The sequence below is a fragment of the Sarcophilus harrisii genome, chromosome 6, assembly GCF_902635505.1.
Source record: "Sarcophilus harrisii chromosome 6, mSarHar1.11, whole genome shotgun sequence".
Lineage (NCBI taxonomy): Eukaryota > Metazoa > Chordata > Mammalia > Dasyuromorphia > Dasyuridae > Sarcophilus > Sarcophilus harrisii.
This window is the reverse complement of record NC_045431.1, coordinates 238,027,286-238,313,023: the sequence shown is the minus strand read 5'-3', so window position 1 is coordinate 238,313,023 and position 285,738 is coordinate 238,027,286. Positions and strand designations below refer to the sequence as shown.

General features: G+C 49.4%; 2 protein-coding genes across 3 annotated transcripts; both read left to right on the top strand.

Moving 5' to 3' along the window:
* The first annotated feature begins 88,770 nt into the window (after window positions 1–88,770).
* On the top strand, window positions 88,771–245,856 carry ANO1 (anoctamin 1). The gene is made up of 22 exons (XM_031943607.1): window positions 88,771–89,159; window positions 172,669–172,862; window positions 184,423–184,737; window positions 195,470–195,568; window positions 196,463–196,614; window positions 198,597–198,651; window positions 201,873–201,918; window positions 204,811–204,876; window positions 205,315–205,370; window positions 206,062–206,103; window positions 209,003–209,067; window positions 209,814–209,948; window positions 213,034–213,194; window positions 225,860–225,942; window positions 228,550–228,561; window positions 229,174–229,248; window positions 234,428–234,453; window positions 238,835–239,025; window positions 242,303–242,355; window positions 244,287–244,471; window positions 244,675–244,780; window positions 245,590–245,856. Exons 1-22 carry the CDS (start codon window positions 89,093–89,095, stop codon window positions 245,842–245,844), a joined length of 2,439 nt encoding a protein of 812 aa, XP_031799467.1. The 5' UTR covers window positions 88,771–89,092; the 3' UTR covers window positions 245,845–245,856.
* Window positions 245,857–257,499: 11,643 nt separating this feature from the next.
* FADD (Fas associated via death domain) lies at window positions 257,500–267,919 on the top strand. Of its 2 annotated transcripts, none has more exons than XM_023506755.2 (3): window positions 257,500–257,674; window positions 264,447–264,779; window positions 265,716–267,919. In XM_023506755.2, exons 2-3 carry the CDS (start codon window positions 264,476–264,478, stop codon window positions 265,991–265,993), a joined length of 582 nt encoding a protein of 193 aa, XP_023362523.1. In that variant the 5' UTR covers window positions 257,500–257,674; window positions 264,447–264,475; the 3' UTR covers window positions 265,994–267,919. The 2 variants fall into 2 exon arrangements, with proteins under 2 accessions (XP_023362523.1, XP_023362522.1); XM_023506754.2 differs by having other exon boundaries at window positions 257,501–257,659; window positions 265,716–267,918.
* Window positions 267,920–285,738: the final 17,819 nt, after the last annotated feature.

Below are 285,738 nucleotides of genomic sequence, written 5' to 3'. Positions count from 1 at the left end.
CTCTCTTCTCTCTATCACTATCTCTTTTTCTTTGTGTGTCTCTCTGAATCTCATTCTCTCTCTGTCTCTTTGTCTCTATCTCTCTCTGTCTCTGTCTCTATCTCTCTTCTCTCTATCACTCTTTCTCTTTGTGTGTGTCTCTCTGTATCTTTTTCTCTCTATCTTTCTCTTTGTGTGTGTCTTTCTGTCTCTGCCTCGTTCTCTCTGTCTTTCTCTTTCTCTTTGTGTGTGTCTCTCTGTATCTTTCTCTGTCTCTATCTCTCTCTGTCTTGATCTCTCTATCTCTCTTTGTGTCTCTGTCTCTTTGTCTCTATCTCTGTCTATCTTTCTCTTTGTGTGTCTCTCTGTATCTTTTTCTCTGTCTCTCTGTCTCTTTCTGTCTCTGTCAGTCTGTCTCTCTGTCTCTGTCTCTTTTTCTCTGTCTCTCTCTATCTCTGTATCTCTTTCTGTCTCACTCTCTCTTCTTTCTGTCTCTGTCTCCATCTCTTTCTCTTTCTCTGTATGTCTTTGTCTCTGTCTCTATCACTTTCTGTTCTCTCTGTCTCTGTCTCTGTATGTGTCTCCTCCTTGTCTCCCCAACAGAATACAAGCTTCTTGAGGGCAGGGGCCGTTTTTGCTTTGCATCCCTGGCGTCCACAACAGGGGGCTGACACGTTTGGGAACGAGGGGTGCACGTGGTTTCTTTGGCCAGGGGCAGGGAGCTCTCCATCCGGGGCCTGTGAATTTGTTTTAAAGGCATTTTTTAACACAATCCTTTTCCTTTAAAATTCTGTGATTTCTTTTATTCATTTACAAACACTTCACTTAGAATAGTTAAACAACGACAGCCATCAGATAGTGGAGCTGTAGCCAGGGACCCCCGAACGAGGGGCTCCTGGTGGGAGCTCCCGTCCTAGTTCTCGTGAGCAGCTCGCCAGCCTGGAAGACGTCCCGGGAGCGGGTCTGAGGGCCCCTCACTCAGTCTGGCTCAGAGAAAGGCCGCAGCTGACTTTGTGCACACTTTGCTGAGCCGAAGCCAGAAGTGCTCGACCTGCAGATTGGAGCTGGAGGAGATCCCGCAGCTCCTCGTTCTTCTGAGGCTCCAAGTGTGAATCGTGACCTTGACGTGGACGTGGTCCTTGGGCCTGGTCCCACCTGTGGGAGCCTCAGCTACAAGGCCAGGCCGACCCTTCTCCTCGGCCGAGGAAACCCCAGCATCGAACCCCTTGGAAACCTTCAGGGCCACGGGGGCTGGGCACCGGCACCCTGACTCCCCATCCTGGAGCCCGCGCGTCTCCCACCTGTGGGAGCGGCCCAGCATCCCCCGGGCTGGCCCCTGGACCACGGCCACTTCCTGCCGGGAGGGAGAGCGGCCGGAGATGAGATTAGGCGAGCCAGGGGGCACATAGCTGAGCTGGGTGAGCTCGGGGAGGTCAGTGACCCTCTCAGTCGGGAGAGATGCCCAGTGGGAGCGCGTGAGTCATGGGAATGGAGCGTTCCTTCACATCGGTGAGGACTTCCCAGAGCCGCGGGCAGCCGGGACGGGATCTCTGGGGCAGGATGCGGGAGTCTGCCCGCCCCCTCCCCCCTCCATCTTCACTCAATTCTGTGCTTATTCCATATGCTCATTCATGCTTATTATTAATTACACACCATCATTACGCTTATTCTATATTGTGTCATGTATAATTATCATTCATTATATGCTTAATCATGTGAATAATTCGGCAAGGCAGACCACTTTGCTGCAAATCCCCCCACTGTCCACCTAAGTGTGCTTGGGAACCCGCCGCCCTAGCAGCAACACGTCCGGTCCGTTTGGGGTTCCGAGGGACGGCAGAAACGCCCCCCATTTGGCCCTCTCCGTTTCTTGGGGCCCGAGGTTGGTCCATTGGTGCCATCCCTTGGCTCAGCCCTTCCTGAATGGCCGGCGTCCTCCTCTGGCCCTGGCCTCCCGGCTCCCATCCCTGCCAGGCCGGGCCACTCGGTGCGCTGCCTGCCAGCTGCAATGCCAGCTGGGCACCGGGCACCCGTCAGCGGGCGCATCTTGTGGCAGATCTGCTTCTCAGCTGGGCGGCCATCGGCAGGAAAGGAAGAGGAAACCCAGGGATGGGACGGGAAAGTAGGGGCTCTTGACCCATGTCCTGAGCGCTGCCCACCGCACCACCCTGTATTCTGCAGGGTCCTCTAGTACTTTCCCCATTAGGTCCTACAGCCCCACGGCCCCACCCCTGCCAGGCTGTGTTGGAAAGTCACCGGAGAGGGGGTTGCCGGGGCAGGGTCAGGCCCTGGTTCTGCCACAGATTCAGGGGCTCTGAATGACTAATGGCCGCTCCAGCTGCAATTTCCCTCTTTGTCAAGTGACCTGGCTCCAAGATGTTCCTCGGGCTGCAGCCCGCTGCCCTTCCAGAAGAGGCTGGCAGGGAGCTTAAAACTGGGAATGTCAGAGCTAGGAGCGAGCTTAGAACTAGGAATGTCAGGGCTGGCAGGGAGCTCAGAACAGAGAAGACAGTGCCTCAGTGGACCTCCAAGGAGCTCAGAGACTCAGCCTGACCCTCTCACTGTACAGAAGAGGACCTCGTCCAGGGTTGCACAGCCAGAGGGGCCAGAACAAGGATTCGAACTCTGGTCTCCCATCCTAACTCTCTCAATCTCTGCTTCTTCATTTCCTGGCCTGGTTGGCAGTGACCCCTCGCTCCCCTCAATCACAGGGAAGAAAACAAGCATTTATTAAGCACTGACTCTTTGCCAGGCTTACGACCTTCACAAGTATGATCATATTTGATCCTATGATGGGGGGAGGTGCTGTCACCCCCATTTTACAGATGAAGAGCCTGAGGTTCAGAGCGGCTGTGACTTGCTGGGGATCACCAGCTTCCCCGAGCTCCCCCGTGGAGAAGTCAGGATGGCTCAAGCCTCCTGCCATTGGCCGATGCTCTCTCTGGGCCCCGGGGCTTGGTCTGGTCTGGAGGCCTGAGCCTTTGCTCCAGCCCGGGCTCTCCTCCGGGGCCCTGTTTCTGAGGGAGGGCCTTCTGTTGGAGGCTCCTTCTCTAAGATCGGAGTGTGCAGCTTCTCTAAGATCCGGACGCCCCCCGGCCCCTCTGGCCTTCCCTGAGCCCCTCCCACCCCATGTCCTACTGCCAGGTGACCTCTCTCACCGGCCCTGGCTTCTCTCTGGAGCGTCCCGGAGCTAATCAGGGCCGCCATCAGCGCCGGAGGCCGCCTGCAGCCGAGCCCGGCAGCTGAGTTGCACTTTCCTGTGGGTCATTCACCTCAGATTCGCCCGGCCCAGCCTGGCCCGAGGAAGCCGGTCAGGTAAAAAGGTCCTGGAAAGTTCTCCCTGGAAAGTTGGGGCAGAACAACCGGAGCCGTGCACTGTGGCCCCTCGAGGAGGTCGGCTCTCCGGAAGAGCTGACCCACCCTGGCAGCCCTATCCCCATCCCATCAGCCCCTTCCCCACCCCATCAGCCCCAGCCCCATCCCCATCCCATCAGCCCCATCCCCATCCCATCAGCCCCATCCCCATCCCATCAGCCCCTTCCCCATCCCATCAGCCCCTTCCCTACCCCATCAGCCCCTTCCCCAATCTCATGAAAGAATCAACCAAGAATCAAGGGATTGGTAAGCACAATTGCAGGGTCTGATGGGGCCCCGAGGGGGCACCTCCACCATGAGATGCTGCCATTCTCTCAGAATGTCCTCGGTCATCTGACTAAGCCGGGAGAGTCGTGCCCACAACCTGCCAAGGGCCCCCAAGCAGGTCAGTGCCTTCTGGAATTGTCCCTTTTTTTTTTTTTTTTTTTTTTTTTTTGTTTTTTTTTTTTTTTTGCTTTCGTGTCCCTAGAGCCCATGTGTTGCATACAGTAGGTGCTTAATAAATGCTGAGATTCCACCTGGTGCGCAGAGCCCGGTGATATCACTAATCCTAATCAAACCTTCTGTGTGCAGAAGGAGCTGGAACTTCTCCCCCGGGGGAGACACGGAGATACTCGATATTCTGCGAGTGCTCCCAGCACTGGTAGCAGCCCCTCCGAGCCGCCATTGATGCTTCACTAGTTGCTGTGACCAAGAACGTTTCTCGGCCGGGTCAGCGCTGGGAGGACGAGGGCTCCTGCTGGCTCCGCTCCCGGGACACGCCATGGGCCCCAGCTGGGAGAACCCTCCTGCCGAGGTGGGGGGGGGGTCAAAGGCAAAGGAAGGAGACCCACGGAGGCGGAAGAAGCTTCACACTCCCCCGGGTCTCCCTTGGATTTGCCTGAAGCAAAGGAGGAGGCGGCTGTTTGGGGTCCGGGCCAGAGACCTCGAGGGACTGAGTGAAGGAGCCCGGGTCCTTCTCCGGGCCTGAGATCTCCCAGAGACTCTCCTGGTCCCCTGAGCCTTCGCCCACCGCTGGGCAACCTTCCCTCCTGGGCGGGGAATAACCTCCTGTCACGGACCTGGAGCCCCAGCGCTCCTTCTCTCCCTTCATTCCTCCCCCTCTACCCGGCAGGTCCCCCTAGTCCGGGTCTCGCCCATGCATGTGGTGGAGGGAAGGAGGGGGGCAGTGCCCCCTGCTGGACGCCTGGCATGGCACCACGTCACAACCTGAGGCCGGGAGTCCTCCCTCCCAGAGTGCTCCCCAGCATCCAGGGGAGCGTCTATGACAGAGGGAGGCCGGAGCCTTCGTGGGGGCCTTGGCCGTGGGTGAAGGCTAGAGAGGAAGGAGGGACTGTTTCCCCCCCCCCCAGGTCTCCGTCCTGCCCAGCGTCCCAGCGTCAGGGTCTCATGGTCACTCAGGGACCGAGGGCCGCCGTCTGCCCCAAGGGCTGCCCTTCAGGGAGTCGCCCCCCCTGCCTCGGGCCGTGGCTGTTCCCCAAACAAAAATGAAACAGTCCCAGCCCTCGGGGGGCTCGGATACAGAGACAGAAACACTAACCAGGCCCGAGGGACGGGGGCAGACACTGGGCAGTGGGACGGGGCCTCCCAGAGCAGGTGGGCTGGGGACACGCGGGCTGGCCCAGGGAGGGAGAGGAAAATGGCACCGGGGGGGGGGGGCAGCCGCGGCTCGGGGAGGCAGCAGGAGGGCCGCAGTCTCTCCTTACACCCCCAGCCACCCCAGCCGCTATCCCTGAGGGACAGGAGAGAGCTGGGGTCAGACGGACTCAGGTTTGGCTCTATTCGAAAGCGCCGAGTGCCCCAAAAGCCTTTCTTGATGGCCTTAAAGAGTCTAAATTGGTGATTTATTATCCCTTCTCCTCCGCCATATCATCAGCCGTGAGAAGAAGGGGGAAGAGGCTTCCCAGAAAATGGGCCCCCTCCTCCGGAGCTGGAGCATGGCCTGTGGACGAAGTGACAGAGAAAGTGGTCCCGGGTCCCAGAGGGGCCAAGGGGCCGGGGGTCGCCGGACAGAACGCCTCGGGAGACGGCACCAGGTGGGGAGGGCGATCCGAGCGGGCCACCCTGCGGCCCCGGCCATGGAACAGATGGCCAAACCCGGCCTGGCGGCAGTTGGGGGCTCGCCCCAGCCCTCCCACAACCTGTCATCACCCCCTTAATGAGCCCGTAACCAGGGAGAGTCGCCTCAGGCCGGCTGTCTTTGCGGGGGGAGCGGGGGCCCACAAGCGTGCTGGGGGGGGAACAGGGGCCCACAAGTGTGCTGGGGGGCACCGCCCCACGTGGATCCGGGCCAGAGGCGCCGATGACAGGAGTCGGAACTCAGACTGAGGGCAGAGACGCCTCCGGACACGCTTGGGGCCCTTCTCCTGGAACATGAGCTCCCAGAGGCCACCTGGACAGGCTTCCCTAAGCCCCGGAATCCCGGCATGATCCCTTGGGGACTCACATCCCTCGCAGGGAATCCGGGCCCTGCCCGGGGCAGCTAATGGGGATTTAATGTCTCCTGGGGCGGCGCGGGCTGCAGGAGGCTGGTCGGGCCAGGCGGACACACATGCGAGCACACATGTACACAGAGACGGTCAGAGACGGTCAGAGACGGTCAGAGATGTCAGAGACACAGAGGCTGGAGGGAGAGGAAGGGCCAGGCCGGAGCCTGGCCGGGGAGGAGCCCAGTGTGGACGGTGGGAGCTGCAGAGGCTGAGAAAGGGCGGCCACGAGGGAGAAGACGGGCAGGGGAGCGGCTCCCCTCCCCAGGCCTTCCTCCCGGACCCCCCAGACCCCTCAGTCTCCCACAGTGGGGGCAGGAGGGGGAAGCGGGGACAGATGCGGAAGGCGGTTAATGATCAGACAGCGTCTCCTTCCTTTTGAATGACTTTGCATTGAGCATGTGGGCGCCCTTTGACCAGAGCCGCTGAGGAGGCTGGGAGGGTGTGGGGAGGGGGGGGCCGGGCTGCGTGTCAGGACGCCGACCTTGGCGGGGACTCGGCTTCTCGAGCCAGAGACATTCCTCAGGAAGGCCCCGGCCGGGCCCCGGGAGCGTCTGGCCCGGCCAGAAACTCCCCAGCACAATGAGGGAGACTGAGGCAGGGGAGTCTGCCAGGGCTTCCCTCTCCAGTGGGGCCCGTGGGGCAGGACATCACCCCCAGAGTCCCAGGGACCAACCTTAGCCAGACACAACTATGGATGCCAGAGAACAGGCTTCTGGGGGCCCCGGTCTGGCTGCTAAGATGAGGGGGCAGCCCAGGGTGTCTGGGGGAGCGTTGGGTGTCTGAGCCGCACGGGGGGGTGGTAGGTGTGTGTGTTTGTGTGTGTGTTAGTGTGTATCTCTGTGTCTCTGTGTGTACGTCAGTTAGGAAGTTTGTCCTGATTCCCAGCCTCAATCTACCTTCTCTGTAGTCTCCACACATTGCTCAGAGGCCACGCCAAGCCACCTGATCCCTGATACACCACTGGCCCTGCAGACTCGAGCCCAGCTCCGGAGCTCCCTGAGGCTTCTTTCTTCAGGCGGACCCTGCCCAGTCCCTTCCCCCGTGAGCCAGAGGCCCTCCCCCACTCTGGTGGTCCCAGGGGCCCCAGAGACCGAGAGCTGCCCCAGGTCGGCCCACCATCCAGCCGGGGCTGCCCCGGGCAGGGGCCCTCCCCCATCCTGGAGACCTGCTCCAGTTCAGGCCCGTCAGAGCCTCCAACCCACTGAGCCATGGTCCTTGTGGACTAAATGGTCTAACCAGCTCTGCTGGCCCCTGAGAGGCCTGGGAGCGGCTCCACTCCTTCCCAGGAGCCAGAGCGCCTCTGGGGGGGGAGGTGTCACTGCAGCTCCCCCAGCTAACACTCAGCGAGACAACCCCAAAAGCGTATCAGCTCCAAGTCTGCCCCCAGATCTCAGTGTGAAATGCACCCCAATGTAAGCCAGGGAGGGACAAGCCTCTGCAGGGCTCCCCCAGTCATGTCTCCCCCACCAAGATTCCTCCAAAGACGCACCAAAGCAGACCACTTTGCGGTGTGACCTCAGTGAGCGGTGTCAAGCAGGGCCCCCCAGGGGGACCGGTTTCCCCGCCCAGGGGTCCCCTCCACCAGGTCACGGGCGAGAGCCAGACACCCCACGGACAGCAAGCTCTGCGGGTGTTCCTGGAGGAGGCCGGGCCGGCCGCAGTGATTCCCTTTGGGCGTTTTCTCATGAGGGTCCCAGTACGTCCCTGGCTGATCAAGGAGCCCAGAGCAGGCCCTTGGGGGCCCGTTCCTGTGTGTAAATGGGCCGTGCCAGGCGCACGTCCCCCGGCCGTGGGCCCAACTGGATGCTTCCACTCAACCGGAGACCCAAAGGCCAGAAGCCAGCCCGAAGGGCCCCAAGGGGCATCTGTGTCTGATTTTTACAGAGGGACACAGGCCACGAGTGCAAGGCAGAGTGGGGGGTCCCGGTGCGCCCCTGGCTGCAGATCCAGCATCCTCTCGGCAGCACGAGGGTCCCCCCCAGGCTGGCCCCCCAAAGGGCTTTCTGTGGAGGCTGATGCCGGGGGTCTCCGCTGCAGTCAGTGTAGCCCCTTCCCTAACCCACGTGGTCTGAGCGGTGACAGTGAGGTCCGAGTCACCCCCGGCCCAGGAGGAGGGGACACAGCCCACTGGCGCCCCCTGCAGACGGACAACTTGGGAACGGGGGACGGGTATTGTGCTCCTCATCTCCCCTGCAAGGCCCTGGGAACACACAAGGTGCTTAATGAGTGCTTGTGGATCGCTGCACTTTGCCCGAGCTCCCTCCCTGGCCCACCAGGCTCCTGGAGCTGGGAATGGAGGCCCCCGGCCCAGGGAAGCCTGGACTCCTCACTCCCCTGGGCTGAGTCCTCCCTAAGTAGGTGGGCGAGCACTGCCATCTGGTGGCCAGACCCGGCCTTCAGTGTCCCAGGCTCCTGAGCCCAGGGACAAGGAGTGCCCAGTTTTCAGGGAGAAAAACCAAAGGGAAAAAGGGGGGAAGCCAAAGTTCAAGGGGGAGCGCACCCTCCTGGGAGAATCCTGCATTTAGGCCTGGAGGGAAGCCTTGAGACCAGCAAGTCCCTACGGACAGATGAAGGCCCAGGCAGGATGACTGGCAGGGTGACTCCTGACCCCGGCTGGCTCTCAATGTTTCCAACAAGTTAATGTATCATAATAGATCTGTCTGCCTGTGTGTGTGTGTGTCTGTCAGTCTGTCTGTGTATCTGTCTGTTAATTTGTCTGTGTATCTGTCTGTCTGTGTATCTGTCTGTCAGTCTATTTGTCTGTGTATCTATCTGTCAGTCTATTTGTCTGTGTATCTGTCTGTCAGTGTATCTGTCTGTGTATCTGTCTGTTGGTGTATCTGTCTGTCAGTCTATTTGTCTGTCTGTCAATTTGTCTGTGTATCTGTCTGTCAGTGTATCTGTCTGTGTATCTGTCTGTCAGTCTATTTGTCTGTCTGTCTGTCTATTTGTCTGTGTATCTGTCTATCTGTGTATTTATCTGTCAGTCTATTTGTCTGTCTGTCTGTCTGTCAATCTATTTGTCTGTGTATCTGTCTGTCAGTCTATTTGTCTGTGTATCTGTCTGTCTGTCAATTTGTCTGTGTATCTGTCTGTCAGTGTATCTGTCTGTGTATCTGTCTGTCAGTCTATTTGTCCGTCTGTCTGTGTATCTGTCTGTCAATCTATTTGTCTGTGTATCTGTCTGTCAGTCTATTTGTCTGTGTATCTGTCTGTCAATTTGTCTGTGTATCTGTCTGTCAGTGTATCTGTCTGTGTATCTGTCTGTTAGTGTATCTTTCTGTGTATCTGTCTGTCAGTCTATTTTTTCTGTTAGTTTATTAGTCTGTGGATCTGTCTGTCTGCCAGTATTTGTCTGTATGTCTGCATATCTGTCTGTCAGTTTGTCTGTCTACATACAGGAGAATGCACCGAAATACTTCACAAACTCCCCATGGAGCACGGGTGTTGTCTAGAATGATTAGAGTTGACTGAGCCCTTTAAAGTCTCTCTAGCCCTTTCATCTCAAGTGAGCCCCTCAGGCCCCTGGAGAGGGAGGGGGTGGAGACCTAGACCTGTGGTTCCAGCAGGGTGAAGAACTCCTGGTGCAGAAACTCCCTTCACCAAACCTATAGCTTTGGAGGATTGCCTGGGGTCATCGAGGGATCAGGACCAGACCAGAATCAGCAATAATGGGGCTCAGAGGAGGGCCTGAACTGGGCCAACAGGACCAAAGTTTGCAGGACCTCCACCAGCTACTGCCTGGGCACCAGGCCTGGGCCACCTGGAAGCCCTGATCCTCAGTTTCCCCATCTGTCAATGGAGATGAGAATGTATTATCTAATGTCTTCCTCCATGCCCATTGCCTGGCTTAGAGCATCGTGCAAGACTGGAAGTTTACTGTAAATAGCAGTTATTTTCATAAACTATGGAGAGTTTGTCACAAAATGGGCTTCTTAGAAAAGTTAAAGAATCGGGTCCTCTCTGAAATCAGCCCAGAACAAGATTCCTCCCTCCCCAGGCTCTCACGGAGCAGATTCGGGTCGAGGATCGAGCCTTCGAGGAGAGGGCTCGACACCCACCAGGCATCCCTGGGACAGTTCTAGGGGCTCAGGGTCCTCCTGACGTGGAGCTCTTGGCCACAACCACGGGGCTTCTGGTTTCATTCTCTGGAGCCCAGAGGAGCAAAGTGAATCATCTGCTTCCTGGCAGCCTCTAAATGCTTGAAGTTACTGGGCCTCCGGCCTCCCTCCCAGGCCTGCCCCAACCTTCTCCTCTGAGGTGAGACATTGTTTCCTCACTTTGTTTCCTTGAAGCTTCAGGAACCCGAGGCCCTTTGCCAGCCCTCTGGACACTCCCCAGCTTGTCAACGTAGTTCCTCATTGGTGGTGGCCAGAAGGGAACACAGGCCTCCTGCCAACAAGCATCAGCTGAGCACCAACTGTATGCCAAGCTCTGGGCTAAGTGTGCAGATACAAAGAGAGACACACCAGAGTCTCTGACTTCAAGGAGTTGACGATCTGATAGGGGAGACAACACAGAAGGGAGAAGGGGGCTTTGGAGGCCAATCAGAGCATTTTCTAATTGATCCTGGAGGCAATGGGAAGGGCAGTGGTCAGTCCTGAGCTTTAGGGAAGTCTCTCTATGGGGACTCAGAGGTCGGAGGCAGGGAGACCCTCACCGCCTTTGTCCCAGAAACAGTGTCTCCCTTGGCCAGACCAGGTTGTTTTCATCTGGGGCTGCTGGAGTGCGGTGGGCTGAGCTTGCAGCCCCCAAAGCCCAGATTTCTCTGACAATTCTGTCTATCCAAGCCTCACAGCGCCCCTCCTTCCTCTTGTCCTCGAGACTTAGATCACATGAACGTAAATGGAAAGTTGACATTTATCCCCTGAAGTCCCAGCTTGCTCCATTTGGCCTGATGTTCCAGGCCTCCCCCCCCCCCACACATCATTTTGAACCCTGGATCGGCTGCGTTAGCTCTGCCTCCCCCTTTGTGGGAGCCCGCCTTCTGCGTCTTTAGCAACAATCGTGTTAACTCGCACAGGGTCAGGAACACCGCTCCCTGGTGCCCTCCCCTGGAGACTTCCTGCGAGCTGACTTTGAATCAGTGATGTCTTCAACCCCAAAGCAAGCTCGTTGAACTACCGCAGTTTGGACCTAGAAGGGATCTTGGAAGCCCAGGATCCCACCCTCCCATTTTACAGGTGTGGAAGGTAAGACTGAGGGGAAGGGCCAAGCCCAGAATCCACACCGACTGAGAACAAGGTTTCTTGAAGAATTTCAGGCCCAGAGGACAGAGAAATTGGCCACGGGAGGACCCTTGGACATTGGAGAGATGCCCCCCCATCCATTCCCTTCTTTAAAGCAAGGGTCTTCCAGTGGCCAGTGATGGGGATCGGAGGGTGCCTGAGCTGTCCCTTGGGGTGAAGGGAAAGATGGGAACCCCCCCCCAAGCAGCTGAGAAGCTGAATGTCCAGGGTCACCTCTGCAAAGAGGGAGGCGAGAAAGGGAACAGGAGACGAGGACCGGACAATCCCAAGAACCTTTAAAGCCGTCGGGATCCAGATGGAAGCCTGGGACCCCTAGGATGCAGCCCCAGAGCCCTCCCCCCGTGGATTCCTGCTCCGACCCCAACCCCGCTGCCCCGCTGCCCCGCTGCCCCGCTGCCCCCAAGGACCAGGCTCTCTACTGGAACCAGATGGGCCGTGGCCACTTCCCGGAATAAGGAGCCAGCCTGGGTTTTCCTTCCCTCGGAATTAGAGGCCTTCAGAGCCTCAACTTAAACTTGGGGAAACAAGACTCTGGGTCCCCGAAGGGACAGACCCCGAGTCCTGGCTCCCGCCCTGGGTCCCTGCCGGGTTTGCCCCTCAGGGAGCACCGCTGGGGAGGATGGGGATGCCCATCGGCTGTGCAGGTCCCGGGCAGACCCGGCTGAGCTCCCTCTTCCAGCAGGGGGTAGCAACAGCTCAGGGATGGAGAGAGATGGCAGAGCCCAGGGGAGCAGAGCCCTGGGGAGCAGAGCCCTGGGGAGCAGAGCCAGGTCTCGGCCTAGGGGGAGCCGTTGGGTTTGCTTGGCCCCAGGGGAAGGCACGGAGAGGTTCCAGAGGCAGATTTCAGCCCAGGGTGAGCAAAATCTGCTGGGAAGGCGGCCTTTTCCCTCAAGATTCTCATGGTTTTCCTCTGAAACTCACTGGAATTGTTTGCTCCGGTAGGGGCAGAGCTCCTTCGAAGCAGAAGGGGAGTTCTCTCCTTCCCTGTGATTTCTTGGCTGCCTGGAATGGCCAGGGTGCCCGGAGAACGGGCTAAGAAGACCCCATGGCCCCCCAGAACCCCAGAGTCATCCCTTTGACGTAGCTCCTTTTTCCAGCAGCGGCCCCACAGGGCGGTTTGAGAGCTGGCCCCAAAGCCAGGGTCCGCTGGGTTCAAGTTCCCAACCACGTGGCCCCGGCCAAGGCAGCTCCCAGGGCAGGGGCCGACTCCCGTCATTCACAGGGAGTTTGCTCACCGGGGGCTTCCCCGTCACAGTGACCAAACCTGGGATTTCATGGGCGAGGAGACTCCCAGGGTGGAAAACCCCTCCGGCGACTCACGTCAGCCATGCAGGGTCCCACAGCTTCATCAGTAAATCGCCGCTAAGCTTTTACGTGGGCAACACCTTAGTGTGGAAAGACCCAATTCAGAGAAGGCTGATCCCTGCCCTCCTTGGGGCGCAGGCTGACCAGAGGGGCAGGGAGCTGGAAGGTCTGCATTCACTCCATCTCGGCCTGGCTAAATAGGTCTGCCCAGACCCCTTTCTTTGCTGTGTTTCTTCACCTTGCAATGAGGAACATGGACTTTCCCTCCCAAGGGTGCAGGTGAAGGGGCAGTTTTAAGTCTTTAGAAATGTCAGTTTTTACTTTACATTTATTTAAAAGTGGATGAGCAGCCCCCAGACTTGGAAGAGGAAAAGGTCATGGAAGTGGGAAAAGTCTGAGGGGGAATTTGAACCCAGCTTTCTCAGGCACTTTCTCTTGACACCAAAAATTAATTATCTGTTTTATGTTTTAACATTTGTTTTCCCCATTACATGTAAAACCATTTCTTTTAAAAGTTTCCCCCCTTCCTGCCCCCATTCCCTCCCCCATTGAGAAGGCTAATATGAAATTGTGCAAAACATTTCTGTAAAAATCATGTTGCAAAAGAAAATAGATTTTGCCCCTTGATCCCCAACCCCCAAAAAAAGAAAAAGAAAAAAAAAGAAAATTTAATGTATTGGACTACTTGCCATCTAGGGGAGGGGATGGGGGGAAGGAGGGGAAAATTTGAAACAGATTTTGCAAGGGCCAATGTTGAAAAACTTACCCATGTATATGTTTTGTCAATGAAAAGCTATAATATTAATAATTAATTAATTAAATTGAATCTTAAAAAAAAAGAAAGTTTTTAAAAAAGTATGCTTCAGTCTATATTCAGACACAATCAGTTTCTCTGAGTGTAGACAGCATTTTTCATCCTAAATCCTTCAGAGTAGCTGTGGATCGACAAAGTCCTTACAGCTGATCATCCCACAGCTTTGCCATTACTTTGTACGTCATACGTTTACTTTGCTCGAGTTCATGGAGGACTTTCCAGATTTTCCTTATAGCATCCTGCTGATTATTTCTTTTTCTTTCTTTCTTTTTTTTTTATTATAATAACTTTTTATTGACAGAACTCATGCCAGGGTAATTTTTTACAACATTATCCCTTCACTCACTTCTGTTCCGACTTTTCCCCTCCTTCCCTCCACCCCCTCCCCTAGATGGCAAGCAGTCCTATACATGTTAAATAGCTTACAGTATATCCTAGATACAATATTTGTGTGCAGAACTGAACAGTTCTCTTGTTGCACAGGGAGAATTGGACTCAGAAGGTAGAAATAACCAAGAAGAAAAACAAAAATGCAAACAGTTTACATTCATTTCCCAGTGTTCTTTCTTTGGGTGTAGCTGCTTCTGTCCATCATTGATCAGTTGAAACTGAATTAGGTCTCTTTGTCAAAGAAATTCACTTCCATCAGAATCCATCCTCATACAGTATCGTTGTTGATGTATGTAATGATCTGGTTCTGCTCATTTCACTCAGTATCAGTTCCTGTAAGTCTCTCCAAGCCTTTCTGTATTCATCCTGCTGGTCATTTCTTACAGAACAATAATATTCCATAACATGCATATACCACAATTTACCCAACCATTCTCCAATTGATGGGCATCCAGTCATTTTCCAGTTTCTGGCCACTACAAACAGGGCTGCCACAAACATTTTGGCACATACAGGTCCCTTTCCCTTCTTTAGTATCTCTTTGGGGTATAAGCCCAGTAGTAAAGACTGCTGGATCAAAAAGTAAGCACAATTTGATAACTTTTGGGGCATAGTTCCAGATTGCTCTCCAGAATGGTTGGATTTGTTCACAACTCCATCAACAATGTATCAGTGTCCCTGTTTTCCCACATCCCCTCCAACATTCAGCATTATTTTTTCCTGTCATCTTAGCCAATCTGACAGGTGTGTAGTGGTATCTCAGAGGTGTCTTAATTTGCATTTCTCTGATTAATAATGATTTGGAACACTCTTTCATATGAGTGGTAATAGTTTCAATTTCATCATCTGAAAATTGTCTGTTCATATCCTTTGACCATTTGTCAATTGGAGAATGGCTTGATTTCTTATAAATTAGAGTCAATTCTCTATATATTTTGGAAACGAGGCCTTTATCAGAACCTTTAACTGTGAAGATGTTTTCCCAGTTTATTGCTTCCCTTCTAATCTTGTTTGCATTAGTTTTGTTTGTACAAAGGCTTTTTAATTTGATGTAATCAAAATTTTCTATTTTGTGATCAATAATGGTCTCTAGTTCATCTTTGGTCACAAATTTCTTTCTCCTCCACAAGTCTGAGATAAACTATCCTATGTTCCTCTAATTTATTTATAATCTTGTTCTTTATGCTTACATCATGGACCCATTTTGATCTTATTGTGGTATATGGTGTTAAGTATGGGTCCATGCCTAATTTCTGCCATACTAATTTCCAGTTTTCCCAGCAGTTTTTGTCAAATAATGAATTCTTATTCCAAAAGTTGGGAATCTTTGGATTTGTCAAACGCTAGATTGCTATAGTTGACTATTCTCTCTTGTGAACCTAACCTATTCCACTGATCAATTAATCTGTTTCTTAGCCAATACCAAATGGTTTTGGTGACTGCTGCTTTATAATATAGTTTTAGATCAGGTACAGCTAGGCCACCTTCATTTGATTTCTTTTTTCATTAATTCCCTTGAGATTCTCGGCCTTTTATTCTTCCATATGAATTTTGTTGTTATTTTTTCTAGATCGTTAAAATATTTTCTTGGAAGTCTGATTGGTATAGCACTAAATAAATAGATTACTTTAGGGAGTATTGTCATCTTTATTATATTCACTCGGCCTATCCAAGAGCATTTAATATTTTTCAAATTATTTAAGTCTGACTTTATTTGTGTGGAAAGGTTTTTGTAATTTTGCTCATATAATTCCTGACTTTCCTTTGGTAGATAGATTCCCAAATATTTTATGCTGTTGACAGTTATTTTGAATGGAATTTCTCTTTGTATCTCTCACTGTTGGATTTTGTTGGTGATGTATAAAAATGCTGAGGATTTATGGGGATTTATTTTGTATTTAGCAACTTTGCTAAAGTTATGAATTATTTCTAATAGCTTTTTAGTAGAATCTCTGGGGTTCTCTAAGTATACCATCATATCATCTGCAAAGAGTTTGGTTTCCTCATTGCCTACTCTAATTCCTTTAATCTCTTTCTCCACTCTTATTGCCGAGGCTAGTGTTTCTAATACAATATTGAATAATAATGGCGATAGTGGGCAACCTTGCTTCACTCAATATCTTACTGGGAAAGATTCTTGTTTTTCCCCATTGCATATGATGCTTACTGACGGTTTAAAATATATGCTCCTGACTATTTTAAGGAAAAGTCCATTTATTCCTATACTCTCAAGTGTTTTTATTAGGAATGGATGTTGGATTTTATCAAATGCCTTTTCTGCATCTATTGAGATGATCATATGGTTTTGTTAGTTTGGTTATTGATATAGTCAATTATGCTAATAGTTTTCCTAATATTGAACCAGCCCTGCCTTCCTGGTATAAATCCTACTTGGTCATAGTGTATTATCCTGGGGATGATTTTCTGTAATCTTTTTGCTAATATTTTATTTAAGATTTTAGCATCAATATTCATTAGGGAGATTGGTCTATAATTTTCTTTCTCTATTTTCAGCCTACCTGGTTTAGGTATCAGTACCACGTCTGTGTCGTAAAAGGAGTTTGGTAGGACTCCTTCAATCCCTATTTTTTTCAAACAGTTTATATAGCATTGGGGTTAATTGTTCTTTAAATGTTTGTAGAATTCACAAGTAAATCCATCTGGTCCTGGGGATTTTTTCTTAGGGAGTTGGTTAATAGCTTGTTCTGTTTCTTTTTCTAAGATGGGACTGTTTAGGATATTTACTTCTTCTTCTGTTAATCCGGGCAAGCTACATTTTTGAAGGTATTCTTCCATTTCATTTAAGTTGTCGAATTTATTGGCATAAAGTTGGGCAAAGTAATTCCTAAGTATTGCTCTAATTTCCTCTTCGTTAGTGGCGAGTTCTCCCTTTTCATTTTTAAGACTAACAATTTTATTTTCCTCTTTCCTTTTTTGAATCAGCTTTACTAAGGGTTTGTCAATTTTGTTGGTTTTTCATAGATGGCTGTGTTGTGCCTGTGCTCTGAGACTCTGAGAGCGTGCTGAGACACTGTGGGAGAGGGGTGGCCAGGTCCCTAGAGACTCCAGCTAGTTGGGGTTGTATTCTTTGCCCCTGGTGTTTTTAGCTTTTCTGCTGGGCTACTGACTTGCTGCCAGGGCAAAGTATCCAATCCTGTAGCAAAGCTCTCTCTGCAGACTCGGCTGAGATCACACAGAGCAAAGGCCATCTGTGGCACCAGAGCAGAAGCCATCCGTGGCACCATAGTAGAAGAGCAGAGGTCATCCGTGGCACCATGGCACAAGAGCCAAGGCCATCCATGGCACCATGGTACAAGAGTAGAGGCCGTTTGTGGCACCAGAGCAGAAGCCATCTGGGGCACAAGAGCTGAGGCCATCCATGGCACCATGGTACAAGAGCAGAGGCCATCTGTGTCACCATGGCACAAGAGCAGAGGCCATTTGTGGCACCAGAGCAGAAGCGGATCTGGGGCACCAGAGCGGAGGCCATCCGTGGCACCATGGCACAAGAGCAGAGGTCATCCGTGGCACCATGGCACAAGAGCTGAGGCCATCCATGGCACCATGGCACAACAGCCGAGGCCATCCGTGGCACCATGGCACAACAGCCGAGGCCATCCGTGCCACCATGGTACACGAGCAGAGGCTGTCTGTGGCACTAGAGCAGAGGCCGTCCATGGCACCATGGTACAAGAGCAGAGGTCATCTGTGGCACCAGAGCAGAGGCCATCCATGGCACCATGGTATAAGGGCCAAGGCCTTCTGTGGCACCATGGCACAAGAGCAGAGATCGTCCGTGGCACCAGAGTGGAAGCTATCCATGGCACCAGAGCGGAGGCCATCCATGGCACCATGGCAAATGAGCGGAGGCCGTCTGTAGCACCATGGTACAAGAGTGGAGGTCGTCCATGGCACCGTGGCACAAGAGTGGAGGCCATCCGTGGCACCAAAGCGGAGGCCATCCATGGCACCAAACTGGCCCTTGTGTCTTTGAACCAGTGACCGGCTCTGGGAGGCAGAGGGATCTCAACTACTGACTCTGGGCTGGACAGTGGAATTCCTCGGCACTGTTGGGGCACACTGGCCAGAAAGCAAGCGGCCACCTCTCTTCCGTTGAATAGAAGGGACTTAGCGCTCCTTCCTGGGAGGGGGAGATCAAAGGGGAAATTGGGCAGGGGGGAAAGGGGGACCCTTCCCCGCTCTGCCTTTATCTGAGGGCTGAACCATTCCAGCTGCATCTACTCTGCCCCATTCTTCAGACTGCTGAGGTCACAGCTGCAGAGCATTCAAGTGATGAGCTCATTAAGGCAGAAGGTTTAAAATCGGCTCTTCAGTCTTAGTTTATTGGTAAAAAGTCGTAGGGGAGGGGAACTCTGCGCCTCCCTTCCCACCCTGAGTCCCCGAGGGGAGCCCCGCACCCCAGGTGAACCCCCTCACCCTCTCCCCAAGCTCGGCCAGGTTTCCTCACGGGGTGGGATGTGGGGAGCTTCTGGAGGTGACCACTGCCCTTCTCTGCCCCTGCCCCAGCTGGAGGAAAAAGGAAGTAGAGTGAAACAAGCCCCTCAGCTCTCAGGAGATGGCCGGGGCTTTGGGCTTTTTGACTAAATCATTTTTGTAAAATGTTGGGGGGGGAATGGAACTAAAAAAAAGTAAGTGGCCCATTGGCTGGGGTAGCTGTCTTTTAAGTAAAAATTTCCAGGTAAAAAAGCTCGAGTTATTGGGAACCATCTCCCCCCTCCTCCATCTTCCATAGCTCCCTATTACTAAATTCATTTCTTAATGCCTATAAACACGGTCAGATTTCTCTCAAGTGGGAAAAACAAAACCCCTTCATTTGACTTAACTGTCCCCTCAAGCTGTCTTCAGCTCCCTAAAGCCAAACTCCTAGAAAAAAAGCCAGTTGTTGAGATCTGACTTCTAATCTCTTCACTTAACTGAAATTTCCTTTTTTCTTTCTTTCTTTTTCCTTCTTCTATGTCTTCTAATAATTAAAAAAAGTTTAACTAAAAATCATTCGTGTCATTTTACCTAAGTGTGGGGGAGAACTACGGGCATCCCCAAAACACTCTCCTAATCCTTTTTTCTCCATGATCTCATCCGCTCTCATGGGTTCAACAAAACCAGATCTGCAGACCATCCCTATTAGAGGTTTTGAATGGATGCTCCAAACCCAACTAGTCTAAAAACAGAACTCACTTCATTTCCCCCCAAATCTTCCCTCTTGTGAAGTTCCTTGAATCTGCTGAGGCTCCCACAATCCTTCTATGTAGCCAGGGTCTCCACCTCAGGGTCACGCTTGAATCCTCTCTCTCTCATACAACATGTCTATCCAATCATTTACCAAATCATCCCACTCTTTCTTAACAATATCTCTCCTGGAAAGGGACCCAGACGTGCAAAAATGTTTTAATGGCCCTTTCTGTAGTGACAAGAAATTGGAATCTGAGGGGATGCCCATCGGTGGGGAATGGCTGAATAAGTGATGGGATGTGAATGTTATGAATATTGTTCTGTAAGAAATGAGCAGCAGGAGGATTTTAGAGAGTCCTGGAGAGACTGACAGGAGCTGATGCCGAGTGAAGTGAGCAGAACCAGGAGATCCTTGTACACGGCAACAACAAGATTATACCATGATCGATTCTGATGGACATGGTTCTTCTTCACAGTGAGATGACCTAGACCATTCCAATAATCTTGTGATGGAGAGAGCCATTTGTACCAGAGAGGGGGCTACGGGGACTGAGTGGGGATCACAGCACAGCATTTTTACTCTTTTTGTTGTTTGTTTGCATTTTGTTTTGTTGCTCTTTTTTTCCCTTTTTGATCTGACTTCTTGTGCAGCACAATATTTGTGGAAATATGGATAGAAGAATTGCACATGTTTAACATATGTTGGATTGCTCGTTTCTAGGGGAGAGGATGGGGGAAAGGAGGGAGAAAATTTGGAAGCCAAGGTTTTGCCAGGGTGAAGGGTGAAAACTCTCCATGAATCTAGATAGAAATATCTGTCTCCTGTGTCCTCTTCACTTGTACAACTGCCACTCTAGCGCACTCCTGCTTACCTCTCACCGACAGGATCCTGATGGGTCTCATTTCTAGCATATTCTTCCCAGGCCATCCCCACTCAGGTGAGAGATCCCTGAATCATGTCTGATCTTGTCACTTCCCTGATCTAGAAGTTCTGGTGACTCTGGCACCTACACGGGTTATCCGGAGTAAAAGCCCCAGGAAAAATCTTATTCTAGTGACTTCCCACACACATGCACATACTCACATTCACACACACAAACTCATTTACACACCAGCTTTTCCTCACACCTGCCATTGCTGTGCCTCTGTCCTGGCTGGTAGGGGAGAGACCGAGTGCTTCCTTCGGCCAGGCACTTCTGACTTCTACACACATTTCTATTTTCTTTCCTTGTTTTTGCTGAGACTGTTGGGGGTAAGTGACTTGCCCAGGGTCACACAGACAGGGATTAAGTGTCTGAGACCAGATTTGAACTTGGATCCTCCTGACTTCAGGGCTGGTGCTCCATCCACTGCACCACCTGTCTGCCCCACTCCCTTCTAGCTGACATAACATTCTGTGTTCCAAACTCTCTTCTAGCTCTGACATAGCATTTTCTGTTCTCGGCTCCCTCCTGGTTCTGCCATAACACTTTGTTGTGTTCTAAGCTCCCCTCCAGCTCCGATGTAACAGTTTATGGCCTGTGCTTGAGGGTCCCCTGTAGCTCTGACAGCCTGTACCGGACGCTGCCCCTCTGGAGGTGCCCCCCTTCAGCCCTGGGCCCGAGCCGCCGCCGGCAGAGGCCCCGTCCCGCTGGGTGGCCGTAACAGGCCGGCCCCCGGGGAGGGAGAGCAGGAAGGGCCTGCGTCCGGCCCCTCCGGGGCCTCCTCCCGCACACAGATGCAGACGCTGGGAATGTTGGCGCTGGCCCCCGGGCGCTCCAGGTTACACTGACCACTGCAGCGTGATGTTTGGGCAATAAATGTTCAATGTGACAAGAGTGGCCTTTGAAATGTGTCCACCCCAAGGAAGCGTGTTCTCTTCAAAGTAAATAAAGAGGGTGCAGGGGATGTTATGTTCCCTGGAGCTGGGCTGGCCGCTCCCTCGCTGGGCCCCGAGCCGCGGCCCGTCCTCTTTGGCAGATTCCGGGGTCTGTCCCTGGTGGACCCCGTGCATTCCTGGTTGGAAATCGAGGTGAAAGGGACGGCTCTCTATCCCTCTCATGTGACAGGAAGCGAGACCCATCTGTGCTCCCTGACACGGAGAGACTTTATCTCCAGTCATCTGTTGACTTGTGAGGGTTATTGTCCTAATTTCAACACACGCGCACACACACACACACACGCACACACTTACTCACACACACACACTCTCTTACACACACTCACACACTTGCTCACTCACGCGCGCTCACGCACGCGCGCACTCTCACGCGTGCTCACGCACACTCTCACTCTCACTTGCATACTCATCCTTTCTTTGCCTTCCCCTTCCTCACCTCCCTCTATACCAGAAGATCCAATCATTTCTGGGAAAATCAGGGTAGAGGACACGAGTTGGAAATCTAGTTTTTCTTCTTCTTCCTCTGTGATGATGGGGAGTCATCAATTTCTCTGGGCCTCGGTTTCCCCAAGGAAGGGGTGAAGTTAGAGCAGGGCTTCTGAAACTTTTTCACCTGTGACCCCTTTTTGTGATCCCAAGTACTTGGGTCTATAAAAGATACAGAAATCAAGGCTTTTCTGATAACAAATCTGAATTTTGCACCCCCCCTTCAGTTAGGAGACCCCACCTAAGGCCACATCCCACAGAAGCCGGAGCTAGAGGCTCTCCATCTATCGTCCCAAGCAGCCGAGGCAGGGGGGCAGCGAAGAACTTTGGGGGTCACGGCTCCGCACCTGACACTTCCAGCCTGGGTCACCTTGGGGAGGGAGTTCTCTACCTGTGCCACGGAGACCCCGGGGAGCAGCCCCACAGCAGTGACCTCTGAGTTCCCCAAAACAGAAGCCCCCTGAGCCCAGACCAGCTGACTTGTGCTTGTGCTTGTGGACCCCGGGCCTGGATCTTCCTCCCCCTCCCCCTCCTCCTCCTCACTGCCTGTTTCCCCACATCAGCATCCCAAGACCCTTGTTGCTCTTTCCCCAGCGAACGACTTCTCTGAGGGGAGTCTTTGACCTTAGGGGGACAGCATGGAGGCACTGAGAGCCTTTCTGGGATGGAAATGGAAATCAAAGCCTGTCCTGTTGAGTTCCAGGTAGCAGGGAAGGGGGGGCTTCCAGGTCAGGGACCCCTGCAGTTGTTACTGCAACGCAGTCACCCAACCGGTTCTCAGTGACCAAGTGTGGACTCGTCTGTGGAGCATTTTAAGCGTTTATTCATTAAGCACCTGCTTTGTGCCAGGGACTGTGCTCAGAAGTCAGAGGTCACAGTCCAAGGGAGGACAGCAGAGAACACTGGGGGGCAGATGAGAGAGCCCCAGAAAGGTGCCGACCTGCAGGGCAGAGGGGGGATTTGAGCTGAGTTATTATTAGGCACCACTTGTATACAGACACCACCCCCATCCCCCCACTTTTAAAGGGGTTGCAGACTTTGCAAAGAGCAGGCTCTCAGCCCCTTGGCATCTGCGGTCCAGAAAGTGGGGCATCACCATGTGCTGGAGCTGTGGGAAACAAAGTGGGAACCATGGGAGGCTCTGGAACAAGGCTTTTCAGCAGGGAGGTGGGCAGATGCAGGGCGACTCCCATGCCAGGGTCTCCATGAGGCTTGTTCTGAGATGGGGGAGGAGTTGGAAAGGCAAGGGGGGGAGGATGAATATGAGAGATCTCATACAGGAGAGTTCTCTGGACTCCCTTAGTCCATGCCCTGCACCCAGTAGGTGCTTCACAAAGACAGAAGGAGATGGGGGGGAAGAGGAAAAAAAGAGGGGGGAGGGGGGAAAGAGGGACAGGGACAGGCGGAGAGGGAGAGAGAGACAGACACACAGAAAAATGGACAGACAGAAAGGAAGACAGAGGAGAGAGACAGAAACAGACAGACAGAGACAAAGGTAGAAAGACAGAGAGGCAGAAAGGCAGAGACACAGAGACAAAGAAAGAAAAACAGAGGGAAAGAAAGACACAAAGAGAGAGGGAGGGAGACAGGGAGATGGACAGACAGAGACAGAGAGAAACAGAGACACTTGGGGAAAGAGGGGGAAAAGGGGAGGGAAGAAGGAGAGGCGGAGGAGACAGAGAAAACACCATTTTCCACATTGTAAGACAGTGTGGTATGGTTATGATGGTTGCCTCTGAGTAGCCTTGGTGGTCTGTCTCTATTGCTTCCTCTTCTAGCTCCCTTTCTCTTTTTTTTTAATCCCCTTCTCTCTCTCCTCCTTCTCTATCCCCCCTTTTTTTTCTTCTCTCATCCCTTCTCCACCCTCCTCTCTCCCTGTGTATATATTTCTTTCTCTCTCTTATACACACACACACACACACACACACACACACACACACACACTCCATCTTCCTGCAGATGGAGGACAGAAGCTTTCCCCCACCTGCCTCAGGAGATCCCCGGCTCTAGGCCTCCCCCTTCACTCCCCACCATGATTCCCTAGTCCCTTCGGTGACTAGAACCGGAGCCGGCCCTTCCCTGGGAGGCTCCCACTTGTGGGTTCAGCCCCGGGCAGCCCCCGGACGTGCTCGGGCCCCTCTGAGCATTTCTGGAGAAGGTGATTCATGGCTGGGAGGAAGCAATAGAGGCGCTCCCGACATTGGCCACGGACAAAGCCCGGATGTGAGGGGCTCGCTCCTTCCAGGACTGGCAGCTGCTTCCAGGGTGGGCCGCAGGGAGAGCCCGAGAGCTGGCGAAGCTTCCTTCCCGCGGGAGCACCGAGCTCTGCCCTTGGCCCCCCGACTGGTCGTGGGCTCTGGGGGAAGGAGCTGGCTATGGGAGGGGCAGCCCCTTCTTCCTCCAACAGGTGCCCAGGCATCCGCCCCAGTGACCCCTGGGAAGGAACGGAGCTGGGGATGGCAACAGGGCCGGGGGAGGCGATGGGACCCGGCCTGCCCATGGCTGGCTCTAGAGTGCCGAGGCCCTGAGTTCCCCAGTCACCAAGTGGTTAATGTGGAGCCATTAAAGCCAGACAGCCCAAGGGGGCTGGGCCAAGGAGCAGCCCCATAAATGCCACGTCTGTGAAATGTGAAGAGAAAGAAGTCCCCTTCTTCCTTACGGGGACTGGCCTCCCATGAAAGCATCAGGGAGGCTGGTGGGCCAGGGAAAGGGCCAAGATGGCACCCAGAGAGCCCACTCTCGCTGGAGAAGCCTCCTGCAGGTGAGGGGAGAGAGCTTCCTCACGCTTCCCAACTAGGGCGAGAGAAAGGTACTCCTGGCTGAAAGGCCTGAGTGTCCTGGAGGCAGAAGGAGGGCTCCACCTCCAGCCCCGGCCATAACCAGTGGGATGATGCTGCAGGGCCCCCCAGACTCAGTCTCCTCATCTGAAAAATGGGAACAATTTCCTTGTGGTGCCCTTTATTGCCCTTTCATAGGCTACAGAAACAGGCATTGTTATTGAGAAGAATCCCAGGCTCCATCTTGGAGCCTCCTTGGTTCCCTTCCTGAGAAAACAGGCACAAGAGTCCCTGCCTAAGCAACCACCCAGCTGTGTGAGGAGGATGGATGTGAGGGACCAGGTGGGTCCTTCCTGGAGGTGCACATCCAGGGCCCTTGGGGGCGTCGTAGTGCCCAGAGGGCTCCATCTGGAGATAGGAAGACCTGAGTTCAAGTCCAACCTCCTTGCTAGCTGTGTGATCCTGGGTACATCACTTAACCACGGTTTGCCTCAGTTTCCTCATCTGCAAAATGGACTAACAATATTATGTACATATACCCCTACACCCCTAGGGTTTCTGTGAGGATAAAATGAGATAATAACTGTAAACCGCTGAGCGCAGCCCCTGGCACACAGCAGACTCTATATAAGGCGCCTATTCCCTGCCCTCTCCTGTGACTTTCTTGGGTCAGAACAGGGCCAAGATGGGATTTTGGAAAGCCCAGGCTCCTGAGTGAACAGCTCTGTGGGGAGGCTGGGGGGAGGGCCCTGAAGTAGGCTGCCGGGGTCTCTGGGGTTGGGCGGCCATGGCGGTGCCCCACGGGCTCCCTGTGATCCAGTGACCTCCTCCTCCTCGGGCTGCGGCCCCCATCCCCAACCCGTGGAGCCGGGCCAGCCAGAGCGGCGAGCAGAGCCCCTTTGCCAAGAGGAGCCTGGGGAAGGCGGGAGGCTTTAACGAGTTTCAGGGAGAACTGAACATTTTTATGGAAGGAGTAAGTCCGAGCTTTCGGGGACATGACAAGACGCCCGGCTGAGATCAACATAAAAGGCTCGCTGGCTCCCAGGCCCCTTCCGGCCGGGCCTCGCCGAGCGCCCTTCCACCTTCTGCTTGATTCATAGCCCTGAACAAAGACAAGGAAGACCTGAAAAATGTGTGGGAGAGCAGATGGGGGAAGGGTGCTGGGCAGAGCCCGGGCTTGGAGCAGCAGCAGCACCGGGATTAAAAACGAGAATGGGATGGAGAAGGAAAGGGGAAAAGGAAGGGTGATGATGAAGGTCACAGAAGAGGAAGATGTTGAAAATTATGGAGAAGAAGAGAAAAGGGCAGAAAATGATGATGGGAAAGAAGGAAGAAAAGGACAAGAATGTGGAAGGAAGAAGAGGAAGAGGTGGAGGGAGATGGAGAAGGAGGTCTGATAGGAGGAAAAGAGGAGAGGAGAAAAGGAGGCTGAGGGAAAGGAGAGGGAGAAGATGAAGGAAGAGAAAGGAACAAAAACTCATGATGAAGATTAAAGCAGAAGAGAAAGAAGAAGAAAGAAAATGTTGAAAATAATAGAAGAGAAAAACGAAGGTGGAAGAGGAAGAAAAAAGGGCAGAAGATGATGATGACGGTGGAGAAAGAAAAGGAAGAGGAGGACAAGAATGGGAAAGAAGGAAGAAAAGGAGGAGGAGGAGGAAGTGGTGAAGATGAAGAAGAAAATTATACCAAAGGAAGGAGAAAGAGAAAAAGGCAGGAGAAAATGATGGTGATGGAGAAAGAAGGAAAAAGAAAGGGACAAGAATAGTAAAGGGGAAGAAAGAGGAAAAGGAAGGGAGGAAAGAAAGAGAGAAGAGGAGGAAGATTGGAGGAGAAAAGGAATGGGAGGAGGAGGAGAAGGAGAAGAAGCATGGGAAGAATGGTTTTTTGGGTACCAGCTTGGTAGCAATCTTTCTAGCCCTTTGGGAGAAAGGGAGATTGGGACAATTATGTGACTATAAGGAAGAGCTCAGCAAAATGGTCTTGAAGAGAAGGTGATTGTTCTTACAGCCACAAAAATCCCAGAATCCCTGTGCTGGAAGGACCCTCTGAGGCTCCAGGAGAGTCTGGCATGCACTTGACGGAGCATCTCCTATCCTTTGCCAACACGTGCTTGTCCAGCCTGTGCTCAAAGATCTCGCTGCCTCCCAAGGCAGCCCATTGTGTTTTTGAATAAACAACTGAAACTCCTGCTTATGAGGCAGTTTTACCTTGAATCAGGCTGCTGTTCCTCCCTTCTTTTTGCTCCCGGTGATCCCTGGTCCCCAGAGAAGTGCTCTGCCCATAAGATGCGCTCCATAAACATGGGTCCCAACTGCAGGGATGATGAGCTGGGTCTGAGCTGCAGAAATGAGAGATTTCAGAAAGGGACTCTGGGAATTGTAACGGAGAAGGATTCAGAGGTGATAGAATAGCATCATTCAATGGGCACTTGGGAAACCCCTACCATGTGCCCACTTGGTGACTTTGGGAACACAAAGTGGCTCTCTCGGAGCACTGGGAACATGGCTTCACTGCAGGCTGTTGTCCCAAGGTGGGATGGCTGAGCCAGGTCCCGTCAATCACAGACTTGGTGACCGTGTGGACAGCTCGGCCCACCCCCACTCCCAGAAGTACACCTCAAAGTCCAAGGCAGATTTTCCCGTATCTGTGAGAGATCTAAGTTGTCATCCTTATTCAATGGAGTGGAAGAAAAGAGTCAGAAAAAGGAATAATGGTGGTTTTCCAGGCAGAGAATTTGAATTCAAATTGGTTTTGCTCCTACTCCATGTGACAGAGCAAGGCTGGGCTCCTGATCAAATGAAGGGGATGATTCCTAAGTTCCCTTTCAGCATTCAGTCTTAGGAAAACTATAAATTTAGAGTTTTTAGAGATAAATGTGATTTTCTTTTACTCTGTGGCTATTCTGTACCCCTTGTCCTCACTTCTCTGGCAAAGGGAGGACCAGGGGTATAGCTTTATAGACATGGCCATAGCTTAGCAAGCCCAGCCCTAGGTGGGCAGAGAGAGCGGGAGCCTTTTCTGGTCAGGTAGGGAGAGCCAGAGTTGGGAGAGGATACTTCCAAATGAAGTATTCTGGCCACAATACGGCCTTGCCTCCCACAAGAACAAGGGCTCCCCGATTTGGTGGCAGCTTTCTGGAATTGGAGGCCCCGAGGGCAGCAGGGAGCCAGACCCCTCACTGGATGAGCTTCCAGCTCTGCATGAAGTGGGAAGACTGAAGAGACAAAGTTTCTGTGGGGAATGCCCCCGTTTTCTGTCAGTGGGGTGGGGGTCTGGGGGTTGACGAAGCCAGGGAGCTGGGGTGGCAGCAGGAGAGCTTGGGGTAGGAGGGTGGGAACTGCCAGGCCTACCCCAGGAACTGGAGGGTCCATGTGGTAGGCCCAGAGCTGTAAGGGTGACCCCTGGCCCGAGGCAGAGAGCCCAGTGAAGCTGAGTGCACAGGCCCCCTGGGGACTGGGGTCGTGGAAGGCAATTTAAGAAATGGGAGCAATTCGTCCTTTTAAATTTCCCTTTGCTGAGGGTTTCTGGTGCCCCCACAAATGACTTCGGATTTATGTCATCTATGACCCAGGGCCCCCCAAGGCGCCCTGGACTCACATGAACCCGAGTGCATTGTGGAGCACTGGCTGACCTCCGGAGGGTCAAATCGTCTCTCTGGCTCTGCCCTGACACCAGAATGAGACTCCAGAGAAATGTCCAAAGCGAAGCTAAGACGTGACTCACGTCTACGATCGCCCCCGTGGCGGGTAACAGGATCCCCTCCCACAAAGGTGCCCCCGTCCCCTGTGGGTATCACGTGGAGCATGGGAGTTAATGCTTCTATCTCAGAAAAGGCATCAGATAAAAAGCCTAAAAAGCGCCCACGAATAAAGGCAGGAAATCTCAGACATTAAATAGTGCATTACCCTCATTGTGTTCCCTCTGGAAGGGAAAAAGGACTCTCAGGGTAATTGCCGGACAGATATTCCCCGTCCCCCAGACAGTTATCAGATGTCCCGGCCCGCTTGGACGCGGCTCGCTTTCTTTGGCTACAGAAAGGTCTTCTTTCCCGTTAAGGAAGACGGTCTCAAACCTAGAACTCAAATGTAGGTTACTCTCAGAGCTGAAAACTTGGGTCCAAGAACTCAGGAGCATCTTCCTAAGCAGATGATTCCCAATATATGTTTTTACTGTGAGTTGATATGGGCGATGGAGGGGAGAGAAATCCCCTCTTCCTCACGGGGACCTTGTATTCAGTAGCCACAATTTTTCCTATTTTTCTGTGTAGTGATTTGTTGCCCTGCAGTTTCTACCTGCACAACACCTCTGGCAGGGCCCCATCCCTACCCCAAAGGCTCCCATCTCCTCACCCCTGGACTGTTACAGTAGCCATGGGGCAGAGGGAAGGGGAAGACTATCTGCCTCTGGTCTCCCCCCACTCATCAAATTGATTCTAAAGGGCGTCTAACTCTGACTCCCCCATTCCTCTGACCCCAGTAAGTAAACTCTGGGTGGTTCCTTTTTGCTTCCAAGGACAAATATCAAATCCTATGTATGGCCTTTGCCATCTGCCCCCCACCCCCATTTCTGATCCTTTGTCACTTGAGATTCAGCCATACTGGCCTGTTGCTGTTTCTCAAGTGGGACCTCCAGCCACCCCCAATTCTGAACATTTTCCCCTGGTTCTCCTCAGTGCCTGAAAAGTTCTTCCTCTTCATCCTGCTTCCCTGTTCCCTTCAAGCCACCTTCCTTAAGAAGTTTCCTCTGAGAGCTCCCCAATTTATCTTCTATAGAGCTTCTATGTCCATAGTTGTTTCTCCATCAGACTGGGAGTTTTGGGAGAGCAAGGACCATATTTTGTCTTTCTTTATGTTCCCAGCGCTTATCACAGAGCCTAGTAACAGGTACTTAATAAATGTTTATGGACCAACCGACAAAAGGACTTTGGTGAGTCCTAGAATATCTAATGGAGGGCAGTCGGGATGAGAAGGGCTTCCCCCTTCTCCATTTCATGGCTCCTCCTTCATCTCTGCCCCAGTATTCCACCTCCTGTCCATTTCCATCAGTCATCGTGATTTCACATCATTGCCTCACTTTTAAACTTCCCCCAAGCTTCATCAGCACCAGGAAGGGCCCCCCAGTGGGCCTGTGTCTCTACTGGCCATCACTGGGCCTTCCAAGGCGAACACCCCTCTCCCCTTGGCGTCCCTCCCCAGCCAGCCTGCCCCTAGGATGTGTATAGTTTTTTAAATTTGCATCCCCAGTCTGCAGCATTCATTCATTCATTCAATTGCTGAAACTGGGAATGGTCGACTTATCTTCTCAAGTGAAAAGACTGGGAGAAAAGCTCAGCTGCGATGGGACATTGGAAGCATCGTCCTGTGAGGGAGGATTTTGTTTTGTTTGCTTGTTTTGTCTCAGGAGTCAGAATAAAATGCAGTCTGTGGAGATAACAGAGCAAGATTTAGGCTAAATGATGAAACAGGGAAAAATTATCTTCATGAAAACGATGTCAGTGGAGGTGGGTAAGGTCCTGGGGCTCAGATGATGGGGATCCCAGGGCCCAGATCCTTCCTGAACCCCTCAGTAGAAATACCCTGGAAAGAACACCTAAGGGAAGGGCTCTAAGTTCTTGCACCCAGGGCAGAATTACTTACGACTTCCAAAATGTATCCTTCCTCTTCTCCCTCACAGAAAATAAGCACATAAAATAAATAGAATTTTTTGGAGAGAAAAAGAAAAAAAGTTAGCACAAGTGATCGATAATATTGGATTTCTCCAAATGGAGGAGGTATCGGCCATGTAGATTCACAGAAAAAAATGGGACCAGAACAGACCCCAGGCATCCCCCAGCCAAAAATAATCTCAGAAAAGGTGGCAATATGAAAGAGATAAACAGAGAAGTACTCCATGCTTCCAGGTCACCAAACATAATGAATTAACAAGTATTATGTGTGTACATAAACACTTAAAAAACTAAATGAAATAGGGAGTAAAATAATAATCGTGGGCAATTTCAGCGTACTCCTTTCAAATCTAGACTAATCTAACAAAAAGACAAACAAGGAAGAAGATAAGGAGCTGAACAGCATTTTAGATAAGTTAAATATGAAAGCTCTCCAGCAATTACTGAATGGGAATAGAATTCAGAGACATATTTCTCAGCTGGACTTCCAAATTAAATATGTTAGAGTATTAAAAGCCAAACAAATAAAAGCAGAAATATTAAGCCCTTCTTTTATTGTCCACGATGCAATAAAAAGTTATGTTCAGTACAAGCCCTTTTGAAGAAGGAGTAAAGAGTAACTAGATACTATATAACTTATTTGTGCATCGATGAAAAAATTATAAAAACAATAGATGCTGTCATCAAAGAAAATGACAACAGGAAAGGATGCAATTAAAGGAGTCCTTAAGGAAAAGATTTATGTCTTTAACAAAAGAGAAACAGAACTGATTCATGAAATGGAAAGCAACTAAAAATGCAGAAAAGCAATAATTAAAAAAATAACTAAATGCTAAATTAGTACTTCTGAAAAGCAAAGAGAATAACTATTAAAAGTAAATAAAACATTGAATTGATAAATAAAATTAGGAGTTTGTTTTCTTGAAAAACAGACTAGTAAAACTAGTAAAAAAAAAAAAAAAAAAAAAAGTTAGGTAGACTGATTTTTTTTTCCCCCCGAGGCAATTGGGGTTAAGTGACTTGCCCATGGTCATACACTTGGGAAGTGTTAAGTGTCTGAGACCAGATTTGAATTCTGGTCTTCCTGACTTCAGAGCTGGTGCTCTATCCACTGCACCACCTAGCTGCCCACCTGATTTTTTTTTTTTTTTTAATGGAAAGGAAAACTAAATGGTTAGTATACAAATTTAAAAGGGAATTCACAATTGAAGAACAAATAAGGAAACCTATTAAAAACTATTTTGCCCAGTTATATGTTAAAAAAAAAAAAAAAAAAAAACCCTGACAACTTAGGTGAAATGGATTAATATTTAGAAATAAAAATAGATTAATAAAAGAAAATAGAGAATTTCTTTATTGCTTTGTTTCAAATTTATTTTGTTTTCAGGTCTAGAATCTTTCCTTCTCCAACTCTTCCCCTACCTATTAGGAAAGCAAAAATTACAAAAGCCATTAAAAATATGAACTCACAGAAAACAAATTTATGTATTAGCCATGTTAAAAAAAAAAAAGATAAAGAAAAAATATACTTTAATCTGATTCTGAATGCATCACTTCTTGATATGGTAGTGATTTGTATTTTTCATGCTAAATCCTTTGGAACTGTGGTAGGTCATTGTGTTGATTAGGGTTGCTAAGTCTTTTATAATTGATTATATATTTCTGTTACTATAAAAATTATTCAACTAGTTCTGCTCACTTCATTTTTTCATTAATTCAGATAAGTCCTTCCAAGTTTTCCTGAAACTGTCCTCTTCATCAAATAGAGATCTTAAAAAATCAAATTTCATCAAAAGAAATGGAACAATCTTAAATGAACTCTCAAAGGGGGAAAAAATAAATGGGGGTGGCAGCTAGATCGCACAGTAAATAAATTGCTGAGCCTGGAGTCAGAAAGGCTCATCTTCCTGAGTTCAAATTCAGCCTCAGTGACTCTTGGCTAGTCACTTTACTCTATTTGCCTCAGTTTTCTCATGTGTAAAATAAAATACGGAAGGCAATGGCAAACCATTCCAGCCAAGAAAATCCCAAGAGGGATCATAAAGAGTCATCTGAACAGCAACAACAAAGGAAAAATGATTTACAAGTAAATTCTATCTAACATTCAAAGAAAAAATAATTCAATTTTAAACTGTTTGCAAGAATAGGAAAAGATGGGAATCCTACTAAATTCTCTCCATGATGTATATACATTATATATATTTTAAATTATTGATATTTTCTGTTCTTATATTGCTATTGGATTCTATTACTACTATAGTATCCTTCCTCTTCTCCCTCACAGAGCATCACCACATAAAACAAATAGTATTTTTTGGAGAGAAAAAAGAAAAAAAGTTAGCACAACTGATTGATAATATTGGAAAAGTCTGACACCATGTACAACGTATAATAACTGTGGACTTCCCATCTCCACAAAGCAGTAGACTCCATTTGAGTCCCACCAGATCTTTATAATTTTGTTACTATTATGTGATTTTAATACTTATACCAGGGAGAGGAAAAAAACACAGGACAACTTTTTCCATCTCTTCCTTTTCCTCTTCCATTTCTTTCAAATGCTCCTACAAAATAATAATCATCAAAATTATAGCACTATTTCAGAAACAGAAAATTCAGTCGGTGGAAATAAACAATTTGGCACAATATTTGATAAAACCCAAGACTTTAACAACTGGAGATAAGAACTTGCACTATTCAAGAAAAAATACTGAGAAACTTGAAAAGTAGTCTGGTAAAAATTAGATTTAGCCCAATATTTCATACCATATGTCAAGATAATGTCTGAATTGATTCATCACAAATATACATCATAAACAAAATAGAGGAAGAAGGAAAGAAATATTGTAATGAGGGATGGGGACCATGACCAAATAAAGGATATAAAATAAATCATTACCAAAAAAAGAGCTCGTAAAAATCACAGAAGATAAGGAAGACAATTTTTATTATATACAATTTAAACGTTTTTCACATACAAAACAAGTGCAGTTAAAATTAAAGGGGATCCAGTTAAGTAGGAAAATACATTTATAGAAAGTTTCTCTGATAAAGGTCTCGTATCCAAGGTATATATGGGACCAGCTTAAATGGTTAAGAACAAGAGTTATTCTGCAATTTATAAAGATCAAAGGACATGAATAAGTAATTCTCAAAAACAGAAAACCAAGTTGTCAATAGCCATATAAAATTCTCCAAATCATTGATAAGTAGAAATATCAATTAATAATAAACAACTCTGAAGTTCTACCTTGTGCCAATCAGATTTTCAAAGATACAAATAAAAGGAAAATCCTGATTTTGAGAGGGACTACAGGAAAAGGGACACTGATTATTGCTCTAGATATTCAGGAAAGTGATTCGACCTATGCCCCCAAAGTCATAAGACTATGAAAATCTTTTAACATCTTGACACTAATATAAGACCAAGACATGAAAGAGATTGAAGAGAGAAAAAACCTATGTGTACAAAAATATAACAGCAATTTTGTAGTGACAAAGACCAGGAAACCAAGAGTTACATTAAATGAATTATCCCAATAATTATATGGTTATGTGTATGTAATGGAGCAGACTGACAAGTGAGGAGCCAAGCTGCAGAATCTGTTAAGTTTCCCTCTTCGTGATGGGTTGTACTGAACTTGTACAATATTCTCTGTCCGGTTCTAAGATAACACTGGAGGCTTGATGAGCTTCCATCCGGTGAGAGTGACTAGGGAGCTGACGCTGTATGGTGATGGGGAATCATCTGGTTAGCTGTGGAGCTGGAAAGGATGTTGACTTAGAAGGCACAGAGCCAGGACTGAATGTTCATGCACAAAAATCAAGCTTCCCCTCCATTAGGCTTTTTAATTGATTTCTTCTAGCAGCATTCAAGTGAGAGAGACTATTGAGAATGAATAGAAGGACGAACTGATGCTGAATGAAATGAGCAGGACCAGGAGATCATTATATACTTCAACAACAATACTAGATGATGACCAGTTCTGATGGATCAGGCCATCCTCAGCAACGAGATCAACCAAATCATTTCTAATGGAGCAGTAATGAACTGAACTAGCTATACCCAGAAAAAGAACTCTGGGAGATGACTAAAAACCATTACATTGAATTCCCAATCCCTATATTTATGCACACCTGCATCTTTGATTTCCTTCACAAGCTAATTGTACAATAATTCAGAGTCTGATTCTTTTTGTACAGCAAAATAATGCTTTGATCATGTATACTTATTGTGTATCTAAGTTATATTTTAATATATTTAACATCTACTGGTCATCCTGCCATTTAGGGGAGGGGGTGGGGGGGGTAAGAGGTGAAAAATTGGAACAAGAGGTTTGGCAATTGTTAATGCTGTAAAGTTACCCATGTATATATCCAGTAAATAAAAGGCTATTAAATTTAAAAAAAAAAAAAGAGAGAATGAATAGAAGGAAGACATCTGCCCTATATCCTACCCATTTGCCATATATTCTCAAGCATAAGTTTTCTATTTGTTTTGGGTGTTTTTTTCCTGATCTGGGGTGAAAAAGTATTTCCCAGGAGACCAGTGAGACTGGAAGATCCATCAAAGTAGCCCCTAGATCAAACAGGTAAGCAGAGCTGTGGCAACCACGTCTAAGGTCAGTGATCACAGCAGCAGAGAGACCTGTTAGACCCAAGCTAGCAGGGACAACTAGGAACCAGCCTAGGGAAGCCAGTAAGTGACTCATTTCCTGTAGACATGAGGCCTCAGTATGAACTTGGTGGGGATTCCACAGAGGGAGACTTCCTCTCCCAGGGACTCCCAGGATCAGAAGTCTTGAACTGTCTTTTGCTCTCACATTTTCTCTCCCATTGTGTCTGACCATTTTCATATTTTCAGTATGAGTCCATCCACCCAGGAACCCTGTGTAAGAGGAACATATTTCCTCTGATTTGGGGAGATTGTTTTGCAACTATTGTTCTTGATATATCTTCCCGGTAAATGATTTCTTATAAAAGTTACCTAATGTTGACTGGCAGGTTGACATTGTGGATCACACTGGATTGGGGTTCTAATATAAAAAATCTCCAATAGTTTTGCTTGAAAACTTTATTAGTTTATTATTATTATCATTATATATTATATAATAAATTATTATTAATTTATTAGTACAAGTAGGGTTACTTTTAGAAATTTGAGATGAGAAGCAGTAGTCTAGTCTCTGAGACCTAATCTTTCAGTCCATTGTGAGTTGGGAGAATGACCCTACAAAGTTTGCTACAGATGAATTTAATGATGTATTCTGTGCTATAAAAAGGAACAGTTTCAGGGAAGCTTAAAAAACTTTGACAAATCCATGCAGAGGGAAACAAAGAGGACTAAAATAATTTGCACAATAACAACAACCTTTTAAATAAAAATATCACTCAATGCAATAACTGATCATAATTCCGGAGGATCCAGGATGATATTTGGCTGATATTATTGGGAAGGTTTCTATTTTATCCCTATTACAGATAATACTTGTTGATGATTTTAGATAGATATTACTTATCATTTTAAGAAAAGCCCTATTTATTTCTATGCTTTCTAATGTTTCTAATAGTAATAGATGCTGTATTTTCTCAAAAGTTGCTCTACAGCAATTGAGATAATTGTGATTTGGGATTTTTTTTATTGATATCGTCATTTATGCTGATAGTTTTCCTAATGTTGGATCAGCCATGGATTCTTGGTATAAATCCCACCTTGTCATAATATAAGCCTTGTGACAGATTGCTGTACTCTCGTAACTAGCATTTAATTTATGCTCGTAGCCTTTTAACTACCTCATGATATATTTCACTATGTAGACTTGTTGAGATTTGAGAAGCTGAGTCTTTCTTTTATGACTGCAAGGTACAGTTGCAATAACACTCTTCTACATTTCCTAGTCTTCCCCCGTCGTGCACATTCTGTCCCAGTCTAATAGGTCAGCAAGACGTTCCTCGGACATGGCCTTCCATCTGGAGCCTCAAGGTTTTTCAGTTCTCTTGGATGAAACTCTTCCTGTTGCCTTCATATTATCCCTAGGCTTCCTCTGAAGGACAGTCCAAATGTAGTCTCCTTCACCAGCCAGACTTTTTCCACTTTCCCCAGTGATTAACTTACTCTTTCATCTGCTTTTGAAATTATTTTGTATTTATCTTTCTGGAAACATGCTATATAATACAAGCCACTGGAGGACAGAACTATTTCCTTTATGTCTGTATCTGTGGTATAGAATAAGTACTTAATACATGCCTTTTAATAAATTAACTGAAATAAACTGAAAGAATACCAACTCAGAGCTTTATTTTGAAAGTCAAATGAGACCACAAATCCTGTTGCAAACCTCAAAGCTTATATAAATATCAGTAACTATTAGTGATTATTTTGATACTAGCTGAGAAAGCTACCACCTTTCTCCCTGCTCCCCATATCCACCCTTTCCACCCCACGGTTGCTTCTCTGAGTCACAGCTCAGTTTGCTTGTCCCAGCAGGACAGACCTTCTTAGTCACCCAAATTTGCCTTGTCAGCAGGGAGGTGCTCATAATGATGGATACACTTATTGTTATTTACACATAATATTTAATGGAATCACAGATCCAGAGCTAGAAGGGAAACCAGAGGCCCTTGAGTCCAGCTCCCTCATTGTATGATCCATCCGTTCATCCATCTATTGTATGGGTGAAAAAACTGGGACCCTGGGAAGGAAAGGGATCTGCCCCAAGGTCTTACAGAGGCAAGATGGGGACTTGCATTCTCAGGGTCCAGGCTCAGTCTGCTTTCCCGGACGAAGGAGAACGAGTGCCTACTTCTAGCCCATCTTCCCTCCATGATGGAACTGACAAGGATCAAATGAGACAAGCCCAGCATCGCCATGGAAATACTATCCGGCAGCTAGCAGCCAGAAATGGGTGAAAGCCGGGCTTTGATTTGAGTATTAGTTGTCGTTGTTTCCCACAGACTCCTGAGAGCCAAAGCCAGGAGAGGGAAGAGCCAGAAAGCAGAGTTTGAGACTGTGGAGCATCCTCCATCACAGTGCCATGTGTGTGGGGGGGGGGGGGGGGGGGGGGAGGAGGCCAGGCTTCTGGATGTTTTGTGCCCCCAACTCTTCCTTTTAGAAACATAGAGATGAACTTCTGAATTGCAGCTGCTGAAGGAAATGAGTATGTTTGCTGTGTTGCTACAAACAGAGATCAGGGACTTCATTCAGGCTGCTTCTCGGACACATCCCCCGTCTTCTTGGCCTCTGGGTTGGAGAAAGATGCTATCCTTCTGAGTAGCTCCACTGATTTCTCTCTACAAAAAGAAAAGATATTAATCATAAAAGCCATTTTATTTTTATTTTAAAGACTATTCTTGATGTCAGAATGGTATTCCTGGGATCAAAATATTCATAAATCCAAGCAATTTTACCTAACCCCCTTTATTGCCTCCATTATGCTTTTGTTTAATTCTCCCTTTTGTCTTTTTCTTCCAGAATTCTCTGCAAAAAAAAATCCCCCAAATTTTTGGCAGCCCCAGTTCCAACATTCCCCTGACTGAATGTTGTCTGCTGGGTGACTGTCTGCACATGAGATAATGCTCAGACTTAGCAAACCAGAAGACTAAGAATGTCAGTTATTATTATTGTTCATCTTTGTCTTCCCGGTGTTTAATTCTGAGTCTTGCACATAATAGGTGTTTAATCAATGGGTGTTGAATTGAATTGAATTATCTTAGAATAATGTTTGTTATTTATTTTTATAGTACTATTGAATTTTTCTGAGCAAATCCTGCCGAGTTATAATTGGAATTTATAAGTTTAAGTTATGATTTGTTACTTGGCAAAGACCTTAAAAATGTGAGATAAAATACCCACCAAGACAAGGACATATCAATGGTTGTTCCCAATTTTTCTCTTTCTCCATCTGAAGATCATATCATCCACATCTGCACTAGTTGAATTAAGAAAAACCAAGGTCACTCTCTGGTCATTCAAATTTCAGATTCTGAATAGTCACATCCTTGAGGCAATTGGGGTTTTGTGGTTAGAATTTATCTGTATGATCATCCCAGTGTCTTACTCGAAAGTCAGAAAGAAAATAAAGACAGCTCTTTGAAGAATGACAGTCACTTCTGTTGAATAACAATAACATTATATGGTTATCAATAAGGTGTTTCCTAGGAATACTCTTAAGGATACCCAGCAAAGAAATGACTTGAGAAAATCATTAGAAGCATAAAAGGCATCATATTAGGAAAATTCTTAGTTGTTATATACAGAAGAAAACTTGAATCTCACCTTGTCCGACTAGAAGCAACAAAAAGAAAAAAACATGGAAAGAAATTTAGACCATAAAAATATATCAGAAATTCTCTATACTCTGAATCAATGATCAAAACAAAAGTCAAGTGATACAAACCATCAAGGCAGGACAAAGAACAAAATAATTCAACCATGATCAAAAAAAAGTTACTATTTTATGAAAGACAGAGAGAGAGAGAGAGAAGGGAAGGAGAGAGAGAGAAGGGAGGGAAAGAGAAAGGAAGGAAGGAAGAGAGGGAGGGAAGAAGAAAGAAAGAGGAAGAGAGAGAGAGAGAGAAAAGAGAGAGGACGAATGAGGAAAGAGAACAAGAGAGAAAGAGAGAGAGAGAAAAGAGGGAGGGAGAGAGGAAGGAAGGAAGAAAGGAAGGAAGGAAGGAAGGGGGGAGGAAAGAAAGAAAGAAAAGAGAGAGAAAGAAAGAGAACAGAAAGAAAGAGAAAAGAAGAGAGAAAGAAAAAGACAGAGAAGGGAGGGAGAGAGGAAGGAAGGAAGAGAGAGAGGAAGGGAGGGAAGAAGAAAGAAAGAGCTAGAGAGAAAGAGAGAGCTAGAGAGAAAGAGAGAGAGAGAGCTAGAGAGAGAGGGGGAGGGAGGGAGGAGAAAGGAAGGAAGGAAGCAAGTAAATAAGAGAGAGGACAAAGAAAAAAATGTTGGAAATTTCTGGTTGTTTAACACAATGAAAACACAAGACAGATCAAACACAAGCAGTGCAGGCTGGCACTCCCTTAATAGAATAAATAACAACATAATTCTGTAAAGGAGGCGACTAAACTCTAGCTTCTCTGCCTAAGTGGGAGCATCTTCATTTTGATCCATAGTTATCGCCTCAGATGCTTCATGGGGCCCAAGAATTGCTAGCAAAGCTCTGGAATGAGCTGCTTCTTCGTCCCAAGCTTGATCCCATCTTTGCTAACAGAGGCATCACAGACCTACTAGCAAAAAATGAGAATGACAGTGACATGTCCCCATCACTCACTTGTTCGTATATTTTATACAAAGCAATCATGACTTGGATCACACACACCCAAAGTCCAGAAACACTAATAAGAAAACAATATATTGGCTAAGGATAAGAAAGGGTCCAAACAATTCTGGGGAACACAAAAGCAACTTGCTATTGATTCACTGGTAATTGAACAAGCCTCCCCATACCATTTATACTTCCTTGATTGATGATCACAAAGCCTTTGGTGCAGTTCTGTACCCATGGTTTATTCATTCAAGGCAGCTCCAGTGATGCTTTCTTTTCTTGCTCACCTACTTCTTAGCCATCTTGCTATCTCACATATTCTCTCCTCACCCCTAAAGCCATATATCTTTCTAGTTATAGAACCATAATCGTATCAATACTACACGTCTCTCTACTTTCCTGTAGCTCCACTCCCAATCCCTTAACTTTCCAAACTAAAATACCCACTCTCCATGTTTCATTCATTATTACCTCCATTAAAATATAATTTTTAAGACCAAAGCTTGTCCTATTTTTTTAAAATTCATGTCCCTAGTGCCCTGTATTACGATTACCATGTTATAAATGTTTAATAAATGAATTTTCATTAATTTATTCATGTACTTCAAAAGCTCCGGCATAGTGAGAGTACTAGATAATCTGATGCCCACAAGGACAACAGTTCTTTATTTAAAATATGTCACAAACATAATCATGATAGGAAAGATACGTTTTTCAGTTTAAGCGCCCTTGAGTCTACTTGGCCGTGGGAATTGTTATCTCTTCAAAACAAAATTAAGGATGGTTTCCAAATTTAAAAAGGAACTGAAGCAAAACATTTTATGAATAATTTGATGGCTTGATGGATGAGATCAAATTAAGATGGGTCTGCTCTAATTAATTAATTAATTAATGGTAGTTCATCAACAACCATGCTAAACATTTCTAGCTCTTAGAATCTTATTAAAATGGATACACTCAAATTAATTAATTAATGGGAGTTTGTCAACAACCATACTAAATTTCTAGCTCTTAGAATCTTTATATAATGATATATTTAAATTTTCATTAGTCTGAATTAATATAAAATTCTTTACGTATAGTTGGATCAATAGAGATAGAGATAGAAGGCTTTAGGTTTGAATAATGGAAGATTAAACACCATGATCTACTCTATGCAAGACATATTGCTCATAAAGGAAACTGGTAGAATTTTCTAAAAGATTTACTAGAATCCTGAAATCAAAGCTCAATAGGAAAAAAGAAATGTAAAGTTATTAGCCTCCTCATGATACTAATCTTACAGTATTTTAAAACTGTAAAATGGATCACATTATGGATTTATAGAGTTATTTTGTCCACCCCTGAAACTCTAGGCAGGCCATTAAACAGAAAAGAATAGTGAGATGGCAGCTTATCCCTGGACCATTTCTTTCTGGATGCCATTTTTAAAAATGAGAAGAATGAGATAGTAACAGGGACAATAACTCCTCTTATATCACACTTTTAAGGCTTCCAGAGCATTTCCCCCATAGCCCTGGGATTATGGTAATATAAATATCATCATGGACCCACCACGAATGAGAAAATGAAAATCAGAAATGAAGTGATTTCTCCATGTCTATACAATTAGGGAGTGGGAGGATTCTAGAGAGAAGGAAGAAAGAAATGGCAGGTCTTGATATAGTTGAGTGGCCGCCCACCCATCTAAAAACAAATAAATAAATCTCACAATCAACTGGATTCACCTGGAAGTATCATAAAATCATTTTAAAAAATCATAAAATGTGACCTTCCAACCCAACCATTCCCACCAGAATGACTTCCCATTCAATAGAGGAAGATCCACCAGTTGGAAAGGGTCTTGTCCAAGATCACAGAGTTCATAAACAGGGGACCCCCTACAAGGTCCTTGGTCCCATTTCAAGCACAACACTGATCAGTCAGTCAGTCGATAAGGATTTTAAGTACCTACTGTATACACTGGCAAAAAGAAAGGTCCCTTCCCAAAGGAGCTCCCGATCTAACCAAAGGGACCAGCTGCTCAGCCAGGCCTTGTGGCTCACTTCACTTTTCCAGAAGAGTTGGGCAAGTTGATGTCCCAAGGTTAGAGGTCCCACCTTAACACTGATGGGATTTCCCAGAGAGAGAACCCTCCGGGCTTCCCTAATTCCTCATGAGCACGTTCTCACAATGAGATGATGCTGGAGAATTTATTCTCAAAAATCCTATTTCCCCTAAAGATTCTGCCTGCTCTTTGACAGGAGCTCATCAGCCTGTTTTGCTTCCAGCTCCCCAAGCTCCGACCACCCACTGGAAGGCGAAGGATTGAGGCGACTGGCTGCTTCTGGGGGTCCCTCCCTCTCTCCTTCTCGGGCTCAGGCCCTGGCTCTGCTCTGTTGGAAAAGTTTGTTCTTGTGCCTTCTTCCAAAGGATGAAGGAGATGATCCTCCTCAGGGTTGACTTTGCCCGGGGCTGAGGCTGTGTCCGCACAAAGCCCACCACGTGGCAGCCCCTGTGAACCCGAGAAGGGCATCAGCTGGGCTTGGAAGGGAGAAGAATCGGTCGGCGTGCCCTATGAGGCTACAAACGGCGTTCCCCCCCACGCTGTACACTCAGTCCCGGATGTCAACCTTCCAAGAATCCCATGGGCAAACCCGAAATACCGAAGCCTGACAGAAGTGTCCCCAGCCGGTGACCCGCTGGGGGAAGATCTTCCCGGACAGCTGGCCCAGCGGGGGATTGGGTATCAACTGGCAGGAAGGGCTTGGCCCTGGGGGTCTCCAGTTTCGGCCTTGACAGCTTGCCTCCAAGGCCTCCTGACTCAGCCCGTTCTAAGCCTTTAAGCTCTTGGAGGCGTTGGGGAAAGGAGCCAGAGTACAGTCAACCCTCCCACTTGGCGCTCCATGGTAGGGGAGTCAGCAGGGCTGTTCTGGGTCTGGCAGGGCCCGGGTGTCCTGCCCTTCCCCTCCCCACTCTCCCTCCTCCGGGCTGCCCTTCCCATCGGCCCACTCGCCTCATCCTGCTCCCCATTCCCAGGATGTCCTTCAGCCCTAGGAGCGTGAGCTGCTTGAGGACGCGGTCACCCAGAGCATCTCACATGGGAGAGACCACGCCAGTCCCGGGGGCCGAACGAAGTGGGAAAATGGGGCGGGATAGATACGCCCTCTCCAGGCATGAGAGCCGAGTGGGATGGAAGGGTCCTCCTCACACAGGGAGGGACCCGGAGGCCCTGCTGAGGAGGCTCTGCTGCCGACCAGTGTTATGGTGCTGGCCCGGTCACTTTCTCTGGACCTCGGTCCCTGCTCTGCTCAATGAGCGTCTGGAAATGCTACATTTGTGCTCTGGTGGCGCTGTGTGGATGAGCTCGGTTTCCTCACCTGCTGGACTCCCCGGCCTCAGATCGTGATGCTTTGTCCTCCCCCCGTTGCGTATCCTGAGGGCCGCCCTTCCCTTTTTCTCCCTCCACAGAACCATGAGCTCCCTGAGAGCAGAGTCTGTGCCCAAGCTCCACTGTGTACCTCTCTCTGCCCCAGACTGATGCTCTGTATGCAGTAGGTGCTTAATCCCCATTTGTTAAACACATGAAAACGCAGTGACTTATTTGTGAGGCTGCACAGGGCCTGGTTAGGAGCTTTGGAAGGAGAACTTGGGTTCCAATCCCTTTTGAGGCACCATCTCCATCTCTTGCTGTCCCTTGATCTAAGTTCCCTCATTCTCAAAATGCGGGGCCCGGACCTGAGACCCCTTTCACCTCTGGTCTAGGGCCTGGCATCCAAAAGCCCATTTTCCTTTTGCCGGAGAAACGGGATCTCCCCACAAACGGCTCGTGCTGACTGTACTTTAGAGCCAGGATGGGCCCATCAGTCACAGGTGTTCCTGGCGTCCCGTGCACCTCGCTAAGCCCCGGGTGCTCCCGGCCAAGCCCCAGGTACTCCCGGCCATAAGCTGAGATGCCCCTGCCAGGAACTGCCAGGACTGGGGAGGGTCCCCGGCCACACTAGCAGAGTAGCCTGAGCTGTCACCTTGAGGACTACCCCCCTCAGCCACGGCCCTGCCCCAGATAGGTGGGTGGGGCCAGATGGGAAGAGCTGACTCGTGAAAGTCTCAGTAGGAAAAAGGCCCTTAGCAGGACTCACTACCAAGAAATGAATCCCCTTTATAATATCCCTGGAGAGTAATCAGGCAGCATCTGCTAGAATATTCTCCTTGATGGGGAGCTCATTCACTGGGGAGGCAGCTGGCCATTCTATTGGGGGGGGTAGGAAACTTGGAGAACCCAAATCTGCCTCCCTGCCACTGCCAGCTGCCCCCCAACAAAGTCCCAAGGCTGGTGGTGCCCCCCAGATCCCACAGAGCACCCTCATCCCCATACACCTGTGCCGTGAGAAAGCTGGTCTGGGTGCTGGAGGCCAGTGGCTCTTCTGCACAGTGCCCGCAGGCTAGCGCCGCTCCTCCTCCCCGCAGGCCGGGGGTGCTCCTCCTCCCTGCAGGCCCTTCATTTGGGAGTCACAACAACCAGTCCCAGCTCTGCTCCTGCCTCCAAATTAACCCAAGCATTTGCCAGAAGCTGAATGTGGGGCAGGATGAGACTGGCCCTGGCGGGGAGCTTTTAGGCCAAGCACTGTGTGCAGATCCAGGGGGGACTCAGGCCCTCACGACCACCCTGGTGAAGGAAATCTGGAGAGGGAGGGGGAACCCCTCTAGGCTCTCCCCATCCCAGCAGCCTTCTCAGCACCAGCCAGGCGGATTTCTCGGCTCAGGTCTGAGAGGAAGTGGGTGTCCAGACAGTTTATCTAAGACCAGGAAAGGCAATAAACCTCCGGGAGGACTAGCAGCGTGGAGACAGCTTCCGGAGACAGGCAGCAGGCCTGGCCAGGCCCCGGCCCTGTGGAAGGTGCCTGCAGCCCCCAGATCAGGGAGATGAGATGCGCCCGCTTCCTCCTCTCAGATAAACACCGGAGCCGCCTACCAGGCTTCCTATTGTCAGGAGGAATGATTTCTGAGACGTCACCAAGAAGATCTGGGCCCGATCCCACTTCCTGGAGTGGCTCCTGGTCCCAGACACCCTTCCCATCCTGCCTTTCCAAGCCCTGGGATGTTCAGACCCGGCACAATTAATTGTCTGAGCACAGGGGGTCAGGGATAGATTCTAGGAACAATTAATGAGCCCCTTGTTGGGGAGAGCCCACGCCTGGATGGGGAGCAGGGAAGAGGGACAGGACAATTATAGACCATTAAGAACACTGGCCAATTTTGCCTCCTTTAATTGTGTCCAACTTTCCATGACCCCATTTGGGAGTCACTGGAGGAGTTTGCCATTTCCTTCCCTAGTTCATTTTACAGATGAGGAAACTGAGGCAGACCCCATTGGGTTTTCTTGGCAGAGATCCTGGGAGGAGTTTGCCATTCCTTCTCTGGTTCATTTTACACATGAGGAAACTGAGGCAGGCAGGGGCAAGAGACTTCACTAGTGAGTATCTGAGGCTGGATTTTCTACAAAGCCCCACGTTTCTGCAGAAAGGTTAGGTCAGCTTTCCTCTGAAGTCTGGACTTCAGCCTGCGGTGGGTGAGAACCATCCTGAAATAAGGAACAAAATCTGAGCAGTCCCAAGGGGCTTTTTCTGTGGAAATTAATTTGCAAGATAACGGGGGCCGTGAGCGATCCCACGCTTGTCCGACTATTCAAACAAAGCCAGACCAGAGTCAGTGATAAAGCGTAAATTGGGGACATCTGGGCCCTCTTAAAAAGGGGGGCATTTTGCCGTCCAGATGCCAGTTGTCATCTCCATATCTCAACAGGAGACTCGCCCTCATGGCTTACCTGGGGCCAGCAGGAAGAAGGAGAGGATGTTTTTCTTTCCATCCCTTCATCCCTCCTGGGAATCCAGATGCAGACCTTCCAAAGCAACCAGGCTGGTGAAGAGCTTCAGATCCACACCATATGTGGGCCCTGGGAGGGCTGAGGGAGAGTAAATTTGAAGGAGGAGGAGAACTGGAACCAGAAGGGTCCTAACAAGCAACTGGTCCCATTCCCTTGCTTTTAGGGGGCGCTAATAGGAGAGCCAGGATTCGAACCCTCCACCTCTGGCTTCATCCCCCCACTCTGGAGGAGGGTGACTAAGAGAGTGTCAAACTCTTGGTGGGAAAGAGTTCCTGCCTCCCCCGGCACTTGGCACAGTGTCTGTCCCGAAGGGGGCCCTTCATCATTCTTTGTTGAACTGAATTGTTCCTGAACTCAGAGGGAAGAACTAGGAACATGGAGGGAAACGAATTTAGGCTTGAATTAGCCCTTTGAGAGGCCCCGAGGCATAAGGAGCTGCCTCAGGCAGCGGCAACTTCATTGCTGGGGAGATGGGGAAGAAACCAATGGAATTAAGCAGCCTACTGTGTGCCAAGCTCTATGCTAGGGCACTATAAATAGTATCACATTTGATTGTTACAGCTCTAGGAAGCAGGGCTATCATTACCTGTTTTACAGAGGGGGGAACTGAGGCAGGTAGATGTCACAGCCAGGGAGGGTTTGAAGCCGGATTCGAATTCCTGATTCTGGGCCCAGCTCTGTGCTCTACAGCGTCTCCTAGTGGCCAAATGTCTGGGTGACCATTTGCCAGAGCTGCCGTGGCGGGATTGACCATTTGCTCCGTCGGGATCCTCCTCAGGGACTTGCTGCTTAGCTTCAGCGTGTCCATGGGTCTCAGTTTCCTCATCTGTCTAAGGACGTCCCCTCTAACTCAAGGGCTGGGACCCTGAACCCCTTCCATCCGGCAGGGACCATTGCTAATGGCGACAAACACGCCGGCCACAAGGTCCCCCCTCTGGGCATACTTGGTTTGGGGGTCTTGTCTTGTTCTTGATTTCCTAGAGAACTGATCCGTGCAGGTCACAGGACAGCTGAAGAGGGCGCCGTTTCTGCTCAGACCTGCTTAGACCCACTGACCCTCCCAACAGCATCTCTGGTCAGTTCAGTAATGTCCACAGTCAGCTTTTCCCATGAGAGAACCAAGTGGGAATGGTAGAGCCTGGCCCTCCAGCCTCCCTCGCTTCCAGAAGCCATCTCACCCAACAATCTCCTGGATCCCTCAGCGTCTCACCCAACAATGGCCCGGGTCCCTGAGCGTCTCACCCAACAATGGCCCGGGTCCCTGAGCGTCTCACCCAACAATCACATGGTCCCTCGGCGTCTCCCAGGAATTGGCCCTCACTCACGTGTCCGCTCCCCCTCCTTAGCTCTGCCTCCTGGAAGCCTCGGCCCAAGTGCATCCTCCGCAGTCTGTCTTCCTGTCCCCACCGAGTCCGGCTCCCACGGCCTTCCCTGGTGACCTTCCGGCTCCTCTCTATGCATCGTGTCCAGATCTGCTTTTGCGTGCAGGGCTTCCCTCCTGGCTGCTTTTGCCTTTCTCTGCATCCCAGAACCTGACCAGCAAGCCTGGTATATAGTAAGCACTTAATAAATGCACTTGGTCAGTTCAGACCAAGCGTACTGGTCCAGACAAAATGTATCGGGGGTTGCAAGGAGAGAAACCAAGGGGCTCCTGCAGTCCCATTCCTACAGCATCATGGGTGGGTGAAGTTCTTCCTTCCCAAAACCCCAGTGAGCGAGGTGGGTCAAGGGATCACCATGGCCCCATTTTATAGCACAGAACCTGGAGACTCCAGCAGGGAGAAGATTGCCTTATTGGGAAAGACCATGTAGAAAACCCAGAGATGGGTCTCGAGGAGTGAATACAATGTGGGCAGAGAGATTTCCACTTGCCTCCTCCCCTTTTTGGTCAATATGTTTCCCATTTAAGGAGGTAATGGAACGGAAAGCCCCATGCGGCCGTCTGGTTAGTCCATTACCAAGCCACTACCGCGAGGCAGCCATCTTGCTTCCTGTGAAGGGTCGAGAGCGCATTAACGATGAACTGTAGTGGTGGAAAATTGATTCCTTGGAGGAATTGAGAATGATTAATACACAGTAATTTATTTCTCTCTATTGGTGCAAAAAGCTCCTGTTATTGATCCCTAGAGTTATTGATCCTCCCGCCCCAAAAGTCAGCTGCCTCATCCCCTTCTCCACCTGGACTTCCCAAGCCTTCCCAAGTTGTCTGAATGTCTGGGTTCAAGGAAAGATTGGGAGGAAAGTCACCAAAGCCTCCTTTAGCAAAAAAGAAAGAAACAGGAGCCCTCCAGCTTCTGTATTTCTTCCTACGGCTCATTCTGAGGACAAACGAGTGCTCCAAGAAAATAAGCTTCTAACAGAATTTCATATTCAAAGCCCAAAATGAAATCTTCCAGCCACCGTCCAACGCCTTACACAGCTGCACTTGTATTCTTTCTATCTTGTTTGACAATCGTTTTTTATTTTCAAAATCCATGCAGATATATTGGATTTAACCTATATTTCTACCATGTTTAACACACATTGGATTACTTGCCATCTAGGAGAGGGTATGGGGGAAAGGAGGGAAAACTGGAACACAAGGTTTTGCAAGGGCTAATGTTAAAGAATTGTCCACGCGTGTGTTTTGAAAAATAAAAAGCTTAAAAAAAATCCAAGCAGAGAGATAGTTCTCAACATTCATTCTTGTAAAACTTTGTTTCCAATTTTTTTTCCCCTCCCTTCCCCTAACCTCCCCCTCTGGATGGCAAGTAATCCAATTTATGTCAAACACGTGCAGTTCTTCTGTACTTATTTCTACATTTATGATGCACAAGAAAAATCAGATAAAAAATCAGAAAAGAAGCAAGCAAATAACCACAAAAAGATGAGAATTCTGTGTCGTGATCGACACTTCTGCAGGCTGACTTCCTGGCCCCACTGTTTCCCAGCTGCCCCTGCCTTCCCTTTTTAAGATGACTTTCCAGCTCCTCTCTATGCATCGTGCCTGGATCAGCTTGTGCATGCAGGGCTTCGCTCCTGGCTGCTTTTGCCTTTCTTTGCATCCCAGAACCTGACAGTAGCAAGCACTTAATGAATGCATGTGAAGCATCCCCACAGCCCACTCTTGGGAGGCGGATGGCTCTCTCCATCACAAAGCTATTGGCCCAAGTCGCCTCATTATTGAAAAGAGCCGCGTCCATCAGAGACGGTCGCCCATAATCTCGTTGTTGATGCTACTCCTGCATCATGATGCTGAGCGTTCCCCATAACCCAGACATCCGAGGGAACACAAGCCGGGGCTGACATAGAAGGGGACCGGGGCGTCTGGGTAAATACCCACAGCAACGCCAGAACAAGTAAAAATGGGGCCGGGAAAGGAAGGCTCACAGCTTTGGCCTTGGCTGGGCATGAACCCAATACGGGGTTCATATTTGAGAGAAGAAAGGGTCCTTGCTCGGAGAAGGCTGACGTCCTAAGTGAAAGCTTTTCTGGGTCGGTATCCAGACTCTCGAGGCAAGTAAAGTAATGACTGTTAGGAAATCTTTAGGACCAAGACTGAAGGAATCCCCTTCTCACATCCTTCAGCTATGGAAGATTTCTACTTCTACCACGGAGGCAATCGGAAGGAAACCTTTCCCAGAGGCCTCGAGGAGGGATCTGATCGGCCTTCTCCCAACTTCATTCTCAAGGAGACTGGTCCTGGAGCCCGGAGTGCTTTCATCCCAGGGAAAAGCTGCAGGAGGGAAGGAAGGGTGGACACCAGGAGTTCCATAAGGATGAGTCGAGGCAGCACAGACTTAGCCATGTCAAGGGCCAGTTGTCCTGCCGCCGGTGAGCCAAGAACTCCAGAGAGACAAACATTGGGAAGGCAAACATTCACTTTTCAACTCACAACAGCGAGTCTATGTCCGTGGATGACCTGAGCTCATCTGGGCACCAAAGCTTGACTCTGGAGGACATTGTGTCCCAAATACTGGGGGGGGGAAAGGGAAGAGACTTTGGGCAAGATTATTCTGTGACCCCATTTAGCTATTCATTTCAGCCCCGCTTAAATGTTACCAGCGTGGCAAAAATCGAATTTAGTTAGTTGGTTTTACAAATTGTCAGTAAAGTGAATAAACCAAAGACTTGCCTGCTGACATGAATTATGATATTTAAAATATGCCTCCTCACCTGCCCTACCGCGGAAACCCAACCTCCTGGAAACCAGTCGAGCCATAAACAAAACCACGACATCACCAAAGCCTCTGAGTCCATCAGGGCGGCTCTCCCCTGTCCTGACACAGAATGCAACCCCTCCATAGTCTTTCAGGGTCGCTGTGTCTCCCTTGCCTCTCAAACAGGACCTGCTGGCCAGTCTCCTGGCAGTGAATGAATCTCTCTGAAGTTAGTAAGCTAGCAATAAGAGGTAATTGGAACAAGGTCTCATGGGTGATAAGCGAATAACAGAGCCAGAATCTGAATCCGGGTTCCTTGGCTCCCAAACCAGCATCCTTTTCCCTGCACCATGTTACTTTTGCTCAGACTTTAACTCTATAGTAGGGGCCAAAGTTATGATAGAAAAAAAAAAAAGATTGAAAGTTTTCAGAGCCTCCTTCCCTCTTTTCACCTCCTGTAGCCAACACCACATCTTCCTGTCCTTCTAAACTGCATTTTGTGATTCTCTGCTTTAATGCTGTTCCTCCAAATGTTGCCACTTGGGGCACATACTCTTTTGGGGATGAGGGTAGCAGTCATTAACCCAGAAGAAAGTCTAACTAGGTATGATCCCACCAGGAGAGGAGGCACCCATTCATTCTGGCTTCCAAGAGTGGCAACTGCTGAAGAGGTAGGAGGTAGCATGCCCGCTTTAAAGATCGCACCCTGGGACAATGCCCCATTCACTTGGGTAGTTAGGAGTAGTTACTCCTTCACTTTACTTTCCTTGATCCAAGGAGAAGCCGCTGCGAGCTGACAAAATTCTTGTTGACTAACGCTCAGGCAGGTTTGCTTTTGTTGGGCTTTTTAAAGCACTTTTCAGGGATTTTAAATCTCCTTCACTTGCAATGTCCTCAGGCTTAAGAGGAAAAACTGCTGATTTTTGCTTCCTGAACTGCCGAGGCATTTGATCCTTCCCTAGAACCATGAATAAAACTGCTGAATTATTCAGAAAAATAATACGGTCCACCCACTTCACTGAAAATTGGTCTGATGCTGTTTAGGAACCTTGTCAATCTATTTTTTTTTTTTCCCAAGATAAAAAGACTATCCAGAAGCTCCATTAAGAAATAACAAGATTAAGGGATTGAAAATGGATCACGGGCAATGACAAAGGTATTGACCAAGGGGACAATCTTCTGCCATTCGCTGGTGCATCCTGATTGAACAATCTGGAGCAGGGAGAGCAAGGAAGGCAGTTAGGGCAGCTTGGGTAATAAAGATGTCGTCTTTCTGAAGAGTTCCCTTTGGGCTATTCATCATCAAAGAGAAGTTGGAAAGTGAGCTAAGGGTAAAACTCCCTGCAAACTCCCCCCATTGGCCACACTGACGAGTACAGGAACTGTGTTTCATTCGGGGGGGGGGGGGGGGGGGGGGGGGAAGCCACATCTCATGCTGGAGTAGCCTTGGTCTCAGCAAGGAGAGCCCAGGGCAGCCCGGGATAGGTTAGAGCCTTTTTGTCCTTACTCTGGTTGGAAGTTTTGCCCTGGATAATGAAGGGAGCACTGTGCTGATTTCAGGAATATCCTGCTTCATATGGAGCCTCTTCCTCTTATGATGTGACTGGGTAACTCTGACCACTCTGAGTCTCCTTACATTGATCTGTAAAATTAAAATAAGTACTTACCCCACTATTGGTTGTGGAGATCATGTTGGTTGAGTCCTTTCTGTCATATCTGCCTCTTTGTGATTCCATTTGGGGTTTTCTTGGAAAAGATAACGCCAGGGTTTGCTATTTCCTTTTCAACTCATTTTATAGATGGGGAAACTGAGGCAGACAGGGTTAAGTGACTTGTCCAGGGTCACACAGCTAATAAATGTTTGAGGACAGATTTGAACTCAGGATGAGTCCTCCTGACTCTAGGTCTGGCACTGTCCCCTGTGCCATCTAGCTGTCCCAGCTCTGAAGATCAAACCAGGACAATATCTCTCTCTCTCTCTCTCTCTCTCTCTCTCTCTCTCTCTCTCTCTCTCTCCTCTTTCTCTCTCTCCATAGATATATACACACATGTATTTGTATACATAAATCCATATGTTCATATGTATATATTATGTATATATGTACACATGTGTATGGATACATATCCGTGTGAGGAAAAGCCATGTCCCAGAATCCCAGAATTGCAGGCGCTTCAGAGATGATCCTGTTCAATCTACTTTTAGACAAGTCTCCCTTGTTAAACAAGGGGTTTCACACACACACACCCATGAGATAGATGATAGATAACTAGGTGGACAGACAGATAAGCAGAGATCACTCTGCAAACTTTATTGCTCCATAGAAGTGAAAATCATTGATTTGAGCTTGATTATTTGAGCTTACAACATCACGCCTGGGCTGACCCGGTGTTGTCCTGGGACGCTGACACGACTTGATTGCAGATTCTGAAACTTGGACTTCATTTCACACCCTCTTATCTGGGGAAGCCATGTCCCATGGAATATAAATATTTACCTGTTCCATGAGGAGGTGCTGAAAATCTGTCTCAGTCTGTGAAATCCTGGAGAGCGTTCAAGTTCCACCAAGAGCCCGAATGGCTGCCCATGGAAGCTTCCACACGGAATGGGGGGCCGAGAAGCTCCCTGCGTCCACATTTAGGGGGGTCTGTTTCCTAGGAGCTTCATGGAAAGGGCCACAGTCTGGACCCCTGAGTCTAACCTTTGGCTATGTGATCCTGGACTAACATGAGATCAGGTGTACGCTGGACTGGAGGGTCATGGGGCTTTCCTCTCCCTTAGAAACTCTCCAGGAGAGGGGTCGTTCCTACAAGCACGTCACGATCCATCAGAACCTGCTCCTGGCTCTTCCCATCAATAGTCTGGGGCAGGGAGCTCAATAATCCTGACCCAGAAAGCAAACACATAAGAAAGTACCACGCCGGCCTTGGGATTTCAGGGAAAGACAATGGTTTTCACGCAGGGTATGTTGGGAGGGACGGGAAAGGAGATGCCACAGAAAAGGTGCCATTTGAATTGGGCTTAGAGGCACAAAGAGGCTTTGTGCCTCGGCCCGCGAGGCAGAGTGTGTGGACCCTGGAAGAAAAGAGATAAGGGCAAGAGAGAGGGGACTCGCAAAATGGAGGCAAGGCAAATCATTCTGATCAAGCCTCATTTTAATGGGTGCAATAGTACAGATATATATAGCAGTAGGAAAGAAGGCAGGGTTGTTCTGCCCTGCAGAAACAGGGTGGGGGTCCATGACAAAGGGTTGGTATCCCGCCCAAGGATGAGCTGCTCAGATGTTTCTGGTGGCAGGAAGCTCTATGATGCGATTAGGGGATGCCTAGATATCAGCCTATTCAAAGTTAGGCTGTGATTAGGAGATTCCTATTCAGGAAGTCTTTGGTATAATGTGATTAGGAGATTCAACCTATTCAAGGTTGGCCTTATGTGGCTATAGATTAGTGCCGGCTCCCCACAGCTTTGCCCAGGTTAGGACAGAAGCTTCTTGAGGACTCGGACTGTTGTGACTTCCTGGGTTTGGGTTTTGGCTTTGGCCTCCCTAGCACCCAACATGGCGGACGTAGTCAATCCCCGCTGAATGCTTGCTGCTAGGTGGGAGGAAACTTCCAGGAAGAGGGGACACGGGCAGAAGTACGGAGCTGGGGAACAAGTCTGTAGTGTGGCAGGTCGTCCCGTTCGGTCCCTTCTGGTTCCCACGGGGAAGGGTGGGGTACACGGTTATGACGGAGGGCCGGCTAGAGCTCCCTCCTGCACCAACCAGGGCAAACATCCCTGCCCCTCTCCACGCTCTCCCCTAGGGAGAGGGTGGGATGCACTGTGGTGGAGCCGCAAGAGCCAGGGAGGCTGCTCCTGGCTCTGCCTGGGTGCCCTTTCTCTCTCTGCCCTCAGTCTCTCCAGGTGCAGGACACTGCCTGACGCTGGGAACTGCACGAGAGGTTCCCTCTCCTAGGGGCTTTTAAGGGGGATCTACAGATGCCACAATAGAAGCCAGAACTGCAGGGACACGGGAGAGGTACCGAGAGAGCTAGAAGCAAACCCAGCAGCCATAATAGCACGCACTGCCGTCTGTGGCTACATGGCCAGTTACGGAGCCTGGGCCCTGGTTGGAGACTGGTCCCTCGCTCCAAGTCCTTCCCTCACCGCCGGTCCCATTCGGAGCAGGTGCTAGGGCGGGACTTCTTGAACATCGGACCAGTTTCTTGGTCTGCTTCCGAACCCGGACCTAAATGGTCTAAGACCCCAAGCAGGAGTTGGGGATTCACCCCATTCACCCCATTCCTGAGGACATTCATGTTTATTTTCCCCTCCCTTCTTCTGCCCATTCTTCTTCACGGCTCCATGTCTTGTTCCTTTGTGTTGGGAGATCTCTGCTGCGACAGGGCCTGAGATCCCTACTGTCAAGGCCTACAGAGTCCAGGATGGGTGATGGCTACTCTCCTGCCCTCCGGCCACGGCCCAAGCGCCACGTCTGGCCACACACTGAGCGCGCTCAACAGCTGGCGGGCCGAGAGGCCGGTCTCGGGAATTCCCATTTCTCAGGGTGGTATCCCCGGGGGAAGGCCTCCTGGTTAATATTAGTAACCGGTTTATTTAAAGCTGGGGATTTCCTTAAGCCCGTTGCTTATCTGTCCTGAGCTTCTTGCAGAAACTTAGACGGCCGCCCATGGACGGCTCGAGTCGAGAGGGATGTGTCCTTGCCCGTCATCTCCCCGTTGCTCTGTCGGCCGGGAAGGGCCTGTTCTAGATCAGCGGTGGAAGAGGCGCAGGGGTCGCCCTCCGCGTGGAGCAGACACTTACCACGTATACACCGAGTGCCCAAGTGATTGATGGCCCCTCTTGGGCGTTCCGGGACCGGGAAGGGGTTAATCAAAATGGAGCCCCCTCCTTCGTCCTGTGTGGCCCAGGCCGTGAGCGGGGGAAAGCGCTCTGTCTCCCTTCTCAGCCAAACCGTGGAGCGAGCCGAGCCAAATGCCAGCCAGACTCCTGCCAGGAGTTATTTACGGCCCGATTAAGGCACCATAAAAATGAGGTGAATGGGGGTGATTTAATATTTGACTTGAAGCCTGGTTCTGTTTTGATTCAGGACACAATTATGAAAAATTATGCCCCTTTCCTAATTCAATGAAGTCAGGAATGAAAAGACTCTGGGGCCGTCTCCAGCGCCCTCGTCCCAGACTCCTCTCTGTTGCTCTGAGAATTGTCAGCTCCGGGAACCAGTTCCTGGTCAGGAGTGCACGGAGGATTTACTTCTTTCTCACAGAGGAGAGGGAGAAAAATCTGGGCTGTGGTGCTCTGGGACTCAAACACCTTCCAGGGCTCCCTAGTGAACCCCGGCTCTTCCTGGTGACATGTGAAAGCTCTGGTGGCAACCTGCCTTTCAAGGCTAACTTCGTAGTCCCATGTCCATTAACTGGGTTCCAGCCACACGAACGTCCTAGATGTTCACTGAACTTAAGATCCCGAGGGCTGTTTTCCATCTTGGGCATGAATATGCGTATTTATATATTTATGTATTTATGTGTGTGTGTGAATGTGTATTAGCTTTGCACATTTATGCACTGGCACAAATCTATGTATACAGTGGGCATATAATAAATGTTTCAATCAATCCCAATGATCATTGGCTTTCCCCTCTGAAGGCAAGGAAGAGAGTATTCCTTCCTTACTTCATTCATTACCCTTCATCCTTATTCTCCAGATTTCTCAGGCTGTATCCAGAACCGGTATACGGCAAAACTGGGAGGGGGCAAGCCGAGTACCGGACATGGGAATCATTGAGAGAGTGAGCGATGTGGAGCCGCCGTGTTGGGGAACAGCAGTGCGAAGAAAAACTCAGGGCAAGAGGTGGCTTAGAAGAGTCCTCAGACAAGGGCTCAATGAGTGAGTCACGTGGGGAGGGTGGGGTTGGACAAACTATCTGAATGTGACCTTGGGGTTTTAATGGAGCTCAAGCACCATGACTTAGGCGGTGGAAATCTGGGAGGTCAGAAAGGGAAGGCCGGTTGCAGCCCGGGACAGACCATCTCTGCTCGGTGGGACTCGGCTGCCCTCATTTGTGACAAGGTGTGGGAGGGAGAGGGGAGGATTCCTAAAGGAAATGAGGGAGGGGGAAGGGCCTGAGGCTGTCGTGGGGAAGGCTTCGCCTGGTGTCTTTCCTGTTGGAGCGTTAGCTCCCTGAGGGAGGGGCTGTCTTGCCTTTTCTATTTGCCTCCCCCTCCCCCCAGGTCCTTAAGATCATCAGGAGTAGATTTAGTAGGGGAAGGAGCCTCCCAGACCCCAAAGACCAGCTCCTCCCTTTCAGAGAGGAACCAGCGAAGGCTCGCAGAGAATTTGCCCTAGGAAGCCTCCAAAATGGGGTTCGCACCCAGTTCTTCCCGTCCAAGCCCAGCGCTGGCGCAGCCACGCACAGGGGAGTGCTCCCTTGGTCCAGAGCCACCAGCCAAGCCCGCTTTCTGCTTCCCAATGCTCTTCAGCGGCCTCATCTGCATCCTCATCCTCACTTGTTTCCATGGTAACTGATAAATCCACAAGCATTTGGATGAATGCCAGCTTGGGTAGTGGGGGCTTCATCTCAACACAACAGGGAGCTATTCAAGGTTCTAGAGTGTGAGTGAGGGATGAAATTGAGGAGAGGTAGGTTCCTGTGCAGGGGAGACTAGAGGGAGTGTTGATGGGAATGCAAGGAGAAGGGATTCAAATCCTACCTCAGACATTAACCCTGGACGAGTCACATGATCTCTCAGCCTCTACTTTCTCATCCGTAAAATGGAGATAATAATGAAACCCACTTCATAGGATTGTCATGAACCAAAGGAGATACATCTAAGAGAGCTTTGTCGATGTTACAGCTATGAATACATGTGTATGTACACACACACACACACACACACACACACACACACATATTCATATAGGAAACATTCATAGAGCACTTAGCACAGTGCCCGGCACCTAGTAAGCACTTAAGAAATACTCATGCCCTTCCCATCATCCACTCTTCCCTGTACCAAACTACCTTTGCTGTATCTAAGCCCAGATGCAAGGCTCTGTGATGCTACAATCTATAGTATACAGAAGTATATATGCTACATAATATATATACTATAGTATACAGAAGTATATATGCTATATATATGGAAACATATGCCACATAATATATATACTATACTATATAGAAGCATATATGCTACATAAGATATATACTGTACTATACAGAAGTATATATGCTACATAATATATATACTATATAGTATATATACAGAACTATATGTACTATATAATATATATAGTATACTATACAGAAGTATATATACCACATAATATATATACTATATATATATACTACATAGTAGATACTATGTAGTATATTTACTATACTATACAATACAGAAGAGGAAACTGAGTCAGGAGAGATTCTGGAGTAGAAAGTCACGTGTTAACCACTGCCGAAGGTAACAGTCCAGCTGAGGCTTGAGCTTGGCTGCTCCCACTGACTCCCTTAAAGCTGAAAGGGTCGGCTCGCAGGATCCCCAAATCCGAGGGCTGGTGGGACCAGAAGGGGCGGCCATGGTCAGGAGGGCGCAGACATGGAGTTTCCTCGGCTGGAGCACCTCATTCTCTGGGCGGCTGCTGGGCCCGCAGAGGTCTCCTTCGTCGAGGGCTGGGTCTGTCTGGCGGGCAGCCCTTTCGCTCTGGCATCTGAACGTTCTGAGCAATGATCGTCCAGCTTCCCCGGGACCCGCCTTCTCCTGTGCCCAAGTCAGATTCAGAAGCCCGGCCACTGTGACCGTCGATGCTTCCAGGACCACCCGATGTCACCTTGGCCAGGAGCTGTCTCCCCCCACCCCCCCGCACAAAACTAGGAACTTTCGTTGCGATTGACAAGACTGCAGCCCTCCCTCCTTCCATGCGGAGGGAAAGGCGCCGAGGAGAGCTCCATCAAGTCCCCCGCCACTGGAGAACATCCAACGATCCCTGGCCTTGCTGGGTCCTTGCTGCGACGTGGGGGAGCCGGAAGGCGGGATGAGCCTCGGGAAAGCGTCCGAGCAGCTCCAAGGAGCGGGCCAGCTGGTGGTTGTTAATGTGATGCTTTCCAGCTTCCTAATGGCAATGCCATCTCTAATAAGGATGAAGGGACGACAAGGGAGACCGGCTGGAACACAATTCATCTTGATGACTTCCTGGGAAGATTCCGTTGATCTCATTATTCTTGCCTTGGGGACGAAGAAAAAAGTCCAATGGGGACGGTGGCGATTTATGAGGGGAATGGGCAGCACAGCTCCCAGGCCTGGCTCCTCTGGTGTTTCTGGGGTGCTAGGAGAAGCATCTGGCTCGTGCAGTGAGCACAGAGTGGTCCATCCTATCAGATAGGACTAGACCAGTCTTTCGGGTCCCTGAACACCAAAGTACGAGAAATAGGCAGGAATTGCAGAAAGGAGTCTTGGGCTCCATGTCAGAACGATTCCCCACAACCAGAGCTGTCCCAGGGGGGACGGGAGCAGCCTTGGAAGATAAGGGCTTCCCACTCATTGGAGGCCCTCATGGCTACCTGAGGTCAGATAGAGGATGGGCTAGATGCCGACTCTGATGCTCATTCAAAAAGGAATGGAATAAAAAAAAAAATTAAAAAGGGATGGAACAAATGGGGGCCCTGCAGCTGCTGCTGTCACCATGAAACCGTCGGATGATTGTTCTTTGGGGAAGAAAACCAGGAGCTGCTCTTCCTTCCTGGAGACTTCCTTCCTATGGGACTCCAATGGGAGTGAGACTTCCAGGTGAGTGGAAAATAAACGAAGCTGGAATTCCCGGGAGAAAGAAGTCACTGCGTAGACTCTGGCTTGCCCCAAGCTCCCCAGCCCTCGCCTGACAGGATGTCCGGGATCCTTTGCCAAGGAGGACATGGCTCTCTTCGTGCTGGACAGCTGTGCATCAGGTGGCACATCTGGATCACCAGATCCAGTCCAAAGCAAGCGGGATTTAGTGTCCAACCTCATGCTGGGTTCGTGGAAAGAGAAGAAAACAAGGATTAAAATCCTTGGCTCTTGCTCCCTGCGCAGCCTGAGTCAAATCACTTAATGCCCCACAATCCCCTTCCCCACCTGCAAAATGAGGAGAGTGTCCTGGATGATTTCCAGCTCTGAATATAGAAACTTCTTACCTCAAGATTCATGCTCCTCCCCACTTTCCAGGTGGGAAGCAAGACTTGTTGCCTAGCACTGAATACAGTAGACATCTAATAAATGCTTGATGAACAACTCCTTTAAAACCCTCAAGGCAGTTCCTCTAGGGAGCCTCTTTCCCTTCCCCTCTGGTGGCAATTAAGTGATTCAGTGAATGGGGAGCCCTGGAGTCAGAAAGCTAACCCCGAGTTCAAATCCTGCCTCAGACACTTACTAGTCAGATCTACAGACATTAAGAGCTCTGACCTTCTAAGGTTGGGGTGAAGGTCGAATGAGACAGTGGCCATTTGTAAGCTGTTCTCTAAGAGTGGGCACTTCTGTGGTACTTCAGGCTTGGCAGAGAGTCTTTTTTTTTTTTTTTTTAACATACCATCTCATTTGAGCTTTATTCACAAGCCCATAAAGGGAGTACTACTAGCCCCATTTTACAGATCAGAAGATGAAGGCTGAGAGAATGACTTGATCAGAGCTGCAAAGCCAGGGACTGAGACAGAATTTGAACCCAAGTCTCCTGGACCCCTCACTCTAACAGCTGGTGCCCACTGGTTAAGCGGCTTTCTCCCTCTTGGCCCCCACAGAACCCTGCAGCACAGATCAGCAGCAGCGTCATCCAGCTCCAGTGAGCACCAGCTGGAGCAGGAGCCTGCAGGGGTTTGGGGGGGGGGGGATGGGGGAGATGGCGGAAGGGGACCAAGATTTGCTGAAAGAAAGACTGATGAAAGGCTCGTGTCCAGGGTTTTAGGGGCCAGGGAGCACATGTGGGAATGTTGGGGTTCTAGAGTTGGCAGGGAGTGGAGAACAATTCAGAAAATGTGAGTTAGCGTAGAGCTTGGAAAGAAGGAATAGTGGAGAAGGGGAGCAGGGAGAGGAAAGGGAAGAAGGGGAGGGGAGAAAGAGAAACAGGGAGGGAGGGGAGAAAAAGAGAGAGGGAGGAGTGAGAGAGGGAGGGAAGGAAAGGAGGAGGAGGATACAGAGAGGGAGAGGGGAAAGGGGGAGGGAAAGGAAAAAGAAGGAGGAAGAGATGAAGAAGAAAAGGGAGGAGGAAGAAGTGAAGGAGAAAAGGGGGAGGGAGAGAGAGAAAGAGAGAAGAAGGGAACAAAGAGGGAAAAGGAAAAGGAGGGAGAGAAGGAGGGCTTAAAATCCAGTCTGAAGCTGGTACATTGGTCAAGTCGCAGTCTCCCTGATGTTTCCTCCTCAGCACGTGACCTCTGAGCTGGGTTTTTATGCTTATTATTCGGGATGATTTTGCTCGTACTTTGTATCTCCGTGTTGCAACCCCCTTTACGCGTCCCCTGGGAAAATGCAAGGGAAGGACTTCTGGAGGGAAAGACTATTTTTAGTTTTGTCCTTTATCTCCAATGCCCAGCACATAGTAGGTGCTTAACGCTATGGGAGGTGTGGGTTTGTGGGTTTGTTTGCGGGGGGGTGGGGGGGGTGGAGTTGAGTCCAAACCCCACAGGAGCCGTTGGTAGGTACCAGGGTTGACATATATAATGTCTCCTGAACCCTTCCCCCCCCCCCCCCCCCCCCCCCCCATAAGCAGAGGATTCTCCATGAAAGGAGGGTAAGCAGAAAAGATGCTCCTGGAAGGGAGGAAGAATCCTCTGGCCGAGCTCTGAGGCCTGAGGCCCGGGGCCCACGGGATCGTTTTTGCCAACACCTTGAGGGGCGCCCAACCTGAAGCTGGTGGGAGGCTCGGTGAGAGGCAGCGGCCTCCCTGGGGTGTTTGTTTTAGTTTTCCCACGCCTCTGCACTTCATGAGTCCAGCCAGAAGTGGAAGGACCAAGATCCCAAGAGAGAAGCTATTCTTATAGTGTTTGTGACCCAGTCAAAACCAGGAAGTACTGGGAATCTCATGAGAGCGTGGGGGGCCCTGCAGGAAGGAGAGCTGAAGGACAAAAAGTGGCTCAAAAGGAGCTTCCGCGGACGCCAGACTCTGGGTACCTTCCCGAGACGGGGCCTTCCAAAACGTGGCTCCCCCCGACCAAGGGGGGCGTTCTTCCCCAAGCCAAGCCGGGACCCTTCCTCAAGGCCCTGGCACCTCGAGTCTGCAAGGGACTAAACAAGCCCTCCTGATTTCACCCCTTTGACAGTGTTTTATTGCAACCTGGAAAATCCAGTTGTTAAAAAACTTTCTCCTCCATCGTTCAACACATCCCAACTCCAAGGAGAACTTCTGAGACTAGAAGTTCTGGGGGCATTCTAAGAGCCAGTCAACAGCAAGCACTTATTAAGCACTTACTAGAGAGGCCCTGAGGAATCAATGAGCATTTATTAAGCACCTACTTTATGCCCTCAAGTTTGTGAAAGTTAAAGAGTTTGGTCTTTGTCTATACTGAAAAAATAAGAAAGTAAAAGTGATTCCCAAGAGGCAAAAACACAAGAGAAACAATAGTTATGCTCCAGGGCTTTCTGTTCTATCATCCATGCGTGCAGCCATCTAACCTTCTATATCTCTCTGTTGTGGAAATGCAGGAAAAAGGACTGGATCAGTCCCTAAACTATTGGCATAAAAAAACTCCAGGAGTGAGACAGAGACAGAGACAGAGAGACAGAGACACACATACAGGGAAAAAGAGAAAGGAGAAAGAGACAGAGACAAGAGACAGAGGCAGAGGCAGAGACTGAGAGACAGAGACAGAGAGAAAAAGAAGGAGAGAAAGAGAAAAGGGACAGAGACAGAGACAAGAAAGAGGGAGAGAGAGAGAGAAGGTAGGAAGGAAAGAGGGAGAGAGACAGTGAGACAAAGAAACAGAGACAGAAAGAGAGAAAAACTAGGAACTTTTTAGCTATTTATGGTCTTCCAGAATTGCCTGGGACACTGAAAAGTTAAGTGACTTGACCAAGATCACATCACCAATGTGTGTCAGAGACCAGAGTGGTCTGAAGATTGCCTCTCCTCTGTATGATATGCAAGGTAACAGGGATGTGGGCAGTGTGGATCCAATGCCTTCCTAACCATGGGGGAGGGACCAGCTGCCTCTTCCCTGCCCTCTATCACCTCATCTGTGAAATGAGGGGTGTGAACCCCAATGTCCCGCTGTGCTTCCACCCTATGACCTGGGAGCCTTTGACACTTTCATGACAAGTCAGAAGAATGAAAATCATTTAAGAAAGACAGAAATCCAATACTCATTTATTATGCAAAACTTTGGGGGCAAGCAGGTAAAACCCCAAGCCTAGGGATAAACCTGAAACCACTGGGGCATTACCTGAGCGAAAAGTGAGCTAGCTGAGATGGCTCATTTTCTGCTGGCAGAACTGACTAATCCCACTAACCCTCTTGTCTGGAAAGAGGAGTTAACCTGCTTCTGCTGGGTTCCTGGGGTGAGGTGCAGCTGGGAACTGTGGGAAGGAGTTACTCTCTGGGTAACCTTGGGCAAGTCACCTAACTTCTGCCTCAGTTTCCTCATCTGTGAAATGGAGATAATATAGCACCTCCCTCCCAGGGTTGTTGGAAGGCTCGAATGAGATGATAATTATCAAGTGCCGAGCCCAGTGCCATGATCCGCCTTCTGAAAAACCTGATCAGACCATTGTGTGAGTGTCCCCAGCCCCCAATCTCTGATTTTTGTCTTGGTAATTAACCCCTGCTATCTATGGCCACCCCAAGCTCAGTTCTAACTCAGCTCCCATGTACACGTCTGCTTCTTAGGAGGAACGAACCCACGGATGCCATCTAGCTCTCTTTCTATCTTAGAGTGAACTCTAGAAAAGAACGACAGTCTAGCTCTTGCCCCTTGCTGGCTCCCCTGCCTCCCCCTCACTTCTCAGCTTCCTTTTCTGGGAATTATTTCCCAATTAGAATGTGAGCTTTTTGAAGTCAATAGGTGTCTTTTTTGCTTATATTTGTATTAACAGTTCCTGACATAGAGGTAGGTAGGTAGATAGACAGATAGGCAAGCAGGCAGACAGACAGACAGCAGAAAAATAGATAAATAGATGATAGATAGATAGACAGATAGATGGGTGAGTAGATGGATGGATGGATATTCATATTCTATTTATACATATCTCACCTTTCTGCTTCTCTGTCTCAGTGTTTTTATCTGTCTGTCTCTCTCTGTGTCTCTCTCTCTCTCTCTCTCTCTCTCTCTCTCTCTCTCTCTCTCTCTCTCTCTCTTTCTCTTTCTCTCTCCTGTCCAAGGACTCCCTACCCAAGTTCCGCTTCAGAGGAGTTCACCAGCTGAACATTTGGCCACAAGATGGTTTTGACCAAAGCCAACCCACCAACGATGCTCTAAGGCATAGAGAGACTTCAATCATCAGCCTTGGAGATGCTGGGCATTCACAGAGCCGTGGAAAGGAGGGCTTGAGCACAGCTTTCTGCTTAAAGAGAAGGGCTCACCACTGCTCTGCCCCCACACTCCCTTTTAGAGACTACAGCCCAGACACCAAAAAAAGTTTCTAATAGATAAGTGGGATCAGATGGAGGCAAAATGGGGATTTCAGTAAAGTTTGTATTTGCAGATTTCGGCCATTTTCCTGCGTCCCTCCTGCTTCCTTTTCCTTGACAGACCCATAGCATTACAGAGGGTATCACTGAGGGTTGGTCACCAAGAAGACCGATAAATGCCTTACAGGGCATTATTTGTTGGAGTTCCCCTCCAGCCCTGGATCCACCTCACAAAGTGCCAGGTCCTCTGCCTGAGGACTCCTAGTTGAGGAGGGCCATTTTTACCTTTTCTCTCAAGTCTGTGACAGATGAGGAGGAGTTGAAGAAATCGGGCTGCTTGATCTGGAGAAGAAAAGACTGGAGGATAGGGAAGGACCATCATAGCTATCTTCAAGTATTTCCCAGTTGATCAGATAGAAAAAAAGCTCAGACTCATTTTTCTTGGTCCCAGAGGGCAGAACCGGGGGGGGGGGGGGGGGGGGGGGGGGGGGGGGGGGGGAAGGGGAGTGGAAATTGCCAATGAGCCAATTTAGGTTTAATATCATTAAAGACTTCCTAACAATTAGAGCCAAGAGTGTGCTGGGGCCAGCTGGCAGACAGATTGTTATATCTTCAGTGTGAGCATTTATACCCCAGAAATAGGCAAAGGATCCTCCTAATCAGGACTTGCTTTCTTCTTTTGTGGACTGTCTAGGTTTAAGAAAGTGATTGAGATATTAATATAAATATTAATTTATAAATAAAATTTACTTATTTATAAATAAAAATGAACATAAATTAAAAAAGAAAGTGAGATATATTAATAATGCAGATTAAAAAAAACTGTCATGGGTCCATATCTTTTTATTTCTGATATCTGGTTGTTAAATGTTTACTAGCACACCCCTGATTGGAAGTATCCTAAAGTAGAACAGATTGCTGCTGGAGGAAGTAGCAAGTTCTTCCTCTGGAGATCTTCAAGAAGAGACTCATGAATTTTCATGGGATTTCTTAAGATATGAAACTCTGGGCTTCTGTGATTTTTAAATTTCTCTCCTGTATTAAAAATTTTTTTTAGAAAGAATAAAATCTTGGTTAATCAGAGACTCAACTATCAGAACCCTCAATTAAGTGGAATCTTCTTCTCTGGTGTTGAAATTTAGGGAAAAAAAAATAGATGATTAAAAAAAGTTAGTTAGAGAAGCATTTCTGTATGACATCCTGGAATCAGGACACTCAGCCATTTCCAGGACATTCTACCACACGTGGCCCAAAGAAGGATCCCAGGAGCTTTGGATGATGGGAGGCTTTGGCAGAGCTTTCAATGCAGGGAAAAGGAAACTATAATTGCTGATCTGGGACGAAGGCACAACTCTGGAGAAGATTTGAGACCCAGCAAAGTGTCCTAGATGCTAGGGCAACTTAGATGCCCTCAAGTACTGTAGTTAAAGGCTGTTCCCCTGCCTTACCTAGTCCCCGGCATTCATTTATAGGAGGAGCAGCAGGATACAGAAAGCACTAAATACGAACTCTGAAGACATGAGTTCAAGTAGGGACATGGCAACAGATAAGTCCTAAGGTCGCTGAGTCTTAATGCCTTCATTTATCAAAGGAATTAACCACACCTGTCTGACTTCCTGCCCAGGGTTATTGTGAAGATGAAATGAAATAATGACAAAAAACCCCCGAGGTCTGACTTCAAGTCCCACCTGGGACGCTCATTCTCTGTGTGACCACTTACTTTACTTTTCTGAGCCTCAGTTTCCTCATCTGTAACATACCTGTGGTCTCTATTTTCTTTACAATGTGGTTGTGAGAGCCAAATGACCTAATATATTTCAGATGGTCTGCCCACTTGAAAGTTCTATGTAAGTTAGTTATTGTAGTTACCAATGAAAAGGAACATTGATCATTCAGTAGTAAATGCAGATTAGATTAGTAAAAATGTTTTTCTTCCTCATCTGCAAGACTGGGCAAGTCCTAACCCTGAACACAAGCTTTACTTCTGGGGTTTTGAAAAGTATGGAAGTCCCCTCCTATAAAGGGGACTTCAGAAGAGCCAAAAGAAGTGGGTGGATAGAGCCTACAATTCATTATTAGTTCTCATGGAGCCATGGGATGGGGCAGATGGGAAAAGTTGGAGGGGTGAGGCCCCCAACTGGAAGAGGCCTGGGAGGGGTTGGAAACCAGCAGGCAGACAGACAAGCCCTGACAGGTAGAAGGTTCCAGTTCTGAAGGTCCTTTTGCAAAATCAAATACATTTCTTTATAGCTTTTCCTTCTCAGTGAAACTTAAATGAAGTCAGAATACATGGGTTCAATTCCCAATTCGATTATTTAACTGGGCACTGACCTTGGTCAAAGCAGAAGGTCTCTGAGTCTTTTTTTTTTTTTTTTTTTTTTAATAGCCTTTAATTTACAGGATATATACATGGGTAACTTTACAGCATTAACAATTGCCAAACCTCTTGTTCCAATTTTTCACCTCTTACCCCCCCCCACCCCCTCCCCTAAATGGCAGGATGACCAGTAGATGTTAAATATATTAAAATAGAACTTAGATACACAATAAGTATACATGACCACAACATTATTTTGCTGTACAAAAAGAATCAGACTCTGAATTATTGTACAATTAGCTTGTGAAGGAAATCAAAGATGCAGGTGTGCATAAATATAGGGACTGGGAATTCAATGTTATGGTTTTTAGTCATCTCCCAGAGTTCTTTTTCTGGGCATAGCTAGTTCAGTTCATTACTGCTCCATTAGAAATGATTTGGTTGATCTCGTTGCTGAGGATGGCCTGATCCATCAGGACTGGTCATCATCTAGTATTGTTGTTGAAGTATATAATGATCTCCTGGTCCTGCTCATTTCACTCAGCATCAGTTCGTGTAAGTCTCTCCAGGCCTTTCTGAAATCATCCTGTTGGTCATTTCTTACAGAACAGTAATATTCCATAATTTTCATATACCACAATTTATTCAGCCATTCTCCAACTGATGGACATCCATTCAGTTTCCAGTTTCTAGCCACTACAAAAGGGCTGCCACAAACATTCGTGCACATACAGGTCCCTTTCCCTTCTTTATAATCTCTTTGGGATATAATCCCAGTAGTAACACTGCTGGATCAAAGGGTATGCACAGTTTGATAACTTTTTGAGCATAGTTCCAAACTACTCTCCAAAATGGTTGGATTCGTTCACAACTCCACCAACAATGAATCAATGTCCCAGTTTTCCCATCCCCTCCAACAATCATCATTATTTTTCCTGTCATCTTAGCCAATCTGACAGGTGTGTAGTGGTATCTTAGAGTTGTCTTAATTTGCATTTCTCTGATTAATAATGACTTGGAGCATCTTTTCATATGACTAGAAATAGTTGCAATTTCTTCATCTGAGAATTGTCTGTTCATATCCTTTGACCATTTTTCAATTAGAGAATGGCTTGATTTTTTATAAATTAGAGTTAATTCTCTATATATTTTGGAAATGAGGCCTTTATCAGAACTTTTGACTGTAAAAATATTTTCCCAGTTTATTGCTTCCCTTCTAATCTTGTCTGCATTAGTTTTGTTTGTACAAAAACTTTTCAGTTTGGTATAATCGAAATTTTCTATTTTGTGATCAGTAATGATCTCTAGTTCTGCTTTGGTCATAAAAACCTTCCCCTTCCACAGGTCTGAGAGGTAAACTATCCTATGTTCCTCTAATTTATTAATAATTTCATTCTTTATGCCTAGGTCATGAACCCATTTTGACCTTATCTTGGTATACGGCGTTAAGTATGGATCAATGCCTAGTTTCTGCCATATTAGTTTCCAATTTTCCCAGCAATTTTTATCAAACAGTAAGTTCTTATCCCAAAAGCTGGGATCTTTGGGTTTGTCAAAGACTAGAGGTCTCTGAGTCTTAATGCTTCTATAAAAGAAGGCCACAATGACAACATCTGTCAGGCTAGCCCACAGGGGCCTATTATAATTCAAAATATAGATAATTCCCAGGCTAGCCCACAGGGGCCTATTAAAATTCTGTTAATTCTCAGATTAGCCCACAAGGGTCTACTATAATCCAGAATACCACTAAACCCTGGGTTTAATAGCCCCAGGCTAAATTGGCTCCTGAGAACTGGGAGTCAAGTAGTACCTGAGAAAAAAAGAAGGAAGATGAAAAGCAGGTGGAAATTAGGGAAGGGAGTGGAGACAGAATTTAGAAAGGAGGAGGAAGGAAAATTTTGTCCTTGGGAAACATTTTAAAGAGCTGAGGTTTTCTTTGGTAAGGAGGACTGGTTTAAGTGGAACATTGCAGTTAGGGTGGGAGGGAGGGAGGTTAGACTAGAGGAGTACACTCAGTGTCTGAGAAGGATTCCAATGATCGACAGACAGGTTAAATTGGTTAAGCTCTACTGGATTGTAGAACTAATGTGTCCCGGGAGCTAGAGAAATTCTAGAGCTTTACCAGGTCCCTGCCCTCACGTAACTGCTGATCTGGTCAAAGAGGAACCACATTCCACCGTAGTGATTCCAGAGGGACGGGCAAAGGGCCGATTTTGGCCAGAGGGGCCAGTTCTTAAGAAAGGGAAGCATGTTAGTGCCAGCATCCCAAGATGCAAAGGGCCCCACCTCCCCTTCTTCCTTGACTCTCAGGGAAGTCTTCCCTAATCCCTGATTTCAGAAGAAAAGATCTCATCAAACAAGAATCTCGGAGTTAGAAGAAATCTCAGGGAACCCAGCCTCTCTGACAAGTGGCCTTCTGGCTCTTGTGGGAGCATCTGCAAATGAGGAAGACCAAACACCTTCCTAGGGCTGCCCATTTCCCTTTGGGATAGCTCATTAATGGGAAGTCATTTGTTTTTTGTTTTGTTTTGTTTTTTTCCTGATACTGAACCTAAACCTTTTTCTTCATAACTCCCAACCCCCATTTCCAGTCCACCACTATCACTATCTCCCAGTTCTTTTTCAGGAATCTCCCACAAAATGGTCCTTCAGATCCTTAAAGTGGGAAAACCCTGGAGTAAGGAGGACTTGAGTTATAACTTGACACTCACTACCTGTGTAATCCCTGAGCAAGTCACTCAATTCTAATTGCTGAGAGAGACAGACAGACAGACAAACAGACAAAGAGACAAACACAGAGACAGAGACAGATGGAGAGACAGAGACAGAAAGAGAGAAAGAGAGAGACACAGGGAAAGACAGATGAGGCAAGATAGAGACAGAAGAGAAAGAGAGAGAAGGGAGAGAGAGAGATGGAGAGAAAGAGAGAAAAGAAGTAGAAGAAGAAATCAGAAGAAAAGAAGAAAGGAAGGAAGGAAGAGAGAGAGAGAGAGAGAGAGAGAGAGAGAGAGAGAGAGAGAGAGAGAGAGAGAAGAGAGTGAGCAAGCCATTGTGGCTATCTATAGTACCTCTCCCCTCCCTAGACTTCTCATCTCAAGGTTGAAAAGATTCATTCCCTTCAGCCTTTTCTCAGACAGCATGAGCCAGATATCTTGTGTCACTCTGTCCTACCTCTAAGGGTAAAACTGGGAGTAGTAAGCTAAACTTGGAGTCACAGAACCCTCCTCTTGTATGCTGGAGAAAGCATTAACTTTTCTGAGCCTGTTTCCTCATCTGTAAATTGAATAGCTCCTTTCTACCACTAAATCCTGTGGTCTCCTTTATCCCCTTCTGACATGTAAGGTAAACGAGAGAGCCAGCAGAAAATCTTGGTACTTGAATCCATGGCTCCTCTGAAGGTTAATGAGGGCTGACACTCCAAAGGCACCGCCATCTTTCTAGTCTCTCGGGTTCATCAACTTGACATCACCATCCTTGCTTCTCCAGCCTCTTTCACTCCACTTTGCCAATCAGGTGCCACCTCTTGCTGTTGCTGCCTCTCGAATCCTCATCTTCCCTCACACAGACATCACCTCATTCTGAGCCCCATCACATCCTAGATTATTACAACAGGTCCCTGATTGTTCTTTCTGCCTCAAGTCTCTCCTCACTCCAGCCTGTCCCATACAGCTGTCCTATAATCATAGATCTGACCCTCAAGCCAATGCTTCCATGGCATCTCCCAATGGCTCTTGGGCTTCGGCCAGGTGGTCTCTGACAGAAGGGCTTGGAAGCTGTTGACCCGCATGTACTCAGTGCCATATTCATTTTGAAGTTGTTGGGCCCATGATCTCTAAGCTGGGATTGTCGAGTCTAGGTGGTTCCCAGTTCTTCTCATTCCTATATGACTTGGGCAAGTTTGTTTATTTCTTCCCCTAACTTTGGACCTCAATTTCTTTATCTTTAAAAAGAAGTGTTAGGCTTGTCAATAGAATAAAGTTCCCTGAGGGAAGGACCCTTCATTTTCAGGTTACTATGCCTAGCAACTAACACTGTATCTAGCCCATGGTAAGTCCTTAATAAATAATCGTGGAATTGATTAAATGCCCATATTTTAGTCCTATGGTCCTAAGTCACCTGCCCAGAACAAGGGCTCAGTCATTGACCGGCAGCCAACAATCCCCGTCCTCCTTTTGTGTATTGCTTTAGATTTAGTTCCACCAAAAGCACATCCTTGGTGACATTTCCCTGAGATGAAAATCCATGGGAAAATCTCCTTCCAAATGAGCCAAAAGATGAGCAGTTCCCTCTCTCATATCCAGCATGCACAGTTAATAATAATTCCTCAAAATTATACTAATAACTAATATTTATAAAGTGGCTACTAGGTACCAGGCACTATAGTAAGCCCTTTATAAATATCTCTTTACCTCCTCCCAAGAATCTATCTCCATTTTACAGATGAGGAAACTGAGGCAGATAAAGATGAAGTTATTTGCTTATGGTCTCCAGTTAGTAAGTAATTAAAGGCCAGATTGGAACTCAGCTCTCTCTGACTCAGGTCAGTATTAGTATTGTATCATTGGGCCACCTAACCCAGGCTGGAGGCTGAAAGGACCTCACTTTGGTTCTCCAGCATCCAAAAATTCTTAAATTGCTTTGGAAAGAAGTCTTGTGATTACGTTGTCATCAATCCAAGATTGGGAACAGCATTTTTTTTTTGGGGGGGGGTCAGGTTCCTAGATTCTCAAACTCCCCCAGCTCGTTTTTAGAAGAGACCTGTCCATGGTACTTCTCTGGTCCCCTTCCCATACCTGCTCAAAGGTCTCTGCAGGGCTCAAGCCTTTTGTCTGGACTTCCAGGAGGAAGGAAGCCACCGACTCCCAAAACAGACTCCCCCAAAGAGATGTGCTACTCTCTGTTAGCCAGGCAGCTTCCTCTTACAGGTAGCCTAAGTCTACTGCTTTACAGCTTCAACCCACTGCTATTCATTCTGCTTTCTGGGCCCAGAAAAAATCAGTTCAGTCCTTTTTCCATGTGACAGCTCTGACACATGAAGAGTTTTCTTCCTTCTCCAAACAAAGCAATCCATCCCTTCTACCGATCTGAGTATGGCATGATCTCAGGGCCCTCCTCACCACCTTGGCTGCCCTTCCTTTGACACTTTCCAGCTCAAGCTTTCTAAAACGGAGTGCCCCAACATGATCCTCCTGAGGAGGTCTGCCCAAGCAGAGCAGATGGTAAGATCAACACCTCCCTGCTCCTGAACGCTATTCCTTACTTAACAATGTCTCAGTTTGCAATAGCCTTTGGGGCTGCTGATTTGTACAGAACCTGCACCCCACCCAAACCCCTACATCTGTACAGATGCATTTATTTATCCATGCCTTACTCATCATACATGTGCAAAATTGGCTTTTGAACCCAAGTATGTGATTCTTGTTGTCGCTTGGCCATATCCAGTTCCCTGTAACCCCATTTGAGTTTTCTTGGCAAAGATACTGGAGTAGTTTGCCATTTCCTTCTTCTGCTCATTTTACAGATGAGGAAACTGAGGCAAACAGAATAAATTGACTTGCACGGGATCACACAGCTACTGAGTGTCTGAGGCCAGATTTGAATTCACAAAGATGAGTATTCCTGACTCCAGACCTGGCACTCTAAGCATTGTACCAATTCGCTGCCTAACTTTTATGTCACTTTTATCCCTATTAAATTCCACCTAATTCAATGAAGCTCAACATCTTCATCTTTCTATTCTGAAGTGCTGGCCATCTTTCCCAGCTTTGTGTTTGCAAATCTAATAGGCTTGCAGAACTTGCCTTCATTCAGTCATTGATAATAATGGTAAATAGCACAGGATCAAACACAGCTTTCTGGGAGCACATTCTAATTCTAAAAGGAGATTTATTCTGCTTCTAGGTTGGTAAAAGTTTGGAGCACCCCCACATGGAACCCTTTACAAGAAGTAAGGAAGGTGGGTGGAGAACGCAATTGTGTAATAGTTCTAAGAACGCGACTAGGTGGATGGGTAGAAGGAATCAGAACGGTGAGGGTTCTATCTAGTCTTGGGAGCAATATGATATGAGCTGGCAGGTTCCAATTTGTAGCTAGCTGGTTTCCTGAAGGTCCCTTTGCAAGTCTATTCCTTTATGATTCTGATTGTATTTAACCAACTATGCCTGCAGTGTTGCTGTTAAACTGTTAATGACTGCTTGTTGGATCTGGTCATTCACTCATTTCCAAGTCCACCCAGTTTTACTATCCTCTAAGCTGCATCACAACATTTGGTCCATAAAAGTAGCCTGCAAGATCGTATCAAATGATTTACTGAAGAATAAGGCAAATTCTATCTGAAGTTGAGATATCCATCGAGTAACTGTCAAAAGAGGAAATGAAGTTAGCCTGCCATGATTTTTTTTTCTTAACAAAGCTATGATCGTTCTTTGTGGTAACTGCTTCCATATTTCGAGGTTCACTGATCATTCCTTTAATAATGTGCTGCTGAATTTACCAAAAGCCAAAGTCAAGCTCAGTGATCTCAAAGGCTACCAGTTCTTTCAGCCATGAAGCTCTCTGTTCTCAATGCCAAATGTTTTTACATAACGATTAAGCGTGACTCCGGTTTCTAGGGCCTAATCTGCCTAAGAGCCAATAATTACATGAATGCCCAAATCAAGTCAGCCTGGTCCAGAACACATCAGTGTGCCAGAAGTCCCTGGGTCATCTCATTCGTATCTATCAGATGTTAACCAAAGGAGAAGAGAGAGATGCTAAGAGTTCAGCTGGGGGAAAAGGGAAGATAGTTTGGGACGTGGGTGGGGGGAAGGTTTGGTGTGTGTAAACCCTCATTAAAATACATGAAATTACATGATTGTGTGCATGTAGGGTGCAGATGTACGCAGATGTATATACTTAATGGAATGATATTAATAACTGAAAAAAATAAGGAACAATTCCCAGTTTTGCATCAAAGTTCATTGTTTGATTTTATTTTTTATGTTAGCGAGGCCCTTCCCCTTGAGTGCCTCAGTCAAACATGTCAAACAGGAATCATTCAATTCAATTTAATGAGTATTGGTAAATCTACTCTGTGTGAGAGCACAAAGCATCCCCGTGCATGTTGTGAGAAGAGAATCAGAGAAAATGCTCTGAAATGTGGAAAATACAAATGAATGGCCCATATCACAATATGTTTATAGCACGGCCATCAGCTAAGTTGGAATAAGGTTTAGGTGGCTACAATGGACAAAGTGCTAGACTTGAAATGAGGAGACCCGGAATTTAATCATGGCTCAGCCCCTTGCTAGCTGTGGGACTTTGGGCCTCAGTTCTTGTTCTGTAAGTGGGAAAGTTACTAGATGAAGTCTAAGGGCTCGTTCAGTTCTAGAGGCTATGAAGTCATGGCTCAATGGAGGATGTGGGTGGGCAGCACAGTCTTGCCTTCCCCTAACTGGGGAATCCTGATTCAAACTGCCAACGTAAGAAGGTAAGAAATAGAGCATTTAATGGTCTTCCTACCTTGTATACATGAGTGTATACATGTACAATATATAGACATCAGCTTTTTCAAATGTATATAATTTCAAGGTTGAGGGAATGGGAAGCTGTCATTCATTCTCAGGTCTTAAAAATAATATAAAACCCAAACTGTGCTGCTGCTGGGATTTCTGTGTCTGTCTCCCTGTGTTTGTCTCTGTCTCATTCTCATTCACACATATAATTAAACTATCTAATGTCAGAGTTGTGGGTGTTTTAAGAACACAGAATGTCAAAGTTGAGAAGAAAATGTCAGGCCTTGGAATATAGAATATATTGTTTGGGAGAGACATTAGAACCCAGAATGCTAGACCTGGGAAGGATCTTAGAACCTAGACTGCCTGGACTGGGAGGAATCTTAGAATCTAGAATTTCAGGGCTAGGAGAATCTTAGATTCCAAAATGTCATAACTGGAAGGGATCTTAGAATTAAGAATATTGGGGCTGGCGGGGCCCTTAGAACCTAGAATTCCAAAACTGAGAAGAATATCAGAGTTAGAGGGAATCTTAGAATCCAGAACTGGGAAGGATCTTAGAACCCAGAATATCAGAGCTGGGAGGGAATCTTAGAATCCAGAATGCTGAGTCTGGGAGGAATCTTAGAATCTAGATTTTCATGGCTAGGAGGATCTTAGATTCCAAAACGTCAGAACTGGGAGGGATCTTAGAACCTAGAATGTTGGGCCTGGGAACAAACTTAGAATCTAGAATATCAGGGCTAGGAGGGATGTTAGAATCCAAATTAAAGGTGGAAGGAGTCTTAGAACCAGAATGTCAGGGCTAGGAAGTATCTTAGATTCCAAAATGTCAGAGCTAGAAGGAATATTAGGATCCAGAATCTCAGAACTGGGAGGGATCTTAGAACCCAGAATGTCAGAGCTGGGGGGAAATCTCAGAATCCAGAATGCCAGGACTGGGAGGGATCTTAGAACCCAGAGATGGGCATCAGGTCTCCCTCCTCCTAGCAATGCCCTTGCCACACCACCATCTAATCACGATAAAAGGACTCACTAGAAGTTCACTGATCATTCCTTTAAAAATTGCTATTGAAGTTACCAAATCACTAAACCCCAGTAGGAATCTATCTTTTTCCAATTTAGTTTAGAAAGTGTTGGGAGAAAAAAAGAGGATTAGAAACTCCAGGATTCAGATTCTCAATCAAAAATGGCCCTCTGAAAATAGCTTTAAAAAAAAAAAAAAAAAATCCGTCAGTGCCTCAGTTTCCCCAAATGTAAAAGTGGGACCAGAAACCTCCAACCTCCTGGAGGCCTGGAGGCAGAAAGTGAATCATCCCAATTTATGCTGGTGGCTTGGAAGAGGGGCCGGGCTGGCTCAGATGCTAAACGCTGATAGCTGGGAATCTTCTGCTCTGCTTCTCAGAATCTTTGGGCCGGATAGAACAATAAAGAATGTGGGAGACTCCAAGTACTCCTGGGTTCGATCTGGGTCAGAAAGCCTATAAATAATGCTTCCCATGGTAAATGAGAACAGTTCCTTCCAATCTGGGTAAAATCGGGCTGCACAAATTTAATTGAATTTCTTCCTTCTTTTTTCCTGTTTAATGTCAAAGTTTCTAGACCTAGACCATTTTTATTTTCATACATATCTGCTTTTATCTCAGTGTCTGAAGACCAGTTCACAGCCTCCCTCATAGCTTCACTCTCTCAAAGACTGGTTGGGGCCAAGGAAGATGCAGAGATGACCCCCACCTCCACCCCCAGCATGCAATGGGAGCCCATAGAACAACCGCATGGGAGAGAGAAAGGGAGAGAGTTAAGTCATTGTTTGGAGGGTGAGTCACTGTGGGTGTGCTTAGAAACCCTGCTCTTTGAATGGGACATTAACATGATATACATCGTCATGTTCAATTTTAAAACATGAATTTGGGCTGGGTGAGCCTCCGAGACAGAATGTCTGAGTAATGAATTCCTGGGAAAAAGGATATTAATATAGTGTCACCGTGGGATGGGCACACGTTACTAGGGACCAAGAGGCAGTGTGCTGGAGTCAACAGAGCGGCTCCCCAGGGTGACCCCAGACAGGAAGTCTCACCTGATCGTCAGTCCCCCCTCTGTAAAACGGGACCTGGAGCAATGACCCCCAAGAAGACGGCTACCCAACAGGAAGCTGAGATAAAAGTCTAAGCCGTTGGTAGGACAGAGAAAAGATTTTGGCCTGGGGGCTTGTAAATAAGCCAAGCCCAGCTTCCGAAGTGGGGGGGCAGCAGCATGGGACCAGCTTGCTTCTGAATACTAGCTGGGTGACAAGCATTTCCCTTCTTCCTACCTCAGTTTCCTCATCTGTAAAGTGAGAGGATTGGACCAGATGACTTCTAACATACCTTCCAGTTCTAAATCTAGGCTCCTAAGAAACATAGAAAGAAACAAAGAGAGATAAAGAGGAGAGAGAGAGAGAGAGAGAGAGAGAGAGAGAGAGAGAGAGAGAAGAGAGAGAGAGGAGAGAGAAGAGAGAGAGAGAGAAGAGAGAGAGGAGAGAGGAAAGAGAAAGAGGGAGGGAGGAAGGGAAGGAGAGAGGAAAGAAGAATGGAGGAAGGATGGAGAGAGGGAGGGGGAAGGAGGAAGAGGAGAGAGAAAGAAAAAGAAAAAGAGAAAGAGAAAGAGACAGAGACAGAGACAGAGCAGACACAGAGAGCTTAGTACCTAGCATTTCTTCAGAACTTGTACCATGTGTGAGCCTGCCCCGTCCCTCTCAAGAAGGCAAACTTTCCCAAAAGACTGTTTGCTGATGTTGGCAGCTGGGCAGTTTTTAAAAAACAATCATCGGTGGACATTCAGAATTCATCCCAACTGGAAAGTCACTCTGGCGATACAAGAAAGAAAGGCCTGAGAGGGGGCTGACCCACATCTGCCCAAGGAAACAGAGTGCCTAATTAGAAAGGAATGACTCCCTGCCTCAGAGACATTAATAATGGGCAGAGAAGGAGAAACCCGCCTGCCTCCCTGAGAAGGCTGGATGGAGGCCAAGGGCTCAATGCATAGGATGTTATGTTGTGGGCAACTTGGGAAAAGATTCTGGAGACCGAGAAGCTTCAGGCTGGTGTAAAGTCAAACAGAACCCATTAGGAATAGAACTTTGGACTGGTCATCTGAGTCATCCAGGAAATTCTCACACATGGGTCTGCTCCAGGCTAAGCAAAGGGGATGGGGGAGGAAGAAGAGGAGGAGGAGGAGGAGGAGGAGCAGAGAGAGAGAGAAAAAGAGACAGTGACAGAGACAGAGGGGGCAAAGGGAGGGAGGGAGTAAGGGAAGGAGAGAGAGAGAGGAAGGGAGGGGTGGAAGGAGGGACACACAGAGAGAGATAGAGAGGGGAAGTGGAAGGAAGGGAAGAGAAGAAAAAAGAGAAAACTGTAAAGATGTGAGAAAAAAAGAGAAGGAAGGATAAAAAAGAGGATGAGAGGAGAAAGGGAGGGATGGGGGGAGAGAAAGAAAGCAGGAAGAGGGGGAAAAAAGTGAGAAAGAATAAAAGAAGAGAGAGTGAGCCCAAAAGGAAAAAAAGGAAGAGAAGGAGGAAGCAAATAAGGAAAGAAAAAAGAGTAAAGAAACAAAGAAAGATTCTATTCTATGACACTAGTAAAGAGCTTGTCATAGACATATCTTTCTAAACTGGATCAGCTGGGGCAACAGAAGTGAGGGGAGCCTATTTATTTATCTTTCCTGCCATATTGCACGAACTCCCTGGGAAGAGAAAATCATTAAGAGATTGAAGGATGTTGTCAGATACATTCTTCTCCTCTGGCATCATGACTGAGCAGCGAGAGCTGCTGCTGGACTCGGCCGCATCTCCAGTTGGACGGCCCCTGTTCTTGGGAGTCACGATTCTTTCCTGTTAACCTTCCTTTCCCGAGGGCAGCCATAGCAAAGATAAAGGTGAACAACAGTGAGTCCATGATGTCCTCACCCGTGTCTCCATCTCACTTAGCACTTTGGTGAAGGTGGTTCTGAGCCCTGGACCCACATTTCCCCCAGTGGCAGGGCCCCCGCTAGGATGGCTCACATGTGAAATCTGCATTTTTTCTTCAAAATGTCCACCTCCTGTCCCAGACCTTCCTATTTTACCAAACTCTCCTTCTAGGTTTCGAACCATCCCCTTCTCAAGAACAGGCAACTTTTGCCAAATAATAGGGGAGGCTCCACCCTGTCCTTGGTCTTTCTCATCTTAGTCTGGTGTGTCTAACAAAATCATTCCTCCTCAGGTGAAGACATTGAATGTATGACAAAATCATAGAATCATTGGTGGAGACCTCGTGGTCCAACCCATACTTAGCCAAGACCCCCCCCTAACAATATCCCCCCAAAGGGGTCATCCAGCCTTGATTTGAGGGCCTCCAAGGGGAGAAATGGGACACGGTTTGAATCTCCCCTCTGAGATCAAACAGAACTCATTTCATCCTTCCTCCATCAAGCCAAGCTTTTCAAATTCTTGAAGAGAGGTCACGTGTGAACCTTGTCCAATCCCTCACTGTCAGACCAAACTCTGGCTCTTCGGGATGCAGAACTTCTTAGGAAAAAAATGGGTGGACCCAGGCAGATCCCCTGAGCTACCAGTATAATGATGATGTCATACATCCAAAGGAACTTAGATTGGCACCACCCGTCCATGGCCACTGTCAAATGGCCTGTGATATCTTGGATCTCCTGGGCTTCTCACTCTGCCTCCATGCTGCTTCCCTGCCCAGGTTCTGTCAACTGTTTAATTAAATTAGCTAGCAATCACTAAGCAGGGAAGAACAGGGATTCTGAACAAGCCTGTTTTACAGGGGTAAAAGCACTCAAGAAAGACTTCTTTTCTTTTACAAAATTACTTGTAAGCCAGAATTGCAAAATGTTCATTTCTGTCAGTGTCACCTCACCGTCAGCATGTATGGATCAGAAAGATCCATCATCATCATCATCGTGGACATGACACTTTTAAGTTTTATAAAATAATTTACAAATACTATCTCACTTGATCCTCAGAACAGCCCTGGGATAAAAATGCTATTATTATTCCCATTCTACAGATGAGGAAACTTAGGTTGGGATAGATTGAATAACTTACCCAGAGTCACAGGGCTAGTAAGCATATTGGCCAGATTTGAACCTCCTCACCAGTCTGTTAGAGATATTATTGTCTCCATCTTACCCCTGAGAAAATGGAAGAGAGATGAAATCAGTTCCTCACCATTGGGTACATAGAAGCAGGATTGGAACCCAGCTTCCTGCCTCCGATCCCAGTATCCTCTCTGTTCTACTGGGCTGCTTGAAACAAAGCAGGCAATGCTTTGAGCAGACAGTCAGAGCCTTTGCCCGAGGGGACAGAAGCCTGACTTCCTGGCCCTCCAGCTGTCCAAGCAGCTGTAGGCAACTTGCCTCTCCCTACCACTGCCATTGGTCCCCATTGAGTCACACCAGCTCTGGGGTGCTCGTGTAGAGCAAAGGGGTGGATGCGGGAGAGAGTAATAGTCGGCTTTGGGTCCCAGAATCCTTAGCTGGGTTTAGGACGCCTGTGGCTCTTAGAACAATGCTTCGTTTGGTCTAGGATTCTGAGGACTTAAAGGGAGGCCTGGAGAAAGGGCAGCAGGAGCTGTATGTCTCCCCATGGGAGGATTTCTGGGAAGACTCACAGTTCATGGTGACTGAGAGGCTATAGAACAGTCCAGTTCTGAGCTCCCAGCTTAATGGAGTCCTCCCCTTCATGGTCACACTTGTTTCTATTGCATGGTGCAATCCCCTGGCCCACACTCATATGTTCCCACTTTGGGGGTGAGCCTTACAGATCTGTCCAAGAATCAAAGGCTATTGGCTGAGCCCAGAGCCAGCTCTCCTCAAGCAGAACGATGGCCCGGCTGGCTGTAGAGCTGTTCGGACCTCCGGGGTCTCTCTGACCACGCCGGGTCCATTCCAAACTGGGCCAGTCTTTCTTCCCCTCCCCCTTGGCTTAGGAAATGGATCTAGTGAAGGACCGGCCTGGAAAGGGGATCCCAAGAAAGCTGGTGCTCTGGGGGAGTTCTACCTCCAAGGACCATCACTCACCAATAATGGCTTAGGAAAGAGAGAAGGGGCTTTTCCTTTTCACTCGGACAGCCTGACGCTCACTGCCTGGCTGGTCAGTGCTAATAGAGCCGGACCCCGGTTCAAGTCTCAGCTCGGCCGCTTATTCCTTCTATCGTCCGAGTCCCCTGGGTCCTGATCTCTCAGCTAACTCCTCTGTGAAATGAAGGGCAAATGAAGGGCAAATTCTCTCTACAAAAACCTTATGGATCCCAGGTCATCCGGAAAAGCCGAAAGGGCCGCAGTACATCTGCCCAGAACACCTGGCCTCTGGGCCAGGCTCAGAACCAATCTGACGGAGAAAAAAGGTCCCTGTTCCATCCCCGGATTATCGGCGTAAGACAACGGAGAGTCTATCTTTAGGCCCAAACAAACATTTCTAACTGGACAGTGCCCAAGCCCAGTGGCTTCAAGCATTCTTGGAGGCTCTTGCACTAATCAAATCATTTGCAGAAAAATAATAAACAGGATTCAAGTTAGTGGGCAGAGTAAGACTGAGGCTATTCTTAGGAAGGTTTGGGGGAAAACAACAAACCTCAGATGGGATGTTAGCAGGGCACTGAGCTCCCCCCGCTTCCTGAGTGATGGGGCTCCCAAGAGCCATGGATGTCTCACAGGAGCCCGGGAACAAGGAGACAACAGGCTGCATCCCGTCCCCGGCCCACGCAAGGAAGCAGCCACCGGGAGAGACCAGAGGTTCATGTAAGCTGAAAGAGGCCTAAAAGGGCAGCAGAGTGGGCTCCCCATTTGGCAGAAGGGTAAACTGAGACTGAATTATGACCTTCATTTCTGAGCTTTCTAGAGTGGACAGAGTACAGGGCTTGCAGTCAAGAGATTCCTCTTCCTAAGTTCAAATCAGGAGTCAGACACTTCCTAGCTGTGTGGCCCTGGGCGAAACACTTCACCTTGTTTGCCTCAGTTTCCTTCTCTGTCAAATGAGCTGGAGAAGAAAATGGCAACTCCAGTACCTTTGCCGAGAAACCCCAAAAGGGGTCACAAAGGATCGAACTTGACTGAACAATAAATGTCCCGGGGGGCAGAAAGGCTGGAGGGAATATAGTTAGGTGAGTAAGGAAGCCCCCTGCCCTCCGCGAGCTGGTGGCTCACTTCGGGGTGATGGGTAATTTTAGAAAATAAAGCACGACTTGGTCAGTGAATAAAAATGGCCTTTTTGCAGCACTTATCAAGTGCCAAGCAGGATGCTGAGGGCTGAAGCTACAAACTGAAAAAGTCGGACCGGCCCCTGCCAGGAGACGCTCCCCTTCTCCCTGGGGAGACCCTGGCGAGGGACATCAGCTGCTGGGCTGGTGGCAAAGGCTCCTGGGAGTCGCAGCTCGTCAGGGAGCCAGGGACCTGAAGGGAGAAGAAGCGAGGGAGACGGGAGCTTGGGGGCCTCAGGATTATTCCGTATCTACCTTGTAAATAGAATGAGTTTTATTCTATTTCTACTCGACAAGCAGGTCAGCAGCAGTAGGGGCTTGTGGTGTTTACTAGGGATTTGAGCCTATCTGCCCGGCTTTGCCACGAGAGGGGGAGTGTCCACAACGCCTTTTAAACGAGGGCCAGACTTTCCCAGGTGTTACCAGGGGGGCGATTTTGAGGGTACAGAATTTAAATCTTGTGGAGTTTTAAAGTCATGGCAACTACTTCTAAATTCAGTTTATTGATGCAACACACATACTCAGGCAAGACAATCCACACTTGCCACTGATGGCCACCTTCAAAGCCATCCTTCCTTTGAGACTTTGCACGTTCAGTTTGTTTGTAAAAATGAGTTATTTTAAAACAATAAAGCAAAATAAATTAATGAATAAAATAATAAAGCACCTTTAGACACTGGGATTCAGTAGAGAGAAAAAAGTTCTCTGCTTAAAGAGATCATTGTACACAGCAACAACAAGATTATACAATAATCATTGTATAATCATTTCTTTATGTCAATGTTATAAGACATACATATACATAGAACATTCAGATATATTCCTCTGTCATTTAAGCATGCAATTTACTTATTATGTATAATGAATATTAATAATTCTGAGGGACGGGGCTTTTCTCAACAATCAGATGATTCAGACCACTTCCAATGATCTTGTGATGAAGGGAACCGTCTACACCCAGAGAGAGGCCCAGGGGGACTGAATGTGGTTTGCAACATGGCATTTTTACTCTTTTTGTTGTTGTTTGTTTGCATTTTATTTTGTTACTCTTTTTTTCTGGTTTGATTGGATTTTTCTCGTGCATGATAATTGTATAAATATGTATGTATATATTGGATTTCACATATATTTCTATCATGTTTAACATATATTGGACTACTTGCCACTTAGGGAAGGATGTGAGGGAAGGAGGGATTGGAACATAGGGCTTTGCGAGGGCTAATGTTGCAGAATTGTCCATGCATATGTTTTGAAAAACAAAAAGCTTTAATAAAGAAAAAAAATTCTCAGCTTGAAAAACAGGCTGATTTTTGTTTGTTTTATTGCTTTCCCAATAAATTTAAACAAAGAGAAGGCCAAAGCTGAGTTGACTGAACTGCTGCTAATGTCATCGCCCTTTTGGCATCCAGGCTGATGGGAGACTATCGCAACATCTTTTTCTTTGGTCAAGCACCGCAGGGTGATGAGCCAGGGAAGTAGCTTTGTGAATATAATGATACACATAATCACAGTTTTCCTTTTCTTGTCTGTAAGAAAAATAGTTGGCGCAATATTTGGAGGCCAGTTATCTCTGAAAAACAAGCATTCTTTGGTGATACTGTTGAGGAACTGAGGCAGTTCGTGTTTTTTACTGACTCCTTTGATTTGCTTGAGTTTCCCTATTATCCGGAAGAGGCCAGACTGACCTGACTCAGAATCAGACAAATGGGAAGAAACAGGAGAAAGCTGGGCACATCAGAAATCCCCTGCAGTATTCACACGCAGAACCTGGAACTCCCCAAGCTGTGCTACAAAACCGACTCGAATTGGCTCATGACCCTCAGCCCAGCATAGTCACAGTCAGCTTTCTGAAAAACTGGCCAGACCAGGGGTGATGTGATCAGACTACTGTGCAATTACACATACACTCACACACTCACACACTCACACACACACATTCTCTCTCTGTCTTTCTGTCTCTGTCTCTCTCTCTCCCTCAGTCTGTTTGTCTCTGTCTCTCCTACACACACACACACACACACACACACACCCCTTGTGGGTTTTGCCTTTACAACCCCTGCTGCCTATGCCCACCCCAAGCTCAGTCCTACCTGTGCTCCCACGTCTGCCCGTCTGCCTTCTTAGGGACAAAAAACCCACAAACACAAACTGGCTTTGTTAGTTTTTCTTAGACCGAGCTCTGGAAAAAGGTTGACATCATGCGGATTTTAAGCATTGTACCTTTTCGAAATTATATACTAAATTGTATACTGTAAATTGTACCTTTCAAAATTATATACTAAAAATACAATGCTGTGGTTATTGTTTGCTCCCTAGTGACTGTGTGACCGGGTCAACAGTAGATCTAGGTGGATGCCCAAATGATAAAAATGACGATTTCTTACATTTGGGGTCGTTAAGGTTTAGGAATATCTGACACGTTGCAAGCACACACAGTTAATGTTTTATCTGTCTACCTAGTAATTAATATGAACCACAGAATTTTAGAAACCATATATTTCCTCTCTTACTAATGCTGCATGTAGCAGGTTTTTTAAAAATAATTGCCCCTGAGAGGTAAAAGCAAAATACCGTCAGAACAAGTAAAAACCTTGGTATCTATTTAATATAATTCAAGATCCCTCTGCTAAGCGCCTATTAAGTGTGCAAATAGTGCCTAGTGGAGGGCATAGCCCCCAGGGAATGCCAGTCAGCCATCAGATGCATAACACTGGGCACTCAGGAACTTAATGTTTGTTGAGTGACTGACCAACTGGTAGGCTCTGGACTAAGTGCTAGGGATACAAGGGTTGAAAAGAAACAATTGGAAAACCGGTTCTCTCTCCAGGAGCTTTTTGAGTCCTCAGGCCATGTCTAGAGAATCATGTTTAGTTCTGGGACATCTCATCTTCGAAAGGATGCTGTTATGCTACATAGTGCGGGGGAGAGGGGGTGGCTATCAGCACCGGAGAAAACCCCAAGATCATGCCTTTTGGAGAGTGCTTAGAGGAATGGGAATGTTCAGGTGGGAAAGAGAAGGCTCAAGGAGGCATATATACCGTACATAGTATAGTATGCTTGTATATTATATGCACATATATACATATAGTATTTTATAGTATACATATGGTGTGTGTATATATATATATATATATATATATATATATATATATACACACACACACACACATCATATATATAGACCCTATGGTATATATAGTATAAATATTAGTATATAGTATATACATAGATGGAAGACTAGCCTAACCAGAGCTGTGGCAGGAGGTGTCTCTACCTTCCTCCTAGCTCCAGGTCCCCTCCCAGTGGGATGAGCTGCCATGGGAACACCGGCAGAATTCTAGCAGAGATGAAGCGACCCTCCCCTAGGAACTCTGCAGAGAGTTTGTGCCTCCCCTAGGAACTCTGCAGAGAGTTTGTGCTTAGAGAGGCCGCCATACTGGCAAGCCCGGAGCTCATTCTGGCTTAGACGCTCCCACCCTTCCATGCCCAGCTTCTGCTTTCCCCTCCTCTCAGAGAAAACGCCACGTGCCTTCAAGCTGTACCAGCTGCAGATGGTCCAGTGGGACCCCTGGCAATGGCCACTGAGTCTGCCCCAGTGGGACCCTTGGTGGTGGCCCCGAGTCTGCCCCGGCGGGACCCTTGGCGGTAGCCCCAAGTCTGGCCCAATGGGACCCTTGGCGGTGGCCACCAAGTCTGCCCCCTTAGGGCTGCCCCAGGGGTGAGCGGCGGGCACAGCTTGGTCCCGACTGTGGTTCTCTCACTGCCACAGACCTGCCAGCCCCCGGCAAAGGCTCCGGGAGTGTTTGAACATTGTACAAACAGACCGTTCCTCAACACAGCTCCTCTCCGAGTAATCTAAGCGGGAGGTTATGAACCTTAGGATGGAATCTGGGAGAGCATCTTCCCCCACCCCCGGCTTGGCAGCGGCAGGGGGAGAGCCAGGCCCTTAATATACGGCCCCCCAAAAGAATGACAAGCCGAGGCTGGCTCCGAAATGCTAACTCGGCTTCTTTTCCCCAAATAAGGCTACGTGACATCGAACTGTTTATAGCAGCTCCCGAGCGAAACGGGGCGTTTGAAGCTGCTCCGAAGAACAGCTCCAGCTCAGGTCTTGTCCGCCTTCCCCAGAGTCACTCACTTCAAAACCACCGTCTCGTTATGATTTCGTGTCAGGCTTCTAGAAATGTCCATTTGTCACTTTGTTCGGCCCGGGCTGGTGGGCCCAAGCCTTCCAGCTGCAGCCGTGTTGGGGAAGGTCCGAAGGGACCTCGTGGTGGAACTGTGGAGCCTTCGGGCTCAGAGCCCAAAGGTCATGAAGAGAAAATAATAATAATAATAATAATAACTTCCCATAGGCTTCAAAGGATTGCACATGTTTAACCTCTATTGGATCTCTTCCTGTCTTGGGGAGGGCAAAGGTAAGGGAGGGAGGGAGAAAATTTCGGAACACAAAACCAACATTGAAAACTCTTTACGAGTATTTGGAAAATGAAAATACTATGGAAGAAAAAATCATCATCATTTTCCAGACATCATTTCAGGCTGCAGAAAAGACCCAAAGTAATTTTTTAAGGGCAAACTAGAGAAATCACTTGGGGAGGTGCCTGTCTCTGCTTGGGGGATTTGTTTCAAACTCTCTCGGAAGGAAGGCTCTTTTCAGCTGCAGATCTTCTTGGATAACCTTCGGGTCCCAAAAATGTTTATAAAAGAAGATGTTTAGCAAGGCCCAGTTCCAAGCCCTGGGTATAAACGGTTAGGCCCCAAATGATGTTTCAAACACAGTAAGAAATCGCGAATGCTAAACCTGCCACCCCAGCCATCAAAGAGAGACGTTGCTATTAGCACATGGGCCTCCCAGAGGGCAACTGCCAGTCTCAGGAAGGCTCAAGAGTGGGCACTCTGTCACACAGCCTGTGTTCCACTCATTGTCTGGCATCCAGAACTAGCAATTCTGGGAACTGGGGCAAATTCAGAAGAGTTGGGATGGGGGGAAGGGTGGTAAGGAAGGATGTGTTTAGCAAAGAACATGATCAATCCCTTGCTTGGCGAGACAAAAGATGACCTGGAAGGTCAAAGCATTTAAAAGGGGCAAGGGGCACGGGTGAAGAACTGACCAATGAATCAAACAGCATTTCTTTTTTGATTATTAAAGCTTTTTAATTTTCAAAAGATATGCATGGATAGTTTTTCAATATTAACTCTTGCAAAACCCTGTGTTCCAATTTTCCCCACTTCTCCCCACCCCCTCCCCTAGATGGCAAGTAATCCAATATATGTTAAACATGGTAAAAAAAAATATGTTAAGTCCAATATATGCATACATATTTATACAAGTATAATGCTGCACAAGAAAAATCAGCTCAAAAGGGAAAAAATGAGAAAGAAAATAAAATGCGAGCAAACAACAACAAAAAGAGTGAGAATGCTGTGTTGTGCTCCACCCTCAGTTCCCACAGTCCTCTCTGGGTGCAGATGGCCCTTTCTCCATCACAAGATCATCGGAACTGGCCTGAATCATCTCATTGTTGAGAAGAGCCACGTCCGTCAGAGTTGATCATTGTATAATCTTCTTGTTGCCATGTACAATGATTTCCTGCCAACCAGCATTTCTTAAGCACCTACTAAGTGCTGGTGATGGGGATGCAATAGCTGTGTGAGGGGCACTTTGCAGGACACTGAGGATACAAAGAGCAAATCAAAGCAGATCCTGCCCTCCTGTGCTTGGATTCTCTCAGGGAGGAATGGAGGAGTACACAGATCATGAAATTCAGAATCCCTAGAAAAGCATTTGTGTGGGAGGATTCTGGCCACTGGCAGGAGAAGAGGGGTGTGGGGGCAGGGGCTGACCAGCACTGGCTTTCTGCGGGAGTCAAAGCTAAGCTCTGAAGGAAGTGAGGGGATCTGTCTCCTGCGGCGCAGCAGGGGGGCTCCCAGGAAGGACCCATTTGGAATGGCCAGGGAGAGCTAGGGATGAGCTTGTTATTGGAGGGGAGGCAGGGGCGGCAGAGGCTCAATCTCCTCAGCTCCTGCTCCCCCAGCTCATCCAGCACTGACCTTGAATAGCCCTTGCCAGAGTGCCCAGGAGGAGAAATTGGGCTCCTGGGATGACAGCATGTGGGACGCAGCCCATGTGTCCTGGGGCTCATTAGAACTCCCCTTCACTCTACTACTGATCAATTAACCAGCTTGTGGGTGATGTTTCCCCCCTCCCATTGAACACCAGAATCTCACATCAAGAAGGGATGTTGGTCAACAGCCATCAGATCCAGCTCTTACTTGCGTCCACACTGCCCCGCAGCAGGTGGGCATCCAGCCCTTACCAGAATCCATTGGGAAGGATGAAATCCCAAGACTCCCATCCTGCTTGAGTGTCTCTCTAATTTTGAAGTTGCCCTTGACATCCACCCTAAATTCTCCCTGCAGCCCTTGCTCCTGGTTCTTTCCTCCTGAGTCTTTTCTTCTCCAGAAAGAATCATCCCAGTGCAAGAAGCCAAGACCACTGGGCGCTCCTCTAGACTCAGCCCAGCTGACCAGCGTCCTCCAGTCGTGATAGCCAGGAATGGACCCTAGCTCTAGACGAGGCTCAATGAGGGCAGAGGTGGAGGGCTGTCTCCCTTGTCCTACACTCATTCTGAGATTGTTCTCCCACCAGCAATGTGTGGAAACTGAGTCAGATGACCTCTGCCTGAGCCCCTTCCCCGGCCAGTGGTCAATAGGGATGTAGCCCAGGTGGTATAGGGAGGGGGGACCTTCATAGAGTCTTTTAGTGCCTTCACCCAAGGAATACCTCGCCCAGGCTGCCCCTGGTCTGTGTGAAAGCTCGTTCCAGTCCTGGTGACTTTCCTCGAGTCAGCCAGGAAGTGGTCAGTGCCTCCTAGACCTGGGCTGGGGCAGCCATATGGAACCAGAGTTGTGCCCTCCTCCAAGAGTCAGTTTGGTATCACCCCTTGATTCAGGTCCCCCTGCCCTTCAGCGTGCCCCAAGCTCACCCCTTCTCCAAACCCTGGAGCAGCTTGGAGGGAGGGAGGAGATTCAGAAGCATGTCACTGGGCTTCCCGCTCTCCTCTGTCTGTCACCAGACCCAGCCGGGCCCCTGGGACTCTCCGATTCCTCCAGAAAACCCCCAGCCCCAAAGTGGACAAAGCCTTGCCCGCCTTTCATTCCAAGGAGACTCATTCAGCCGTAAGTTTGCCCACGGAATTAAGGGGGAGGCAGATAACAGGGAAGGCTAGAATTATGCGGAGGACAAAGGCTGGGAGATCTTCCCCAGTTAACCCCGTCTGCCCCCCGGCTGTGAAGGCTGCCAGCCTGTCCCCGAGAGGGGCCAGGCAGACTGGCGTGGTGCCCATCGGACCCACCTGGGCCACACAATGGGCAGGGAGTGGAGCTCAGTCTGCTCCCTGGAAGGAAAGAACCTTTGCATTTATGACAAAGGGCATTCCTATGCCAGCCCTGACAGCAGACATTCAGACTCCTTCCCTCCCCCGCCCCTACTCCCACTCTTTCCCCCCCATAGGAGGGGTAACTCATATCATACAAAGTGGAGAAGAGAGAAACAGGAGAAAGGCATTGCCTTCCATCCTGTCTGGGAAACAAGTGATCTGATCTGATCAGCAAAGGAGGGGCTTCTCGGGGGCGGGTGACATTTTGTAAAAGAAGAGGAACGGGGAACCCAAAAGAGAGAATCTGGAGACTGAAGTCTGTTGGGCGGGGGGCGGGTGATAGGGTGGGGTGGACATAGAACTGGGGGGGGCATTCCCCAAGCCCCACAAATCAGGCCCCTGGAGTCAGCCTGGTGGCTTCTGACCCGATAATGGTGATAACAGCTGGTGTTTCCATCGTGCTCGGAGATTTACAAAGTGGGGGGGGGGTTCTCCCAAAACAGCCTTCTTAGGTAGGTGGTACAAAGACTACTAACATCGTGTCATAAAGGAGGAAACTGAGGCATGAGTGGGCTCCTAGCAGTGAAAATTGGAAGGAGGAAGCGCTGTGGTCAGGTAGGACACAGACCAGCCACGAGCTGGGATCCCCGGCCCAGCCTGTCTGTCTCCCATAAGGACATGGTTTGCTGTTCCCTTATTTTCCCAGGATAGTCCTTATTAGCTCCCAGAATCCTTATTACAATCTGAGTCTCAGGATAAACCTTGGGTCCTGAGGCAAGATGTAACTCCCCGCCCTGACTTTCTAGAGTTGCCTCTGAGGAGCTGTGGGAGATTCTCAAATGCTGTTGGTTCGAGTGTTCATTCCAGGCCATTCCCTGCTTGCTAACTACTATTTCTACATAACCAAATAGTATCAGTAAACTGGCTACACTAAAACGGCGAGGGCCCTGGGAACAAGGTCATGGAGTGGTGGAAGGAACCAGGAACGTTTAGCATGGGTCAGAGACGATTTGGGGGTGAAATATGAAAGGTCGGAACATCCTAGTCACCTTCAAGATGGCCCCAGAGGGAAGAACCACAACCACAGGGGTGAAGGAAGATCATTTACTGAGGGTGAAAATCCTTCTTAATGATCCAAGATGTCTCCAAAGGCAATGAATGGGCCACAGTCATGGGAGGGCATGGCTTCTCCATCGCTGGAGGTCTTCGGACAAAGGCTGGATGATTGGGTGTGCTGGTCAGTTAGGGGGTAGACCAAATGGCCTCTGAGCTTCCTTCCAGCTCAGATTCTGTGAATATGGGGTCTCTGCGGTGGGGAAGAATGGAGCCTGGATTTAGAACTTCATTAATATAGGGACTCCCAGAGGAGGAAACTCCCTCTAACAGTATATGGTAGCACCTCAGGTTAGGACTTGCTCAGGGTCCCAACTAGCATGGATTGGGGCAAGGCTTGCACCCAAAACTCTTGCTGGTTCCAAAGCCACCTCTGCATGGACCTTATTTCCCTGTCTCTCATTCTGTGATACAGTGGGGAGGTTGGGGGGAGAGGGGGACTGGTCCCAGTTGGGCGGGAAAGGAACTGAAGGTCAGAGACCCAAACTCTCATTTCAGCTCAGCCACAATTCTCTCTGTGGTCCTGAGGGGCTCACCTCTGCCCCAAATCTCCCTTCAGGAGGAGGGGACTAGGCTGGCCAAGATGGGCTCCCGCCCCCCTGGCTGCTCAGAGAGCCCATGACTCAGAGTCTAGCACCCAGAGGCAGCTTTCCCTCCTGCTGTTTGTTGTAATTTTGGGGAAAGAGCCAGAAATGTAATCGTCGGTGGAATGTTGAGGGCAAACACCGTTATCACAGATTCCAGCGCCCTGTTTGATCAAATGAATCATAAGCAAACTTGGGGAGGCTGAAAATTAGCCTGGCTTCCAAGAGAGCCACACAGCCTGCCTTCCCAGACCTCCAAAGGAAGAGGCCCTGGGGAAGATCAGGCCCTGGGGAAGATCAGGTCCCCAGAAAATCAGTCCCTGGGGAAGATCAGGTCCTGGGGAAGATCAAGCCCTGGGGAAAAATCAGGCCCTGGGGAAGATCAAGCCCTGAGGAAGATCAAGCCCTGGGGAAGATCAGGTCCCCAGAAAATCAGGCCCTGGGGAAGATCAGGCCCTCAAGCTTACTCCTGCAGCCAGGAAGTGTCTCTCCGGTGCCCGGGACTCTCTGCAGCTGGAGTCTGACATGGAGAAGCCGTCACCATCCCAGGAGGAAATTGCTGAGCAGATCACCCTGGACCCTCTGCTGCCAAGTAAGCAAAGACTGCTTAGTGCAAGTGCCATTCAGTGGGGCAGGGTTCAACTCCCACATAAACCAAACCCAGTTTGCTTGCTCTTTATGCAAAATAGGAAACTAAGGAAGAATGACTTAATGAAAGTCCATAGATGGGTTTGTTCAGAGCCAATATCTTGGTCCAATCCAACAGAACCAGCCTTAGCTTATAGACATCCTCTCGGTGTGTCTCTGTCTCTCAGTCTCTCAGTCTCTCTCTGTCATGTGGGGTGTGTGTGTGTGTGTGTGTGTGTGTGGTGGGGCAGAGAGTTATGGGGATGGGGTGGGTAGGTCTTGGACTTAGATCCAGGGAAGTAACTTCAGTGTGGTTAGCAGCATCGAAATCTCTGCTGTGATGCTAAAGAGGAATGGTGAAGGGAAGGGAGATCGAGGAATCACTCAGTGCAACCTCTACCCTGACCGTGAATCACCAGCAAAGAGGCATCTGAACTCTAGGGGGGGGAGCCCACTACCTGTAGAGGCAATGTACTCCAGTGTTCAGACAGTGCTCATTGATTGGGAAGAAGGTTTCCTGCCTGGATCTGCCTCTCAACAACTCGGCTCTCCCCATTCCCTCTTCCCCCTATCTCCCAGCTCACCCCCTCCTAGTTCTGTCCTCTGAGGGAGAAACTGAACAAATCCATTGATATGTAATGGCTCCTCAAGTTCTTGACCACTGCTCTTGTGTCCCCTATAAATCATGTCCAGGAGACATCCCCGGTCCCATGGAGAAAACTCCTATGGCTTAATCTCTAGGACCCTCCCCATCCCAATTAACCAAGGTGATCTTTCTCACCATAAGTATGTCTCTAGTAGCTTAGAAATGGAGGGAAAAAGAAAATTATGGTGGTGATGTCATTTCAGGCTGACTCTTTGCGACTGCATTGGGGGTTTTCTTGGCAAAAATACCGGAGTGGTTTTCCATTGCCTTCTCCAACTCATTTTATGGATGAGGCAACTAAGGCAAACTGGGTAAAGAGACTTACCCAGAGTCACAGTTAGGAAATGTCCAAGCGAGATTTGAACTCGGGGAGATGAGGCTTCCTGATTCCAAGCTCTCTTGATTCTCCTGCGGCCCCTGGCTTCCCCAAACAGGAAAACCTGGGGCTAAGTACATCCCAGTCTGAATCGAGCAGTCCGGCAATTAGCATTTACGAAATATCTAGTAGGTATCAGGTGCTAGGAACTGCGACCTAAAGGATTCATTGAGTCACAAGCTCTGAAATGACATTATTCTTCCCTTTTCTCTCCCCGCTAAGGCAGAACTTCCCATCTTTTTCACCCTGGTTCTAGCTACCAAGGAAGAAAGTACCTGATAAGCTAATTCACACTAGTATAAGAAAAGCTGATATCCCTTAATCTGCTCTCAACTCTTGGCGCTGAGATGCCTGATTCCAATTCTCTCTCTCCTCCAAATCACCTCCTTCCTTCTTTCTTCTTTGTTGAGTTCCCCAGAAAGCTGTTTTGAGGAAGGGTCAGATCAGCCTCATTCTCTGGACTTCATTCCCTCGCCCCCAAACCTTTGCAGTCCCTTCTCAGGGTTGTCTCTCCCCTCTCCGAAGCTCCCTGAGGTCAGACTCGTCTCACTTTCCTATTTATATTCCTAGCCCTCCATGTGCTGCTGGTACAGAGTAAGTGCTTGGTGACTTAACTGTTGAAGGCTCCAGCATCCTGGTCTCTCCCCCAGGATAAGGACACGGCAGTCCTGCCAGTCTCTCAAGTTCACAGCTCTCCCCTGTCCCTTCCATCTTCTAAGCAGCTGCTAAGTCTGGCACATCATACGTACCCCCCCCCATTCTAGTTATACCTTTTCCCCATTTTACTTCCTTCCCTTAATTATCTCCTATTTGTCCTATAAACAATCCGCTTTGTAGAGAAGTGTTTGCTTGGTTTTCTGATTGGGTCACAAGCTCCCGGAGGGCAGGGTCTCCGGCCTCTTTTTGTATCCCTAGCACTCAGCACAGTGCCAGGCACCCACAGGTGCTCTTGGGTGGGCGGATATTTCATCTGAATGACTCTCAAAACTTATTTACAACATAATGGGGGATGCATTGAATTACTAGTGCTATGACTCATGTATTGTGTTAATAATAATAGCACTCCATTAAGTGTTTGTGAAAAGACATAAAGAAAAGGAGAAAGTGGCCCGGGAAGCTAAGGCCGAAATCCACCTCAATGAAGCTTAGACTTAGACCAAGCCCATCTGGTCCAGCCTTCTCATTTTTCAGATAAACTGAAGCCCAAAGGGATTGTGGTAGATGGTAGAGCCAGGATTTCTGCCGAGGCCTTCTGCCACCAAAGCAGATGCTCAAGACTGCACTGCCCACTGGACTTCCCTGACTTCTGCTGTTATATTCTTTCCATTAAGAAGGGAGGAAAACACAGATTGGGAAAGGATCAGTATGGGCGGGGGGGGGGGGGGGGGGGGGGGGGCGGGGGGAGGGTATTGCTAACTATCTCTTCCCAAGCATTTTCAAAGAGTTTGTCACAGTAGAGTCCAAAGGAACAGCTCTGAAACGATGAAACTTTAGTGACCCCAAGGAGGCTCATGGGGCATGCTGGGAACAAAGGCATCATTCTCCTTGGAGTCTGAACTTCTCACTCAGCTTCTTTCCCTTCCCCCAACACAAATCATAGTTTGCCCTGTCCCAAGGTCTCTTTGGACCATGACAAACTGATAAATTGGCCCTGTCCAGTTGTCAGCTGCCAGAAGCCCGCCCTAAAGGATTTATGGGTAACTGTTGGAGAGAAGCCTGGTTTTCCTAAGTGCCGAAAGGGGGTTTTGAGCATGACCCATTTTTCCAGAACCTTTTTTTTGCCACCATCTCTTAGTGGGAAGCTGAGAGGTGATCAGATGAGTCTCACCCGCACAATTTCCCATGGGCCTGACGGACAGCATGGGCCTTGGCTGTCCACTCTCATGGAAGCCAGAACATTTTGTACTTACAGGCTTCCCAAGCCCCTATTAGAAGGGACCGACACTCTCGTTCTGCAGAGGAGGGAGCGAAGTCTCACAGACTTATAAATCTCACAGATTGTAAGGGGTAGAGATGGGTTTGAAGCCAGGTCTTTGGATTCCAGAGCCAGCATCAGTGGTTAAGAATCCTTTGTTCATCTGAAAGGGTCTGAAGAAGACCAACAGGAAAGCTGAGGCACAGACAGAGGCAGGAGCAGGGCCTCCACCGGGAGCAAACAAAGCCATGATGTCCCCTCAGAAATAATGAAAGATGTTTCCAGCAAGGAGGGAGGAGGAGTTGGAGCTGGGAGCAGATGCAGATTGAGCAAGAAGATGCTGCTGAGATAGGCCTCTAGTAACGGGCTCCAAGCCTTGCCAAATGCCATGCCACAGATCCATCCCATATCTGACATCCTGTCCCAGCCCACAGCCTTTCCTCAGCCTCGCCTCAGGCTTCCAGATTCAGTGAATTCAGAGCATAAAGGAGATTGCCATCTTTTCAAACATGGACTTGTTTAGTTAAAACCACAGACGACCTTGAAGTAGAACCGGAGGAGGGCATGGGGAAGAAGTGGAAGGACAAAGGAGGATGGGAAATATTTCAGTAAAGTGTGGGGCCCATGGGAGCTCATGCAGAAATTAGGCTGCCTTCGAAACAAATGCCTCTCTGGGACTTTTGGACTACATAGCGCTTTGCACAATGTGAAACACTGTATCAGTGGTAGTTACTGTTATTTGAAATCTCATACTTTTCAATAATAGTTCCTGTTATTCAGTCTCCTTATATTGATCCATGATAGTTACTGTTATTCTAGTCTCCTCAACTGTGTCAATGATAGTTACTGTTATTTTAGTTTCCTCAGTTGTATCAATAATAGTTATTGTTAGCCTAGTCTTCTCAACTGTATCAATAATAGTTACTATTTTTCTAGTCTCCTCAACTGTATCAATGACAGTTACTGTTATTCTAGTCTCCTCCTCAACTGTATCAATAATAGTTATTTTTCTAGTTTCCTCAACTATATCAATGATAGTTACTGCTATTCAAGTTTCCTCAATTGTATCAATGATAGTTACTGTTATTTGAAATCTCAATACTTTTCAATAATAGTTGCTGTTATTCAGTCTCCTTATATTGATCCATGATAGTTACTGTTATTCTAGTCTCCTCAACTGTGTCAATGATAGTTACTGTTATTTGAAATCTCAATACTTTTCAATAATAGTTGCTGTTATTCAGTCTCCTTATATTGATCCATGATAGTTACTGTTATTCTAGTCTCCTCAACTGTGTCAATGATAGTTAATGTTATTTTAGTTTCCTCAGTTGTATCAATGATAGTTACTGTTATTCTAGTCTTCTCAACTATATCAATAATCGTTACTATTTTTCTAGTTTCCTCAACTGCATCAATGATAGTTACTGCTATTCAAGTTTCCTCAATTGTATCAATGATGTTACTGTTATTCCAGTCTCCTCAGCTGTCTCAGTGATAGTCGCTGTTATTCAATCTCCTCATACTTAGCAATGAATTACTGTTATTTGTAGTCACCTCAACTGTATCAATGATAGTTACTATTATTCATAGTCTCCTCACACTGTATCAATGATAGTCACTATTATTTTTGTTCTTCTCATCCAAGAATGAAGTTCAAAGCCCTCTTATAATAATTACTCATGGCACATGTACAGTGTTTGGAGATTTTCCATAAAGCACTGCACAGACCGCATCTCATTTAAGCCTCCCTAAAGTCCTGTAAGATTCCATTCGTATTCCCATTTTACTGAGGCTCGGAAAGCTGTCCATTGGTCACTCGGTCAGTGTCACAGGTGGGGTCCCTCTGACTTCAAAGAGAAGACCCTTCTCATTATGTCAGGTGGCATGAAACACGTCTTCTGAACCTTAATCCACTGTTTTTCCCTCAGGAATCACTGTTTTTTGCCCCTATTGTCTTGTGGATCCTCACACTTTGTCTCGGCCTAAGGAGAGTTGCTTCAGAAATGCTCTTCATCTCCAAATGTCACACTCCTAACAATCCTCTGCTTCGGCAATACTTCTTAAAGCCACGAGCCTTCAGCGTTGTAAAGCCCTTCTGTCTCTTCTCTTCATGGCTCTAAAATTTGATGAGCCCTAAGTATCATCCTCATCAAATTTGTTGATGACATCAAGCTGAGAGGGTTGCAGCCTATTGGATAACAAAGTTAAGAACCAAAAAGACCATGGTGGGAAATGTCATTAGGATGAAAAGAAAGTCTTTACTTGAGACCAAAAGTAATTTTCACAACTAGGAGATGAGGAGGATGTGGCCAGGTTATAGTTCACCTGAGAAATAGATGGGAGTTCTATTCAAGCTCCAGGACATGTGAGTCACCAACATGAGCTAACAGTAAAAGAAGATCCAGGAATCCTGGGATCCGTTGAAAGTGGGACCACATGGCGGATGGGGAGGTGTCGGTCCCTTGTCCTGAGCAGATCCTCAGCAAGCACTAGGAGCAGAAAAGTGCTAACAGTTAAGCAGAATCAAACTATAGATACAGGCTAAAGTGAAAACCAGAGAAGGTCACTTGAAATGGCCAGGAGAAAACCCAGATCTGGTTTCCTGGAGACTCCCGGCTGTCCCTAGAAATTATGCTTAGACTCCCTGGGGTGGGGAGCTGTTACAGAGTGTGTCCGTGACACTTAAGAGCCCTGAAGAAGAAATCCATCACCAAATCAATTATTAGGAACGGGACAGACAAACACAGGGTGATGGAGAATAGGCTCAGGGGTGGGGAGAAGAGGCCGGTTTGTAACTAGCAGAGGACAAAGATTCCCAGAGCAAAATTTCAGTCATTCACTTAGCAAGCAATGATTAGGTATTAATTATTACAGACCCTCTTAATGCTACCCAAGTTTGCAATACCTATCATCTTTACTGCTGTACCTCCCAGTTAGTTTACAGCAAACTTGTAATGCTCTTAAACTTCAGGAACTTTTTTAGATAAACTATTCTTTCATCCTGGATTTTTTGGATTTTGGAAAGTGGTTTTTTGAACCCTAAGATAAGACTTTACATTTATCTCTGTTAAATTTCCTTTCATTAAATTCATTCCAAAGTTCAAGTTCATAAAACCTTATTGGGTCTTGATATCAGGAAGATTCTAGTCCACGTCCTGTCATTAATTTGTTGAGCATATCATATCACTGCTGTCAACCTTTGTTTTCTCATTAACGGATTAAGTGAGATAATCTTTAAGTTTGTTCTTTGCTCTAAATTCTTACACATTTGTATTTTACCAATTAAAAATCATTAAAAACAATTCTCCAAGTTTTTGGACATCAAACATGGCTTTGGATACAAAATTTTGATGAGATAAAAGGTAAATAAATCAACCATATGGATTATCTTTCCTTGAAAAAAATTTAAAGAAAGAAATTTAAAACAGGGATCAAATTTGTCAAATAGCTGTAGGGTAAATAGAGTCAGGGCATGATATGGAAGCCTGAACCAGGGCACAAACACTTTTCCCAAGTTATTCAGGCACTGAGAAGAAAGGTTTTCAAACTTGGAAGTCATCTGGTTTCAAGGGTTTCAAGATAAGATTATTCTTATGTGATAGATGGGGACTACAAATTGATATTTACTTTTCTGAGCAGTCTAGCATGTTATGAATAAAGAAATGAGTGAAGGAAAGGAAAAAAGTTAAGCCCTTACACTGTGCCAGGCATGGTGTGAAGCACTTTATAAAAATTATTTCATGTGATCTTTGTAATAAACCTTGGGAGATGGGCTCTATTATTATGTTCATTTTACAGACGAGGAAACTGAGGTTCAACCACTCTCTATGTAGACTAGGAAATAATTATCCACAAACCATTACCATATTTATTCTAATTATCCTGAGCTCAAAGATAATATAGTAGTAGGTTTATGTTTCTTCATTAATTATTTTTTAAAAAGCAATGTCTTTCATTAATTTATAAATGAGCTCTGAGCCCCTTCTTCACAATTATTCAAAGCATCATTATTTTTAACATTCATGTAATGATTAGATTAGGAGTTTGTGTTATATGGAGATTTTCAGTCTTCAAGTTTTTAAGTTTTCTATTCCAGATTTATTTAACACTTGAATTCCTGCTCTCGTTTTATCTAATCTGGGTTTGGAGATTAAGTTATTTCTCATCATGGTTGTTGTATTTAATGTCAGGATGTTGTTGGTTAATTTTTTAAAAGGGCATCATTGACCAAAAAAAATTAAAAAAAAAAAAAAAAAAAAAAAGCAATTGGAGGACCTCGCCTAGAATAGCTCTAATCTGCTTCCTTTTGCTCTGGATCACTGGGGACCTGACCACTGCCTGCCCAGACTCTCCCCATTTCATCCCCAGCCCAGCTTGCCTACTTGAGTTCTCAGCACTCTCCCTACTGATGAATTTCTGGCAGGTGAGAGATTGGCTCTTTTAATTGGCTCTCCTCTCTCTTGCTTTCTTCCAGTCATATCAATGGAACACCATTCATTGCTTTGCCCTCTTTGTCAAGCTGATCATCACCAAATGAGTTTGTAAAACAAATACTTAGCACAATGTCTGGCACACAAAAAGTACTTAATAAATGCTTATTCCTTCCCCTTTTCTCCCCTTCATCTTGACAATTTCCAATAGGGCCAATGTGTAATCTACCACCTGGTTCTTAGCTTCTGAGAAGTTCATATTGACTCGAGTGTGAGTAGCATCAGATCCCACTGGGCCAGCATTTCAGGACTCCTGCCAGGGCCTGGGAGACAATGTGGCGGTCTCAGGACACGGAGAGTGAGATCAGATGGACTGACATTCCCTTGTCTTCTCTCTTCCCCCCAACATGAGTCACTGAACTGTAGGTCACTGAAAGACCTTCGTGGCCCAAACCAGGTGCCAAGCAAACCACAGTGGGACAGAACCAAGGAACAGCTTGTCCACGGCATGGGCGACGGCTCGGCCTTTAAGAGCAGTTAGTGTTACAGTGTCCTTTCATTTGCTGGACTAAAGTGGTCTAAGGTCCTCCCAGAACATAATCCTATGATTTGATGAGTTTCTTCTTGCCTGAGTCAGTGTCTGTCTGATGGGAATTCATGGGACTGGATATTGAGGGGGTAGAGGCAGGAATAAAGGGAGGAGGCTCAGGTTAGTCTCTAACCCCTAGATGCTGCCCAGTAGAGAAGCCTCCAGAATCTCCATTCTGGAACAACTGGAATTAGACTTGTGTTACCTCATGAAACTTTAAAACTGAAAAAGATCCAATCATATTTTGTCTTGATGGGACAGTGTCTTTCCTTCCCCTTTGAGAACACATTCTCTTTCTCTGTCTCTGTCTCTCTCTCTCTGTCTCTCTGTCTCTCTCTCTCTCTCTCTCTCTCTCACACACACACACACACACACTCTCACACTCACATTCACACTCACACTCTCTCACACACATTCACACTCACACTTACACACACATATACTCACACACACACACATTCACACTCACACTCACACATATACACACACACTCTCACACAGACTTTCACACTCACTCACACACATTCACACTCACACACATATACACACACTTACACTCACACACATTCACACTCACACTTACACACACATATACACACACACTCTCTCTCTCACACACACACACACATACCTCGTAGAGTTAGTTACTATGTTCAGCCATCTTTAGAACAAAAAACCAAACAGTGAGACCAGTAACAATTTTATCAGCAGCAATTCTACTATAAGAGCAGTGAAGGCAGTTTTGACAGAGATTACTTTGCCTTAGAACCTGATTTGGAGCGTGTTTGCAGGGGAGGAGGAGGGCATTTGGAAAGATCAGAACTCTTGCGTTAATGAAGGTGGGGTGATAGGAGCTGTGTCCCAGGATGCAGAAATGTATGGACGCTTAGCCCCTTGTTAGCTAGAATAATGGTTTAAAATAAGAAGTGACCCTATGTCCCGCCAGTAGCCCCGTTCTTCCTTGGCCCATACCCAGTCTCCTGAGTAGACTCTGAGTTTAAAGGGTAAGATAGATGAGCAGAACCATCAAAGTCTGTGCTGGTGAAGAAGGAACATCTCATTCCCATCTGCTTTTTTATGATACATTCTTCTCAAGGCATCTTGGGTCAACCTTAGCCCCATGTGGGAATTCCACATCTAACTTTAACTCTCTTCTGACACCTGCCCCTCCCTGGGGTGTGGCCCTTAGCACCTCACTCTTGGACCATTGTGGGAGGGCCCCCCTTCTTCACAGCTCTCCCCACTCCAGGCCGGCCTGTACTCAGCAGGCAGTGATTTTCCAAATATTCAACAAACTGCTGTAGCTCCCTATCACCTCCAGGATCAAGTAGAAAATCTTTTGTTTAGTCACTCACTCCTCACCTTTTCCATCTTTTTACAATAAGTACTCTCCCTTTCCCCCAAGTCACAAACTCTCTGATCCAGTCACAAGGGTTCTTTGTTGTCACTCTAACTCAGCAGTCTATCCCTCCCCTCTGGCTGAGCCCTTTGCCTGAAAAGCCCTCCCTCCTCCTCTGTGTCTCCTGGCTTCCTTAAAATGCCACCTTCTATAAGAAGCCTTCCCCCGTGCTCCTTTCTGTTATTTTCTCTTTATTATCTCCAATTTATCCAGAATAAAACTTATTCATACCCAGATGTTTGCATGATGCCTCTCCTGTTAGACTGTTAGCTCTTTATTGAACCCGACCTTCTTTATATGTCCAGCACTTTAGTACAATACCAGGTACACAGTAGATGCTTAATAAACCTATGACTGATCGACTGCTCAGCCGACCCTCCAGTAGCTTCCATAGAAGGGACCCTGGACTCCCTTGTCTCAGCCCTCCATTGGGTAGGAGTAGACTAACCCCACCTGCCCACCACTGAAAGGCTCATTAGGAGCCTCATTGTTTAATTCTACTAAGCTCGGGGCACTCTCTGCTGACACTTGCACCTTTATCTCTGTAGGGGACACCCCCGAGCCCCAATCCCTTTGACCTTTGAATCTACTACTTTTTTAATGAGGGACTAGCTGCCCTGCCACTGCTCCCTCCCTGAGGTCTTAAGGAACTTGCCATCCACCCTGCTACTTTTCCAGTCTACTTACTCCTGGCCCTTTGTTTTATCTGCCACAAACAGACATGAGCATGACCCCTCCTTTATGTACTGTATCCCTCCAATAGGATGTGAGCTTCTTGAGAGAACATAGACTGCAGAATGTTTCTATCAGCAGAACTTAGCACAGAGTAAGTGCTTAATAAATGCCTTACTATTCTATTGCATATTGTAATGGGGAGGGAAGGAGACAGAGAGAGAGAAGAGAGAGAGAGAGAGAGAGAGAGATACAAAGAGAGAGAGAGAGAGAGAGAGAGAGAGAGAGAGAGAGAGAGAGAGAGACAAAAAGACAGAGAGACTAAGAGACAGACAGACAAAGAGACAGAGACAGAGACAGAGAGACAAAGAGAGAGAGACAGAGAGACAAAGAGAAAGACAGAGAGAGAGAGAGACAAAGAGAGACAGACAGACAGACAGACAGACAGACAGACAAAGAGACAGAGAGAGATGGGGGGGAGAAGAGAGAAAAGGACAAAATCCTTTAAGGTACAAAAGAAGAAAAATGACATGTTGAAAGTTTCTGTCACACCCTCATGGGAAGAGATTTCCTCTAAAAGGGAGAACAAGTCACAGACCGGGGGGGACAGCTAATTCCCAACTCCCCAGTCTGTAGGATGGCAGGGCTCACACTGTGCAGGACATCCCCTCAGCCCTCTCTGCCTCCACCTCCAAGAGGAGAGCTTGGCCGTGGGGCTTGGGCTCCTGAAAATAAGCTCAAACGGCCCTTTGTGGACTGCAGTTTTTGTTTTCCGCTCTTGAGGCCCACCCAGGCTGGCCACATAAAATGGGGCTGGGGGAAGAACTTACAAAGCAGCCAGACAGCGTCTCCCTGGGGGTCTGTGGGGGTCATCGAATATCTGATTGAAGCTGGTTCTGAGGGGAATTTCTGTGGGGAGAGGGGAAGACAAGACACGAGAACGTCCAAGTGAAGTCAGCGAGTCTCTGGAAGGGCCCGGGACTGATTGGTTCCGGCCACGGGAGGTCTTGGTTGGCTACCAGGCCTTGGTGTGATGTTAGATCCCTGGGAAAGAACACCCTGAGTCTCTTGGGGGAGAAGGGGGGAGCAGTGGACAAAAACTCTCTTTCCCTCTGTAGAAAATCCCCCCTCCCCCCAATCATCCCTTTGTTAGAAGGGGGTGACATTAGTTCCAGGGAGCATCCCCGCTCCTAGGTTTTTATCTGCTAAAAGCAGCAGGAGCAACTCCAAACCTCTGGATCTGTAAGGGGCTCAGCCCAGTGCAGCTCTGGCCATCTGGGGAAGGAAAACCGGCCTTTACAGGGTGCCTGCTTTCACCCTTCTCGGCTTACTTTGATCTTTAAATCAAAACAAAATACTAAGTTGGGACGGGAGCAATTCCTCCAGAAAAGCAGACTTTGCCGGGGAAAAAAAAAACAACAAAAAACTTTGGACTAAAAATCTCGTTTCATCTTCGTCCTCCTTTGCCCTTATTTTTCATGCCAGCCGGCATTTCTCCTTTCCCTCTCTTCCTCTCATTTTGAAAGATCCTTTTTTTTTTAATTAGACATGCTTGAACTCTAGAAATCTCACATCTCTAATGACTTTTAAAAACTCATGTGTATTTTTCCAGCCCCCGTCTCTTTTATGGCCAACAGCTTTGGCCCAGACGCTATTTACTATAAAAAAACAGGATGTGTTTTCGGTGATTCAGTCCGATTCTCGGCTTAAATATTTGCACTATTAATTAAGTTGGGGATAATTCTGGAAAGCAAAAGCCCCGGCAGCTCCCGCATTGGGCAACATCTGTAGCCTCTGGCTGGTGACTAGGCGGTTTGAGGTCATTTGGAACTGGAAGATTCCAATCTAAGGATGTTAATCCCCTTTGGCCTTTTCTCAGAGTTATCGCTTTAAACAAATTGTAGATTAACTTGGAATTCAGGTACTGTGTTTTCGGGGAAAATTACTTAAAATACAAATTGACAAAGCGACCTCATCTCTCCTCCTTATTGGCCATGTGACCTTGGCTCACTCCTTGATTAAGCCGAGAACGCCGGGTCTCAGGCCTGAGTGTGTGTGTAACCCTTGGCTTTGATGAGCACAGGCCCCATGTAGAATCTTTGGGTAGAATCTATGTGCCCTGAGATACGCTGAAAAAGACCAGGTTTGTAACTGGGAGGTTCTGGGTAGCTACAAAATGGCCTCCCCTTCTACCTCCCTCTAGTCTTGCTACCGAAGGAGCCGACGCTCCTGTTGCCCACCCGGGTTCCCACAATGCTTCAGTTTTCTGAAGCATTGCATTGACCCATCACCTTACTCAGCTGCCATGGAACGGTCACTCATCTATGACCTTCTCCTCTGCAGAGAAAGAGTCCCAGGCCGGAGTCAGGAGACCCGGCCTCAAATTTTGCTCCTTGTGTGACTTCATTCAAGTCACACAACCTCAGTACGCCTCGGTTTCCCTGTTAGTAAAATGTAGTCGAGTACCAAAGCTTCCTCTTTTACAGAGATGGTGGAGAAAGCATTTTGTAAACTTTTTAGGATTTTTGTTTTATTTTTCGCCTTCCCATGGGATTTTATGGAGCTGAACAGACACAATTTAGATGTGACCATTTTTCTGGACTTTTAGAACTCAGTGGGGACTCTCAGCTCTGCACGCATGTCCCTACAACCCACTGGGTCCCAATAAAAACACAGCCCCCGCTGCATGATTCACCATTTCACAGAAAGCCAACTCTTCCCTTCCCACCAGCGCGCTCAGATTGGAGTTCCCTTCTCAGGGGAGCTGACCCCTCAAGCCTGGGGATACTGGATTAAAGTCTCCCAAATTGTTATTGAAGCATAAATAATCTTGTTTTAAACTCAGTTCTAGTTTGTTTTCACCCATGGCTCTGTTCCGTGCAGGCATCCGGCAGCCAAACCCAAGTAGCAGCTAACGTGCCTCTTTGTGGTCCAGCCGGACCCTCGCTTTGCCCGGCCCACAACTGGCCAGAAGGGACGCTGGGTCCGATTATAACAGACTCAGGCAGTCACGGGGAGGGCAACATCCTTGCCAGGACCAAGAGGGCTCCAGCCCCTCTCCCAGCAAAAGCACCCCCTCCTGGGCAATCTATTAATTTGATGGCACCTGGAGCTGTCTCCTGGGGGCTGCCTGAGGGGGCGATCAGGGAAGGGAAGGGGTATGTGGGGGTGACCTGTTGAAAAAAGGAGCAGAAGGGCAGCTAGGGGGTGCAGTGGATAGGGTACCAGCCCTGAAGTCAAGAGGATCTGAGTTCAAATGTAACCTCAGACACTTAACACTTCCTGGCTGTGTGACTCTGGGCAAGTCACTTAACCCCAATTGTGAGAGAGAAAGAGAAAGAAAGGAAGGAAGAAGAAAAGAAGAGAAGAGAAAAGAAAGAAAAAGAAAAAGGAAGGAAGGAAGGAAGAAACAGAAACAAAGAAAGAAAAAGAAAAAAGAAGCAAAAGATACAGAGAAACAGAGAGGTTCAAGTCACTGGGAGAACAAATCATTTCACCTTTGGCTACGATCAGCAAGATCAAGAGAGAGGCAAAGGAAGCTGATGGGGAGCCCACTTCCCAGACAAGGTTCCCCATGATCTAGTGTAATGCCGCCAGGGGGCGGTACAGGGCTCCGAGTCCGGGGAGGCAGGAAAACCGGAGTTCGAATCCAACCTTGGACTCTTCCTGACTCTTACTTCCTGCCTGGGTTTCCTCTGAGGATGGTTGTGAAGATCACGTGAGTTCGTGTTTGTAGGACAATATCCTGCACACAGTAGGTGCTGTATAAATGCTAGCAACGGTGAATGGCGTGCTTTTGGCCGGCACAATAACGGAGCAGTGGGTCCAATGCAGCATGAAGCCTTGCCATCCTACCTTCCCAATATCTCCCCTATCTCTCAGTCTCTTCTCTCTCCTCTGTCTCTGTCTCTCCCTCTCCCTCTCTCTCAGATCTGCCTCTCACAAGTCTCCCCCCCAGTCCAATCTATCCTCCATTTAGTTGTCAAATTCATCTTCCTAAAGCCCAAATCTGACCAGTATTAGACTCCCCATTTCCAGCCCCTGACATTTTGTCTGTAACATTGACCGTCCCTCCCCTCCACTTCCTCCTATCCTTCTACAGCCTCCCTGGCCTCTCCTTCAAGGCCCTGCTAAAAGCCCACGGGCTATAGGAAGCCTTCCCAGGTTCCTCCTTCATTCTAGTGTCTTCCCTCTATTGATTATCTCCATTCATTGTATTCTCTAGTACAAGTGAAACTTTAGTGGATTTCTATTGTTTCTGGAGGCTTGTATTTATGGGCAGTTGGATGGCTCAACAGATAAAGTTTGGGGCCTGCAGTTGGAGAGATCGGAGATCATATCTAGCCTCAGACGTTTCTGGGAGTAAACCATGTAATTTTTATTTCATCTCAATTTTCTCAACTACAAAATGGGTTTAACAGCACCTTCCTCCTACAGTTGTTGGAGCTAATGAGACAATAGTTACAAAATACTTAATATAGTGTCTGGTTCATAGTCAATACTAGAGAAATGTTAGTCATGTATGTTTGTATATGTACCCAGATAGCCCAGATGGGGCTACATAGATAGCTAGATCGATGGACGGACAGATAGACATAGACAAGATTTCTTGTTGGCCAGGAAATCAGGAATCTGGAATCAGGAATCAGGAAATCTGGATTCGCATCCTGCTCTAGACATTTACTGAGAGAACATTTGCTCTTCCATTGCATCTGACTTTTGGCGGCCCCATTTGGGGTTTTCTTGCCAAAGATCCTGGGTTTATCATTTCCTTCTCCAGCTCATTTTACAGATGAGGAAACTGAGGCAAAAGGGTTAAGTGACTTGCTCAGGCTCATCCAAATTGGATCTGAAGCTGGATTTGAATTCATGAAGATGAGTCTTCTTGACTCCAGGACCTGCACCCCCTAGCTGCCCCCTAGCACAGGCAAGTCACTTTACTTCTCTGAGACTCAGTTTCTTCATCTGTAAAGTGGCAATAATTCCTTTATAGTCCCTATTTCACAGAGTCATGGTAAAGCTCATAATCGATGTCAAACTTTCACCTTGAAGTCATTGGGAAATATCCATTCTTTTATTATCAGTCAGACTAAGAACACTTATCAGGCTTCAGCTGCACCCCAGGCACTGTGCTAAGTGATTCCTAGGGATTTAGAGACCAAAAAAAATGAGTCCTTTCCCCCTAGAAACTTAGATTCTAGCCGAGGATACTTCTCTGTATAGGTGTGTTTTATATACGTGTGTGTACGTATACTTATGTTTTCTACAGAATCCCAAGACTTTTTGGACACACTGTAGAAAAAGTCATGAATTCTAATTGTGGTATAAGAGCCTATAGACATACAGATGTGATAGAGAAAGATGAGGAGAAGAGGAAGGGAAAAAAGGGGAGGAGAGGAGAAGAAAGCAGAAGAAAGGAGAAAGAGGACGGCAACATAGTGGATAGAGAGCCAACCAGGAAGACCTGGGTCCCACTTCTGATCCATTGGCTGTGTGAACTTGGGCAAATCATTTGCCATCATCCTAAGCAATTGTCTAAGACCAGAAGCTGCCCGTTAGTCGAGGGAGTTTGTAAATCGGGCATTCCATAATCTAACAATCACAGGTCCAGATTTTTTTAAATGAAAGAATTCTACAAAAATAGCATCAATTCTTTAATGATTTATTTTTAAAAAGAGAGAGAGCTAAATTTATGATTGGTTCTCGGCCTTGTTGGCTCCGGTTGAAGGGTTCCATCTGAGCTCAGTATAATTGCAGCCCAGGAAAAAATGACAAGGGAATGAGCTTCCCCGTGACTGCACCCACCTTTATTAATCACTGTTTAATACATTTCCAAAAGTAAGACCATATTAAAAAATGTGCACTTTTAAATCTGTCCAGATGCACACAATGGCCCATCGCCGGCCCAGCACGGTAAATAATAGATGTTAAAAATAGCCAAAATACGTATTTACATTTTTTCTGAGCCTTTATGGTTTATAGTTCATCGTCCCAGGGCTAAGAATTCTAAAATTCTCTCTGTGTATTTACACAACTGAGCTTTGCTATGTACTATGTCAGCCATCAAACCCTTCCAAGAAAAATGGGTTTTATCTCTTTTCTTTCCTAATTCCAGGGCATGGTCTAAGAGTGGATTAAATCAGAAGGAAAAGATATGTGCAGTGAACTTGGCCATGGCCAGAGACCGTTCCAAGGAAGGCTCGAGGCTCACCCCCATCTCTCCCCCAGGGACGGGTGAGCCTGGGTTAGTCACACATCATGCCATCCGTGGTTGGGTGATGTCTTCCATGGAAGGGGAATAGGGTCCTTCCCAAATGTGCAATTTCCTGGTCAAAATGCTAGTGGCCATTTTCTGAAAGAATGGCCGCTGCTAGAAAGATCACGAGGACACGAGTTCAAAGGTTAAAATCTAGTTTCCAACGATTTATTTACTTGTTCCCTGTCCTTGAGTACCTGGATCTGTGAAAATGAGTAAATTGAATGAGGTGGGAAATTTAAGTTGCCTTCTGGTTGAGAAGGGTAGGTGCAGATACCTGGAGTTAGGAAGACTGGAGTTAAAAATGGTGCAGTGGATAGAGGAAGTCAGGAGGACCTGAGTTCAAATTTGACTCCAGATACTTAGCACTTCCTAGCTATGTGACCCTGGGCAAGTCACTTAACCCTAATTGCCTCAGCAAAATAAATAAATACTGCCTCGGCACTAAATGATTGCTAACTTTGGGATCCTTGGGAACATCATCTAACCTAGTTGCCTCAGTTTCCTCATCTGTAAAATGGGATAATAATAGCACCTTCCTCCCAGGATTGCTGTGAGCATCGTATGAGATCATATATGGAAAGGTAGTTTAATATCCTGCTAGGAGAGACTCCGCGCATGCAAAAAAAATGTCCCAAACGGCCCCTGCCCACAGAGAGCTTATAATCCAATGGAAAATCTGGGTTCAAACCCACCCCCCCCCACTTATTAGGAGTATGAGATTAGCTGACTCATTTAAGATTTCAATCAAGCAAGTCTTGATTTGCCTCCAAGATGCAAACAAATATAAAGCAAGCCATGTACAGTAGAAGGAGGAAATCCTGCCAGAAGGCGCTGGGATTTCAGGGGGATAGAGAGGTGGGATTTGAGTTGGGACGGAAAGCCTGTGTATTCAGAGATAAATTGTTATGATTAAATCCACTCCCCTGAGCTTCTCCAGGCTCGACCCAGAATCGTTTTTCTCTTGGTGGGTAGCAGGGCAGCCGGCCCCAAAATCAGGATGGCAAAAAAGAGCCCGGGCTTCCTAAATATAGAGAGCGCATTGATTTTTCCTTCTCGCAGATGTTCACGGCCCCGCTCGATCTTGGACATGGAAAAATGAATCATTTTGAGACTGGAGCACACTTAAAAATGCCAACTCTTTGAAAAATGGAGCCAAGGCTTCCGGCCCCAAAGCTAAGGGAAGAGGAGGCACCGGGGGAGAGACTAGGAAAAAAGCACCAACTCTGCAGTCAGGGGACCTCTATAGGTCCCCTGTGCTCACTTCTTTCAACTGGCAGCTGTCACTTAAACTGCCCATCCACAAGATGAGGGACTGGAGGAAACTACCTGGGAGCGCCCTCTCATTAGACATCCCGGGATCTGCCCCCAGAGAGCTGCCTGCAGGATTGAGGGGCTTGCACATCGTAGGACCTTAGAATATAGACCCTGCCTCTTAGTAGGTCTTTCTCTCTGTCATATTATTTAGCAGGAGGAAATCCCTCCCCTGAATCCCCTGACGCAGGTAGTCACTTACCTCTTTCAAGTTCAGAGAAGTCAGCAATCTACACTGGGGCAGTGAATTTCCTCACCTGGGAGTTCCTGCTGCCAGTGAAAAAACCAGTCCAATCCCCATCCATATCCCTCTTGGAACTAACAGCAGCATCATGTGCTCAAGGGGCTTGGTTTTCCACGGGGTAGGGGATTAAAGAGAGATAAAGAGGAAGAAAATCTGGGTTCAGACCCCCCCCCCACTTATTAGGAGTATGAGATTAGCTGAGTCATTTAAGATGTCAATTGAGCAAGTCTTCCTTGAGCAAGTACCGATGAAATCTTGTGCTTGAGGTGTTGAACCTCAGTTTCCATCAGTGAAACGTCAGGGTTCGACCCAATGACCTCAAAGCCGACCCGGTCTGAAGTCCAAATCTATCTCAGTTAGTGTTGGCCAGAAAAGGCCAGGAACACGGCCTGGCTCGGGGGCCAGCAGGGTTCACTGAAAAGCTGCATTTTGAGGAAAGAGCTTGTTGTCCCGCCTCCCTGTATCCCCCTCCCTCCAGCCCTCCAGCATCTCCCTTCAAGTTCAAACAGTCCTGTTCCCCATCCTCAGATGGCGAGGGTTATGCAGTTCCTGGCTTGGCAACGGTTGCCCGGCCCCGGGGCTGCCTGCAGATGGCCAAGTCCCTGCTGAACTCCGCCCTCTGTGGGACAGGGGTGGGGGCTTTTCCCGAGACACCCCAGCTCCCCTCTGGGATCTGCCACGGGGACCTTTCCAGTGTCATCCACCGTCAGCTGCTCTTGTCCATTGGGAAGCTTGGCCCGAGGTCAGCCCCGCCTGATGCTGGGTGGAAGGCAGTCCTGGGTCCGGATTTATTATATTTATCCGGGGGTGTCATTTGTTTGGGTCTCGTGGATATACAAGGAGGCGCCTTCATTGGTACTTACTCTCCCCTCACCCCCTTTTTATTGTAACTAGCTCCTTGCTCCCTCTGGCCACCAACCCGACTGGGCCTGCAAGACTTGTTAAAATTAGTGGTTTCCAAAGCTGAGGAGACTCAGCGATGGATGACCCTCCCACCCCCCAAAAGGCCCCTCGGTTGTGTGGGGAAGTGGCCCAGTCAGCCAAAAAGCATTTTAAAAGCACCCGGGAGGCCTCAGACATCAAGACCCCAAGACATGGATGAAAGCAGCCGGCCCTCCGAAGATCTCAGACATATCCAGAGCATACGCAAAGCCGTTTTAGGGTCTAGCACCCGGGAGGAGGGAAGGTCATCGGGAATGGCTTCCTGGAGGAGATGGAAGCCTTGGGAAAGTAGGGATGGCAATCTAGTGGAGGGGAGGAGAGATTGCAGCGGAGAGAGGGAGGGCTGATGGAGAGAAAAGAGGCAGTAGCCCTTGCTTGGTCACAGAGAGACCCTGAAATGATGATGTAAACAGTACAGGTTGGCTGGCCGGGAGAGCGGGTATGAAGGGCAAGAAGAAGCGGTAAGGGAGGGAGGGACAGGGCAGCTGACTACAGCAGGGTCTTTGAAGGTCAACACGAGGCATTTATTTTGCCCCGGAAGCCACAGAGTCAGTGGAGCTTTGGGGGCAGAAATGATCTGGTCAAACCTGTGCTCTAAGACTATTTGGCAGCTTGTGGAGGATGATAGGGAAGGGTGAAGTTTGTGGTAAAGGAGAACAATGAGGGCCTCTAGGTGGTGGGAGAACAACGAGGGGGGCTCTGGCAGGGTTCTAAGTGGTAGAGATGCCAAAGCTCACTGTCCATTGGGTGCTAAGAGTGGTGACCTGCCCTAAGCCCTATTCCTGCTACCTGGAGGATGGGGAGACCCAGAGCTCTCACTGTCCCCCGGAACTTTTCAGGTGGAGACACCTGGCTCTAGATGCCCCCCAGCGACCATTGTAGGAAACTGATCCTAAAAAGGCTCCCTCTCTCAATTCTGGGGCCCACCGGCCACCTCCTTAAGCTTCTGGGGCAGAACAAAGACACCTTGCAGCCCTCGGTCCATGGAAGCTCTTCACTAAGAACACTCTCCTGGAGGAAAGTCATCCAGGGGATATGGAGTCATCTCTGGCTACAATGGGCTCCCCCCAAGAGCGGGAGAGGACTGCATCAGTGCCGTGAGGTCCCCCAAGCCTTCCCCTTGCCCGTTTCCAAGGGATGCCCCCTTTGTCACTCCCTGGGTAGGGAAAGAAAGGAATAAGCATTCGCATCCGCCTACTTCGTGCCAGGAACTGTGCTGAGCGCTTTGACAAACGTGCTTTCAGTGGATCGTCGCAACCACCCTGGGAAGCAGGTGCTGTTATTTTCCTCGTTCACGTGGAGGAAAACCAGGGCAAATGAAGCTAAGTGACTCGCCCAAGGTCACACAGCTGGCCAAAATCCAAAGCGATCTCCCTTCCCGATTCCAGATGCAGTGCTCTACCTCCCCTCCAGCAGCTCTGGCCCGAGAGACTAAGTCAGAGATTCCAGGGACAAAGCTTGTTGCCCTGCGGGGACCCCACCCTCCCTCACCTCCGCTGTCCTCGCCTAGGTCACTATTCGGTGGCGGGTGGGGGAAGGGCTGGAAAGCTGGGGTCCTAAGTACAAAGTTGCCGGCGCTAAGGGGCAGCCCCCGCCCCTCGAGGCTCCCCCGATGTCACCCCGCGCGCCGGGGGCTGGGACTGGCCTGAAACTTGGGCGGGGGGCGAAGGCCGAGGGCAGCTGGAGACGGGGCCGGGCAGGGGCGCCCGGAGCTTGGCTTTGGCCGGTGGGCCGTCCGGCGCGGTGACCGCGTCACGCGTGGGGATCGGTTCCCCCCCCCCCCCCCCCCCCCCCCCGCGCCCCGTCCACGAGCGCCCAGGAACGCCAACGACTGAACCCTCGGGGCGGGCCGGAGCCGTCGCTTCCTTAAGGCGGCCTCTCCCGCTGCAAGAAGGGAGGGCATGGGAGGAGCGGGCTCAGGGCATCCTCGGCAGGTGTGCGCCCCGCTGTGCCTGGTACCCAGGAGAGGGAGAGGAGGAGGAGGAGGAAGAGAAGAAAGAGGAGGACGAGGAGGAGGAGGAGAAGGAGGAGGAGGAGGACGAGGAGGACGAGGAGGAGGGGCGGGAGCGGCGGGAGGAAGGGAGTGGGCGGCACCGGGAGCGCCTCCTGCCCACCCACCCCCAGGGGCTCCGGGGGAGGGAGCGGCTCGCCTCAGAGCTCGGCTCGGGACTCTGCCCGGCGCGCTGCTGCTCACAACCCTCTCGTCGCCCTCCCGCTTGGCCGGCCGCCGGAGCCGGCCCGGAGGCCAGCCGGTGTCGGGGAGGGCAGCCTCGGACCTCGAGGCCGCGTGAAGGCGCCCTCCGAGCCTCGCCCCCGAAGCTCCCTGGTCCCCCCGGCTGGGAGCCGCAGACATGAACAAGGATGCCTTTGACCTCCAGACCCTGCCTTCAAAGGACGCGAAAGGCTCCCAAAGGGGTGAGTGGAGCCCAGCGGGGGAGCGCCGGGCCGGGGGGAGGGGAGGGCGCGGGCGGGGGGGGTTGCTGTTGGCCAAGTTTGGCAAGGAGCTTGCACTTGGACGGTGGCTCGAGACTGAGCACTTGGGGCGGGGGGCTGCCTTCTCTCTCGGCTGGTCTTTGGATGGGAAAATCACGCGGGAGCGAGGATGCCCGCGGAGGCAGGTCCCCCGGCAGCCCGAGACTGGGCTGGGGCCGGCGGCCCTGGGGGGGCGAGGGGCCGTGCCGCCCGCTGGGGGACCGATGCTCATTCGTCGAGGGCGCGAGTGGCGAGCGGACGAGAGTTCGGGGACCTGCAACTTTGCGGGCGCTCCCCGGCTCCACGCAGCTGTGCAAAGTTCTGCCCTCCCCAAGGCCGGAGAAGCCGAGGCCAGGGGCGGCCCGGGCCAAGCAGAGCCTCCCTTCCATCAAGCGGGCACATAAGTGACAGGCGGCCCGCTCCGGGGCTTCTCCCCGGCTCTATTAATAAACCCCCCACTGCTCTGGGCTGAGATTTACCAGTGATAGAAAGGAGCTACTCTGGCTTAAAATAAAAACGGGGACCGCAGAGCAACTAAAAGCACCCGACAAAAATAAAGTATGTGTGTGTGTGTGTGTGTGTGTGTGTGTGTGTGTGTAAAATAAAAATGGGGACCTTAGAGAACTTAAAGAACCTGACAAAAATAATGTGTGTGTGAAATTAAAATGGGGACCTCAAATAAAAGCGGGGATTGCAGAGAAACTTAAAGCACCTAACAAAAATTGTGTGTGTGTGTGTGTGTGTGTGTGTGTGTGTAAAATATAAATGGGGACCTTAGAGAACTTAAAGAACCCAACAAAAATTGTGTGTGTGTGTGTGTGTGTGTGTGTGTGTAAAATAAAAACGGGGATTGGAGAGAAACTTAAAGCACTCCACAAAAATTGTGTGTGTGTGTGTGTGTGTGTGTGTGTGTGTGTGTGTAAAATATAAATGGGGCCTTAGAGAACTTAAAGAACCCAACAAAAATTGTGTGTGTGTGTGTGTGTGTGTGTGTGTGTAAAATATAAATGGGGACCTTAGAGAACTTAAAGAACCCAACAAAAATTGTGTGTGTGTGTGTGTGTGTGTGTGTGTGTGTGTGTGTGCACGCGCGCGTGCTCAGAGAGGAGAGAGGCAAGCATGGAGCCCGGAGGGGGACTTTCACTGACACCCAGGCCCCTCCGATATACATCAGAGTCGGAGATATTTTTATACTAATAATTTTAAAATAAATGACCCTGTCCAAGTTCACTGGAGGGTTAGTTTTTTCCTCCTCTCCGGGTTCATAGGTTATTAGATAAACCTCAAACCGGGCTACTTAAGGAAGGGGGATGGAAGGCTAAGTTGTCTTTAATTGTAGGGCAGAATGATCTTAAATGAAATCACAGCAGTGAGACTTTCTGTGGCCTACAATCAAAATGCCAACTCAAACCGGTTCCTGCTAAGTATAGAGCGGGGAGTCCTTGTCTTTTCTCCCGTTCTCTCGCTCCCTCATCCCTCTATCTCTCTGCATTCCCACGGAGACTGCTGTCCCAGAGTCTGCTTATTAAACAGGCAAATATTTAACTGGAGTTCAGCCCGTTTCTAAAAGTAACGCTGTATGTTCATCAAATTACAGACCCCCAGAGTACCCCAGAGAGCTGAGGGAATTGGGGGTCAGGAGGAAGGGAGAGGAAGTAGCTGGGCTCGGAAGGAGGAGCGAGGAAGCCCGAGGCAGGGGAATCGGCCTTGCCAGCGTGCCAGTCCGGAAAAGAACAGAACTTGATTCCAAATGATTGCAGCCTTGCAATACGCAAAGGACTCTGGGGAGCAGGAGGGTCACCCAAACTTCTGTGTTCATCCGTGTGGGAAATCCCAGTGTGAAAATCCCCTCCCCCCCATCAGCAGCATCTCCGTAATTTAGATTTTAGATTAATAACAAATACTTATTAAGCGCCTGATATACCCAAGAGCTTGGTAGATATAGTATGTGATCTTCACAACCACCCTGGGAGGTGAGTGCTGTTATTGATTTCATTTTTCAGAGGAGGAAACTGAGGAAAGCAGAGTGACTAAGCTTTGCTCAAACAGCCCAGATTTTCAGAAACCAGATTTGAAATCGGAGCTTCCAGAATCCGAGCTCCTTTATCCAGCAGGGAAGCCTGGGTTACAGTTAATTGTAATTGTCACTGGATTGAAAGATCACTCCTTCAGTGTTTGTATCGCAGCTAAAGGGAAAATGTTTCTGGAGGGCAGGGACCGACATTTGGCTTTATCTTTCTTTGTATCCCCAGGGCTCGTCCTGGGACTTTGCTAAAGGGATGAGATGCTTGATAAATGTGAGTTTTAATCTGTCTTGGAAATGTTCCTGGAGTGGACAGAGAGGGGGGCACTTGGGCTCTTCGGGGGCAGAACTAATCTTTTTTTTTCCCTGGGTTTTTTTAACACAGAGATGTGTGTGTGTGTGTGTGTGTGTGTGTGTGTGTGTGTGTGTAGAATTCATCACTGCTAATGCATTAGACCACAGGAACCTCAGAAGCTTTATTTAGTATAACTCATCGATCAAAGAGATCAAAGAGCATCATCTAGGTACTTGCTGTGGACCAGGCACTGGGGTAGGGTAGAAAGACAGGCAGAAACAGCCCACAAGGAGCTGACATTCGAATCTGAGACCCAGCATATGAGATACATGTAGAATAAAGGGAAGAGGATCTGGAATTGGTAGGGGGGATTGAGGGGGAAGGTTCAAGCCACTGGTGGAGGCAGTCTCTGAGCTGCCTCCAAGGAAGGGAGGAAAAAGCATTGATGGAACCAGCTAGGGGGCTAAGTAGCCCTGGCTGGACTCAGAAGGGCCTGAGTTCAAATCCAGCCTCGGACACTTGATACTTATTAGCTGTGTGAGCCTGGGCAAGTAAATCACTTAATCCCTTTATTGAGAGAGAGACAGAGAGACAGAGAGTCAGAGAGAGAGAGAGAGAGAGAGAGAGAGAGAGAGAGAGAGAGAGAGAGAGAGGAGAGAGAGACACAGAGACAGAGAGAGACACAGAGACAGAGAGAGACAGAGAGAGAGAGAGAGAGAGAGAGAGAGAGACACAGAGACAGAGAGAGACACAGAGACAGAGAGAGACACAGAGAGAGAGAGAGACAGAGAGAGAGAGAGAGAGAGAGAGAGAGAGAAGAGAAGAGAAGAGAAGAGAAGAGAAGAGAAGAGAAGAGAAGAGAAGAGAAGAGAAGAGAAGAGAAGAGGAGAGGAGAGGGGAGAGAGAGAGAGACAGAGAGAGGAGAAAGAGACACAGACAGAGAGACACAGAGAGAGAGAGAGAGACAGAGAGAGAGAGACACACAGAGAGACACAGAGAGAGACAGACAGAGAGACAGAGACAGAGAGAGACAGAGAAACAGAGACAGAGACAGAGAGACTGAGACAGAGAGAGACAGAGAGAAAAACATTGATGCAGTTTATATGCCAAGCACTGTTTGCTAAAATGGGAGTATAACTACAAAAAATAAAACCTCTTCTCGTGAAGAAATAAATTACTTTTAAGGGAGGGCAAGAAGGAACTGGCAAGGAATAGGAAATAGGAAGGAGGGAAGAAAGGAAGGAAAGAAAGAAGGAAGGAAGGCAGGAAGGAAGGAGGGAGGGAGGAAAAGAAGGAGGAAGGAAGGAAGAGAAAAAGGAGGGAGGAAGGATCATTTATTAAGTGCTTACAATTTACAAAAACACTCTCAGATGCTGGAAATACAAGCAATGTAGTCTCTACTCTCAAGGATCTCACGCTTGAATACAGGAAGAAAACACATGAAGGAAGTTTCTGCTACAGGGCAGATGGAAAGGGCCTGTAATCCTTGGGGTACAGCAGAAGAGCTGGGGGGGACACATCTTTAATATAATTTTCATTGATAAAACCAGAGGGAGCCATGCGGCAGTGCCAAGGATCTTGGCCGTGAGCACTTTTTCCCACTTCTCCGCAGCTATGGCTTCTGGGAGAGGGGCAGGCAGAGTTGGGGCTTCACCATCTGCAGAAAGAATTGGGAAGTCGAATCCCCGCCATTTGCTGCCCTCCATGATGGCTGCGATGGCTGGTCAGGAAACAGCTGGCGATCTGTCGCCATTCCCAGAGTTCTCCCTGCCCAGCGGTGGCAGTTGGTCCGTTGTTATGGGGGGTGGTTGTGGCAAGGATGTTTATTAGCCAACTCCCCCCCCAATAAGTGGCATGGGGTAGGAGTATGTGGGCAGTGTGAGAGTATGGAGGGTGGAGAAGAGGTGGGGGCCCAGGTCAAGGATACCCAATGAGCGAGTCAGAGCTGGACATCCCCCTCCCTGGCCTGACTGGAGCTTGGTCAGTGTAGCTACAGGAGGAGAGCCTGGGACTCTTGAAGGAGGAGTGGAGAGGGGGAAGGAGCACGTTTCAGGCATGGAGGCAGCCACGGGAAAAGCACAGAGGAGACTCAGTGTTATGTTGTGAGAATGATAAGAAGGTCAGAGTTTGTGGAGGGAGTAAAATATAAGGAGACTGGGAAGGTTGGGTCCTGAAGGCCTCTCAATGCAAACTCCTCAACTAAAAAAGGATTTTTTTTTTTGATCCCGGAGGTAGTAGGGAGCCATTAGAGCTCACTGAGTGGGGGAGAGAGAGAAAGGTGTCATGGGCAGATCAATGCTTCCTGAAAATGCTGCCCTCCTTCTCTCAGGGGGTCGGGGCGCTGAAGCCGAGCCCTCCTAGGCAGGCACTTTTGTGGGCAGCAGAAGCCCCGGTTCTAAGGCAGCCAGTGGTGCGGGAAGGACTCCGGAGAGGGGAATGCAGGGAGAAGGAGCAGAGAAGCCAGACCGGGACAGGCAGGGTTAGGGCAGTCTGGCGTGGCCACTTCCCATTATTTCCCAGCATGACTGCGGCTTTGTTCTCGCGCCTTTGGTGATGTGCCCTGGGAGCAGCGTGACCTGTCTCCCACGTGGGGAGGGGGGGTGAAGGGTCTGGCAGACCACTTCCTCCTTCCCAGCCAACCCACGGCCCCCTAAAAGGAGTGCTGGGAAACCCAAGCCCGGGGTTGAGTGGGTGGAGAAGCCGGGCTTCCTAATGCAGCCGGATTGAAGCAAAGTGAGCATTTCTTGGGCTGATTCTCATGAAATTGTGGAGGATTCTGTGGGCAAGATGGCTCCTTGTGGGGAATGCAGGTGGGGCGCACTGCCTCTGGGCAGATCCTCTGGGTCTGGGGTCTTCAGGGGCACAGAGCACCAACAATTCCACAGAGACTGAGAAAGTAACTGTTGGGGATGGAGTAGCAGGAAGAGCCATGGGATTGAGAGTCAGGGGGCTGTTCTTGTGCTGCTCTTCTCTGGGCCTCGGTTTCCCTCTATGTACAGTGGAGTCTCTGGAAGTCTGGCCAGCTCTGGTGAGTTGGTAACCAGAAGATCCAATGAACAGAATACTTTGCTCTCTGCTGCCCATCCCACCCTTCGTCTCCCAATCAGTGAGGAGCCCTTTGGGGGAAGGTAAGGGAGAATTCCCAGCACCCTTTTTGTCTGGTAGCTCTGGTTCACACGGACTTTCTCCCAGGGGTGGGACATAGATTACAGAGGTTCAAGAGCTGTCCTGGGGCCTCCGATCGCTACTTCTGAGAGTTCTGGGAGCTGCTGGGTGTGTATAGGAAGCACGGCCAGCTTCCCCGGCACTAACAACAGCCCGGGAAACATTCCCTGGCAATGGGCAAACGTTTTCTCAGCCTTGCACCTCGCCATGAGTGGAGACTCACACCTGCCTGAGATGACCCACCCAACCGGTCAGCTCCATCTCCTTTCTCTTGCCAGCTGGGAGGGGCCGGATTATAGTTTTCACTGGTTGTATTGGAGCATGTCTCTTGTGGATTGAGTGAAGCCTAAAAGGACCAGGTTGCAGGGCTCGAATCCCGGATAAGGGAGGGACTGTGTGGCTTTGGGCAAGTGCTTCACCTTCTGCGCCTTAGTTGCCATCTCCAGTTCCAGATCAGCTAGAGAGTCCATCATCATTTGACTTCTAATGCTTCAGAGACAGCCAAGTGACAGTAGTTTTTGTTTTGGTCAGAAGCCCCCAGGGTCTTGCCCTCCAGGACTTGATTTGGTTTTTTTGGGACTGGACAGAAGAGGTCATTCTTTGCCTCATTTCTTACCTAACCTTAATCACCAGTTGAGTATTGCCTGAGACTTAGGAAAGATTTTCACTTAAAAAGGCCAGGTTCTCCCCCTGCACCCACAGGTGTCCTGATCTATATATTGCCAATGGACCCAGGCTTTGGAGAGGAAAGTGAGGCGGGTGACTTTGAACGTTCTACCCTCACTTAACTCCAATTCATTCCCATCTCATGACATCCTCTTTCCCCAGTCCATGGTCCTTTAAAAAAAAAAAAAAAAAAAAAGAAAGAAAAAAGGACAAAGAACAACTGCCTGCTGGCAAACTGTGGGCCAGATCACCAGTTGTCTTGTTGTAATTGCCCTTGGGCTAAGAATGTGTTTTTTTACATTTTTTAAACAAAAGTTTACTGACCACAGTGGTGGGAGTTTCCAAGGCTCCCTCCCAGATTTAAATCTAAGATCCCATGATGCCTTGTTCCCTTGGGGTCTCACTTGTTAAATAGGAGGTTGGATTATGGAACTGGAGTCCACAAGGTGGCTCAGTGGATAGAGTGGGAAGATAACAGTTCGAATCCAGCGTGCATTAGACACTCACTAGCTGTTGGGTCCTGGGATAGTCATTTACTGGAGGATTAAATGGCAAACTCAGCCTGTATTTTTGCCAAGGAAAGCCCGTACTAGGTCACAGACAGTCAGACATGACTGACCAGCAACAACAGGGGCTCTTCCAGTCCCACATCATTAGGTGGTGAGGTCCTCGAAGGCAGGAACTGCCTTTTGCCTCTTTATCTTCCATGTGCTAATTACAATGCTTGGCACATAGGCATTCCATGAATATTTATTGACTAATTTATAAGGCCTTCCTCTCTCAAGCTCAGTTTCCACATCTGTAAATTGGGTGTTGGACTAGGTAACCCGTAAGGTTCCTTCTCCCTCTGACACCGATCCTGACCCCGATCCTGACCCAGGAGGCTGTTGGGACAGCTGCAGTCTCCATTCTCTGGCTGCACCCTTGTTTGCTCCTGCATGCAGGGCAGTGGTGAGCAAACACTGCCCTGGCCTCCTTGGCATCCTTTCGCTTATCTGCCCGGTCACAGCTGCCACCACACAGAGCACTGGGAGGAGGTGTGCTCAGTTCTTGGATCGTTTTTTCCCAGACTTCCATATAGTCGTCATGGGGCAAAGGACTCATTCTCACTCGATCTGTTGGAGGGTAGAGCCTAATATCCAAAAGTGCTGGGTTTGAGTGTTGGTCTTGTCACTTAGCAGCTGGTAGGTGGGTCCTGATCCCCTTCCCTCTACAACCCAAGTGCTTGACTTGGCAGTTATCTCCACCCTTCCTCCTTCCTAGGATGGTTATAGAACAAAGTCCCCGCCAGAGATCTCAAGGGCTGCTCCAGATGGCAGGAGCTGAGGTGTTAGCTAGCCCAACCTCACTGGAGGAAATGGAGGCCCCAAAGGTGTCAAGTTCAAAGTCATCAAGGGTTTTTTGTTTTTGTTTTTGTTTTTTTTACTAACTACTACAGGCAATGGATAGCTAGGTAGGCCAGTGAATAGCAACTGAGTCTGGAGTCAGGAGGACTCATCTTCCTGGGTTCAAATCTGATCTGACTGGTAACCCTGGGCAAGTCACTTAACCCTATTTGCCTCAATTTCCTTATCTGTAAAATGAGCCAGAGAAGGAAATGGCCGACCATTCCTGGATCTTTGACAAGAAAACCCCAAATAGAGATTATAAAGTCACAAAACAGCAAAATCCTTGGGATTCAAGGACTTTAAAAAGGCAAATATTTCTTATCTGGGAGAAACTTACACTCTGCGGGGAGATTATAAATGTGTAATAAAATATGGACATTTTTCATTACTTCCAGATTTGCTAGAATGGCTGTTCTTCACATATGACATGCCTTCTCCCACCTCCATGCCTTTGCTGAAATTCCCTTCCTCACTTCTGCCTTGTAAAATCTCTAGCTCCCTGCAAAATAGCTCCAGTGCCACTTCCTACAGGAGACTTTGCCTGATATCCCATACCCCTTGCTCCCAGTTAATAGCATTGACATCCAGGGCAGCTAGCCGGTGCTGTGGATAGAACACCGACACTGGATTCAGAAGGACCTAAGTTCAAATGTTGCCTTAGATACATGACACTCACTAGCTGTATGACTCTTGTTTCGATCAGAAACCCTGAGGGTCTTGCCTTCCCTCACTTGATTTGGTTTTTTTGGACTGGGCAGAAGAGGTCATTCTTTGCCTCATTTCTTACCTAACCTTAATCACGGATGGGGTGTTGCCTCAGACAAGCTGAGACCTAGGCAAGATTTTAGCTTAAACAGGCCAGGTTCACTTAACTCCAATTACCTCACAAAACAAAACAAAAAACACTGACTTCCTCTCAAAATTTCTTTGGATTACTTTATACGTACGATGTTCTTGCTTGCTTACATATACATTTTCTTCCACTGGTACTATGGGAATCCCCTGATGACAGGACTGAGTGGTTTTATTTTGCTTGGTATCTTTAGTAGCCATCACAGTACCTTTTATGTTTTGCTTGTTTGATAGGTATACCAGAGAGAATCTTAGACTTAAATCTGAGTTTGAATCCTAGCTGTGTGACCCTGGGCAAGTAACTGTGTCTGTAATTCAATTTCATCATCTTTGAGATAAAGATATCCGATTCCGTGCTCTTTAAAGTCTAACTTGATTTTAAAAAATTAAAAAGTCTAGCTCGAAAGCTAAGATTCTGTGAATAAATATTTATTGAATTGAATTGTAAAGGACTCATAAATAGCGCCTTTCCATTTTCTCTGTCTTATTTTGGGCTATACAGTTTAATAGATTTTAAAGGCTAAAATGATGGACTTGGAGTCAGAAAAGGCTCAGGTTCAAATTCTGCCTGTGATATTTACTAGTTATCTCTGCCTCTGACTTTGACAACTTGGACAAATTCTGTAATATGGGGCTTACACACACACACACACACACGTATGTATCTGTGTATAATACCTGAAGTATTACCTCACAAAGGGGTTGTAGGGTGCAGATAAGATTAGGAAAGTAAAGTACCAATAAAATTCAAAGTACTGTGTTACTATCAATTGTCATGTTTATTTTTCAAGTTTTTTTTATTTTTCCAACTATATGCAAAGATATTTTTTCAATATTCACTTCTGCAATACCTTGTGTTCCAAATTTTTCTCCATCTCTCTTCCTCTCTCCCCTCACCAAGACAATAAGCAATCCTATATAAGTTAAATATATTTCTATTTTTCTAAACATATTTCTATATTTGATGTGCTGAGCAAGAAAAATTATATCAAAAGGAGAAAAATATGAGAGAGAAAAAATCATAAGCAAACAGATAACAACAACAAAAAGGTGAAAATACTATGCTTTGATCCACATTCAGTCTCCATGGTTCTCTCTCTGGATGTAGATGGCACTTTCCATCACAGATGCATTGGGATTGCCTTGAATCACCTCTTTATAGAAAAGAGCTAAGTCCATGACCATTGATCATTGGATAATCTTGTTGCTGTGTCATTTTTATTTTTTATTAAAGCTTTTTATTTTCACAACATATGCAAAGATAATTTTTCAACACTGACCCTTGCCAAACCTTGTGTTCCATATTTTCCCCTCCTCCTTATCCCTTCCCCTAGATGGAGAGTAGTCCAATATATGTTAAACATGTTAAAATATATGTTAAATACAATACATATTTATACAACTATTTGCTGCACAAGAAAAATCAGATCACAAAGGGGAAAAATGAGAAAGAAAAAAATGCAAGCAAACAACAACAAAAAGAGTGAGAATACTGTGTTGTGATCCACCCTCAGTTCCCTCTCTGGGTGCAGATGACTTTCTTCATCACAAGACCACTGGAAATGGCCTCAATCAGCTCATTGTTGGAAAGAGTCTACATGTATTTTTTAAAGGCATGTCTGATACCGTAAAAAACAAAGAAATGCACAATAGTGTCATCTCCCACTCAGAACCCAATTCCACAGAACAAACAGAGGGCCATGTTTCTGACAAAGTACGCTTCGCAATACTTTTGTACTCATAGGTAGGTGGGAGATATGTTCCACTCGCAGTCTCTGAATTCATGTCGCTCTTGTTTCCCTTTATATTCTTGTGGTCTTCATTGAGATTTCTTCCTTGGTCCTGTTTATTTGTCTCTGTATCATTCAAAGTTGTTTGGAAATTTCTTGAAATTCTTTGAAAATGTCATTTCCCCCAGATCAATAATAATCCCTTCACTTCATCACTGTACTTCGTCACACCAGTCCCTATCGATGATCATCCTTTGGTTTCTAGTTTTGTTACCGTTGCTATTGCCACCAAAAGGCAAATGGAGCTATACGTATTTTTGGCACATGTGGGACTCTTCTTTCTCTCTTTGACTTCTTTGGGCTGTATGTCCAATATTAATGACAAACTGCATGAATATATTCTAACAATTTCAAATTATTTTCCAGAATAGTTGGACCAACTCACAGCTCCACTAAACAATAAATTAGTGTACCTATCTTCCCTAATCCCTCCCATATTTAGCACTTTTCAACTGTGCTAATACTAATTTTTATTTTATCAACAAAGATGAGACCTGTCACTTTGCCTGTTGACCTCTTTCAGCGGGAAGCAGGTCTTCTTAAGACCTGACCAGAAGCCATATTTCTTTTTTCTTTTCTTTTTTTAATATTTATTTGTTTTTGCTGAGGCAATTGGAGTTAGGTGACTTGCCCGGGGTCACAGCTATCAATGTCTTTATTTTATTTAATTAAAATAAATATCAGTGTCTGAGATCAAATTTTAACTCAGGTCCTCCTGATGCTCTATCCACTATGCCATCTAGCTGCCCCAGAAGCCATATTTCTTTTTTTATTTTATTATAGCTTTTTATTTACAAGTTATATGCATGGGTAATTTTACAGCATTGACAGTTGCAAAACCTATTGTTCCAACTTTTCCCCTCCTTCCCCCACCCCTTACCCCAGATGGCAGGTTGACCAATACATGTTAAATATGTTAAAGTATAAGTTAAATACAATATAAGCATACATGTCCAAACAGTTATTTTGCTGCACAAAAAGAGTCGGACTCTGAAATTGTGCACAATTAGCCTGTGAAGGAAATCCAAAATGCAGGTGGACAAAAATAGAGGGATTGGGAATTCCAGAAGCCATATTTCAAACAGGAAATTTAACAATGAAATCCTCACTTCATTTTTGCCAATAGGCTCCTCCTCTGGAAGGCTATATGCATGTGAAAGGCTCATGAGTGGCAAGTACTTAATGGATACTGAAATTCAGCCAGTGGAAGAGACAAAACTGAGTCAGAGTTCTCATACCCTGCTGTTCCCATGGACTCAGTGTCTGCCCCACTAGAACTTGACCTTTAGCAGTGACTACTTTAGTCTATTCACGGGTCCAAAGCTCTTTGTCCTTTTCAATCTCTCAGTTTTACTTGCTACTATTGGTGATTTCTTTTTCCATCGTCTTCTCTTTATCCTTATTTTACATGGCTGAGAACACTCTCTAGGTTCAAGTCTCTTGAAGCAGCAGGTGGTAGTGGATAGATCTCAAGGCCCAGGAACACTTGAGTTCAAATAAGGTTTCATACACTTATGAGCTGGTTGATCCTGGCCAAGTCTTGATTTCTTTCTGCCTCAGTTTCCTCTTCAATAAAACAAAGGTTCCTTTCTAGCTCTCAATCCTCTGATTGTTTGGGCAGCAGCTCCCCATATTTCTTTGTGTCGTGTCGCCATGATTCCCGACTGCTCATCTATGCTCATTGCAATTGCTCGCTCCCTCTCATTCCTGTCAACTTCCCTCTTTCCTTCTTTATGTCCTTCTCAATTATCTCATGATCTTTTCCTGTTATTTTTCTTCCCTCGCCACTTTTCAAGTTTTTTCACATTTCTCCATTAAGGCTAAGGACTGTGCCTTAAATTTTTAAATTATCTTCTCCCTCCACTCCCCTTCCCCACCCCCTCCAAATAACCATGTCCTTGGGAATTTTGTCCCACCTTCAGTGGAATTAGGGACCCGTTGCCCAGTTAACGTTGAATAGCTCTTATTAACTTGTTGCGTACCATCGCCAGAGAGGGAGGCCGGTCCTGTGCTGATGGTGGATGAGGTGACGACGACGATGAAATGCTTATGTGTCCTTCTGCCAAGCTGTGAGCTCCTCGGGCTGGGCGACACGGGGTCCAAAGTGCCCTGGCCATTGGAATTCATATCAATATAACACTCACCATCCTCATACCCTGGATGTCTGAGCAAGCACCATGTCAGAAACACTCCCGTAATGAAAACAAAGGGCTGAGTTTGCCCAGAGCTCAAAGATTTTATATATAAAGAAAACAACCCATCCTGATGAGCACACACTCCCCCGCCCCCTCCCACAAGCAACCCTGCTCCCCAGGCATGAACGGGTCCAGCCAGAGGCTATACACAGAGACTTAAGTCATGGATTGGGAATGAAGATTAAAGTTGTCCCTTGGCTCTCCTTCCATTCCATGGCAATGCCAACTGCCCGTGAAATAATAGATCTGAAAAATGATGACTGAGCATCCTTTGGCCTTTACCGTGATCTGTTCCCCTCGGCCTCCATCTGAACCAATCTTCAGGTGGGAAGTTAAAAGTTGTTTCGCACTGCCTGGCTCCTTTGTTGGGGTTGGGTGATCTTTTGGGGGCGAGCTGCTCTTCAGCTCACATTCAAACAGAGACCCTTGTGGGTATTGCTCTGGAGGGTAATGTAGATCGACTCTGGGTAATCGCTGCCTTCTCTCTACTCCCTTTGGCTCTTAGGCTTTGATCAAATACATGTTGCTACAGTCTTGGGGTTTTGGTTTGTTTTTTAGCCCTTCTGGGTCACGTGATCGCCTCCTCTGTTGTTTAATTTAGTTACATGAAAAGGTTGGGGACACAATCAAAATAGCTCTGAGCCCCCGTTTGGGAAAATTCCTAACATTTCCAGAGGCAATGCGGTTTTGTGTTGGACAGTTATTTGTCCAAGTTCACACAGCCAGGAAGGGCCAGAGATGAATTTTGGACTTGAATCCTCTGTAAATACAATAAGCAATAGTTGTTTTGTTTTACAGCTGAGTAAACTGAGGCACAGAAAAAGGAAATTATAGAAGGGGGTATATGAAGAAGTGAGTTTAAACAGAAAGACGACGAGTTCCACTTGGGATATGTTGACTTTGGGTCTTCTAAGAGTTCATGTCTAGTGATGTTGGCTTGGAGCACAGGACTCTCTGGGGCTATTTGTGTGGATTTGGGAATCATATGCACAAAGATGCTAAATGAAAACATACAAATTCATGACATCCATAGGACACTGTCTTGTTTGTCTTGTCTTGTTTTGTTTTGTTTGTCTTGTTTGCCTTGAAGAGAGCAAAGCTTGTGGCTCACCTGAGCTTAAAGGGTAGGCCTTGAATGATGGAGTTAGATGTGGCTCTTGTCCTGGAAAGATAAGGTATAGACAATTCATTTTTGTGTTTATGTGATTCCCCATTGCTTGCCTTCTCAATGCCTGGGGGAGGGAGCTGGAGAGAATGTAAAACTCAAGATTTTTAAAAATAAATGTCCAAGAAGGTTATATACAATTCCAAAATATTTAATGAAATATAGAAAACATATTTGATACATAATATAATGTAGCTATGTAGTTAATTTTTTTTTTTTTGCTGAGGCAATTGGGGTTAAGTGACTTGCCCAGAGTCACACAGCCAGGAAGTGTTAAATGTCTGAGACCACATTTGAATTCAGATCCTCCTGACTTCAGGGCTGATGCGCTACCCACTGCGCCATCTAGCAGCCCCTGCATTAATTTTTTCAAAGCTAGTTAACAATTAGAAAGCTGCCACAGCATGATCAAAACTAATTAGAGTTAGTAAGTCCGAGCTGGCGCCAAGGTTTGGGCTCAGAAAAATGAGAGGGCACTGGAGTGTTGTAGGGAGGGCCAAGAGCTTGAGGTGGACCTTCCTTGCTGTATATTATCACAAAACATCCAAGCTAGAGGTTGAACTTAGAAATATTTGGATCTGACGCTCTTTTTTTATACTTGGAGAAACTGAGGCTCAAATGGAAGGAAAAAGACATTTGTTAAATGCTCAGGAACAAACCTGGAGTGTTGCTTGGAGGCAGCGAGGCGGAGTGGAAAGGAGACAGCATTTGAAATCAGGGGAACGTGGTTTGAGGACCAAGGATTTTCTGTGTGATCTTGAGTGAGTTGCTTCAAGTTTCCTGGACCTCAGTCTCCAAATCTCTAAAATGAAGGGAATGGACTGACTTCCACTTGTGGACCTGTGGTCCTCTGAGAGTCCAGGAGGAAGAGAGATGGAAGCAGCCCTGAAGCCTGAAGGAGGGAGCCCTGGGGCTCTCGCTAGGGCATCTTGGCTGAGCTGGGGAGTGACACTGACAATGGGGAAGCCTTGCCTGAATGTCTCTGGGCATTCAAGATTTCAGGGCAGTTGGTCCACTTGACACCAAGGGCGAGTGTGGAGTCACTGTCCAATGTCTGTGGCCGCCAACTGCCATGGTAACGGACCTAAGTATCTGCTGGGAGAAACGTATAGGTAATGTGTGCTCCTCTTCCCAAAGATATTGAAAAGCCATTTGTGTCCCAGGATGCATCTCCTGGTGGCATCTGCTGACACTTTAGTTTACTCGCAGAATAGAAAGCAACTTTTTAAAGACAAAACCCCAAACCTTTCTACAACTTTATACTTATTATCAAAGTAGCCCAGCTGCGAGACTGGTGACCTTTGTATATGGATATGGAGATAATTTTCTCTAGTCACATGGAAGAACAATTTTTTTAAGTTTATTCTTTTAAATTTTGAGCTCCCCATTCTCTCCTTACTTCCCCTTCCCCTCCTTGAGGAGGCAAGAAATATGAGTTTCTAATCCAGGCTTTTCTCTCCTCAAGTTTCAGAGGAAAGGGTTGTCTCTGCTCCTGAGGGCCCCTGTGGTAATGGGGAGCCTAGGACTTGGGGGCCATCATTTCTGGCCTTAATACCAACTAGTTGAGTGACCTTGGGCAGGTGACCTCCCCTCACAGAGCCTTGCTTTACTCATCTGTGAAGTGGGAGCAACAATAGCTTTCCCAGGAGCAGATGGGCGATTACTCCTATTATACAAGATGGGTCTCTGGGACAAGTCGTTCACCTGGCCCTGGGGAGCCCACAGTGTTTTATGTGTGTCCTGGAGCCTTTGGATAGCAATCCTGGGAAGCCGGGGAGCCCCTTCTCACAATCACAAAAGAGAACATAGGATCACCAAGGGGCCCGAGCTTGTGAATGTCGAGATTTCATTTTCCCCCATGGTGGGTCTTGGATTCCTTGAAAACCAGGGGAGGATCCCTGCCTTGAGCCCACTTTCTAGAGCAGTTGATGATGGGCAGGAGTGGGGGGCTGGGCACAGGGTGAGGCAGGTCCTCTCTGTGGGAACTCTGCACCCTGATAGAATCACAAGGTTAGGGAGAAAACAAAAAACAAAAATAAAGCAACAAACAGCACCAGAGACATCACAAAATGACTGCCTTTTCTGCCTTGATGCAGGCCAGCCTACGGCCTTCCCTCACCTCCTCTGGGCCTCCCAGCACCCTCTGAAGTAGAAACCATAGTATTCTTTCTCCCATTTTACCAAAGCAGAAACTGAGTGTTATATATAAAAGTGGAGTCATTTGTCAGTCAGGGTCTCAGGAGGGATTCCAGCCCTACTGTTGCTGGCTCTCTATCTACTAGGCCACACAGCTTCTTAAATTTAAACTGTCTCCATGACTTCCCCAGTTGACAGGCTCCACTGCCCCCAGAAGAATCAGCCCAGCCAGGCCAAAGAGCCTTTCTTCCAGAACTGTGTCCAGGTGAGAACTTCTCCCTTCTAGCTCCTCTCCCACCATTCTCTGCTTCTCAGAAGGGATTAGGGGTGTCCTATTCATTTATGAGAAGAAACGAGGCAATCTAAGCATGAAAGGGCAAGACTGGAAGGGCTCCCCATGTCCGTGCTCATATTCACAAGAGCTGAGGGAGAGGGGAGATCTGGTGCAAGAAACAGGGCTCGCCATTCCGAGAAACATTGGCAAACACTAATGCTTCCTGCCTCCAAGGAGATTTAAAAAACAAAAAACTCAATTAGGGAAAAAAAAACATTTTCTGTAGAATTCTATACCAAGTGAACTTACAGGGTTATTGGACATTGGGATAACCACGGTCAGCGACCCGGCATTCACGTACTAGCTCTGGCCACTGATTTCTTTTCTTTGCTCTGTAAAATTGAACTGGTGGAAGATGAGGCCCCTTGAAGCATTAGTTCTTTGTGTGATGTTAGGCAGATGCCTGGGCCTCAGGGGGTGGACTTGGTGGACTTGCTGGGCCCGAGGGATCCCTCCAGCCACAGACCTGGGCCCTGGAAACGGATGCATCCCAGTCACCCTGAAACCAGCTCCATCCAGCATTTCCCAACTCTTAACTTCATTTCTTTTTTAATCAACTTTTTAAATGGTCATTTTTTTTTAGCTTAGCCCAGAGAGATAAACCAGAGACAAAAGAAGGGGAGAGAAAGGATGTTTTTAAATAAACGTTGGACTCAAGTTTGTGCTCTCCTCCGGAACCTGAGCTGCTTTTGAGGCGTCTCCTCCTTAATGCATCCGCTTTCCTGGCCCATCCCTCTGCGTTTTCCCATATTAATCATCTGAGGAATCACAGCAGGGAGGTTTATTAAACAGAGGAGAGTGAAGCAGGAGGCAGGAGGCAGGCCTGCCTGGCCAGGAGCTGCCCATCTGGGCCCTGAGCTGCCTTGCACCAAAGCCAGGCTTGGCTCACACTTGGTGAGGCAGAGGGATTGTCGGATCGATACAGAGAGACCCAACAGAATGCTTCAAACAGCAGCAGAGGCAGCTCTCTAGAGACCCTTCGGTCCATCCCTCTGTTTCCAAGGAGGCCTCAAGCAAAAGTCCAAAAAACAACAGAAAACATTTTCCCATTGGTTAAATCTTAGAAGTCAAGGACGTGTCGACTCAATCCCAAAAAATAGAAAAGAAAGTATTTTAGAACCCAGTTTCTGTCACATGAATGTCACTTCCCAAAAAGGTTTAGATGTCAGGGGAAAAGCAGGAAAAAGAAGTAAAGAATAGGTCCTAGTGACATTTTTTTCCTTGTTGTTTTTTACCCAGGCGAGATCTCCTCTGTTTTTCTCCACCAAATTTCAGCCCTTCCATAGTTACCTCCTAGGGAGGACGTGCAGGGTGATTTCAGAGCATGGAAGACCCCTAAGATTGAGAACTCTAAAGGATCTGTGGGACCAATGATCTCCTTTTCCCTGAGACCCCGAGAGGTGCAGGGACTTGCCCAGGATCACAGGGAGCCACCATCAGGGCCAGGATTTGAATCTAGGTCCTGTGACTCCAAAGTCAGCCGGCCCTTTTCCACTGCACCATCCTGCCTTCCGACTTTAGGGAGGAAAAAATAGCTTCTCCCCTTGGTTCTCATGAACTGTAGTGAACCAGGACAGATGTGGCCAGTGAGAGCTCTGTGAGCTGGCTGCCGTTCGGCTCTGTCCAGTTAATAATAACTGACATTTCTAGAGGTCTCTGAATCTGCAAAGCCCTTTAGCCCTGGCCCCAGGAGGTGAGGGCGCTGAGGCTTGTGGAGGTGATCCCACAGCCAGGAGTGGCTCAGGTGGGCCCCCAGCCCAGAGCCGTCCTGATGCCGGATCTGGGGAACTGTCCGCAGTGCTGGGACGCAGAAAAGGCAGGGCCACTGGTGTCCCCCAGGACTGAGGCAGCGGCTCACTGAGTCCTGAAAGACAAAGAGGGTGAAGAGATGCAGGGATGCAGGGATGAGCTTGTGCTAAGCTCCCTCTTACCCCTTCCCTCCTTCCCCCTCTTCAGTGTCTGGAGGGACCCTTGCCTCAGACAGAAAGTTGCTCTGTAAAGTGCTTCTCAAGCCTTAAAGCCCACAGGAACAGCAACAGTTGCACATCTCAGGGGCCCCCTATGATCCAAGACTTCTCCTCATCCAACTCCATTTTTGGCACTTAAAAAAATAAGTGCTTCTGGAACTTCTGTTCCTTCTTCTGGAAGCAACTTTGTATGACTTTAGTTGTACTCTGTATTTACTGATCTCTGTGTCCATAGTGTTTCATTACAGCAGAACAGAAGTTCTTTGAGAAAAGGCATTGGCTTGGTCTTTGTAATACCAGCCCTGAACACAGGACCAGGCACAAAGTGGGTGCTTGATAAATGTTGGTTGGATTGAATGGTTGATTTGGTTAGCCAAGGCATAGGACTGCAGGTCATCTAGTTTGCTGGGAACGGGGGGAGAGGGAGGGGGATAGTTAGTTATCTCTGTCTATCTATCCATCTATCTATCTATTTGTCTATCCATCTAGCCATCTGTCTGTCTGTCCTTCTGTCATCTATCTATCCGTCTGTCTGTCCTATTTATCTATCTAATCTATCTTATCTATCCATCTATCCACCCATCTGTCTGTCCTTTTATCTATCTATCTATCCATCTATCTATCCATCTGTCTGTCGTTCTATCTATCTATCCATCTATCCACCCATCTGTCTGTCCTTCTATCTATCTTATCTATCTGTCTATTTGTCTGTCTGTCTACCTTATATCTTCATATATATCTGTCTGTCTACCTACCCGCCTGTCTGTCTGTCTATATGTCTCTCTGTCTGTCTGTCTCTATATATGGTGGTAGTGGGATAATTAGGCTTGAAATGTTGTTTGAGCCAAGAGCATGGAGGGATACGGCACACACATGGTTTTGTTGTTGTTTTGTTTTTAAATAATGTCCCCCCTGTTACACACAAAGACAATTTTTAGCAGTCTTAAAAAATTTGAGTTCTAAATGTTCTCTTTTTTTCCCTCACCTCCCCCCTTCCTGAGAGAGGAAGCCATTTGTCAGACATGATACATGTTCAATGTACTCTGAGAAGGTGAGATTTTGCTTTCTGCTCTGCTATTTAAAGACTCATTGGAGGGTGACTCCTTTCAGGGACATTGTGGGAAGGAGGCTTGGTCAGCTTGGACTCAGTGACCTTTCAAGCTCCTTCCTGCCCCTGGGCCTCAGTTATTATTAATTAATTGAATGAAAGAATTAATTTTTTAAATATCTCTCTGTAAAATTAAGAAGGTTGGATTCGCCGAACTTTGAGGTCCATTCTAGCTCTAAGTCTTGTGGTCTTCAAATGTGGGCTTTATTCAGAAGATGAGGAGGAGCTGTTGAAGGCGTTTGAGAAGGGAGTGATGGAATCAGCAAATCTTGGGAAGAATACATGGAAGAGGGAGACTTCAAGCTAAAAGGTTAGCAGGTGCCACCCGCAAACAAAGAGGCAAATGAATCAAACATTCATTAAGTGCTTTCTGTGTGTAAAATCACTGTGTGAAGAGCTGAGGACACAAGTAAGACAGCCCATAGCAGAGTGTACATGTGAAGGTCGGGCCCACAGTCAGATTTACATGAGAAAGCCTGGCCCACATTGAGTGTACATGTAAAGGCCTGGCCCATAGTAGGGTGTACATGTGAAGGCCTGGCCCACAGTCGGAGTGGCTTTCCCTGGAGCTCTGAAGAAGGATATTGAACAATAAGGGGGAGGGGGAGCATCAGAAGACCTGGGTTCAAACCCTGACTCTGCCACTTAACTACTTGTGTGACCTTAGAGAAATCCTTTAACCTCTCTGAGCCTCATTTTCTTCATCTGTAAGTTCTAAATGCATGTTGGATCCTAGAGCAAGGAAGAGCCTTGGGAAGCATCTTGTTTAACCTGTGCCCTCTTTGGTACCATGAACAAAGCTCACAGTTTCTTCTCGAAGACCCCCGACGCTGGGGAGCTCACTGCTCCTATTCCACTTTGGGACGGCTCTTAGCATCCGAACACTTTGTGTCAAGCCTGAATCTTCCTCTTGGCAATTTCTACTCAACTAATGCTTGTGGACAAATGGAAGCTTGAATTTCTAGTTCATCTTTTGATAGTCAATTTTCCCATCTGGATAATGGGTGGAGGAACACAGGCGATAGCAACCCGTGCTGTCTGGTTATGAGATGCAAAGGAAATAATATACACGCACATGCTACCAAGACATCAGCTAGAATGGGGAGAATTGAAAACCGGGGACTCCGTCAGGGGATCAGCGAGAAGCCCGCCCTCCCGGGGGGTTCACCAGCCATTCAGAGGCAGCCACAAGGACGGATATTTCTTTTCCTAAGACTGGGGAAACATAGATTAATTCCTTAAAAAATTAGAAATGTGTATCCGCAAACAGCAAGGCCATTTGTGAGAGGAAGCCGTTGACATGTTTTAAATCCGTTGTGTATAAAAATGAAGTGTCTCTGAAGGCTGATCTGTCCCATTTAATCTCTAATAGCTTTGACAATTTACAGACAACTCCCCAGGGCTCATTCTGGGTAATTGAAGGGCTGCTTAGTTCCGCCGCCTCTTCCAGTTACCTGGAGCTTTGCTCATCCCAGAAATACAGAGGAGAGAGACAAACAAAACATAGAGACATATGGAGACAAGGGGGCAGAGATATGTGGGGGGAGAGAGAGAGATAGAGACAGAGACAGAAAGACAGACACAGAGAGGAACAGAGACAGAGAGGCAGAGAGATAAACAGAAATGGAGAGATACACAGAGACAGAGACAGACGGCTGGAGACAGAGACAGAGAAGCAGAGAGATGGAGAGAGATGGACAGAGACAGATAGAGAGAAGTGGAGAGATGGAGAGACAGAGACAGAAAAAGACAGAGGGAATGATAGACTGACAGAGACAGGGACAGAAAGGTGGACACACACCAAGAGAGACAGAAAGAGACAGAGACAGATAGGAGAGAGACAGAGACAGAGAGAAACAGAGACAGAGGCAGAGAGACAGAGACAAAGACACACAGAGAGAGACAGAGACAGAGAGACGGGGAAAAAGAGTATGTGAGTTAGAGAGTTTACACACCCAATTTGTGTGCAGGGTCCCATCAGCTTACATTTAGCCAGGAGGTTCCCTGGGCTGGCTTGGGCTGCATTGGCTCCCTTCTCGGGCCTTTGCTCCAGCTGTCACAGCCAGGCAGGCCCAGGTCACAATCTGAGACTGTCGAGTGGGTCTGTCCCAGCAGAATTTGTGACATTATTGGAGTTTGTTTGGGTTTTGCTTGTGTGTGCATGTATGTGTCCGTGTGTGTGTGTCCGTATGTGTCCGTGTGTGTGTGTGTGTGTGTGTGTGTGCGCACACACGTGTACATGTCCTTCCCATCAGACAAATGTAGACAAAGAAACCGGGCAGCTTGAGTAAGGTCAGGCCATCCATGGCAGGGCTGGGGGTGGAAGCCAAGGAGCCGGGCCTGAGACAGAGCTTCCTACCGCTCTGCCAGTGCTCTGCTAGAGCGACAACAGCTGGCCCGCTGTTTATCTTGGACAGCCTCTAGCCCGGCCCTGAACTGGAGCCCTCTCTTCCGCCATTATCCTCCTTCCAATTAATAACGATGAGGAAGAGGAGGAAGAGGAGGAGGAGGAGGGGGAGGAGAACTAACATTTACACATCTATACCCGGCTCTGTGCTGAGCGCTTCACAAGTTTTACTTCATTTGATTCACAACAACCCTGGGAGGTCAGTGCTGCTTTTATCCCCATTTTACAGGTGGAAAAACTGAGACAAGCAGACTGACTTGCTCGGGGTCCCCTGACTCCTAAGGGCCTGAGGCCCGATGAGTGTGTATGACGCTTTTTTCCCCTCAGCCTTCTATCTCCTGTTTGATGGGGGAGAAAGGGAGAAAGTTACCAAATGACCTCATGCCTTTTAGGAAGACACGGGGTGTTAGGGTGTTGGGGTGGAAAGAGACCTGAATTAGGAGCAGGAACATGAAGCCGCAGACCCCAGATCCCAGCCCTCTCTCCCCCTCCCACTTTTCCTGCCTTTGAACCCTCAGACAAGTGAGGACATCACCTCAATGAAGTGATGGGGTTGGACCCGGTGATCTCCAAGGTCCTTTGTGCTTTAGAGTTTATTTTTCCAATCTTCAAGAGAAGAAGAAGAAGAGAGAGAGAGAGACAGAGAGACAGAGACAGAGACAGAGACAGAGACAGACAGACAGACAGAGACAGAGAGGGAGAGAGACAGAGAGAGAAGGAGGGATAAAGAGAGATTTAAAAAAAAAAAAAAAAAAGGACATCTTGGGAGAGAGGGAACCCTGAGGATCTTTATTCAAAAGATTTTTAGAATTGATGTAAACCAAAACAAAATGGAGCACCTAGATGTTTCAGTGGATAGAGCACAAGAGGACCTGAGTTCAAATCTTGCTTCAGACACTTAACATTTACTAGCCTGTGTGACCCTAAGAAAGTCACTTAATCCCAATTTCCTTGTCAAAAAGGGAAGGAAGGAGGCAAAAGAGGGAGGGGAAGAAAGGAAGGAGGGAAGGAAGGAAGGAAGGAAGGAAGGAAGGAAGGAAGGAAGGAAGGAAGGAAGGAAGGAAAGAAGGAAGGAAGGAAGAGAGGGAAGAAGGAAGAAGGGAAGAAGGGAGGGAAGGAAGGAAGGAAGGAAGGAAGGAAAGAAAGAAGGAAAGAAGGAAGGGAGGGAGGGAGAGAGGGAGGAAGGAAGGATCTTCTCTTGAAGATTGGAAAAATAAACTCAAAAGCACAAAGGACCTTGCAGATCACGGGGGTCAACCCCATCACTTCATTGAGGTGATGTCCTCACTTGTCTGAGGGTTCAAAGGTAGGAAAAGTGGGAGCGGGAGAGGAAAGAAAGAAGCCCCTTTCCTAACAATAGGAACTGTCCATAAGTGGATGGATTCCTCTTTCCCAGTTGTCTTAAGGCCAGGCTGGGAGATTGCTGGGCTGGGCTGTGTCAGGGGAACTCTTGTTCAAATGTTGCTGGGGCTCTACCAATGCTTGGATTAGAAGATTAGAGTTTCTTTCTCTTTCTTTGTAAAAGATCCCAGCAGTTCATGGGGGGGGGGGGGGGAAGACATGGTCCAGTCCATTAAGGATTCTCTCTCTGTTTGGCCGTCAGCATGCGGATCTCGTAGATCCGAGTGACCAGTTCCCTGCCTCCCTGCTGAGCCTTTCTGGAGCAAAGGGGAAATTATGAATGAGGCATCTGGAAAGATCTTGTTTTCCATCGGGGGCTGCCAATGCTCACCTTGGGCTGTCAGATCTTAGGGAGTCTGACTTAAGTGCTTTTGTTCTGATTTTGAAAAGCTATTTAATGATGTGTCAGCTAGGTGGCATTATGGTCACAGTGCTGGATTTGAAGTCAAGAAGTTATGGGGTTGGTTTTCAGTTGTGTTTCAACTCTTCGGGATTTCAGTTGGGGTTTTCTTGGCAAAGACACTGGAGTGAATGGCCATTTTCTTTTCCATCTCACTTCACAGATGAGGAAACTGAGGCAAACAGGGATAAAAGACTTTCCCAGGGTTACACATCTAGGAAGTGTCTGAGGCCAGCTTTGAACTCACAAAGATGAGTCTTCCTAAATCCAAGCCCGGCACTTTGTCCACTTTGCTGCCCAGTTGCCCAAAGTCAAGAAAACTTGAGTTTAAAGCCAGCCTCAGACATTTACTTTTTTGTGGCCCTGGTTTCATTTTTCTTAGTCTCAATTTCCTCATTTGTAGCATTATTGTGTATTATTTTTTTTAACACACACAGCTTTATGAATCATGTTGGGAGAGAAAAATCAGAGCAAAAGGGGAAAATTATGGAAGAGAGAAAAGAGAAAAGAACATAGAATGTGTTAATTTACATTCAGTCTTTTTAGTTCTTTTTCTGGATGCAGATGTCTTTTTCTGTCCAAAGTCTATTGGGATCGTTTCGGATCACTGACCGGCTAAAAAGAACCGAGTCTTTCCCAGTTGATCGGTGCCCATTCTTGCTATTACTGTATACAATGTAGTCCTGGTTCTGCTTGTTCCGCTCAGCATCAGTTCATATAAATCTTTCCAGGCCTTTCTAAAATCAGCTTGTTCATCATTTTTTAATAGAACAATTATATTCCATCACCTCCATATACCACAACTTGTTCAGCCATTCCCAGTTAATGGGCATCTACTTATTTTCCAATCAATTTCCTCATTTGTGAAATGAGGATTAAGATAGGACTTCTTATGCAGGGTTATTTTGAAGACCAAATTAGATAATAAATGTAAAGTGTTTTGCAAATTTTAAAGTGCTGTATAAACACAAGCTATTATTTTAAAAGAAAAAATTCAGTAAAACCAAGTAATATAAGGAACAAATTTGATGTTGTTTACAGTGTGCTGTCGTTCTGGGTCCTGATCTGTGCAGGAGAAGGGCTATGTCTTACCATCTCCCTTCTCTGGAGTCATATTGGTTTTTTGTAGTTTCACAACACTCACTTTTGACTGGTTTGTGGGCTCAGTTTTGCTCATTGTACATCGTTGTAGTTATTATGTAGATTGTTTCCTTACTTCTCTCTGCATCGCTTCACAAAAGTCTTCCCATGCTGCTCTCTCTTCATCATGACGATCGTTTCATCAGCTCAGTAAGATCATTGGTTCTTGTACCACAATTTGTTTAACCATTCTCCAGTTGATGGGTATCTTCTTTATTTCTCTCATGTGCTTCTTTATGTTAACTTTCCAGGAAAGGGTTTCCACTCCCACTCTAAATTCTGGACTATACAGAACCAGACTAGATCCTTCTCTCTCTAGTTTGGTGTCCATGATTAGATTCTCTTATTGCCTTACAGGACTTTCTTAATCTATTTGGCTTTCAATAGTCCTTACAAACCAAGGATACAGCACCCCTTCCAAAGCGGCTCCCCCAAACGCTCCCAGATTGGATCCTCTAGAAGACCCAATTTGGGGCTCCCTGTTAGTCTGTGGATTCATATTCCTAAAGAGTCTCCACTGGTGAGTGTGCCTTGAATAGCCAGACAGTAGAGACAATTAGCTCAATAAAAAGGCATTTACTAAGATAATAATCAGTCAGTCAAGCATTTATTAAGTACTTACTATGTGCCAAGGACTATTTTATGTGCTAGAGATACAAAGAAAGGAGAAAATAGTCTCTTCCCTCACTCTAATGGGGGAGATAACGTGCAGATGACTAGGTACCAAGATATAGTCACGGTAGCTGGAAAGCAATCTGAGACTGGAGGGTGGAGAAAGGTAAGAACCAGAAAAATAGGGTTCACAGAAGATAGGATTGAAGCCAAGGAAACTGAAAGGCATAGATTGGGGGGAGGGGGGGACAGAGAACTCCAAGCTGGTATAAGACATCGAGATGAGAAATGCTATTATGTTGAAGGAATTGCAAATAAGTCAGCTTTTCTGAGTGGTTGATCATCTGAGAGGAGTAAAGCATAAGAATACTGGCTACCCAGGAAAGGGGCAGGATATAAAGAGTTTTAAAACCCAAATAGATAAATTTATATGTGACCCTGAAAGTCAAAATGATCCACTAAAAGTCATTAAGCAAGGGGGAATGGCCCATTCTATAATTATAAAAACAAAGTTATCACTTTGGTAGCCGGATAGAAAATCATACCTTTTCCCTTTTCCCCATCTAAGGGTAGATCAAAAAACATTTATTAAGTGCTTTCTGTGTATAACGCAGTCTGCTAAACTTGAGATCAAAAGGTAAAAGGAGTTTGCATTTTAATAGGAAAGACAACAGAGACACATAAAAGTACATTCAGAATTTATATAAAACAAATATAAGATAGTTTGGGGAGAGGATACCTGAACAGCTCAGGGTGAGTAGGTCATGAGAGGCTTAAAGTAGAACATGGGCCCTGGGATGAATCTTGAAAGAAATCAATAATGGAGATGGGAGAAGGAAAAGCATTCTAGGCATGCAGGACAGTCAATGGAAAAGGTTGGAGAAGGGAGCTGAGTATTAGGTATGAATAGCAATGATTAGACCAGCCTGGGGGGGACCCTAAAGTTTCAGGAAGTGGGGAAAGTGGGAAAAGAGAGTAAAGGGAAAAAGGAGCCCAAGTTCAAAGGACTTTGAATGTCAGCTGGCAAGAGGAAGCCACTGGAATTTGCTGGGTGACATGATCAGACCTGTCTATGTATTATTCTTCCCAATAAGTACTCTCAGTATCCCTGGGAGGAGAGTGTTATCACAAACACCCAAATCTAAAACAGTTTTAGAAAGAAGTATCTTGGGTTATTTGGTGGAGGCTCCTTCGCCCTGGCCTCTGGGAGGTTTCCATTATTCAGAGAGTTAAGCAATTTTGCTCTGTCATCTTGACAGTCAGATAGATTGAGCTGGATAGTGATCAAATTTGGGTGGAAGTTCTAATGCAAGCTTCGGTGGGTGCAAAACAAGGGCGGATCTGGGACCTGGCCAAATGCAAAATTCCCAGAACCACCTGGGGCACTCCTGGAGAGAGCCTGAGGTCTGGGGGACTTTCTGGGTCCAAATAATCTTTAGTTTGATTTTAACAGTCTGAGAAGTTATCTGAAGTATGTAATAAAGCATTTTTCACTAGAGAATACACTAGTGTCCATTGTCGACTCTATTCTCTGCTGCCAGAAATCGTGTTCTTCCAAACACCCTCCTGCCCTTGTTCTCTTTTTTTTTTTTTTTTTTTTTTTTATTTAATAGCCTTTTATTTACAGGATATATGCATGGGTAACTTTACAGCATTAACAATTGCCAAACCTCTTGTTCCAATTTTTCACCTCTTACCCCCCCACCCCCTCCCCCAGATGGCAGGATGAACAGTAGATGTTAAATATATTAAAATATAAATTAGATACACAATAAGTATACATGACCAAAACGTTATTTTGCTGTACAAAAAGAATCAGACTCTGAAATATTGTACAATTAGCTTGTGAAGGAAATCAAAAATGCAGGTGTGCATAAATATAGGGATTGGGAATTCAATGTAATGGTTTTTAGTCATCTCCCAGAGTTCTTTTTCTGGGCATAGCTGGTTCAGTTCATTACTGCTCCATTGGAAATGATTTGGTTGATCTCGTTGCTGAGGATGGCCTGGTCCATCAGAACTGGTCATCATATAGTATTGTTGTTGAAGTATATAATGATCTCCTGGTCCTGCTCATTTCACTCAGCATCAGTTCGTGTAAGTCTCTCCAGGCCTTTCTGAAATCATCCTGTTGGTCATTTCTTACAGAACAGTAATATTCCATAATTTTCATATACCACAATTTATTCAGCCATTCTCCAACTGATGGACATCCATTCAGTTTCCAGTTTCTAGCCACTACAAAAAGGGCTGCCACAAACATTCGTGCACATACAGGTCCCTTTCCCTTCTTTATAATCTCTTTGGGATATAATCCCAGTAGTAACACTGCTGGATCAAAGGGTATGCACAGTTTGATAACTTTTTGAGCATAGTTCCAAACTACTCTCCAAAATGGTTGGATTCGTTCACAACTCCACCAACAATGCATCAATGTCCCAGATTTCCCGCATCCCCTCCAACAATCATCATTATTTTTTCCTGTCATCTTAGCCAATCTGACAGGTGTGTAGTGGTATCTTAGAGTTGTCTTAATTTGCATTTCTCTGATTAATAATGACTTGGAGCATCTTTTCATATGACTAGAAATAGTTTCAATTTCTTCATCTGAGAATTGTCTGTTCATATCCTTTGACCATTTTTCAATTGGAGAATGGCTTGATTTTTTATAAATTAGAGTTAATTCTCTATATATTTTGGAAATGAGGCCTTCATCAGAACCTTTGACTGTAAAAATATTTTCCCAGTTTATTGCTTCCCTTCTAATCTTGTCTGCATTAGTTTTGTTTGTACAAAAACTTTTCAGTTTGGTATAATCGAAATTTTCTATTTTGTGATCAGTAATGATCTCTAGTTCGGCTTTGGTCATAAAGTCCTTCCCCTTCCACAGGTCTGAGAGGTAAACTATCCTGTGTTCCTCTAATTTATTAATAATTTCATTCTTTATGCCTAGGTCATGAACCCATTTTGACCTTATCTTGGTGTACAGCGTTAAATATGGATCAATGCCTAGTTTCTGCCATATTAGTTTCCAATTTTCCCAGCAATTTTTATCAAACAGTAAGTTCTTATCCCAAAAGCTGGGATCTTTGGGTTTGTCAAAGACTAGGTTGCTATATTTGTTGACTGTTTTATCCCTTGAACCTAATCTATTCCACTGATCAACTAATCTGTTCCTTAGCCAGTACCAAATAGTTATGGTAACTGCTGCTCTATAATATAATTTTAGATCTGGTAAAGCTAAGCCACCTTCATTTGATTTTTTTTTCATTAATTCCCTTGAAATTCTTGACCTTTTGTTTTTCCATATGAACTTTGTTGTTATTTTTTCTAGGTCATTAAAATAGTTTTTTGGGACTCTGATTGGTATAGCGCTAAATAAATAGATTAGTTTAGGTAATATTGTCATCTTTATTATATTTGTTCGCCCTCTCCAAGAGCATTTAATATTTTTCCAATTGGTTAGATCAGACTTAATTTGTGTGAAAAGTCCCTGCCCTTGTTCTCAATATGTGTGTGTGTGTGTGTGTGTGTGTGTGTGTGTGTGTGTGTGTGTGTGTTTTCTCCTTGCTGATGCCTTCTGCTGGATGCACTACACCATGACTGATGGAAGGCAGGAAAAGAAGAAAATATCTTCTCATTGCCCACTTTCCACTCTCATCTCCCCACCAGGGTCCGACTCCACAAAACTGCTCATTGCCTCAAATGTTCTATAGCTGGCTCTAGAACTTAGCTTTTTTTAAAAGCCACTTGACTTCTCAGGTTATTTTTACCTTAGTTCTAAATCCTATCTTTCTTGTGCAAGAAGATAACTGTATAAATATGTACACATATATTGTATTTAACATATATTTTAACATATTTAACATGTATGGGACTACCTGCCATCTAGGAGAGGGGGTGGAGGAAGGAGGGGAAAAGTTGCAAGGATCAGTGCTGAAAAATTAGCCATGCATATGTCTTGTAAATAAAAAGCTATATAAAAAAATTAAATTTAATTTTTAAAAAAAAGCCACTTGGATAAAACCAATTTTGAGCTAACCAATGGCAAGCTGTCCTTCTAATTCTATTAGAGGGATCTCTTCTAGACTTCATAAAGGGACAATAGAGTGTGGACAAGTCTCCATCTTTGTTTTGACCCGTTGTTGTTCCTCCCTCCCACCTCCCACTACGAGGGGGCGGCCAGTTCCAATATTATTTTGCTCCGGAAAAGGACAGGGACACATTACTTTATGAAGTGAAAGCATTTCTGGAAAGTTGCAGTTCATTATTGTTTTGTCAGTCAAGCCTTGTTCTAAATATACTGGGAGTTTCTACAGGGGTTACTCTGCTAGAACGTAAATAACCCCTCCTATCGATCCATTGGGTACACTTGGGTCTCATGTCCCGTTCACATCTTCCATGGTGACACATCAGATGATTCTCGTTGAGGTTACTAGACCTCAGACCTTCACATTCAGCCTCAATCTGGGATTTAACTGCTCTTTAAAAAGGGATCCTAAAAAGTCCAGAAGCCAACATTTTCCCAAACAGCTCCCAGTTGTTCACAGCCCATACCTTTGTCTCCAGCCCCATTACTCCCTTGGGCTAAAAAAGAACCCAGACATCTGGGTACGTCCCAGCCCCCTCAGAGATGGCCCACAAAGACTGGTTCCCATGAAGAAAATCCAACGGAAAAGCTCCAAGCCAAGGTGAAAAGGAAGAGAAAAAAAGAAGTCGGTGTGTCTGATCATGAAGAAGGATAACAAATATGGATAAATGTGGAAGGAAAGCAAAGGAGAGAGGAGCTGAAGAACATGACCCAGTAGCTTCCAGGGAGTGAGTGCTTAATGGATCCTGAAGTGAAGCCAGTGGAAGGGAAAAGGCTGACACAGAGTTCTTGCCATTTTGTAACAAGTCATTAATAATCTCCTTTTCGGTCCCCTCAAACTTCTGTCTCCCAGAACGTGGAATGGGCTGCCCTGGAAGGGAGTGAGACTCCCATCCCCGGGGTCATCGAGCAAAGGCTCGATGGCTTCTTCAAGATATTGGGGCAGTGGAATGACAAAGTGGTAGAGATCTAGGCTTGAAGGTGGGCAAACCTGAGTTCAAATCCAGCCTCAGACACCAGCTGTAACCCCAGCTGAGTCACTCCCTACTGGCTCAGTTTCCTCTTCTGTAAAATGGGGATAAAACAGCACCTGCCTCCCAGGTATTTTATGAGGCTCAAATGAGATAATAATTGTGAAGTGCTTAGCACATGCCTGGCATACAGTAAGTAGGTGCTTTATAAATGCTAGCTGACTTGCCTGGGGGGCTGCTCAGAGTGAGTCACACAGTCCACAGCTGGGACCCATCATAGCCATTCCTTGGCCCCAGGGCTTTAGGTTCCCAGGCCAGCGCTCTAACCACTCGCCCATACTACCTCTTAGGAGGAATTTGGCAAACTTCCAAAAATGTTGTTATTCTGACACCTGGATTTTATGCCTCTCTTAGTGCCATCTCCCCTCAGCTACTATAGCACACGACTGACTTCTTATCAGCAGTCTGCTCAGAATCCCAGATCATTTTCAAGACTACTGGCTTACCATGCTTCCCCCATGTGGTATTTCCAAAGTTTTTAAATCCAGATCTACAGGTCTTTCTTTTTATCCCCACAAACTTTTATCTTGCTGAAGTCTGCCTAATAGAAGATCCTCCGGATCCTGACTCCAATGTACAGTTTGCGGGTTATCACTCAGATTTTTGCTCATCAAATTAAGCGTACGATGGGTCTAAGTCGGTGGTAAAAATGTTATGCTGTCGCCGGATCCAGCAGGGTTCTCTGGTTCTTCTACCGGAGACCTCCCTCCAAGTCAACTTGGATCCATCGATGAATTCCCTTTGGACTGAGTCATTCAACCAGGTCCAAGGTCCCCTGACCCTATGACCGTCTGGTCCATCCCTTGATATCCACAAGCATTGCATGATGGACTTTATCCACAAATCTAGGTAACTTCCAGAGCGTTCCTCTGGTCCCCCACTCAAGTAATTGTGTCAGAAAGGAAATGAGGTTAGTCAGATGGGACTGATTTTTATGAAGCTGCTCTTGCTCTGGGCGATCACGAGTATCAGTATCCTCATTTTGAAAAGGACGTGACTGAGACAGAATGCACACCAAACAGCTGGGGCTTTTTTGACAGCGGAAGCTGGTGTCCCACTGGGGGAGAGGATGGGTGTCCCCTCTTCTCCAGGGCTGCCCTTGCCCTAAGACCTGCCTTCCTTTGTTCTCTGTGCCCAATTTTCAGGGGTTTCCGTTTACTTCTCAGGAAATCCCATCTGCCCCAGGACCAAGGTTCCTGGTTATTGCTCTGGGGCCGGGACATGCAGGAATGATCATTCCCGATTATGAGCCTACAAGATCACGGGGCACAGAGAGCTGCCCTGGCTGGGCTTTGGACTCACCAGTGAGGAACAGTGCTCCAGCCTGCCCATCTCAGGTGGCTTCTAGAACATGGCCAAGTGGAACATTGGAAACCCCAACTCTGCATGACCCAAGTGGAAGATAGTAAACCCCAAGCTCTGCAGATGCTTGCATGTCAAGCAGGAGCACAGATATGTGCCAGGGAAAGCTTTTGCCCAGGAGCACATGCCCTCTCCCCCAGGGGCCGGTCCCAGCAGCCCCTGCCAACTCTCCAAGCTGATGTCTGAATGAGGTCAGCTCAGGGTGCTCTGGGACCCAGGCAGGCACAGCTGTCCCAGAGAGCTGCCGTTGGCTCCACTTGCACTCAGTGTCCAGGCTGTCAAAACAAAGCTAAATTATTCATCCTCAGAAAACAAGAGCTTCCTTCCTGCATTGATCTGCCAAGCATCTTGGGAGATTTTTTTGGTCGGGCCACGGCATTCACAAGCCGGGATGGGCTCCTCTGCAGGAAAGAGCTTTGTCCCCAAAGTGGCCGATGCCATCCGAGGGAGGGAAGGTCAAACGCAAGCCCTGAGGCCCCGCGGGAAGGGCCCCCGATGAGAAGCGAGCGCCATTCGGCCCAACCAGACGCACAGAGAATTTAGAGTTCCTGGCCCAGTATTACTTTAAATTGTTATTTTTTTCTTTTACAAGTATATACATGTGGAGACACTTTATGAGATGGAAGCCAGGAAGTGAGTGTCTGACCAGAAAGCTCTGGAAAGATGGCTGGGGGAAGAGGGAGGAGCGGTCATACCAGGGGTCAGGTGCTTGGTCTGGTGAATTATGGAGGGACCGTGCTAGTCACTGAATGAATGAGAGAATTAATGAATGTAAGAGCAGAAGAATCCGTGATATTCCAAGCCTTTAGAAAGCTGGGAAGGAATAGGACTGGGTATAAGCCTGTCCTCTCCATTCCAGTCAGCTTTCAATTGTTTGGGCGCAAGGAAGCCGATCCCTGAGGTTCCCCCTTTGTGCTTCTACCTCTCTTTGCCCTGTGACCTCGAAGGCTCATAACTGGTGATGATCAGGCCTTCATGCTCCTCTTAATCGCCTTGCAGGTTACCCACAAGGACACCGTGGTCATATTTCAGACATTTCTCTGCTTGTAACCCTCCTGGTCAGAGAGGAGAAAAATCTCACTGGCCATTTTGCAGTGTCCTAGCAACTCTAAGCAGTAGTTTCATGGGAGAAGAAGGTGAAATTAGGGAGGGAGGGAGGAAAGAAGGAAGGAAGGAAGGAAGGAAGGGAGGAAAGAAGGAAGGAAGGAAGGAAGGAAGGAAGGAAGGAAGGAAGGAAGGAGGGAAGGAAGGGGGGAAGGAAGGAAGGAGGGAAGGAAGGGGGGAAGGAAGGAAGGAAGGAAGGAAGGAAGGAAGGAAGGAAGGAAGGAAGGAAGGAAGGAAGGAAAGAAGAAAAGGAAAGGAGAGAGGGAGAAAAGAGAGAGGCAAAGGGAAGGAAGAAGAGAAGAAAGGGAAGGAAGGAGAGGAAAGAAGGACGGAAGAAAGGAAGGAATGAAAACACAAAGGTAAAAAAGCAAAGGAAGGAGAGAAAGAGGAGAGTAAGGAAGGAAAAAGGGAAGTAAAGAAAGGGTAGAAGGAAAGGAAGGCAGGAGGAAAGAGGGAAGGAAAAGTTCTTTACTATGTATCAGTAGTAGTTTTAAACTATGTAGTTTTAGCACACTAAACACTATAAATACGATCTCATTTGATCCTCACTGCAACCGTAGGAGGCAGGTGCTATAAGTATCTCCATTTTACAGTAAATAAAACTGAGGCAAACAGTGGTTAGGTGGTTTCCTCAGGATGCACAGCTACTAAGTATCAAAACTTAAATCTGGACTTTGGAGTCCAGGCCCAACCCTCTGTGCATGGGACAGCCTCCCAATCAAGGAGGCATTTGGGAGTTTGGGGTTGTCATGTTTGATTCTTTGTGACCCTATTTGGAGTTTTCTTGGCAAAGAAATTTAAAATCTCTCTCCTACCCCAGTGCTCTGACTTTATGGATGAGGGCTCTGAGGGCCCCATTTATTCAAATGAATGTGTAAAAGAAAGAAATTGATTCAACAGTTACTCTGTGGTCATAAAAAAGGGGAAAGGACTCACGTGAGCAGAAATGTTTGTGGCGGCCCTTTTTGTGGTGGCCAGAAACTGGGAACTAAGAGGAGGCCCATCAGCTGGGGAATGGCTGAATAAATCGTGGTATATGAATATTATGGAATATTGTTGTTCTGTAAGAAACAATTGGCAGGATGAATACAGAGAGGCCTGGGGAGACTTATGTGAACTGATGCTGAGGGAAGTGAGCAGGACCAGGAGATCGTTGTACACGGCAACAACAAGATTATACAACGATCAATTCTGATGGACGTGGCTCTTTTCAACAATGAGATGATTCAGACCAATTCCAATGGTCTTGAGATGGAGAGAGCCGTCTACACCTAGAGAGAGGATTGTGGGGGCTGAGTTGGATCACAACAGAGCATTCTCACCCTTTTTGTTGTTTGCTTTTAGTTTTCTTACTCATTTTTTTTCCCTTTTTTATCTGATCAAAGAATGACATTTGTAGAAATGTGTATAGAAGCATCACGTGTGTTTAAGCTGTTGGATTACTTGCCATCTGGGGAGAGGGAGGGAGAGAACAGTTTGGAATATAAGGTTTTGCAAGGGTGAACATTAAAAACTATTTTTGCATATATTTTGAAAATGAAAAGCTATTATTTAAAAACAGAAACCAAAAGGTTACTGTGTCCATCCTTGAGTAGATACAAATGCAAACAGATAGGACAGGGCCTGCCCTCAAGGAGTTCTTCCGATGTGAGACCTGGAGAGTGGGAGGGGGAGAGAGGAGGGTCTCTTCCCTTTGCTGGAAGGGAAGTGAGCTATATGGCCAGGGCTTCTGATGGTCCTTCCACGTGAAACTGAGGCAGTTAATGCTTTTTACTGACCCTCCCCTGCTATGGAGAAAAGACCAGACTGAGCTGGGAATCAGAGCAAGAGCTTTCTTGAAGTAGTCACTTGCTGAGCCCAGAACTCCTCAGACTGGCTCTTGTGGACCCCCAGGCAGTGGCCAAGCCCGATCTGGCCAAGATACCAGGTAAAACAGGCCGGCCCAGAGATAACCTGCCCAAACCACTCCCACCCCCGACCTGTGATTTAATAGGGCCTGCTGTCTGTGCCCACCACTGGGCTCCCCGTGTACAAGTCTGCCTTTCTAGGAGGAGTAAACCCAAGGATGCGACCCAACCCTGTCCTTCCAGGACTGAACTCCGGGAAAAAGCTGACGGCCTATTCACGGTGACGCCCCAAAGCAGGCTTATTGTGCTTGGTAGAAGGAGGAAAATCCCAGATTTGGCCATTTCATTAGTCAGTCATATGGGGACAAGAATAAAGAAGAACTGGAAATTGGGGAACGGTGGATAAAAAGCATCTCCTGCTCAGGCGTCGTGTTGGGAAATGTCCAGGAAGTGGCCTGGGAAGCACCCACGGAGGCTCTTGACGTACAGAACTTAGCATGTGCCTCCCATAGGTGGTTTGATGGTCCTGTTTATGGTTGAACAGATGTGCTGGTTCTGATCCATCTGGGTTAAAGACCAGGAAGGAATGGAGATCCTCTAAAGGGGACATTTTGTATGGTGGGGTCCAGAGGGAATAGGGGCCTTGGACTTTATTCCCCAATCACCCATGAGGCTGACATGAGACTCGCCGCCCAAAGCTCGGAAACTGGAAGCTGGCCAATGGGACAGTTTTCCTCTGACCCTGCTTTCCTTCAGAGTAAAGGCAGGACCTTCCTCAGAGAGCTAAAGGAAATCAGTGTTAGGTTTTCTCAAGTGTCATCTGTATCCTCCTCGCCCCAGGAGCAGTTTTAAAAATGGTGGCAGTGTTTATAACTGTACTGGGGTCATTGGGATCCACGGTGGGACTTAAAGGGAAGCAGGTCAGAGGTCAGATGCCAGATGAGGAGTTCTCCCTTCCTGTGGAATGAGAGGCTAGACTATCTCACTTGTATGGAAGGTCCTCCTGGGCCCTAAGTGAAAGTCCTACCTTTGTCTCTAGCCAGTCACCTGGCTCCCAATGGGAGGCTGGGAAGTGGAACTGGCTGAATCGAGGCTGATCATAAACCCAGCTGGAGGCCCTGACTGAGGGGATTGACTTTAAAGACCAAAGATCATTGAACCAGAAAGTCTTGCCATCATGTGGCTTCTCCCTCGAAGCAACAAAACTGCCCATTGGAGTCTAAGTAGGCAGGTGGGAGCCAGGGAAGGAACTCGGTTATTCCTGACTCTAGGCAGCTGGGTGGCAAATTACGCTAGGCCAGAGTCATCTCTCATCTCCCTGAGTTCAAATCTGGCCTCAGACACTTCCTACCCATGTGACCCTGGGCAAGGCACTTTCCCTGCCTGCTTCAGTTTCCTTCTCTGTAAAATGAGCCGGAGAAGGATGTGGGCATCTATCTGCTCCTTATCAGCCAAGAAAACCAAGACCTCACACAGGGATCCCTCTCAAGGGGGTCCTTGAGCATAGAGACTTCCATTTTTGACTTTGTGTATAGTAGATAGTTAATCAATGCTTGGTGGTTGAATATAATGGAATATTGCTAGACAGAAAGAAATGGTGAATATTTAGTATTTAGAGGAACTTGGGGAGACATATCTGAACTGAAGTAAGTCCGACTGAGAAAATCCCAGCTCCTTGAGAGTAGGGACTTCCATTTTTGACTTTTCTGTAGAGTAGATGTTTAATCAATGCTTGGTGGTTGGGAAGCGAATATGATTGCGAGGCAGAAGGAAGTGATGGATATTTAGTATTTGGAGGAACTTAGGGAGAGCTGTCTGAACTGAAGTAAGTCCAGCCGAGAAAATATAAGATAAATAGAAGAATCAATTTTTTAAAAATCTCAGTGATAAGGAATTATAATGACTCAATTTGACCCAGGAAAAGAGTAGAAAAAGCCTGTTTGTTTAAGGCTCTGCATATTCTCCCTCCCCCAGAGCTTGAATCAGAAATATGGAGCCCTGGCTGCCCTGCTGATTGGGGAGCCAAAGGAGTCCCTCAGGTGTGTTGGTCAAGACCGGATGGAGGTCAAAGATCCAGCCCTGTCTGGAGTCGAGGATTACTCCAGGATCTTCATGCTGACCATCCAAGCCACACCAGTGTCACTGAGAAATCAAAACATTGAAATCAATATTGAAATACTGACATGGAAAGCCTCAGGGGCCATGGCTGTCTTCCACAGACCGGAGCAGGTGTCTGCCGGGCAAGAGCGTGCCTTCTAGGGCCAGTTATAGGAAGGAGGTGACGGTCTAAAATCGCTTTGAAGTTTGCAGAAGTCCCTCCCTACCTGAGAGGAGTGGCTAGAGAGACCCTTACTAGGAGCAAGCCAGTTGACCTTGCTACCAGTTTCTTGATTTGAAAAAGGAGGACATGTTTGATTTGATTTTTCTTGTGCAGCTAGCTAATTGTATGAATATGGATGCATATATAATTAAACATCTATTTCTACCATGTTTAATACATATTGGATTACTTGCCATTTAGGGGAGGGATTGAGGGAAAGGAGGGGAAAATTTGGAACACAAGATTTTGGAAGAATTAATGTTGAAAAATTATTCATGCATATGTTTTGAAAATAAAAGGATTTATCTTTAAAAAAAGAAAATAGACTAAAAGTATATAAAAAAGGAGGCCCTCTATTCAGTGACCTCCAAAGTCCTTTCCTATTCGTGATTGTCTGGTCCCATTTCAGTCTTAGAACAAGCCCGTGAGAGGTATTCAACAGACCTGAAACTCATTTCTGCACATGTAGAAACTGAGGCTCTTAGATAGACGGGAAATGACATAACTGTGCTCACACAGCTGTTTAAGTGCCAGAAGGGGATGAGAAGTCTGGGCTTTCCCAAGGGACAGTTCATCCAAAGATCACGCGGACTTTTATGGAAGGAAAACCGTAGATAGACAGATATATCCGGTCCTTCATTTTTAGCTTTAATTAGTGCCCTTTGTAATCGTGTCATAGAGAGTGGACAAAGTAGATAGCAGAGAGGGCCAATGTCAGAGATTGCTGGGTGAGAGCGGGCTCCTGAGCCCTCTCCATCGCTTCATGGCTGCCTTCGGCTGCCCCTCCCGGCTTCTTTTCTACAAATGAAGGTGACTAGTCTGGAAACCATCACGCCTCCCTTACTATCACTCAGTGAGTCCCAGATGAGGCAGGGCGGTCGGAAATCTCCAAATCTCTGCTGTCACTGCAAGTGCTTTGCAAACCTTTGCTCGCCATGTCGATGGGGGCTGTTCTCAAGCTCCTTCCAACTCATCTGTAGCTCTCAGCCTCTTTTGGCCTTTCTTCAAGCACGGCCCCATGGATCTAGGTATCCAGATTCAAAATAAATGAACTTTTCCCCAAATATTTTGGTGAAAATAGAAACTTTCCGTTTTATGAGATATTACTTTAGCCATCTTGCTGTACTCAAAGTCAAACAAAATATTAAGTCTTAATTCCATCTTCTTTCAACTGTTTAGCTTTGCCCGTGGACATTCAGATAAACATTCACCATGGAGATGAGCGGGTGGATTTGGCTTCCTGGAACCGGGCGCCATGTTGGACTATATAATACTAATATAAGCTGTCCTTTAAGACCGAATCCTCCATGCATTAGCTATTTTATCTGGAGGCTTTATCTAAAGCCTTGTTTCTAAAAGACCTTCTCTGTTTGGGTTTGAGGCTCTTGGGATAGACAGAGAGAGGGAAAGTGGTTCATGGTGTAATCTGGAACTACTCTCCCACCTGTCACCCACACCTACAGCTCAGGGCCCCAGAGCTGGGGTGGGACCACATTCCCTCACGACTTCAGGAACATTCCAGGAGCATTGGGGGTACTTTTCCATTGCCGCAGACAAGAAGTCCCCACCAGTGTGTTGTCTCCATGATTATCACTTGGTATCATCTGATGGTGCAGCTTCAATGAGCTTTCAGAAATGGAGATTCACTATGGTAACGTAATTGGTACCAGACTCCCCTGCCCAAATTATGGGATGTACAAATATGTACAGAATCCAGGGGAGGGGAGGCCGGGGCTTAAAGATTACATGTGGCTGAGGGGCGACTCACAATTCCGAGGAAGATTTTCCATTGGATCTTTAAAAGCCCCTACCCGCCCCCCTCCCAATTATGGAGCTTCTTGTAGAGTCCTGAATCTTTCCCTCTTCCTCATGACCAATCTCTGCTTGCCTCCCATTCAGACATTGCTGCCAGCAGCTGCTGGTCTAAGTCTGATACTAGGACACCCATTAATCAATCATTCAATAAAGCACCTACTAGGTGCCAGTCACCATGTGAAGTCCTAGGGATACAAAAAGAGGCAAAAAATAATTCCTATTTTTTTTAGAAGCAAGTAGGCGATTCAGCGGGTGGAGCACAGGGTCTGGAATTAGGAAGAACTGAGTTCAAAACAGCTTCAGACACTTAACTAGCTGTGTATGCTATCTATATAAAATAGAGATATATTTTATATATACATATATATGTATATACATGTTCATATTCCAGACCACAGGGTCTGGAATCAAGAAGAAATGAGTTCAAAACCAGCTTCCGACACTTACTAGCTGTGTAAACTCTCTCACTCTTGTATACACACACACACACATTCACACATACATATATAGTGTATGTGTATGTATTTCTGTCACACCCAGCCACAATGTCTTTGATTAAATGGATTCTACCAAGCTAGAATATCTCTCTTGGTTCAGGTTTATTGGATGAATATAAAATCTTATGATTTACTTAAAGTAGAATAGAGGTCATTGGTCAATTGACTTTATAAACCCTACTCTTGTGGATGATAAGATGCTGGACTTGGGGGTGCAAGGAAGCTTGCAAGCATTCTAGTTGTGTGTGTGCTTTTCCCTGTCTCCCTTAGCTGACTCCCAGTTAGTTAGCCTTTGTAACAAAATGTTTTTGTGTTGTTTTTTTTTTTTATTATGTGATTCGTTTTTTGCTTTTTTTTTTTTCAAAGATCGTTTTCAACATTCACCCTGGCAAAACTGCTCCAAATTTTCTCTCCCTCCTTGTCCCCGTCCTCTCCCCTAAACATCAAGCAATCCAATATATGCTAAACATGTGCAATTCTTCTAGACTTGTTTCTACATTTATCGCGCTGCCCAAGAAAAATCCGATCAAAAAGGGAAAAAATGAGAAAGAAAACAAAATGCAAGCAACAATAACAAAAAGGTGAAAATGCTGTGTTGTGGCCCACAACCAGTCTGGGGAGTTTTAAAGAGAAGAAAAACAATTCAGCCAATGACTTCTCCCTCGTTTCACCCTCTGGTCTGCTTCCTCTTGTCTTCTTGGGGAGGAGATCCCCACCTTTAACTGGCTGTGGAGGAAAGCCGACACCCAGAGAGATGAGGAGACCCACTTGTCCAAGGTCACACGGTTCAGAAACCCCCCAATCTGCACTGGAATGACAGAGAGCCGGTAGCTAGTGTGCCGCATCCCCTAATGGAGTGTCTCCCTCAACACAGCCAGCAAGGGGTCCCCGAACTTCCCCTTGGGGAGCTCCAAGCCTGCTGCTTCCTGACAAGGCCGGCTTTCCTGGGGCTCTAGTTGTCCCTTTCCCACCTACCGGCCTGACTCTATCCTCCTGAGTCCAAATAGGGAACACCAAAGCCAGGATTCGAATCCAGGCCTTCTGGGTCTATCTTGTTTTTGGAGTTTGGAACAGGCGAGTCAGCTGCCTCTCTCCCTGGATGCCCTGGTCTAAGCTTTGGCCTTGGGTCATCCTGAGGGTCTCAGGAGCCGGGGAGAGTGGCGGGCCCCAAACCGGTCATTCTGAAGCCCCGTGGGTCCTTGGGGCCCCAGCGGAGAATAACGTGGCTGCGGGCTTCCTCTGTCTCCACAAAGCGGCCGGATGAGATTCGGGGCCTCTGTTTGCCAGGAGCAAACAGGTTGGGCTTGTATGTCACGTCTTCTCGGGGGTTCACTAGAGTTTCCGCGTCTGTCCTGTGAACACCCGAGCACATGCCCCGCGGAACAGCCGGATGTTTTTGTTCCTCTGTTTACCTCGGCTGCTCTTCCCTGAAATCCCCCGGGATGGCCTCCCACTGACGTGTGGCGGACTTGGGCTGGGACTTGGCCAGAACGCCCGTGGAGAAAAAGCTGGGGGCCCCAGAGGCCCTGTGAGGTAAGCGGATCACCCTGGAATGGGATGCTGGCTCCTCGGCCCACTCCGGTCCCCTTCCCAAGGGGCTTCACCCTCCCCCCACACTCCTAAGGAGGATGATGGCAGAAGGAGTGCTCTGGATTCAGAGCCAGGGAGGCTGGGTTTATATCCTGGCTGCCCTGTGGGCTCCCTTTGTGGGCTTGCACGGGGATCCCAACCTCCCCGGGCCTCAGTTTCCTGATGTGAATTAGGAGATGTTCCGACCGTGACGTACAACCTTATGACTCGCCTTCCCCACCACTAGCTGATTTCAATCCCTCTGGGCAGATGCTTCAGAAATGGGCCCTGGGGAAGGCCTGGGGCTGGCCCAAGGATGAATGCCTGAGATCGTTAGGGAGGGGGCCCACCCACCCCCTGGCGTCTGCCGTGGCTCCCCGTTCCTGGACCTGGGAAGTAAAGATTTCCAGCCACACAACCAGAAACTGATCGTCACCTCCATTTGTCAGAAGGGGAAATCGAGGCTCGCCTAAGGTCACAAGGGGGGATGCAGAGCAGAGCCTCCAGACCCTGCTGCACCTGAGCTTTGAATCCCTGAAAGGCAGGCAGGACCCTCCCCGATCTGAATACCACCCATGACCTGGAGCTTATTATTTCTAGAGGGATCTCTTAGACTTCTTAGAGTAGGGCACCAGATTTGGAATCAAAATTGGATCCAGTCCTTTCTCTATCACTATCCAGAGCGACTGTGCTTTCTGTGACTCAGTTTCCTCATCTGAAAAAAGGAGATGAATACCAGTTTCAGTGTGTTTCTGGTTGTGTGGCTGCCCTAGTCCCATCACATCACCTTTTCATCTCTCATTGTGAAACCCTCTTTTTGCTTCACAACTCAAGTGCCACGTGAATATAAACGAATCCGAGGTCAAATTTAGCAAGAGCAGGCAGTGTGGGACAGTGGATAGTGCGACTCTCTTTGGCTTGAGTTCAAATCTTACCTCGGACATGAGGGACCTTAGAGGAGGCACAGTGGGTTGAGCGCTGGATTTAGTTAGCCTCAAAAATGGAAAAGAGTGCCCGTAGGAGCTGCCTCGTGGGGGTTTTGGAAGGAACACAATCAGTGGAGTGTTTGAGTGGGCTTGGATCAACCCCAATGGGAGTTTTAACAATGGGCTTGGGAGATCCCATTGTAAAATCACCAAGAGAACTTTTATATCTCCCAGATGGCCAATATACCACATCAGGACGTTTTGTTGATTGTCTGGGTTTAAGAAAGTGATGGAGAAAATATTAATGAGTCAGGCTTTACTTAAAAGTATGCCCTGTGTATATATATATTTTAAATCAGAGAGCCAACTGTTAAATATTTACCACGCTGCTAAAGATAACGGAATTTGTCAATTGAGTTGGATAATCAGGTTATAAATCACTATGGAAACTGATATATATATATACTGAGCCTTGTAAAAATACTGGTGGCTGCGGGAGCATGTGAGAGAGCTCTGCAGAAGTAGAGAAACTAGAACTTGGGGGATATTTGGGTGAATGATAGGGTTTGGGGGGAATCAAAGATCAGTTCCTAAGTTAGAAGCCTCCGTGCAGGAATACTGAAAGCATGTTATTCTCTGGACTAAAGTTTCCTTTTCTATGAGGGAAGAAAAAGTCTTTGAAAAAGTCAAGAATCGCCCCAAATTTGGTGAACAATTATGAGAAGGGGAGGAGGAAGGCAATAAGCATTTATTATGCACCTACTACATGCAAGTGCTAAATATTATCTCATTTGATCTCACAACAGCTCTGGGAGGAAGTGCTATTATTAGATTCATTTTATAGATAAGGAAACTGAGGTCCAGAGAAATTCAGGGATGTTTTCCAGGTCACGCATGGAGAGGGAATGTGGCTAAAACAGGATTCGAGCCCTCCAGCTCCCTTGGCTCAAAAGAGCCCTCTTCTCACTGGACTGAACAGTGTCCCACTCTGGCAGTGACCCTTGCCTTCTGAGTCACATCTGCAAAATGGGAACGTTGAGGGACCCTTTTCCTACCTCTCAGAGTTCCTGTGAGGCTCCTGTCATATGTGGAAACAGCAGCCAGTAGACTTGGGAGCCATTCTTGTGGCATGCAGCCCCTCCTCCTCCCCCCACCAACACCAGGTCCATGGCCAGGGTTGAGCAAACAGGCAAAGGAGCCAGATCGGCGTCCTGGATGGCTGCCACCGCCTGGAAGCCCACCCGGGTGTCTCCCACCTTCTGAGCTTCCTTCACCTTATCAATAAAATGAGGGGGGTTGGACTGCCTGACCCTCCCAGCAGCTCTAGACCCAGTTCCCGTGTCCTCCCTGAGCTTTTCCACATGAAACCTAGGGATCCCCAAATGCTGGCGCCAGAAGGGCCCAACCTGGACCTGAATGAGAGGCCCCTTTACGCCATCGCTGAGACTCCCAGATATCCCAGCTCTGCTTGCACCCCCCCACAGAGGGGGAACTCATTACATTCCCAGGCAGCCCCTTCGATTCTGCCGGGGTTCCAGTTAGACGAGTGCCCCGCTTTCATCGAGGATGCTGTTTGCTTGGTCTCCTCTCTGAAAGATTGGGTGCAATTTGGTGCCACCGTGGCACCCCGGCCCCTGGGCTAAGGGATGGCACCCCGGCTCCTGGGGGAGGGTCTCCTGTCTCCTATCTGCACACAATGAGGCCGCATTTCCCCAAGTCCCACAGAGGCACTAAGGAGGGGGCTTGCCAGCCAGCCTGGGCCAGCCCAATCAGCTTGGCTTCCTGGGCTCCTTGTGACTCCATGAGTGAAAGAGCCTTTTAACATCCCAAGATCGTCTTCACAACATCCGTCAGCCCTTTGATTGGACCCGTGTCTCAGACCACGGGGGAGCTGGAGGCACCTGGCAGGGCTTGAAGAGTATCCGGAGGCTGGAGCTCTCTGTCTCAGCCTAAAGAAGCCTGTCAGGAAGCCTTTGGGAAGAGGGAGCCCCGGGAAAGCCGCCTCCCCCTCCCCTACAGCTTCTCCAGCCTGAGTCAGAGATGAGCTACAGGAGGGCCTCCACCCAATGATGGGGCTTAGCTCTCGGTGGGGGCCTTGGCCCAGTGAGGGGGCTCAGCTCCATACTCCCTGAGGTCCCTGCTGCATCCTGCAGATAGCGCCAATCAGGGGCCTTGATGTGGTGCCTGGAACCGGATCAGGCACTTCTAAGCCTTCTCTCCTCCTCAGAGCAGGTGGAGGCGCAGGGAAGCCCGTCGCGTGCTTTGTGGCAGACTTGTACCACCACGGAGGCTCCCCGCCAGGATACGGCCTCCCTCGTGTGGCCTTCAGGCTCGCGGGGCCGCTGACCTTGGAGCCCAAGTGACCTTTGCGGACATCCGCTGCCCCAGAGCATCTCATTAGTTTGCTCGGGCCCAGAAATTAAGGGGAGCTGGGGGGCCCCCATCTGCACATGGACAATATGGCGCAGAATGAAGAGCAGGGTGAGAATCCCGCCATCTCGGAGAGGTCAGGGGGTGCAGGAGAGACCCCGCCTTCCAGGCTCCGAGATTGGCCAGGAGGTGTGAGCGGCCTCTGTGTCCCTTGGATTGGATGAGGCGTGGAGGAGACAGGACCTTGGGGAGGACCAGAGAAAAAAGGGCCTTGAAGGCCAGGCCACGGGAGGCGGTCGGGCCCACGTAAAGATGCTGGAGTGGGAGAATCTCCGTGAGACGGGGTCTCGTCAAGAAGATCTTTGCAGCTGGAGGCGGGGGAGATGGATGGGGGGCAGCGGCCCAGGAGGAGGTCCCAAGGCCCGGGGGTCTCTGGGAATGAAGAGCTTCTGACTGCAACACAGCCAGCCACGGAGGGAGGAGCACCTGGCCCCCTGGGAGGAGTTGACAGGAGCCTGTTGACTGACTGGCTGACTCCATCCTGGAGGTTCAAGGTCACTCCTGTGGAGAGGTCATCCCAGGGTGCCCATCCTCCAGGCTTGGCTTGGATGGGAGGCGCGGGCTCGCCACCCTTCACACACTAAGGTTCCGGTTCCCTTTCCCAGCCCCCTCCAAGGGCCCGCAGATCCGGCTTGTGGCCCTGCCCCTGCACTGGCTGGGTAACTTTGGGCCAAGCCCTTCCCCTCCTTGGGCCTCCCAGAACTCCTGGGAAAGGCAGGCCCGGGAACAGCCGGGAGAGCAGCATGGGGAGAGAAGCGGCCCGAGGGAGCTGCTCCTGCGGCCCTGGGCCCGGGATTCTCTCCTTTGGTCCTCAGGGAAGCTCTGAGAGACAGAGGCTCAGCATCCTCACTTTACGGCCTGGGAAACTGAGGGAAAGTTAGTGGCTGACCAGAGACACACAGCAAGGGGGTGTGGGAGATGTCCCTGACGGCAGCCTCGGCTTTCCGGCCGGAGCAGGATCTCCCTCCGGCATCTACAGGCCGGGGACTGTGGCTCAGTCTGGGCCGGGCCCAGCCCACGGAGCCCAGAGGCCCCCTGGGAGGCCCTGCTTGGCTCGGCCCGGCAGCAGGGGGTCTGGTGGCCGCGGCACCTGTGCCGTCAATGGGCCTTTTGTGAGCAGCTGGAAGGGGCCCAGGATGGGTGGGACCTCCCAGAGGCACCTTCCTCAACCTGGAAATGTTAAAACAACATGGGCTTCCTCCCCTGGGTCAGACTGGGGGTGAGGGGAGCTGCAAGGAAGCAGCGGCCTGGGGGTGCAGGTGGGGGGTCGGAGGGCAGCCATTAACCAGCCCAAGGGGGTAAGTCAGGACCCCCATCTCCCCCATTGGCCCAGAGTCCGGAGGGCTGTTAGAGGCCCTGAGTCCTTCCGAGCTTTGCTGTGTGACTTTGGGGCTCAGCCCCTCTGGGCTCCCACAGCGGAGGGGGCTGGGCTGGGGGACTCCCACCATCCCCAGCCCTGCTCTCGGCTTTATGGGAGAAGCTGAGGCCAGTCTCCCCTCCAGCAGGCACCTCCTGAACGTGGGCCCCACCCACTAGTTCAACAGCTTGGGGCCACCCCCCGGGTGCTGGGTCGGACACTGGCCGCTTGTTTTCCCCAACAGTCCTCGGGCCACCTTGTCCCCAGCGCAGCCGGGCTGGGCGTGTGAAGCCCCGGGAAAGCACCGGCGCCCTTCCCAAGCAGATAGGAGACGATCCCGGGGTCTCAGGGGCCCCACCTTCCGGCTCCGCTCCCTCAGGCTCTGAGTGCTGTCCCCTGCGGGCACACAGCACCCTGGAGAGCACCGGGCCACAGGCCTTAAGGGGCCTTCAGGAAGGTGCAGGGGCGGGATGGCTTGGGTGCGAATCCTGTCGCCTGCATTCTCCGTGACTGTGGGACCTCTCTGAGCCTCAGTGTCCCAGTCAGTGAGACTGGGGCCCGCGGGGCCTGGGCCCAGGGAGCATCTCAAGGAGAGGAGGCCGGGGGCGCTCGGGGAGATGGGGGGGCAGGGGGGACGGGGAGCCCTGGCTCAGCTCGCAGGAGGACAGCGGCCCCCGGCTGTTCCAGGCCCGGCCCCTCCCCTCGGAACAATGGGCAGCTTTCTTTCACCATTGTTCTCTTTGAAACAAGCCCGGCTTCCCCCACCCGGGACCTTCTCTGGCCCAGTGATAAGATCGGCTTTCCCTTGTGGAGCCCCGGGCTAAAGGATGGATTAAGCACGAGGGGGGAGCTGGGGGAGGGAGAGAGAGACAGAGACAGAGACAGATAGAGACACAGAGATAGAGATACAGAGAGAAAGAGACTGATAAAGAAGGGGGAGGGCGAGAAGGAGGGAGTGGGAGGGAAGGAAGGAAAGGGAGAGGGAGACAGACACAAACAGAGACAGAGGCAGAGGGAGACAGAGACAGAGACAAAGAGACAGAGACACAGAGAAAGAGACTGAGACAGAGAAAGAGACAAAGAAGGGGGGAGGGAGGGAAGAAGGGAAAGGGAGAGGAAGACACAGACGTAGTTAGAGAGAGACAGAGAGACACAGAGACAGATAGAGACACAGAGATAGAGAGAGTGGCAGAGAGAGACAAAGACTGATGGAGACAAAGAGATTAAGAGACAGAGACAGAGAAAGGGGGAAGGGAGGGAAGAAGGGAGTGGGAGAGGGAGACACAGACACAAGAGACAGAGACAGAGATACAGAAGGGGTGGGGAGAAAGAGGGAAACAGAGAAATAGAAAGACAGAGACAGAGAGAACGATGGGTGCTCTTCTTGGGTTTCTGGGGATGGAGGAGCCCACCTCTCCTGAGCTGTCACCGATCTCTCCTTGTTCTGGGGCTCCATGCGCTTGGTTCCATGTTCTCCACAGACGGGGACATCCGCTGGACCCCTCCATCTTTCTGGGATTCCTCCTGGGCTCGGGTGCGGAGCTGGGTCCCCTCCACGGCAGCGGCCCTGCCTTTGGCGGGTGCACAGCTCTGTCCGAGGGCTCCCCTGATGTTGACGATGGGGGTTCTCCAGACAAAGCGGTCAGTGGGACCCGTGGCTGCGGCACAGTCTTGGAAGGAATCTCGGATGATTCCCATTGTTCTCGCTTCATTTCCAAGCCCAATTGCCTCGTGGGCCGGCCTCACACATGGAAGGCCTTGGAGGCAGAGTTGCGGTTCCTCAGTCATCAGTCTCTCCCTTGCAGAGTCGAGACCGCCGGGGGCAGGACAAAAGTCAAGGCCACAGGCCCAGATCAACCAGGGTGTGAAGCGAGCTCCCCCAGGACAGACAGACCCAGGCCGGCCGGCCTTCGCTTCAGCGCGGGGGCTGCTTTGGGCTTCTTTGGGCCTGGGGGTCCTTGTTTCTGCAGCCAGAGAGCTAAGGAAGCTCACCAGCACGACTTGTCAGCTCTTTTATGGGCCCCACGCCACTCAGTGAGGAGCACACGAAGAAGGGCAGATTTGTGATACTCTGACACAGGACAGAGGGTGTCATAGACCAGGACATCTAAGATGGAGAGCACTTGGGAGGTAACCTTAGAGGAGGCCGTCCAGCCTCTGAAGGACAAGAGGGAAGCCCTCCCACTCAAGGGGCGCTCCGAGCTTTGGAGGAAGCCAAGGCCAAATGTAAAGAGCTGTCCTTCGTGGGGAACAAAGAGACGGCCGCTGTGGCCGGACCCTAGCGTCAGGGACAGAAAGCCACGTCCAGAAAGCCTGGAAAGACAGGGCTGGCAAGGATTCCTTGTCTGGGTTGCTGTGATGTTCGGCCTAGCTTTCTGTCATAGTCTGAGCCAGTGTCCTTCAGCAGTCCGACAGTCTGACAGTCTCAACCAGTCTCAGTCTGAGTCTCTCAGCCCTTAAATACCCTACTACAATTACATCATTGCAGTATACTGAGTATAAGCCAAACTAACGTGGTTATTTCATTATATCAAACTAGAGCGATTGTATCATAACAAACTAGAGCGATCATATCATTATATCAAACTAGACATATGTGAACTAGAGAATCATGATCTCATCGATTCCCCTGAGTTAATACCTTGTTTCAAGTTTACTTCTCCAGCGTTCTGGCCCTTTGCAGGTTGCAGCATCCTTCCCCCCTCCCCAGAGACACTTTGAGAAGCGCTTCCCCAGCACCCCCCAGATGGGGCTGCCCCCAGCCCACCCCGAGTCTATCTCTCTTCCATTTCAGCCGCTTTTCTTACTTCTCCCTCTTCTGCTATATGAGGGAAGTCAGACGCCCATAAGGCATTATACTTCTGAAAGAACCGGAAGGTGACAGTGGAAAGGGGCCCGTGGTGGGTGCAAGCAGACAGGAAGGATGTTGGGAACCAGAAATTACGCATCCGAAACCATGTGGAGGATGCTACTGATGATATGGAGGAGTGAAAAAGATGGAGTGCTCTTGGGAGGCAGGGAGGGCCCAGTATCCCAGGGATCTCTGGGAGTTTACTTTTTCTTGATTGTGAATGAACTCATCTGTATTCATGGCAGCTTTAAGGATAGAATTAGGATAAAGCCACAGAGAATGCCTATTTATTTAGAGTATTTTCATCCTGGCCTCTTCACCTGCATTAATCAGAGTACTAACTGGCACCTCTGTCTCTGTCACATTAACTCTTGCAAAGTGCTTTTAGATCCTCACAACAACCCCGTGAGGAGAGTGGCCACCAGAGCATCTGTGAAGTCGGTCCTCATAGTCAGTCTTCTCCCTCAGAGAACCCCTCTCCAAGGTCTCCTTCTGACTGGACTAGAAGGGCCAGTTACCCATTCTGGGCTAAGAAGCAGAAAACTGAGTTCAGATCCTATCTCTCCCATGTGACCTTGGCCACATCCCAGCCTCATTTTGCTTAACTAAAAGTGAGAATGATAGGTCTTGACTTGAGAGCCAGAACTGCAGTTCTGGATCTTAGTTTGCTGGGTGGTGTAGTGTTTAGAGTGCTCAGGCCAGAGTCAGGAAGACTGAATTCAAATCCAGCCTTAGATACTCACTGGTTCTGTGACCCTAGACAAGTCACTTCACCCTGTTTGCCTCAGTTTCCTCATCTGTAAAAATGAGCCAGAGAAGAAAAGGTAATGTCTTTGGCAAAAAAAAAAAAAAAAAAAAAAAAGAGGATCACAAAGAGTCGGACATAATTAAAACAACTGAACAATAACCACAACAATCTTTTTTTTTAATTTATTTTTTAATAGCCTTTTATTTACAAGTTATACGTATGGGTAATTTTACAGCACTGACAACTGGCAGATCTTTTGTTCCAATTTTTCCCCTCCTTCCCTCCACTCCCTCCCCTAGATGACAGGATGACCAGCAGATGTTAAATATATTAAAGTATAAATTAGATACACAATAAATATACATGATCAAACCGATTTTGCTGTACAAAAAGAATCGGACTCTGAAATATTGTACAATTAGCCTGTGAAGGAAATCCAAAATGCAGGCAGGCAAAAATATAGGGATTTAACCACAACAATCTTATCTAGACCGGATTTCAGGGGGCAGACTCAGATTATCATTGGCCTTGAACTTAAAGCTTTTTCAACTTGACAGAACTTTGCAGAGCCTTCTAGAGCCTGATACTACTTTATGCTACAATGGGCAATGAGAGTATATGAATATTGCTCCCCTGGCAAGTTGGACCATTACAGGAGCAGCTGCTAATTCTCTCAAATTTGTCAACCTTGTGCATGGTTATTTTTCCACTTTGAATCTCACGAGCCCCCACTAGCATGCTTTTTCTTAGCAATCAGGCAGTAGCCTGAGCTTTTTAAAAAAAGATATTTACTCCAATGGCATAGTTACAAAGCACTTCTCCCCAATTTGGGGCACACAATCCAAGAAATACATATAAAATTTATGGGAAAATAGATCTGAATTTAAATTACATTGGTAGTGAGGGACGTGTATAACATCTACAAATAGCCAAAGCAACTCGTAACCATAAGACAGCAGAGATTCAGTTTCCTTTCTTTTTTCCATTGGGGCTTTTCTGGGCTTGCTCTTCTTAGGACATGATGTCTCAATTGGCCAGGTCAATCTACTGCCAGATGAGGTTAAGCAGGTTGTTCAGGTGGATCCTCATTGGGCTTGCCTGCCACTGCGTTGAGCTGGGCAGTTACTTGGCTGCTGGACAGCTGCTGCACAACCATTGGGTGGCCAGTGTCTGGGCTAGACCAGTCTGATTGCTTAGAAGCCACTGGGCTCTTTGCTGAGCATGGAATCTCTTCTAGACATTCCCTGAGCTCATTCCTTGATGGACAGCTCTTTATCACCTCCAGTTACCTTGGCTCCGTATTCCCGAGTCTCTTCAGCCAGGACAACCATGGGAGATGGTTGACAGAAATCTTCTTACTTTGACCACCTGACAGCCTCAGTTCTGCTGTTCTTTTTCAAAGGGAAAATGTTCCACTATATAATCACTGGGGGCAACGATTGGGTGATTTTGGAGGCAATACAAGTTCTTGAGGACCCAGTCTTTCTTTCCAGTATTAACCAGTGGAGATAAAGGTCAAAGTCATGGACCAGGCCTCAGCCCTCCATCAGACATGAGGAGCTCCAAGGCATTTTTTTTAAGTTACCCTCAAAGTCTAATTACATAAGGAGTGCTCCCTCTGCTATTCTATGCTAACCTAAAGAGAACAGAATAAATGGTGGGAAGGAGCTAATAAGGCTTCCTAGAGGAGAGAGTATCTGAGCTGAATAGGGAAGAAGAGCTGAGGATTTAAGAGGAGTGCCTTCCAGGTAGGGGTGGCAATCTATGCAAAAGTGCAGTGGTGGGAGATGAGAATAGGAAAACCACTAGGTTCCAGTTTGGCTGGAATGGGGTGGGGAGATCAGGGGAGATAAGGGGAGGAGAGGGCTGCATTGACTTAATTTACCTCATCTAAAAATTTTCATGGCATTTTCATTTTTCTTTTTTCCTTAACTTGGATCTCTTGGCACTTCCCAGCTTTGTCTGTCCCATCTGTGAAATATCTCTTTCATGTCTTCCTTTGTATTTCCACTTCTTCCCCATGAGACAGGTCCTCATTACATCATCCAAGTACCTTCTCCCTGAATTTCCCTCATCAGCTTTCCCTTTCCCAATCTGGCCTTTTTATCACAATCAGAATGATCTTCCCACCAGGGGTAATGGGTGCTGGGTGCCCCTGTAGTCCCTGCTGTAGTCCTCAACCCCAAAGTTGAGCATCGCTTGAATTGGGTTTTCAGAACTACAGGAAGGTGAGACCCAAAGCCCATCTCCAGAAGATGAGCCACCAATATGGGGGGCCCAAAAGAGAAAAGAGCCACCAGGATGCCCCACGAGGCTCAGACTAGCCCGTGTCATAAAACAGAGCAAGTTAAAGATTCTGTGCTGATCCAGGCCTGGGAGAAGCCATCACATTTCCAAAATGGTTGTCAAAACAGCCCCAAAACATCTTCCTTATTTATTATTAATTATTATATTAACAATTATTGTTATACATGCATATATCTGGTCTAGATCCTGCTGTAGCATAGTCATTGGCTCCTTCTTACCTTCCAATTCAATCGCAGAGTTCTTTGCCTGCCATTCAAGGCCATCCACAATCTGGTACCATCTTATCATTTTAGTTTTATCTCATACTACTTCTTTAAACACACTCCATACGAACCCCTCTCTAACTCCCTCTCCCTGTTCCTTTCCTTCTCTTTCTCTCTCTCCTATTTCCTCTCCCTTTCCCTCCTCCTCCTCCTCCTTCATCTTCCTCTCTCTCTTCTCTCCCCCTCTGTCTCTGTCTCTTTGTCTCTCTCCTTTCTTTCTCTCTCCCCCTTTCAACACACAGAGACATATACACACCCATCTTGGGTTCTTCTCCCTTATGCTAATTCTTAGGCCAGAAATGTTCTCCCTTTCTCTCTTTGGCTAGCAAATTCACCCCCATGTAATAAATATCAGCTCAGTTGAGCTCCCGCCTATTCCAGGAAGCCTTTCCAGATCTCCCTCTGTCGCAGTCAGCCACTGAGTACTATTCTCCCATCCCACTGAGCCCCTCTAATGAGCTGATCTTTCTGGAGAGGCCTTGGCCAGACGGCCTAACCCAGTGTGTAGAGCATTGGCTTTGGAGCCCAAAAACCCGCGTTCAGGTCCCACCTCTTGACATTAGCTGTGTAAGCACGGACGAGTTATCGAAGCCTGTGTTTTCTCATTTAGAGCAGTAATCGTGGTAGTAGTTCTATAATGACATCTATCCCGGACCCTCGTCCCTGAGGTCCAGAGGCTGTGAGGAGGCCACATGGGCCGCTTTTCTGGCACTTCTGACGATGATGATGGTGTCAGTGGAAAAGTAGCTTTTTCCTCGTTGGCTCGGCGTCGAGCACTCTCCCCGGAACAGGGACTCACTTGTCTCTTCATGTCGTCTTGCCAAGGAATTTAAAAATTGTCCTGGAAGAGTCCCCTGAGCAAAGATTTTTCCCCTCCCTCGTCACATGCAAATGGAGATTCCGGTCCATGGCCACGTTCCTTGGACAATAAGGGAAGCAGCGCCAGCCAGCTGTCGTGTGGCCTCCCCGTGTGACTGGCCCCATCCCAGAGTGAGACTTGGAGCTCAGGAGCCATGACTGCTCAGTGCAAAGACGTGCATTGATTAGGCACCTCTTGTGGCTTAGCCTAAGAAGTGCCATAGCTCCAGAGCCCATGGGCAATGACAAAAGATGTCGGCTGTCTGCTACCTCTGAGGTTTGCTCTCTGTGCAGCCTTGGGTCAGGTTCTCCCTGGGGCTCAGTTTCCTCTTCTATAAAGGGAGGGGCTTGTAGGAGATGGCTCCTGAGTTGGTCATTCAGAAAAAGATTGCCCAACATTTATTAAGTGCTTACTGTGTACCTGGTATGGTTTTAAATGTTGAAGATGGATGTCTGCCTTCAGGGACAGTGGAAGAGACAGCATGAAAGTCGCTTTTGGGTACAGATGTATATAGAGAAAGGGGAGGTGATCTCAGGGGACAGGAAAGGTCTCCCCCAGAAAGGGGCATTTAGAGCTGAATGTAGGAGGCCATTGAAGCAGGGAGGCAGAGGGAAAGTCGGGGGCTATCCCAGGCACTCAAGGCTAGCTAATATGAATGTCTAGAGCTAGATGGAGATGCCCAATGAGATGATCTGCAGGGAGGACACAAGAGGATCCAGCAGAGCAGCTCTTAAGATCCAGGGGCTTTGGCCAGGTCACCCATGCCTCAGTTTCCTCAAGTCTAAAAGTAAGGAGTTTGGAAGAGATGGAACAGCATCCAGAGTCCATGTTCTCTAAGGATCTAGAGACTTTGTTCAGTCATTTTCAGTCACATCCAGCTCTTCATGACCCCATTTGGGGTTTTCTTAGCAAAGACACTGGAGTGGTTGCACATTTCTGTCTTCAGCCCATTTGATAGATGGAAAAAAAAAAAAAACAGAGGCAAATAGGGTAAGTGACTTGGCCAGGATCACACAGCTAGGAAGTTTCTGAGGTCAGATTTGAACTCAAGATTAGTCTTCTAGACTCTAAGCCTGGCCCTCTAGGAGCCTGAAGTAGAGGGGAAGTGACTTGGCCAGGATCACACAGCCAGCCAGTCAGAGCTGGCATTAGGGCTCATTCCAACACTCCATGCTGCCCACCTCAAAGCCCATCTCCTAAAGCACAGCCCGCTTGGCCTCTGTGTCCCCACCAAGAGGACCCACCCCAAGACCACAGACAAATCCAATCAACAAGCACCTATTAGGAGCCCACTGTATGCCCTGCTGGGTGCTGGTTGCAGAGATGATACAAGGAGGAAGGGCTGTGAAGGGTTTGGGGCAAAGCTTTGAGCGAAGGAGCCTTGGGTCCCCACAGGGTCCTTGTGGGCACTTGTGGGCCGGGGGTTGCATGCCCTGCCAAGAGAAGCTCATGGGAGCCGTGCTTAAGCTTCAGGCCTGGACGGGCCACTCTCTGTACACCTGGAGGGAATACCCAAATCAGTGAGATCTGACTCACTGAAAAGTTGTTAGGATTTTTCCATTTTAGGTGCTTTGAGATCCTCTACACTCACTGCCACAGGACCAACCCTCAGTTTCCCAGTCAGTAAAAATGGGGGGGGGGGGTTCCTAGCCGGCCTCCAAGAGTCCTTCGGCCCCCAGGGCCAGGATTCAAGGGCCCCGGGACGAGGCCTTCCTGGGCTTAGCATCCCTAAGATTTGGGCGCCTGGAGCTCCCCAAGCCTCACCCCATCCCCTGCCAAGAATTTGGTTTTGTCTGGGAGCAGCTTCCTCCCGGAGGCTGGGGCCCAAACCTCTGCCGGAGGAGGGTGTTGTCAGGCCCGGCTTTGGTACCTCCCGGGCTGAGCTCATCCTGGGATGTTGAGGGGATGTTAAACAAGCCGTTGTCCGGGCAACGCCGGCTCACATCCTTGGCACCCGGCCCTTTCCTCAGAGTCAACCGGCGGGAGGAAATGAGCTGTTGGAGGAAGAGCCGGCCTCCCTGCGCCAGGCCCTAAAAATGGACAGAGGCCCAGGGCCTCCAAAATGACTTGGCAGGTTTGAAAAACCAGATGAGGCGGAAGCAGGGCCTGGGCCGGGGCCAGCCCTCGGAGGGGGCAGGGAGGGGGAGCCACCCCCGGGGGGGGCCACTCCTGGCCTGGACCCCTCCCACCCTGCTTCTTTGCATCTGCCCCGGTCCAGGCAGCACCTCTCATGCTCCAGGCCCCCAGTTGGGCCCCCAGAGTGAAACGGAGGGGCCTGGAAGATGCAGTGGCCGGTTTCAAATGTTCCATAGATCTTGTTATTCACCTCCTGCGGGCAAACGCTGGATGTTTGGGGAGGGATGGACCTGAGCTTTCAGCCTTCAGTTCCCTTAGGCTGCTCTAAGGTACCTATCCTCAGGCTAACCCAAAAGCCACCTCCTCCCCGAAGCCCTCCTGGACTGTGAGGGAATTTGGGGGGATTGAAGCCCCTTGGCCCTGCCATCTCCAGCCACTTGGCCTTTGCGGACCTTCATGGGACCCCTTCCCTTCCTGAGCCGCGTTACTGCCCTTGCCCTTCTGACACCTTTCTTTGCTGTCGCCAGTAGGAGATGGAAGCCCCTTGAGGGCGGTTTGTCTTGCTATGTAGTACTGGGACCCGGGAGCTTGTGACACTGTCTCCGGCCCCCTCCTCTGCCTCGGGCCTCCCTCCTGGGGCTGTCTGGGAGCCAGGAGCCTGGTCTTACTCATCTGCACCCCTCCCCCACAGTGAGGCAGGTGCCCTTGCCAGCACCGGCCACTTACTGGTGACCTATTGTAGTGAGATAAAAGCTGGCGGATCGTTTGGCAGAAAGACCCTCGGGCAAAGCAGCCTCCATGATAAAGGATTCTGGGGGGATTAGGAGCTCCAGAGAGTCAGGAATAGAGAGGGGGAGAGGAGAGAGAAGGAGGGGGAGAAAGGGGAGGGAGGGAGAAAGAGGGAGAGAAGGAGGGGGAAGAGGGAGAGGAAGAGAGAAAAAAGGGAGAAGGAGGGAGGTGAAAGAGCAAAAGAGAGAAGGAGGGGAGAGGGGAAGGAAGAGAGAAAAAAGGGAGGAGGGAGATGAAAGATCAAAAGAGAGAAGAAGGGGAGAAAGGGGAGGGAGAGGAGGGAAGGAGAGAAAGAGGGAGAGAAGGAAGGGGAGAAGGGGAAGGAAGAGAGGAAAAAAGGAGGAAAAAGAAGGGAGGTGAAAGAAAGGAAGAGAGAAGGAGGGGAGAAAGGGGAAGGAGGAAGAAAGAGGGAGAGAAGGAGGGGGAAGAGGGAAAGGAAGAGAGAAAAAAGGGAGAAGGAGGGAGGTGAAAGAGCAAAAGAGAGAAGGAGGGGAGAAAGGGGAGGGAGAGGAGGGAAGGAAAGAAAGAGGGAGAGAAAGAAGGGGAGAAGGGGAAGGAAGAGAGGAAAAAAGGAGGGAAAAGAAGGGAGGTGAAAGAAAGGAAGAGAGAAGGAGGGGAGAAAGGGGAAGGAGGGAGAAAGAGGGAGAGAAGGAGGGGGGAAGAGAGGAAGGAAGAGAGAAAAAGGGAAAAGGAGGGAAGTAAAAGAGCAAAAGAGAGAAGGAGGAGAGAAAGGAGAGGGAGGGAGAAAGAGGGAGAGAAGGAGGGGGTAGACGGGAAGGAAGAGAGAAAAAAGGAGGGAGAAAGAGGGAAGTGAAAAAGAGAGCAAAAGTGAGGAGGGGGAGAGATGAAGAGAGACAAAAAGGGAGGTAAGTGGGAAGAAAGAGAAAGTGAGGAATAGTGAAAAGAAGGGGATAGAGACAGGGTAAATGGAGAGAAGAATGGGCAGGGGAAAGTGAGGAAGATGAGAGAGAAGGGAGGAAGGAAGGGTGAAAGGAGAGACAGAGACATAGAGACAGACCTCTCTGACTGGGAGAGAATCCACAGGACTTTCCGGCAAAGTCTGAATGTTGCCTGACATCTTACTGGACTTAAATATCCCATATATTAGCTGTTAGATATCTATTTCTCATGAGGATCAAACACAGTAAGATTTGTAAAATGTTCGGGGCAATGCCTGGCAAATAGTAGGTGCTTAATAAATGTGCGTTCCCTCCCCTTTCTTTGCTCTTTCGAATAGGCTGAATCAGATTTCGGTGATCAGGGCAAACCTTGTACCTTCCTCTCTCCAGAACCGTCCTTAACTCCCTATTTTCTCTCGGTCAATAGACAACTCTCGGCTCAGCACTTAAAGAACAGTGAGAGTAGAAGGGACTTAATGGGTTTATAAGCGGTTCGAAGTTCTTTGAAGAAAAGTCTCAAGGGAAACAGAACCCACTGGACTCCCCAAAAGCTGCCAAATGGGCTGGACGCTCTTGATTTATTGATTTTGTGGCACGAGAGAGAGCCGAGCGCCTCCCAGGTTCCCTCCTTGTGAAGCGGCCCTTATCTCGGGGAGGATGATGGGGCTTCTTCCCATCTTATCTCAGTAATAAACGTCCAGCCTTCCCCAGGTGTAACTGAGCGGCTCTTGGCAGCCTGGGGAGGGCCTGGCAGCTGCTGCTCCCGAGCGTGTTTATTTAGCAGAACCCGGAGGTAACAGTGGCGGGATGGCCCGGGCAAGAGCCTCACAATGGGGCTGAGTCACTGGCCACTCATTCCTTCCACGGGATCTCCTCCTCCTCCTCCTCCTCCCTGAGCTGTTGAGTCTGCAGCTCCAGGGAGCACCCCCTCTCTGCCTCACAATCAGTGGAAGATATTGTCCCCGCCCTTGAAGGGGTGCAGTCTGGGCAGCCATAGTGGCCATGTACCGGCCCCTGACAGGTCAGAAATGTAAAGAGTGAGTGAGTGGGGGCCAGCTAGGCGAGTTCGAGTTCCCCTCCATTTTACAGAAGGGGAAACTGAGTCTCAGAGAGTGGACAAACAGAGCAGTGCACCAGGAATAGAACTCAGAAAATCTAGCTTTTATAAACACCCCTTTTCTCCCATCCATTTTTTTTTTTGAGGCAATTGGGGTTAAGTGACTTGCCCAGGGTCACACAAGTGTCTGAGGCTAGTCTTGAACTCAGATCCTCCAGACTTCAGAGCCGATGCTCTATCCACTGCGCCACCTAGCTGTCCTGCAGTCCTTTCTTATGTGACCCTCAGGGCTACTTCCCTGGATCCTGATTCCCTGTATATCCCATCTCTAAGTCCGTCTGGAATCTAATGTGTAAAGGTGCCCTGACCTGTTTAGACCTCAGTTTCTCTTCTTTAATGTGAAAGACGAGCCCCACCAGCTCTGAATCAATAATCCTTTAATCCTATTTGCCTTCTGAGCTCTAATTTCCTCCTCCGAAAGGGAGTGATCTTTGAGGTTCCTTCTCCCAAGCCCACAATTCCAAGGTGTTCCCGTCTTCCTGCCAACTTTCTTCCTCTTCAAAATGGGCAGAACCTCCCCCGCAGCTTCTTGGAAGGAAATCGCCGGTGAAAGTGCCCGTGAGATGGAGCTGTTAATGACTTTTAGTCTTGGAGGGACAAGCTGAGGGAAGGAGGCTTCCATCAGCCCCCGAACTGGCAGGGAGAGTACCTGGAAAGGTTCGGACTTTGAACTTGGCAGCTGAGGAAGAGCTAAAAAGCAGCAAATCCTCCTGGGACAATCCTGCCCCATATCGGTTCTTTTATCGGAGTTCTGCTGACGCTTCGGGTTTCTGGTTTCGCTGCTCCCGTTTTGTCAGAGGGAGCAGGCCGGGGTGGGTGCGTCTGGGGGGCTCCCTCTGCACATGGGGGAGAGAGCACCCCGTACCTAGGACCGCCGGGCTTTTCTGAGCCAATCACGGGGATTTGGGGTGCCAGGGGCAGGTGGTACCGTCCCGGGAGCCATCCCCATCTCTTCGGTCCTTCTTGCTCTCTGTGGTACCTGCGAAATGTCAGCGGAACCCCCCCTTCCCCTCGAGGATTTGGATATCCCAGCAGCGAGGAACGGTTTATTGAGGTGGAAGTGGGAGGTTACAGCGGGGAAGCTCCACTGACAAAGAGCCCCTTTGTTCGGCCCAGATTGACTTTACCCCGGCTCTCCCCTCCTTCGGAAGGGACTTCAGTCAGCCCCAGCCAGCTCCCAGTTTATGTGGCCAATAAATCAGGAACCGCCGCTTAGCCGCTGGAGCAAGTTCTCTTATTCAATACGAGGCTGCCCACAGATGCTCGCCCTCTGACCTGGGGGCGGTGGGAGGCTGGGATTGACAGGGCCCAGGTCCTGGCTGACCTGCCCTTCCGAAGCCATTCCAGCCTTTCCGAAGCTCTTTCCGTTTTTTAAACATTTGCCACCCTTGGGATTGTGAATTCGACATTAGATATTTTTCATTCAATTTAATGAGCGTGTACTCATTACTTGCTGAAACTGTGCCTGGTCCTGGGCCTTGAAGGCAGAATAAAAACACTCCAGGTCCTTGAGAATACACAAACACACACATATGTACGCACATGTCACCCACATATGTGTACATATGCACCCACACATATCTATATCTATACAAATCTATGTATATCTATATCTGTATATCCATATATCCAAATATATCCTCATCTCCTAAAAGCACAGACCTTGGATAAAGATATCAATGGCACCCTTATCAAATAGCCCATCCCCTGGCACATAGTAGGCACTTAATAAATGCTTGGTGATTGATTAATTGATCGAGGCAGGATATATAATTATATAATAAAATTGAATGGCAACAAATGTGAGGTCTCAGGCTGGGATTAAAAAATTCAGCACCAGCAAAATAACAATATATGTAGTTAACTTATACTCTAACATATTTAACATGTATTGGTCAACTTGCCACCTGGGGGAGGGGGTGGGGGGAAGGAGGGGAAAAATTGGAACAAAAAGTTTGGCAATGGTCAATGCTGAAAAATTACCCAGGCATAGAACTTCTAAATAAAAAGCTATAATAATAAAAAAAAAAAATCAGCCCCACGCGTCCAAGCTGGGGGAGGCAAGAGTTTGCTAGACAGGGGAGATCAGTGGGACGCGTCAGTGGCCAATGGGGTCTTGGGTTATTTTTTGGGAGACAACTCTGGCTTCCGGGGACCGGGAGGCAATTGGCCAGATAACACGCCCCTCTGGAGCGCTGGCCTTCGGCCCGGGCCCCACATTGGAGGCAGCATGTTGGTGGGGAGGGTCCAGGTAACTACTGAGACCCAGGACTTCCAGGTCATGTTCTATAAAGATCAGTTGGAAGATCAGTCTTGTTTGGCACCAGTTAGAGAAGACCTGGGGGTGGGAGTGGGAGCTCCCTGCTGCTGGTGAAGAGGGACCAAAGGACCCCTTGCAAGATGGCTCCCTCCCACCCACCCCCGGGACTTCTTTCTCCCCTGAAATCTGCTTCATGGCTCCACCGTCAGGGACAGCTGAGCCCAGCAGGATTGCACAATTTCGCTTGTTTACCAACAAGGAGATCAGGTTGCACAACATGTTATTTTTCTTTTTTGGAAGTCTTAGCCAGCCCTGGAAGCTTTCGTTTGGGCATGGGAGGTCTCCCCTAGCCTGCTGGGTGAAATGATCCAGAATCTGGGAGAAAGCCACTTTGCCCTCAGGCCCATTTGACAGATAAGGAAACCGAGTTCCAGAGACGACAGGAAGATCCCCACTGGCTTCAGAGCTGTGATTTCATTGGAGCTCCAGGACGTGGCTCTGGCCCATCCCTTGCCACCGTCAAATACCTGTTTATTATGTGAAACTTATGAAATGCTCCTCCAAGGCCTGTCACCTGGAAGGTGCCAATGGGAAGGGGAGGAGCCCCTGCGGGCGAGCCGAGAAATATGACTCCGTGTCTTTGGGAAATGTTTCCAGTCCATCACCGGTGTTTGTCCTGAGAATTCTCAAAACTTGGACTTCAGTCGGTGGCCCTCGGGGGGCAGCGTCCTCCGGGCTACTAGCCTCCACTCCAACTGTCCGACATTGGGGCCGGCCTCCCATGGGGGGCCTCCCCACCTCTGGATTATCCGGAGCATCTTTCATGGCTTCGTTCCCCAGGGAAGCAGGAAGCTTCTGCTTTTCTTACCATGTTCATTGTCTGAGTAGATAAGGAACCTGCTGTCAGAAGGAAGCCAGAAACCTGCCCCTGCTGCGGAGGGTCACCTCCGCCGACCCTGTCCTTCCTCGCCCCCCTGGCCCGGGATGCTGGGCAGCAAGCTCTGGGGAACCGGCCTGGGGGGGCCCTCCGGGAGAAGGCCCGAGCCCCCATAGGCCCGGCCCCATCTCGCCTGACCTTGCGGCCTTTCCAGGTGACAAGGAAGGAGAATGGGATTTCTGAAATGATCCATAAATTGAGTGCCTGCCCTTTCCCATAATTTAAATATGGTCCTTGGACTCCTTCCCCACAGGCCCCTGGTGGTGGTGAGTGCCCTGGGCTGTGGAAGCCTCGGCCACAGGGGCGACTCCTATTGAAAGTTGTTTCTAAAGCAGGTGCCATTTACCCGGGCGGGGCAGGGTCCACCTAACTAAAGGTGTGTGTGTGTGGGGGAGACAAAGCAGGCTAGGAGAGCGCCAGGGGAAGGGCTGTGGAGACCGGGCCTGAGGGAAAGGGGGGGTGCCTTGGGGGAGCGGACGGGCCAGTCCCAAGGGCTGATCCCCAGATCAAACTTGAAAGTTGGATCGCAGTTCTGGGGCCCCGGGGGGCAGGGGTCGGTCTGATGAAAAAATCTGGGGCCACATTCCCTCCCACATGGTCCGGCCGGGAAGAAGGCAGATGATTGTCATCTTCTTTTGACAGAGGAGGAAACTGAGGGGCAGGATGAGGGGCCCCCCCGGGACCTTCCCCAGTTAATGTTCAGGGGCGGAGACCGGGCAGTTATGAGGGCCACCCCCAGGGGTGGGCGGGACTTGAACCCAAGTCCTCCTGGGCCACGTTTCCGAGGCCCGATGATTGCAGGATAAGATGACCAGGTCTGGCTGAGGGCCGCTGGGAGGTAGGGAAGCCCACCCTGGCTTTATCTGATTCAAGGCGGGACAGAGCTGAGGTCTAGGAGGGAGGGAGGAAGGGGCGAGCACCGCAGTCAGGCTGACTCTGGGTCTTTGGGATTCCCAGGGGGGCCCTTTGGGTCCCGGCCCCCCAACAACTTGGGGCCGACCTTGGCTCCCTTTTTGGTCCTGGGGCCCTGGAAGGTGCGCTTAGTGAGCGCTGGGTCCCCCCCAGTTCCGGTGACTTCCTTGGACAGGGCAGCTGCCGCAGGGGGCTCAGTGGGACCCTGCCGGCCCCTGGGGATAACCAGGACCGGTGCGCCAGGGTCTGAAGGGCCCCAGGCCCGGCGCCCCCCTCCCGGGGCCCAGGTCAGTGGACCGGCCACAGGGGCTGGGGTGTCCCTTAGTGGGCCGGTCGGGGCGGGGGGGGGGGGGGCGGAGGCTGTGCCGCCTCCTCCTCCTCCTCCCAGCTGTGCGGAGGCCGGTGCCCCCCAGGACCAGCCCCAGGCGTTCTGGCCTTTCCCGGGGGGCCAAGGGCGGGCCGCGGGGCTGCCCCGGGTGGGCGCCTCAGGAGCCCACGTCGGATGGGCAGGGGGAGCCGGGCAGGGCGCGCTGAGGGCGCAGGGGCCGGGGCCGTCAGAAAAAAGGGAGGAGGTCAGAGGCCGCGGGGAAACAAGCCTGGGAGCCGCGGCTCGGGGAAGGAAGACGGGGCCCAGGGCTTTCTGCGGGCTAGAGCTGGGGGAGGCCGGCCCGGCGGCCCCTCCCCCTCCCGGGCAGCTGGGCTGGGCAGGGCCGGGCAGGGGCGGGGCGGGGCCGGAGCCAGTGTGCGCGGCGGCGGCGGCGAGGGAGGGCCCAAGCTAACCGCCCGCTGCGCTCTCTCCCGGACAGAAGAAGCCGGCGTGGGGCGCGGGGAAGCCAAGCCGCCGGGACCCGCCGCCGACTCCCGGGCAGAAGCCCCGAGCCCCGAGGCCATGAGGGTGAACGAGAAGTACTCGTCGCTGCCCGCCGCGGCCGACAGGGGCGTGCACATCATCAACATCCGCGCCATCGACGACCTGGGCTACCTGCAGTCCGAGGGCACGGTGAGTGCGGGCGCGGGGGGCGCGGGGGGCGCGCGGGGCGCGGGGGGCGGGACGCTCCCCTCGGTGCCCCCCCCCGGCCCGGGCCCCCCCAAGGGGTTGAAGGGGCAAGCCCGAGGGCGCAGCCGGGGCCGGCTCCCGCCGGGCTCGGGAGGGGCCGGAGGCCCTGGGGGCCGGATTCCCCTCCCCTCGGGCTCCTTCCACACAGGACCCAGGGGAAACCAGGCCCTCGAGCCCCCCTTCAATCCCCCCTCTTCCAGAGGCTCCCCCTCTTCCAGAGGCTCCCCCTCTTTTCCAAGGCTCCCCCCCGGGCCCGTCTCCCCGCCTGAGTGGGCGCAGCCGGCCCGGGGGGCCCCTTCCCCTTGGCTCCCCAGTCCCCGGCTTGGGGGCAGCCTCTCCTCCGGAAGGGGCTCAGCCACCCTCCCTCAACCCCCTTTCCCTCAGGGGGGCCCCCTCCGGGCCCAGCACCTTTGGGGGCCCTGGCATGCGGGCTCCTCCCTCGGACGCTGACTCCGGTTCTCAGGGCCCTGCCCCTCCAGCCTGTCCCGGCCCTGCTCAGGCCCCTCAGAGATTGCTCCAGCTCTGGGGGGGCACGCTGGGCACCAAGCGAGCCAGTGCTCCCTTTGGGGCTGCCCCCGGGGCAGGGCCTGAGCCAGCAGCTCCCTCAGATTCCCGCTGCTGAGGGAGGGGACCCGGGGCTGCGTGGAGGGAGCAGTTGTAGACAACTGGCCTCCCAGGGGTCCCCTCGGCTCTGGGAGGGGGACCGCCACCTCCCCAGGCTCCCCGGGGAGGCTTTTGCAGCTCCCAGGCAGGGGCACCGAGAACCTGGGCCAGTCACGAAGAGAAGTGCCCGATCCCTCTTGGCTCCCTGAGCCTCACACCAAGCGTGGCCTCGTGGGGAGCCGCTGGGAGAGCTTGCTTGGGACTCTGCATCAAAGCAGGGGAGGCAGCCCAGCCCTCCTCCCTCCTCCCTCCTGATAAAGCTTCTCCCAGGTCGCCCGAGTCAATCTGACCCCAGATCCGGGCTCGGTACCTGACAGCACAATGCTGGGACCGGCCCTCACCCCTTGGGAAGCGCCTACTGTGCGCAGGGCAGCCAGCAGCAGTCCCCGACCTCACCCCCTAAAAGGTATCCAGGAGAGCGGGGGCTGGGGACCGGCCAGGAACTGAAATTGAAGCCCCACCCCAAAGAAAGCAGCAGGGACCTGGGGGAAGGGAGTAGGGGGTGGGGGAGGTGCCGGGAGAGGAGGGGGGAGAGCGAGTTATGTAACTCTGCACTGCTCTGTGAAGCCGGGCCAGGAGGCGCCTACAGATGAGGTGACAGGGCCCTGACCTTTAAGAACTGGGCAGCTTGTTCCAGGCCGGGGCTTCCAGCCTTTCCCACCTTTGTGATCCTGGCACTTACAGTCTTTGGCCAGACAGCTTTTTCATCCGTAAAATGGGGCTTCTGGGAACTGCACGCCAAGTTCTCCGAGCTGTCGAGAAAATCCCAGGAAATAATCCCAGTGGTATTATGACATGGTGTCATATCATGTGAAGCAAGAAGGGCTTTGGAACTGGGCGGTCTCTCGATTTACAGAAAAGGAAACTGAGGCTCGGGGAGGAGCAGTAACCTGCAAGGTCCTGCAGGGAGTAAGGAGAAGTCCTGGGCCACGGCAGCCAGGTTCTCTGACTCTGTGTGTTGTGGCTGACACACTGCGCCATTTGTAAGGGACGGCCTTTCAGGAAGACAGAGTCAGAGCAGAGAATGCCCAACGAGTGGGGGAAATCGCAGAAGAGTTTGTGCCTGAAGCTGTTGGGAGGGCGGGGAGGGCAGCCCAGAGCCTCCTCTGTTCCGTAGACTCAAGTATCTGGAAGCAAAAGATAGATGGATAGATAGATAGATGATAGGAAGGGAGGAAGAAAGGAAGGAAAGAAAGGAAGGGAAGAAGAAAGAAAAGAAAGAAAGGAAAAGAAGAAGAAAGAGAAAAAAGAAAGAAGGAAGGAAAGAAGGAAAGAGGGAAAGAAAGGAAAGGAAAGGAAGGAAGGGAAAGAAAGGAAGAGAGAGAGGGAAGGAAGGAAGGGGAGGGAGGGAGAAAAGGGAGGAAGGAAGGAAAGAAAAAGAATGAGGAAGGAGAAAATGAAAGAGAAGAGCAGGAAAGAAGAAAGAAAGGGAAGAAAGAGGGAAAAAAGGAAGGAAGGAAAGAAAGAGAAAGAAGAGGGAGGGAGGAGAAAATGAAAGACATAGAAGAGCAGGAAAGAAGAAAGAAAAGGAAGAAAGAAGGAACGAAAAAGGGAAAGAGAAAATGAAAGGAAGAAAGAAAGAAGAGGGAGGAGAAAATGAAAGAAAGAGAAGGGAAGGGGAAAGAAAAGGAAAAAAGAAGCAAGTAAGAAAGAAAGAAGAGAAGAGGGAGGAGAAAGAGAGGAGAATATGAAAGAGAAGGGAAGAAAAGGAGAAAGAAAAGGAAGAAAGAGGAAGGAAGGAAGGAGAGAGGGAGGAAGAATTCTGAGTAGCCAGGAGATGCCACAAAGCCCATGCACTTGGTCCCTCAGAACCCTTTTTCTCTGCACATAATTCTGGCCACTTCTGTTCGCTGGTTCTCTAGCCAGTAGCAGGTTGGAAGCCAGAGAGGAGCTGCTAAGGCTGGCACAAAGGCCGCAGAGAGGCCGAGCTCGGTGGTCTTAGTGGCTCCCCATCTCTCCTTTCTCTGCCATCCCTCCCGGGCTCAGAGCCTGACCACTGATCCCGCCTCCCAAGTGTCTGAGTCACTGGGTTGTGTCTCTCCCCGAGGTGGGGAGGACTGCCTGGAGAGGACTTCAGAAAGGTTTCCCTCCCCCAAGGGGAGCACAGACAGAGTCATTCCTTCGAAAGTGAGCTTGAGCTACTGGTATTTCACGCCCTGGGCTCCTGCTTCACTTCTACCCTCCAGATGCAGGCAAATGGGGGGGGAGGGGTCCCTAGTCTGAGCTTTGGGCTTTCCCGCATGGAATGACCTGCCCCTCCCCCCCCAGCACCTTCCTTCCTCCAAGGCTCAGGTGCACCTTCCAAAATGTCTCCCCACCTTGCTCCGTAGCATTCTCCCGCCTGGTGGGGGCCCCTCTGCACCTGGGTCTCTCAGGGGCTTGTGGGTATGCCCCATTTCAGTGGGGGACACTGGACCTGGCTTCAGGAGCTCCGCCTTGAACACTTAGCAGCTGTGTGACCCCGAGCTGGCCTTTTTATAGCTATGAGCCTCGGTTTTCTTCATCTGGAAACTGGGGAGAATACCCCCTGTACCTCACAGGATTGTTGAGGAAGATGATTTTAAACCTTAAACCATATTGGTGTGAGCCCTTGTCAGCTCTAGAGCGCTCGGCCCCGCGGCCCCCTTCCTCTGCGTCCCCACCGCCCAATGAGGGCTTAATCCGTGTTTCCTGAACTGAATTCATGAGATAAAGCAGCTGCTGCTTTAACTGAGATTTTGATGCGAGAGACCCGATGAGACCCCTCTGAGCTCCCATCTTTTGTCTCCCAAATTCCCTGGGAAAAGGAGGGCAAACTCTGAAACCCTCCCAGAGGTCAAGCCAGCCAGCCCCCTGCAGGGGGCCAGAGCCAGCCCAGACACATTCCCTGCGCTGATCTTTTTAGTAATAAATCTTTCAGGGCTCTGTCTTCAGTGTTTACAAATTAAAAACCCCAAAGTCAGCGATCTTCTTTCTCCCCCTTCCCTCTGGTTCTCTCTCTCTTCTCTCCCTCCTCATTTCTTTTCTCTTCCTCATTTCTTCTCTCTCTCTCCCCCCTCTCCCTCATTTCTTTTTTCTCTAGGTCTGTCTCTCTCTCTGTCTGTCTCCTCTCCCTCCTCCTTCCTCCCCTTCTCTCTGCTTTCTCTTGCTCACTCTCTCTCCACCTCTTTCCCTTTCTCCCCCCTCCCATCCTCCCTCCCCTTCTTCCCTCCCCCCCTTCCCTTTGCTGAGACCACCCGGGCCGCTCATCCGTCACTGTCTGCCCCCTCCCCGCCTGAGATAGGCTGGCTGCGGGGGGAATGGAGAGCGCCTCTTGCTTATCTGCAGGTAGATGCTCTCTCTGCCAGATCCATTATCTCCTCCCGCCTCCGGGCTAAGGCAGAGCCGGTTTCTTCGCTCTGTGGGTCTTGGGGGCTCCCGTCGGGGGCCGGGAGGGTTTCCGCCTCTGCTCCCCCTGCAGCCCCCCCTCCTGGGGGACTGTCTCGCGCCCCCCTCCCCCCGCCCCCGTGCCTTTGGGAGCGGGGCGTCCTTCCTCTAGGTGCTCGCCATTCCCCACACACGGGGCAGGTGGGGGGAGGGGAGCCAGCAGGGGCGGGGCGGGTGGAGCCGAGGCTCTATTTTCCCATAGAGATAAGGCTCCCCGCAGCCCGGTCCGTGATTTCCCTGGGAACTCCCCGCGGGAGGCTTTCCCCGCCAGCTCTGCCCGGCTCCGGCCCCTGGCGGGACAGGCCCCCTGTGATCCTCCCCGCCCGGGCGCTCCCTCCCTCTCCTGCCGCCTCCCCGAGGACGCTCCCGGTGACATCCTCACCTCCTCCTGCTCCTCTCACCTCCCTATCTAATCACTTGCCCAGTTCCAGCGGTTTTTGTCCCACCCTGAGCTGCCGCCACATCACCTCACGCCTGGGCTGTTGCAAGGGCTTCTGGGGCTGCTCTTCCCCCATCCCCCTCCGCCCCCTCTAGAATTCGCCGACGCCAGCGTCCTTATGGTTCCCCCAGGACCCTCCGACTCCCTGGGCCGTCCTCCTCCTGGAACACTTTCCCTGCTCACTGTCACCTCCCGAAGCCTTTCCCATCTCTCTGGCTCTGTGAGACGCTCCCCTGGCCATTATCTCCACTCTCTTGTTTGCTCCCAGGTGTTTACATGTTGCTGGTGCTTAATAAGTGCTTGTTCGCTGACTGGTGGTTGTCACCTTCTGTGCATCTTGGAGTTGTGGAACCTTTTGGGTGACTTGCCAGCTCCCCCAGCCAGGATGTGTCAGTCAGGACTCGAATTCGGGTCTTGCTATTTCAGGGCCGGCCTGCCCATCAGGCCTCCCTGCCCCTCTCCTTTCCTGCAGTAATTATGCTCCCACCGCGTGTATTTCTGGGAGCCTGCAGGACTTACAGATGGCTTGCTTGATCCTCCCCGCAATTATGTGAAGGAGCCGGCTCCTTCCAGAGGTGACTCACACGCTCCGAAGACTGAGCTCATCGACTCGGGAATTCCCTGGGACCGGAGGCTCCTTTGCCTGCCCATGTGGGGCCGCCCCGGGGCAGCCGGCCCATCCTCGGGGGCACCGCTTTGCCCTCTGGGCACCGGGCCATCCTCTGAGTCACCAGTCCCTCCTCTGGAGCGGCCGTCCATCCCCGGGGTAGCCAGGCCGTCCTCTCGGCCCTCCGGCAGGCCCCTAGTGGAGCCTTTTGCTCCTGTTTTCCTTCAGGTTCTTGGGGGCTCACGCCCAGATTTGTGCCCCTCCCATTTCATGGATGGGGAGCCCAAGGAGAAGAAGTTGGGTGATTTATCGAGGATCACACGCCAGGGAGCGTCAGGTGCTCTACTGGAGCCCTGATTGTCACTCCTCAAGTTCAGGGCGTTGTCCCTGCGTCTGCCAGAGCTGATGGCGCCTCCGGCACCTGCCAGGGCGGTGGGGGTTCATCTGCCCGGAGCCAGGCAGACTCCCTCTTCTTTGCATCCTCTTTGGCTTCTGGGGGGGGGGGCTGCTGCTTCTAACCCAGGGCCTGAGCTCTGTGCCCTGGCTCCGGAAGCCTGTGGCACTGGGGGGGAGGGGGAGCCCCCGGCTGTGGAGCTCAGAGTTTAGCTTTCCTCCAGCTCGGGTGCCCCCATCAGTCCCCTGGGCAGTGGAAGGTGGGAGAGGCTGCCAGCTCAGACTGGCAGCTCCCCGCCTCTTCCCCCAATATCTGTGCCCTCCCCCCTTCCGGTGGGCTTGCCAAGCAGACTGAGGGCAGCAGGACTCTGAGAGCCCCAAGGCGGGGACCTTCTCTTCTGCTCTGAGCAAAGGGTCATGGGGGCAGGAAGAGAGCCCCAAACCTGGCCGTCCTGTCTGTCCCTGCCCAGACGTCTCCCCGGGAGCATTGGGGCACTGACCGGCAGCCCCGGGGCCGGACGCTTGGTGGCCGCTGACCGGCAGCCCTGGGGGCCAGATGCTTGGTGGCCGCTGACCTGCAGCCCCGAGGCCGGACGCTTGGTGGCCGCTGACCGGCAGCCCCGGGGCCGGACGCTTGGTGGCCGCTGACCGGCAGCCCCGGGGCCGGACGCTTGCTGTCACCTCTCCGCATTCAGTCTCTCAGACTGGATGTGTGAGAAGCAGCTCGGCCTGGAGAAGACAGGACCCCCCCCCCCCCAGCTCCTCTCCCTTTCTGGAATTTCCCCACGGTGGCTGAGAGGAGGGCCTTGCCCCGGTCATTGAGCCTCCCAAGCTTCTCCCCTCCCGATGATTAGCCCCTTACTCTGCTCCCAGACTCTGGCATTTCTGCCTCTGAGGAGGACTTAGCCCCTCTCCCGCCCCCCTCCTCTGACCCAGCCGGGGTTTGGGGCAGACCTTCTTGATTCATACCCATAAGGCAGCTGCTGGGGGAGGGGCCCCCACCTCTCACCCCAGGGGATCTTCCCAAAGCCCAGGGCTCATCATTCCTCCCTCCCTCTGACTGCTCAAAAACTCCTGGAACAAAAAGAAACCCCCCTCCCCCCTTGGTGTTCGAGGCCCTCCCCAGCCTGGGGGTCTCATCCATTCCCTCCCCCCCCCGCCCCCGTTCTCTGCAGTCTGGGGGCTCTGGCCCCCGGGCTCCCCTCTCAGCCCCCTGCCCTTCCTCTGGCTTTCCCGGTGCTTCCCTTTCTGCCTGAAGCTTCTCCCAGCTCCCCATCAGGGGAGGGGGAACTTGATGTATCCAGCACATAGTAGGTGCTTCAAAGGCAGTTAAGGGAAGACCGGACATTGCCTCTGACAGCGTTTTTCTGATTACGCTTAACTCTGCGGGAGCTGTCCCAGGGTCAGGCCCCACCCCCCCACCCCCGGGGACACTTCCCGCCAACCGGGCTTCGCAGGCCTTGTTTGATTTCTCCGTGGGCGCGTCATCGCCCTCCCGAGAGCGGGAGCTTCCCCAGGGCCTTAGTGCTCGGCACACAGCTGGTGCTTAATAAGTGCTTGCTGCGTTGGACCCAGGTCAGGGGATCTTAGGTGGGAGTTGGACCATCAGTGGCGGAGAGGAAACCGAGACCAAAGAAACGGGATCGTGGCCGTGACAGGACGGACCCCCTGGAGGCCCGAGACCCCAGAGGGAGAAAGGGCCAAGGGAGGGATCCCAAATTCCTCTTGTTCCAGAGCGTAAGCGTTCTCTCTTCTTCCCTTCCCATTCACCTCTCCAAACCTCGGCTTCTCCGTCTGTGAAAAGGAAGAAATGGTGAGGCCAGTTTTGGAAGGACTGTGTCCGTGTCAGCGCGCTTACTCGCCAGAAACCGGCCCAGCCCCGTCCTCGGCCCGCCTTGGGCTAGGCTGACCTCGGTCACCGGAGGGCCCTGTCGGTCCCATGGGCTCCATCTGCCCTGGAGGGTCCTGTCTGCCCCAGTGGGCTCCATCCGCCCGGGAGGGTCCTGTCCGTCCCATGGGTTCCATCCTCCCGGGAGGGCCCCGTCGGTCCCAGTGGGCTCCATCCGCCCGGGAGGGCCCCGTCCGTCCCATGGGCTCTGTCTGCCCCAGAAGGCTCCACCCTCCCGGGAGGGCCCCGTCCGTCCCATGGGCTCTGTCTGCCCCAGAAGGCTCCATCCGCCCGGGAGGGTCCTGTCGGCCCCAGTGGGCTCCATCTGCCCGGGAGGGTCCTGTCCGTCCCATGGGCTCCATCCGCCCGGGAGGGCCCCGTCCGTCCCATGGGCTCTGTCTGCCCAGGAGGGCTCCATCCGTCCCATGGGCTCTGTCCCCCCAGAGGGCTCTGTTCCCCCCATGGGCTCCATTCCCCCGGGGGATCCGCGCTCTGCGCTCTGCTCTGTGGAGCTGAGCTGACACTTGGCACATTCAGACTTGAGATTTCCGATGACTATTTAGAGCCTCCGTTGAGTGCCATTTGGGGGCCGGGCAGCGGCCTGGGCTCCGAGAACACATGGCCCTTAGCAGAGGCGGCCCCGTCCCGGAGGGAGCTGCCCTTCCGGGGCTAGGAGTTGGCTCCCGGCACAGCCCAATCCCCTGAATCTGGGGGGCCGCTCCTGGGCTCCTCCACCAGCCGAGTTTTTGTCTTCATCCGTCCCTTTGAGAACTGCCTGTGAATTCGGTGCGATTGGGCACGTTTGTTAAATACTGTGGGGCGGTGCCCTCCGCGGCAGGGCCCTCCCCCCCAGAAAAAGCTGCCTGCCTCGGTGAGCTCACAGCTTCCTGAGGGAAACCCTTTGTGGGCCAATGAATAGGAAGTGACCTGGACTGTGAAGGGAGAGAATGTTAATGACTTGGTGGCCTTGGATCATTACTTTGGGAATCGCCCTCCTAGAATATCCTCTTTGGAGCCATTTAAAGCCCCGGTAGGTAGCGTGCTGGGACAGGAATCAGGAAGATAGGAATTCAAATCCAGCTTCAGCCACAGCTGCCTCAGTTTCCTCAAATGTAAAAAAGCTCCTGCCTCCCCGGATGTGACAATCCAAAGAGATTATGCTTGTAGCTAGTACATAGTAGGCACTTAAATCTCATTTCTTTCTCAGTACCTGGTACATAGTAGGCACTTAAATCCAGTTTCTTTCCCTTTCCTTATGCCCATATTTTCAATGCAGTGACTTCCAAGGAGGAGAATCATAAGTTTTCGTTCTGTTCAGTTACCACTTGGATGACCCAGGTCAAGTCCCTTTCCCAGTCTGGGCCCCTTAGAAAAGATCTTAATGGTGCCATTTTCTCATTTTACAGATGAGGAAACTGAGACCCAGAAGCATAAGTCACCCCAGGTCACCTAGATGATGAACAGCCAAGTCAGAATTTGAACCTAAGACTTCTGGTCCCAAATCCTGAGCCATTCTCGCTGGGCCACTCTGGCAGTTTCCTCATTTGTGAATTGAAGGGGTCAGGCTCCATACTATCCAGGTTCCCCTCCGATTCTCACTCTAAATTTCCTGAGCTTTGCGGGAAATCCATTTTAATATTGATGGTTAACCTTGGACACACACACGGATGAGTCCCTTTCCATCTCCGTGCCGCAGTTTCCCCCTCTGTAGAAAGCAGATGCCCGACAGGACGATCCCTGAAGCCCAGAGCTGGGAGGGACTCGCCAAGGTCACCCAGGCCGGGAGCGATGCCCTGGGGTGTCCGTGGTGGGATCAGGCACCTGGTCCCGTCTCCCGAAGTGCCCGGTGACATTTGAAATCTGGGCAGAGCCTCGCAGAGCTGTCCCGGGGCCCAGCACATCTCCATGGGAAAAACCCGCGGCTGAGCAGGAGTGGAGCCCGGCCCCTGGCGAGATGCCACGCTGCGCGCAGGAGCAGCCAGCTGGCCGCCCTGCCCCTCTCCCTGGGCCGGAGCCTTGGTGCAGGAGGGCCAGCCGGAGCGAGACGCGCTTGCCCAGAGGGAGATTCGTCCCGGGGTCACGGGGCAAGGCCCCCATGTCCCCAGAGAGCGCGGGCTGCCCTAGATGAAGAGGAATGAACCACTCAGGGCCATCAGGATAACTCCCCGTGTAGCACTTTGCACACCCCATCCCGGCCCCCGGAAAATCCCAGGCATGACTTCTGGGCGAGGGCTCGGGGTCAGGAAGAGGAGCTCACCCCCAGCCTCCCTCCTTTCCTCGCCGTGGGACTCTGGGCAGTGATTTCAGCCGCCTCGCTTTCCTGCTCTGGTTGTTGGGGAGTTTGTGGAGAGACCCTCAGAGAAGCACTCGCTCGCTCCAGGCTCTTCTCACAATCCCTTCAGAGAACCAGAAAGGCAGGTTCAAGGCGACCGCCATCTTGGATGGCCGGCACCTCCGCCGTGTCCCCACCTGCTCTCCCGGCCGGTGTTATCTCGGGGAATCCCACAAACCCAGCCCCCCCCAGCCCCGGGAGGCGTGCGCAGGATTCTCATGAGCCTCCTTTGCCTGCTAGGAATCCAAAGCACGGGGCGGGGGGGGGGGGGGGGCGTTCCTAGCGAGTGACAGAACTGGAATAAACCCGCTGGGGTCCAGTTGTGACCAATTGGGACCAGTCTCCAGCCTGGCCCATGGTCCCTTCGCCGTGTCCACGGCCTGCTCCATTAGAACCCCCTGTGTTCCAGAGGGATCGGTCGCAAAGCGATCATCGAAAGCCGTTGTGTCCCAGGTGCTGCCGTCCCACGGGGCCACGGACCGTCCCAGGGGACTTCCCTCTCTCGGGTCCCGTGGGGTGTGGCCAGTGAGTGAGCTCGTGCGCACTTTTCAGCTAATGAATAGCCACGGACTCACTACTCTGTTCAATTCCGCAAGGACTCCTCCAGCCCCTGGGCCGGTCATCGTGCTGGGGACCGAAGAGAAGTCTCCCCCTCAGCACTTACATTCTCCTGGAGAAGACTTTTCAAGTGGGGTTCAGTGACTTGCCCAGCGTCACACAGCCAGGAAGTGTCTGAGCCTGGATTTGAACTCGGGTCCTCCTGACTTCAGGGCCGGTGCTCTCTCCACTGTGCCCAGAGAAGACGTTTGGCTTTGAGAAGGAAGCACAAAGGAGATGTGGCCTCCAGCTGTGTCACCCAGGCCAGAAATAAGGCAGCCGCTCATAGTCGATGTGGAAGCTTTGGTCTCCCGTGACTCCAGCCCGGCCAGTCATCCCCCTCCCCAAGCTTGGTCCTCCGCTCCCTGGGCTTCACTGCACCGGCGCCCGACTTGTCGGAGTCCTTTCAGCCGTGTCCAGCTCTTCATGACCCCATCCGGGGTTTTCCTGGAAGAGATGGTTTGCCTTTCCTTCTGTTCTGCTCATCTTATAGATGACTGGGGCAAACGGCGTTTAAGGGACTCACCCAGGGTCACACAGTGTCTGAGGCCGCTTTTGAACTCAGCTCTCCCAGATTCCAGGTCCAGCACTTTTATCTACTTCCCCATCTAGCGGCCCCCAGCTTGGCTTTGGCCCTACCCTTTACCTCCAAAGTCCCTGATGCACTGGACCCACCAGCCTTAGCCTCTTCAGTAACCAGTATTCTTCTAGTGTCCTGGGCCTACAGAACATGCCCACAGCGCTCCAAAATGTTCCTGCACCAAGTGCTGTAAGAAACCAGTCACTGAGCAGTTATTAAGCACCCCCTGTGTACCAGGCACTCCAAAATGTTCCTGCACCGAGTGCTGTAAGAAATCAGTCACTGAGCAGTTATTAAGCACCTCCGGTGTACCAGGCACTCCAAAATGTTCCTGCACCGAGTGCTGTAAGAAATCAGTCAGTGAGCAGTTATTAAGCACCTCCTGTGGGCCAGGCACTGTGCTAGGTTCTGGGCTGGGCTACAACTCTCTGACCCTTAAGAACAGATAACAATATATCCAGAAGTTTCTATGATGTAATCTGTTGCTCTTTCCAGGAGATGGAGAAAGAAGAGACAGTTTCTTGGTGTTTCCTTTTAAATCCTTGTAAAAGCCTCCAGTTAATGATCTCTCTCTCTCTCTCTCTCTCCTGTCTCTGCAGCTGCTGAATTCGCTGGGTGTGGACCCCGATGCCAAATGTAAGTATGGCCTCTACTTTCAAGATGGCCGGAGGAAAGTGGATTACGTCCTGGTCTACCACTACAAGAAGACGGGCAGTCACAATATCCTGGCTCGAGTCCTCCATGTGGATCCCCCCCAGGGGTCCCAGAGCCTCAAGCAGGAGCCTTTGCCCGGCAAGGAGAGCTCCACGGACATGACAGAGTTTGACCATCACGAGGCTGACAAGCGGGCTCGCCGGGAAGAGTATGAGAGCAACCTCCGGGAGGCTGGACTCGAGCTGGAGAAGGATGAGGATGTAATTATCACCCATAAGGAAGTATCCCAGGGGGTTGGGGGGAGAGGGGCTTGTCTGCTGCTGGGAAGCCCACCTGGTGGAGGTGGGCTTTAGTTGTATATGGAGAGATTGCATTTTTCACCATTAACATCTTCTATCTCATGGTATCCAGATCTTCCCAGGATAATGACACCCTACTCTAGTCTATTCTGCTCTAGTCTACTTGTCTACCCTTCTCTACCCTAGTCTACTCTACTCTACTCATCTACTCTAGTCTACTTGTCTATTCTCCTCTCCTCTACTTTACTCTGCGAACTAAGCACCCTTCAGCCTTCTCTCTCCTTCCATTTCTACTTTCAAACCAAGCATAGCCAACCAACCATTTCCTTCTTCTGAACCCTATACAATCTTTCCAGGACACAAGCTCCTAGTGATCCCTTTTCCCGTCTTTTGTCACGGCCCTACCTGGCAAAGGAGCAGGGGCTGCCTCAAGGCATTAGCTGCTGGAGGAAAGGGAGAAGGGGAGAGGCCCGGGGGTCCTGCCATCTATACTCACTTGGTGAGGGAGCTGTCACCTCCATCTCTGGACATGGGGCTCTGAGAAATGGAGGGGAATCCCTGGCTGAGTTCTCAGTGCTGTGGGGATGAGCAGCTGAAGAATAAAGCTGTACAGAGAGAGCCGCAGGGAGCCTGGAGATCGGGGGCTTTGGGGGCATGGACTTCCGGGGCAGATCCACTTCATATTTAGCTTGGAAAGAAGGAGTGAATTCACTTCAGCAGATGTTTATTAATCATCCAGGAGAGTGAGGCAGTCGAAAGCTGTTTTGGGGAGCTGCGGGGAGGCTGGATTGGAAAGGGGCCATTTAAGAGGCTGTTGTCAGGTGAGAGAGGAGGTGGCGCTGGAGAGGGTGTTGAGCGCCTTGTGATTGGAAAGAGGGGCGCTTACGCTAGGGGAGGAAGAGGAATGAACTAGACTTTTCAAGTGATTCAGCTGGGGAGGGGATGGAAGGAGAGTGATTGGAGATCACAGGGGGTGACAGAGCCAGTTGCTTGGGAGGATGCGGGCACCCTGGCCAGAAAGAGGGACCTGTTCTCTTTATTGAAACAGACTGGGAAACGGAGATTGGTTCTGCCTTCTAGATCCATCATGGAACCCCGAGAAGTGGGAGGGAACTCCGGGCCTTCCCACTCCCCTACAACCTGAGCTAGAATCCCTCCAGGGCCCCACAAGCCTCTGTCCAGAGACAACTGAAGGCTTGCTGAAGGACTGCCCAGCTTCCCCTGGGGCAGCACCTCATTCTGCACCGGTTCTCATGCAAAGCCCCAAACGGTCTCAAATCCAAATGGTTCCCTTGCTTCTGGTTCTGCCTTGATGGAAGTTGGCAGTCACAGTCTTTGGTTCCTTGCTTTTGGCTTTGCACTGCCAGGGCCTAACACAGAGGCTGGAACATAGTAGGCACCTTAAATAGGAAGAGGAGATTCCGCTCTGGGGACCAAAGACCATGACAGGGAATGGCCTCTAGGCCAGTTTGTCTGGGGACAGATTTGGGGACAGGGGCAGGGCGCATTACTCTCGTTAAAACAAAAGCCGAGGGATGATTTTTTATTTTGAAGGTAGTAGGGAACAATGAGACTTTTTTTTTTAACTGAGGCAGTTGGGGTTAAGTGACTTGCTCAGGATCACACAGCTGGGAAGTGTTAAGTATCTGAGGCCAGAGTTGAACTCGTGTCCTCCTGACTTCAGGGCTGGTGCTCCATCCACTGCACCGCCCGGTTGCCGGGACGTTCTTGGGAGCAGGAGTGGCAGAGACAGCTGTGTGAGGATGGTTGGAAGGAGGGTGAGGCTGGAGGCAAGGCCATTGTGGTACTTGGGGTGAAAAGTGATGGGCTCCGAGCTGGGGTGATGGTGGGAACCAAGACCAGAGCATTGGATAGGGGAACTATGGAGGTGGTGGATTCTCTCTGCTCTAGGGAGGATCGGGTGCTGGGAAGGAGCAAGAAGATGAGGGGGAGAGTGTGGGGATGTGGAGAAGACAAGTTGGAAGAAGGCCGGCTTGAGGATGGGAGATAGGGAGCTCTGACTGGGGAGGAGCAAGGGAATGATGGGGATACTGCGGAGGGGGAGAGTGTGGGGGTGTTGGGGAAGACTTCTTGGAAGAAGGCCTGCTTCGGGATGGGAGATAAGGAGCTCTGACTGGGAGGAGGTGCCCGCGGGCCATCCAGAAAGAGCTGCTCAGCAGGCAGTGGGAGGTGCTTGACTGGAGAGAGCGACCAGGGCCGGCTCCGGGAGCCCAGAGTTGGATGGGCTCGGCACCAGGCCGCCTGGGAAGAGCCAAAGGGCCAATTGTGGCTGGCTCCTTGGGGACCCCGTCGCTTCCAATAGACTAGAGGCCTTTTCTCTTCCAAAATCCTCCTGCTCTCTAAGGTCTCTTGTTCCAGGCCGTGGGAGAACAGGGTGGAGAAGGTTGGGGAGAAAGTTTGGGCAGCAGCACTTTCGTGCCGAATTATTGGAACAGATCCCCGGTGGCCGAGACGTGGCCACACTTAATCAGCCCTTCCCCCTGCACACGTAGCTCCACCCAGAACCCCCAAGGGGGCCCAGCCCCGGGGAGACGAGCTCCAGGTGGGAGGCTCTTTATTTGGGAATCGCCCTCAGGCAGCTCTCCCAGGTGCCCCCACTCTAGCGCCAGTATTTTCATGCCATAAACACTGATCTCCGTTTTCTCCTATCTCACCTAATCAGGTGTGCATGGTTCAGCATGTTCAGGGAAGTTCTTTGTCAAGGTACAAGGCCATTTCTCCTATGGATAACCCCAATGGAACTTCAACCCCAGAGGTGGGTCTATTGGGAGAGAGCAGCGCAAGCTGCCGCCGGCAAAACCAAACAAGGGCAAAAACAAAGCCAGGTCAGAGGCTATTAGAAGGCTGCCTGATGCCAGGGAAAATGGGAGAGGTGTGGGAGCCGGCTGGTGATTGCCAGAGACTGGGGTCCATTTCAAAGCCTAGAGAGGCCCTGGCTTTTTATTAGGGACCCGACCTCACCGAGCCCCCATGTTGGCCCCTTGGGGGAAAAGAACATTCAGGCTAGATGTTAAAGGCTTCAATCTCTTCTTTTCACCATGAGGACAGAGAAAGAAAGAGTCAATACAATTGGAAGAAATAGAAAATAAAAGTAAACAGACAAAAACCAACCCAATGATCCAGATCCACCCAGATGGGGCAGCGTTGCCCTAGAGCAGGGGTCCTCAAACTTTTTAAATAGGGGGCCAGTTCCCTGTCCCTCAGACTGTTGGAGGGCCCGACTGTAGTAAAAACACAAACTTTGTTTTGTGGGCCTTTAAATAAAGAAACTTCAGAGCCCTGGGGGAGGGGGACAATTGTCCTCAGCTGCCACATCTGGCCTGCGGGCCTTAGTTTGAGGACTGCTGCAGAGGGAGGGAGCTTTGCCCCTGGCCCATAGGTCCCCCCTCCTCTTCTGCTGGCCTAGAGGGAGTGGGAGTGACTTATTGCATCCTCTGTTCCCCTCCCCCATTGCATCATGGGAATTTCCCTGGGGAGCTCCATAGAGGTCATCCAGCTGTGGGCAAGAGTGAGCCGACCCTTCTTCCAGGACCCTCGAGCTGGGGGTGAGAATTTCTCCCATGAGCATTTGGTGTCTTGTAGGGATGAGCCAAGTCCCTCTTGGCTCATCCAATCAAGCAGATTTTCCCCGAGCTTGTCTGGTGCAGCAAGTGAATGTTGTTGGAGAAAGAATCGAGCTGGGCACCCCACTGCCCCCCTTCCTCGGGGCCAGGATGTGTCTCTGCTGTTCTCCAGGCCCGCCAGGCCTCACTGGCTGTTTTGTGCTGTAGTTGGCACTGGAAGGTCCCTCACAAGGATGCTGGGAGGGGCTCCTCGCTCCATTGCACACATGAGGGAGTTGAGGTTCCGTGAGGTTCTGGTACCTCCCAGCAGAGATGGACTCTGCTCCTTGGTCCCTGGGTCCCACTTGTAGCCATCCTGAACACCCTGAAAAGTGGGCATTTGGACTGTCTGCCTGGAGTGGGGCTCGGTTGGCCTTGAGTCATCCCTGTGGGTAGGGAGGGGGCTGCTTCTAGGACAGCCCCAGGAGGCCGGTGCAGAGGAAAATGATTTAGATGAGATTTTTATATGATTGTAAGAATCCTGACCGCCAAAAGCTTCCGTGGCCTGGGAGTGTCTAGAGGCCACGTTGGTCAATACAGGGGATGGAGATTTAGATGAGATTTTTATAGGATTGTAAGAATCCTGACCGCCGAAAGCTTCCGTGGCCTGGGAGTGTCCAGCGGCCACGTTGGTCAATACAGGGGATGGAGATTTAGATGAGATTTTATAGGATTGTAAGAATCCTGACCGCCGAAAGCTTCCGTGGCCTGGGAGTGTCCAGCGGCCACGTTGGTCAATACAGGGGATGGAGATTTAGATGAGATTTTTATAGGATTGTAAGAATTCTGACTGCTGAAAGCTTCTGTGGCCTGGGAGTGTCCAGAGGCCACGTTGGTCAATACAGGGGATGGAGATTTAGATGAGATTTTTATAGGATTGTAAGAATCCTGACCCAAAGCCCGGGCCGGGAGTGTCCAGCGCCAGCTTTCAAACAGGGATGGAGATTTAGATGAGATTTTATAGGATTGAAGAACCGACCCCCAAAAGCCCGGCCATGTCCAGCGCCAGTTTCATACAGGGATGGAGATTTAGATGAATTTTTTAGGATTGTAAAATTGACCGGGCCGAAAAGCCTGGGGCCTGGGAGGTCCAGGGCCATTGGTCAAACAGGGATGGAGATTTAGATGAGATTTTTATAGGATTGTAAGAATCCTGACCGCCGAAAGCTTCCGTGGCCTGGGAGTGTCCAGCGGCCACGTTGGTCAATACAGGGGATGGAGATTTAGATGAGATTTTTATAGGATTGTAAGAATTCTGACTGCCGAAAGCTTCTGTGGCCTCGGTGTGTCCAGCAGCCCCATCCCACTGGTGGTTCCAGGTCTCTGGGGGCTGGTTGACTACAGACCACATGACATTTGTATACTTAGCGACTCCTTTGAGATGAGTCTGGTGAACTAGAGATGTTGGGGGAATGGATCCTGAAATAGGGCCCACCTCTGTGGTGTCAATGTCCCTGATGTGTGAGTCACGTGAGCGGAGCGACCAGGTCACTTATTCACTTAGATCCATCAGGCTTTTATTAAGCACCTGCTGAATGCACAGCCTGATGCTGGCCATTAGGAGAAGGACTCTCTCCCTCCTTGGAACAGGCCAGAGAGCATCAGGGGGTGAGCTCCGGCTTCTGGAGGCAAAGCCAGAAGGAGCCACGGAGCTCATGGTGTCCTCCTGCTCCGGATGAGGTCACAAGCTAGTCGTGCTCACGGCCGGGCAGATCTGGCTCAAATATCACCCGAAGGCCTTCGGGGCCGAGAAGCCTGGCTCACCTGAGGCCCAGGGCTCGGCCCCGCGCGGGGCTCCGGCAGTGGGAGTGCGGACGCCCTCCACCCGCCAAATCTCTCTTCCTGTCTAAAAGGCAGGGCTTGAAGCGGTGCCATATAGGATGTTGGATGTTTATATTATGGGAGGAACTTATTTTTAGAAAGTGCAGAATACTCCGGACTCAAAATAGCTGGACTTTGTGCCCTTGGAGGCCGGCCTTTGAGGGGGAGAGGAAGCACACCGTGTCCCGGGGTTGAACTTGGAGAGACCCCACCGAGGGCGTGACCACGGGAGCTGCTCGGGCTGTGGGAGCGAGCTTTCCCCACCTGGGCTCCCGGGGCCCTTCAGGAGCTGCTCTCCTAACAGTCTGTGGATGCTGCATTTGGGGGGGAGGCAGTGGGCAGGAGGGATCCCTCCCGGGCCTTCGGGTGACCTCCCCGGGCCCTGAAAGCTGGCGGAGGGACGTGGGGAACTGTGCCCGGGACGCCAGGAACAGGGAAAGGTCTCCCTGCACAGAGGTCAGCAGATAAGGGAGCAGCATCGGTGGTAACTGCCTCCCCTGAGCCCAGAGGGGGACCCTGGGTGAGGCTGGCAGCCCACGGGCGCAGGGAAAGAAAGAAGAGCCGGGTTCAGATTCAGCCTGTGGGTGACCCAGGCTAAGCTGCTTCTCGTCTCGGTGCCCGCATCTGCCAGCGAGAGAGGGACACCTTTGAGTGTGGGGGACCCCATTTAACACCTGCTCCAGGGGGTAGTCCCAAGAAAAAGTGGGACCCCCAAGAAGAGGAAGAAGAGAGGAAAGGGGGGGAACAAGCATTTGTTGAGTGATCACCAGGGCCGGGCTCTTGCTGAGTGTTTTACAAATATCTCACTTGAAGAAGTGATGCTGGAGGGGGAAAGGGTGATCCGAGTGTCTTAGTGGACCCTTAGCTTGGGTTGAGTCAGCAGTGTGATTCATGACAGGATGAGACTTTGCAAAGGGCTAATGTCCTTCTAGCCTGGCCTGGGCCCTTCTGGAGTGCTGTGGCCCTTCCTCAGTGAGGGCCCCAGTCTAGAAGGGACGTCAGTGGACCGCTGGGCCCTGAGGCTGCGGACGGGGTGGGCTGAGAAGGGCCGGAGAGTCAGGGGAGGCCTTGGGTTGTGGGGCCTGGACTAGAGGCGCTGCAGGGTGTGAGTGTGAGCCCCATGGACGTGGGAGCGGGGGGGTGTGCCTAGGGCTCGCAGTGTGGCTTGGAGCAGGGATTAGATTTGATCCCGGAAGGCGGGAGAGTGGGTGGCAGCTGGCAGGACGCCCGCCTCGGCCAGACTGAGGAATAGCTTCCTGCCCGACAGCCGGAGCGGGGCGGGCGCTGCGAGGCCCTTGCTGGGCTTGGTGGAGGAAGGGCTCTCAGTCCCGGGCCTCCCCCCCAGCAGTTCGGGTTTCCTGCTTCCTTGAGGCTGGAGCAGGAGGAGGCCGGGGTGCCCAGGGCCGCCTTGGCAGCTCTCCGGGCTGGCCATCCCTGGGGAGCGGGTCCCTCTGGCCCAGCGCTGCCCTGGGTGGAGGCAGGTGACTCAGAGGAAAGGCTCCACAAGGCGGGGAAAGTCTTGGGAGCCCTGGAACCCGACTCCTGGGTCCTCCGCAAGGACCCAGAGCCCGCCCCCATGGGGAGGGTGGGCGACCCCATCACCAGAAGCCCGACTCCTGGGAAGCGGAGCCTGGAATGGTCCCTGGAGCGGCGCACGGGGCATGCTGGGCACACACCCACCAGAGAGCCTGGCACGGTGCCCGGCACCCCATGGGCACTGGGTCACTAGTGGTGGAGCCTTTATTGGCCCGTGTGGGATTGAGTCCAGCATGGCCGCCTGCCCCCGCCGAGGGCGTTTGGGCCCCTGGAGAGGGGCGGCTTCTACCTGGGAGGGGAGGCCGTCCTGGGGAGGAGCAGGAGAGGCCGCACGGGGCAGCGGATGGGGCAGGGACCAGGGCGGTGGGGGGGGGCAGCGGACGGGGCAGGGAGCGGCAGCAGCTGAGCCTCAGCCTCATCCCTCCCCGTTCCTCCTCCCCAGGTGACCCCCCGGGGTGTAGTGTTGGGCCTTTGTGGCCCAGAGGGCCGGGGAGGACTCTGGCTGCTGGCCGGGCTGCAGGAGTTTGCTGTGGAGCCCATTCTCGGTGTCGGGGTCCGGGCTCCGGGATGGGTCCAACAAGGGTGAATTCCCACTGCAGCCGGCATGGGTCCGTGCTTTGCTGGAGGAGGGGACAGCCAGTATGTGGAGGGCCCGGGCCGGCTTTGAGCAGGCCCCTTGCCGTGGGCTCCCTTGCATTTTCTCCCGGTTCTTGGGGCCGAGCAGCCACCAGCTGGCTCTTGTGTCAGTGAGCCCCTGGAGGCCGGAGGCCGGAAACCCGCCGGGCCCCATGTTGGCTTTGGCACTTGGCTTGGGAAAACCCGAAGGCCCGGTTCCCTGGCTCATCTGGCCAATAAGCTGGGCACGGGCTTATCCCCTGCGTGAGCCGCGGGCCCCCTGGGTCCCACGACCCGGCGCTGCTCTGGCCAGATGTTTCCAGGGACGGCCGCATTGTTCACACAGGCCAGAAGCCGGGCAGCCCGGGGACCACGGCAGGAGCGGTCTCCATGGATCCCGAGGCACGTAATTGGAGTGTCTCGTGTGGCCGGGAGCTGTGTGTGCGAAGAAAGCTGCGGGGAGGAGGATGAGTCCTCCCCTTCCCCATCCCCGCCCCCAGGAGGCTTGGAGCAACTCAGAAGTCATTTACCAAGGGTGAGGGGGACGGACGCCGGCCCCTACAAGGGCGCCCCACAGCCTCATCCTTCCCCCTCCGTGCCCCACGGCAAGGGAGCGCCCCAGGCATCTTGTGGCCTTCCTAGAAAGGCAGGTGCCCTGGGTGCAAATCCGGCCCTGCCTACGTCATCCGGACTCTGTGGGGCTCAGTATCCTCATCTGTCAAATGAGGGGCTCCTCCCGGCTCAGCTCGGGGATCCTGGGGTTTCCGGGTGTCTGGGACGTCAGCCTGAGATTCCCTCCGCCTTTGCCAGCCGGATAGCCACACAGGCCGGGGGAGCGCCCCCTGTCCCAGAAGCCCCTCCTGGACCTCTCAAGCCCCCGGTGGCCCTTGCGCTGCCCCTTCCTAACGCCCTCGTGGGACCTCACCGGCCGACAGACTCCCCCTTGAGGCTGCTCCCCCAGCTGGGCTTTGGATCTCTTTGAGTGAAGGAAATCGTCTCTGCCTTGGGTGAGCTCACGTTCTGTGGGGAAAGGAAGTCTGATGGCGGATCCAGAGCTCTGGAGTGAAGGAGGAAGACCCAGCCGTGCCCGCAGCAGGCCCTGGCTGACACCCTCTGCAGAGGAGAACCTTGGTCCCCGTGCCCTCTGTGGGCGTGAAGGGTCACCATTTTACAGATGGGGAAACTGAGGGCTCGAGGCCCGGGGGTCTCATTCTCTCCGCCTTATCGCCTACCTGCCAGCGGCTCATGACCTCGGGGGTCTCCCTGTCTTCCCACCTGAAGCTTTATCCATGAGCCCGGCTTGCCCAGGGTCAAACAAAGCCTGGTACCTAAAGGTCTTGTGGATTCTGCCACACGGCCCCCTGAACATTTCTGGGAAAAGGAAGCGCTTTTTGCAGACGATGGCTGGGGAGAATTTTACTCTGGGGGACTTTGGATAAAGCACCGTAAGTCTCAGAGACCTCCATGGGCCTCCCTTCGAGCCTCCTCTTTGGATGAGCTGGACGTGCTAGTAACTATTTCCTTTTGGCCATTTTGCTGTCCACCCGTTGCCCAGTACCCCGAATGTCCCATCAGACCCATGTTGCTCGTTCTTCACGTAGATTTTGTCTGATGCTTTTCCCAAATTAAACTCAACAACCTCTAGTCTTTTTTCTCCTGATCTACCAGGCTAACAATCACCTGGTCAGATAGAAAATGGGCTTAGCTGATAGTCCTATCTTTGCAGAGTAAGAAACGCATCTTTTTCTAGTCCTGCAGCTCATTGCTCACTCTCCACAATCTTCCTTTTTCCTTGGCTCAGCAGCCACTCTCCCTGTGTCTGTGCCTAAGGATAAACTTCCTTTGACCCCAGGAGTCCAGTCCCATCCCTGGGACATCTTGGTCTTACCTTTTATGTCCTTCCTTCTTCCTTACCTCACATTACTCTCCTATCCTCCTCCCCCATTACATTCTAGGTCTCTCTCTTTGTTTGTTTTACTTTTTCATTTGTTTGTTTTTTTGTTTGTTATTTTTGCTGAGGCATTTTGGGTTAAGTGACTTGCCCAGGGTCACACAGCTAGGAAGTGTTAAGTGTCAAAACCAGGGTCCTCCTGATTTCAGGGGTGCTGTTCTATCCACCGCACCACCTAGCTGCCCTTTTGTTTTACTTTTATTTTTTTTCTTTTCATTTTTTAATTCTTTTCTTAATTTTCTTTTCTTTTTTTAATGTTGCATCACATTTTTAATCCAAAAAGAAGAAAAAATAGAGAAAAGTATTCAAATTTTTAGGTAACAACTGATACTCCTGGTACTTCCAGTGTTAGATATGATAATCTACTTACAATTTTATGAAGAAGTAATTATTTACTTGACTTACATAACAAATATTAATGAAACGGTGAATGTATTTAAATAGTAACTTTAATTTGGTTGTCCTTTCCCCGCTTCCTTGGTCCAGATAAAACTTTTCACAGAAAATTTAGTGTCCCTACCTTGGGGCCCTTGATCCATCAGTTTTGTGCTAATTTGGTTTTTATCACTTGTTCCTAAATGTTTCAGCAAAATACCTTATTTTTCCCCCAAGCTTTTTATTTTCAAAACACACACAAAGATAGTTTTCAACGTTCACTCTTGCAAAACCTTGTGTTCCAATTTTTTCTCCCCCCTTCCCCTAGACAGCAAGTAATCCAATATGTGTTAAACATGTGCAGTTCTTCTATATGTAATTCCATAATGGTCAGGTTGCACAAAAAAGTCAGAAAAAAATGAGAAAGAAAACAAAAAGCAACCACCACCACCAACAACAAAAGTGAAAATGATCCCCACTCAGTTCCCATAGTCCTCTCTGTGGGTGCAGATGGCTCTCCCCATCCTAAGTCTAGGGCTCTTTCAAACACATACCCCATCCTTTCTAGCCTCCATGCCCCTGACAGGGCAGTAACAGCTGACTAGGAGGTGAGGGTTCAGGAGCACTCATTAGGTGGTTACGCGCCTACCAGCTCCATGGGATGCCCTTTAAAAAGCCAGAGTTTACTCCGATGTTCCAAATTGGGTGGGGGTACCCGGTCCCAAGGAGGTCCCTGACTGCCCCTTTTTGAAACTCCTTTCTCTCCTTCCAGACTAAACTACACGGAATCGGGTTTGTGAAAGTCCACGCACCCTGGAACGTCCTGTGCCGAGAGGCCGAATTTTTGAAACTCAAAATGCCCACCAAGAAGGTCAGTGGCTCCCACCCAAGTCTTGTCATGGCTGCGGGAACGGCCAGGAGGGCGGGGGCTGCAGATGAGATTGACTGGGGCTGCCTGGGGCCGTGGTTCGCTGGGCCCTTGAAGGAGCCGCCAGGTCCCCGAAGTTTCCCGTGCTTCTAAGTGTTCTCAGGGATAACAAGAAGGCAGCTGGGCTCCCACCATGTCTGCTCTTGCAGGCAGCTATCGCGGAGATTTAATTCCTCCTTGTTGCCTCTGTTCATTGTGCAGAAAAGAAGCACAGACCTCAGGCTGTGGCTTATGAGAGCACAGCCCGAAGTGGGGCAGGGGGAAGGCTCAGACACTAGGAGAGGTGGCTTTAAAGCCCCCAAATTAATGGCTAATGGAAATTAAACTTTGGGCTCCAACCCAAAGTGGGGCATGGCTCAGATCCTAGGAGAGGTGGCTTTAAAAGCCCCAAAATGAATGGCCAGTGAAAATGAGACTCTAGACTCGGGCCTGCCCTGTGGTGTTTTAAGCCGATTGATCTGCTTCCTCTTCCTCCCTTTCCCCGCCCGCTGCGCCCCTGAAGGAGGCCGGGCCCCAAGAGCCTCGCAGGCCATTCCCTGGGGTTTGTTTAGCTTGGTTTCTTTCTGGAGACAAGGACCGGAGGCGTTGGGGGCCGTTTATCCGGCCCACCAGCAGCCAGACCTTCCTGCATCACCCAACGGCCCGGAGAACAGGCACCTGCTTGGTCTGAGGAGGCGGCCGCTCCCCTCCTGCTCCCTGTGGGCTCTCCAGGAAGGTCCCCGGGGCCGCGCCGGCCGGACTTCTGTCCCTCTGAGCAGCAGGCTGGCTGCGGGCCCAGGCCGGAGAGCGCCCGGCCGCTGCCCACTAGTGATGGAGCTTTCCTCTCCTCATCTCCAGGTGTACCAGATCTACCAGAGCCGTGGCCTGCTCGCCAAGCTCAACTCGGTGGTGCAGAAGATCACGGAGCCCATCCAGCCCCGGGTGGCCGACTACCGGGCCCAGAACGTGAAGCGGCTCTCCTTCGGCTTCTCCCGGGAGAAGAAGCACCTGTGAGTACGGCCGGGCCGGGCTGCTGCTTCTCATGGCCCCTGTGGCCGCTCTGCGCTCCCGCGTCCCGGCTCTGGCCCGGGGAAGGGTCTGTCCATGGGCTCAGGGAACCCCTGCCAGTGGGCCCAGACTCCTCTCCTCTCTCCGGGCTTTTGTCCCTCGCGGCCTCGTCTGCTGCGTTTTCTAAAGTGGGACCCACTCAGAAGGCTTCATCCCGCCCCTACCCCCGGCGTCCTCTTCCCCAGAGATATTACTTGTGGTCCATTTGCAAAACCTTTCCACTCCCTTTTCTGCATAGACATGTGTGTGTGCGTGTGCACATGTGTGTATGTGTGTGTGTGTGTGTGTGGGTGCACACCTGTCCTGTTCCTCCTCCCATTGCTGGCCCGCAGGCTCCGGAGGGTCCTGCAGCGTGGGAGGGGGGGTCTGGGATCCGGCAGCCCGGTGCCTGCTGGAAACCTTCCCCTCCCAGGCCATGCTGGCCCTGTGGGGGTGTCCCAGGCTGGCGTCCCCACCAACAGGGCCCCGCGTCCCACAGGAGTTCGTCCCATTGGCGCCACGGCTTCCCCTGGGCCCCCACTGGCTCTGGGTAGTAATGGCCCCCTCCCTGCCCTCCTGGGCAAGGCCTCCCGGGTCTCCCAGACGTGGGGACCAGGAGCTCCCTGAGGGGAGGGGACGTCTGCTCGGGTCGGGGGGATATGGCAGTGGTCGGAGCCCTGAGGCGATTCCTCCATCCCCATAATGATAATAACAACTGCAGTGTTTGTAGGGCCGCGGGGTTTGCCAACTGCGCTTGTTCGTCCCGTGTGATTCTCACAACACCTCAGGGAGGCAGCTGATAATAAATGCTGTTATTATATATGCTATAATATGTTGTTATATAATTACATATATAATAATTGATATATAATAAAATATATAATATTATATGCGTTATAATAAATGCTATTATTATATATGCTATAATTTATTATATAATTACATATAATTAATATATAATATAATATATCATGATTGTGTGCAATATATAATATCATATTACATATATGCTGTAATAATAAATGCTGTTATCCCTATTTTACATATGGGGAAACTGAGGCAGGCAGCAGTTAGATGGCGTATTTTATTCAGGGACCGCACGGCCAGGCAGAGTCTGTCGGACTGCCACACTACTTAGCCATGGTCACACGAGTGTACAATCTGAACACAGGTCCTTGGACCCTTGGTAGCTGAGTGCAGGGCCCTGAGGGATCGGCCACTCTCTGTTAGGTGCCCTTTGGAGCCATGGCCCCCCAGCTCCCTCCCCCCAGGGCCACGCTGAGGTGGGGAGATCATTAAAAAGGCCCCCTTACTTACTAGCAGCTCACTCCCCTTCTCTGAAGGTCCGTCCTTGGCAGCACAAGGGGCCCACGGGTGCTTGGAATCATGGGATCTGGGGCTCTAGGTGACTTGGGCTCAGTCCTGTCTGACTCTCTGTGGCCCCAGCTGGGGTTTTTTGGCAGAGATACTGAAGGGCTTGGCCATTTCCTCCTCCATTTTCCAAATGAGGAAACTGAGGTAAACAGGATGAAGCGGTTTGCCGAACTAGGAAGTGTCTGGGCTGGATTTGAACTCATGCCTCCAGGCTCAGTGTTCCACCCACTGTACCATCCTGCCTCCCTAGACCCCTTCCTCCTTTATATTATCTATCTGTCCATCCATATAATCCATAAGATTCACAGCAGGAGGGACCAGACACTGAGGAGCATCAGGAAGCTGGGCCGTGAGAAGCACAAAGTGGGTTCTCGGGGTGGAAGTGGGGGTGGGGAAGGCCTCGGACAGCCCTGGCCGGCTGCCCCCCCAAAGTGGATCCGGTCCAAGTGCTGCCCAGTGTCCGCTCTTCCTCCTGGTCGCCAACAACACCCCATTCCCTCGCTCCTCGGGCCCGGGTCCCAGACCCAGAAGGAGGCTCTGTCCGGTAACCGATGCCCCTCTCTCTCTGCAGGTTTGACCTGACCGACAAGGACTCCTTTTTTGACAGCAAGACCCGGAGCACCATAGTGAGTACGGGGAGGGGGGGGCCTGTGGCCAACCAGGGCCTTCTGGGGGGGGCGGTGCCATAGCCACCGGTGCCAGGCTGGGAGCTTAGCGCGGCCGCCAGCAAGAGCCGGGAAGAGGCTTCCTGTACATGGTGGGGATGAAGCGTCACGGAGCAGAGAAAAGGGACCCCTTTCCCAGAGCCCCCGAACTGTGGTTGGGAACTCCTGCCCCCCGATGCCCCGCATCCCCAGCCCTGTCCCTCGTAGGGGCTCCCAGAGGAGCCAGGGGCCGGGTGGTGAGTAAGCTGTGCCCGCGGCCCCAGACGAAGGCCGGCCTGCCCGGCTGCGGGGGCCGCTGCTGTGTTTATCTGTCGGCTGCCAGCTGGGACGGCGGCCAGTCCTCACGCTGTACGTGCCTCGGCCCGGGCGAGCTCTTTATCTAAACAAGAAATTAATGCTGCGGCCAAGTTGTTGTTCTCGGGCCTTCTCTGCCCAGGAAGTAAACAAACAGGTCTGGGGCTTCAGCAGAGCCGGGGGAGGAGGGGTCAGGTGGCCCGAGCTGTGGGGGAGGGTCAGGTGGCCGGAGCTGGGAGGGGGGACAGGTGACCCATTGTGATGGAGTTAAGAAGAGTCTCTCTTCTTAAAGTGCTGGTGGGCACGGTGCCATAGCCCCAGGGCCTGGATTCAAAGCAGATTCAGAGCATGGGGGGACCTCAGGGACCATCGCCTCATTTGACAGACAAAGCCCACAGAGTTTAAGGGGCTTCCTCCGAAAGAAGGAGGGAACAGTGGCTGGATTTATATCCAGATCCCCTGAAACAAACTCCACACCCTTCCAAGGCCCCATGATGCTCCTGCTCCAGCCTGGGTCTAAACCACCCTGGGAGGGCTTCTCCGTGCCCGGGGCCGCAGCGTGGGAATCCCCGCGGTCCCAGGGAGAGCATTTTCCCGGGCGCCGACAAAGGCGTATCTGGACGTTTGTCCGTCCTGCCGAAGACTGTTCTCGTGGGCCTCTGGGCCAGTGAGGTGCCCCCTCTCCTGGGTCCTCGCCCTCAGGTGCTGCAGACCCGGCCCTCTCTTCCTCAGACCTCTCATCTTCAGTCCTCCCCAGACTAACCTCAGCCAGGCCCCGAACGGCCTGGACTTAAAGCCTTCGTCGCCCCACCCCGGCCCATTGACGGCCTTCCCCAAACACGGTGCCCAGGACTGAGCCTGAGCCCCCATGTGGTATCCGAGCAGGGCTGATGGCCAAGTAGGGAGGACGAGCGCCCGCTCTCTGTGCCAGCCCTTCCCTACCCCCTCTGGGACCCCAGTAGTCCCCTAGCAATGGCGAGCCCTTGCCCAGGCCTTGAGGGCGGGCACAGAGTCAGGTCCGAGCCCCATCCTGCTGCTCATGGATGGGGTGGCCCCGGCCCAGGCACCTGCCCCCGAGGAGTTTCCATCTTACTCCCGGGCAAAGCCTAGATACTGTTATTTGGTCAGAAAAGCTTCATTCTTACCTTTGCAGCCTCGACCAAGAGGCAGCTGGGAGTTTAAAACATCCCCTTCTACCAGTGGGTTCACACAGGCTCTTTCCTTCCTGCTTTTATTCATCAAAAAACCATTCCCCACAGCTGGTCATGAGCCTGGGGTCTGGGGAAAGGCCGGCGGGACCCTGGGGAAAGGCCGGTGGGGCCCTTGCCAAGAGAAGGAGAAGTCTGAATTAGACCCATTAGAAAGGCAAACTGAGCCTTAGCAGCAACAAGGGCTAGAAACATGCAATCCCACTGCATGGAGATGGGCAGTAAATCCACAAGGGATGCTGGGATTATCCAGAAACGGGGGAAGGGGCACAGAGAGAGTGCGGGAGGAAGTCTGGGGAAGCCCACGCTTATCAGCAAAGCTGGCAACAAGCCAGTAACAGAGCCCAGGTCTTGCCACGTTTAGGTTGCGCAGATGCCCGGGATCGCGGAGGTGCCCGGGATCGCGGTGGTCCCGATCATTTACAGGGTGGTGCAGGGGAAGGGGGGCCACTCATAGGGGGTCTTGCTCTGAGGCTGCATCCATCGCTGCCTCCTTGGAAGGCCCGGGACGCCCCTTCCTGACCAGGACTCTGCCCAGATGAGCAGGTTGAGATGGAGCTCGCAGGGGGAGCCTTCGGGCCCTCGTACCGAGCCAAGGAGGATGAAGAAGCCTCCCCTCGGCCTTTGCTTTCCGCCCGTTTCCTCCTGGTTTGGGGGCACAGCAGGGAGAACGGCCCACACGGGGGCTCCCATCCCACAGGCCCAGGAAGTGTCCCCCCGGCCTTATGGCTTTGCCCAGTCCGAGGGTGAAAGCCCCTCCTGGGTTTTCTCAGGGAGATGACAAGGACTTCCACTTCCCGGAATGCTGGCCCAGCTGCACCCTGGGATGGAGCCAGCTGAGATGTCCCTCCCTGCCCCAATTCTGGGGGGTTGGTGATGACTTAGCTTGTTTTTCAGTTTCCAACAGGAGAACTGGAGGGTTTTAGAATGTTGGTCTAGCCTGGGCTCACTCTGCCCCCAACATTAGGCAGGAGCCCCCCAGCTGAGGCTCTCGAGACTCCCCGCAGTGAGTTCTCAGGGTCCCTTTCCTCAGTGGATGGAAGGGTATTAGCTTGAAGGGGCCTCTTTTACCAGGTTAGACCTTGAGGAGAAAATGTTTGTGTGTTTAATTAGAAGGATTAAAAAGGGGTGGGGGCCGATGCCCCCAGTTCAGCATGGCTCTGAAAGTAACAGGGAGTGTAGTGGTGCCCCTCCCCCGGCCCCTGAGCACGGCGCCCCCAGACCAAGCATCTGCTCCCGGCTCCCAGAGGGGGAACCTCGGACGGCTCACACGTCCCGCCATCGATCCCCCTCCTGGGGGGAATAAAGGGAGGCGCGGCTGTGGCCCCGGGTGTTGGGCCTGGTTCCTGGGGAGCACGCACAAGCCGCTTCTCGAGGCTTCCCGGGAAAGGGCTTCGACCATTTCATGGCATCATGGGATGCGCGTCTGCTTGTTTCCCTGGAGTTGGTGGGAACTGGCTCATGGGGTCTTAGGGGAGAACGATTGGGGGCAGAGACTCTGGCTGGAGCTTCCTGGACTTGGAATTCTTTTTTATTTTTCCTGAGGCAGTTGGGACTAAGCGACTTGCCAAGGGTTAAGTGTCTGAGGCCAGATTTGAACTCAGGCCCTCCTGATTTCAGGGCTGCCCCTTAGACTTGGAATTCTTAAAAATGCAACGTCTCCCCCTTTGTCTCCCTCAGGTCTATGAAATTCTGAAGAGAACGACTTGCTCCAAGGCCAGCACGGGTGAGCAGGGCTGGGGAAGGGGCGGACACCCCCTCAGCTTCGGCCCTCTTCCAGTGTAGACGGAGAAGGGGGGAGGGGTGGGGCCAGCCGAAAGTGGCCCCCCCAATCCTGGGGGCCCGGATGATGGTTTTCCGTTTTCAGCCAGAGAACTGGAAGGGTTTTGGTCACGTTGCTCTCGTCCGGGTCAGCTGGCCCAGGGCTTCCTGGGTCCCGAGGCCACCGAGGGCCCTCTAACCTCTCAGTGACTCCGCTGGCTGTCCGGGAGATCAGTTTTCTGAGGAATCGGCAGCCACTGGGAACTGAGAACGCGACAATCTCGGTACTCGCTGTCAGAGAACGGAAATCACCGAGCCTTTCCTCTGGGCTAGGAGCCATTGGCCGAGTACGGACAAGCCGGCCCGGCCATGTCCCGGCCCCCGGGGGGCCTCCCGGTGACCACCATGCCACCGAGAGCCCAAACGAGTGGTTTGTGGTTCAGAGCGGGGGGGGGGGGGTCAGTCTGTTTCCAGGGATGCGAATTCTAACCACAGCCGACAGATCCTCCCAAGGAAACCGGGGGTGGGGGGGCAGATTTAAGCCTCCGGTTTCCTTCTACTTCCCTGGCAATGGGAAACCTGCCCTGAGCGGCCGGAGCTCCGGCCGCCTTCAGAGAGTGGGACCGCTGGGACAGCCTGAGCCACAGAAACTCCTCCAGGGAGGAGGGAGGAGAGCAGGGGACCCTCGGAGTCATCCATTGGGCAACCGGCTACCGCTGATTAATTATATATATAATTATTAATAATATTATATTAAATATTATTAATTAAATATAATTGTTAGGAATTATTGTAATTATAGAATAATAATTAAATACCCTCTGTGTGCCCAGGGGTTTTTAAAAGGCAAAATGAGGATCTTGCTCCCTAAGAGCTTTCACTGTAACGGGGAGACAATGCACTAATGCACATAAAATGCCAAGTAATGGGGGGCTCTCTGAGGGAGGGCAAAGGTGGCAAAAGCATCCTGGGCACTGGGGACAGCCGGGAGAGCAGCAAAGAAGTGGGAGATGGAGGACTGTACTTAAAAAAAGAGCGCTCCGGTCCCAGTGGTCTAGTCCTAATGGTCCCGTCCTGATGGTCTGTACCTGATGGTCCCGTCCTGATGGTCTGTACCTGATGGTCCAGTCCTGATGGTCTGTACCTGATGGTCCAGTCCTGATGGTCCCGTCCTGATGGTCTGTACCTGATGGTCCGGTCCTGATGGTCCCGTCCTGATGGTCTGTACCTGATGGTCCAGTCCTGATGGTCCCGTCCTGATGGTCTGTACCTGATGGTCCAGTCCTGATGGTCCCATCCTGATGGTCTGTACCTGATAGTCCAGTCTTGATGGTCCGGTCCTGATGGTCCGGTCCTGATGGTCCCGTCCTGATGGTCCGGTCCTGATGGTCCCGTCCTGATGGTCTGTACCTGATGGTCCAGTCCTGATGGTCCGGTCCTGATGGTCTGTACCTGATGGTCCGGTCCTGATGGTCCGGTCCTGATGGTCTGGTCCTGATAGTCCGGTCCTGATGATCCAGTCCCAATGGTCTGGTCCTCATGGCCCAGTCCTGATGGGGCTCCCAGAGGGCCTCCAGTCCCGCCCCCTCCTTTTCCAGGTGAGGAGACCCAGGTTAGTGAAGTGACGTCCCAGCCACTCCCCAGGCCTTGTGCTTCCTAGAGAGCCCCATGGAAACGGGGATGCTTCCCACGCTCCCATCCCTGCCCAGCCAAGGCACAGAATGCTGGGAGCTGCCCCTCTGGAGCCCAGCGAGCTTCCCTCCGTCAGGGCAGAGTAACTGTGGAAAGTTCCTAGGGAGCCTCACTCACATGGGTCGGGGAGCCCGTGGGAAGGCAGACAGGAAAGCCGTCTGCCTCAGTTTCCTTGTCTATAAAACGGGAGTGTTAATAGCAGTGCCCTCGAGGGTTGCTGGGAGACTCCCATGAGATGACGAACCTTGCCCTCCTGCTCATGGGCCACTGCTGGAAGGCCCCTCCCCGCCCAGTCTGGCTTCTGTTGCAGTGTGTCCGAGGGCAGGATGGGAGCGGTTCACAGTCCCCGTCCTTGGAGGGCTTATGGTCCGGGGCGAGGGGAGGGCCTGCGGCCAGTGGAGGGGGTGGGGAAGGCTGGCTGGGCCCGGCCAAGGAGAGAGGCTGGAGTGAGGGGAAAGGCAGAAACTCGCAGTGAATCCCTTCCTCTTCAGAGACAGAAGCCAGGCTGACAAGGCTAGTGGGAGGCCCCTCAGAGATCCTCATTTTACAGGGGGAATGACTTATGTAAGGTCACTCAGTCAGGGGGAGAAATCGTTTTGGGATGTAGGTCCCAACTTCCTGCTCCGCCATGAACCCTCCCTTTGGTTCTGGCCCAGTCCATGAGGTGACCTAGTCACTCCCCCAAGGACCCTCCCCCCTCCATTTAGACCCCCAGGACAAGGTGCTCCGGGCCAGCGAACAGCTTGGGCTCGAGGACTCTCTGGGATCCCTTCAAGGCCAGAGCCGTCCTCCCGTTTTTTGGTGAGGAAAGTGGTCCCGGAGGTTAAGCACGACTCGTGTCCCGCTGGCAGCCTTTGGGGAGGGATGCGAGAGCGGCCTCCTTCCCACTGTCCCAGACACATGCTTACGAAAAGCGGGACCCCCAGGCCTGACTGGGGGCTGGCTGAGACGCCTCTAGAAACAAGCCTGCCCTTTGGAGCGCCGCCTCCCAGGAGTGTGGTGGCTCCGGCATGGGTCCAAGCCCCCCCCCCCCCAAGGGGGACGGTCCCCGGCCTTCCCGAGTCCCCGATCCCCCTTCTCCCATCAGTGTTCCTTTTATTTCCAAATGCAACATTAAGTCGCTTGGAGGCCCATTCCTGTAACTAATAGACTGATGTGTAAACAGGGCAAGGAGAGGCAAGAAAGAAGGATTCTGCCCTTTTAAGTAAAAGGAGAAAATGTGGTCAATACGGTAAGTGCCATGTTCCCACTCCTGCCCAAGGCTGTGGGAAACTCTTCCTCCTGCTTCTCAAACAATCTCCGACTGATCTCGGTGGTGTGTGGCTCCTCCTCGCCGGCCCCTCCGCCCTTTCCTAACCTCTCCGTCCTCTCCCGTCTGCAGGCTGTCCCCCCGGGCAGGTGGTCCCCGGTCCCGGGCCCCCAGCCGCGGCCTTTCCTCCTCTGGGACTCTAATCCGAAAATCGAGCATGCTTTACTCTTCCGCTCAGTAACAGCCACGAGGGAGGCGCCTCCCTGGGAAGAACGGCCCCCGGGATTTCCGATTTCGGGGGAGCCAGATTTCTGATTTCTCTTGGATGATTTCTGTCGGTGGCTGAGATCTCTGCTGATTTCAGGAGGACGGGGGGCGTCAGGCCGGCCGCTAACCCCTCCTCTGCCTCTCTCTTTTAAGGCATCACCAGCCTCCTGGCCAATGGGATCTACACCGCGGCCTACCCCCTGCACGACGTAAGTGGTCTGAGAGTGTGCTCCCTGTTGGGGGGCGGGGGGCATCTCGTGGCCTGGTTCAACCCGAGCGCCTGCTGTGTACGGCGAGCCGTGATGGCGGCCCCGAAAATCATCTGTCCCTCCTCTGGTCCCCGGCCAGTAAATCTGCCGGCACTGATCCAGTTTGGGCAGGAGAGAACACTGCCGGACCAAGGGACCGAGGAAGGCTCGCCCAGGGAGGGGGCTGGCCGAGGACCCGGCTGAGGGATGACGTATTTCCCCTGGGGCTGAGCCTCCGCTCAGCCTGGCTTCCTGGGCGCACCCCCGGGCCTCCAGCCCCGCACAGATGGGAGCGGCCTGCAGACTAAAGAAGGAAGCACTTGCTCCTCCGTCCCTATAGAAACAGGGCGAAAGTTGAGAATGTTAGGCTGGACAGGTCAGGGAGCCGGGAGTTTTCCATGTGTGCTTACGGCAGAACTGGGACTGACTGGTAGCAAGGGAGGGCGAGCGGGTGAGAAAGCAGGGGATTGTGGGCTGGGCTCCATCCCCAGAGCGGGAGCTTCGGCCGAGGGCTTTGTTCCTTGTTACTCACCTGTACAATGGGACTGCTTAGATCCTCCATCTTAGCCTGTGGGGGCTGGAAAGGGTTGAAGGGTCCACTTAAACCTTTTCTTTTAGTCATATGACTCCTGTTTCTTTTTTTTAAAAACAGGGTGACTTTAAAGGAGAAGACGTTGAGATGAATGACAGAAAAGTAAGTTAATGCAGGGTCTTCCCTGGATTTCTTGTCCCAGTGCAGCATCGATTAAGTGCCTGTTCTTGCACAGGACCCAAAGTTGAGCTCTGGGGCAGGAAAAAAAAAAATAGAAACTGTCCCTGCCCCCAAGGAGCTTCCATTCTACGGGGAGAACGGGCTGATGGGTACATGTGTGAGTGTGGGCAGAGGGAGCAAATGCTAAGAACAGGGGGGGCTTCTGGGAGGAGATAGACTCCGGAACTGAGGGGGAGGAAGCCAGGGAGCTCAAGTCCTTCCCTTAGCACAGGGGCAAGTGCTCTGGGCTCAGGTCAGAGGCCCCGGCGTGAGGTCCTGCCTTGGACCCTTTATAGCTGAATGACTCCCAATAAATCGCTTGAGTCTCTGGGTCAGTTTGCTCCTAAATTAAGGCTGTAAGTTAGGTTCCGTTTGATGGCCTCAGAGCTCCTGTACGCCTCTCCGTCGGGGATCCCAGAATCCCTGGTGAACACCTTCAGTGACTTTGGCCAGGGGCCAGGCTGTCCCTGTGCCGATCTAAATGGCTCCTGCTATTCCTGGGCAGCCACTTTGTGGACCCATCAGCAGCCATTTATCAAAGGCCCACTGGGTGCTGGAGACACTGAGTCCAAAGCAAGATGGGCCTGAGCTCCGCAGAATAGGGGAGGGGATATGTAAGTGTGCATTTGGAACAAACCCATAGACCTTCAATATGAGGGAGGTAGTGGGGGGGGGGGCGGAGAGGAGGCGTAGAAAGTATGGAAGGGGAGCTAACCCTGAAGGAAGCAGAATTCTGAGAGAGACCCAGAGAGCTTGAGAAGGTGCATTCTGGGTGTGATAAAGGCTTGGAGATGGGAAATGAAAGTGGTGTGTGTGAGGAACAAAGGGAGAAAGAGGCGCCGGGGGGTGAGTGAGCCAAATAATAAATACTGAAACTGGCAGGGGCCAAGCAGAGCTTATGCTTGACCCTAAAGGTGACTAGGAGCCCCTGCAGATTATGGGGAGGAGGGAGACTGCAGGAATTAATAACATGGTCACAGCTGCTTTAGATGGGTTGGAGAGGAGAGACACTGAAGGCAGGGATGGCCGCCCACACCTGGCTCTTGTCTGATCCCCAGAGTGACCCTCCCTCCCTGAGCCCCCAGCCCCTTCCCCTCAGCAGACGGCCTCGCCTTGGGCCATCACAGAATGTTAAAGGTCATCGGGAGGGCCCCCAACATCCCGAACGTGGCACTGCCGGGCTGCTGCCCCAGGCCATCAAAAATGTCATTGGCCATCGGATTGGTTTCAGTTATGTACCCCAGAGCTTGGCCTTTTACGCCAGAGCTTGGCCTTTTACCCCAGAGCTTGGCCTTTTACGCCAGAGCTTGGCCTTTTACCCCAGAGCTTGGCCTTTTACCCAGAGCTTGGTCTTTTACGCCAGAGCTTGGCCTTTTACCCCAGAGCTTGGCCTTTTACCCAGAGCTTGGCCTTTTACCCCAGAGCTTGGTCTTTTACCCAGAGCTTGGCCTTTTACCCCAGAGCTTGGTCTTTTACCCAGAGCTTGGCCTTTTACCCTTTCTCCAGAAGATGTCCCACAAATCTCAGCAATGCTATTGGGCCTTCCTGTGTCCAGGCAAGAATGGCAAGTTGCCCTAAGGGGATACAGCCAAGAGTCCCATGTGGCCCTGGATGTGGCGCAGGAAACTTGTAGAAATTGGCAATTGAGGAGCAGCTAGGGGCACAAGGACAGAGCATCAGCCCTAAAGTCAGGAGTTCAAATCTGGTGTCAGACACTTAACACTTCCTAGCTGTGGGACCCTGGGCAAGTCACAACCCCAATTGCCTCAGAAAAGAAAAAAAGAAAGAAAGGAGGAAGGGAGGGGGGAAGAAGAAGGGAGGGAGGAAGGAAAGAGAGAAGGAAGGAAGGAAGGAAAGGAAGGGAAAGGGAAAGGAAAAGGGAAAGGAAAGGAAAGGAGGAAGGGAGGGAGGGAGGAAGGAAGGAAGGAAGGAAGTGAATCCATCCACGTGGTGGAGAATAAAGTCCTGGTTCCTCTTTCCTGCGAGGCTCAGTGGTTGAGCAGTTCCAACATGGAGTGGAGGCCAGATGGAGTGATGGGCAAGGAGAGGGCTGAAACATGGGGGCTCCGTGCCTGGTCCCAGCATGTGCCCCGTATGGGTGTCTGCGGCCCACCTGGTGGCCACCCTTCCAGGGAGGAAGGGAACAGTGTGGACACGATGGGAAAGGAGGGGAGTGGTTGTGTGGGGGAGGGCTTTCCTCCCCAGGCCAGAGACTTCACCTTGCTACAGAGCCCTTCCCTGAAAGGCGGGGGCGCCCCGTTCCCCAGGGTCCCAGGGATGGCAGCTTGTGCGTGCGAGGGGGCTGTTTTCCCTAAAGGTTATAAATAGCCCCTCCAGCTCTCCCAGGAGAGACCGAGCCATGTTCTGTTTGCCCCGAAGGCCGTCCCCATGCGGCTGTCCCCTCCGAGGAGCTTTTTCTGCTGTTTCTCATGGAGAGCGTGGGTGTACTCAAGGGACCGGAGCACAGGAAACCCACAATTTCCAACAAAGAGCCCATGCTTTCCTGCCCACGGTGGTGGGTGGGGTCCCGAAGGAAATTTCATGGGGAGAAGAATTCTGGGTACAAAAGTTGCACCCGCTAATGTCCAGAGGCCACTCGTTTGTAGAAACTCAGAGCTGTGTTGGGGATCACACGAGCGTTATGTGTCAGAGGCAGCACAAGAACTTGGATCTTCGGCCCTCCAGGCCCGGCCCCCACCGCCATCCTCCTGCCCCTTAAACGTCCAGAAATGACCCAGGAAAGCCCCCAGCCCGCCTCCCCCAGGCAAGGCCTTTGATTCCTGTGCCACGGAGGAGGCAGCCGTAGGATTTCCTCCCCTTCCTTCCCCCTTTTGTTTTCCAGATTCTGTGTGAGGAGTGGGCCACCTATGGAGCCTTCTACAAGTACCAGCCCATTGACCTGATCAGGTGAGGTGACTCGGCCTCAGACGGCCCCTCTAGCTAGAGGCCATGGGAAACCGGCCGCGTCCCTCAGGGAAAGGGAGTCCAAGTCCCTAATAGGACTCGCCACAGTGGAAACTGATGGAACTTGGAGGAGATTGGGGCTCATTCTACCGACCCCACTCCCCTTGAGAACAGGAGGTTTTTTTTCCCCTTGTCCAGTGAGGTGACTTAAGTCTTATCCCGAGACCCTCGGGTCTTTATAAGATAGACAAGGGACTTCGAAGGAAGCCCCACTTAGAGGCAGAAGCCCCTTTCCTGCTGGGCCCCCACAGCTTCCCCAGCCCCGGCCTCTCCATCCCTTAGCTCATCAGCTGGGCGGCTGGGAGGGAGGCGCCAGGGACACGTTACAGGAGGGGGAAGTCAGGCAACAGAGAACCTCCTCCAAGGAAGCCCTTTCTCTTGTTCTTCTGAGCAGAAGATTCTTCTCAGGAGAATGAAGGGACAGGAGGGCCAGTCCAGAAGGCCAGGATCATCCCTTTGTGTCAAAATGAGAGAGGAGAGGGAGAAGCCTTGGGGGGATAGGGAGGGAAAGGGGGGAGAGAGGCAGAGATGTGAGGGATGGAGGAGAGAAAGGGAGGACTGGCCGGGACTCAGACCCCGTTCTCCACCCCTGGGATAGCCAGCCAGCGGCGGGACTTGGAGGATGGATGGGGGAGAGGGGCAGCTTTCACAAGTTCACCAATCGTGTGTTTCCCTCTCCTCGGTTCCAGGAAGTATTTTGGAGAGAAGGTGGGCCTGTACTTTGCCTGGCTGGGCGTCTACACTGAGATGCTTATTCCAGCTTCCATCGTCGGGATCATCGTCTTCCTCTACGGGTGTCTCACTGTCGACGATAACATACCCAGGTAGGGCAATAATAATAATAATAATCCCCTTGAAAGTGTTCAATGTGATTACGAGTCCTGATCCCTAGAGCTGAATTTTAGAGTCATCGGCCCCTGGGCCCGCGCTCAGGTCCCCTCCCTGACCCTGAATTTCCTCACCTACAAATGAGATTGGGCCACATGGCCTTTCCCTTCCCACCGCTTCCAAGTCCTTGGATGTCATCATCCGATGGTTCCAGGGGTCAGCTCTTCACCCTGAGAGCCTCCAGGGCCATTTCATCCCTCCTGAGGAAAACAGGAGGGTCCCTGGAAGCGAACCAAGTAGTTCAGTGGATTCACTGGGAGAACGAGAGTCATTCCGGGGCACAGGACCTTCTGATAAATGTTCCTGCCAGTTGGGATCTTTCGGTCTTCCTGTAGTTCTTCTCGGTCAGAGTTTAGACACCATGTAACTTGAAAGTGGCTGCCCCACCCCACCCCGGGAAGTCAGGGGGTGGGCAGGGTGCTTCCCGAGGCTCTCTGAAGCCTTCTCTGCCCCCCCCCCTTGCCCATCATCAGCCCAGTCGTGTGGGGGAGCTTTGCAGAAACGAAGCCTTTGCTTCCTGAGCACGGCTGGGTGGCAAAGGTGGGCTTAGTGTCAGCTCTGAAAAAAGGCAACGTTCGCAGGGGCCTGGATCTGGGAGAAAGCCCAGGACCTGAGGGGCTGCTCGAGCCCCTGGTCTTGGTCATCACAGGCCACTGTGAGCTCACTGCCCCGAACTCCTGGGTTTTACAAATGGGGGGCCCAAAGCGTAAGAGGAAAGGGACTTGGGAAGTGAGTGGCTCCCAGCCCGGTTCTTAGCCCTGTTGGGTGCTGCTGCCTGCTTCAGTGCTAGGACACCAGCGGCTTCAGGACTGGCTTGGCTCCTGGGAAGTGGGGTCCCCCTCACCCTTCAGCCACTGCCCCCCCCATCAGTATATACTGTCTTCCAGGATGTGGAAGCTCCCTGGAGGTCAGAGACTCCCTCTGCAGTAAGCACAGTGCTTGGCACATGGCGCGGGCTTCAGAGCCCCTGGTGCTCTTTCTGTCCTTTTGGGATCATTTTCTCCATTTGCAAATAAAATAAATAAGGGGCCTTTCAGCGCCAGCCACTTGTGCCAGGGCCTGGAGGGCAGAACCAGCCACGCGTGGACGCTCCAGAAAGGCAGATTCAGGCCCTGCCAGGGAAAAGACATCCCAGCTTGGCTCTATACAGTTTTATGGCTGTTTACAGAACCTGCCTTAGAGACGTGAACCAAAAAACAAAACAAAAAAGAAATAAAAAACAACAACAAAAAAAAGAGATGTGACCCAACACAGACTTAACAAGCATGGAGTCATCTCCCTGGCTCTCTGCTGGCCTCAGTTTCTTCATCTAGCAAATGGGTCAAGTGAGCGAGGTGCGCCCAGAGAGGGAGGGGAGCAAGCCTTGAGTAAGCCCCTCGTTGCCCAGTGCGCGCTGAGCCTTTTGCGGGCAGCACCTTATTTTATCTTCCCAATGAGGCCGAGAGTGTGGGTATAGAAAGGACTGGCCTGAGATCTGCAGGCCTACTGCTCTTTGGAAGCTGTGCTACAATGCCCCCTCTCAGAGGGCTCCTAGGGCCCCGAAGTGTTCAGGACTGGTGCGCGTTGGGACCTGGGCACCGGGGCCAGTCCCCACCCCTGGCCTGAGATAAGCCGGACAAAGTCACTTGTGGCCGGGGACGTGACGATTGTCCGGGGGCTGGAGTGACCAGAAAGGAGCCAGGCCCTAAGGGGAGCCAAGGGTCCCACTGGCAGAAGGGACAAGGTGGGCACGACCAGCTGGCCCTAAATGCCATCCATTGGCTGCCCCCAAGGCCTGGCCAGCTCTCTCCTGGAGCCGGGGACTTCAGTGATTTCCCTTCTGTGGAGAACGCAGCAAAAGCCACCTAGGCCCTTTTCCCTTGATGTGTGACGCTCCCGGCAGCTGCCAACCCCCCCTTCTCCCTCTCCTGGGCTGGGAATGAGTCCGGAAGAGGGGAGGGGATGGGAAGGGGCCGGGGGCCAAGGGGCAGCGCTTTCCAAGAAGCTCAGCTTTCCCGCCCGGGGTCTGTTTGCCCAAGAAACTGGAGCGGACTCTGAGGTCAGAGAAAGCTCAGCGTGGGGCGCTGAGATGGGCAGCGGGCACCTGGGCCTGTGTTTTCTTTCTAAATCCCTCAGTTGTAGAATAAAAGGGAGCCTTTCTGCAGGGCTCCCGAAAGGGGGAACTCAGAACAAACCTTGGGGAGAAAAGGAAACAAGGAAGGAAAAGGAGGAGCCAAAGTACACAGTTTGGGGGCCGTGGGGCCCGGCTCTGAGCCCTGCCTGGGGGGGCAGTGATCCCGTTCAGAGGGAGAGCAGATGCTCAGGGGTTTGGGCCCCGTGGGGGGTTTGTCCCTGCTTGGCAGCCGAGGTCACTGGGACCCGCGACTCAGGGTCACCGAGCTCCTGAGTCCCAGAGGTGAGTTCCTGAGTAGGGAGCGCAGACCTCGGCTTACCTTGGGCGGGGAAAGGGGCAATGTGGCCATTCCCCAGCGCCGTCCCCTCCCCAGGGCCTTCAGTAAGACCAGAGGGGCCTGAATGGCCACCCCAGGGACTGGCGGAAAGCCGCCTCCAAGCCCCGGGACCTGGAGCAGGTATACAGCATCTCAGAATGGATAAGCTGTGGGATCAAGGCCTTGGGGAAGCCCTGACCTGGCCTCAGCCTCTGTAAAATGGCATTGTAGCTGCATCCCAAGATTGCTGGGGGATCAGATGAAAGTCTGTCAGTGTTTCCCCAGCTTAAAACTCCGTGGCAATGGCAGCAGTCGATGGCAATGCTCAATAGTAGTTGCTCGTCCTCCACTGTTTCCTGGACTTTACTGTGCTGGGTCTCGGATGTCTCAGAACCACAGGGAAGGGAGGTGGATGGGAGGGGGCCAGCCAAGGTGGGAGGAGAGCGGGGTGGACCTTCCCCGGGTGAGATGCCCCATCCAAGGCTGGCTCGGGGACCACAAAGGCCGGTCCTCCTTCTGGTCCTCCCCTCCAGCTCCCCTGCCCCCACCCCTGGGGCTGGACCCAAGCCTGTGTCTTCTCCCCTCTCTGCAGCATGGAGATGTGCGACCACCGTAACAACATCACCATGTGCCCCCTGTGCGACCGGACCTGCAGCTACTGGAAGCTGAGCTCCGCCTGCGCCACGGCCCGCGCCAGCCACTTCTTCGACAACCCGGCCACCGTCTTCTTCTCCATCTTCATGGCGCTGTGGGGTGAGTAAGCGGTCCGGTCCCGGCCTTGGTTGGCCTGGGAGAGGGGGCCACGGCCTTCCATCTGGGTCCCCTCCTCCTGAAGTGGCCCCACGGGGGCTTCGCTGCTGCCGGAAGTGGAGGCAGGGGGGGGAATGAAAGCGGCTGGCCTCTGGTGCTGGGGGGCTGTACCCACTTCTCCAGGGGGCTGATGGAGGGAGCACACGGTGCTAGGTTTCTGTCACCTTCTGCTCCCATTCGCTGTCTCTGTGAGCTCGGACCCAAACCTTCAGGGTCCCCTTGGGCCTCAGTTTTCCCATCTGCCAAATGAGAGGCCGGGCCAGACGATGTGGGTGCTCCCTCTGCTCTGAATCTGTGAGCTCGGACGTCTCCTTGTTTATTCCTGAAAGGCCGGCCTGCGGCAGCTCTAGAGCAGAGGAACCGCCGGGTCCCCCACTCAGGCTCTCTCACAGCCTTTGCCCGTCAGCCGGAGGAGGAGAGGGACCATGGTCCTCAGGCCTCCGGCACAGAGAATGGGAGGATTAACAGCGCTCCCCAGGTCTCCTCAGGCCTCCGGCACAGGCAGAGGATGGGAGGGCTACGGCGCTCCCCAGGCCTGATCAGCGGCCCCATTTTGGTGCTCACCATCCTCCTGCAGCACTCGGGAGGCGTTAAAGCAGGCCCCAGCTCTCGGGGCTGGCACTGACTGGCCTGGTCTAGAACCAGGAGCCCCGAGGCCCAAAGGAGGGACAGGCTGCAGTGTCCCGGGGTCACCCCCTCATTCTGGGACAGTGAACCGGGCATGCTGGGGCCGGATAGCCGCGGGGCCGTCTCCAATCATTAAAATGCTGAGTGCTGCTTCCATAGTGAGAGCCATTTCTTGAGGACTTGGCTGCCCTCCCTCCTCCATGTCTTTTAGGGGCGGTTTAAGACTGACTGTGTCCAGTCTCACATGGTGGAGCCTGGATTTGAACCCTGGCGTCCTCCAGAGCTGATGCTTTCTGGTGCCCCCCAGCTACCCCGTGTGGCCTTTTAAAAAATCAATTTACATTTCCCTATTTATTTTTTCCCTAGACTTTTTAAAAGGAAAGGTAGTTACGTGTTTGAGTTACAGAGAATATTGTGCCCTTTTTAAAAATAGCAGCCTTTGCTTTTCCAAATCCTCGCAAAGATCGTTTTCAACATTCACTCTTGCAAAACCTTGGGTTCCAGATTTTTCTCCCTCCCTCTCCCCATCCCCCCTCGACATCAAGTAATCCAAGACCGGGTAAACGACGTGAGTCTTTTTTTTTTAATTAAGATGGCGCCCTTCTTAATGGCCTAAAAGTTCAAGGTCATCCAGAAATCTTACAATTCTAGAGTAATGTGGAAAATACTCAGTGGTGAGTAAGTCACAGGAAGGGAAACAGCAGCTGCTGCTGGAGGGCGACCGGCATCTCAGGGAGGGCAACAGAAGCCTCAGTGATGGGCCCTCTTTTTGGGAGCCATGAAATAGCGATGGCTTCCTTGGATTGGACTGTCAGGTGTACTGGGGCCTGGTCTGGGAGTGTCTAATGTCCTCAAAGGCTTAGGGTCAGTCAGTTAACAGGCCTTTATTTAACCTGCTGTGTAATGGGCCCAGTGCTGGGGATATACAGAAAGGCTAAAAAACTCCTTCAAGGAGCTCCCAGTCTAAAGCGGGAGATTGGTGTGAATAATGTACATACAGCGGAAAGTGAGGTAATCTCACGGGGGAGACACTGGCAACGCAGTGGCTGGGAGAGGCTTACTAGAATAGGAGACGGTGAGTTGAGTCTAGAAGGAGATTGAGAGGTTAGGAAAAGTCATGACATAGGATTTTATATCTGATTCTAGAAGTAGTCAGGGCTGAAGTTCAATGAGTGTGTGTGTGAGTGAGAGACAGAGACAGAGAGAGACAGAGAGAGAGAGAGAGAGAAAGAGAGACAGAGAGAGAGACAGAGAGAGAGAGAGAGAGAAGGACGGACTTGACTAGGCCTGTGCTTTGCAAAAATCACTAGCAATTGGATGTTTGGATGGACTGAGCAGAGAGCACGGAGACAGACAGACCCCCCAGTAGCTATTGCAATAGTTCAGGTACAAAATGACAAAGTCGAGTGGAGAAGTCGGGCATCATGATGTTGCAGAAGAAGAGTAATGGGATTTAGCAACGATCGGACATACAGAATGAGCGTGAGAGAGAAACTGGAGGTGACCTGGCTGGCCTGGGTGACTTAGGGGGTGGAACATCCAACTTTGGAAGGAGGAAGGTTTGGCTGGAGCACAGGGAAAGGGAAGGAAGGGGGAGAGAGAATGACTTCAGTTTTAGGTTTGGTGAGTTTGAGGTATCGACACCCAACTTTACATGTCTAAGAAGTAGTTAGTGATTTGAGGCTCGAGGTCAGGTCGTTTAGGCTAGACGTGGATGAAAGGCATCGAGATGATCCCTGAATCCTCAGTGTTGATGAGATATAAAACAGAGAGAAGAGCCTTGACAGGAATTTGGGGCAGTGGGACATGCGTGGTTGAGTAGCACGAGCTGGATGATGATGCAGCAGAGCAGACTGAGGAGGAGCCACCCAGGGAAGAACCGTACAAGGTTCAGGGCCTCGTGGCCCAAATCCAGAGTGGGTGTGGTGGGTCAGAGGAAGAAGCTCTCTCTGGTGTCAAAGGCTGCTGAGAGGTCACAGAGGAGGAGGGGGAGAAAGGGCCAGTAGAATTGGCGATGAGGAGACCTGGGAACCTTGGGAGAGAGCAGCTGGTGTTTCTGGATTGTAGAAGTCATAGGGAGGAGCGAGAAGAGGAAGGTCAATGGCTTTCCCAAAGGGTTTAAGAGGGCGACCAGAAATGGGATAACAGCCGTCGGGCTTGGTCGGACCAAGGGAGGGTGATTTTAAGGATGGGGCAATGTGTTGTTGGCTCTAGTCAGCAGAGGAGGGGGCAGTTGACTGAACTTTGAACATTAGTTGGAGGAGTTGAGAGAGGAAGCATGGAGAGGGGTGAGACTCCTTGCGCATGTTGAGTTTGCCTTGGAGAGAAGAGCCATGTTTTCCCGTGAGATGGAGGGAAGGGAAACGTCCGAGTGATGTGAGAAGTAGATTGTCCTTGGATTCCTTCGCCAAGGGCCCGTAACTCTGTGGCGCGTCAGAGCCAAAGACCAGTCGAGAACACGGCTCAGCTCCTTCCAGAGCTCAAGGTCCATGTTCACCCCGGGATTAATGTCCAAGAACAACACAAACATTCAAGTGTGAAATGGCAAAGAGCAGCCAACGGGAAGCTCTCAGCCCTTCCTGGGGATGATCTTTAGAGGAGCCAGTTGGCTCCAAGGACAATGGCCCTAACGCAGGGGGGCTCCCCCGGTCCTGCTCCAACCCCAGCTCGTCTCCCTTTTCCATTGTCCCTTGTAGCAGAGTTGCCTTCCTCCTGGTCCTACTAAGCACTAGTCTTCAAGAGGACAGGACCTGATCTGCTTGAGATGAGTCTCACAAATGCTTGTTGAGTGAATGAGGGAGGGAGGGAAGGAATGAGTAGATGAATGGACCAAAGTCTACATTTATCCCTCTGGGGGGATCCCTACTAAGCTGTGCCAGAGCACAGGCCTCTGCCCTTTGATAGATCAGGGCAAGAACTACTCTGGAGAGAGTATCACGTGGGGACGGATTGAAGGAAATTGGCCATGAGTCAGGTGAGCTGTCTTCAGATCTTTGAAGGGCCCTTATGGGGAGGGTCCAGGCTTGGACCAGCTTAGCCACAGAGAGGAGAGAAGGGAGCCTGAAGCAGATTGCAGAGGCAGATTTAGACTTGAGATTGGGAGACCTTCTGCCCAATGAGGGCTCTTCCAAAGTGGAAGCGATCCTACATCCTTGGGAAGGGAATCTGCTCCCCTTTCTCCCAATCTAGGCTCTGTCGCTCAGTCGTGGACAAACAGAATCAGGAATGTGCCCCTGTTCTCACTGGGCCCCTCCTCCTTAGCTTGTTGTTGATGGAATTGTCCCCCAGAGACGCAGCTGGCTGCTCCACCGAGATCAAAATGGCGCCCGTTGTTTATAAATTTCCAAATGATAGGAAGAAGTTTCTAAGCAGAGAAAAGGTCTCAGCGTTTTTGGCAGAGGAGAAGCACCTTGACCTTTCCTGTGTTCTCTAGTTCTGTGTTAAAAGCAATCGGTCCCCGGGGAAATGAGGAAACAAACGGGGAGCTTAGGAATGAAAGGCTTCATCCAGGATCTCAGGCCGAAGGACGGGGTTAAGCCCTTGGGAAAGGTTACCGCTGCTTGGAGAACACTCAGAAACAGGACTCGAGCTTTCTGAAAATGTGTTTGTAGCTCCTAATTCCCGGGCCTTTGGCACTCCCGAGGGAAGCCTTCCGAGCCCATCTGCAGAGCCAGGGGGAAACAGGCCCAGGGCGTGTGGCTTTCTCCAGGGACCGCTTCTGCCAACAACCCTCATTTGCCATTTGGAGGCAAGCTGTTGTGGGCATCCTCTGAGAACAGCGGGGCCTCTGAGGCAGGTAGATAAAAACCCGGGCTTGTTTGTTGCAAAGTGAGCACGCAGAAGCCACTGATTCTCTCAGGGCCCCCCCAATTACCCATCAGCTCCTGCAGAATTTTCTTACCATGGGCAAGAACAGGCCGGCAGAGGGGTCAGAGGTCCTTTCATCTGCTAACCAATAAACATTTGCAAAGTACCTATTCTGTGCCAGGGACCATGCTGGGCTTTGTGTTAGCCCTGCTCCCAAGGTTCTCCCATAATCTTGGGAAATAACACATCCATATAAGAGCATACACAGAGTAAATACAGTGGCTTCCCCATTTTACATAGGAGGAAAGGTAGAAGATTTTTGAGTTCAGTAAATTCTGGTCCAGCAGAAGCAAAATCCTAAATCCCCTTTTTCCCAGCTCATCTCTTCCTTCTCTTTTGCTTAATGTATTCTTAGAGTTAGGAAGCCTAAGATGGCCCCCCAGTTCTTACACTTAGAGCTGTAAACATATCACTTGATTTCTGGAAGCCTCAGTTCTTCATTTACCAAAACAGAAGGGATAATCCTTGAAGAGCTTGTTTCTGGTTGGCTCTGTGAGGGCAGTGTTTGTAAATCAATTAATCAAGCCTGACTGCAGAAATTGGAGGCTTTGTTATTTGCACTCTTCTGAAGTCTTCCAGGGACTGGTTGCACAGGTTTGCCTCAGGGATTATTTGGACAGAACTCACCAGATGTGGGTAATTAACTAGTCTACTTAGCATCCTCCTTGAGGTTGTGTCCTTGAGGTCTCTTAATATAGGGGAGGAAAACCCTTCTTTGAATACACCCTCTGGCAAGTGCAGCTGGAAAGCCTGCAGCTACTGTCCCTTCCTAAAGACTTGCCCAGCTAGAAACTGAAGGATTCCTCCTAAGGGGTTGAATTTTTACATCATAATTGACTTCCAAAAAATTCTCTATTAAATTGCAGTAAAGTAGAGTGGAGAAACTGTAAACACTGACCAAATCACAGAGACTTGATAAGGGGCCTGTAGAAAATGTGGATATAAAATGTGTGAACACAGCCTTAGTCATGTCAAATCTAAACTACTTCATCCTGTATTTTAAAGCCCTTTATCTGTTGCCATTTTTAAAAAATTAAATTATTGGCCCAGAATCTCTTCTTCAAGCCATATGCTGACTACAATTAAAATAAGAAAAAGGGAGAGGAAGGAAGAGAAACATTTTAATAGAATTTAATGGAAATGAAAACAAATTCAGTCATAACTGTGAATGTTAATGGATAGAACTTGCCCATAAAATGGAGAATAGTGGCTAAATTGATTAAGAAGCAAAACCTAACCATTAAATATTTAATTTTTAGAATTTAGAAACACACTTAAAACATAAAAATTTATAGAGTGAAAATGAAGAGTGGGAATAGAATTATGATTTTTTTTTTTTTAAAGCAGAAGTACCAGACTTGATCTCAGATTAGGAAACATTAAAAATAGTTATGTTTCAGAGACATTGTTTCCAAAGCATCCATTCATGAAGGCAAATTACATTAAACTTAAATGCTCCACTGATAATAAAACAATGTCAGTACTAAATAGTTTTATATGTATCTATGTACATGTGTTACGCTCACACTAAATGGCCTAACATCTAAATACTTGAAGGAAAAACCCAGCTGAATTATTATACCACATGGCCACTGTCAGTAATTCAACATACCCTCCTTCAGCTTAGTCAACTCTACCAGAAATATAAAGTAACTTTAACTAACTTGATTACTGTCCTCACCCCATTTCCCTTACTTTTGAGGACATGGATTGGTTACTCAGAGATTCAAAGGATTTTAAAAGTTGGAAGGAACCTTAATGATATTTTCTCAGCACTATGATTTCAAATTCATCCTCATGCTTGCTACCCAAAAGGGACTCTATTCTCTACAAAAAAAAAAAAAAAAAAGTATGTCATGAAGTGGTGGACAGGGGAGAATGATGCAATTCAATTTAATTTGCTTCAACAAACATTATTTCCATTTGCTTTAACCAAGCAGAGTTTACTCAGCATAACTCACAGCCCTTTCATGTGGTTCTTCAATTAACATATATGTGATGTATATATATATTTCCTGAGAACCTACTATATATTTCATAGATCCAGTGGGCTCCCAATTGCCTTTAGAAGAAAAAAAACCTTATACCTGGAATGCTTCCCTTCCTCATCCCTGTTTAACCTTGTGGAACTATTGGTGGGCCCACAGGACTGACATACTACTATACTTCCTTCCCAAAGAAAGGAGAAGTTTCTTTCCTGGATCCAAACTTATAGTTTGAACTATAGTCAGTCCTGGGAAACGTTGTCATATAATCAGAGCAGTTAAGCACCATTTTCTCCTATTCTTTGGCTCATTAAATCCCTACCCTGGCACCTTTAGAAATAAGTTTACTCATAATTTAGATTATGACTCACTTCTAGGATTTCCCCAAAGAGGGAGAGTCAAAGATACTCAATGTGTGGATTTTTATCATGTAAAACAGATAACTTATTCCTACAAAGAAATTTTTCCCACGTTCCCACAAAAGAAATGCTAAATATAAAAGGTTCCTAGCTCATGTTAACAAAATGTCTCACTAGTATTTAGTAACTTGACTTCTAACAACTTAATACTTAAGCTTCATCGGAACATAAAGTGGTTGCAGGATGGCTAATTAAGGCATCTTTCATTTCGCCTCAGCTTCCACTGCCCAAGCTCCCAGTCCATCTCTTTGGGTAAAACTGTGGGTTGAGGTTTGGGCCAACCCTCTTGTTACTGACCATCTTCTCTGGTGCAGGAACTGCCCCTAGCCAGGTCCAGGCAGTCTTTCAGAAGTCAGAGCGAGCAGACTTCCAGGGCTGCCCCCAAGGCTAACTACAATCGACCTGAGAACAGTGTTAGCTGCCCAGGAAAGAAACGCAACATAAAAGGCTAGGAGCAGCAGGATCCCGGCAAAGGGCACTGCCCATCCCACCCACTCGTCCTCCATTAGGTGAAGAGGCAGAATGTGGCTGTTCTTTTAGCTGACCTAGTACCCCATGTCCCTGGTGATGTCACAGGGAGGAGAAAGGACTAAGGGACTGCTCAGAGTCTCCCAGAATTGAGCCACCACATAGGCAGAATCAAGGGCCAAGAATGGAAACTTCCAGGGTGCCCCATGAACGGGCATCCCTGCATCTGTTCAGAATCCTCTTCCTTCAAGGCTAATCTCCTCTTCCATGAAGCCTTCCTTACTCCTTCTAGTTGTGATGCTCTCTTTCCTTCTTCACAAACTCCATCTGGTTTTCATCGTTGCCTTAACCCCTTCCAACCTGGGTTGCTGTACCGCATCCCTGCTTGCTGTCCCCCGGGAAAACATACACTCCCCCAGGACAGGGACCATATTATTTTTCCCCTTTGTCTCCCTATCACAGCACCTTCCACAGAATAGGCGTTTTATCAGCATGTGCTCTTAGCAAGCCATCACAGGCTCAGAACTGCGCATGTTGGCAGGTCACCAGGGAGAAATTAGGCAAAAGGGGAAAAAAGGCTTTTGTATCCACTCCTTAAGGGTGTGGTGGAGAGAATACATAGTGAAGACTCCAGTGGGGAAGCTGCCATGGGATTTCCTTCTCCCTTCCCAGCTCCCCAGGGACTGGGCGCCTGCCCTTGCCGAAGACCAGGCACGGGAAGCGGCTGACCCCAGAGGCACCAGCTCGGGTCCTTCTGTCCCTCGATGCCCTGCAGCCAGCTCCCCGAAAGCCTCCTCAGGAGATTCCCCGCTTCCTATGTTAGGCCCAGTCTAGTCCAGCTAAACGTAACTCCGTCTCTTCCATTAGAACATAAGCTCGTGGGTGGGCAGGGCCAGCTTTCTGCTTTTTAACAACAGCCCCCAGGCCTACCATAAGGCCTGGCTCTGAGTAAGGGCTTAATAAGGATCTGTTGAGTGACTGATTAATTGCTCAAGGTCCTGAGTCTATGGAAGGCAGACAGGTGACTACTCTGAGGCCAGTGCTGCCTTCGGAAGTCTTAGGATGCAATTTAGGCAAAGGAAGTTGTCTTGTTGCAGGAGAGGTGTCTGCTGTACCCAGGGATGCTCAGATACATGGAGCCTCCCCCAGAGAGGGGCAGTTAAATCCTTCTCCCTCTTGGGCTTCTGTCTGAACTCATCACTCCCTGCCCCCCTTCCGCCCCCGACACAGCCACAACCCGCTTCCGGCCTTGAGCTCCATCTGAGGCAGGTCCCAGCCTTGCCATCCCTGTGGGAACAAAGCTGGGTATTGAGGGTGGCAGATGAATCACCTCCAGCCTGCTGTCTTCGACGCGGCTGCCAGTTTCACTTGGCCCAGCCAGCCCCGCGACTGAGACAATTGACTGTAATCGCAGAGATTTTTTACAGCGCTCTCACCCGGGATTGGAAAACTCTGGGGACTTTGAAATCCAGCTGGATTTGTCATCAGGGGACCCAGATCCCAAGCCTAGCTCAGCCCCTCTTCAATTTCCTGCCACTTTAAAACCCTTAACACCCCCTAGCCATCATTGACTTTTAGGAGTGAGGAAAGTATTTTCCAAAGACTTTTTACTTTGATCGTTGTGAATAAAAAGAAAAATCCAAGGATGAGAGTTGCATTATAAACCCATTTTATAGGTGGAGGAAACTGAGACCCAGAGAGGAAAAGGCTTTTCATAGAGCTAGTAACTGAGATAGGAGCCAAGCCCCCTTCACCCTTCCAGCCATGTTGCCGGCTTGCTTTCTCATCTGAAAACCGGGCATTTCTCCTCGTTAGTCAATGGGACCGGCTGAGATGTGCTCAGAGGGGCTGCGGTTCTTAGCTTCGGTTTTCTGAAATGATACCTCATTCATGGGTGTCCACACGGAACCCAGTAACTCGAACAGTGGGAGAGGCTTCAGTGACCTGGGCCTCCTGTGGGGAAGCGATGTTCCAAGATGGGTCAGTGTCTCTCGTCCCACTGCCAAGAGCTGGAGCCTTGAATGCAATTTAATAAGTTAGATCCCAAAACTGAGGGAGGATTTAGGGCAGATCACACTGTGGTTTCTCTACTATAATTAAAAAGCCCAAGACTATAATTCAAGTGAACTCTCATTAGAAGACTAAATAGGTTATTTTCCTCATGACTCAGTTAGAAGATTGTGGGTTAGACCTTGGAAGAATCAGCCTTCCAGGTGCTGGAAAGACAGGTGAGAGCCGCAGAGGTTGGGAGGCCCCAGATCTCAGAGGCCCAGTGAAGCTTCGAAGCCATCCGGGGTGAGCCCACCCACGAATAAGAGTCCACTGCCCAGCAGATACGGAGGCCCTCCAGCATGAGCGAGGGAGGTCACTGCCTCTGGAGGCTGCCCATTCCACAAGGCCAAATCTACCCTCATTCCTAGGTCTGTCCCCAGAACAATAAAGCAACCCCTGATCTGTAGCATTTGATGACTTCCAAGGTGTAAATATTCATACTGAAAATTTAACAACCGGCTCTTTATCAACCTGCTTAGGACCATTCATCTCTGTCTCTGCAGATCTACCCACCCATCCTAATATAAGCTCCCATTCAATACAACTTGGTCACTGGGCTTTCTCTCTTCACTGCTTCATAGGGTTTTTGGTCTCCCAAGGGCAGGCCTCTATCTCGGTGCCTCTGGTGCCTGGCACACAGTAGTGCCTTCAGAATAGTCATTAAATTGAAATCAGGCACAGAGGGAGGGGAGGAATTAAGCTCCGGCCCATTTAGGCCAGATGTTATCAATAAGGAGAAATAAGAGGCTGCCCCAGGGCTTCAATTCCTTTCTTCCAAAAGGGAAGGTGTTGCTGGAGCAGTCCATGTGAAAAAGATCTAGGGGATCTAGGCCAACTTTGTCCTGCTTGGCCCTGGGGACAGACTTGCTTTATTGTTCTGCTGATTACCTAGGCTTCAGAAAGTGATGAAAAAAATGTTAAGCATAACCTTAAAAGTTTTTTGTGCTTTCTTCCCCCCCGCGCCCCCCCCCCCCCCGGAGAACCAATTGTTAAACATGTACCATCATACCAGGTCATAAATGATCATCTATGACACTTCATGGGTGTTTGTGCTTAACCAGTTTGACTCAGTCATAAGGGAAAACTTCATTTTGAAGTAGAAGATTTCTAGAAATGATTGTGATATTTAAAAAACTCATTAGCAGCAGTGAAACTGAAAATGTGAAAGAGTGAGGGAGGAGAGAGGGGAGCCGGTTGTTAAATTTACAGTATGAATATTTCCACCTTGGAAATCATCAAATGCTACAGATCAGGACTTACAGCAGTGAAACTTAAAACATGAAAGAGTGAGGGAGGAGAGAGGGGAAGGAAGGAGGAAGGGCCTGAGTTCAAGAGAGCCCCAGGTACGACAACGTTCCTGCTTGCTGCGTTGTCTGTTCACGTTGCTGGCCGTGGGTCTCAATCCTGACACCCCCAAAGTGCCGGCGCAGACCTAGGGTGGCTCACAATTAGCAGGCTTATTTGTCAGGCCCGGCTGGGCCCTGGCTAGCTGTGCAACCAGGGGCGGCTGCTTTCTGGCTTCTGTAGTGAAGGCTTTAGATTGAATGATCTTGATGTTCATTGTCCCTGGTATAATCTGGCGGGCGCCTGCCTTGCTTCAGGCCATCCAAAGCCAGTCTTGAGATCGCTCTGGGCCAGGCAATGTTGGGACCAAGAACCCCAGGGGCCCTTCCCTAGGAAGCTTCTCTTTGGGCTCTTTCTGCATCCACACGTGTAACATCCGCCCTTCTCAGTCCCATCACCTGGCCCCAGAGAAGTGAGTCGGCGGGGAGCCGGGTGTCAAGTGAGCTGCAGCCTTGGAGCTCGAGCCTCTAAAGCAGGATGTGGACTAAGCCTGGAGGGCTTTGTTGGAACCTCTGGGGGAGCTCCCAAAATACGGACTAAAGAGTTAATCTGAAGAGCAAGGAACAGTGGGATGACACGATCAGACCTGCCCTTTAGAAATCTCAAGATGGAGGCTGCAGGGAGGATGGGCTGGGACTGGGGGAAAGGATGCTGGGTAACAGTGTGCTGAGAGATGCTGAGGGCCTGAAACAGGGAGGGATCCATGGGAGTGGAACAAATGGAGAGAGATGATCTCCCTGGAAATGACAGATGATTGGAGGGGGGCAGGAAAGCGAGGCAGGTTTTATGGGGGGAAGCTAGCTGCAGTGAGAGGGGTACTTACTCCCCAGAGACTGCAGAGCATTTTGAGGTAGGGCCAGAGGGATGAATTCCATTCGAACAAGTTGAGTTTGACATCCGGGAGGACGTTACGGTAGAATGTCAAAAGAGGTCAGGGCTTGATGCTCAAGAGCAAGATTTCTAGATCTGAAAGTTAGAGGTGGCAATTGGCCCATGGGAGTTGGTGAGCTCTTCAAGATGGAGGTCTGGGTAAATAGAGAAGAGATGATGAGCTTCGAGGGCCAGGAGCCAGCGGATCATCCATCCAAGGAAACTGAGGAGCAATATCCAGACAGGTGGGGAGACAGGTCATGGAGGAGGGTGTGTGGGACCGGTGGTGTCAGAAAACTGTGGAGGACTCTAGTGAAATGGCCACCAGGCGAAGGCTACAGAGTATTGCTTTTGCTGGCTTCCTTGGCCTTGGGAGAACAGTTTTAAGTCAAGAGTGGGTTTGGGAGCCAGTCTCCAAGGGGTGAAAAGTGAGCAGTAAAAGGGAAGTCGGTGTAAGGGGCAGTGAGGTCAAAGGAAGGGGTCGGTTCATTTGAAGGATGCAGGGACTTGGATGTTTGTTGGCAAATGGGGAAAGAGCTCCCAGGTAGATTGTATAATGTGGCTCAGTCCCTTCCCTCAAGGAACTAATAGAAACATAAAACCTGGATAAAAATCACTCTGAGGGAAACTGTGGTAAGTCTCGAGAGGAGGACAGAGTGCTCTGGGGATGGTTTCCAGCTGGAGATCCCAGGGAAGGCTTCACAAAAGAGCTGGCATTAGATTTGGGGCTGGGAGGCTGGGCTGGACTGGGTTGCAGGGGATGCTGAGGCTGGAGGCGGACCGTCCCAGGTCCCTGGAATTAGAAAACTAACCAGAGCCAGCCCAGTGGGGGGGGGGGAGGGGGGGGCACTGACTCATCATCACCTCGGCAGCCGGCGGGGCTTTCCGAGCCGACTCGAAGTGGGTTCTGCCAGCCACGCGGACGTTAAGCTCGCCCGTGCGACTGACTCCCTTCTTTTCTCTTTACTCTGTCCAGCGGCCACATTTATGGAGCACTGGAAGAGAAAACAGATGCGGCTCAACTATATATGGGACCTGACGGGGTTCGAGGAGGAAGAGGTCAGTACCACAGGCTGCATCTGGACCCTTCACTCGCCTCTTGGTCGCCGGGGAGTTTGTTTGTAGGTCCCAAAAGAACTTGATGTCTCAGTGTGGTATGGGACGGTAACGTGATCCCTGTCCCAGGGCAGAAGGAAAATCTTGCACGTGGTCTGCCTCTGAACTCATTTTGGGATGTGTTGGAAGCATGTTTGGTTACCAGGGAGACCTGCCCCACGTATGTGCAGGAATGCTTTGGACACACTGGCGCGGTCATGGAGATTCCTGCCGCCCCAGACTCCCCTGGTGCTGTGGGGAAGGTGCTAAAAGCGGGGCCTGGGCCAGGTGGCCCGCTCCAGGCTTGCCCGCCGGCCTTGTCAGGGAACACTAGACAGCAGGCAGCGACTCCCACCGACAAGGCCCGGGCCCAAACCTCCCCCTCCTGGCCGGCTCTCTGCTCACCGCTGCGACCGTTGGGTGTGGTTCGCAGCCAGGGGGTGGAGGGAAGATGGAAACACTGAAGGGGACAAAACCCATTGGCCCTCTGGGATCTAAAAAAAGGAGGGAAGATTCAAAGTGTAATTATGGCTTGGTGGAAGGGCTTGCAGCCAGGGTTCTGTCTCCCCGGGATCTCAGGAGAAATGCCCTCCTTGACTCATCGGTAATTGCCAGTTTCCTTGAGTCCGGGCCCTTGGATCTCGTCACATGAAAAAGTGGGATCATTTATTAGAAACGTTTGGGGCTCAGACCCCAAAGCCTCAAGGGCCGCCATCCAAAAGCCCTCCCCACCATGACGAGTCCCTGGACACTTCATGGCGGGCTCTCCGGGTCTGTTCGTTTTTAAAGCCCTTTTAGACATTTGGGTTAGGAGGGAAAAATCTCCCAAAATAGTCAGACGTGTCTAGGACAAAAGCAGTCATTACAGCCATTTTGATGTAGAGTGACCTTAAAGGTCAGAAGCACAAATATAATTTTATCCCATTCTTCAATTTGTCCCTTGAGGATCCCCCAACATCCCCTAATCGTTCTCCAAAATGGAGCGCCCGAGACCCCACGTGTGTGCCCTGGGCCAAAGGCATTCTCTGGGTCAGTACCGACAAACAGCCACAGCCTGCGAGCCCCCACTGATGTGCTCCCATTTACCAGCTCACCAGAAGGCACAGTCCTTTGTCCCCCGAAAGACATTTAATCAAACAGCCATGAAAATTCAGTGACAAGAAATGGTCCCTGTTATGTGGATACACTCTTCCAAAAGTTACTACAAAAATATTGGAGTATTCTTTTTTTTTTTTTAAACTGAGGCAATTGGGGGTAAGTGACTTGCCCAGGGTCACGCAGCTAGGCCAGATTTGAACTCAGGTCCTCCTGACTTCAGGTCTGATGCTCTATCCACTGCGTCCCTTAACTGCCCCACTACAAAAATATTGGACAGAGAACAAACGTAGAGAACATGGATGGCCAAGGAATATGCGTGCAGGTATATGTAGGGTATATATAAAGTGTGCAGGGTATACACTGGGCAGGAATGGATCACATGTGGCAGGAACGCAGGGGACTCGGGCACACACAGGGAGAGCAGACAAGTAAAGTCATATGTACACATGGAGCCCGATTTAACAAGACTCTCCTGACCCTTATTAGGCTTTATTCGGTGCCAGGCACTGTGCTGAGATACCCGGGACTCACCTTCCATTGTGAGTTAGGAAAAATCTGAGGCAATTAAGGCAAAGAGAAAGGGAATTGGGGGAAGGTCCCTCTTCGGCCGGAGCTCTGCTTGGCGTGGCTGCCACATCCCCACCATGAGTGTCCAATGGACCACAGGGCACTGTGTCTGGGAGGGCCAGACGTGGGGTCAGCAAGGATCGCCAAGCCCGGCTTCTCCCATTTTCTAATGAGGGGCCTGGGTCCAGCGGAACTCAGATTGTAGGAGGATTGTCTTCTGTCAGGGAAGTTAGACCCGCACTGGGGAGATATCGGTCCTGGGTGTGCCTCAGAAGACCTAAGATGGGGAGCAGTGCTGCCGGGTCCTCCTGGGGGGCAGCCCCTGAAAGACCCCGCTTTGGACAGGAGGGAGGGTCCCGAGCATGGCAGCCACTCGTTCACAAGCTGCAGGCCTGGAATTTGAACCCAGGGCCTCTGGCTTCAGAGCCAGCCCCACAACTATGGCGAGGATGGAAAGAGTCCCAGGGCGGGAGGTCTCCAAAGCGACTTTTTGCGCGTGGGGCCGCTCTCCCGGCCAGCAGTGCCTCCAGGCACTCACAGACCAGAAAAGTGAGTGCTAGTGCTCAGACACGGGCCCTGAGGATCCCATCCAGAAGCTCGGCTGTCATTACTCACCCCGGGCTTCCCTCCCGTGAGCCATTCCACCCCATCCTCCGGGAAGTTGCAGGGCGATAGAAAGCTGCTTTACAGGGATGAGTTCCTAAACTCGGGGACCCGCTGGGCATCGGGATGGAACATTCCCAAGCAACCCCTTCTGTCCCCGTGCCAGCTCCACTCTCCCCGGCTTCTCAGCAAAAAGAGAGATTGTGATTTGGAGGGGATGTCTCCCCAGAGCCACTTGAAGTGATTAACAATTTGTTTCTTTCTTCTCCCCCCCCCCCGCCCCCCACTTACTGATCCGTGAAGGAGACCGTCAAGGTTTGGAACTTTTTGTGACTCCATTTCCTTCTCCCGCCCTGTCTCCCCGCAGAAAGGGACTTCCCGCTCACCCTGATGCTCGGCCGGCGTCTCATCTCCTCCCCGCTTCCGGCGGAGCCTTCTTGGCCGGCTCCCCTGCCCGGGAGCCGCTGCCTTCTTCCCAGCAGTGTTGGCATCTCTTAACCCTCGGTCTTTCCTTCTCATTTCTGTTCTCCGAGCCGGGCCGAGCAGAGCGCCTGCTTTTGACGGGGGGCGGGGGCGGGGGTCCTTGCATCCGCCAGTGCTTGCTGAGCCTGTTCTCCCCCGCTCCTGTGACTGCTCTGTGGCCCTTCCCTGGCGCCTGTCTCTGTGGTCAGCGACTTCTCGCGCCGCCTGGGGCCTGCTGCCAGATATCAGAAGCTGCCCCGGGGAGGGGGGGGGCGCAGTTCCCGGGAGGCTGCGAGGAGGAGGGCCGAGGGAGGGGGAGGGCTCCAGAGGGCACAGCTCTGACCTGGCAGCAAGCTCCGGCGACTCTGCCAAAGGGGCCTGGGGAGCAGGTGGCCACGTGTTCCTGCCGGGGCCGGGCTGGCGTCCTGCTTTATAACTGACCTGGCCCCTGGCCTCCTTCCACAGGCTCACCCGCGGGCGGAGTACGAAGCCAAGGTCTTTAAGAAATCCCTTCAGAAAGAATCCCACCAGCACCGGGAGGTAGGTGTCCGCCTGCCCGGCAGGTCTCGCTTTATCCCGAGGGTCACGACCTTTGTGGGCCAGGAATGGCCACTGCCTTCTCTCGGGGCAGGGGGCTCAGCCGGAGGCACGTAGCAAGACGTGCCAGGGGTGAGAAGAGGTAATGGTAAGAATAGTGGCGATGGCCCTGGCACAGCTACGTGTACATGAGTGGGAGAGAGTGCAATGCTCCTAGAGCACTTTGCACAGGATCTCTTATTTGCTTCTCATAACCCTAAGAGGTAAGTACTATGTCATCCCCATTTTACAGATGAGGAAACTGAGGCTGAGGTTAAATAATTTGCCCAAGGTCGCACGGCTGTTAAATGTCTGACATAAGATTTGGACAGTCAGCTTGCTGTGGGCCTGCCCTCGGGAAAGTGGGAATCTGTGGGGGAAAGACTTTGTTGATGTTCAAAAGTAAATGCAAAACATCTTCCCCCAACAATGGGTGGGATGTGGAGGTGGAGAAGGGAGAGGGCTAATGTTTGTGGGAGGGCTCTGGCCAAGAAAAGACCCTTCTAGGATGTCTCAGCTGAGCTGGGGCTAGAAGAGAGAGCAGCTTTCCAGGAGGAGGACAGAAGGAAGGTCACGGTGTGGCTTTGAGGTCATTCTGGGAGGACCTTAAATGCTAACCAGGAGTTTCTATTTTGGCAGCTTAGCTTTTGAGCAATAGGGAGTCCCTGAAGCTTCTTGAACTGGGGAGGATCCTGACTCATCCTGTGCTTTAGGGATACTTTGGAGCCCTGCTTTTGTTCTTAGGCTGGCCAGGCCCTCTTCAAAGCCTCATGGCCCCACAGAAGGACCCCAGAACCTACAGCAGTCATCATTGTGCTGGAGGGGGGACTAGGAGTCAGTATCAGGATTGCGGCTTATGCCCAGAGCTGTAGACTCAGCCCCGAGGTACTTTCATGGGCTCTTGCCCATATTGACATTTGCCAATTGTAGACCTTCCCCCGACTTCCACGAGGAGCCTTGAGCACTCCCTCATTTGGTCACGTCCTGAGGATGAACAAAGCTCTCCGGCTCCAAAATTGGATTTCCCATCAGCCTTTCCAGGTGCTGCCGCGGGGCATCCGGGCAAAGTTGATCCCGGAATTGGGAGGTGCCCGGGCAGGCCTCTGACTAGGGGAGCTTTCCCTGGGCCTGGGCCTGGGCCCCTCATAGCTAATACAGGAAGTCCTTGCCTGCATCCTGAGTCAGAGCCTTACCTTGTACATGTCAACAAGCATTTATTAGACACCTTCAGTGCTGAGTGCTGGGCTGCCTCCCAAAAAAGGATAAGTCCCTTTTGTCAGAGGATAAGGGGAGACAACTGTCACGGACCAGCTGGAGACCAAATGCATGCTGGGAATCTCAGAAGGAAGCCATTAGCACTGAAGGGAACCAGGAAGGAGTTCTTTGAGAAGGTGGGACATGAGCTAAGACTTAGAGAAAGACGAAAGTCCAGTAGGTGGAGATGGGGGAGAGGGCAAGCTCTAGCTTGTGAAGGGACCTACGGAAGGCCAGGAGGCCAGTGCCATGGAGTCACATTGGGGCTAGAAAAGGCTGTTTTATATTTGACCCTGGTGGCCACAGAGAGTTCCTAAAGTCTACTGAGGAGCAAACCCCTTTGCTGGCTGAGTGGAAGCTGGACTGGAGTGGGGAGACACTGAGGAAGGGAGACTCCCAGCAGCTCTGAAGGAGAGGCTCAGGCTGGCGGCCACCCCCAAGGGCACAAAGGAGTGTCTTGGAGAGGTAGAAACAACAGAACTCGGAGAAGGCAGAAGTGAGAGTGAGGAGCTGAGTTTGAGCGCTCTCTGGGTGGCTGGGCAGGGTGGCAGCGCCCTCAACAGCCTGCTCAGTTGGACTGCACCCTGAGAGCCCCTTTAGTGTCTAGTGACTGGCAGCAGATGGAAATCACTAGGGCAGGATCCTTCTCCCTGACTCATTCCCTTGATGGCCCCCAGAAAAAGAATCCTCCTCCCTTTGGCTGCCTTTCCCTCTGCCTGGAGGCCTCTTCAGAATGTGGCTCCCTCCCACACAAAACCATTGCTGCCCGCCACCTCCAGCTGGCAGGGCATTGCCCCAGCCCCAAACCATTCTGGGGTTGTTTTTTGAGCAATTTAAATGTTTTATTAACAAGAACTGAGAGGTTGTTTAAAAAAAAAAAAACGGCGATTTTAGTTGTTCTATTAACAAGAAGGAGAGGTTACTAAAAAGAATGGTGATTTTAATCGTTTTATTAACAAGACCGAGAGGTTATTAAAAAGAACGGCGATTTTAGTAATTTTATTAACAAGATGAGAGGTTATTAAAAAGAACGGTGATTTTAGTAATTTTATTAACAAGATGAGAGGTTATTAAAAAGAACGGCGATTTTAGTCGTTTTATTAACAAGACCGAGAGGTTACTAAAAAGAACAGCGATTTTAGTAATTTTATTAACAAGATGAGGGTTAAAAAAAAAACGCGATTTTTAGTTTTTATTAACAAGAACCAGATTATTAAAAAAGAACAGATTTTAGTAATTTTATTAACAAGATGAGAGGTTAAAAAAACGGTGATTTTAGTTGTTTTATTAACAAGACCGAGCGTTTACTAAAAAGAATGGCGATTTTAGTAATTTTATTAACAAGACAAGAGGTTATTAAAAAGAACAGCGATTTTAGTCATTTTATTAACAAGACAATTTTCTGCGTCTCTTAACATTTTTTTTTTCCCCATCTTCTGGGGAAAGCCCTGGGGGGAATGGGGAAACTCACCTACCCTCCCTCCAACAGGGGCTCCTCGAAAGCAAGAATTTCTCTGAACTTCCCAGCATCTCTCCCAACATGGGTCCTGGGTGATAAAGCTTGTGTTTAACAATTCAACCCACACTGAACTAAGAAGAACCAGCAGCATTTCTGGAGCACCAAAAGCTTGGTGGGCGCTTTCTGTGCATTTGTCTGCCAACAAACTTGGGAGCCAGGTCTTTTTTTCACCTTCAGAGCAGGCCCCAGAGCCCACATGGCACGGTGGAAGCGTCGTAGGATTCCTGACTGGGCCCCCAAAGCACCTTAGATTTTGGCCATCTTGATCAACTCTCCCATTTGACAGATGGAGGAACTGAGGCCCTGAAAGGGGTCACCTGACTGGTAAGTGGCAGAGTAAAGAATCTCATCATCAGCCACAGTGCAAGAATGGGCCCAGACCGGTCCCTCAGGAAGAAAAAAAGCAACAAAATGGGAGACATCTCGTCCTTCCTCGATTGTGGTTCCATGGGGGAAGGGGATTGTGCCAGTGGAGAGCTGAGGAGACCATCGGGATCTCTGCATCCAGTCCCTTCGTTTTCCAGGGGGAAGGAGGAACCCCAAGGCACAGTGTGGTATAACAGGACTCGGGGGGAAGCATTTGTGACCCAACCCCTGCACCGGAGTCTTCCCGGGAAATGGGGGAAATACGGAAATTTGGGGCAAGTCTGGGGGCCAGGCAAGGGACGAAGGAGGTAATTTCCCGGAAAGGGGAAGGGGGCTCCTTCCAGACAGGAACCCCGGGCAAATCCAGAGAAAGGACCAAATTTCCAATTTCCAACCCTCAAACTCCTGCCACCTCTTTCTCTAATGTGAATGCCCCCACACAGGGCCCCCCACCCCATCCGATATTTCCAACCCAGAACCCTTGCCCCAACCCAAATAAGATCCCTTGGAGGCTGCCCCTCTAGGTCCCAACTTCCCAGCCCTGGCTCCACAAAGAGGGCCCCATTGGCGGGAACCCTCTTCTTATTTCTTCCCAACCCTTTTTCAAGTCACCCCCTCACCCCCTTTTTTTAAATTGGCTAAGAAAACCAGCAAAAACAAAACCCCCTGGTGGGGCAGGCGAAAACAGCCAGACACCCTTTTGGCCCCACCCCCTTTCCCCTTTTTATTCCCTTTTCCCCCTCTCTCAAAGGACATTCCAGGGACCCCAAAAATTATGGAGAAAAAATTTAAAAACCAAAGGGTAAATATGCATTTCCTTTTCCAAAACCAAAAGGTTTGGTTAGAACCCAAGTAAGGGATCCTCCCCACACTCCCTCCCCACCAACCTCGGCTTTGCCCGACCACTTTCTCTACCCACCCAGCCAGGGAGACTCCACACTGGCCCGACGGGATTTTTTTGAAGGTGATTGAATTTTCCCACATGCAATTTGTTTACCTGGAGGACTCCCCTTAAGTCCTTCCCCCCACCGCCAGGAAGGAACTGCCCAACTGGGATTTTTGAAAAACAACGGAGCGGTTCCAACAATGGATTTTTGACCAGGACCTTATTTCCCAAGTCCTTCCCCCTACCCCAGGGAATCCCACTTGCGCCAAGCCAGGATTTGTTTTGGAAGGAAGGGCAAAATTCCACATAAATTCCTCCGCATAGATATTTTACCAGGAGGACTCTTCAATTCCCAGTCCCTCCCCCCACCCCAGGGAACCTATTGCAGCCAAGGATTTTTTTGGAAGGAAGGGTGCGGGCGGGTTCCTGCGGAGCGGTTCCCCTTTTGATGGACATGTTTGACCTGGAGGACTCTTCAGCTTGCCCGGAGTGCCCATGCCCACCTAGCCACCAGGGAGAGCTCAGTACTGCGCGGCCGAGCCGGGATTTGTTTTGGAAGGAAGAGCGATGTGAACGGTTCCTGCCACATGATGGAAGTGTTTGACCCGGAAGACTCCTCAGCTTGCCCGGAGTGCCCGTGCTGTTTTTGCTGAGCGTGCTGCCCCCTTGCCCCCTGGCACGGTCTGCAGGGATGTTTTACTTCATAAATGGCACTTTGATAGTTGAGAAAAACCAGAGTCCTCCAGCCCCCTCCAGGAAAGCCGACCAGGTCGATGGCGTGTTTCTCAGTAACCGCGCTGCCTCCCAAGCTTGATAACCATCTTCTTGGCTCTCATGGCAAGAGGGGGAAATGAGTAGGTTGCACAAGGGGGCTCAGCGCCTGCTGGGTGAGGGCAGCAAATGGCCGTTTGACCCTCGATGAGCTTATTTCAGCCTGATCTGGAGGAGATAAACGCCTCTTCTGGCCTGAGGCAAGCCAGGTTCCCCTCGCTTAGGAGGGGCCAGAGCACATGCTGATCCCCCCCTCGGGGGTTGCCCCCCGTTTTGTGCTCATCACATGCATAAGCCTCCTCCTTCCCGCCAGGGCAGGGATACGTGACATTTTTTTTATGTTCTAGGTCTATAAGGAGAAGCTAGCGGGAAGGCCCCCCCCACAACCAACAATCGATCATCTTCATGGTAGTGTTAAAAACCAAGGCCCCAGGGCCCGGGGACCCGGGTGGCAAACCCCTTTGGCCACTCTGGGGAATAGGCAGAATCCCCCCCACCCCCCCCTAACATAAAAATGAAAAACCAAAAAAAAGGGGGCACCTTTAAACCCATCCAGGAGGGCCCACTCTCTGGGAGGGAACCCCAACACACCAATCACCTTTCCCAACCACCAGAATTTCCTATCCAAAAAACACAACAAAATAAATAATAATTTTAAATGGGCCGCTTCAAACCCACAGAGGACATCTATGCCAAAATTTGGATAACCCTACTCTGCATCAACCAAAGTTCAAAATCCCCCTCAACACACATTTACCTTGGGCAATCACCACCCTTTTTCCCCCCTCTGAAAAGGCAAAAAAATGGCAAACCCCTCGGGATCTTCAAAAAAGAGAAATACCAAAAAAAACAATTCCCAGAATTGGGCCCCCCACACAATGAAAACTGAGGCCAGGGTACATTTCCCAGGGTCCACTCTCATCAGACTGGGCAGGTTTAACCCCAAACTTTCCAAGGCCACCAATCCCATTTTTCAGGAAAACAAACCAAAAGCTCCCAACCCCTCCCCGGGAAACTCCTGCCAGGAAACCCCCTCATTTATGCAAAATGGGAAACTGGACCCCCTCATTTCCCTCATCTTAAAAGAAAAAAAGCACCTTTACACCTATGACACCCCGATAAAACCACATTAGGAACGCCCACCTAACCAAACACAGGTTCAATCCCCAGAAAGGGCAGGGCGCCCAACAAAATATTGGGAAACTTTCTCTTTTTGATGCCCCAAAACGAAACAATTGTCTGTTCCCTCCCTAGTATGCAAACAGTGCCCCCACAGAAAGCAAAAGTCTCCAAAAGCCCAGCCCGCCCTCAGGAAGCCACATCGTTGGCCCAAAGGGCCAAGGGCCCCACCCCAACCCGCCCCACTCACCCAACCTCATCCGTTGGGAGGCAAAAACACCCGATTTCCCCCCAATGGGCACGCCCCTTGCCGGGTATCCCAAAAGATCCCGCCCCCATGGGCCAACCACCCCGCCGCCGGGCAATCCCTGGCCGCTGCCACCTCAATTCGCCACTCCCACACACCCCACCCCTTTACCCCAGATCATGGCAAAACCCCCGGGGCGGCAACCCCCTCCTCAAACCCTCCTTCCCTTTAAGGTCCCAAACGGACAAAACCCGGGAAAGCTCATCTTAACCTTCCTGAATTTTCAACGCCCCCCCTCCCGGGCTTTCTTCCCGGGAACCCACAAAGAAAAATTCCCCCCCCCCACACCTCACTCCCATCAGGGGTCCCCCCAACACAAAAATCCCCAGGAAAAACCCTTTTCCCAAATCCTTTTTTTTTTTTTCCCCCCCCCCCCCCCCAACCTTGTTTTATGATTGGAAAAATAGAAAAAAAAGAAACAAGAAAGAAAAAGAAAAAACAAAAAAAGGGAAGAAAAGAAGAAAGGGAAAAAAAAAAAGGGGAAGAAAAACAAAACAAAACAAAAAAAGGGACAGAAACAAAAAAGGGAAAAAAGAAAAACAAAAAAAAAAGAAAGAAAAAAATAAAAAAAAAAAAAGGGAAAAAAGAAAAAAGAGGAAGAGAGAAGAAAAGAGAGAAGGAGAAACAAAAAGAGAAAAGGAGGAAAAAGACAAGGGGAAGGGGGGGCAGAGAGAAGGGAAAGAGAGGGAGAGAAAAAAAAAGAAACAAAAAAAAAAAAAAAAAAAAGAGAAGGGAGAAGAGGGGAAAGGAAACAAAAAAAGGGAAGGAGGAAAGGAACAAAAAAAGACGGGACTGGAGCCTGTCTTGACCATCATCAAGGCCAGAATGGTCCTGCCTCCCATCAGGCCACCAGATCTTTATTGGGCGGGGGGGTCTGCCTTGTGGCCCGCCAGTGTCTGGCCAGAACAGGGCGTGCTCCTGGGCTACCACACACTGCCTGGGCCAAGATGGCTCCGGAGCTGGTCCAGCCTCTGTTGGGAGGCAGAGCTCATCGTCCTCCTGGCCCCCCCACCCCTTTGCCCTCCATCCATGGTTTTCTTTGGGGGAAGATAAACGTCTTTCTTCCCGCCTCTCCCGCCCCCCCAAGGGATGTTCTCAGGCAGGCAGGGGCCAAGTGGAGGTCCAGGGGCCATTGTGGGAGCAGATGAGAGCGTGGAGATGTCTGGCTCACTGGGCAGTGGGGGAGGGGGAGGGCGCCCGTCCCATGATGCCCCAGGAGCTCAGCCCATCCCCGCCTTCTCCTGTTTGCGGGCCCCAGGGAACTACGCCACATTTCCCTCCTTCCCAATAAAAAGGAAGCCCTTCCCTTGGCTCCCACCAACCCGGGCCTTTTTCCCCCTGGCCCTTGGGACCCTTCCTGGGGCAGCAGAGGGGAGCAGCGGAGCCAAGGGCAGCGACGGCCAAATTTCCTTTGTCCCTCCCAACCCTTTCCCCCCCCTTGTTTGTTAGCCCCCCGTAAACATCTCCCCACCCCAAACAACTTAAAAACAACGCCCACCCCCAAACCAACCGCCGCCACTCAACACCAGCCTCCTTCAATTCTGGGTCCCTCCAACCCCACTCATCTCCCAGAACGGCCGGGCGGGCTACCTTGGCAAAATCTCTGCACTCCCCGGGACAGAAAGGGTTCCGACCTGAGGGGCCCCCTTCCTGTGTCCCGGCCCCCGGGCCCATGACTCTCATCCACTCACATCATTTCCACTATCCAAACAACCGTTAATCCATCCCGGGAACCAAACGGGAGGGGGGACCCCTCCCTTCTGGGCTGACACCCTACTGGGACTGGGGGATCCCAAACCCCTCCCCCAACCCCTACATGGGGCAACCCAAATTTTTTCCACCTCCCCCTTATTCCCCACAACCAACACTCGCCACCCAAACCCCGGGTAAAACCCCCCCAAACACCTAGGCCCCTCTCCTCCAAAATAAAAGTTCTTCCCATTGCAACCACCCCCAAGGCACCAAGGGCCAACCAAAACAACCTACCCCTCCCCACCCCAAATAAAGAAGGGCCGGGAAACAGGGGGCCTGGGGGAGGAACCCCCACCCAGGACAAGGCCCCCCACCCCCACCCTCCGATGGGGCGCGGGGCAACCCTAAAAAAAAGGGGATTTCCCCACCCCCCCCACCCCCCTCCCCTCCCCCCGCACCCCACCCCTTTAGGGAAGCACCGGCTGGTTCCCAAAAGATACACCTTTTCCCTTCCAAGCCCGGGCCCCAAAACCTATCCAAAACAAACCCCACCCTTTTAAAACCCAAAAGGGGCCCTAAAAAATGGGGCCCCACCCAACCCCCAACAATCCCGCATCCCACCAACAAAAAGGGGCCCCACCACCACCCAACAAACCCCACACCCCACCCAACATATCCCCCACCACCCAGACAATTCCCCAACCCCGCAACGGGGATGTGCCCCACGGGACCCCGACCAACATTCCCGCACCCCCACCCAACATGATCCCCCAGTCCGGGCCCAACAAAACCCCCCCACCCCACCCAACGGGGAATGGGGCCCCAACCAACCCAACATACCCCCCGCACCACTTGCCCAGGGGAAAATCCCCACGACCACCCAAAAACCCCACGGGACCACCCAACATATCCCCACGGGCCCCCAAATATCCCCAGGACCACCCAGACAGATTTGGGGGATGACCACCCAAACCCCCCCCCAGCCACCCAGTTGGACCCCCTCACCCACGCACCTTTCCCCCCCACCCACCGCCCCCCTGGGCACCCCTCCCCTCCCCACCTGGGGAAACCCCCAGCCTTTGGGCCATCCCTTTGGGCGGCCCCTTCCCGGGCAACGGTGTCCCCTTGCGGCCCCTTCCCCTGGAGGGCGCGGGGCCCCCTCATCGCCCCCCGACCGGGGTGGCGGGGAGGCTCTCCGGGCCCCCCCCGGGGCCCCTTGTGCCGGGGGCCCCGGCCCTCCTCGCCCCCACCCCCGGGCAAACCTGGCCCAGGGGGAAGGGCCCTGGGCCCCTGGGCGCGCCCTCCCCCCCCGGGCCCCGGCACCCGTTGCCCCTCCGGGGCGGGGCCCCTTCCCCGCACGCCCTCCCGGGGTTCCCGGCCTGGGCCGAGGCGGCCCCCCCCGGGGCCCGGGTTTTACCCTATCTTTTTTTATTTTTTCCCCGGGACACAATTTTCCCGGGCTTGTTTTGGGCCGCCCCTTTCCCCCACACGTTGCCAGGGCACGCCGTGGCCTCCAGGGGCCCCTCCCCGCACAGTGGCCGGTCACCCCGTGTTTGGGCCCCTCCCTCCCCGCAAACCCGGTGCCCTCCGCGGCGCCCCTCCCCTCCCCCCCGCACACGTGTTTCCCCCTCCCCAGGGGTTTGGGCCCCCCCCCCCCGCACACGCGCCACCGCCCGCCCGAGTTATCCAGTTCGGGCGCACCCGTTCGTGGCCTCCTTTTCCCGCTGGGCCCTTCCGCGCTCAACAACATCATCGAGATCCGCCTGGACGCCAAGAAGTTTGTGACCGAGCTGCGCAGGCCCGTGGCCGTCCGGGCCAAGGACATAGGTAAGGGGGGGAGGGGCAGGGGGGCAGGCGGGGGGAGGGGGGGGGGGGGGGCTTCCCCGGATCCGCCCCCCGGGGCAGGGCCCGCCTCCCCCCGGCGGCCCAGGGCTCCGGGCGCCAGAAGGGGGGGGGGGGGCCCCGGGGGGGGGCCCCGCCGCCTGTCCCGGGCCCAGGGGGCGGGGGGCTGGGGGGGCCCCCTTTCCCCCGGGGGGCCCCTGGGGCCCTGTGCCCCGGGCAGGGGGGCGGCTTTCCGGGGCGGCCCTCGAGGGCGCCCAGGGGCCCCGGGCGGGCCGGGGGAGCCGGGCGGGCGGAGGGAGCCGACTCCCATGGGAAGCGCCCCCGGGCGCCCCAAAGGGCCTCCCCGCCGCGCGCGGCGGGATCCCGGGCGCCCGCGGCCCCCGTGGGACCCTGTCTCTCCACGCTGAGGATCTCTTGGGCTCCCTCTCCGACCTCCCTGCCGGCCCCGGGTCTGCAGCTGCCTGCGGGAAGGCTCCGGCCGGGCCTTGGACTCCAGGGGCCAAGTCAGGAGCGCCTGGTCCGGAGCCCGCGCTGCTGCTTCCCGGGGCGCCGCGGCCCTTCCCGACCCTCGCTCCGCTCAGCCTCCGCTGCCAAAGCTTGTCGCATCCTCCCTCGGGCCTCCCTGCCCCGGTTCCGGCCTCTCTCCAGCTTGGGTGCCCTCCTCTGAGGCCCCCCTCCCTGTCCCCCCGCCCCGGGCCTCCCTTCCTTTCCCCTTTGGGCTGGAGGGGCCCACCCCGGTTCTTTCCCGGGGCCCAGGCGGGATCAGCACCGCCGGGAACCGGGACCTGGGGGCCCAGGCCGGGAGGGCGGGGGAAGACCCGGGGCGCCCCGCCCACCGCCCGCCCGCCCGCCGGGCGGATCCTTGCCCGCTCTGGGGAAGTGGACACACCTCCAAAGCCCCTCCCCCAACCAAGGGGAAACTGGCCCCTTTGGCCCATTGCGCACCAAAGGTGGGAGGGCCCGGGCCCCTGCCCACGTGACCTTCCCTTCCCGGCCTCTGCCGGACGGCCGGGCACCAGGAACGTGAGGAGAGCCGGCCAGCGACCACCGGGCCTGCCGAGCCCCTGCCCGCGCCCTGGTGCCAGTCAGGCCGTTCTCCCCCCAGGCCGGGCATAAGGAGAGCGCCTCCTCCTCTGGCCCCACGCCCCCTCCCTCTCCGTCTCTGGGGCACGCAGATTCATGTCCGGCCCTGACTTGTCACCTTTGTGGGAGGACAGAGCAGCCCCCACCTGCCCCCGCACCCTCCAGCTGCCCCAGCTAAGGCTCTGGTGCTCCCCCTGCAGGTGGGCCAGCGGCTTCCTTGGCTGAGGGGCCGTTTCTCAGCCCGTGCCACAGGCTTGGGCCCTGCCAGCTAGTGCCCGCCCTCGAACCCTGGCTCACTGGCTGACCCCACGGGCATTAGCCAGGCTCCCGCCTGCAGAACTCCCACTCGGGCCAGCTCAGGGAACCACGGGGCTCTGCTTCACCTCGAAGCCACATCTGCGCCGGGACCCGACAGCTCCTGGTGCCTCTGCCCCGGCTTCCGGGCGGTCTCCTCCGCAGCTTGGCCCATGGCTCCTTCAGCCGGTCTGGAGCCGGAGGCCTCCCTCCTGGGACCCACGGGGTGAGCCACGGTCCTTTCGACGATCCCTCAGGCCGGGCTCAGAGTGCCCCGGTGATGGAACCTCATGGTCCCCCAGCCGGCCCCACCCATGCTGTCCTAGCCTTTCTTCACCTCAAGCCCAGGTTGGCTTCTGGGCAGGGATCAGGCAGCATCACCCGTTGGTCACCAAGCCTTTATTGAGCACCTACTGTGTGCCAGGCCCTGGCTGGGGACTGAAGAGACTGCGTAAAGTCAGACATCAGTCCTGCCCATGAGAGCCATCTCTGCCGAAGAAGACGGAACGGGGAGTGCCAGCCATGGCAGCTGCTGCCAAGGAGCTCCAAGGGGGCGGGGCCTCAGGCAGAGAGAGAGCAGCAGCAGCAGCCCCAGAGGGCCCAGGATGGTGTTAGGGAGGGGAAGGAGGGCTTGTTCCAGACAAAGAAGCACAAGCAGAAAAGAGCACCAACCTTACCCACGCTGCGGAGGGTGAGAGGGGAGCCCGCATCAGAAACAAGCTCGGGAAAAGCACCAGCCTGGGAGGCCCAGCGGAGCCCGCTCTAGAAGCTGCTGGGGCTCCCTGCTCACGTCCATCCTTGGGTCTCGTGGCACTCATGGGCCCCCCATGAGGCTTTCTGGTCGCTGATAAAGGCTCTTTATGGGCTGCTTCTCCCCCCTCCGAGCCTGAGCCTTCTCATCCCGATCCGGCTGCCCTCCTGCCCCATACCCGCAGTCGCCTCCTCGAGGGTCGGAGCAGGGCCAGCCTCCTGCCCTCTCACCCCAAAGGTGCAGCCTTCCTTTGCCCAGCCCGGGGCCTTCCTGGCCACCTGTGCCCCACGCTGCAGCCCGGTCCGGGCCGACAGAAAGAGGGGAGCGATGCGGCTGTGGCGTGAGCGGCAGCAGCTGGCGACGTCCGCTGGGGCCCCGCTGCTGCGGGTAATGAGAGGATGAATGATGCCGTGTATACTCCCAGGCCGAATTTCTCCTCCTGTGTTTACACAGGCCATCAGGCAGAAGCCCGCCCTCCCAGGCACCCCCTCTTAATATAAACTGGCCGGTGGCAGGGCTGGGAATGATTTACTCACGAGCACCAGCCGGGCTTCCACAGCCTCCTCTACCTCAAGGATGGCCTGAGACCCTGCAGGCCCGGGGGCCCTCGGGAATTCTGTCCTCCCCCCAGGGCTGGCCTGCCCGCCAGCTCCCAGCATTAAGTTGGTCCCTGGGATGAATGGCCCATGGCGCCGGGTTCTGGCCCCGCTCCGGTGGAGTTAGAGACCCTTCAGACGGCCCAAACGGAAGCCGGACCAGCCTGTGTTTATATTGGGAGGCTTTTCTAAGCAAATAATGGGTGTCAGCAAGGGCAGCTCTTCCAGAGCACTTACTGGGGAGAAGGCCTCGGGAAGCCCTTCAGAGGGGCCGCTTCCTTCCAAACAGCAGATAAGCTAATTACCAAGTAGGGTCTGGCATTAAAGCAGGTTCCTCAAGGGCCCCTCCTCCCCACCCTGCCCTCGCTCCAGTTCCAGCCTATCCCACCCCCACCTCCCTCCCACTGTGGAGGAGCAAAAGAGCTGCTGTCGCATCTGGTCCTCAGCCGGGCCGCACTGACCGCATTGGGGCACCGTGGTGACCTCAAAGACGGAGGCCCTCACTCTAACCTCATCTGGGGCTTTTTTCTTCCTCTAGGCAACTGGTACAATATTCTGCGATGTTTAGCAAAACTGGCCGTCATCATCAACGTAAGTGCAGTGCCCGGCCCGGGAAGGGAGGGCGTCGGTGAGGGCCTGGCTGGGGGGGGGGGGGGGGGGGGGGGGGGGGGAAGGGTGCATGCACAAGGGCAGGGGACTCCAGAGCCGCTGTGGGGTCCCGGCCTTCCCTGGCCTCCTGTCCCGCTTCACCCCCCAAATGGCCGTTTGACTGATGGGAAGAGATGAGGTCACTGGTCTTCACTGGCATTCGTGTTTAAACCTGGATAAAAACCTGATTTCCCTCCAGTCTGATCTCTTGAGATCCTAGCTCCAAGGCAGGGGGATCTTAGAGACCCTGGAGTCCACACCTGACATTTAAACGGCTCGGGGTGAGTGAGTTGCCCCACATCACACGAGCATTTTAGGCTGGATTCAAACCTGGGGCTTCCCGGCTCCGCCCGGCTGTCTATTTTAGTACTCACAGGGAGTTGCCTAGATTGGGCTTTACAAACAAACCAGACTTCTTTTCCATAAGCTCAGGAAGAGGCCATAGGATTCAAAGCTCAAAAACTTCAGAGGTCAGATAGTGGCAGATGGAGAAACTGAGGCCCAAAAGACATTGGCCCATGATCCCATTCATCACCACTGCTGCAACTGAGCTCCACCCCCCTCCCCCAACCGGGCTGCCCCCAGAGAGGCTGGGTCCTGGGAGAAGAGCTGGGCTTCTCAGGCTCTCTGTGGTCCTGTGCCCGGTTTGCCACGGCTCTGCCCCATCTCGTGCCCTCGGAGCGCCACAGCTCTCCCATCCCTTCAGCAAGCCGGGGTCCGAGGAGGCCCGTGCTGACGGCCTCTTGCCTGATTTCCTGCCAGATTTTGTAGCCATGGCTTCCTTGCCTTCCTCGCTGCTGTTCCCATCCCGCCTCCCACCAGGCAGCGTTGGCAGACTCCTCTCCCTGGACTCTGCTAGAGGGAGGTTTATGTCACTTTGCTCGGGCTCCAGACCCGACGCCTTGGAAAGGAGAGACCCGCACTTAGCTTGGTTCTGCCGGGCCTGGGGGCCGCTTCACACACAACCTCCTTGGCCAGTTCCCTGGGCGGGCAGGTGGGGGCAGCTGGGAGCTGTCCTCAGAGCCCCATGCCCTCCAGGCGAGGCCAGTGGCCTCTTGCCCAAGGAGGCCAGGAGTTTGCTAAGCCTGTCCTTGGGGCAATCAGCAGCGACTTACACAATCTACAAGACAGACACCTGTTGTGCCCGAAGCCCAGGGAGACACCCAGCCGTTACCCTAACGCGATCTTCTGAGAAATCTTATCTAAAATAGACTGGCAGTGCGCCCTCGCCTCGGGCTCCCCGAGGCAGCTCTGGAGCTGGAAGAGCTGTGTGTGGGTGCCGCCTCCACGCCAGGGATTCCCCAAAGCGTAGACAGAATGGGCCCCCTCCTTGCCAGGGTGTGGTTTGAAAAGCAACCTCAGTTACCCTCACTGGCCTTTTCCCAGGGCTAAATTTCCCCAAGACTCTAGGCCTCCTTCCGATAAACAGTCTGCAAGAAACTGAGCGTGGATGGGCAGCCATTATCAGCCCAGCTGGGCTGGATTTACCAGGTTCATGAGGATTCTGAAGAATTTGGATATGGGACCAAGGAGTTTGGGTCAGGGGATGGAAGAAGGCCGGCTATGGAACAGAGCTGGGGCGTTGGGTTGGACAAGGAGATGGGGCATGTGGAACTAAAGGGCCTGGAGCATTGGGCTGAGGGGTGCGGAAACGAGAGGGCATCTCCAGGAAGTGATTCTCTCCACTTCCTCCCCCCCCCCTTCCTCCTCCCTTCCTGTTTTTCCTCCTCTTCCTCCTCCTCCCCCTTCTCCCAAGGGTCTCACTTCATTAAGGAGATCACAAAATGGGAGCAGAACAGGTTTGTCAGGGCAAGTCCTAGGCTAGGATCCCGAGGGGTGTCTTTGTGCCTCTGACTCTTCCTGTGGCCTTCCAGGCGTTCGTCATCTCCTTCACCTCAGATTTCATCCCCCGCCTCGTGTATCGCTACATGTACAGCGACGATGGCTCCATGCACGGCTTCGTGAACCACACGCTCTCCTATTTCAACGTCACTGACTTCCAAGCGGGGACAGCCCCCAATGACCCCATGGAGCTGGGCTATGAGGTGCAGATATGCAGGTAGGAAGTTATAGCAGCCCCTTTAAAAAAAAGCAAATCAACCCCCCCCCCCAAGCAGGGGACATTCTGGCCTACCTTGGGGTTGCAAGCATTGGAAGGAAAGCGGACCAGAGCATCTCACCTTTCCCCCCCCCCCCCCCATTGTGAGCCCAGCTGATGAAGGCAGAACGCCTCATCCTCAGCTTGGCCATCTCTGTCCACAGGTATAAAGATTACCGAGAGCCTCCTTGGTCCGAAAACAAGTATGAGTTATCCAAGGATTTCTGGACCGTGCTGGCCGTCCGACTGGCCTTTGTGATAGTCTTCCAGGTAACCTTGGCCTTTTTGTGGTTTTTACAGCTCCAGAAAAGGAGTTTTCCAGACTCCTCCTGTGGTGTCTAATAACAATCATGGAATCGAGTCCCTAGGGAAGGTCTGGGGCGCCCCAAACAGGAATTCCTTCTCCAATCTCTTCAACAAGGGACCGTCCAGCCTTTGCTTAAAGACATCCACTAAGGGCGAACTTGCGTTCCTCCTTGGGACACTCTCATTATTAGGAGTCTCCTCTCACAGGGAGCTAAATCTGACCTTTCTAGAGCCACTTCTAGGCTCCTTGACAAGCAGAACTTGGGAAACAGGGGTGCAGGCTCAGCCTTCGAACCCCTCGCTGAAGTCATAAGGGAGAGTGACTTCTTATGGTACTAAATGAGTTCTCTTGCACCTCAAAGATCCTCCTACAAAATCCTCCCATACTTCCTGATCCTCAGAGGAAGGTGCCATTAAATATAGGGGCAGAGAGATGGGAGGAGTGGGAATCATTTTGCAGAAGAGCTTTCAATCACCTCTTGCACTGCAAGGGAAAAGAAGGAAGATTCCCTTCCCCTTCCCTCTCCCCCAGGACCTCCATCCCTTAGAAAGTTTAACAGAGAACTCAGCTTGTCCCAAGCAACATGCCCCGAGAAGAAAAGCACAGACTGTTTCTCGGAAATCCTACCAAGTAGATGACTTTCTGCTCTATTATCTATCGCCTTCAAGGGACCACCCGGGAGCCCGCAAAGGGTCAAAGCTTAGGGGTCCTCGGGCCTGTGTCCTCATGATGGTGATTTCCCTTCCCTCCTCCTCCCTCTCTCTCCCCCCAGAACCTGGTCATGTTCATGAGTGACTTTGTAGACTGGATCATCCCCGACATTCCCAAGGATATCAGCCAGCAGATTCACAAGGAGAAAGTCCTCCTGGTGGATCTCTTCATGAAGGAGGAGCAGGGCAAGCAGCAGATGCTGGATATCTGGAGGGATGTCCTCCCGAGTGACAGCTACAATAGCCACAGCCCCACATCCTCCAGGACCCAGAGAAGTAGCTTGACGTCCAAAGGTTCCTACAACGTGGCGGTTTAGCAGGAGGGAGGCCCAGACTTCCAGAACCCTCACTTCCAGTCACTCTGCCTGCAATGCAGTCTGCTCCGTGGACAGCCTGCGGCGGGGTCCAGAGTGAGCCAAAGCCTGGGGAAACCCTCTTCTTGCAGAAATGGAGGACCACGTCCAATGGGACACTTTTTACTTTTCCTTTTTATTTTTTTGCACAAACTGTAATGCAGGGACTCTCTCTCTCTCTCTCTCTCTCTCTCTCTCTCTCTCTCTCTCTCTCTCTCTTTCTTTCTCTCTCTCTCTCTCAAATTCAAGGTTAATAAAAAACAAAGAGTTAATGGTGATGCTCATAGGGTCAGTGCAGGTACTTAGTAGAAACAGTTCTCTAAAGACTCAGTAGTATCTTTTCTCCTGAAAGATGAGCAGAGGTCACGGGAGGAAAAAACCTTTTTCACTTTTTTGATGCCTTAAGATGTAAACCAAGCAATTTTCTGACATGCAAGGTCTGAGCTGCCAGCAGCACAGGGAGCTGCTGGATCACAGGCTAGCTTTAGAGGGGGGGTTTCCGGAAGGAGCTGTCAGAGCAGGACAAGGGAGTCCATTTCTACCCAAGCCTGTTCTTCATATCGGCACTTTCCACGCTGCCATCCGAGAAAGCCCCGTGCTCACCAATGTAGGCAGCAAGGGATTGGAGTCTGGCCTTCAGAGGCCCGGACGTGGTGCATGCTGGGAGGAGGAACTGAGCGTGGCCTGCCATGGCAGGATGGGACCCCAGACCACCCCTCAATATCCCAGGGGCAAATCGCCATCCAGCCTCTCCTCCTTCCCTTATCCCCCCCCCCCATTCTTTGTCAACCCCCAGGCTGCCCTTCATTTTACCTTTAGTTCCGATGAAACCACACTGACACAGGATTATTAGAAGTGAGGCATCTTGAGGGGTATTTTTAGAGGCATTTCACGTTTTAAATAGAAGTCTTACCGACTCAATCCAGAGGAGACAGTCTCAGCTTCATGGTATTTATTGGTTTTAAAAATAAATTATGGGGTGAGATTGATTTTTTTCCTGCAGTTGGTCTAAAATGTACCAGAGGTGGATGGAGTTTATTATGTTAACCAAATATCTCTGAAAGGCATTTAAAAGATTGTTCCTACCAAAGATTTTTATTAATAAAGGGCTTATATTTTGGTAACATGCTCTTCTATCTTTACTTACAGGAATTTCACTAGTGTACAACAATCATTTACAAGGCTTGCTCTACACACACACACACACACACACACACACACTCTTCTCCTAAGTGCAAGGGTCTTTTCCACGTACACCGAGGCTCACGGGTCCGAGATTTCCAAAGGGCGGATCCAATCCGAGAGAATAATGAATGTAGCCACTCATTTTCCAGTTCCCTGCGTCATGTCCTGATGTTTGTGTGAGCAGCAGCAGGCAGTCTCTGTCTCCCCCCACCCCTCACCAAGGGTTCCAATACTTTTGTTATTTGCTGAAATTGTACAAACGGATGCTTATTTTTCTCTTGTACAGGACGTTGTTTGAAATGGGTTTTTGTATATAAATATTGTATTAAAATTAGGTGATTACCCAAAAAAAAATCATTTTATGGAAACTATTTTTTAAAAAAGTAAATGTACACAGATCCATGTAGTATTTTGGCTGAGCATTTATTTGAAATAAATTTAAATGCACAATCCATTGTTAAGTCGGAGACCTTCCGTTGCCCCTTTCTCTACAGTAGATCTGAAAGGCAGCCTGGTCGTTCATCCTTTCTTCTGGATTTTGGGTACATGTCGCATTTGGCTTGATGTCCTACAGGTAGTGAATTTCCCTTCATTGGATGTCTCTTGTCACAGCTGGGGACCAATTAGTGGGGATGTCATAGAGCAGTATTTTTGTCTGAACCTGAGTTGGACAAGGCAACATTTGTGGTTCCATCCAGTCTAGGGTCGAATAGAGGTCTGGAGGTCTATTTTATGGGGATGGGGCAAGATATAAAAATTCTGAGATTCTAAATATCCTCCTCCCAGAGCCCTGGTAACCATTAGCCCTAGTTGGGTCAATAAGCAAAAGACAGTTCTGGCTTTCAAGCGTGAGACAACATGCAAACTACTACACACAGACAAGTTACAGATAGGAGAAACTGGAAATGACAATCCCATCTTCGAGTGTGGTCGGCCCTCGGTGGGGCAACAGGATTGCATCACGTGGGGGTCGTCTGTAGACTGAATGTTCCCTCACCTGAGCTGGAAGCCTCGGGAGGGGAAATCTGTCTGGGTACCTCGTTTCTGGAAGGAGACGCTAGAGACCAAAAGAGACTCTCTGATGTGGGAGGCTCCATCCCAGCCGGAGTGCAGGCCGTAACCTGGGCAGTAGGCCTTCAGATGTTCTTCTCTATGTTGCTTCCTTTAAAAGTAGAGAGCACAGTGGCTAGAGCACCGGCCCTGTGTTAATGCAGCCTCACATACGACACTAGCTGTGTGACTCTGGGCAAGTTACTTAATCCCAATCGCCTCACACACAAAATTAGAGGGCCGATGGGGCTGGGTAATGGAAGGTTTCAATTGTGGGGAATCATGATTTCTACTGGGGTGTTACCTCTCGTAGGCTGAGCTCTAATTTAGCACCTACTGTGTGCCAGGCACTGCTAAAAGGAAGCATTCCCTGGCCTCAGAGAACTTATGATCTAGTGATGGAGAAATATGGACATATATATGTACCTACTAGCTGCTGATGGTTTTATGCTGGGAGTGATTTTCTGGGGACATCTGAGGGGGACAGTTCTGAAAGAAGCAGTGGCAGGAGGGAGGGAGGGAGGGAGAGCTTCCCTAGCGGGCAGAGAAGATGCCCAGGTACACTCCTGCTGGGGAGGAGTGTCTCCATGGGCAGCCCTCTCCCCTGGCAGATGAGGGGCTTTTGGACAAGCTTGTCCCTGGGGGATACCAGTCTTCGACATCCTCCCACTGCCCGCCAGCTCTGCAAATGACCCAGAGTTGGGAGGGTCAGCTAAGGCAGAGAAGAGAAACCTCTCCCATCCAGATGCTGTGTCCAGTGGTTTCTCCCTAGAGAAACTTGTGGAAATTTCTCTGCTAATCCCATTCCTGCATCTTCCAGGGTTCTTCCTAAAAGCCAAAGGGAATCCATGGAAGGCCACCAGAATCCCTCCCCAGGAGCTTCTTCTAGCTCAGTAAACCTCCTTTCCACCCTCCCACCATCCAGGCAGGAGTTCACCTCCCTCCCAGCATCCTCTGATCACCCTTGATCCCCATTTAGGCAGAACTCTCAGAGTTGGTACTGACCACCCTGGCCAGTTCTCCTTCCAGACAAAAATGTTCTAACTGACCCCCGGATATAACTATTCCCGATGCTTTCTCTGTCCCCCAGTAACTCTCTAGTCTCAAAACCCGGTCATGGACCAGATCTTGGACCCTCTACACTGATGAGAAGCATCCAAAGGAGTCAATGATGTCTCCTTGGAGCCCGACAAGCTCCCAGGACATCTTTATACAGCAGCCATCTTCCTCCCCCTGGTGTTCAACCTTAACAGATGATGCTGCCTCGGTAGGAATACCTGGGAAATTCTCTCCTAAGGTTCAACTGCCCCGGGACAGCCGAGGAGCAGAGTTGAAAACAAAAGTTGTGAGACCTGAGGATTGGAACAGGTCACACGCCCACGTTGCTGGGTCATGTCCAATCCCTCACAACCCCGTTTGGGCTTTTCTTGGCAGAACTGGAGTGAGGACAGGGATCCAGGACAACTCTGCAGGACTTAGGGTGAACAATCCCATCCATCACAGAAGAAACCGATTTGTCTGAATACAGATTGACTCATACTCTCTCTTTTTAAACTTTATTTTTCTTCAGGTTTTTTTTTTTTTTTTTTTTATTAGATTGGGAGATCAGTGTTTTCTCTCACAACATGACTTTTATGGAAATGTTTTGCAGAGGCGCTGGAAGGGTTTTGCCATTTCCTCTGCCAGTTCATTTTACAGAGGAGAAAACAAGCAGACAGCTTTCCGTGACCTGGCCAGGGTCACACAGCTAGGAAGTGTCTGAAACTCGATTTGAATTTAGGAAGATGTCTTCCTGACTCCACTGTGCCCCCCAGCTGCCCATTCCCCCAAAAAGTGAATCCCAAATGTCCTCAGCGGTGTCTTCCTCCCACTTTGCAGCTGCTCCTAAAATCGAGATGATCTCTAGCTGGTATTTCCACTCACCCCAAGGGCATAATTATAGAGTGCTCCTTGAAGCCTGGAGGTGCCTGCCCTGGTTCTTCTAAGAGTGTGTCTCTTGGCCTAAAGCAAAGCATTAGCAAGTCCACTAATTCAGGACCCCAAACTCCCTAACATTCTGGGGAAAGTCCATGGTCTAGAACTGAAGTTCTGGGTTTGCATAATCAACCAAGAAACATTTAGTAAGTACCTACTGTGTGCCAGAAGTTGTAGTAAGCCCTGAGGATAAAAAAGAGGCAAAAGATAACTCCTGCTCTCAGGAAGTTTCTAATGTGCAATGGGAAACTGGTTTGGTGGGAATATCAGAATTGGATTCGGGCTAAGTCTCCATTTGGCTCCTGTGCAAGTACTTAGGTGAACTAGACTTAAATATAGTAGGACAAGTTTATGTTTTACTGGACATAGAAAAATGTCCCTCTCTTATCTCTCTTTCTCTTTTGTCTCTGTCTTTGTCTCTGTCTCTTTCTCTTTTATCTCTCTTTGTTTCTCTGTCTCTGTCTTCATCTCTCTTTTATCTCTCTTTGTCTTTCTCTCTTTCTCTTTTATCTCTCTTTGTCTGTCTCTGTCTTCATCTCTCTTTTATCTCTCTGTCTCTCTGTCTGTCTTTCTCTTTTATCTCTCTTTGTCTCTGTCTCTGTCTTTATCTCTCTCTTTTATCTCTCTTTGTCTCTCTGTCTCTGTCTTTCTCTCTCTCTTTTATCTCTCTTTGTCTCTGTCTCTGTTTTCATCTCTCTTTTATCTCTCTTTGTCTATCTCTTTCTCTTTTATCTCTCTTTGTCTCTCTATCTCTGTCTTTCTCTCTTTCTCTTTTATCTCTCTTTGTCTCTCTGTCTCTGTCTTTCTCCATCTCTCGTACGTCTCTCTCCATCTCTGACTCTTGACAAATGCCATGGTTGGCACAATAAACGTATGTATATATATATACATACGTTTATTAAATTGAATATAAGTGTTTATTGAAATGAATAAATGCCATTTCACACATGGGCTCTTAGGAATCAGCACTGACACCATCCAAAGAAGGCAACATGGCAGGAGGCTCTATGATAAGAGCCCTGGGAGAGGGGGACGGTGACAGGGGCAATCCTTTGCCCATCGGGGCCAATCCTGGCCAAACTCCAAGCAGAGGATTCTGTTTAACCGTGGGCACCGTACTCTAGGGTAGGGTCTTCGAGCAGAGACCATGGACTCTTAGCGAGCGGGCTCAGGGAGGGATGCTAGGATTTCATTTGTTTGTGCCGTGGTGACCTCCAGCCTCCCTGGCTGCCTGAGCCCGAGACGTTAGCCAGATGCCCACTACGTGTCTCTCTGTGACCTTTTATCTGTTTCCTGTTGCCTAGGGTTTTCTCCCTGAGTTTTCCCATCTCCATTTCTGGATTCCAAGTTCTTCAAAAGCAAGAACCTCTGAGCCCCCGTCTTTGGTCCAGGGTAAGAGCGGGGTCATTGACTGCCCGAAAAATCCCCAGGAACAGCTTGTTAAGTCCAACAGATCCCTGTGGGTTTTGCTTTTTCAAAGAGGGAGTTATCGGAGTTCAGCTGGTGTTTATAGACTGAGAACAGGCCGTCTCCCGGGGAACAGAGCAGGGCCTGGGGGGCTTGGACCCGGCTTTCCTGATCGTCAAACTTGCTTTCTCCAGCCAAACAGTTCAGAGAAAGGGCCCTTGGAACCCATCTGTTGGATGACCCCTGCACTTAATCTCATACAGACAGTAAGGGATAGGGGAGGGGGCCGCGCACTCCTTTCTGCCTCAAGGCCAAAAGCTGGGGGGCTCTGAGACCCACCCGCGTGCTCCTGCCCGTTCCACCCCATCATTTGCGCCAGGACCAGGAGCCAGAGAGCAAAGAAGGCAGACAAAAGCATTTCCTACGTTTGCAGGGAAGACGCTCAGGCTCACCAGACTCCCCCTGAGGTCCCCTGCGATATTTGAGGGGTGTCTCCTCTAATGATATTGTGGCCCCTCCCTAATGTCACTGAAGGACTAGCACCCTAACTCCATGTAACCGCTTACCATCAGTTTCTTTTTATAAAAGAGCATGTCTCTCCATGAACGGATGCCGAGTGAAGGGAGAACATTGTACACAGAAACAACAATGCTGTGCGATGATCAGCGTGATAGGGAGACTCCTCAGCCATACGGTGTCCGGGACAGCTCCGCCAGACCTGGGACGGAAAGGGCGTCTGCATCCACAGAAAGAACCACGCAGACTGAACTCAAGACTGGAGCCTGCTATTTCTGCCTTTTTTCTCTTGGTTTTTCCCTTTTGTTTTAACTTTTCTATGGAACTATTCTTAAAATGATAATGCACTAAAAAAAAAAAGATAGTGCACTGATAATTGTGGAAATACGTAGAGAAGAACTGCACATGTTTAACATGTAATGGATTACTTGCCCTCTAGGGGAGGGGCTGGGAGGAAGGGAAGGGAAAAATTGGAACACAAGGTTTTGCAAGGGTGAATGCTGAAAATTTTGAAAGAATGATAGGACCTGTGTAACCTAGGTGAGATCGCTTGCTGTCTTGGAGAAACAGACGGACAGGCAGGCAGACAGACAAGCAGGCAGATAGGCAGATAGATAGAGACAAAAAGATAAATAGAAAAATAGACAGATAGATAGATAGATAGATGGATGGATGGGTGGATGAGTGGGTGGATAGATTTACAAATTATCAATTGGAAATAATCCACAGAAGGAACTGGAATTAAGAGGAACTGGGCAAGGTTTCTTGTAGAAGGTGGGATTTTATTGACTTTATGACATGATTAGATCACAGAATTAGAAAAGGAAAAAAGTTTAGATAAAGAACCACTCATTAGATAAAGATCCCCTCTGGGCTCTACCTGCTGGACTAGTGGGGATCCCGCCATTGCTTTGGGAATCGGGAAATCTATCTCTGCCTGTCAGACATTTTTCCTGGATCCCACCCTTTGGGGGGTGCTGGCTCCAGGAAGGCTTAATATGGAAAGGAGAAGAATCTGAATTTAATGGTAAAGGAAGGAAAGGGCTCTCCTGGGCAGAAGTGAGCAGGGAGTATATTCCAGGCCTGTGAGAAGGGGAGTGATGTAAGTGTGGAAAGTGGGTGGGGTTTAAGTTGAGTGGAACCTTAAAAGCTAAGCAGAGACTTGGATTTTTCCCAAAATCAATAAGGAGCCCTTGAGGTTGAGGGGAGGAGTCACATAGGGTCAGATCACTGCTGGCAAGAGGGAAGGGTGGCTGGGGGTGGGAGAGAATTAGGAGGCTGTTGTCCCCTTCCTAGGTGAGAGGGGAGGAGGGCTCCAGTTAAGGCCCTGGCTGGCTGAGGGAAGGAAAGGTCTCACGGGAGATGTTGTGTGGGCAGAAATGCGATGATGTGCCCGCAGCTGTGGTCAGTGTGCTGCTGGTTGGGGTTTTTTCCCTTTCTCATCATGGAAAATTCCCCTGAGGGTGGGAGTCACCTAACCAGAAATGAATGTGGTGTAGGAAGCATGGGCTGAGCTTTACAAATCCGAGCAGATGAGGGTTTGGCCGGAGACGGTCAGGGCTGCGCGGGAGCTCTCGAGGGCAGGGGATGCGTCTTTCCCGATTTGGCTCTTACCCTCCTATCTCAGCCCATTGTTCACTCCACATCCAGGAGATTTCTCAAAATCGTCTCTTTTCCACCTACGGAACCTTCCAATGGAGGCTCTGAGGACCGAGGCATCAGAGGAAGGGACTACAGGGGCCGAATGCCGCTCCAGGCCGAGAAGGCTGGTGAACCCTAAGGGAGAAACAAGCCCAGAGAAGGAGCCGCAACCCCGTGGGGACCAAGGCCGAAAGGAAGTTGTGTGGCCGTGAATGGGAGGATGAGGAGGGGCCCTTGGGAGCCCCTTTACAGCAGGGCCCCGAGGCCCCAAGGCCGCAGCTCCTGGCTTGGGAAGATCCTTCTGGCGGAAGACAGAGGCCAGAGGCAAAGGGCTTGGACAGGAGGGTAATACAAAAGTCCCGGGGACAGAAGAGGGAGCCAGAATTGAGTAGGTGGGAAGGGGAAAACTGAGAAATCTCATGGGGTAAATCTAAGGCTCCTGGCTGGCTGGGAGGGAGAAAGAGGGAAGGATCAGACGGTGGCCGTGCCCTTGGCCCACAGGCTCCAGAAGTGCCGGCCGGGTATAGTTCCAGGTTGTGCGGGAAGGAAGGTCAGAACAAGGCAGAGGATGGCCCAGGGGAGCCGAGACGAAGGCTGACGGGGTTTCCCGGAAGGGGACAAAGAACAGCTTTGGAAGGAGGAGAGGTCGGAGAGAGAGAAGGGCTCGTCCTTTGTTTCCCAAGAGGTCCAGGACGTTAGGGAGAGGCTGCCATGACATGCGAGTGATTGGACTGGAGGGAGGGAGGCCGGGCAAGGTCACCGGCCTCACTTTCCCTGCCAGCACCATCTGGGTCCAGGGGCCAGAGAGAGCTCAGGATGACTGGAGATGGCCCTGGATGCAACGGGACCTTCTGAGCTAAGGTTATTAACAGGTCTCGGTTTGTCTCAGAGAATGGCCAATGGGTTGGGGGTGGGGAGGGGAGTTGAAGAGCCCAGGATCATCAGTGGGTTCAGCACCATTTATCAAACACTGCAAAGTGCCAGGCTTGGCACTGGGAATGAGAAGAAATGAGAACCAGAGGACTTGAAGGCCTTCTTCCCAACAGGAACAGAGATTGAGGTTCCCCTAAAGCCCCTGTGGGATAAAGGTGAGGGTCCAGGACAATTAACAAAACGCTCCCCTTCACCACCACCTTCCTCCAGCCACCAAGTTGGCCGAGCCCCGGGCACCGGCCCAGAACACTCGAGGCTCTGCCGAGCAGGGGCCCCCTTGGGGCCTGGCACTGTCCATCATTTTCCTTGAGATGTTTTTAGCCCGCCTGTCACAATATAATTGCCGTGTGGCTAAAGGGGGAACCTCCCGTGCTGGCGGAGGACAGGCCTGGGGCCTCCCTCGCCAGACCGGGCTCAGCCCCAAGTGCAGGTGAGGTCAGGACTGGAAACTCCTGACGGGGAGCGTTTCCGGCATCTGCCGTCCCCAAGGAGGCCCCGGGCAGCCCGCCCCGCTCCTCGGCCCCGGTGGAACCCCACGGACGCTCCCGGCTCCCCCGGCAGCCCAAGCTTCTGGATTTCTACTTTCTCGGGTTTCTAAGAGACGGGAGGCCAAATATTTTTGCTTTCTCAAAATGCTTCGGGGCCCATCAGCATATTTTTGGGCTGAGGTAGGTTCTCGAGCCATTCCTCATCCCTTTAACCCCTGAAGGTTTCTGGGAGCTGCCTGTGGAACGGGCCCCTCCAAATCCCAGCATCCCTGGCTGGAAGGGACCTCGGGGGCTTCAAGGCGGACAGAAATCCCCTCTCTAACTCTTCTGCAGCCTCTGCCTGCAGACCTCAGCCCCTGGACAGACCACCCTGGTCTTCAGGAAGTACTTCTTGCCATCCAGCCCCAGTTGGCTCCTTTGTTACTCTCCCCTGGGGTCCTGATTCTGCAGCAGAACCAGAACCAATCCCTCCTCCCCAAGCCTTAGAAGCCAGCATCAAGTTTTCCCCCAGCCATCTCCTCTCCAGAGGAAACATCCTCAGTTCCTCCCACCTCCCACCAGGCATCCTTCCCCCCATAGTAGGGAAAGAGAGAGTCAGAGACAGACAGACACACACACACACACACACACACACAGAGAGAGAGAGAGACAGAGAGACAGAGACACAGAGACACAGATAGAGAGAGAGACAGAAACAGAAAGAGACTGAGACACACAGAGACAGAGAGGCAGAGAGACAGAGACAGAGAGAACTCATAACAAACACCCATTGTTAAGCAAAGCAAATTCCTGGGCCACGTCCAGAAGTGTGGGTATCATTCTAGAAGGGAGAAAGGATTCTTTCAAAAGGGGAGGAACCCCAACTTCCCATAAAGATTCAGTTCTGAGCCTCCTGCTTGAGGTGACTCCCCTGAACAGAAACTCCACAGCAGCCGGATGAGCTGCACAGCAGGCAAGCTCTAACAGCCCACCTGGAGGACATGGAGAGTCTCCATACTTCATTTCCCAATGGAGCTGTTTTCTTTTTTTTTTCTTTTTGTAGCTTTTTAATTTTTTTTTTTTTAAGATTTCCAATCTTCTTTCCCCTATTACACACAGAAACAACTTTAACATTCTTTGTTCCAGATTTTAAGTTCCAAATTCTCTCCCTTCTTCCCTTTGAGATGGGTTATGCATGTATAGTCAGGTACATTTCTTTCTGAAAATTCAAACCCATCCACCTCTTTGGGAGAAAAAAAGATTAAAGAGAAAAGCCCATCTAGATTGGGACTTTTTTTTTTTTTTCAAAACTTAGAGATCAGAGAGGCAGAGCTGCAAATCTAGCACAACTTCTCTCCCTTTAAGCAGGTAAAGTGTCATTATACCCATTTGAAGGATGGACAAATGAGACCCAGGAAGGACACATACATTATGTAAGGTGCTCTGCATTATTTTTTTACTTATTATTTATTATTATTATTTTATTTTATTATTTCAGCTGAGAAAATGCTTTCTTCCAATGTAGGGCTGGGCCTTCAATCTTAGAAACTCCTCTCCCCTTGGAGGCTGCCCCAGCTAGGGTCTCCCTGCCCCTGGGGCCAGAGCTTATTATAGAAATGCCTACTGATTAATGTCCATTCAAGAGGCACCCAAGTGATAGAGAGCTAGACCTGAACTCATGAAGAGCTGAGTTCAAATTTAGTGTCAGACCACTTGAGCGAGTAATCTAACAGCTGGGACTCAATATCATCATCTGTAAAATGGGGGTAAAGATCCCAAGGATCAAACCAGAGAAAGTTTACAACGGGCTTACAGGTCTTAAAGCACTAAATAAACACCATCTCCTGTTATTTTTCAGTTCCCACTTCATCGAACCCTCCCTCATAACAAAGAAAGGCTGAAGGGCACATCTGAACCCAGAGTCCTCCCCTCTCCATTCAGAGCAGGAAGTGGGGAGTCCTCACCTGGTTTTTGAGCCAAGGGAAGTTTTCAATTGAATTAAAATTCCTAAGTCCACAGCGGGAGAAATGGCTTCTTGGGAGGCTTGTGGCAGGTTTTTTTCCAGGAACTTTTCTGGGGTTGTTTTTACTACAAGCAGGTTTTTTCCCCCTTTCTCTCTCTCCCTCTTCTCCGTTAAAAACAAGCCTCCTGAGCCAGCCGGGCATGGAACCCGCCGCTTACTTTCTCAGCTTCCTCACTTCTCTGACATATTGAGGGCACCACATCTTCCTAGGCATCCCCCCCGACCCCATTCTCACCCCCTGCCCCATATCCAATCCAGTTGTTGCCGCTGGTGTTTCTCCCTGCACTTGACCCCCGGCAGGGCTCGGGCAAGCTTGCCTTGGCCAGGAGCGCAGGCCCTTGGAGGAGAGACGTGGTCTCGGAGTGCCCTCTGGTGGCCTGGTCGCGCGGTCCCAGCCCAGTCTCCGCCCCAGAACCCAGCAGGAAATCCCCAAGTCTGCCCCGGCCCAGGACACCAGCAGGAACCAGGAAGTCGGGGCCCTTCTTCAGAGGAAGGCCTGCTGTCGGACTCGGGGGGCCCGGCCTTCCCGAGTTTGCCTCCCCTGGCCCTCTCCATCTACGTGGCCCCTGCGGAGTTGGCATTGGTGGGTACCCGGCGGGTGAGTGGAGCTGTCTGCTGCCCGGGCTGAGGGGGGAGGGCTTCTGGGAAAGTCCAGACCAGTGGGGGGGAGGAGCCCCCCACCCAGCTGGGGCACCCAAGAGGCTCAGCCGGACCCCAAAGTGAGAGAGAGGGGCAAAGTCTGGGGGGAAAGCAATCGGCCAACCAGCACTGATCTCTGGGAAGGAAATCCCAGCCAGTCTGTGGCAGATCTGGCAAGAAATCCAAGCCAGGAGTCGAGGAGTGAGCGTCTTTAATTGAGGTAACCAGGCGAGTCTCTTAAAAGACGTCGGTGAAACTTTAGGATCCGTTAGGGATCGGGAAGGGAGCACAAGGAACTTTGGGGATTAACCCTTTCCTGTCATTCCAGCCTCTGATTCCCAGAATCGCCTCCCAAGACACCGATAGTGTGGGGAAGAAGAGAGAGGTTGCTAGAGCCAATGACAGGAGCTGGGGTAGGGAGGGGGTGGGACAGTCCCCTGCAAGAGGAAAGTAAAACGGGCTCAAACCCGCCCCCTTCAGTGCGTCCGGTCTCAGGGCTTGGACTCCGACGTGCCCAAAGGAAGCCTGCTGTGGGTAGTGTTCCGGGCAGCTTTTTGGGGGATTTGCTTCTCCAGGTCAGGTCACCCGCAGATGTTCCTTCTGTTGAAATCGCTTTCGAAATAGATTTTTTTTTTCTGCTGAGGCAGTTGGGGTTAAGTGACTGGCCCAGGGTCCCACAGCCAGGAAGTGTTAAGTGTCTGAGGTCAGATTTAAACTCAGGTCCTCCTGATTTCAGGACTAGGGCTCCATTCACTGCGCCCCCTAGCTGCCCCTCGGAATAGATCTTAATACAATTAAGTTTGTTTTGTGAGTAACCAGATGGAGTGTTGAGTTACTTAAACCTTATAGCTCTAACAAGAACATCAGATAGGAAATGTCCAGACCAGAGAATGTACATTTGTCCATACTTCCTCGCTGCTCCTCTTCTTATCTCAGTCAGATATTTGGATACTACCCAAAACAGGCTGAAGGAGGAATCTAAAAAATAATCTGCGAGCCCCCGAGTAGTAGGATGAGACTTTGCAGTTGTAAACTTGAGAGCTGCTAATAGGATTATATAGGCTAATACTAACAATGCCTTTTAAATTGGCCCAGACTCTACCATCATTTAACTTCTGGAGCTCGTTTCATTCTTCACCTCAGATTCAGGTTCCAGAGAGGGAAGAAACTCCAGTTTAACACCTATGTTTGCCTTGTGATGTGGGTTAGCAAATTGTCATGTTGATATATGTAAGAAATTCAAAACCAATGAACAATTCTTAAGTTTTATATTTATGATCCTCCAATCTTATTGCTAACTCTTCACCAAAACCAAAACTCTAGTTATTTACTTTTAGCTGAGAATGAGATTCTGCTAAGGATTAATAACAAACATTTTTTATAAGAAATAAGCTTTTATATAAAATATATAAATATAAACAAATTTAATATAAAAATGAATTAATTTGAAATGAATTGAATGGTAACAAAAGGTTCTGAGATGGGATGTGTAATTACACTGAGTAATCAATTTCAAAGCCATACATATCAATTAAGCTGTTTATAATAAAATATGCTTGCCCAAGTGGTAATTCTGACTAAATAATAAAGCCAAATAAAAGTAACTTTTCCTATTTAGGTAACACAAGCTATTTCATTAATTACTTTCCTCTAGGGGAATCATTTGCATCAGTCATTTTCTTCAAAATAAAATTAAAGATGTTTCTGATTTTGTCTTAATTAATAAAATACAGGGTGGTCCTGTAAACCCATCAACACCCAATTATTCTTATATTAAAGACCTTATTTTACACACATACACACATACACACATGCATATGTCACCAATAACGGAGACAAGGCCAAATACTCTTCTACTTAGTTGTTCAGAACACATACTAATTACCTCCCAACAAGGTAAATTTACCTACCATATGTACCCTATCAAACCAACATTCGCCAGAGAACATATGCTAATAGCACTACATCTCCTACCCCTCCTAATAGAAAGAACTGACATTTTAGGCTAAATGGCTCAAATCTTATACTTGCATCTTATGGTAACTCAGATGTGCTCCATACTGATCACTTGCCATAATTTTCCATAAAAGGACAATTAGGGACATAGGTGTAATAAGGAAATAATGTTTCCCTAATTTCATGTCAACTTCAGGCAAGAGCCATATAGAGAGCCAATTGCATTGATCCGGGCTTAATGGTAGAATTCATTCATTCATTCACAAGGAAATGTCATACGGGGAAATCGAATCAGGAAAATCTTACTTCAACCATGCTGAGACTTGAATTCTAATGGTTCCCATGAGAACTCTGCCTGTACTTCATGGATGTCAATCTCAGAGGCTTCTCGGCATCATTAGCCTAATAGTATAATCGGATGCTGGGGGGTAGGGAGAGAGAGAAGAGAGAGGCCTGGTCCAAGGTCCAATTTCCCCTGGCAGATATCTTCTAGAGCTTTCACAGGAGTTAATTAAATAATTCTCAATCTGAACAACACAAAGAAACATTTAAGATCCTATATGAGTCACAGATCACAATAATCAATATATTTATCATATCCAATATTTACATAAATATGAGATTTATAATATGAACTCCCAACAAATCATCCTGAAAGGCAGGTGGACTTGACTAACCAGATGCTTACCTAACCTTAGCAGTAGGAAATTAAAGTCAAAGCAGAAAGTCATTCTTAGGACAGTATGGTCCAATAGTTAAAGACTGACACTCTTTTTTTAACTGGAATAAAAATATTTTTCTTTGTAATTCCTAGCTCTTTTTTTTTTGTTTTGTTTTGTTTTTGGTTTTTTTTTATTTTTTTTTTTTGTAATTCCTAGCTCTTAACTAAAATCAAATCACTAGACTTTACTGAGTATGTGGCTAGATCTTAAAATCTTAAAATCAGTTAAAATACTCACAAAAGCAAACACTCAATGCTATTGTAAACTCTTAAGAGGTCTAAGAAAATTTTAGGACTATACCTTTCACAGAGATATTTTATTTTATTGGGTACTTTATTTTTTATATTAGCTTTTTATTTTTCCAAATACATGCAAAGACAGTTTTTAGCATTAACCTTTGTAAAATCTTGTATTCCAAATTTTACTCCCTCCCTTCTCCCCCTGAACTCCTCCCCTAGACAAGCAAGCTATCCAATAAAGGTTAAACATGTGCAATTTTTCTAAATATATTTCACATTGAACAAGAAAAATCAGATCAAAAAGGAAAAAAGAAAATACAAGAAAGAAAAAACAAGCAAACAAACAACAGGAGGAATACTATGTTTTGATCCACATTCAGTCTCTATAGTCTCCTCTTTGGATGCAGATGGCTCTTTCCACATGTCTGTTGGAATTGCCTTTAATCAGCCCATTGTTGAAAAGAGCTAAGTCCTTCACAGTTGATCATCAAATAAATAATCCTATTGTTATTGTGTACAATGTTCTCTTGGTTCTGCTCATTTCATTTAGCATTAGTTCATGTTAGTCTCTCCAGGCTTTTCTGAAATCCACTGTTCATTATTTCTTATAAAACAATAATAATTTATTATATTCATATATCATAATTTATTCAGCCATTCCCCAACTGATGGGCAGCCACTCGATTTCCAGTTCCTTTCCACTATAAAAAGTGCTGCTCAAACATGGTTTCCTTTTTTGTGATCTCCTTGGGGTACAGACCCAGCAGAGACATTTCTGGATTAAAGGATATGCACAGTTTTATAGCCAATAGGGGATATTTTAAAGGTTTTTTTGCTAGGCCGACTTCACAAAAAACATTATTACTATTTTCTATATTTCTAAAAAGATTTTTATAACATTTAAATCAGTCTTTAAACAATTAAATCCATAAGACAAAATAATTAAAGAGTTCACTTTTCTAACAATATTTCTAATATTGTTTTATTGATAATATTGAACTAGCAAATTAATCTTCGTCATTAACTTTATATATATATTATAAATCATATAATTGGAGTAATGACTTAAAACCACATAGCTAACAAGTTTTCTGATATAGTATAATGAATAATAATAAATTTCACTTAAAATGAAATTAGAATAAATTCAATTATACCTGGATCTGTTTCTCAAATGATATCAGATAGAGCCTTAATTTATGATTGCAATTATTTAGTATATTTTATATAAGGGCTATTTATTCCAAGAATTTATATTATAAGATTTATTGTTTCTAACAAATCTATTGCAAAAGATTTCAAAAGTAACAGTATTAAGAGATTTTAATTATCACTCTTAAGAATATTTTGATCATAAACTTTTTTCTAACCCACCATAACTCTGTCTATCGAATTATAAAACAAGCTACAAAACCTTCATTCTTTACTTACACAAAAGTCATACTTGTAGGGCAGCTAGGGGACGCAGTGGATAGAGCACTAGCCCTGAAGTCAGGAGGATCCGCATTCAGATCTGATCTCAGACACTTAACCCTTCCTACCTACATGATCCTGGGCCAGTCAGTTAACCCCAATTGCCTCAGGGGAAAAAAAGTCATACTTGTTCAATATATGTAAACTCTCTCTCCATATACTTAAACCATCTGAAACTAGTACCCAGAACAACTGTAAAGGGGCAGGAGGAGCTTAAAACTGTTGCCTACCTGCTCTCTTCAAAATGTGTCCCCCATTTATCCCCCCAAACTTCAAAACTACCTTTCATATTTCCCCTCCAGCCTTTATTTCTCCTTCCAAATCTTCCAAACCCGTCACTCAGACTATCCAACTTTTCTAAGTTATAGAATTCATTTCAACCCAGAGGATGCTTTTCATCAATTTATCTATCACAATTACACTGGTGCTTGGTTAGGTATTGTTCAAGTGTTTTCTAGGAGATTAAAAGCTTCAAATCTTTCATTCCCCCAAAAGGAGATAGAAGTAATCAATAATTTCCTTAAGGAGAAAAAGAAAAACAATAATGAAACAACATATCAAAACCTATGGGATACAGCAAAAGCACTGATCAGAGGGAAATCTTTATCTCTAAATACAACAATAAAATAGAGAAAGAGCAAACCACTTAATTGGATATGTAACTAGAAAAAAAACTAGAAAAAGAACTAAAAATCGTCAATTAAACAGTAAATCAAAAATCCAAAAAATTAGTAAAATTAAGTGCAAAGAAGCCCCATTAATGCATTTCATTAATGTATATGACTATAAAAACCCATAATAAAATTCTAGCTAAAAATTACAACAATATATCACAAAGGTGGGATTTATACCAGGAATGAAGGGATGATTTGATATACAGATTAACATAATTGATTTTATATATATATATATATATATATATATATATATATATGTTTACTGGGAAGGTTTCTTGCTTATCCCATGCTTGCTGATGGTTTTAGAAAAATGCTTTTTATCATTTTAAGGAAAGATCTATTTATACTTATACTTTCAAGTGTTTTTAATGGAAATGAATACCATATATTATCAAAAAGAAATTCTGTATCTATTGATATAATCATAGGATTTTTTAAAAACTGGCTAAGGAATAGAAAAGTACAACAATGGAATAGAATAGACATGCAATTTACAGTAGCAAATAAATATAGTAACCTCATATTTGACAAGTATAAAGATTTGGGGATGAGAATTCATTATTTGGTCAAAAAAATTGTTGGGGAAATTGCAAAGTAGTGAAAGTCAAATTGCAAAAAAGTGAAAGACATAAAGCCAGCATAAACCAATGTCCTGTACCATTTACCAAATAGATACATGACTTAGATATAAAAAGTGATATTAAAATGAAAATTTGAAGGACATGGAACATGTTACTTATCAGACTTATGGATAGGTGACTAATTTATGAATAAACAAGAGCTAAAGAGCAGAGTAAGGTGTAAAATGGATAATTTTAATTATATTAAATTAAGAAGTTTTTGTACAAATAAAATAAATGTAGCCAGGATTAGAAGGAAAGCATAAATAATAATTTAGACCATTTTTTACATGACTATATATATATATATATATATATATATTTTGATTTCTTCATTGGAAAACTGCCTGTTCATATCCAGTTGGGGAATGACTTCTTATAGATTTTGCAGCATTCTTTATATATTTGAGATATGAGATCTTTCTCTGAGAAATCATCCAAAAAATGTTTTCCCCAATTTTCTGCTTTGCTTCTGATCCTGTGGCTTCTGGGCCACATTCACGTGGTCCCATGTACAGTTAGAGGGCGTAATCTGGAGAAAAATCTAGAGAAAGAGAAATCAGAGAGGTAAATGGAGAAGGGGGGAGGGGACATGTCTCAAAAGTCTAGAGACAAGAGGTGATCAAGGAAGAGAGAGTGATCCCTGGTGACAGAGGCCTCAGGGAGGTCCAGGAGAGGAAAGCTGGAGAAAGGGGACTGGGATTTGAGAACTGAGAGATCATTAGTAACTGCTCTGATAGGGACAGTAGAGAGGGTGGGATTATAATGTGGCAGGTCTTCAGGATCTAAAGGGCTGGGGAAAAAAGGCTTTGCTTTGTTGTCTCTGGAGGACAGGAACAAGAGGTATGAGGCTAGTTGAGGCTGGCAACCAGGAAAGCTCCCGAATCATCAGAGCATCCCCAAAGGGCAGCAGATCGGCCCCCGCTGGCCGAAGGGCTTCGAGCAGAGCCACTGGTTGCCAGTGCTGTTGAGGGGATGCTTGTTGAGGTCCGTCTCAGACTGGAGGCCCCTTCTAGCTCTGACTTCTGGGAACCTTTCTTTCAGCTGCTGGCTCACCCCTTTACCGAAGGGCCATGGAGAAAGCGGACTCGTTCCTCCTTGTGCTCCAGCACATCTCCTCCAACCTGTCCAGGAAGGAACTGGAAGACATGAAGTTCCTTTGCAAAATGAAAATTGGGAAGAGGAAGCTAAATGAGATCGAATATGGGACCGAACTCTTCTCGTGCCTGATGCAGCAGAATTTACTCTCCATGAGCAACACAGATTTCCTGGTCTCGATGCTCCAGAGCCTGAAGAGGGACGATCTGATTCAGGAGTTGGCCAATTTTGTGGACAACAAGCCTGGGCCTGGGCAGCGGCTGGATCCACAGGTGGAAGGTAGGGCATCTGCCTGCGGCTTTGGGGTTGGCCTTGTGACATTTGGGGGACAGAATGGGGAGGGGCAGCACCAGCCTCCTGTCTTAGGACGCAGGGCAGCATCTTGCGGCGGAAAAACCTCTGGATTTGGAAGCAAACTCAGAGACTTGGAGCAAGTAAGTCCTTTCCTTCCTGGGTCCTCTCCTCTCAATGAGAACTTTGGGCAGCTGAATTTGTAGATTTCTACCAGTGCTGAGATTCTATGATTTGGGGTATCTTAAACCCTTGTCCGGTTCCTGGATCCCCAGAGAAATAGCCCCCTCCCGTCCCTGCAGATGTACCCATCACCGTGTATGGCTGAGAAGCCTTCATGGCCAGGCCTGAGATGCAGTATCACAACCCTTCTCTCTCCCCATAGCCAGGAGAGGAAAATCCCTGAAATACCCAGACTAGATAGCACCTGGGCCAGAGACACATACCTGAGCATTATTTGGAGTCACAGAAATGGTGACTGCCTAAGAAGCCAAAGACCCAGAGCTGGTTGTGTCAGAGAAGGGACAACTGGAAGAAACCTTTGGAATATTAATCATTAATTTTTCTTATTTATTAATTCTTTGGGTAGAGTTAATAAGACCTTGGGTAGGTTAATAAGACCTATTTGGCGGACCAAATGTGGGCCAGAGAGAGAGAATGAGGAGTCAAGAACAGTGAGAGTGATGGAAGTAATGGGGATGGAATGAGGGCGGGAGAGAGAGAAAGAAGGAGGTTGGAAGAGAAGCAAGAAAGGAAGGGAGGAGAGAAGGAGAAAATGAGGGGGAAAGGAAGGGAAGGGGGGGAGGGATTCTAAGGTGTTAAAGCCTTGGGGATGTCCAGTGATATTTAGAGAAATCTCGGTGGCCCAGTGGACCCGTCCCTTTCTTCAAACATCACCCTATGGACCTAACTCTTATCTTGCAGCCCAATTGGAGGTCGCCTTCGAGATTCTCTGTGACCACGTGGGTCGGGACTGGAAAAGGCTGGTGCGTAAGCTTGGCGTTTCCCAGGTGCTCATCGATAGGATGGTTTATGCACATCCTCATGACCTGCGCGAACAATTCTACCAGTCACTATTACTCTGGAAAAACTCAAATGATACAGAAGCCAATGTGTCCACCATCGAAAAGGCACTTCGGGACTGTTACCTGAACCTAACAGCAGACATCTTAGCGGAAAGACTGGAGAAGCTGGAGCTGTGAAAAAGCCCCCAGCGGTGATGGCTGGGAGCTGGACAGTCAGGCTCCTCATAAAGCAGTTTGGGGAGCTAAGTGCCTTCACTGAGATTCATCTGTAAAATGAGAAAGTTGGTCCTCTGAGAGTGGTCCAGACCAGATCCCCGGCAGGCTGGGCTTGCCATGCTGCTCTTCCCATTTTCTCACCATCTGCCTTGTGATCGTCCTCTAGCCCTGGGAAATCTGAATAAATCCACACTTATCATTCCCCAAAAGCCCATGTCAACCAGTAGCCTTATTCGCCTCCCCAGATACCCCCCAGATAAGACTGTATATTTCAAGAGGGAAGGATAGAAGGTCCCTTTTTAAAAAATCTTTATTCTCACTTGTGAAAACCTGAAGCAATTTGATGAATATTGCCCTTAGGCAGATTAATCAGGGCCCCAGTGGGCCTCTGGGTAAGAACAGAAGAACAGTTTTGGAGTCTTGACTGAGAGCTACTGTGTCCCCTTTTGTGGACCCCTTTTAGCCTACTCATCCTAGAGCCTTCCTGTCCTTCTCCACTGAGAGCATGGGAATCTATTTTTATTAAATAGATCTCTGGGAATCTTTAAGGACCCAGAGATCCATTGCTCCCAATATCAGAGTAACCGGAATTCTTGCAAATGGGTTTAACCTTATTCTTTTGTGTGTGTGTATGTGCTTTATTTAATATTTTTATTTTTCCCATTTATATATAAACCATTTTTTACATTTGTTTTTAAAACTTTGAGTTGCAGGTTCCCTCCTTCCCCCTTCCCCAGTTGAGAAGACACACGTGAAGTTACAGGCTGGGATTTTCTCTGGGAACCAACAGATTGATCTGCTGCGTTCCAGGCACGGGGGACGAGCCGGTGAAAAGTGAATTCCCAGTAGGGACCCCTTCCGACGTGGGTTGGGTGCCAAGGCCCCTGCCGGCTCTCAAATTCTGTGTTAATAGAAACGAGCCCACTTTTCCTTCATGTGTACACTAACGAATTTTTGAACACGAGATCTAGAGGGAGCTCAGAGACCATAGTCATCACATCTTACATGTGAGATAATGGAGGCCCTTACCTCTCTTAAATGATTCACCTAAAGCCACCAGCTAATTAGTGGCAGAATGACTACAACACCAGACTTCTGACTGGTGCCCTTCCTTTCCATTAAGTTGTCTTTAACCTCAGAGACTCTTTCCTAGAAAATAGATAATGCTCCCATGAAGATAGAGTTCTCCAGAGGCCCACATATGCACATGTTATTTAGGTCCTAACTATGCACTTCCTAGTCCTCAGTTTGTCATCAGCTCAAGAGACTGTTTTCACCAAATGACCCCAACATTTACTAGGTTGGATTGAAAACTTCTGAATAAAGGAGATATTTTTTAAAAAAATTTTTTAAGTTGGTGATTTGAAAAATTTTGCATTAAAACTATACAGATCATAATTTCATCTTTTCTTGATGGTTCAGTAAATAGTTAAGGGTCTTATCTGGCCCGTGTTCCTTGTTATGAATATGTTATTGTTCAGTGGGTATATGGATATTCTGAATAATAGATTTCTATAATTGATAGAAACTTCAAAAGACTAGCTCATTTCACTGTTTTTTTATGTATTTTTAATTTCTGCAGAAAAATATTTTAAATGTAAATTTAATTGTACCAAATTCTGGGCACAGTGATGGAATGACTGTAATTCTTATTGATTGCTCAATATTGACAAGATATTATTTACATCTAAAAAACTCACACTACAAGACTAAGTGCTCTGAATTCATGAACCGTCTGAAGAATATTTTTTAAATGGTAGGGCTTTGTAACTTTCAAATACACAAAGTAATTCAAGAGTGTTGGGCATTTTTTTAAATAAATAAACTATAATTAATTCAAGAGTATTGGGGTCTTAAATAAAATATATCTAATTAACATACTAATTGTTTATATTTAATATAATACTCAAAACTAGTTTACAGTAGAAAGTGGTTTAAGCATTCCCTCTATAATTGTGTTTACAATATCAGTTTATTTTTAAAATGTCTATTTCAAAAAACAAAAACAAACATGCAATGTTATCCCACAATGTAAAATCAGAGAATTTTAGAGTTGGAAGAGACTTTAAAGATTTAATCCAACTTCCCAAATAGAAGGATGCTTTCAACAACATCCCTAAAAAGGTAGACCTTCGGTCACTTCTTGATACTTTAAGTGATGGAAAAAATAAGGGGATCAAATCCATTTTTGAAAACCTTTTATTGCTGGAAATTATTTTTTTAATTAAATGAAAATCTGTCTCTATCCAAAATAAATAAATTAATTAAAATGCCTTTTTCCCCCACCAAAAATCAATTTGGTCCAAATTCTTATTTTAATACAGGTATTTTAAAAATTATAAGAAGGATTCAAATTACTGAGATTGTAGAATACACCAAAGTCATAAAGAGAGTAGAGTGAACGGTGTTTTTGCTCAAATTGCCAAAATTTAGAGGACTTCAATGACATACTTTCAGCTAAGGTAAAAATAAGATAACAGTAAGAATAATCAGTTGAAATAAAAAAGTACCAAATGATCTTGCTCCTTCCAGCAGCCTGTTCTCCCACATGGACCAACTCTGTACTATTCTTTCCCTCTCGTGACTTCCCAAGCTCCGGCCTCACGGCGTCTTGAGGTCAGAGAGAGATTTTTTAATCACTGCACTTTCCTAGGTTTGAGAAAAGAGCTGAAAACCCAAAGCAGAGACCAATTTGACTATGACAGAAAATAGGGCAGACAATATAAATATATGATACCTAACACAGTGGCATGGCACTTCTTCCCAGATGATATCAACAACTCTCCATCATGTAAGATGTGAGTTACCCCTTGCCATTGAGCCAGTGTTCTTCATCTGGGGTCTGTGAGCTTAAAAAAAATTGTTTCATAACTTTATTTCATATTATTTATTTCCTTAATAATTCTGTGTTAATTTAAATGCTTATGAATTTTAAAATTGAGAATGGGCCGTTCACCAGGCTATCCAAGGGGTTCATGACCTCCCAAAAAAGTTTAGAATCCCTCTCATACAGGGACATGTAAATTCCCTGAGTCATATACATTCTCTTCAGGAAATCTCCCGTCTTGGTTGGGTGGGAAGTTATAGAGGAGCCACGTGAACATGGGAGGATCTTTTCTTATTTTATTTGCTATGCTATTACATTGATTTGGGGGGAGTGAGGTCTTAAATTAATGTATCCTCTAATTGACTTGTGAAAGTAAATATATTGGGAGTTCATGAACTCTGGTTTTGAATAGATAACAATCTATAGAGTTCTTAGAAATAATTTTATACAGAAAAGTAATTTTCTGAGGGCTACTTGTGAGGATCTCACCCCAAATGCTAGGTTCATTTGCCAGTTACTCATCCATTTGCCATTATCTCTACTTCTTTGAAAATCTTAAGTTTCTTTGAAATTTATCTCTATTTCTTTGAAAATTTTTAAAACACATTTGCAACCACAGAGACATGCCCATCAGCGAGGTGTCCCAAAAACTGCACTAAGATTTTTGGGAAACCCTGCCTTTATTAGAATATTGATTCAACAACCAAAGCAAAAACAAACAGCCCAGCCGTCAAAGAACTTACCTATTACTGGGGGAAAAAAACAACCTGCACTTGATTTCCAGTTTCTTCCCACTACAAAAAGGGCTGCTGCAACATTTTTGCACATGTAGGTCCTTTCCCCATTTTTACAATCTCTTTGGGATGCAGGCCCAGTAGAGACACTGCTGGATGAAAAGCAATGCAGTTTGATGGTCCTTTGGGCATAGTTCCAAATTGCTCCCCAGAATGGTTAGGCTAATTCACAACTCCACCAACAATGTAGTAGTGTCCCAGTTTTCCTACATCCCCTCCACCATTTATCATTATCTTTCCCTGTCACCTTAGCCAATCTGAGCGATGGGAGGTGGTATCTCAGAGTTGACTTAATTTGCATTTCTCTGATCAATAGTGATTTAGAGCACCTTTTCATATGACTAGAGATGGCTTTAATTTCATCTGAAAATTGATCATTTGTCAACTGGAAAATGGCTTGTATTCTTATAAATTTGAGTCAATTCTCTCTCTCTCTTGCTCTCTCTCTCTCTCTCTGTCTCTCTGTCTCTGTCTCTCTCTCTCTCTCTCTCTCTTTCTTCAGGGCTGGTACTCTATCCACTGTGCCACTAGCTTCCCCAACTCTCTATATATTTTAGAATTGAGGCCTTCATGAGAACCCTTGGATGTAGAAATTCACTGGAAGCTCTTTTTGTAGTGGCAAAGAGTTGGGAACTGAGTGGCTGCCCATCCATTGGAGAATGGCCGAATAAGTTATGGGATATGAAAGTTATGGAATATTATTGTTGGGTAAGAAATGAGCAGCAGGAGGATTTCAGAAAGGCCTGGAGAGACTTACAGGAACTGATGCTGAGGGAAATGAGCAGGACCAGGAGATCCTTATATATTTCAACAACGATACTATATGATGATCAGCTGTGATGGATGTGGCTCTTTTCAATGATAAATGATTCAGGGCAATTCCAAAAGACTTGTGATGGAGAGAGCCGTCTGTACCCAGAGAGAGACTGTGGGGACTGAATGTGGATCCCAACATGGTACGTTCATCTTTTGTTGGTGTTTCTTGCTTATTCGTTTTTCCTTTTTGATCTGATTTTTCTTGTGCAGCCCGATAAATGGGGAAATATATAGAGAAGAACGGCTCATGTTTAACCTATATTGGATTACTTGCTGTCTAGGGGAAGGGAAGGGAGGGAGAAAAAGTTAGAAAGCAAGGTTTTGCGAGGGTGAATGTGGAAAACTGTCTTTGAATGGATTTTGAAAAATAAAAAGCTGTTAATATTAAAATACATACATATGTATATATATATGTATATATATAATATATATATATATAATTTAATTTTTTGAAAAGCCTCACCCCAGGAAAGTAAATTCAAAGGAATTTCAAGAGGGAGAGCGCATTAACAAGTGGGGCCACGAGGGGGAGCCACAGTGCATAGTTTTGAACTGATGTGGTCCCGATGCTGTTCCTCCCCAGCGAACCTGAGCAAGTCCCTTTTCTAAGCCTCAGTTTTCTCACCTGTAAAATGGAGATAACGGCAGGATTGATGTGAAGACCAAATGGAAATATTTGCAAAGCACTTTGCCAGCCTTGAGTTGGGCTATCAAGGCTCACAACTTGGGGAGGGTTAGGGGAGGGACTAGGAAAGGACTCCTGTAGAAAGCTCTGGAGGGAGCCGGGGATCCAGGTGAGGACAGGGGAGGAGGGAGGACCTTCCCCACGCAGACAAAGGTGAAGCTGGGGTGCCAGGGAGCAATCAACCCGGAATTTTGACTGAAGGATAAGTGCAGGAAAGGGACAACAGCAAATCAGCCTGGAGAGGTGAGTGGGAGCCAGATCGAAGGTGAGTAGGGGGTCCTCCAGGTCACTCACTATACCTGGCAGTGCACCATCCTTCCCTCAAGCTTCTGAATTGTCCCTCCGTATCACCCCTGCTCTAGAATCCCAAGCACATGACTCCTCTGGCCCAGAGTGCCTTCTTCCCTCTCCCCTACTCTTCCTCACCTTTTGGAATGGGTCCCTCCCTTCAGAGGCCAACAGAATGGCCACTACCTCCCCAACCTTTCCTTGAGCTCCTCAACTCAGGGTCTCACCTCCTGCTTTTCCCCCAGGGCTTTCAGTCTCTTGTAAGTTGCCACTCTTTACCCTGGATCATTCCTGTGATAACCTCTGAGATTTGCACCGCACTTGGATGCATCCTCTCCTATGATCCTCGAAAAAATCCTCTGAGGTAAGGTACTACAGGTAATAATCCCCCCTCTTTATTAAGGAGGGAATAAATGAAAGCTCACAGATCTCTCCCTGATCATACAGACAACAAATCCAAGGTAGTATTAAATAATCGATATTTATATAATATATTATGTATAATAATATAATAATAGAGGTAGTACTACTCTGTGCAGAGAAAACAAAGCTTATTGTATCTTTATACTTCAGAGTCAAACATCATGTGTCTCATTGGAGAATCATCTAATGATGTTTCCTCTGCAGTGACCTGCCCCTAACAGCCCTGAAAGGCATCCATCCAGATTTAGAGACAGTATGTTCCTGGGAAGCCGCCCACTTAAGAACTGGGAAACATGAGAGGCAGGAAGGTACCAGCTGGCATTGTGGGAAAGTCCCCTACGCAGGAATCATTAGAAAATTAGAGTCAGATCCCACCTCCGACCCTTCCTTGCTATGGCACCATGGACAGAGCACTTCACCCCACTGAAGGTCCTCAGCCTGACTGGCTACATCTCCCCATTACCAGGGAGATCATGTACCCATATGGAAATCTCACATTGAAGTCGAAACCCTAATCCTTAGGGGTCTGTAGGGAGATTTTAAGGGATTTGTGAATATATAGAGGGGAAAGTGACACGTTTATTTTCACTATTTCTTGCTGAAATTTAACATTTTTTTCCCATTCTGAATGAACAAATGTAGATGACAAACCACAATAGCATTATCGGTACCTGTGACTTTGTCACCAAAGAAATCACAGATATTTCTGTTTCTCATTATAGTAGTTACAAATATCTCAAAATGTCCATGCTCATCACACTTGGAAATTATTGGATTTGGGATAGATACAAAGATTCTTTTTTTAATTTTTAAATTTTAAATTTTTGGAAATTTTCAATAGTATTTTATTTTTCCAAATACATGTAAAGATAGTTTTCATTTTTATGACTTTATCTTCCATTTTTCTTCTTCTCTCCCTTCCCTCTCTCTCTCCAAGACAAGTAATCTGATATAGGTTAAATAGGTACAATTCTTTTAAACACATTTTTATATTTGTCATGTTGTGTGAGAAAAATCAGACCAAAAGGGGGGAAAAAAACTACGAGAAAGAAAACAAACACATAACAACAACAAAAGCTGTAAATATGATTCTTTAATCCATCTTCAGTCTTCCTAATTCCCTCTCTGGATGTGGATGGCATTTTCCATCCCAAATCTATTGGAATTGCTTTGAATTTCCCCATTGTGGAAAAGAGCCAAGTCCATCACAGTTGACCATCACATAATCTTGTTACTGCACACAATATTCTCTTGGTTCTGTTCACTTCACTCAGCATCAGTTCAGATACAAAGATTTTTCAAGAAACAAATTACCCAGAATTTGCATCAATGGCAGAGAATAGAAATAATTTCTATAAAAGAGCCAGCATTGGGCTATAACTAGGAAACTCTGCAGGGCCACGCTCCATCTCGCAAAGCAAGGGAGCCACCATTCAACTCTGTTGGCATCTTTACAAAGTGTTAAGCCATTGGAGTTGATAGAGACAATAATTATCCAATTTAGCATGGTTCAATATGATTGATTTGATCTTAGAAAGAGATATTTTGGGCCAGAACTTGAAACAAGGTACTAAGTACAACAACTGATGGAACCGATGCTTGTGTTCACACCTTTAGAGAGCTCATAAGTATCTAAGTACGCAATGGAGTTCACACGTTTGGGAGAGTTCAGGGTTTAGAAAGAGATATCCGAATTCACACCTCCCTTGGGGCCAGAGAGCACTCTGGGAGATAACCCAGAATCCCTCTCTCTCCAGAAGGCGGAGTTAACCTTTGGGAGATCATATATATAGAGGAAGCTCTTAGAGCTGGAGAGAGTTTACTTGAGAGAGTTTTTTCTTGGGAGCATTCCCAGGAGTCGGAGAGGAGCACTCTGCAAGAAAGCCGACAAGCCCTATCTTTGAGGAAAGAGAGATTCATCGTATCTTCTACCTTGGTGCTGGCTGGAGCGGGAAGGACAAACCTTTAGAACCAAGCAGAGAGAGAGGCCTCTGAGCTAACCCGGCTAAATTGAAGGACACAATAAAAGATCTGAATTCTTTTATCACCTGGCAGTGTTTTGGAAAAAGAAACACCAACACAACTCCTCTCAGCCTCCCAGGGGTGAAAGTTTGTGAGTCTGATCTCTCCCCTCCTCTACTGACAATCCCAGCAAAAAGAGGAAGAAACAAGGTGTCTACAGGGGTATCAACTGCTTGGCTCCATCCAGCTCAGGTTCGAGCACAGTCGAGAGAATCAGGGGACCAAAGGCCACTTTGGGCTTCATGGCCTTGACTTGGGAATCCCACCATCTCTTTGCTGCAGCTGTGTCAATTTTGAAAAAAGAGCAGCTGGGAATCTTAGACACTTTCTCTGGCTCACACTGTCCTCCGGGGCTCCTGAAGAAAGAAACAAAGAGAATCCTTGGGGGCTTCATTCTGTAGCTTCTCCCCCCCACCCCAGCCTTTCTTTTAATATCCTGTTAACCTTTGCCTCTCACCTCAGCCTGCCAGGGTACCCTCCGGCATCATATCACTTCTGTCTCAAAAGGGACTGCATTATGCTCAGTCTGAGAAGGGTCCTGCTCAATCATCCATTGGAGAAATAATCATTCAGGAACTACAGACCCTGTCCAAACTGTCAGACTCTCTACAATCCAAATGGGTTGCAAAAGCTTATATAGGTGCACTCCATGTAGAGCTGGGAAGTCATCCAGCGCTCTGGAAAGCAATTTGGAATTATGTCAGCTTTGCATGTCTCAACAGAGAGCATCCCAGTTATGTCCATATGTCCATGCCCCCAAAGAGATCAAAAAAATTAAAAAAAGAAAAGGATACTTTAGTACAAAAAAAAGTTTATATATATATATATATATATATATTGAGGTATGTTGGTAAAGAATTAGAAAGCAAGGGAATGCCCATCCACTGGAAAATGGCTGAACAAATTATAGTGTGTGGATATAATGGAACACTACTGAGCTATAAAAAGATTTTTTTCAAAAGGAAAAACTGCAGAGAAATTTTTGAAGACTTGTATGAATGGATATAACATGAACAGAACCAGGAAAATCATAATATCAAGATTTTTTTTATTCGATCAATTCCTATTTATTATAGAAAATAAAAATGTCGAGGTTTGTTGTCTGGACCTATTATTTTACTGGGTGAAGATTCTAGTGGAGTCACCATACAGGACACTGGCCTTCAGGGTAGCGGTTTCTCCAGGGGGGATCAGGACGCCAGGCAAGAGGGCAGGCCTTGGGGATGGAAATTCTGCCAGAGAATTAGCACACAGCCACTCGTGTCCACTGCGAAACCGTGAGCCAGAAGGCAGAGGAAAGGAGGATGAGCATCCATGAAGCTATAGACTGATGCTGTCCAAGATGCAGAAATGGATGTAGAGAGAGATAGATGGATAGAACAGATATAGGGAAACTGAAGGTGGTGGGGAGGAAGGGGGAGAGGAAAGAGAGGTGGAGTCACATAATCAGCTCTTAAATAAGCCTTGAAAATGGAGAAAGAACCAGGCTTGGAACTGAACAGAAGGAGAGGATGCAGCTGAATCCCATTTGGCAAACTGGGAAGTTTCTCAGCGCTCCAGACAACTTCCTGTTCCAAAAAGGCTTCTTTCAGCACCAGCCCTCTCCCTGGGATGCAGCAGGACTTCAAAGCCTGGAACAAGGAGATCTCTCGACAATCACAGTTCTCTGGGACAGGATGGGCGACGGAGCCACAGAGGGGAACAAAAATAGTGACGCGGCACCAACTGCTTCCAGATGAAAAGTGCTGAGAGAGTCTTAGGAACGTGGACTGATGAAAAGGAAGGGCCGGCTCCTGGGCCGAGGGGGAGAATCCAGCCGGTCAGAGAGGAGAGAGGCCTTCGGCGCCCACCCTGTGCCAGGCATTGTGCTTTACAAATGTCATCCTGAAAGGGAGGTGCTGTTATTATTTCTATATTTTTTTACAGATGAAGAAACTGAGGCAGAATTAAGTGACTTGCCCAGACTCGTAAGACAGAATTTGAACCCAGGTCTTTTGATTCCAAATCCAACACACCTAGCGATGGATTCAGATACCAATAGCGGGGCCCACAAAAGCCAGGGAACAAGTTTGTGTTTCCTGTTGCTTTTTATTTTTAACCCTATTTGATATTTCATCAGCACTCCCCACGGCACCAGCCATGAAACTTAGTGTTGGAGAGACAGAGAAGGAAAATGATTTGCTGGGAGCCACACAACCTGACCATGAGACTTGAACCCAAGCTCTCTGACCACTGATCCACCCTGCCTTTCTTTTCCTTAAAAACACTGAAAAATTGCTGTTATAAATGTCAGCCAGTTGAATAAAAGTTTTTAAGTAAAAACTTAACAGTTTTGCTTTTTTTTCCTTGACCCTTTCTAGCAGAGTTTTTATCTCAGCTCCTAAGTGCTCTTGGCCAGGTCACCGATTCTGACACTCTGAACTTCTGTTTCTTCCTCAGTTGCTAGGGTCCTTCTAGCCTAAATCTAGATGCTCTGACCCTCGGAATGATTTACAATTCATTATGGAAACTTGGGCCGAATAAAAGTCCCCGGTCTGTTCATGGGGACCTCCCTTGGTGGAATTCTCCCCGCTTCCTCCCCTGCTCATTTCACACAAACTTCCTGGCCTGGCTTGGCCATGACTGGGAGCCAAGACTGGTTGGAGCAGCCAAGGCAGTTTGCAATCATTATATCATACAGCTGGGATTGGGGCACAGTTAAAAGGAAACCCATTATGCAGAAATTAGCATTTATGGAAATAATAAATTACGCAAATGATTCTTTAGTGTGAGCTGTCAGCCCTAAGCAGCTCTGATCTAAATAAATTTGTAACTCACCAAGAAGATGAACTGCTAGAGTATCTGGCCAACATTTTTAGCAGATGAGATTAGGGTTTTAAAAAGGAGCATGAGACAAAGCTACTTCGTGCTTGTATCCAGGCCTAGAGAAGGACGGATATTTATGATCTTCCTCTTCTTCTTTTGGAGGATTGTTCTGAATATCATTTGAAGGAGGAAACTCAGATTCAAACCTGACCTCATAGAATCCTAAATTTAGAGCTGAAGGATACTTGGAAGCCATTAGTCTGATCCTTTCATTTTTACAGATGAGGAAATTGAGTCCCAGAATGCCTCTTGGATATGACCTGTACCCTGGGAAAATCACTTATCCTATCAGGGCTTCAGTTTCCTCATCTGTGAAATGGGAACAATAATACCAACTTCACAAGGATATTTTGAGGAAGGTACTTTACTAAGCTTCAGGTACTTTAGAAATGAACGTCGTCTTTCCTGCCATCCTGTAGTTTTGAGTTGTGTTGTAATTGTTAATTGCCGTTGTTATTATTATTATTCCCAAGCCTCTCCATAGTATAAGAAGCCATCTTTTTAATATCAAGATTTTTTTTTAATTGTATATAAGCATGAGTCATGGAATCTCAAGTCTCCACAGAATTGAAGATGAGAGACCCAAGGGGCAATGGAGAAGTGCATTGTGGGCTTGAGCAGGCCACAATGTGTCATCCACAAGGCACTCATTATGAAGAAGAGTCATAAAAAAGATGTCATCAGAGCTATGTGGGAGCTCAGAAGAGAGGAAGTGGTTACTTGGTAACCGCAAAGATCAGCGAACAGCTGGTGTACACCATCGGTAACCACTAAATGTCAAGAGAATAAGAGCGATGGTCAGACATGGACAAGGTTGGAAAGGCATGGGATGGATGGGCTGCCATCTGGAGCTTCAGAGACACCACGGCCACTGGAGAGATCTCAGACCTGCTTGGGTATTGGAAAGTCATTTTTTAAAATGCTTCCCATTTAACGATGCAAATTTGCTTCCTTCTTGTGTGTGATCAGGAGCTTAAATGGGTCCTTTGTAGTAACAGAAGTCAATGAGGAAAAAAATTATTCACGGATTTTATTTTATTTTTATTTTCATTTATAGAAATTTACCTTGAGGATTTTTTTTTAATAGAAGTTGAGGTAGAGGCTGTCAAGGAGGAAGAGAGTTCAGGAATGCATCCATTCCATAAACTGAGGCACACCTGTATTATTTCTCAGGCCTGGAAAAGAGGCCAGTGACTCATGAGGTGGGGATTAAGCCATGGAAGCCTCCCTCCCTCCCTGATTTACCAGCTTGGATCCTAGGAGACTGCGCAGGAATTGGCACACACACAAAAAAGCATAACCCCTGTCCCAGAGCCTTGTGGTAGGACACTCTCTCCTCTCTGGAGAAATGAATGTCCTGTCCTGCATGAGGAGTGAAGTAGGTTCCTGAGAGGGAAAGCAGGAAGTTGTACCAGGTCAATCTCCACTTCACGTGGCTGAAGGAAAAAGTTCTGGGAAGAAACCAGTATGAGTAGAGCCGAAAGCTGGGTAGGAATGACCTTATCCGCAGCTTGTTACAACAGAGTATTTCTTGGTTGAGTTGAGTTACCTCACGCCCAATGGGAGAGCTCCTTCACACGGTATAATCTAGTATATATTCTCCTATGCAGACCTTCTCTGAATTCTTTTTTCTATTTTTTTAATTAAAGCTTTTTATTTTCAAAATATATGCATGGATAATCTTTCCACATCGACCCTTGCAAAACCTTGTGTTCCAAATTTTCTCCCCCTTCCCCCTTCCCCTCCCTTAGATGGCAAGTAATCCAATATATGTTAAACATGTTTAAAATATATGTTAAATCTAATATATGTCTACATATTTAAACATTTTGCCTTATGAGAAAAATCAGATCCAAAAGGGAAAAAATGAGAAAGAAAGCAAAAGTCAAGCAAACAACATCAAAAAGAATTCCCACAGTTCTCTCTCTGGGTATAGATGACTCTCTTTATCACAAGACCATTGGAACTGGCTTGAATCACCTCTTTGTTGAGAAGACCCTCTCAGCCACAGACACAGAGAAGACTTGAGACTCCAGATTCCGGACTTTGGACTCCATCTTTGAACATCCTTGTGAGTCTCCTGCCTCCTTCACTCCTCCATTAAGACCAAGACTCAGGATGATCCCAAGATCCTCCAGAGAGCTAGTCCAGACATTACAACTCATGGGACCACACTCACTACAGAAGTTTCAAGAATTGACTTCCAGTTTGGGTTCCAGGCTTATTAGCTGGACGTTCAAAGGAGGTTCCCTCTGCCTTCTGATGGAGTAGGAACAAAAAAGCCCAACTGTCTAGTGTCCTCCATGCCCCAATCTATAGGCAGCCTGGAAATACAGCAAGGCTCACAACCCTCCTCAGGAAACCCACACAACTTAGGAGAACTGGGCAGGACCTCCACACACAGATCTCCTGCCACGCCACCAAGAGGTCTCCCCAGCTTGCCCTCCCTCCTTTCCAGACTAACAGCTTTGCAAGAAGGGTAGAATGAGTCAGCCTAACAAACAGCAGTCCAGAAACTCTTCGTCTCTCTCCTCTTAGCTGCCACCTACAAGTCAACAGAGCAGTGGAAAGAAGAGAGCCCTTGGTGCAAATGCCTCGGGGCCATTGCCTCCTGCCACTGCTTGTCATCCCCACAGTCCAGCTCCCTAATGCCCTAACTCTGAGAGAACAGAACAGGGGAGAACATTAGAATAAAGGAAGAAACATTTATTGTGGGATGTATAGGCCACTGAGCCAGATGAAGACTATGGATGATTTCCTAGTTCAACACTACAATTTCATCAGTGTAATCTAAATTATGAACTAATGAAATTCTCACCAGAGTAGTTCTTCTCATCTCTGTCATAAATACCAATTCAATTCAATAAGCATTCATTTGAAACACCCATTTTGTGTACTCCCATGGATGGAAAGGATAGATAAAAATAGGAAAATATGAAAAAGCTCCCTGTCCTCAGGGGTGCTACATTCTATTGCACAAAAGATCTAGCCACTATGGTAGGGGCCTTCTTGTAAGTCAGGGGGTCTTAACTGGGATCCATGAACTCCCAAGGGATCTGTGGATCAATGTTGAGGAATCCATGAAGTTGGATGGGGAAAAAAACCACATATTTATTTCTGCTGAAATTTGGAGTTTAAGTAAAATTTAGAATTTCCTTCACTTATTTAAAAACATGATTCTGAGCAGGAATTCATGGGCTTCTCTTGATTCTATGGCCTAAAATAGGTGGGAAAAATCCCTCTCTTGGTCTTCGAACACTTTGTGAATCATCATGCTGTTCATCTTCCATCCCTTGCTCTGAAATGACTGACCTCTCACCTTATGGGTTGAGCCTCTGAAACAAACAGGTCCTCCTGGCTCATTTACTACAGTCTGCACACACCTATCATTGTCCTTGAGGTTCCCTGAAATTTTAATTCTTTGGAAATTATGGTGTTTCATCATTCATTGCCATATGAAATGATCAGCAGAATACAGGCTCTTAAAAAAGAGAGTTATACGCCGTACACCAAGATAAGGTCAAAATGGGTTCATGACCTAGGCATAAAGAATGAAATTATTAATAAATTAGAGGAACATAGGATAGTTTACCTCTCAGACCTGTGGAAGGGGAAGGTTTTTATGACCAAAGCAGAACTAGAGATCATTACTGATCACAAAATAGAAAATTTCGATTATACCAAACTGAAAAGCTTTTGTACAAACAAAACTAATGCAGACAAGATTAGAAGGGAAGCAATAAACTGGGAAAATATTTTTACAGTCAAAGGTTCTGATAAAGGCCTCATTTCCAAAATATATAGAGAATTAACTCAAATTTATAAAAAATCAAGCCATTCTCCAATTGAAAAATGGTCAAAGGATATGAACAGACAATTCTCAGATGAAGAAATTGAAACTATTTCTAGTCATATGAAAAGATGCTCCAAGTCATTATTAATCAGAGAAATGCAAATTAAGACAACTCTAAGATACCACTACACACCTGTCAGATTGGCTAAGATGACAGGAAAAATATGATGATTGTTGGAGGGAGATGGGAAAACTGGGACATTGATTCATTGTTGGTGGAGTTGTGAACGAATCCAACCATTTTGGAGAGTAGTTTGAACTATGCTCAAAAAGTTATCAAACTGTGCATACCCTTTGATCCAGCAGTGTTACTACTGGGATTATATCCCAAAGAGATTATAAAGAAGGAAAGGGACCTGTATGTGCACGAATGTTTGTGCAGCCCTTTTGTAGTGGCTAGAAACTGAAACTGAATGGATGTCCATCAGTTGAGAATGGCTGAATAAATTGTGGTATATGAAAATTATGGAATATTACTGTTCTGTAAGAAATGACCAACAGGATGATTTCAGAAAGGCCTGGAGAGACTTACACTAACTGATGCTAAGTGAAATGAGCAGGACCAGGAGATCATTATATACTTCAACAACAATACTAGATGATGACCAGTCCTGATGGATCAGGCCATCCTCAGCAACGAGATCAACCAAATCATTTCTAATGGAGCAGTAATGAACTGAACTAGCTATACCCAGAAAAGAACTCTGGGAGATGACTAAAACCATTACATTGAATTCTAGTCCCTATATTTATGCACACCTGCATCTTTGATTTCCTTCACAAGCTAATTGTACAATAATTCAGAGTCTGATTCTTTTTGTACAGCAAAATAATGTTTTTGGTCATGTATACTTATTGTGTATCTAAGTTATATTTTAATATATTTAACATCTACTGGTCATCCTGCCATTTAGGGGGGGGGGGGGGGGGTAAGAAGTGAAAAATTGGAACAAGAGGTTTGGCAATTGTTAATGCTGTAAAGTTACCCATGTATATATCCTGTAAATTAAAGACTATTAAATAAAAAAAATAAAATAAAATTAAAAAAAAATAAAAAAATAAAAAAAAAAAATAAAAAAAAAAATAAAAATCCCAGACTCAGTTTGGGAGAAATGAAAAAAAAAGAGAGTTATAAGACTGAGAAATGAAAGTAATAGGCAGTTTCTCAAAAGCCTGAGGTCAGATCCAGTCATTTAGCGGCTTTATCATCCTGAACAAATCACTTAAATCTCTGTTTGCCTCAGTTTTCTAGTCTGTAAAATAAAGATAATCACCTACCTCCCAGATAATGTTTGTAAAGAGCTTAGTACAGTGTCTGGCACATAGTAGGTGCCCTTCTCTTCTCTCCTCATTCCCATATCTGGGGTGAATCATCAGAACACCAATGAATAAAATTATTTCTGGAGAATGATGAATAAGAATTCAAAAAGAAATGTATAAAGATTAGTCTAAGTTAATCAAGGAAAAGAAGACAGTTAAAAAAAAAAACATATACACAGTGGCCACAAAAGTTTAAAAGACTTCAGAATTCAGATCAATATAATGACCAATGTGGATTGCAGTGAACTGATCACAAGACACAGTTCCTTCCCTTTGGTAGAGGGATGAAGAACAGCATGGGGTGAATGTAGCCTACAGCCAGCCAGTGACTATGTGTTGGTGACCATTTTCCTTCTGTTTCAAGGAAGGGTAGTTCTCTGTGGGGCAAGATATAAGTAATGGGAAGTGATAGTGATTTTAAAAATAACAATAAAAAGCACCAATGAGACTTTTTTTCTTAAAACTTTCTAAAATCCTCCAACTTGAGTCAGCATCATCTCTGCTATGCAATGACTCTCATGTGGGTAAAGAAAAGATTTATGGAAAAATATGATGGAAAATAGAGTGAAGGATTTTGAAACAGAAGAGATCAACAACTTGTAGGCTACTTAGATGCCTCCTCCATTCTTTAGAAAGAGAACTGGGAGTCTATGGACACAGCCAAGCCCAACATGCAGCATCAAAAGAAAAAGAAGAAGAAACTGACCCTATCTTAATAGACAGGAAATGACAGGTTACAGAGAGAAGAATCATTTCAGAAGCAGCTCCCCTTGGGTAATCAGACCATTAAACAACAGGAACAAAGATCCAAATCAACATTAAATTAAAAGAAAGACTGAAGATGAGAAGACGCTCTATGTAATTATGACTGCCACACCCCAACCCGTCTAAACAAATTGTTGATTCTGAAAAATATGAAGTGGATAAAAGCAAAGACATTGACTTTATCACTTAGCTTAGCTGGACTTCAATTTCCTCCTCTGTAAGATGAAAGGGTTAAAATAGATGATCGTGAAGGTCCCTCCCAGATCTTGGGTTTACAATCCTGGTATCATCATTTCTTAAAGAAATTTAATCAAATGTAAGGCCAAAAAAACCCAGAAACCACCTCAGCCAACAAAAGTTTGATTTCATTGGTGGGCAGAGAAACAACTCAATCTAATTTATGCAGTGAACTCACTGGCAAAACAACTGGTCCAATCCCACATTTTATAGAAGAAGATGCAATTGGGAAGAGTTTATGCACCTGACCAAATAAAAACTTAAAGAAATTTGTCCTATATGACTTCTCAACAACGAGATGATTCAGGCCAGTTCCAATGATTTTATGATGAAGAGAGTCATCTACACCCAGAGAGAGCTGTGGGAACTGAGTGGGGATCACAACATAGTATTTTCACTCTTTTTGTTGTTGTTTGCTTGCATTTTATTTTCTTTCTCATTTTCTTTTCCTTTTTGATCTTATTTTCCTTGTGCAGTGAGATAATTGTATAAATATATATGCCTAGATTGGATTTACAAATATTTTTTTTCCCCATGTTTTACATACATTGGATTACTTGTCATCTAGGGGAGGGAGTGGGGAAAGAAGGGGAAAATTGGAACACAAGGTTTTGCAAGGGTCAATGTTGAAAAATTATCCTTGCATATAATAAATAAAAATATAATAATAAAAATAAAAAGCTTCAACAAAAAAGGAGCTGTATTAGAATCAGACATCATGTTGGGTATTCAAAATATTATTTACATATGATATTTTAAAAACAGGTAAGAATAAAGAGTTTTGTTTCATTTTGTATTATTAAAAAAAAATTGCCCTAGTGATTGAACACGTTTTAAACAGTCAGAAGTCAGTTTTCATGGTATGGCAAAGAGATTAAGATTCCAAAATGGTAGAAAAAGAAATCCCCAAAATACTACAATCTAGAAAGGCAACCAAGTACACATTAGCTATTCTCAATATATATGCTGACTTCCCTGACATTCTCACAAGAATATCGGAGTGTCTTTGATAAAAATATGAAAAGAGCCCAGCAGGCTTTGGTGAAGGATTTGCTGGGCTCAGCACTTCTTCACTGGCAGAGGCAGAGAATATAAGATCCCACTGGATTATTTCATTTATTCTTACTTTTTAAAAGCTTTTCACTAGGTTGAGCAAAATACAGCTTTTCAGATGTTCCCCTCCAGCAGGTTGTCTCTCCTGCACAGGTTAAAATCACGCAGGATTCCTTGATAGATGTCGCTATGTTCTGTCTGTTCAGTCTTCCCTCCGTGACCATGGGAAGCCCGAGGTGGCTCAAGCTCTCTAAGCTACAATGTGCTCAAGCTCTCTAAGACATAATCCAGATACAAGAGGAATCCGTCCCAGATGGGGAGAACCTCCCAGAAATCTCTGCAGACAATCCTGGAGTCCAGCTCAACTCCAATTAGTGCAAGTGGTGAATTTCCTTTGACGTGGTCAGGTTTTTCAAATTGGCGTTTGCCTCTTCCATTGGGCTGCAACCCAAGATCATATTTCACATAATTATAACCTCCAAGGGTGGGAATTCAGAAACATTCCACCACTTCAAAGGATTCGTTATTGGTACTAATCTACCCCTACTTGTAATTGTGTCATGTCTCAGAACTCTACAGTATCTTGACAGAAGTAGTGGGCCTGCAAATAGGAAGACCTGAATTCAAATTCTATCTGCTGCATTTATTCTAGCTCTCACCTAACCACTCCAGGTCTTGTCTATGAACCCGAAACCCAGATGAAAAACCCCTGTTTTAAGGGAAATTTCCAGAACCATAGGGCCAGTCAGCAGAACCTCATGTGGGATTTCACAAAGTGGCACCATGGGACCATGGGAATGAGTTCACAAAGCCACATAAAACACAACACAACAAACAAACAAAATCTGTTGAGTATTTTTTTTAAATATTGTTTTGAAAGCATGACTCGATCACTTTTCTGCCTCAGTTTATTCATCTATAAAGAATAATAATAATGCTCACCTTCCAGGCTTGATGTAAGGACTGAATGAAATAATAAATGTAAAGGGCTTAAGGTGCTATATACATGTTCCTTTTTTTTGTTTGTTTTGTTGGGGTTTTGTTTGTTGGGTATTTTGCTCTGAGCCTGTGATTTCTTCAAAGTTGGACACTTTCTCCACTGATGCAGATTAGAAAGTGACCCATTTTTAATAGTTCTAGACAATCACCTGGAATACCAAAAGGTCAAATGACTTACTTGGCCATACGGCTAATATGTGCCATAGGCAGGATTTGAACTAAGGTCTCTCTGACTTCAAAGATAATTCAGCCTTCTAATCACTACATTACACGGCCTCTGGAATTAACAACTCTCAGAGGAGGACCTAAGTGGCTGAAGAATGAATATTTGGAAGATGATGACAGACAATTGGAAGGGTGACCTAATGTCTAAGTCTTTTGGTCTATTGACTTTTGGATGGGTGCAGCAAATGGACAATGACCCAGAAGTGGCTAAGTTTGACCTGATTGTGTCATCTTTTTTTTTTTCTGAGAATGGCAAGCAAAAAGCCCTGTCTTTGTAACCCCATTATCTTCCAGGGATGCTATATTGCCTTGAATGATAGAACACTCTGCTCTCTGAAGTGGGTGATAAAAGGCTGAGGGTGGGGGAAACCAGGCTATACAATGTCACCCTCTAATAGCCCACCTATTTGAGGTGTTCTAAACAACATCTTCATTTTGGGCCAGCAGAGGAAGTGGGCAGTTTGCAGAGCAAGAGAGAAAGAAAACAATTTGGGTGACTCAGTTGTTCCACCAAAATTGATCTATTTCAAATTT

Coding starts and splice junctions, on each gene's coding strand:
- ANO1 (XM_031943607.1), top strand. CDS start 89,093: ATGGAGAAGCCGTCACCATCCCAGGAGGAAATTGCTGAGCAGATCACC. Junction 204,877..205,314: donor GAGAAAATGTGGTCAATACG/GTAAGTGCCATG, acceptor CTCTCTTTTAAG/GCATCACCAGCCTCCTGGCC. Junction 209,068..209,813: donor CAGCCCATTGACCTGATCAG/GTGAGGTGACTC, acceptor CCTCGGTTCCAG/GAAGTATTTTGGAGAGAAGG.
- FADD (XM_023506755.2), top strand. CDS start 264,476: ATGGAGAAAGCGGACTCGTTCCTCCTTGTGCTCCAGCACATCTCCTCC. Junction 264,780..265,715: donor GCTGGATCCACAGGTGGAAG/GTAGGGCATCTG, acceptor CTTATCTTGCAG/CCCAATTGGAGGTCGCCTTC.